Here is a 288,358-nt window from a genome sequence, read left to right as displayed (position 1 = left end):
TGTTCCCAGCATTTCAGGATTCTCATTGAATTAGCTGGCATAAGGATTCCCTAGCATTTTTTCAACTTGGGAAAAAATGCAGCGAAGATGCAACAAAAACGCACCGTGTGCACACAGCTTAAGAGCTGAAAATCTAGCTGTAGTTATTTACCCCTTTTGACTTCACAAATAAATTGACATTTTTTTTACGTGTTACAAGTATTTTTTTGGGAATGTCACTGAAAAACGGAACGGGGTAAGTTTAACAGAGGTTTACAGATGCGATGTCTTTCTACATTGAACAGTGTGGTGTTTTCCATTGTATGTCCTTTAGTACTATGAACAGTGCAGAGTTCCTAGCTGTATGTTCCTAAGCATTATGAATAATGTGGTGTGATTCCCAACTAACTGTCCCTTAGCTCCATAATTAGTGTGGTGTTCAAAACTGTATATCCCTTAGGACAATGAATAGTCTGGTTTTCTCTATCATCTGTATATTAGACCTATGTACAGTGGGGTTTCCATCAGTTCTCGATCCCTTGGGATTACACACATTTTGGGGTTGGCATCTATTCAGTCCTTATAAATATATGCAATGTGGGTTTCTGCAAGCTGATCAAGTCTATATGCATTACCACTAGGTCTGTTTGCTCAGATATGATTAAGTGTTTGTAGAGCTGGTATAAGTTGAAATATTTGAAGGTTATTGCATTCCTGAAAGATGGCAACAACTTATCGTACTTTGCAGGCCAGACTAAAGACACATTGGGTACAAAAGATCTTTATTACCTGTTCTTGTTCTGCAGCGCTTCTGAAATTACTAACTGAGCCTACATAGCATGAATCACACTGGTCTTTTCCTCCTGGAGGACTGCCAACATGAAAAGGTGCCATATCCAGGAGGTGATCCAACTATGAGACACTTCCTATACTTGGTATAATAAAGAGAAGGAATAGTATAGCTCCTGATTTAAGCCAGAAAGACCCGGTAAGTTCTCCTGCTTACCTGAGATTGAATCTCTTTATAGAATCCACAATATTGCTAAAAATAGTGAACAATGCATATAAATGGCATAGGGTAGCACGGTGGCACAGTGGATTGCTCTTGTTATATTGTTCACTATAAAAATAGTGAACAATGCCTATAAATGGCATTGGGCAGCATGGTGTCTCCGTGGTTAGCTCTGTTGCTTTGCAGTTCAAATCCCACCAAGAACACTTGAAAAAGTTTGTTGAATGCCTAAAGAAAAATTCTGAGTGTGGAAGATGTATGAAGTGAAAAAATACAATTCTAGTATTAATCTAGGTCCCGATTTGTATACAACACCAAAAAAGACCCACCTACTATATACAAAACTTTATTAAATGAAAAATAATAAAAAGGAGGGGCGCAGGCGCCGGGAAAGGTCAGAGAGGCCTAGCGCCTGCGCACTGCACTACTTTGCTCTCTCCTCAACAGGGCAGAGAAGTATGCCTGCGCAGAAGTGCGATGCCGGGAACGATGAAGCAAGCAGGAGGACGACGGGAAAGGTCAGAGAGGCACAGCGCCTGCACACTGCGGTACTTTGTTCTGTCCTCAACAGGGCAGAGAAGTATGCCTGCGCAGAAGTGCGATTCTGGGAGCGATGAAGCAAGCAGGAGGACGACGTCGCAAGAAGATGGGAGGCACCGGACCCGGACCTGCGACACCCATCGGACCGGACCGGATTGGACCTTCCCCCCCGGGTGAGTATAATAAAAGTTATTTTTCTTATCTTTCAGGTCAGATCGTGGGCTTTTTTACAGCATTATAGAATGTAGATAAGCCCTGAAAGGCAGCGGCCGTATCTTATAGCTGCCAAAACAGGTGACAGGTGCACTTTAATGTTTTCACTTTTTCCCAAAATCCAGCCAGCCCAGAAAATGTGGAACTGAGAACCCGCTGCTGAGCAACATCGCCGGCAAATATTTGAAAGCTGGTGGTTCAGTCTAAGAAGGAGCTCTGGAGCGTGATACCAAAACATCAACATTTTATATTGGTTTTCCTCATAAAGGGCATAGATAGAGGACTTGGATGTCTTTTCCCATATATTCTGCCATTATTGGGGAGATAGCATCTTTCCCAGGAGAGACTCCCATCTAACCATATACGGATGTTTCAAGGGGGGTCAGTCCGAGGAGAACCCAAGATCCTGTAAATATCTGATACTAACCCTTTAGTTGATGTGCCTTTCTTACAAAGCCTCTTAAATTTTGTTGGTTGAGAAACCTTCAATGAGCCATATAGTGAAGATGTCTGGTGCTTAATCTGAATGAACTGGAAGAACTCTCTATTGGTTATAGCAAATTTAGAATTTATATCATCAAATGAGAGAAATTTCAATGTGTTTCCATCCATTAAATTCGCAAATCTAAATAATCCTACCAAAATCCATGGGTGGACTATTGTCGGTTCCAAACTGTTTGGTATCATAGGTTGGTATATAAAAGATATAATTGGGGAATTGAGGGAGACCAACCCAAAAATCCTTGTACATGAGAGCTACAGATCGCTCGTAAACTGCATAGGGCCTAACAAAGTAAATGGTATCTTAATAGGCCTAGTCGACCATAAATGGGAGTTCGAGTGGATTGGAGCTAACCATATCTTTTCTATTTCAGTCCACATATTGTAAGCCCATAATGAAGCCCACGAGGGAATCCCTCCTCAGTAGTGCTGCCCAATAGTATTTAGCAAACAATAGTCTTTTAACAGGCCATAGGTAACCCATGGCCAGTTAAAATCGTGAAGGTGTAACGCTTTGAATATGTGCTTCGTTTTTGGAGATAACTTATAGTACATACAGGTACTGTAGGTGCAATGACATAGAGCTGGAAAAGCTATGCCATGAAACTCTGTAGATGTTTAGTGTCAAACCATTGCATTACATGGCATTACTGGGACACTGTATCCCAATACTGGTTACTGTTTTTTAAGAGCTGTACACTATATGCTGTTTAGACACTATATTTCACTGTATATTACCTCTGGTTAATGTGTAATATTGTTTGGGCACTGTATAGTAATATCTGGGTACTAAAATACTACTTATTCTGGCAACATATATTTTCTTAGGGTTAACTATAGAACACTATTTGACTCTACATGGGCAATATCCACTATATGTGAACTGGACAAAATGTCTATATCGGGGCACCACCCATTCATACTAGCACCTCTTATCACCGGACAATTGAGTGCATTCCAATTTGTACAGGAAAGATGTATATCTTTGTACCGTGTTAGCCAGTAGATAGAAAAATATTCAGGATTGAGAGTCCTCAATAGTTGATACCTTTTAATGGCTAACTGAAAAGATGGTAACACATTGCAAGCTTTCGAGACTACTCAGGTCTCTTCATCAGGCTAGATTAATACAAAATCTGAAGTCACATTCTGTATTGTGCATAAATATGTGACTTCAGATTTTGTATCAGTCTAGCCTGATGAAGAGACCTGAGTAGTCTCGAAAGCTTGCAATGTGTTACCATCTTTTCAGTTAGCCATTAAAAGGTATCAACTACTGAGGACTCTCAATCCTGAATATTTTTCCAATTTGTAAAGATTTCAAAATGTCTATAGTCTTTAGTGTAGAACTTTTTATATCTACTGTAATATATCACATAGTAAAAAAAAAGATAACTTACCTCAATGTATTATTGGATAATATCTGAGAACCGTTTCTTCCCTCACATACCGCACATGATAAATTAACATTTATCACTAGATAATAACTGATTAATCCCACACATTTAGTATAGTATAAATCATCCCCTTCAAGTTACTGTATAGCCAGTATTCACCTTTCTGACCAGGAAAGATTTTTCAAACGATAAAACTTTCAAAAAAAGCCCGAGTAATGCAGGAATTAAGTACCGTCATTGATAGACCATTATTTTTAATCTTTAAAGATTCCATAATAACAGGGTCTGTACCACAGGACTGACGTATAGCAAATGTGGTGTCAATATTCAAAAAGGGGACAAAAACTGAACTTGGAAATTAATAGGCCAGTAAGCTTAACCTCTACTGGGGGAAAAATCCTGAAGGGTTTTCTAAGAGATGTTATACTGGAGTGTTATGATTGAGTCACCGTAGGAGGCAAAAATAGAAATGCTAGCTAAGTCCAGAAAACCAGAGAAGTTGGCAGCTATCGGATTGCAGACCCCTGAACCTATCAACACAACTAGCAGTAGCCGTGGGGGGCTCCTACGATGCCCTAGGCCCCTCGATCACAGCCGGAGTACTACATAGCCTAAAGACAGAAAGGGAAATCTAAACTGCCCCAGAGCAGACCCCAAAGTAAAAGGCAGCCCCCCACATATAATGATGGTGAAGCAAGAAGAAAGAACAAAACACAGACAGAAAGATAGACTGAGCAAAGATGGGGCCCACGCTAGCTTAGATAGGAAAGGACAGGAAGGCTGCTGTCTGCAATCCGTGAAAAACCCTATGAAAATAAGAGCCAACAAACTGACAGTAAAAAAGGCCCTGAAGACGCTAGGCTTCAAAAAAGCTATGTCAGTACTCAGGAATATTCTGAAGACAGAGCAACAGGCAAAAGGAGATTCAGCTCACCCCAGCAAGGAATGGCAGAATCCAGAAAAGCAAGGAAAACAAAACACTAATGCAAAAAGGCAAAGCAGAAATCTTAGCTTTAGATGAGCAGGAATCAGACTGGTTTCCTAGAAGTCCACAGAGAAATCACCCGCAGGCCAGAAGGGCGTCGGCAGCCTTATATCCAGTCATTAACTCCACTCAGCCAATCATCATCATCAGCCCCAGGTGTTTGACAATCAGGCTCACTACCTTTCTTCACCAGAAGAGGGAGTTCCTCGGGCCTCAGTAGTGAAGGGGAAAATGAACTCACAACAGTACCTCCCCCTTGAGGAGGGGTCACCGAACCCTCAACCACGCCACCAGGGCGATCAGGGTGAGCCCGATGAAAGGCACGCACCAATCTTTTGGCATGAATATCAGAGGCAGAGACCCAGGAATTATCCTCCTGACCATAACCCTTCCACTTAACCAAATACTGGAGTCTCCGTCTAGCCAGACGGGAATCCAGCACTTTCTCTACCTCATATTCCATGTTACCTTCAACCAATACAGGGTCTGGAGGTGCAACCCCCGGAACAACAGGTTCAACAAACCTCTTCAACAAAGATTTATGGAACACATTATGGATTTTAAATGTGACAGGAAGAGCCAAACAAAAAGAGACCGGATTAATAATCTCCAAAATCTTGTAAGGTCCAATAAATCTAGGCTTAAACTTAGGAGAAGCCACCTTCATAGCAATATTTTTTGATGATAACCACACCATATCACCAACGGTCCTATGTCAGTTGGAAAACCGCTGGGCCTTTTCCTGGGAGAGAGATAACTTATACACCACTTGGTCCCGGATCTGGTGCATTCTCTCCACCACAGTGTCAACCCCTGGGCAGGCAGAGGGATCCACCTGCCCTGAAGAAAATCGAGGATGAAACCCAAAGTTACAAAAAAAGAGAGACATCAAAGTGGCAGAACTAGCTCTATTATTTAAAGCAAATTCAGTCAAGGGCAAAAATGAAACCCAATCATCCTGATCAGCAGAAATAAAACATCTCAAATTTGACTCCAAGGTCTGGTTTGTTCTCTCTGTCTGCCCATTGGTCTGAGGGTGAAAAGCAGAGGAGAAGGACAACTGAATTCCCAGCTTGGAACAGAAAGTTCTCCAAAATCTAGACACAAACTGGACTCCTCTGTCAGATACAATGTTCTCAGGAATCCCGTGCAAGCGAACCACCTGTTGTAAAAACAGGGGCACCAATTCAGAGGAAGACGGCAACTTAGGGAGTGGTACAAGATGAACCATCTTAGAGAACCTATCACAAATCACCCAAATAACAGTCATCCTTTGAGAGACAGGCATATCAGAGATGAAATCCATTGAAATATGGGTCCATGGCCTCTTGGGGACCGGCAAAGGCATCAACAACCCACTAGAGCGAGAACACGATTTAGACCGGGAGCACGTCCCACACGACTGCACAAAATTCCTGACATCACGAGACAAGGAGGGCCACCAAAAAGACCGACTCACCAGATCTCTAGTACCAAAAATACCTAGATGACCAGCCAAAGCAGAGCAATGAACTTCAGACATCACTCTCTTCTTCCACTGGTCAGGAACATACAACTTTCCACTGGGACAACGCTCAGGTTTGTCCTCCTGGAACTCTTCCAGAGCACGTCTCAAATCGGGCGAGATGGCAGAAAGAACTACGCCTTCGCCTAAGATGGTAGCAGGCTTGGTCACCACAGGAGAATCAGCAAAGAAGCTCCTAGAGAGGGCGTCAGCCTTGACATTCTTAGTTCCAGGAAGAAAAGAAACCACAAAATCAAAACGTGTAAAAAACAAGGCCCACCTAGCCTGTCTAGGGTTCAAGCGCTTAGCCGACTCTAGGTAAATCAAATTCTTGTGGTCAGTGAGGACCACGACTTGATGCTTAGCTCCCTCCAACCAATGTCTCCACTCCTCAAATGCCCATTTCATGGCTAACAGTTCCCGATTCCCCACATCATAGTTACGTTCAGATGGAGAGAACTTTCGGGAAAAGAAAGCACAGGGATTCATTTTAGATGTTACAGGATCCTTTTGGGACAAAACAGCTCCTGCACCAATCTCAGAAGCATCCACCTCTACCTGGAACGGAAGTGAGACAACAGGTTGCCGCAAAACCGGGGCGGAGGTGAATCTTCGCTTCAGCTCCTGAAAGGAAGAAACAGCCTCCGGAGACCAATTTAACACATCAGCACCCTTCTTAGTCAAATCAGTCAATGGTTTGGCAATACTAGAAAATTTTGCTATAAATTTCCGATAAAAATTAGCAAAACCCAAAAACTTCTGGAGGGCCTTCAAAGAAGTGGGCTGAACCCAATCGTAAATGGCCTGTACCTTGGCCGGGTCCATTTCAATAGTTGACGGGGACAAAATAAATCCCAAAAAAGAAATCCTCTGTACTCCAAAAAGGCATTTAGATCCTTTGACATACAGGAAATTCTCCCTCAAGATCCGGAACACAGTCCGAATATGTTCCACATGAGAATCCCAATCCTTGGAGAAGATCAAAATATCATCCAGATAGATAATCAAAAATTTATCGACAAAATCTCGGAAAATATCGTTCATGAAGCACTGGAAGACAGAAGGGACATTAGTGAGCCCAAAAGGCATCACCAGGTACTCAAAATGTCCCTCCGGAGTATTAAACGCCGTCTTCCATTCATCCCCATGCTTAATGCGAATAAGATTATACGCCCCCCTGAGGTCAAGCTTGGTAAACCAGCAAGCACCTTTAACTCTGGAGAATAGATCAGAAATCAGGGGTAACGGATACTGATATTTAACAGTAATTTTGTTCAGAGCACGATAATCAATACAAGGTCTTAATGATCCATCCTTTTTGGCTACAAAAAAAAACCCGGCACCTAAGGGTGACGAGGATGGTCTAATATGACCCTTCTCCAACGCCTCCTTAATATAGGATCGCATAGCCTCGTGCTCGGGTACAGATAAATTGAAGAGCCGACCCTTGGGAAATTTACACCCCGGGCTCAGTTCAATAGCACAGTCATAACTCCTATGAGGAGGCAGAGACGCAGACTCATTCTCACTAAATACATCATAAAAGTCCGCCAAATAATCAGGAACATTGTGCGACTGAGGAGAGGTGGAAAACACCGGAGCCTCACTAAAGGCACACCGACAACCCCAACTCACCAGACACAGATTTCCAATCCAAAACTGGATTATGAATTTGTAACCAGGGAAATCCCAGAACAATAGTATCATGCAGATTATGTAACACCAAAAACCTGCAATTTTCTTGATGGTCTGGGGCGACCCGCATTACCACCTGGGTCCAAAACTGAGGTTTATTTTTAGCCAAAGGAGTAGCATCAATCCCCCTCAAAGGGATAGGCGTCTGCAGAGGTGTCATCGGAAATCCACAACGTTTAGCAAAATCCAAGTCCATTAGGTTTAGAGCTGCTCCCGAATCCACAAAAGCCTTGGTGGAAAATGTGGACAGGGAGCAGATCAGAGTAATAGCCAGAAGAAACTTAGGTTGAACACCACCAACAGAAAACGTGTGTGCAAAGCGTTTCTCGCGTTTAGGACAGACAGAAATAATATGCGAGGCATCTCCACCGAAAAAACACAACTTATTACGCCTTCTGAACTCCTGACGCTGCTCTCTGGAAAAAACTCTATCACATTGCATAGGTTCAGACATCTGTTCAACAGGTGGCAACACCTCTCGTGCAGCTCTGCGTTCGCGTAAACGCCGATCAACCTGAATGGCTAAAGACATAGAATCGTCAAGACCAGAGGGAACAGGAAATCCCACCATAGTATCTTTTACGGCTTCTGACAACCCCTTCCGAAAGAGAGCAGCCGAGGCATTATCATTCCAGGTAGTAAGTACTGCCCACTTTCGGAATTTTTGACAGTACAATTCTGCAGAATCACGACCCTGGTTCAATGCCAGCAGGGTCTTTTCAGCCTGATCAATGGCATTAGGTTCGTCATACAACAACCCCAAGGCCTAAAAAAATGCGTTCACATTAGTCAGAATAGGATCATCTGGTTTCAAAGAAAACGCCCAATCCTGGGGATCGCCACGCAGCAAAGAGATGACAATTTTAACCTGCTGCGCGGAGCTCCCTGACGAGTTAGGCTTCAAGGCAAAAAATAATTTACAATTATTTTTGAAATTCAAAAATTTAGACCGATCCCCAAAAAATACATCAGGTGTAGGAATCTTTGGTTCAGCAGCATGTGAATGGGCAAGGTAGGCGGAAATTCCCCGCACTTCCTCAGCGAGCTGCTCCACACGATCAGACAATTGCTTTATCTCCATTGAGAGAAAAAAAAATTCCCCCTACGGCCTCAGAGATATAGAGGAAAAAATATACACACTTTTTTTTTTTTTTTACAATTCTTTCCTGCTATTGAGTACCCTAGAATCTGCGGTATGGCGGGTGATTCTGTTATGATTGAGTCACCGTAGGAGGCAAAAATAGAAATGCTAGCTAAGTCCAGAAAACCAGAGAAGTTGGCAGCTATCGGATTGGCTCACTACCTTTCTTCACCAGAAGAGGGAGTTCCTCGGGCCTCAGTAGTGAAGGGGAAAATGAACTCACAACACTGGAGTATCTGAAGAATAACCACTTCATGACCCAATATCAACATGGGTTTACGAGGGACCGGTCCTGTCAAACTAATCTGATAAGCATCTATGAAGAGGTAAGTTTGGGTCTGGACCAAGGGTACGAGTGGATGTGGTGTATATAGACTTATCAAAAGCTTTCAATACGGTGCCACACAAAAAGTTGATACATAAAATGAGAACAATGGGGATAGGGGAAAATATGTGTAAGTGGTTTAAGAGCTGGCTCAGGGATAGGAAACAAAGGGTGGTTATTAACCCCCTTACCCCCAAGGGTGGTTTGCATGTTAGTGACCAGGCCAATTTTTACAATTCTGACCACTGTTCCTTTATGAGGTAATAACTCTGGAACGCTTCCATGGATCCCGGTGATTCTGACATTGCTTTCTCGTGACATATTGTATTTCATGATAGTGGTAACATTTCTTTGATATGACTTGCGTTTATTTGTGAAAAAAAAAACAGAAATTTGGCGAAAATTTTGCAATTTTCATGCCCTTAAAACAGAGAAATATGTCATACAAAATATTTAATAAATAAAGCTCAAAGTATGTATGTATGTATGTCCGGGATAGGCATCCGCACTGTCGCAGCTACAGCCACAAAATTTGGCACAGTCACACGTCTGGACCCCGAGAGCGTCCTAAGCTATGTTGTGAGGTGAAATTTTAACCCCACGCGTTCCAATTCACCAAACAATTTTGCCCCTATCTACATACGGGGGAAAAGTGTGTGCGCGTCAAGCCCCGCCCCTCATTATGTCATAAAGCCCCTATTTGCATACTGGGGAAACAGTGTGTGCTTAACAAGCCCCGCCCCTTATTATGATGTCACAATGGTTGCCATGACGACGCTGATGTCATCATAGGTTGCAAGCCCCGCCGCCGCTCATTATGATGTCATAATGGTTGACTATGGGATGGAGGATGTGTGATGGGTATATGGGCACTGGACTATGGGATGGAGGATATGTATGACGGGTATATGGGCACAGGACTATGGGATGGCGGATATGTATGATGGGTATATGGGCATGGGACTATGAGATGAAGGATGTGTGATGGGTATATGGGCACTCGACTATGGGATGGCGAATATGTATGATGGGTATATGGGCATGGGACTATGGGATGGAGGATGTGTGATGGGTATATGGGCATGGGACTATGAGATGAAGGATGTGTGATGGGTATATGGGCACTCGACTATGGGATGGCGAATATGTATGATGGGTATATGGGCATGGGACTATGAGATGAAGGATGTGTGATGGGTATATGGGCACTCGACTATGGGATGGAGGATATGTATGATGGGTATATGGGCACAAGCCTATGGGATCGTGGATATGTATGATGGGTATATGGGCACGGGACTATGGGATGGAGGATATGTATGATGGGTATATGGGCATGGGACTATGAGATGAAGGATGTGTGATGGGTATATGGGCACTCGACTATGGGATGGCGAATATGTATGATGGGTTAAAGGGGCATTCGACTATGGGATGGTGAATATGTATGATGGGTATATGGGCATGGGACTATGGGATGGAGGATATGTATGATGGGTATATGGGCACGGGCCTATGGGATGGTGCATATGCATGATGGGTATATGGGAACGGGACTATGGGATGGAGGATAATTATAATTTTCTATAACTAACCACAGTTAGATACTATGCCCGGGCAGCGCCGGGCTCTTCAGCTAGTAGTTAATAAATAACATTTCCCACATGTCTACTTTACATCAGCACAATTTTGGAACCAATTTTTTTTTTTGTTACGAAGTTATAAGGGTTAAAAGTTAAACAGAGATTTCTCATTTTTACAACACCATTTTTTTTTTAGGGACCACATCACATTTGAAGACACTTTGAAGGGTCTATATGATAGAAAATACCCAAAAGTGACACCATACTAAAACTGCACTCCTCAAGGTGCTCAAAACCACATTCAAGAAGCTTATTAACCCTTCAGGTGCTTCACAGGAATTTTTTGGAATGGTTTTTAAAAAATGAACATTTAACTTTTTTTCACAAAAAATTTACTTCAGATCCAATTTGTGTTATTTTACCAAGGGTAACAGGAGAAATTGGACTGCGAAAGTTATTGAAAGTTATTGTGCAATTTGTCCTGAGTACGCTAATACTCCACATATGTAGGTAATCCATTGTTTGGGTGCATGGCAGAGCTCGGAAGGGAAGGAGAGCCGTTTGACTTTTCAATGCAAAATTGGCTGGAAATAAGATTGGACGTCATGTCGCGTTTGGCGAGCCCCTGATGTGCCTAAACAGTGGAAACCCCCCACAAGTGACATGATTTTGGAAAGCAGACCCCCTAAGGAACTTATCTAGCTGTGTTGTGAGCACTTTGAACACCCAAGTCCTTCACAGAAGTTTATAATGTAGAGCCGTAAAAATAAAAAATCATATTTTGTTTCACAAAAATGATATTTTCACCCCCAATTTTTTAATTTTCCCAAGGGTAACAGGAGAAATTGGCCACCAAAAGTTGTTGTGCAATTTGTCCTGAGTATGCTGATACCCCATATGTGGGGGGTAAACCACTGTTTGTGCGCATGGCAGAGCTCGGAAGGGAAGAAGCACAGTTTGACTTTTTCAATGCAGAATTGGCTGGAATTGAGATCAGACACATGTCACATTTGGAGAGCCCCTGATGTGCCTAAACAATGGAAACCCCCCAATTCTAATTCCAACCCTAACCCCAACATACCCCTAACCCTAATCCCAACCTTAACACACCCCTAACCCTAATCCCAACCCTAATCCTAACTTTAGCCCAACCCTAACGGGAAAATGGAAATAACTACATTTTTTTTATTGTATTGTTTTTCCCTAACTAAGGGCGTGATAAGGGGGGGTTTGATTTACTACAGTGTGTCTGTAAAGTCATGGTGCACTTTTATAATTTACAATTTGGCGCCCTTTCTCTGGCCCAATCATATCATACCTATTCATGAGGAGACATAACAAGATCCAATCAAACAACACAAATTCATTTAAGCTATTGCTGAGCCCCCAGTCAGATCAACCCCTGATAAACTGAACTCTGACTAATACACAGCCAGGTCTGTGACATCATGCAACCACAAGTTTGGATGTGTGTTGGGCAACAAATGGAGCCCACATCGAACTGCACTGAATAGGTATGAAACTGGGAGAGTTTTTCTTTTATTTGGAGCAGACTTCACATTTCTATTGTCTTTTGTTGCTTTCCAGTGACTGGTCAAAAATGCATCATGACTTTACGGACACACTGTATTTATAGCGGGTTTTTATGCTTGGCAGCTGTCACACACTAAAAGATGCTCTTTATTGCAACAAACAGTTTTTGCATCACCATATTTTGAGAGCTATAATTTTTCCATATTCTGGCCCACAGAGTCATGTGAGTTCTTATTTTTTGCGGGACGAGTTGACGTTTTTAATGGTACCATTTTTGGTCACATGACATTTTTTGATCGCTGTTTATTCCGATTTTTGGGAGGCAGAATGAACAAAAACCAGCAATTCATGAATTCCTTTTTTTGGGGGGGGGGGCATTTATACTGTTCCGTGTGTGGTAAAATTGATAAACCAGTTTTATTCTTCGGGTCAGCACGATGACAGCAAAACCTCATTTATATCTATTTTTATGTTTTGCCGCTTTTATATAATAAAAACTATTTTATATAAAAAAATATTTTTGGATCACATTATTCTGAGAGGTAGAACTTTTTTGTTTCCGGTGATAGAGCTACATGGCAGCTTGTTTTTTGCAGGACAAAATGACATTCAATGGCACCACGTTTATTTATATCCTTCTTTTTGATCGCGTGTTATTCCACTTTTTGTTCGGCTGTATGATAATAAAGCATTGTTCCTTTGCTTTTTTTTTTTTTTTTTAATGGTCTTCACTAAAGGGGTTTAAAGGGGTTAACTAGTGGGACAGTTTTATAGGTCAGGTCATTACAGACGCGGCGATACTAAATATGTGTACTTTTATTGTTTAATTTTTTTTTTACAAATATTGATTTACTGATAGACTATTTATTTTTGCATCATTTTTTAAAATATTTTTAAAATTTATTTTTTTATTTCATTCTTACTTTTACACTTTCTACCACCATGCAACACTCATTTTGTACAGGCTGATCGCTTCTATAGCATGCAGATCTGCATGCTATAGAAGCTGTCAGCGCTGCATGGATTTTACACTGACCTGAGAGACTTCCTGATCCTGCGCATGACAGGAAGTCTCTCAGGTCTGGAGACCTGGATGTCGTCATGATGACATCGGGTCTCCAAGGCAGCGATCGGGACCACACGTCATGCCGCGGAGTCTCCGATCCAAAGGCAGAGGGGCTGTCAGCCACATGTGAGAATCAGCTGCCACCAGGCCGCGATCAGCCTCGCTCCCCCCGTGAGCGCGGCTGATCGCCTGACGTACTATTCCGTCCATGGCAATTAAGTCCCAGGGCACATGGACGGAATAGTACGTCTAATGTCAGAGGGGTTAATTGAACAAACTCGGACTGGGTCACAGCTAACAGTGGGGTACCACAGGGGTCAGTATTGGGCCCGCTTCTTTTTAACATATTTATTAATTACCTTGTAGGGGGCATAGAGAGTAGAATTTCAATGTTTGCAGACAACACTAAACTCTGCAGGGTAATCAAAACAGAGGAGGACAACTCTGCAAGCTTATATCTGGTAACCACCTCTTTCAATCTCTGCTCTGAATCAACTCCTCCATTCAATGTCAGCAAGCAGTTAATCCTGAATGCTATGTCTTTTGAACTCTGCAAGCTTATATCTGGTATATATTTATTTCAACTTACTCTGCTTGTCCCCTTTTGCTCTGAGGTCAAGAAACTTTTCAAAGTGGTTTATGATGCATGTAGGCCTGGACATTGGTTTGTCTGATAATTACCTTTATTGTGTCCTGCCGTCTTAGTTTAGTTTGATTGATTAACGAGAAGAGAGAGAAAAAAAAAATCTAAGCCTTAGATTCCTATATTTTCAGACCTAGCTTGGGGGAGCATTTATGCACAATTTATCTAAGTACAGTTTATCAAAGTACTGGCAGTTATAACATGGCAGTTAGACAGGGCAGGAGACAGGTAAGACATTTATATACATCTACTCCCTGTACATTTGGAGTACAACAAATATATACCATATGCATTTGTGTAATTTATATCCTGGCTGCTGCATTCACACACATCCACCGCCCTGGCATTAACTCTCCACACTCCATCCATATCGGCCCCTCACTCCTTTCCTCTCCTATGTATAGCACTCACACTCTTTTCACATTGTTAAATTGCACAGATCCATTCAGTCCCACCATTCAACATAAGAGACGCTCCCACAAATCACTCAACCATCTGCTCACTCTTTCTATCCTCCTTCTCCTAGTCGCAGGAGACATTGCTCCCAACCCTGGTCCCCCATGTTATAGAAAGTCAAACCCCCCAACTGCTACACTCAGAAACCCCTCTAATCTTATTAATATTCCCTGCATGCCATCTGTCTCTCTTAATTGTGCCCTTTGGAATTCTCGCTCAGTGTATAATAAACTCTCCTTCATCCATGACTTCTTCCTTTCTAATTCTCTTAACCTCCTGGCTCTTACTGAAACCTGGATGCAGCAGTCAGACACTACCGCTGCTGCTGCTCTTTCATATGGGGGATTACAGTTCTCTCATACCCCACGATCAGACAAAAGAGCAGGTGGAGGCGTTGGTCTGCTTCTATCACCAAAATGTACCTTTCAGGTTATCCCTCAAGTATCCTCACTAGTCTTCCCTTCTTTTGAGGTCCATGCTGTCAGACTCTACACCCCCTTCTCCATGCGAGTGGCGGTAGTGTATCGTCCCCCCGGGCCCTCCCATCAGTTCCTGGATCATTTTGCCACTTGGCTTCCACATTTTCTCTCCTGTGACATCCCTACCCTCATCATTGGCGATTTCAACATCCCCATTGCTCTTCCCCTCTCCCCATCTGCTACTCACCTTTTATCTCTAACCTCCTCGCTTGGCCTTTCGCAGCTTACTAATTCTCCAACGCATGAAGACGGAAACTCCCTCGATTTGGTCTTCTCTCAGCTTTGTGCAGTGGATTTCACAAACTCCCCTCTCCCGCTCTCTGATCACAACCTTCTTTCATTCTCTATCAAGAACTGCCAGGCCACTCAGGTCACCCCCACTGTCCATACTTATAGAAACATACAGGCCATTAACACACAGAAACTTACGATGAACTTGCAGTCTTCATTGGCCCCTATCTCCTCCCTCTCATGTCCTGATTCTGTACTGAAGCATTACAATGAAACACTTCAAACTGCCCTGGATGATTTTGCACCTCCTATACATAGAACAACACGACAAAGACAGCGACAACCCTGGCACACCCTGCAAACATGTTTCCTGCAGCAGTGCTCCAGGTGTACTGAACTTCTATGGAGAAAATCCAATCTACACGAAGATTTCATCCATTATAAGTTCATGCTTATAACATACAACACTGCCCTTCACCTCTCCAAACAAACCTATTTCAACACCCTCATCACCTCACTGTCCAATAACCCGAAACGTCTCTTTGACACTTTTCATTCCCTGCTCAACCCAAGAGTGCAGGCCCCAACCACAGAGCTTCGAGCTGACGATCTGGCCAATTACTTCAAAGAAAAAATTGATCATATCCGACAGGAAATTATCTCCCAGTCATCTCATACCATGCACTGTCCTCCCTCCCCCACTGCATCTAGCTCACTCTCTGAGTTTGAACCAGTCACAGAAGAAGAAGTAAGCAGGCTCCTTGCATCTTCTCGCCCAACCACTTGCACCAGTGACCCATTTCCGTCACATCTGCTCCAGTCCCTTTCCCCTGCTGTCACCCCTCACATAACTAAAATATTTAAACTCTCTCTCTCTTCTGGTATCTTTCCCTCCTTATTTAAGCATGCCATCATACATCCACTACTTAAAAAACCATCCCTCGACCAAAACTGCGCTAACTATAGACCTGTCTCTAATCTTCCCTTCATCTCTAAACTCCTGGAACGCCTGGTCCACTCCCGTCTGATCCGCTATCTCTTTGATAACTCTCTTCTCGACCCTCTCCAATCCGGTTTCCGCTCTCTACACTCTACTGAAACTGCGCTCACTAAAGTCTCTAATGATCTACTAACAGCTAAATCTAACGGTCACTACTCCATGCTAATTCTCTTGGATCTCTCTGCAGCATTCGACATGGTGGATCATCAGCTCCTCCTCACTATGCTCCGCTCCATCGGCATCAAGGACACCGTTCTCTCCTGGTTTTCCTCCTATCTCTCTGACCGCTCCTTTACTGTATCTTTTGCTGGCTCCTCCTCCTCTCGTCTTTCCCTTACTGTTGGGGTTCCTCAAGGATTGGTTCTAGGCCCCCTCCTCTTCTCCTTGTACACTGCCCCTATTGGTAAAACAATCAGTAGATTTGGTTTCCAGTACCATCTCTTTGCTGATGACACCCAATTATACGCTTCTTCTCCTGACATCACGCCAGCCTTTCTAGAAAACACTGGCGATTGTCTAAACGCTGTGTCTAACATCATGTCCTCACTATATCTGAAACTGAACCTGTCAAAGACTGAACTCCTTGTGTTTCCTCCCTCAACTAATGCACCTATACCCGACACTGCCATTTCCGTGTGTGGTTCCACTATTACTCCCCAGCAACATGCCCGCTGTCTTGGGGTCATACTTGACTCCGAGCTTTCATTCACCCCCCACATCCAATCTCTGGCTTGCTCTTGTTATCTGCATCTCAAAAACATTTCTAGAATTCGACCTTTTCTTACCTTTCACTCTGCAAAAATTCTTACTGTTTCTCTCGTTCATTCTCGTCTGGACTACTGTAACTCTCTTCTAATCGGTCTCCCTCTTACCAAACTTTCCCCCGTCCAATCTGTCTTGAATGCTGCAGCCAGGATCATACCTCTACCTTGTGCCAGTCCTTACACTGGCTACCCATCCACTCCAGAATCCAGTACAAACTTATTGCCCTCACCCACAAAGCACTCCATGGCTCAGCACCACCCTACATCTCCTCCCTTGTTTCAGTCTACCACCCTACCCGTGCCCTCCGTTCTGCTGATGACCTGAGGTTAGCATCCTCGATAATCAGAACCTCCTACTCCCGTCTCCAAGACTACACACGTGCTGCGCCAATTCTTTGGAATGCACTTCCCAGGTCAATACGAGTAGTCCCCAATCCCTACAATTTTAAGCGTGCCCTGAAAACTCATTTATTCAGACTGGCCTACCGCCTCAACACATTAACCTAACTATCCCTGTGTGGCACAGTCAAAAGTTTTACCATAACCAGGTTCCCCGTATCATGTTCCCACATGCTTTATGCATCTATTAGCCCTCTGTGTCCGTACTGTTACACACTTAACATTATGGCTGGTCCAAACAATCAGGGCAATTGTTACCACCCACCTTTCACGTCTCCCCTTTTTCCCTCATAGATTGTAAGCTTGCGAGCAGGGCCCTCATTCCTCTTGGTATCTGTTATGATCTATGTGATTATTGTTATGCTGTAATGTCTGTCGTCTGTACAAGTCCCCTCTGAAATGTAAAGTGCTGCGGAATATGTCGGCGCTATAGAAATAAAATTTATTATTATTATTATTATTATTAGATGCTCATGAGGAGAACATAATTTTACCTCTATACAAGTCACTAGTGTAACCACATTTAGAATACTGTGTACAGTTGTGGTCTCCGGTGTATACGAAAGATATAGCTGAACTAGAGCGGGTGCAGAGAAGAGCGACCAAGATTATTAGAGTACTGGGGGGTCTGCAATACCAAGACAGGTTATTACACTATTGGGTTATGTGAGAATCATGTGGGAATAGTGGATGAGGGCAGGTATATCTCGCCCAGATTCCTTTCCTATGTGGCCTAGTCTGGTCAGTATCGCACCTGCTTACTAATGGATAATGGGAGGTGGATATAAAAGGATGCAAGGTGGTTGTGTGAGTGTCTCAGCCTGGGAACACAGAGAGCCTGTCTGTGTGAGAGACACACGTGAGTGGAAGCAGTGCCCACTGCAACTGTGGTTTGGCTGGACGGGAGAAGCCCGCCAGTTGGTAGTTAGGTTGTCCATTGTTTAGTTAGTGCTGGACAGGCAAGGATTTGTTTTATGTTTTATTTCCTTTTGCATTGCTTTCACAGTTAATAAACCTGACCCAGGGTCAGTTATACACGAATCCCAGCTCTGCGCCTGAGTTTCATGCTGAATGCACGTGACCTTTGACCCCAGCAAAGGCGATCCCGGAGTGTTTTATCACATTGTGGTGGAGAACGCGGGCATCACGTTGCAAGCATGAGCATGGAGGACGTGGTGAAAGCGCTGGTACAGTCCACCGCCGTCCAGCAAGAAGCTAATCGGGTGATGATGGCCCAGCTGAAGGAGTTGGTGGACATGACAGCTACCGATCGTTCGCTTCTCCAGCAGGTGGCGCAGTGCCTGGCAAGCCTACAGGAGGTTAACCTGGAAGCCGAGTCGAGAGTGATTCATGTGAGTCGGTACTGGCAGAAGATGACGACCGAAGATGACGTCGAGGCATACCTGACCACGTTTGAACGGACGGCGGTGAGAGAAAAATGGCCGAAGGCACGATGGGCCGGCCTGATTGCCCCGTTTCTTTCCGGTGAGGCCCAAAAGGCGTATTATGACTTGGAACCTGAAGCTGCGCAGGACTTTGACAAATTGAAATCCGAGATCTTGGCCCGGCTGGGAGTGACGACCGCTGTCCGTGCACAGAGAGTGCATCAATGGACTTATCAGCCGGATAAGCCACCGCGGTCACAGATGTTCGACCTGATCCACATGACGAAGAAGTGGCTACAACCCGAGGTGCTGACAGCGCCAGAGATAATTCAGAGAGTCGTCATGGACAAGTACCTGAGAGCTCTACCGCCAGCCCGGAGGAAGTGGGTAAGCCATGGAAATCCTACGACGGCAGATCAACTGGTGGATCTGGTTGAACGTTACTCCGTGGCGGAAGGACTCCGAGACGACGCTACCCCACCTCGTTCTTCATCATCTCCACGGGGAACCGGTAAGACTGTTCTAGGGAGTAGGGGAGATGGAAAAATCCCTAAGACAGTGGGGGAGGAAAACGGGACTGCCCGCACTGCGAGGCCGAGAGTATCGAACTATGGTCTAAGCAAGGGGCCCGTTAGGTGTTTCCGCTGCCAAGAGATGGGACATATTGCTGCGAACTGTCCGGTCACTACTGAACCCATGCAGTGCGACGTCACAGACTCTAAAAACCGCATGTCTATGGTGGCACGGGTAGTGAGTGTGAATGCCGGTCAAAAAGATGTGGAAAAACATTTGTGTGATTTAACTGTTGATGGCAAAAATGTGGTGGCATTGTTAGACTCGGGAAGTGTGGTGACTCTGGTGAAGGCCAGTCTGGTGTCAGCCCCGACTGGACTATCAGACAAATTTTCTGTAACGTGTGTGCATGGAGACACCTGTTCGTACCTCACCGCGGTCATATGCATTACTACTTCCTGTGGGTCTGTGCAACATAAAGTGGGATTCGTCCCGGCGTTATTGCATGATGTTATCCTGGGCCGGGATTTTCCCCACTTCTGGCAATTGTGGGAGAATCAGTTGATGCCCTCGGGTAATAGTGTACATGATTCTTCTCCCAGGGCGCGTGTGGGTCCCGAACCCCTGGAAGAGGTCTCCCCGGAAGACTCGGGGGAAGAGACTGCTGGAAATGACCTACAGTTCCCGTTTTCAGTCATGGCGGGTGATACGGAGGAGACCGGGGAAGAGGAGGAGGCCGACAGCCGTCCACCTCCCCGTTTGCCGGATTTGGAAGTTCAGAAAGATGACTTCCAAAGCGAGCAAATAAAGGATCCTACCCTTTCTCAGGCTAGGACAAATGTAAAAGTGATAAATGGGGTACCCGTCGAACCTGGCTCTAGGCTGGCATATCCTTACATGGTTCTGGAGAATGATTTACTCTATCAGATAGAGAAAAAGGGGGAAGATACGGTGCAACTATTAGTCGTGCCAAAACCCTACCGGCGGCAGGTGCTGGACCTGGCCCACGGACATGTGATGGGAGGTCACCTGGGAGTCCAGAAAACCACCGAAAGGATATTACACTGTTTTGTTTGGCCAGGCATGCATCACGATATTCGAGTATATTGTGAGTCTTGGCCTGACTGCCAAGCCTCTGCACCTAAGCCCCGGTTCTGTAGCCCTTTGGTACCCCTACCTATTATTGAAGTCCCGTTTGAGAGGACTGGGATGAATTTAGTTTCGCCCCTTCCACGGTCTGCACGTGGACACCAACATATCCTGGTCATCTTGGATTATGCCACTCGTTACCCGGAGGCCATCCCTTTGCGTAACACGGCCACCAAGACGATTGCCAAGGAACTGGTGCATGTGTTTAGTCGGGTCGGTATACCAAAACAGATACTCACCGACCAGGGGACCCCCTTTATGTCCAGGGTAATGAAGGAGCTCTGCCGATTGTTACAAATTGAACCGTTACGCACATCCGTGTATCACCCTCAAACAGACGGGTTGGTCGAACGGTTCAATAAAACTCTGAAGCAGATGCTGAGAAATGTGATAGACAAGGATGGGAAGAACTGGGACTATTTACTTCCGTATTTGCTTTTTGCCATCAGGGAAGTACCCCAGTCTTCCACGGGATTCTCGCCTTTCGAGTTATTGTATGCCCGACGTCCTCGCGGACTGTTAGACGTTGCAAAAGAAACCTGGGAGGGTCAGGTCACTCCGTTTAAAACAGTGATAGATCACGTCACACAAATGCAGGACCGTATTGCGGCTGTTATGCCTATCGTCAAAGAACACCTGATACAGGCTCAAGGAGCCCAAAAAAGAATCTATGATAGGGGCGCCAAGATCCGTACGTTTGCACCCGGAGATAGGGTGTTGATCCTGGTCCCCACGGTGGACAGTAAGTTCCTGGCAAAGTGGCAGGGCCCCTTTGAGATCAAGGAAAGAGTTGGTGAAGTAAACTACAAAGTATACCAGGCAGGTAAACGGAAACCTGAACAGATTTATCATGTAAATCTGATAAAGCCCTGGAAGGATCGGTCTGCCTTGTCAGCGGAGCTGGCCCATCCTGTCTGCTCGCATACCGTACCGGAGGTACGGGTTGCAGAGACTCTCTCGGAGCGGCAAAAGACGGAAGTCAGGCAGTTTCTACTTCACAACCAAAAGTTTTTCTCAGAAAAACCTGGGCAGACTATGCTAATGAAACATGACATCGTAACGGAACCTGGTGTCACAGTTCACGTAAAGCCCTACCGAATCCCGGAAGCGCGCCGTGAAGCTGTTTCCCGAGAAGTGAAGGCAATGTTAGAGTTAGGAGTCATTGAGGAATCGCACAGTGCGTGGTCCAGCCCGATTGTGCTAATTCCTAAACCGGACGGCACCATCCGGTTCTGCAATGACTTCAGGATACTGAATGCGGTCTCAAAATTTGATGCCTACCCCATGCCCCGGGTCGACGAGTTAATAGATCGGTTAGGAAAAGCCCGGTATATTACGACCCTAGACCTAACAAAGGGGTATTGGCAGATCCCTCTGGTGGAGGCTGCCAGAGAAAAGACAGCATTTGCTACGCCGGAAGGTTTATTTCAGTATGTGTATATGCCGTTTGGACTGCACGGGGCACCGGCGACCTTCCAGAGACTGATGGATCGAGTCTTGAGGACACATAGGCGGTATGCTTCGGCCTATTTGGATGACATTGTCATTTACAGCTTGGACTGGGAGACTCATCTCCAGAAAGTACAAGCTTTGATTGACAACCTGTGGGAGGCAGGTCTAACCGCGAACCCCAAGAAATGTCACATCGGGCTAGAAGAAGCCCTGTATTTGGGGTATGTAATTGGGAGGGGTGTTGTTAAACCCCAGGTTGATAAGATTCAGGCGGTTCAGGACTGGCCACAACCTGTCAACAAGAAGCAGGTGCAAGCCTTCCTGGGGATCGCCGGTTATTATCGCCGGTTCATACCCAATTTTGCAGCCATCGCTACCCCCCTGACGGATCTTACAAAAGGGAAAGACTCCGTCATGATTAAATGGAGTTTAGCGGCTGAAGAAGCCTTCCATAGCCTAAAACGGGCACTTTGCTCTCAGCCCGTACTGGTGACTCCGGACTTCCGCAGTGAGTTTGTGGTACAAACGGATGCCTCTGATACCGGTATCGGGGCTGTACTCTCACATGTGAGGGACGGAGTGGAACACCCAGTCCTCTATCTCAGCAGGAAGCTGAATAAACACGAGCAAAGGTATGCAGTCGTAGAAAAAGAGTGCCTCGCCATTAAGTGGGCTCTAGAGGCCCTCAAATATTACCTGGTGGGCCGAAAGTTCAGGCTGATCACTGACCATGCCCCTCTCAAGTGGATGCACTTGAACAAGGAACGGAATAGCCGGGTGACCCGGTGGTTCCTTGCCCTGCAGGCCTACACTTTTACGGTGGAGCACCGCCCAGGGGTACAGATGTGAAATGAAGATGCCCTGTCCCGAGTGCACTGTTTGGCGGGTGTCATTGCTCGACCGGAGTGGTCTGAGCAGAAGGGGGGGATATGTGAGAATCATGTGGGAATAGTGGATGAGGGCAGGTATATCTCGCCCAGATTCCTTTCCTATGTGGCCTAGTCTGGTCAGTATCGCACCTGCTTACTAATGGATAATGGGAGGTGGATATAAAAGGATGCAAGGTGGTTGTGTGAGTGTCTCAGTCTGGGAACACAGAGAGCCTGTCTGTGTGAGAGACACACGTGAGTGGAAGCAGTGCCCACTGCAACTGTGGTTTGGCTGGACGGGAGAAGCCCGCCAGTTGGTAGTTAGGTTGTCCATTGTTTAGTTAGTGCCGGACAGGCAAGGATTTGTTTTATGTTTTATTTCCTTTTGCATTGCTTTCACCGTTAATAAACCTGACCCAGGGTCAGTTATACACGAATCCCAGCTCTGCGCCTGAGTTTCATGCTGAACTCACGTGACCTTTGACCCCAGCAAAGGCGATCCCGGAGTGTTTTATCAGTTACCATATATACTCGTGTAGAAGCCAAGTTTTTCAGCACATTTTTTTGGCTGAAAACGCTCCCCTCGGCTTATACATGAGTCAATTGTCCCAGAGGGCCAGCGGGGGAGCAGCGGATAACAGGGGCAGAAGCTGGCGGCTGTGGCTACAGCCTGTGCCACAGCTGCCGGCTTCCAGAAGACATCATACTCATCCTCCAGCGTGCCCTGCATCTCGTTGGTCCTGGCGCCCTTGCAAAATCTTGTTGGTACTGGCTTCCGGCAGCACTTCCTGTGCTGAGTTATCATATGGCACCGCTCATTAAGGTAATGAATATGCACGCGTCTCCACTCCCATAGGTGCGGAGGGAATATTCATTACCTTAATGAGCGGTGCCACGTGATCACTCAGCACAGGCAGACCTGCTGGAAGCCAGAACGAGTTGCTGCAAGGGTACACTGGAGGGTGAGTAGGATGGGGGTTTTTTTTGCAGTAGGAAGCATGTATACAAAGATGGGAGGGGAGGAGCCACATATACCAGAACAGCTACGGGGGGAGCCACACATACCATGATAGCTATGGAGGAAGCCATGCATGCCATGAAAGTTACGGGGGGAGCCACCATACCAGAACAGGATGGGGGAGCCACACATACCAGGACAGCGATAGGGGAGCCACGCATACCAGGACAGCAATGGGGGAGCCATGCTTACCAGGACAGGAAGGGGGAGCCATGTATACCAGGACAGGATGGGGAAGCCACGCATACAAGGACAGGGATGAGGGGACAATGCATACCCGGCTTATACTTGAGTCAATTAGCTTACCCAGTTTTGCGTGACAAAATTAGGTGCCTCGGCTTATACTCGGGTCGGCTTATACTTGAGTATATATGGTATTTAGTTTGGAAAAACGAAGGCTTGGGGATGATCTTATTTTAATGTATAAATATATGAGGGGACAGTACAAGAACCTTCTTTTTTTCTTTAAACTTCTTTATTAGTTGATTTGACATATTAATATGCAATCAAATATACAACGGAAACCATACATTATATGCATATATCTTGACAATATAATGTTGCTCTCATCCACTGTCAATTTACCCTTTTGAATGTTACAACATTACTTCATTCGAACCATATACAGAACTAGCGATGAAACTATAAACAAATATTATGACCTCAAGATCCCCAAGTTACCAGCTACATCCTCAAGATTGTACCATATTGTACCTTTAAATGCTACCATTAATTGACTGATCTCTGCTTGTGAATAACTACATTCAATAAAAGTCCTCCATTTTTTGAAAAAATTTTCAGTATTCTTTTCTTTTTGGGATTCTGTATCTATTTTGTCCATCAACATTAGGGATTAGCACCTTTCTAATGATCTTTTTACTCTTAAGGTACTGTCACACTTAGCGATGTACCAGTGATCCCGACCAGCGATATAACGCAGTCAGGATCGCTGGTACATCGCTAAGTGGTCGCTAGTGAGCTGCCACACAGGCAGATCTCACCAGCGACATCGCTGGGGACGGGGGTCGCTACTTACCTGTCACACTAGGCGATCCTGCGTCCTCACGCCCGCGTCCACGCGTCGCTCGTCTCTCCACAGGAAGCGCCGCAGGAAGCTGACGACGAGAAACAGTCCTGGACGTTCTCGCGCGATCAGCGATAACCAGCGGGGGAGCGGGTCATAGGTAAGTATCAGACACAGCGATATAGCTAGCAATATCGCTATAACGTCATAACTTACAGCAATATTGCTAGCGATATCGCTAAGTGTGACAGTACCTTTAGACCTGAGACGGGAACAAGGGGGCATCTTCTACGTCTGGAGGAAAGAAGGTTTAATCACAATCACAGAAGCGGATTCTTTACTGTAAGAGCAGCGAGACTATGGAATTCTCTGCCGTATGATGTTGTAATAAGTGTTTCACTACTAAAATTTAAGAAGGGACTGGATGCCTTTCTTGAAAAGTATAATGTTACAGGTTATATATACCAGATTCCTTGATAGGTCGTTGATCCAGAGAACTAGTTTGATTGCTGTATGTGGAGTTGGGAATGAATTTTTTCCCCCAATATGGAGCTTAGTGTTTGCCGCATGTTTTTTTTTTTGCCTCCCTCTGTATCAACATGTTAGGCTATGGGTTGAACTAGATGGACTTAAAGTCTTCCTTCAACCTTAAAAACTATGTAAATGTATCTTCCGATCCCAGCGATTCTTAGAATGTTTTTTTTCATGACACATTGCACTTTGTTAGTTTTAAATTTAGGGCAATATAATTGAGATTTATTTATGAAATTTTTTTCTTTCTGAAAATTTAGAAAAATTTGCAATTTTAAAAATGTTAAATTGTACGCCATGCCATTAAAGGAAACAGCACATACAGCACATGAACCACAGGCAGCATGTATCAGACACTGGCGGTATGATCTCAGCTACAGTCATGGCCAAAAGTATTGACACCCCTGCAATTCTGTCAGATAATACTCAGTTTCTTCCTGAAAATGATTGCAAACACATTCTTTGGTATTATTATCTTCATTTAATTTGTCTTAAATGAAAAAACACAAAAAGAATTGTCCTAAAGCCAAATTGGATATAATTCCACACCAAACATAAAAAAGAGGGTGGACAAAAGTATTGGCACTGTGCGAAAAATCATGTGATGCTTCTCTAATTTGTGTAATTAACAGCACCTGTAACTTACCTGTGGCACCTAACAGGTGTTGGCAATAACTAAATCACACTTGCAGCCAGTTGACATGGATTAAAGTTGACTCAACCTCTGTCCTGTGTCCTTGTGTGTACCACATTGAGCATGGAGAAATTCTGTCCTGTGTCCTTGTGTGTACCACATTGAGCATGGAGAAAAGAAAGAAGACCTAAGAACTGTCTGAGGACTTGAGAAACCAAATTGTGAGGAAGCATGAGCAATCTCAAGGCTACAAGTCCATCTCCAAAGACCTGAATGTTCCTGTGTCTACCGTGCGCAGTGTCATCAAGAAGTTTAAAGCCCATGGCACTGTGGCTAACCTCCCTAGATGTGGCCGGAAAAGAAAAATTGACAAGAGATTTCAACGCAAGATTGTGCGGATGTTGGAATCTGAATGAAAAGGGACTGTATGGTAGGAGACCCAGGAAGACTCCACTTCTTACCCCGAGACATAAAAAAGCCAGGCTGGAGTTTGCCAAAACTTACCTGAAAAAGCCTAAAACATTTTGGAAGAATGTTCTTTGTCAGATGAGACAAAAGTAGAGCTTTTAGGGCCAAAGCATCAACATAGAGTTTACAGGAGAAAAAAGAGGCATTCAAAGAAAAGTACACGGTCCCTACAGTCAAACATGGCGGAGGTTCCCTGATGTTTTGGGGTTGCTTTGCTGCCTCTGGCACTGGACTGCTTGACCGTGTGCATGGCTTTATGAAGTCAGAAGACTACCAACAAATTTTGCAGCATAATTTAGGGCCCAGTGTGAGAAAGCTGGGTCTACCTCAGAGGTCATGGGTCTTCCAGCAGGACAATGACCCAAAACACACTTCAAAAAGCACTAGAAAATGGTTTGAGAGAAAGCACTGGAGACTTCTAAGGTGGCCAGCAATGAGTCCAGACCTGAATCCCATAGAACACCTGTGGAGAGATCTAAAAATGGCACTTTGGAGAAGGCACCCTTCAAATATCAGGGACCTGGAGTAGTTTGCCAAAGAAGAATGGTCTAAAATTCCAGCAGAGCATTGTAAGAAACTCATTGATGGTTACCGGAAGCGGTTGGTCGCAGTTATTTTGGCTAAAGGTTGTGCAACCAAGTATTAGGCTGAGGGTGCCAATACTTTTGTCCGGCCCATTTTTGGAGTTTTGTGCGAAATGATCAATGTTTTGCGTTTTGCTTCATTCTCTTTTATGTTTTTTCATTTAAGACAAATTAAATGAAGATAATAATACCAAAGAATTTGTGTTTGCAATCATTTTCAGGAAGAAACTGAATATTATCTGGCAGAATTTCAGGGGTGTCAATACTTTTGGCCATGACTGTATGTATGCTTGGCTCTGAAACGCTGCAGAGAAAAATATACATTAAGGGTAGGCTCACACTAGCGTATAATACGGCTGAGTACTCTCTGATGTTTTAGTGGATAGCACTCAGCCCAATGTTATACTATGTGGTAGTGCAGATCTGCAATTTTTTCTCATGCCGATTCAGTCTTAGGAAAAAAAAATTGCAGCATGCTGCGAGCGCATCCGATTATATGGTTCGGTCCATTAGTCCCCTCATATACAGCAGTTCAGAGACTAAGGAAAATACACTAGAATAACTTCTTCCAGTTAAAGGGAATCTGTCACCCCCTTTTTCGAATATGAGCTGCCGACACCGACATCAGGGGCTTATCTACAGCATTCTGTAATGCTGTAGATAAGCCCCCGATGTAACCTGAACGGCGCCTGCGCACTACAGGACTCTGCTCTGCCCTCAACAGGGCAGAGCAGTGCGCAGGAGCCACGACAGGAAGGAAACAAGAGGACGGCATCGGGGGCTTATCTACAGCATTCTGTAATGTAGATAAGCCCCTGATGTCGGTGCCGGCAGCTCATATTCGAAAAAAGGGGTGACAGATTCCCTTTACGTTATTGTAAAAGGTGAACAGTTAGTCTTTGCACTTGAGAAACTTACAAAGGATGTGTGTAGCCAAAATAGGAGTATAAATATACATTTATGAAGACAAATATTGATAATAAATGTATTTAGAGATAAATGTTTAAAATAGGGGGAAAATTAGAGGTTTGTAGGTTTCTCAATGAATCAGATGTCTTTTAGCCACTTTATTATTTTATATGCTTGCTTTTAAAGGTGCTTTATTTTTTGACTATTACATCACTTTAACTTAATTATTGTTGAATGTATTTTATTGAAAAAGAACAAGTAGACAAAAGAGACATACAAAATTGCAAAAGTTATACACCCATTTGTCCAGATTACAGTATGAACAGTCTCATATAAAGCCGTCATATCTTCTGAGGTGAGAGAACGAAATTTCTCAGTGTGGTGAACACTGAACAAATAATAATTAATAATAATAATAATAATAATAATTTTTATTTATATAGCGCCAACATATTCCGCAGCACTTTACAATTAAGCGGGGACATGTACAGACAATAAATTCAATACAAGTTAAGACAATTCAAACAGTGACATTAGGAGTGAGGTCCCTGCTCGCAAGCTTACAATCTACAAGGAAATGGGGGGACACAGTAGGTGAAAATAGGTATTAGACCTACCGGTAATGATGTTTCCAGGAGTCCATCCTGACAGCACTATGGAGGACGTCCTCCTCCTCCTTACAGGGACAGGAAAGCACACGAGAGGTTAAAAGGCCATGTCCCACCCCCTTTCCCTCAGTGATTTGACAAGTACCACAAGGTGGATGATGCTAGTAACGGTTTAATGAAACAATCATATTACAGCATATGACATAACATAATACAACATAGTATAACATAACAGGGAGGGAACTACCCGTGCTGTCAGGATGGACTCCTGGAAACATCATTACCGGTAGGTCTAATACCTATTTTCCAGGACGTCCACCTGACAGCACTATGGAGAGTACCAAAGCACCTCCTCAGGGTGGGATTACTGCCTGGAGAACTTTTCTCCCAAATGCAGTTTGTTGGCCAGCTAACACATCTAGTTTGTAGTGTTTGCAGAATGTATTAAGACTAGCCCAGGTTGCCGCTCGACAAATTTGATCAACTGACGCCCCCGCCCGCTCGGCCCATGAGGCCGATACCGCCCTCGTAGAGTGGGCTTTTAAGGAATCAGGCGGGCTGGCGCCTTCAGCCTGGTAGGCGTCCGAGATTACTGAGGTAATCCAACACGCGATGGACGCCTTAGAGGCCTTCTTCCCTTTATTCCTACCTGCAAAGAGAACGAACAGGTTCGGGTCGACACGCCAACTATTGGTGGCCTCTAGGTATTCTATAACTGCGCGCCTCACGTCTAGCGAGTGGAGCCGCCGCTCCTTCTCATTTCGGGGATTATCGCAGAAAGAGGGTAACACTACCTCCTGGTTCAGATTTCTTGTAGAGGCTACCTTCGGGGTAAATGCCGGGTCTAACCTTAGGATTATACTATCCTCTCTTATCTGGAGGTATGGATCCTTAGTGGATAGGGCCTGGATCTCCCCTATTCTTTTGGCCGTGGTAATGGCTACTAGAAAGGCCGTTTTACGAGTGAGAGCAGGGATGGCTATCTTCTCACTAAGGGCGACAGTGTCCGAGCAGAGGAACCGAAGTACCAGGCCCAGGTCCCATGGCGGGGTGAGCTGCCTAATCGTGGGGCGCAGGCGCTGTGTGGCTTTTATAAACCTTATCACCCAGGGATGTGCAGCTAACTGATAATCGAAGAAGGCGCTCAAAGCTGAAACCTGGACTTTTAGAGTGCTGGGCTTGAGGCCTTTATTAAAACCTGCCTGCAGGAACCCTAGTATGTTAGGGAGATCAGGGGTACCTGCCACGAGCTCGGACCTGCCACCCCCCAGACAGAATCTCTTCCATATCTTCCGATAAATTGCCGACGTCACCGGCTTCCTGCTGGCCTGTAGGGTGGATATGACCTGCTCCGACAATCCTTTTGCCTTCAGGATGTCCCTCTCAGGATCCAAGCCGATAAATGGAGTCTTGCTGGGTCCGGGTGGTGGATCGGGCCCTGGTGGATGATGTTCTCCCACAAGGGCAGCTCGACTGGATCTTCTATTGCCATGGCTCCCAGAAGGGAAAACCAGCTTCTCCTCGGTCAGTATGGCACTATCAATATCACTCTTGCGTGGTCCTCGCGTATCTTTCTGAGCACTGCCGGTATGAGGGCCAGTGGTGGGAACGCATAAGAGAGGGAGTCTCCCCAAGTCTGACTCAGGGCGTCTACGCCCTCTGGATGGTCCATCGGATTTAGGGAGTAGAATCTGGGAACCTTCGAGTTCTTCCGGCTTGCGAAGAGATCTATACTGGGGTTCCCCCAGCGCTGACAAAGCTGGTCGAAGATCTCTACGTTCAATTCCCACTCTGTCGGGTGGATCTGTTGTCTGCTCAGGTAGTCTGCCACTTCGTTTTGGGAACCCTCTAGATGTACCGCGGTCACGGATCGAACTGTCCGTTCTGCCCACGTGAATATCTTTTCCGCCAGTGCCTGTAGTGGTTGATGTCTGGTTCCTCCTTGGTGTTTCAGGAATGCCACTGTCGTTGTATTGTCGGATAAAATGCGAACATGACGACTCTTTAGTACCGACCGGTTTCTCCGCAACGCTTCCCAGACCGCGAAGAGTTCCTTGAAATTGGAGGATCTGGCCTTGATGCTTGCTGGCCACTTCCCCTGGAAGATCTTCCCTTCTATGTGGGCTCCCCATCCCCACGCACTTGCGTCTGTGGTGACTACCACGTATGGAGAGGTTGTCCAATGCACGCCCACCTGAAGGTTCCTGGCCTGTAACCACCAGCGAAGGGACTCCTTTACTCGTCCTGAGAGCCTTAGGGGTTTGTCTAGCGACGCCTGACTCCTGTCCCACCTCGCGAGAATCTCTCTTTGTAACAACCGCGAGTGGAATTGGGCCCAACGGACACACTGGATGCAGGCCGTCATGAGGCCCAGGACCTCCATTGCTTCCCTTATGGAGCATTGACGCTTCAACAGGCCTCTGGTTCTGGCCTGAATGGACGTCTGCTTCTGCTCGGGTAGCTAGGATATTCTGTCGGCTGAGTCTAGGAGGACTCCCAGGAATACCTTTCTGGTGTCTGGTGTGAGGTCCGACTTCTCCCAGTTGATCACCCAGCCCAGGAACTCCATCACAGTAGTTGTTCGGATCCTGTCTCGGATGAGCGCTTCTTTGGATCTTGCCACCAGTAAGAAGTCGTCCAGGTACGGCACAATCACAATACCCTGATCTCTCAGGTAGGCCACCACCTCTACCACCAGCTTTGTAAAGATCCTGGGAGCTGAGGCCAGCCCGAATGGAAGACCCTGGAACTGGAAATGGCAGGTCCGGGCTGGTGAACTGTTCGCGAACCTTAGTAGGCCTTGGGATGAGGGATGAATAGGAACCTGATAGTATGCCTTTTTTAGGTCTAGGGTGCACATAACTGCATCCCTGTCTATCAGAGGAATTGCGGATCGGATTGATTCCATCCGGAACCTCCTGTATCTGACCCAAGCATTTAGTGGCTTAGGTTTATGATGGTGCGGGCCTCGCCGGATTTCTTTGTGATTGCAAACAGGGAAGAGTAGTGCCCTTTCCCTCTTTCTGACGGTGAAACTGGTATTATGACCCCTGAGTCTAACATGTCCTGAAGATCCGACCACATTGCGGAGTCCTCCTGGACGACAGTGGGGGCAATATATCTGTCGGGGGAGGAGAATAGAGCTCTATCCTGTAACCTTCCCTGATGGTTCTGAGGACCCACTGATTGTTGGTGACTCGTGACCAGTTTGCTGCAAAGTGGCGAAGTCTCCCCCCAATGCCTATGACGTCATTGTCTCCTCGATCTAGATGTCGATGCAAATGGGGGACCTCTGTTCCTCCCACTTTGGCTGAAGGAGCCTTTGTAGGAGCTTCTATTAGACCTCGCCCGGCCCCTAAACTCTGACTGTCCTCTGAAGAAGGAGCCTCTCCGAAAGGACTGGGACCGCTTGGGCTTTTCTTCCGGGAATCCCTTATTCTTATCGGACACCAGCTCAAGGATATTATCCAGGGCTGGACCAAACACCCTCAGACCCGAGAAAGGGATGGCACATAACTTTGCTTTAGAAGGGTTATCCCCCGACCAGGATCTAAGCCAGACTGCTCTCCGGGCCGCATTAGAGAGGGAGCTGTTTCTGGCCGCAAACCTAACTGATTCCGCCGACGTATCCGACAGGAACGCCGTGGCTGATTTCAAGAGAGGAAGAGATGCTAGTATCTCTGACCTCGGGGTCTTGTTGGTTAGGTGTTCTTCCAACTGCCCCAACCACAGGAACATAGACCTAGCCACCGAGGTGGCTGCTATGTTGGCTCTAATCAGGGCCGCCGACGTCTCCCATGCTCTTTTTAACAAGACGTCCGCCTTTCTATCCATCGGGTCTCGAAGACCGAATGAGTCCTCGGCTGGGATAGCCGACTTCTTAGTAACCTTGGCGACCGGGACGTCGATCTTAGGGACTTCTTCCCACGCCCGAGTTTCCTCGGGATCGAAGGGCAGTCTATTTTTAAAGTTTCGGGAGAGTGTCAACCGACGCTCTGCTTCTTTCCACTCCTCCAGGATCATTGCTTTGATGTGCTCGCTCACAGGGAACACCACCTGTTTGCGGGACACCAGTCCTCCAAACATTAAGTCCTGTCTGGACTTTGGCTTAGGGACTTCTTCCATCTGCATGGTATTTCTGACCGTGTGTACCAGCTCGTCCGTATCCTCCAGTCTGAATAGGTACTTTCTGTTCTGCTCTGCTCCTGACTATCCCCCAGGATCTCGCCTTCTTCCTCCTGATCTGAGTCCCGGAAATCGGATTCCTCGCTAGGGCTCGCCTCTGATACTGGGACTGGTTCCCACCTCGGACGCTTGCGACCTGGCCCAGGGCTGGGGGATCGACGCCGGGTTGTAGAGGCCTGAATCTCTTCCCTTATCAGCGACCTCATTTCGGAAAGTAGAGATGGCTGTTCCTCGCCTATGACCCTGGAGGTACAGGGACCGCATAGGGTCTTGCTATAGGTGTCTGGCAGCTTTACTCTGCACACCGGACATCTGACTGATTTGGAGGTGGCTTTCACCGGGTCCTTCCCCGAGGGGGACTCAGCCGGGGTTCCCTTTTCCTGATAACATAAGGGGCACCTCATCAGATCTGGGCTGTGGGGACGGGTGGGGAGGGTGGTCTGCGCTATGCGCACTTACCCCTCCACCAGATGCAGTGTTGCCTTCCATCCCCTGGCGTCCGATGCAGTCACACAGCCTGGAACGACCTGTGACGACTCTGGAGAACGCTTTGGTCCAGGAGCGCGCGCGCCCTGGATTTGAAACCGGCGTCTGACGTCACCGGATGTGACACTGGTAAGCCGCGCCTCCACTTCCTGCCGGGCATCTGCGCGCGACCGCGCTCGGCGCGTGCAGGGAGCCGCCTCCCCGCCTGCCATGGCGCTCCGGCCTCCACTGCCCAGCCGTCGGCGTCGTCCTGCGGGTACTCGGCCCGCCGCGGCCGATTGCGCCCACTTCTGTCGGTGCCCGCACGGCCAGCCGCCTGCGGGGAGCCGACCCGTCCTGGAGCCGAGAGCCCCCCCACCGGGAGGAACGGCTCCCTCCAGGAGCGTCGTCCTGCTCCTGGCCTTTGGAGCCGAGGGACTCCCCACCGGGAAGTTTCGGCCCCGGGACCTCTTGACAGGGGAAGGATTGGACCGGCCGCACGATCCCCTGGGCCCCTCCGGTAAGCTCTCGTGTGTCCCTCCGTGCAGGGACAGGAAAAACACTGAGGGAAAGGGGGTGGGACATGGCCTTTTAACCTCTCGTGTGCTTTCCTGTCCCTGTAAGGAGGAGGAGGACGTCCTCCATAGTGCTGTCAGGTGGACGTCCTGGAAAAATGCTTGTTAATTCAGGTCTGGCAATTATAATAGGGATTTTCATATAAAGCTGCATGATCCGGTCATCAGCCCGTGTGTTTAAGTGCAATAGACAAGTATCAAGTGCAGTTATCATGTGCATGAAGGGTGTGGAGACAGATGAATAGTAGGGTGCAGATTCAGAATAATATTTGGAAGGAGGGAACAGGGCAAAGTTAGCTTGCTGGGTAGTTGATGTGGTAGGCTTGTTTGAAGAGATGGGTTTTCAAAGCGCGCTTGAATAGGTCAGGGCTAGGTATCAGTCTGATCGCCTGGGGAAGTGCATTCCAGAGAGCTGGAGCAGCACGAGAGAAGTCTTGGAGGCGGAGGTGCGAGGTTCGGATTACGGGGGATGTTAGTCTTAGGTCATTTGTAGAACGGAGGGCACGTGTAGGGCGAAAGACAGAGATGAGAGAGGAGATATAAGGCGGTGCAGAACAGTGGAGAGCTTTGTGGGTGAGAGAGATGAGTTTATACTGGACCCTGTAGCGAATAGGTAGCCAGTGTAATGACTGGCACAAGATGGAGGCATCGGTGAAGCGGCTGGACAGAAATATGACCCTGGCTGCCGCATTCAAGATGGATTGGAGAGGAGAAAGTTTGGTAAGAGGGAGACCGATCAGAAGAGAGTTGCAGTAGTCCAGGCGAGAATGAATAAGAGCGACAGTAAGAGTCTTAGCAGTTTCAAAGGTGAGAAAAGGTCGGATTCTGGAGATGTTTTTAAGATGCAGGTGACAAGAGCGACTGAGTGATCGGATGTACGGAGTAAAGGAAAGTTCAGTGTCGAATATGACCCCAAGACAGCGGGCATGCTGCTTGGGAGTTATGGTTGAACCCTCCAGGGTTATTTCGATGTTAGGTAGAGTGAGGTTAGTAGAGGGGAGAAACACAAGAAGTTCAGTTTTAGAGAGATTTAGTTTCAGATAGAGGGAGGACATGATGCTAGAGACAGCAGACAGACAATCCTTGGTATTTTGAATTAGGGTAGGGGTGATGTCAGGGGAAGAAGTGTATAATTGGGTGTCATCAGCATAGAGATGATACTGGAACCCAAATCTGCTGATTGTTTGTCCAATAGGGGCAGTGTATAAAGAGAAGAGGAGGGGGCCTAGGACTGAGCCCTGCGGGACCCCGATAGTAAGGGGACGAGAAGAGGAAGAGGAGCCGGAAAAAGATACAGTGAAGGAGCGGTCAGAGAGGTAGGAGAACCAGGAGAGGGCCGTGTCCTTGAGGCCTATAGAGCGGAGCATAGTGAGGAGGAGCTGGTGATCCACAGTGTCAAATGCGGCAGAGAGATCCAGGAGAATCAGCAGGGATCAATGACCTTTCGATTTAGCTGTTATTAAATCATTAGAGACTTTAGTGAGGGCAGTTTCAGTAGAGTGTAAAGAGCGGAAACCAGATTGTACGGGGTCGAGAAGAGAGTTATCCGAGAGATAGCGGATTAGACGGGAGTGGACCAGGCGTTCCAGGAGTTTAGAGATGAAGGGAAGGTTAGAGACAGGTCTGTAGTTAGCAGTGCAGTTCTGGTCCAGGGATGGCTTTTTAAGTAAAGGGGTTATGATGGCATGTTTAAATGAGGAGGGAAATATACCTGAAGAAAGAGAGAGGTTAAATATTTTAGTCAGGTGAGTGGTGACCACTGGTGAGAGAGACTGCAGGAGCTGTGAAGGAATAGGGTCACTGTTGCAGGTTGTAGGCCGAGCAGAAGCGAGGAGCTTGGAAACTTCTTCTTCTGAAACAGGCTCAGAGATGTCTAGTGAGCTTGAGGTGCGGCAGGGAAGGGGATCCAGGCACTGAGGAGATAGGGCTGAGATATCCTGATGGATGTGGTTGATTTTTTCTAGGAAATAAGTGGCCAGATCCTCACCGCTGAGGTTGGTGATGGGGGCCTGTACTTTAGGTTTCAGGAGGGAGTTTAAGGTTTCAAAAAGTCGTCTTGGGTTGTTGGATAGTGAGGTGATGAGGGTGGTGAAGTAGGATTGTTTGGCCAGATGAAAGGCAGAGTTATAGGTTTTGAGCATGAACTTATAGTGGATGAAGTCTTCTGCTAAGAGAGATTTTCTCCACTGCCGCTCTGCACACCTCGAGCAGCGCTGAAGAAAGCGTGTTTGCGTTGTGTGCCAGGGCTGCCGTTGTCTGTGTCGGGTCTTTCTGCGTATAGAAGGTGCTGCTTCATCTAGGGCATTCTTCAGTGTATTATTGAAGTGTGACAATGCTATGTCTGGACAGGAGAGGGTGGAGATGGGGGCTAAAGATGTGTGGAGATTGTCCCTAAGCTGTTGGGTATTAATGGTACGTGTATTCCGATAAGTGTGGTAAGTGGGGGTGTTCCGGGTGAGGAGACAATTCTTGACAGAGAAGGAAAGAAGGTTGTGGTCCGAGAGCGGGAGGGGTGAATTAGTAAAGTCGTGCAGCGAGCCGAAACGGGAGAAAACCAGGTCCAGAGTATTCCCGTCCTCATGTGTAGGAGAATTAGTAAACTGTGAGAGGCCGAATGAAGAAGTTAGAGAAAGAAGATGAGAGGCAGACTGGGAGAGCGGATCATTGATGGGGATGTTAAAGTCTCCCATGATGAGGGTGGGGATGTCACAGGATAGAAAGTGAGTAAGCCAGGTGGCGAAGTGGTCTAGAAACTGGCGGGAGGAGCCTGGAGGGCGATAAACAACCGCCACTCGTAAGGAGAAGGGCTTAAAGAGTCTGACGGCGTGGACTTCAAAGGAAGGAAATGTAAGTGAGGGAACCGGGGGGATGACCTGGAAAGCACATTGTGATGAAAGGAGTAAACCAACACCTCCACCCTGTCTGTTCTCAGGTCTGGGGGTATGTGAAAATTTTAGCCCACCAAACGAGAGAGCGGCAGCAGCGGTGGTGTCTGAATGCTGGATCCAGGTTTCTGTAATAGCCAGAAGGTTAAGGGAATTAGAGAGAAAAAGATCGTGAATGTAAGTCAGTTTGTTACACACAGACCGTGCATTCCAGAGAGCACATTGGAAAGTGAGAGGAGAAGGCATGCACTGAATGTTAATAAGATTAGCAGGGTTTCTATATGCAGATGGAGGAGAGTAACGTATGCTGGTGGAGGGAGGCCCAGGGTTGGGGGAGATGTCACCTGCAACTATTAAAAGGAGAAAAAACAGAAAAAGCAGGTGGTGGGATGATTTGTATGAACGTTTTGAGTGCTGCATGGTGGTTTTGGATGGTTTGGTGTGGGTAAGAAATGTCAATAGAGCCTCAGAGTTATACATGGGAGAGGGGAAAAGGGAGGGGTGGATATGCAGAGAGTGCACAGAATGTGTAAAAGGGCAGGCGAGTTGTTAGAAAGCAGAGGTGAAGACAAAAAGCAGCAGGTTGATATGATCAATGCAAATGTAGTACGACTGACCAAGAAGCATGCGTGCATGAAAAACTTATGCACCTTACCTGTCTTCTGCCCTGTCCAACTGCATTGTCTAACTGCAAAACACTTGATCCCGTTGCACTTAATATCTGTTGCACGCGTGAGCCCGCACGCGTGCTATCCCAACCAGAGCTAAATATATATAAACACAGATATACCACCATTGACTAGACTCAAGTCAGGTGACTGGCATCATAGGTTGGTTAACCCAACCATGTAACATTCCTTAAACATTTTTGCTTATATGTAATAAACATACTGGAGAGTAAGCCTCTCTCTCATATTATCTTTGGTACTTTAGTAGCACAAATGGGTTAATGTATTAAAACAATAGTCACAACATTTATAATGCACTTTTTTTTACATATATCTACACAGGTGTAGTACAGAAAGGAAAAGAAAGAATATAATAAAGAAAAGGGAAAGAAACCGAAGGACATTAGGATGAACGGTTAGGAATAGTGAAGTGGTAAAGAAGGGAGAAGAGGGGAAGGGAGGGGAGGGGGAGAAACAGCCACCAAACCCCTCGAGCCATCCCCTAAGAAGCCACCTCAACCAGTTGAGACAGTCCGGCAGTTTTTTTGAACAAGATCCAGGGAAGCCAAATACGGATCAGGCGGGTGTTGTCTCCTTCCATTTCAGCCGTCAGTTCCTCCATTCGGAAAATATCTGCAAATTCCGACACCCATTCCGCCATAGTTGGCGGTAATGCTGTTCGCCAATGGCGTGGAATTACCATACGTGCCGCGGTAATACAAAACCTGAGAAGGCTCTGCTTCTGAGCGGAAATGGGACCTGGAAGGATCGAAAGGATGGCAATTTGCGGGGAGAGGGGGGAGCATAGTTTCCAGAAATTTTTTGAAAACACCTTCTTCCAAAATGGTTGTATGGCAGAGCACTGCCACCATATATGGTACAGTGTGCCTCTCTCGGTTCCACATCGCCAACAGGTGTCCTCTACCGACGGGAAGATAGATTTAAGTTTAACGGGGGACAAGTACCATCTTGTCAGTATCTTAAAATTTTTCTCCTGTGCGCCCCCAGCCGGGGACATTTTGTGTGTGAATAGGTAAGCTTTGTTAAGGTCCTCAACCGAGAATTTACAACCTATCTCCTCCTCCCATGCCCGAATATAACTCAGGATCATCTCCGTGTCTACAGCATGGAACTCCTTATATAAAAGAGAAATCAGATGGGAAGGAGGGTCCTGTTGCTGTAATAAATTTTCCATTCTTGTCATGGGGGGGGCAAGAAGTACGGTTAACCAAGTGTCCCTGGACAAACGACTTCAACTGATTATATTCCATCCAGGAGAGCCCCCTAGTGGGAAACTGTTCTCGTAGGGTCTCCAGAGATGGGATATCTCCTCCCACCAGTACCTGTCCCAGACACAAGTCAGAACTGATATGCCAACCTAAAAAACGATCCCTGAGACGACCAGGAGGAAAGTCTGGGTTGCCAAAAATTGGTGTCAGTGGATTCAAGACGCTAATCAACTTTTTAAAATTTTTTATACGATTCCAGAGTCGTAATGTCTCTCGCGCCAAAAAGCCCGTAGATCCCCCGGAGTCGTTTGCAGTAAGGTCATAGCATCGAATCCAAGAAAGATGTCGCAAGGGGATGTCAAATGATGTTTGTTCCAATTGAACCCATTGTTTAGAGCGGTGGCCAAATTGCCAAATATGCGCGCTACTACGGAGGCCCTATGGTAAAGTTCTAAATCAGGAAGACCCGCACCACCTCTGGACTTCGGAATAGTCAAACTGGTATACTTTAAACGGGGCTTAGAAGTCTGCCAAACAAATCGGGTCAATGCGGATCTGATGGTTTGGAAGAATGCCCTCGGCGGTGTAATCGGAACCGCCTGAAACAAATATAAAAATCTGGGAAGAATATCCATCTTAAAGGAGTTCATCCTACCAAACCACGAGATGTTCTTTCGTCCGTATTCTCTTAACTGCTTCAGGGTCGATTCCAGGAGGGGTAGATAGTTGATATTTTTGAAACTCCGTCAACAACGACGGAAGGGAGAAATGCGGCTGAGATATATACAGTAGGAGATCATCTGCATAAAGAGAGACCTTATAATGAACATCATCTACCCAAAGACCGTGCACACTGGGGTTCCCCCTAAATAGCTACCGCCAAATGTTCCATGACTATTGTATATAAAAGGGGCGACAGCGGGCATCCCTGTCGTGTGCCTTTCCCAATGGATATAGAATCTGACATTGCACCATTGACCCTAACACTCGCCGAAGGGCCGGAATATAGAGCCGCAATCCTATGTAGGAAACGGCTCCCCAGGCCCACCTGTCGTAAGGCCGAAAACATGAATCCCCAGTGTACACGGTCAAAGGCTTTCTCCGCATCGATCGACAGCAGAGCCATCGGTTTATTTTTTAATTTAGCATGTGCAGTCAGAATGAGGGTCTTGCCTATCCCGTCCCTCGCCTCTCCCCCGCACAAACCCCACCTGATCCGAATGCACAACCCGAGGCAGAAGAGGAGCCAGTCGGTTAGCTAAAATTTTTGCGTAAAGTTTCACGTCTACATTAATAAGTGATATTGGGCGGTAGTTGGTCACCACCGTGGGGTCTTTTCCCGGTTTCGGTATTACTGTAATGAAAGCCTCTAGAGATTGTGGGACAAACTGGGTGTCTCCTGCGATGGAATTAAAGACCTATGTCATAATGGGATTAAGTTGCTCTCGAAACATCTTGTAGAAATGAGGGGAAAAGCCGTCCGGTCCAGGGCTCTTACCAGCCGGGGTATTCCGAATGTAATCGTCAATTTCCTCAGTTGTAAAATCAGTTTCTAATGGCTCTGTTAGGTCTGTGGTCAATGTCGGAAGGGCAGTGTCATGTATATAAGACTCTATTTGTGGTTGGGGTCCAGAGGTGACTGAGGGGGGTCACCTTCCTTAATATTGTACAATGTATGATAATAGCATCGCATTATGTCTAGGATTTCGGCGGGATTCGACGTCGCCTGACCTCGATGCTTCTTAAGGGATGGGATATATGTAGTCTGACAACGTGGGTGTAGAAATCTAGCTAGCATGCGTCCACATTTATTAGCTTGGCCATATAATAGACTTTTAAAACGATTTCTGTGATTACGGGACTTCTCATTTAGCAGGGACTTCAGGTCGTCTCTACATTTGATCAAGTCAGTCTGCGTCTCCGCTCTTAAGTCGTTCTTATGATTCGTCTCTAAAATTAATATTTTTTCTGTGAGATCCCTAATTTCTTTATTTTTCACTTGCTTCAAGCGGGAACCATGTTTAATAAGAACCCCTCTAAGGACGCATTTGAGTTTCCCATTTGATAGGCATAGCAGTGTCGTCGTGTGCGTGATCTTGTAAAAAGGTTGCTTTGGTAGTTTTAACGTCAGCCACACATGTAGGGTCTTTTAAAAGATTATCGTTCAGTCTCCACGTCCATTGTCGGGTCCCTGAGTCAGGGGGGCTGATGTCCAAAAAGACTGGAGCTTGATCCGACCATAGGAAACTTCCAATGGACGGTTTCGGGTCCCAAGCCAGCGCGCAATGACTGACAAGTAAAGAAGTCTATTCTGCCATATGAGTTATGTGGCGTGGAGAAGAACGTATAATCCTTCGTATTTGGGTTAAGGAGCCTCCAAACATCGGTGAGATGTAGGTCGTGAAGGTCTCTTTTCAGAGAGGTCATTTGGCGAAGGGAGAGGTAAGACCTTGCCGCTGTCGAGTCCAGTGTCGGATTAAGAATCAGATTAAAGTTCCCCCCCAAGTATAACCACCCCTTCAGCAAATCAGCTACTGTCTTCAAAAAGGATCTAACTGCTCGTATTTGATCCCGGCCGGGAGCGTACCAACCCGCTATAGTATATGTTGTTGAAAAAAATCTGGATTTTCAGGATCACGTACCTTCCCTCAGTATCGATTAACGTGTCCAATATGGTATGTTGGAGGGATTTGTGGAGTGAAATGGAAACGCATCGGGATCGCGAGTCCGGGTTGGCACTGTGGAACCAAGTTGTGTAATAGCGATCTGGTATATTAGGGTCATGTCCAATCTTAAAATGTGTCTCCTGCAGTATCAATACATTATCTCTTGTCTTGTGCATACCATATAAGATATGAAACCGTTTCTGTGGAGTATTAAAGCCCCTGACATTTAGGGAGCCCAGTGTAATCTTTTGTGTGGCAATCTTACCAGGCATTGTATTTGCAGTCTGGGATCGAAAGAATCAAGCCTCCTCCAAAAGGATGGGTCCGCTCTGGGGTCCGGTGCCCGCTATAGAAAGGGGGGAAGAGACTAGTAGAGTGGGAGTAGGTTAAACACAAGGAGTGAACAAGGAATTAAGTATTAGAGAAAGCAAAAAAAACAATAAAATTAGCAATGAGAGTGTGAATAAGCACACACCCTCAGACAACGTGGAACCAAGTGGAGGTATGTACTAAATGCTGTATGCCTCAGTGGCAAAACAGCGCCTCCAGGGGGGGTAAAGTGTACGACAAGAAGAGAAGTGGAGACCCGTCTCCTCCGGTCTCCAACCTCATGATGATATAACACTCGCATACCCCTAAAACAAGGAATCCAACCCCTTAAAATTGTATATACCCATGTCTAACAAACCCACGAGTCGTCAACATATCACGCATCGTATAAAACTTCAGTACTATCAAGACTGATAGTGTTAAAGACATCATACCCTTGAAATCGAAAATCATAAGCTTCAGGAATCATACCTCCTGTTAACATGGAACCAGAGGCGTATCTAGGCTCTCTGGCACCCGGGGCAAGAATTCGGTTCGGCGCCCCCCCCCCCCCCCCCAAGTACATATGCGACTTGCACACTTAGCCATGTACCCACGAGCTGCTCCTCCTAATGCTCTCAATGTTCAGTAAAAAACTGAGAGAAGCAGGAAGAGAAGCTCGTTGTCAAGTATGAAAATCGCATATGAGTGGAGTGTCCATGTGATGACTACTGGAACCTGCAGCGCTGAATCCTGACATTGCAGCTTCTGAATTCTCACAACGAATGCACTGCACACATTTAGGATTCTCCCTTGCCGATGTACAGTCATGTCAGCACAAGCATGTGATTTATATACTTCTGGCCACATTCCGACTAGACGTGCCCGACCTCGCTCCGTTCACTTTCATTGAGTGAGGCCACACATGTCTAGTCAGCATGTGACCGCATGTATGTAAATTACCGGCATGAGAGAATCCTGACAGCGTTCAGTGAGCACTGTGAGAATTCAGAAGTCTGCAGTCACATAGAATGTCTGCAGACTCAGCACAAACCTGGACAACCCCTTTAATGTTCCTAACAAATAAAAACATGAGAATTAGTCAGTATCACAAATAACATTTACATCCAAGTACCTTATAGATGACGTCGTCTCTGCAGTCAGTCACCTTTTCTTCTAGACCCCATGATGAGTTTTCTCATCCACAGCCGTCTCTGCAGACTTCCATCTTCTCCGGTCTTCTGCAGCAAATCTCCACACGACGCCCTTAAAGATAGAAGTGTCATTATAATGCTCCTAAATAAAAATATCTGCAATATACTGTCGCCTCACACTATTCCCCTCTAGCATCCCACCTGTTCACCATACTGTCTCCTCATATATTTACCCCCTCACTCTCTATACTGTCTGCTCACACATATCCCCGACTCCCCATACTGTGTCCACTTACATTAACCCATTCGCTCCCCATACTGTCTGCACCAATCCCCCATACTGTTTCCTCATACATACTCTTTATTTTGTGTCCTCAAATCTCCCCACACATTAAATCCCCCCATCCCTAACATACATTAAGTACCCCCATCACCACTCCAAATCCCCCCACACATTAAATAACCATCTGCACTCCAAATACCCCCACACATTAACCCCCATCCCCATTCATTAACCCCCACACACATTAATCCCCATCCCCATTCATTAACCCCCACACACATTAACCCAATCCCCACTCATTAACCCCCGCACACATTAACCCAATCCCCACTCATTAACCCCCATCACATTAAATAACCCCCATCTCCACTCCAAATCCCCCCACACATTAACCCCATGGCATCCCCACTCATTAACCCCCATCCCCACTCTAAATACCCCCACACATTAACCGCCATCCCCTCTACAAATCCCCCCCATCTCCACTCATTAACTCCCCCTCATCTCCCATCTTCGGTGGTTCTTCAGCTCCACAGTGGAGCACACTTACCACTAGCGTTTGCTTTGGGCGCCGGGGAGTGACGTCAGCAGCGTGATCACATGACATGATCACGCTGCTGACGTCGCTCTGGCCCGGCGGTCAGAGCTTCAATTGTACAGGCGTCTGTATAGACGCCAGTACAATTGCTCCCTGGGAGCCGGCACGGCCTCCTTCTCTGCGCCGGCTGTCAGCTTGACAGCTGACACAGAGAACCGCCGACTCTCAGGCGGGGGGCGGCAGAACGCAGCCGCCAGGGAGGACACTGCGGACCGCTGCATTAGGCGGCCCGACGGCGCCCCCCTGCTGGCTGCGCCCGGGGCAAGTGCCCCGGCTGCCCCCCCCTAGATACGCCACTGCATGGAACACACCAAAGTTGCGAACTATCTAAATATCTGAAGGTATACAGTAAGAAGACACAGCTGTCCAGGAGTATGTGGGGGGGGGGCAAGGGGAGGGGGGGAGGGAAGGAAGAGGACGAGAGGAAAATCAACTAATGATTACCGCCGATTTAAGCTTCCAGTCTGTATTTCTAATAAAACTGGTCCCTCATCCCCGACCCCCACCCACTCAGACGAAAACTCTCCCTGAATCACAAACTTCACAGTCAATCATTTTCTCTTTCTCCTGGATATGCATGCCCACGTCCATTGGGCCGTCCTCCGGGTCGGCGCTGCCGTTGGGGAAGCTGCCCCTACGAGGGTCGTCCATTCTGTAAAGGGACGGTAGGGGTGGCCAATCGGGAAAATCCACCTCAGGTAAATCCAGAGCGGCCGAAAATGCTGGAACTCCACTAGGGTGGCTCAAACGATGTACTCTGCCCCTCTTGTGAACCCGGAGGCAAAATGGAAACCCCAAGGTATAGGGAAGATCATGTTGTCGCAGCTCATCCAGGAGTGGGCGAAGAGCTCTACGTCTCTGCAAAGTCCATCTGGATAGGTCTGGTAGAAGCTGTATGCGGGTATCCAAATGCTTAATGGGTCCTGCTCTCCTGGCTGCTCCCATGACTGCATCTTTAAGTTGGTACTTATGGACCCGGCAAATCACATCTCTCGGTGGGTCCTGTTCACTAGGATGCAGGCCTAGAGCCCTATGAGCACGATCCAGCTCCAATGGAGTGTCCTGGGGCCTGTTTAATACCGAGTTGAAGATGCCTCTCAACGTGATATTTAACTCCTGAGTAGAGTTGAGCGACTTTGGTCGGATCGGGTTTCATGAAACAAAATTTGTTTCAGATGAAACTCGTCCGACTAGGGCAAAAAAAGTCGGAGTTTCGTCCAAAACCCGACCCCAATGCAAGTCAATGGGGAATAAAAGTCGGCATTGAGCGGATGAATGTCATCCACTCAATGCCGACTTTTATTCCCCATTGACTTTCATTGGGGTCAGGTTTCGGACGAAACTCCGACTTTTTTTGCCCTAGTCGGATGAGTTTTATCTGAAACAAATTTTGTTTCATGAAACCCGATCCGACCAAAGTCGCTCAACTCTACTGAGGAGGTATAGATTCGGGTAGTCCCCGTACTCTTATGTTATTCCTGCGTCCCCTATTTTCAGAATCGTCCAGCATCTCTGCTAGGGTCTGCAGCTGTCTAGCCTGGGTAGCCACAGCGGCCTCTTGAGCCTCTACTCTTTCATTTAGGTAAGCTAGAAGTTGATCATGAGATTCAACCTTCTCTCCGCATTGTTGGATATCATCCTTAAGTATGGAAAATTCAGCTTTGTAGGACGATTCCAGACGAACAATATATTGTTCCATGTCCTGCTTCATCGGGATGTCTTTTATCCTATTATTCAGTAACATGAAATCGACTCCTGTGGGTGTTGCAGATTGATCCGCAAGAAAAGGGGCCGAAGGTCCGCTTTGTAATGTTAGGGACATGACTGGTTGAGGGTTAGGTGGGGGAGGTGTGCCAGATGGTAAAACATCTTGCTGAGCGGATGTCATGGGATGATTAAGCTGCCCTCTCATCATGGGGACTGCTCCCTCCTGCGTTATATCGCCCCCTGTGATGGTAGTGTTGCTGTCAGGGGGAGTAATATTAGCTCCCTGGGAGTTTGGCGCAGGATGTTTTAGGGAGGCCTTTACTGACCCTGCACGAGCCGTATCAGTGTGGGACCCCCCTGGCTTGATCGCGGGGTCTCCCTGTGAAAGGCAGGTTTCCAGGGGCTCTGCGGTGCTGTTACCGCCATGAGATTGCCCCGCTCCCTTTATAGCCTCTGAGGTTGCCCCATTAGATCCTGGGGAGGTCCCCCCGCTGCCTCCCCTCCTCTCACCTCGCTCCCCCACCTCTGGTGCCTTGCCTCCTGTCAGCGGCGGAGCCTGCTGTCCCTTGCGTGCCGTGTCCAACATGGCGCCCGCAACCTTCTTCCTCCCTGCTCCCGCGAAGTACCTGGAAATGTTGTGGGGAGCCTTTTCAGGTGCCGCGGAGCCTGTGGACACACTCCCTCGGCTTCTCCTGGTGGACATCGGGGTTTGAAGCATCGGGGTAAGTTTCTGGTCGGGTTGGTTCTCGGTTCAGGAGCGGGAGCTCTCCAGGATGCGTCCTCACTCCTTGCCAGCCATGCCACGCCCCCACTTTAACTTTATTATATCCATTACTTTTCTATTTAAAAACTCTTTAGCACCAAATTTTTGCTGCCTTGCTTGTCTAACCTTTGTACTTGGAAAATATGGGACCAGAGGAAATGAAGGACCATACTCTAATGCCAACCTGTGCTGCTGGTTCTGTAAGCCACAGTAGAAGTAGCACTCTAAGCCAGGATAAATCTCTAGGCGGGAATCGAGGGAGATGGTGGGCAAAGAGCTCAAAACATTTTCTGTTTTGAGTTCATTTTCCCCTCCGTCACTGAGGCCTGGTGAACTCCCTATTCTAGTGAAGGAAGGTAGTGAGCCTGATTATCAGACACCTGGGACTAATGAAGACGATTGGCTGAGTGGAGTCACTGACTGGATTTAAGGCAGCCTACGCCCTTTCTGCCCTGCGGGTGATTTCTCTGTGGACTCTTGGACACCAGTCTTATTCCTGCTCTCCTAAAGCTAAGTTTTCTGTTTTGCCTTTTTGCATTTAAGATGTTTTTGTTTTTCTTGTTTTGGATTCTGCCACTCCCTGCTGGAGTGTGCAGTGTTCCGTGAGCTCTGTCTTCTGAAGGTACCTGAGTGCTGATTTAGTTTTTGAAGCTTAGTTGCTTCAGGGCCATTTTTATATCAGCTTGTTGGCTTTTGTCTCTGATAGGGTTTTGGCAGATTGCAGACAGCAGCCTTCCTATCCGTTCCTATCTAGGTAGTTTTGGGCCCCGTCTTTGCTCAGCCTGTCTTTCTGTCTGTGTAAGTGTTTTCATCTTGCTTCACCGTCATTATATGTGGGGGGCTGCCTATTGCTTTGGGGTCTGCTCTGGGGCAGTTAGATTTCCCCTTTCCTTCTTTAGGCCTATGTATCTCTCTGGCTGTGATCGAGGGGTCTAGGTCATCGTAGGAACCCCCCACGGCTACTGCTAGTTGTGTTGATAGGTTCAGGGGTCTGCAATCTGATAGTTGCCAACTTCTCTGGTTTTCAGGACTTAGCTAGCATTTCTGTTTTTGCCTCCTACGGTGACTCAATCATAACAATTTTCCACACAATTGGATGACATCCGAGTGCAGACTGATGTTTTACACGTTCCCTAAGCCTTGAATGGGTCTGATTAGAACCACGTTAATGACACCCTTATCCCTGTGAGCCCTGCACCCACTAGGAATCAGCTACAGTAAATAGGGAAGAGAAATTTTGCTGTATGAGTTATGTTGTGTTTGATATCAACTTTGCCAATATTGCATTCTAACATATTTTGTTCTCACACGATTTACTTCCTATTCAAAATTACCCCTCCTTATATCTATGTTAAGAGAATAAACTGTTAAATTGGTTAGAAAAGAAGCAACAAAGATCAGCTCACCGAATCATGCAGTGCTGCAAGTAGTATGAAGGTGAAGCAAAAGTCCAGCGTGGGTGATATCCATAAAAAATAACTTTTATTCTATTTTCATTAAAAGCACGAAAGTCCAAAATCTATCTTTATATCCAGAGACACAAAAATGGGTAATTCTTACCAATGACAGTCACAGGCTCAAAGTGCATTTAAAATCATACGCGTTTCAACGGTCGTGCTGCCTTGATCATCGTTAAACTGGTTACTTACGCCTTATCCTTATCTGTGTGTTGCATATCAGTAACCTGCTTAAACAGCGACGCATCACCCCAACTGGAATAATGGTAAAGCTTCAATGACTGGGAGCTATGTCTGTTTCCACCACCATGCGCCAGTTATCTTTCTCCTCCTACACCACCCTTGGATCCTTTTCACGAGACACGATGAAGAGGAGAAGGATAAGCAGCAGTCGTGGACAAGGCTGACAGAGTGAAAATGATGACTACAATGCTGGCCATGACAGCAAACCATCGCAGGGACGAAAATTAACAAACAGGGCCCTCGGTCGTGCTGGCCTGCATGACAAGTTGTATGCCGGAATGCTTGTGGGATTACAAGCGTATTGTTACCATCAAGCAGAGGGATGACTATTGGATATTGCTGTGATGAAGAAAGCAGGATTTAGTGCTCCAATGTTAAATACCAAGGCCTTTTAGTATGATAATGAGATAAGGCCAAAGCAGAACTTCAAAGCTTGAGTAGGAGCCACGCCAGCATGAGGGCTTCAATTAGAATATACCTGTCAGCTGGACACAGAAATACACATCCATTGTCTCTCCCAGCCTCTTTGACTCCATCCTAGGATCATGGATTATGGGCACACCTTTCGAGTTATAGACTCATAAAAAATATCCACGTGACCCTGAGGAAATCGTGCATCTGGCAGTGCGACTCCTGAGTTGGTGAGGGCTCTGGGACCTGAGATATAGAGATTGGCCTTCCACAGCGACCCAATGGGGCCAAGTTTGCTCTCCACAAGACAGCAAAACAAACCGCATTCACCGGTACCTCTCGTGTCCTGATCCGATCATGCTGTAGAAAGTTACCCCCTTTCTTAGATATTGGGAATAAGTTCTGCAGGGAGCTAAAGGGTGGAGATTATTAGCCCACCCTCTGACACAGGGGAAGGAACCCAGCATGCTTAAGAACTAGCAGCACATGGCAGAGAGTTATACTCTCACAGAAGAACCAGACAATGATGATCTAAGAAGGAACTGGGAACAGATCTGCCAAGGGGAGCAGCGGCCCGCGCTTTAGGGTCTGTCCGGCAACTAAGATTCTTATACCTGTGGACTGCAGAGCTCCCGGCATCCACATGCAACCAGCGTCGGACTGGAACACCTTGGGCCCACCAGAGAAAATCATTCTTGGGGCCCACTATGTAGCTGCATAGAGTTAAATACCAGACCACCAATTATGCGGTAAAACACGCTAATATCCAGGTATAATATAAGGTTGTACATGTCTTAATTATGTAGCAGGAGTTGGGGTAGCCCCCTCATAGAATATAAAGCAGCCCCCTCACATAGTATAATGCAGCCATCTCATAGAATATAATGCAGCCATCTCATAGAATATAATACTGCCCCCCTCATAGGGTATAATACTGCCCCCCTCATAGGGAATAATGCACCCCCTCATAGGGTATAATGCACCCCCTCATAGGGTATAATGCACCCCCTCATAGGGTATAATACTGCCCCCCTCATAGGGTATAATACTGCCCCCCTCATAGGGAATAATACTGCCCCCCTCATAGGGAATAATGCACCCCCTCATAGGGAATAATGCTGCCCCCTCATAGGGTATAATACTGCCCCCCTCATAGGGAATAATGCACCTACTCATAGGGTATAATGCTGCCTCCTCATAGGGAATAATGCACCCCCTCATAGGGTATAATGCTGCCCCCCTCATAGGGAATAATGCACCCCCTCATAGGGTATAATACTGCCCCCCTCATAGGGAATAATGCACCCCCTCATAGGGTATAATACTGCCCCCCTCATAGGGAATAATGCACCCCCTCATAGGGTATAATGCTGCCCCCTCATAGGGTATAATACTGCCCCCCTCATAGGTCATAGGGTATAATGCACCCCCTCATAGGGAATAATGCACCCCCTCATAGGGAATAATGCTGCCCCCTCATAGGGAATAATGCTGCCCCCCTCATAGGGTATAATACTGCCCCCCTCATAGAGTATAATACTGCCCCCCTCATAGGGTATAATACTGCCCCCCTCATAGGGTATAATACTGCCCCCCTCATAGGGTATAATACTGCCCCCCTCATAGGGAATAATGCTGCCTCCTCATAGGGTATAATGCTGCCCCCTCATAGGGTATAATGCTGCCCTCCTCATAGGGTATAATGCACCCCGTCATAGGGAATAATGCTGCCCCCTCATAGGGTATAATGCTGCCTCCTCATAGGGTATAATGCTGCCCCCTCATAGGGTATAATGCTGCCCCCTCATAGGGTATAATGCTGCCCTCCTCATAGGGTATAATGCACCCCCTCATAGGGAATAATGCTGCCCCCTCATAGGGTATAATGCTGCCTCCTCATAGGGTATAATGCTGCCCCCTCATAGGGTATAATGCTGCCCCCTCATAGGGTATAATGCTGCCCTCCTCATAGGGTATAATGCACCCCCTCATAGGGAATAATGCTGCCCTCCTCATAGGGTATAATGCTGCCTCCTCATAGGGTATAATGCTGCCTCCTCATAGGGTATAATACTGCCCCCCTCATAGGGTATAATACTGCCCCCCTCATAGGGTATAATGCTATATAGATATATAGATATAGAGTTAGATAGATATAGATAGAAAGATAGATGTAGAAATAGATAGATATAGAGATAGATAGTAGATAATGGATAGAAAGTAGATAATGGATAGATAGAAAGATTCATAGAGATAGATAGAGATAGATAGAGATAGATATAAAGATAGATATAGAAAGAAATATAGATAGATAGATCTAGATAGCTATAGATAGAAAGATATAGAGATAGATAGATATATAGATAGAGATAGATAATAGATAGATATACAGATATAATAATAATAATATAGACATATATAGATAGATATAGAGATAAATATATATAGATAGATGGATATAAATAAAAATAGATATAGAGATATATATAGAGATAGATATAGAGATAATAGATATAGAGATAGATAGATAGATATAGAGATAATAGATATAGAGATAGATAGATAGATATAGAGATAGATATAGAGACAAATAGATATAGAAAGATAGATTTAGAGATAGATATAGAGATAATAGCTAGATATAGAGATATGTATAGAGATAGATAGATATAGAGTTAGAAAGATAGATAGATAGATAGAGATAGCTAGATAGATGGATAGATAGATATAGATAATAGAGATAATAGATAGATATAATAGATAGATATAGAGATAGATATAGAGATAGATGGATAGATCAATAGATAGATAGATAAAGAGAGAGAGATGGAGATAGAGATAGAGATAGATAATGAGATATAGAGATAGATATAGAGATATAGTGTTAGATAGAAAGATAGATATAGAGATAGATAGATATAGAGATAGATATGGATATAGAGATAACAGATATAGAGATAGATAGATATAGAGATAGATAGATAGATAGATAGATATAGAGATAATATATAGATAGATAGATATAGAGATAATATATAGATAGCTATAGAGAGAGAGATATAGAGATAGATATAGAGAGAAACAGATGTAGATATAGAGATAGATATAGAGATAGATAGGTAGATAGATATAGAGATAATAGATAGATATAGAGATAGATAGATATAGATATAAAGATAGAGACAGAGAGAGCGGTAGATAGAGAGATAGATATAGAGATAGATAGATACAGAGATCGATAAATAGATAGAGAGATAGATATAGATATAGATAATAGATAGAGATAGATAGATAAAGATAGATAATAAATATAGAGATAACAGATAGATATAGAGATAGAGTAAGATAGAAAGATATAGAGATAGGTAGATATAGATAATAGAGATAGCTAGATAGATAGACATAATAGATAGATATAGATATAGATAGATATAGAGATAGATAGAAAGATAGATATAGAGATAGATGTAGAGATAGAAAGATAGATATAGAGATAGAGCGATAGATAGATAGAGATAGATATATATAATAGATAGAGATAAATAGATAGATAGATAAAGATAGATAGATATAGAGATAGAAAGATAGATAGATATACAGAGAGATAGATATAGAGATAGAGATAAATAGATAGATGGATATAGAGAGAGATATAGAGAGAAATAGATATAGATATAGAGATAATAGATATATATAGAGATAGATAGATATAGATATAGAGAGAGATAGATACAGAGAAAAGATATAGAGATAAATAGAGAAAGATAGATAGATATATAGATATAGAGATAGAAAGATAGATAGATATACAGAGAGATAGATATAGAGATAGATAGAGATATATAGATAGATAGCTATAGAGATAGATATAGAGAGAAATAGATATAGATATAGAGATAGATATAGAGATAGATATATATAGAGATAGATATCGAGAGATATAGCTATAGAGATAGATAGATAGATACAGAGAAAAGATATAGAGATAGATAACGGATACATAGATAGATAGGTATAGAGATAGATAGATAGATATAGATAAAGATAGATAGATATAGATGGTAGCTAGATAGATAATAAATATAGAGATAATAGATATAGAGATAGATAGATAGACAGACAAAATAGATAGATATAGAGATATATATATAGAAAGATATAGAGATAGATAGATATAGAGATAGATGTAGAGATAGAAAGATAGATATAAAGATAGAGCGATAGATAGAGATAGATATAGAAACAGATAGATAGATAATAGATAGATATAGATAATAGATAGAAAGATAGATAAAAGAGAGATAGAGAGAGATATATAGAGATATAGAGATAGATAGATAGAGAGAGACAGATAGAGAGAGCAAGAGAGATATAAAAACAAAACAAAACACAATACTCACCTCTCCTCCTCGCTCCCACGCTGATCCCGGCTTCAGTGTCAGGAGCTGCCCCCTCTGCCAGACACACAGCGGGTGCGCGATGTAGTGACGTCATCGCGCACTGGCTGTGAGCCAGGAGCAGAGAGGACTGAGGGCGGCGCCGGCCCTGATGCAGAGCGGCTTACTGGGCTGGGGGCGGGGCCTCTGGGGGTGGAGACCTGAAATGAGATTCACTGCTTCGCAGTGAATATTCATTTCTCTTTAGCAGCGGGGACAGGGGCTCCTGCCTCCTGACACCCGCTGCTGCTCCGCTGGCAGGGGCCCCCATAGCAGCTGCATGGTGTGCGACACACCACTGGCTGGGGGCCCCTGGAGCAGCGGGGGCCCTAGGCAACTGCTGGCCCTGTATGCCAGCAGGTGCCAGGGCCCACCAGATGCCAGGGCCCACCGGAGAATCCACCGGTTCTCCGGTGGGCCAGTCCGACGCTGCATGCAACCGACAACCTGGTAAATTGACCTCCAGCTTAATATCTAAGTCTTGTACCATTATTGTTATATTTTACTCTGACTGCAAATCCACTGTAATTCCATTGTATAGCTTACTATATATTTCTGTAATTATCTAGTGCACCGTTAAGGCAATTAAACCATAAAATTAATCTTGGGCTGATGCTTTTACTCTGATTACGAATCTTAGAATACCCAGCGGGTAACAGGATATGCTCCCCGGCGGCCATTTGCTCTAGGGGCAGTTCCCTTACTGACCTGAGACACAAAGGGGCGCCGGAGAGCTGTGCCTGTGTAGTTACGTCACATTGGTGACGTGGGAACGTGAGAGTAAAATGCACAGGGATGAAGGTAACCATCTTTTTTTTTGCGAAAGCACAGCACCCATTCCTGTAGTAGAAGACTCTACTTCGACCACAAAAATAATTTTAATATCGGGTTGACAGAGAACAGCGGTTTTAGAAAAGACTGTCGACAGTAAAAAAAACCATTAACTGCCTTGGCTAACTAAGAGGAAAAGTCTGGTACCTTAACGGCATCCATCTGAAACCCTGAAGTAGAAACCAGATGACGTAAGAACTGAACCTGCTGTACCTCAAAATGACATTTCTCCAGTTTAGCAAATAAATGGTTGTCATGAAGAATCTGGAGAAAATGCTGGACGTGCTACTGATGTTCCTCCTGAGAATGTGAGTAAATTAATATGTCATATAGATAGAGCACAACAAATCTACACACAAGAAAGTGAAAAATATTGTTTATATTCTGAATAACTGCTGGAGCATTGGTCAACCCAACTGGCAATACCAGATCTTTAAAATGACCCTCAGGTGTATTAAAAGCGTTTTTTTATTCGTCACCCTGACAAACACATATGAAGTTATATGCCACCCTCAAGTCAAGTTTAGAAAACCACTTAAGTCCAGCTAATTGATTAAACAGGTCCAGTATAAGGGGTAAGGAATAGGGATTGCAAACCATGATTTTATTAATCTCTCTAAAGTCCAAGCACAGACACAACCCTCCATATTTTTTCTTACCAAAGAAAAACCCCACGGCGAGCGGAGGTGGAAGGCGTATTTGACTCTTGGCCAGAGTTTTTATTGTATATACTCTGTGATAGATAGGTTCATTCAGCTGCACACAGAGGAAGACACCGGAATACAGGCTCTTTAAATATTCCACTGGTTTATTAAAGGTACTGCATAAACCAGTGCAGAGTTATCAAAATAAACACGGCCTTTATGGCCTAACGGGAAAACAAAACACATGACACAGTCTGTTTTGCAGTGGGGATCCACCGGCTCAGGAAACTTCCATAAAAAAAGTTCATCTTACCTTATCACAAAACACAGCTCTGGAACTCTCATCTCCAGGCACATCCAACGCTGAATGAGCCTGAAGACTGTGCATTTACCTTCTGGACTCCACCCTGGGGTAGAAATATAGTGAACAGACTATCAGCCACTCCAGCTATTCACTAAACCTAGCCCTTAACATGGCCAATTAAACCCTCTCACCACTTTGTGCTCTAGAGCATTTTCCTAGGTTCATATCACTGTAGCTAACAACCTCAGTGACACATATCTCCCCTCCAGTATTTTGACAGTGACTTTGTCACATATCCCCCCTCCTCTGCCCAAAGCCGGGGGGGGGGGTTTGGCACCTTCAGTTACCAAACAGGGAAGGCTAGACAGGGAATTTGCATTACCATGTAGCTTCCCAGTCCATTGCTCTACATGAAAGTTGAAGTCCTGAAGCCCTAGAAACTACCAAGTCATGCAGGCATTCTTCTTCTTCCTTTCCTTCATCCATCTCAGGGTCGCTTGATCTGACACTAGCCTGAACTTCAGGCCTAACAGGTAGTACCTCAGGGTGCCAAAAGCATTATTTTCCTACAATGGCATTGTTTTTCACACTGACGGACAGTTTCCTACTTAGATACAGGATCAGATGTTCCTCCCCATTAACTTACTGGGACAACGCGGCCCCCAACCCAACCTCTGAGGTGTTCGTCTTACTGAAGTCAGGTGCAATCAAGACCGGCTGCTTACACAGTGCAAACTTCAACCCTTGGAATGCCATTTGTGCTTGAGAAGACCATTTGGCCACTAACGTCTTATTGCCCCTAAGAAGGTATGTCAGGGGTCCAGCAATTCGGGATAAATCGTCGATAGTAACCCACAATTCCCAGAAATGCCCAAACCTGTTTCTTGGAGACCAGTTTCGGCCAATTTTGCATCGCCTCTACCTTATTCACTTGTGGCTTTATTTTACCTTTTCTGATGATAAAGTCCAAGTATTTTGCCTCTTCTCTCCCCATGGCATACTTCTGTTTATGGTAAACTCCGCCTTCCTCCCCATGTGGCCTGAACCTTCTGCACATGACTTCCCCAATCTGGGCTGATTATCACAGTATTGTCAAGGTAGGCTGAGGCGATCTTTTTATGAGAAAATATGACCTGGTCCATGGCCTTCTGGAAGATAGCCGGGGCTCACTGCAGTCTGAAAGGCATTCTGGTATACGCAAAGCAATTGTCAGGTGTAGAGAAGGCTGTCTTCTCCTTGCCACTTTGAGACAGGAAAATTCGCCAGTGCCCTTTCCTTAAGTCCACAGTGGTGATGTATCTAGCTGACCCTAGCCTCTCAATGAGTTAATCTACCTGGTGCATCACATATGCATCAAATTTGGACACCTCATGTAGCTTCCTGTGGTAGTTACTGAAACGCCACTGTCCATCAGACTTCGGCATAAGGACAATGTGGTTGGCAAGCCACTCTTTGACTCCTCGATGATGCCCAGGCTCAACATTCTCATCTCCTTCTTCAAAATCACCTCGTGGCGGGCTTCGCGGATTCGATACGGCTTTTGGTTAACCCGCAAATGTGGTTCCGTCAGGATTTCACACTCAACAAACTGGGTATGTACTGGTAGCTCCGTAAACAGGTACCGATTCTGCTGAAGCATTTATCGGCACTGTCACTTCTGGGCTGGTGATAGTATCTCTGTCACTATGAAATCCTCGACCTTGGCTTCTGGATTAGCCCCCAGGCACATTACTTCTACCGTTTCCCAATCTTGCTATGGTTTAAGCAGGGTGATGTGATACACCTGGTACGGCTTTCTTCCCCCAGCCACTAAGTGAGAAATTTACTTTTGACTGTGGAAATCAACACTAACACTCGGTCTCCAGGGCTAAATTGTCTCAGCCCCGCCGACCGATTGCAGACCCTTGCCTGGGCCTTCTGTGCTTGAAGGAGGGTTTCCCCCACAATCGGCATCACCTTTGGGATCCTGTCCTCCATCTGTCACTTGGGCGTCACGTCCCCCTGGAAGACCTGGAGTTAGACGATCACATCAGGTAATGCATCACAGGTCTTCTTTAGAGATGGTGTGATTTGTGTCCCATATTAAATGGATTTAGTTTGCTATGGTGCTGAAGAGGTTAACAACCCTTTATATGCTAATACAGCTCTATTTCAGCTGCTTCTGATCTGGTCATTACCTCTTCCTGTAAAAACTTGTCAGACCGTCTTGTCCCTGCAGGTGAAAGATGTGTCTTCCTATGCTGTGTGCTAAAGCTAAGTGGTTGGAGTAGATTTGCTGTAGTATTGTTCTGTGGTTTGCTGTAGTACGTGTGTTCATCTCCTGGTCCTTGTTCCCATTTAGTGTATTACTCCATGTCCCTAACTTCCTCCCTATTGTTGGTTAGTGCTTTTGTATGATAGAGGTTTTCTATTATCTGTTTTGTCTTTGCCTCTTGTTTACCTTACATTTTTGTTCCATGCCTCATGGGGTGGGAGAGGGGACAGATCAGGGTTTAACAGGAGCATGGTAAGGTCAGAGACTTGGGCTTCTTTACCTTCAATAGTACCCGCGGGAGAGGGATAATTATGGTCCCAGTTCAGGGACAGTTCCTTATCAAAGACCGCCACAGCGTGACATTTTCACGAGCCCCACATTTGGTATCTTTTTATGGATCCTATTGAACTCCTTGGTAAACAATTGCAATGTCTGTCACTTGAAAGGTCAGACCTGCAATCTAGGGTCTCACAGCTGTAGACTGTTGATCTGGCGGGCAGTCAGTCTGAACCGAGACCTCAGCTGGCCCTCACCGAATAATTTTTCTGAGGGACAGGATAAATTTGTTGTGTTCCGTGAAGTCTGTAAGCTTTATTTTAGGCTTTGTCCTTGTTCATCTGGGAGTGAGGAGCAATTGGTTGGGATTGTTATTTCTCTTTCAAGGAGATCCTCAATCCTGGGCTTTTTCACTTCTCTCTGGTTGGTTGATGTTTTTTTGAGGCTCTAGGCCTTGTGTATGATGATCCGGATTGTACCTGCCTTACTGAGTGTAAGCTCCGTAATCTCTAACAGGGAGACCGGCCAGAAGAGGAATACTGCTCAGAGTTGCGTAGATGAGCCACTGACACCCAGTGGAACGATCTTGCTTTTAGGAGTCAGTATTATCAGGGCCTGTCTGAAAGATTAAAGGATGCACTAGTGCTTTATGAAACTCTTGAGTCGTTGGAGGCCACTATGGCTCTGGTCATACGCATAGACAGACACTTCAGGGAAAGACCTGTTGTGACTCTACCCCACCATGGCACTCCCTAAAACCGAGGTTCTCCCTGTGTGCTCTGTAGAACCGATGCAGTTAGGAGGGGCCTCCCCTCGGTATAACACTCTTGCAGTTCTCCAAAAAACAGGGTTGTGGTTTTTCTGTGGTCAAAAGGGGCATTTCATTAGAGTCTGTCCTTCTTTGCCAAAGCACAAAAAGCCGATGTAAAACGTCTCCATGTGTATTTGCTTTTCTTACCCGCAGAAGTGGTTATTGGTTTGAAAACAGAGAAAATTTCTATCCTCTTGGATAGTGGGGCAAGAGCCAATATGGTGGATGCTCGGTTTGCAAGGGACCTTGGTCTTCCCTGTAGTACTCTGGCAAAGGCCATCCCTGTTATGAATGGGTCACCGAGGAGGATAGCAGACCCAGGCTAAGCCACAGAAAACCAGAGAGGTTGGTAACTAAGCGGATGCAGACCCCTGATCCTGTCCACACAACTAGCAGTAGCCGTGGAGCGTACCTACGATGATCCTAGACGCCTCGGCACAGCTGGAGAGCTAACTAAGCCTAAAGCAAGAAAGGGGAAATCTAAACTGCCCCAGAGCAGACCCCAAAGGAATAGATAGCCCCCAAACATATAGTCAGTGAGACAAGATGAAAACACAACAAATATGAACCTAGCACTCAACTTAAAGGTATTTGTAAGGCGGTTTATTGTAGTACACGAAAAAAGACGTTTCGGTCAATGTGACCTTCTTCAGTTACGTGTGGTATATAGATTGTGTAGAGCTTATAGGCATCTACCAGAAAGGACGATGGTGCTTTAGGCATTGAGGAGAATGATCTCTCTAAGGTAATGACCTTGTCAGTATATAGGAGAGGGGCAAACGTGCCTCCACCGCATCTGGAGGCACGTTTGCCCCTCTCCTATATACTGACAAGGTCATTACCTTAGAGAGATCATTCTCTTCAATGCCTAAAGCACCATCGTCCTTTCTGATAGATGCCTATAAGCTCTACACAATCTATAAACCACACGTAACTGAAGAAGGTCACATTGACCGAAACGTCTTTTTCCGTGTACTACAATAAACCGCCTTACAAATACTTTTAAGTTGAGTGCTAGGTTCATATTTGTTGCTATAACGGTTTGGGAACCTAACCTTAGCACCATCTTGAGTTGTGCTCACGGTGTTCTTTCTATAAGATCAAAACACAAACGCAGGCAGAAAAATAGACTGAGCAAACAATGGGGCCCACACTGACTAGACAGGACAGGAAAGGAAAGACACTGTCTGCAATCACGCAAAAAACCCTGCAAAAAAAGTCCAACACGTCTGATGCACAAAAACACTGAAGTCGCACGACTTTGTCCCCACTAATCAGCACTCTGGTATATTTTGAAAGCAAAGCAAAAAGACCAATATAAAAGGGGACAAAACAAACTGGCAGATGCATTAACATATGGGCGGTGATTCAGCACAGCCCCAGCCGGAGCTAGCTGACCCGCAAAAAGCAGAGATAAACAAAACCAGATCAAATGCAAACAGAATAGCAAATGAACCACTTAGCTGAACATGCAGGGAAAGAGCAGGAGACATCAGACCTCAGGAGGCACAAGAAGAAAATCACCAGCAGGGATAGAGGGAGTCAGCTGTCTTAAATCCCAATCAGAAACCCAGGGCCGGACTTGGACTAAAATTCAGCCCTGGCATTTGAAGTTACACAGGCCCACTAGTCACATGGTGACTATATAATATTTTTGTACACTTGTAGGTTACAAGAAGTGAGAGGAGATTAACATGACTATATAACATGTAGTCACAGCTGTGCCCAGTCTTTCAGCTCAGTCCTATTTATTGCTTTTAGGTACAGTACTCCTCCCAAAGCTGTCCCCTTTTGTAAGCAGGATGACAGAATTCCTGGCAGAACTGCTATCCATTGGGCAACCAGACCCCCTGGTCATAGCCGCCCCTATCATACCTCCCAAGTTTTGAAGAAGGGAAAGAGGGACAAAGACTGCGGCATGCGCAGCACGCCATTGCAAATTTTAGGCCACGCCCCAGCCACACCCATTTCACAACTAGTCACACCCATGTCCACACCCAACCGCACCCATTTAGCACTGCTGATCACACTGACTGGTACTGAGGGCACAGTGGCTGGCATTATGGGCACACTGACTGGCACTAAAGAAGAGAGAAAACAGAGAGAGAGAGAAAAAAGAAAACAGAGAGAGAAAGAAAGGAGAGCGAGAGAGAAAGAAAGAACAGAGAGAGAAAGAAAGAGGGGAAAGAAAGAACAGAGAGAGACAGAGAGAGAGAAAGAAAGAAGAAAAGAAAGAACCGAGAGAAAGAGAGAGGAAAGAAAAAGAAAGAGGGGAAAGAAAAAAAAGAAAGATTAGAGAGAAAAAGAAAGAACAGAGAGAGAAAGAAAAGGAGGGAAAGACAGAACAGAGAATGAGAAAGAACAGAGAAAGAAAGAAACAGAGAGAAAGAAATAAAGAAATATTCTATAAAGATACTATAGCAGCCCGGCTCCCATTGTAGTGCCCACCTGAGTCTCCCGATGCAGGACATATCATGATCCGCTCACATGGTCGACATCCCCGATTCCAAGGCAATCCTGCTGTCTACGCTGTCGGAAGAGGACATGGTGATGGATCTGAAGCTGTAACGGGGTCTTCCAATCTTGGGTACCTCTTTCAGTACCACCCCGTGTTTCCGGAGGTCCACTCTGCTTTGGCTGGAGTCTGAATGAAGGACGCTGGCTGGAATTCCTTGGTTACATGGGCGCATAAAAAAGATCACTGCTTCTCCACGTATTTCCAGTCTGACAACACTTTACTCACAGGACACAGAATATATCACACAGATACAGCGGCAGGCCAGACATACATTACAATAGCCGCAGGTGGCCGGACCCTGACGATATTTACTGTGGTAATTACAAAGATGGGGGGAGGGGGCGGACAAAAGGGGAATATCGTGTCCCCTCTGCCCAGGGCGCAGCCTGTGGGCTAATGCAGTAGGGACATGCATCTCCCATGGAACCTGTTATACATACATATAACTGCACAACATATTCTGGGTGCTGAGTGGTTCCGTAACACGTAACAGAAGCATTCCTAGTTCCGTCACAATTTCCTCATGAAATTATCTCATTTCCGGTCAGCTTCCATCACGTCACTTCAGGTGGAACGTCATGTGCGAGTTTTAAAATGCTCCTCGGGGCTCTGCCATGTACTCCTGTCCGTGGGAAAAGCCCGCTTTGTATGCTTCGTACACACTTGGATCCACTCCGTTCATCCCGTACACATATGGCTCCACTCCGTACACACACGGCTCCGGTCCGTACACCTCCTACACGCGCGGCTCCTCTCCGTACACCTCGTACACACACGGCTCGCACACACGCGGCTCCTCTCCGTACACCTCGTACACATCTCCGCTCCGTACACCTCGTACACATCCGGTTCCGCTCCGTACACCTCGTACACACAGGGCTCTGCTCCGTACACCTCGTACACACAGGGCTCTGCTCCGTACACCTCGTACACACAGGGCTCTGCTCCGTACACCTCGTACACACAGGGCTCTGCTCCGTACACCTCGTACACACAGGGCTCTGCTCCGTACACCTCGCACACACAGGGCTCTGCTCCGTACACCTCGCACACACAGGGCTCTGCTCCGTACACCTCGCACACACAGGGCTCTGCTCCGTACACCTCGCACACACAGGGCTCTGCTCCGTACACCTCGCACACACAGGGCTCTGCTCCGTACACCTCGCACACACAGGGCTCTGCTCCGTACACCTCGCACACACAGGGCTCTGCTCCGTACACCTCGCACACACAGGGCTCTGCTCCGTACACCTCGCACACACAGGGCTCTGCTCCGTACACCTCGCACACACACGGCTCCTCTCCGTATACCTCGTACACACACAGCTCTGCTACATCTATCCTGTAAACCCCTCCTGACCCCACACATACTTCCCTCATCCAGCACCATGACAACCAGCACAGCCGAGTCCTGCAGACACCAAGAGGCAGGGCTGTGCGCACAGGACCTGTGATGAAGTCACAGGAGGGGCGGAGTCAGGGGTCACATGATCAGGGGTCTGGACAAAGGCTCCTTATCATGTGACCCCTGACTCCTCCCCTCCTGTAACCTCATCAAAGGTCCTGTGTACAGAGAAGAGAGCAGGCAAGCGACGCTGTGAGTGGCTGCGGGCAGCATCGCTGTGTTCGTTAGTTACGTCCGTCCCTTAGATACCCGATGTATACGTTAGTTACTAGCTCCCTGCATCAGCGCACTGGTAACTGACGTACACATCGGGTATCTAAGGGACGCACGTCCCTTGGATACACAATGTGTACGTTAGTTACCAGCAGATCGCTGGTCTCCCGCCTGTCACACGCAGCGATTCGTGCTGGCCAGCGGGAGACCAGCGACAAAAGAAATGTCCAGCGGTTTCCTACAGCAATCAGCGATACCGGCAGGGGGGCCGGTCGCTGATCGCTGTCACACACAGCGATCTCGCTGTGTCACAAAACTAGCGAGATCGCTATGTGTGACGGGGCCCTTACAGGGAGGCAGCACTCCCTGCTAAAATTTAAGAAGGGCCTAGATGCCTTTCTTGAAAAGTATAATATCACAGGTTATATACACTAGTTTCCTTGATATTGCGTTGATCGAGGGAGCTAGTCTGATTGCCGTATGAGTCAGGAAGGAATTTTTTTCCCCAATGTGAAGCTTACTGTTTGCCACATGGGCTTTTTTTGCCTTCCATGTTGGGGCAGGATATGGGCTGAACTAGATGGACTTAAAGTCTTCCTTCAACCTTAATAACTATTTTACTAAAGGTACTGTCACACTAAGCGATATCGCTAGCAATATCGCTATAACTTGTGACTTTATAGCGATATTGCTGTGTGTGACACTTACCCCCGCTGGTCGCGCGAGAACGTCCTGGACTGTTTCTCATCGTCAGCTTCCTGTGGAAGGACGAGCGTGGAGCCGGGCGGGAGGACGCAGGATCGCCTAGTGTGACAGGTAAGTAGCGACCCCCGTCCCCAGCGATGTCGCTGGTGAGATCTGCCTGTGTGGCAGCTCACTAGCGACCACTTAGCGATGTACCAGCGATCCTAACCGCGTCATATCGCTGGTACATCGCTAAGTGTGACAGTACCTTAAGTGCAGTGCGCCTCTCTGAAGCCAACACACGTACACCCGGCTTCAGAGGAATCAGTGCAGTGAGAGAAAGAAGCCATGCACATGTGTGAGGTATCTACATTACAGCAATGACACCAGAGCTTGTAAGCTATAATCTTTATTTTCTATTTATTTTATTATATAACATATTCCGCAGCGCTTTACAGTTTGCATACATTATCATCACTGTCCCCGATGGGGATCACAATCTAAATTCCCTATCAGTATGTCTTTGGAATGTGGGAGGAAACCAGAGCACCCGGAGGAAACCCACGCAAACACGGGGAGAACATACAAACTCCTTGCAGATGTTGTCCTTGGTGGGATTCGAACCCAGGACTCCAGTGCAGGGGCATGATAACCTTGTAAGTAGGCCGACTAGTCTGGGTACACTAATGCCCCAACGACTAGTCAAAGGCCTCAATTACATATCATAAACAGACTTTAGAAATACTTTTTCTAAAGATCTGTTTATGTGTGTAATGAAATAAAGGGACTGTTAAGGGGGTTTTACACATAGCGATATTGCTAGCAATATCACTAAAGCATCACCGATTTGGTGACGCAGCAGCGATATCGCTATGTGTGATACTTACCTCCGACCGGCTCCCCCGCTGTCCATCGCTGATCGCGCAGCTCCATTTCTCGTCGGGCGCTTCCTGTGGCGCCGATGAGCGACGCGTGGACGCGGGCGGGAGGACGTCAGTATCGCCGCGTCTGAAAGGTAAGTAACGACCGCTGTATCGCTGCTACGTCGCTGTGAGATCTGCCTGTGTGGCAGCTCACTAGCGACCATTTAGCGATGCACCAGTGATCCTGACTGCGTCATATCGCTGGTCGGGATCGCTGGTGCATCGCTAAATGTAAAGGGACCTTTAGGCAGGGCATCAACTGCTGGTGGTTCTGGGGGCACAGGGGACTCGACAGGTTCACTTTATGATTTCTACACAGGTGTACAATTGTATTTAACCCCTTTCTGACATATGACTTACTATCCTGTCCATGTGCCCTGGGACTTAATTCCCAAGGACAGGATAGTACGTCATAGCGATTAGCGGCGCTCACGGGGGGAGCGCCGCTGATCGCGGCCGGGTGTAAGCTGATTATCACAGCTGACACCCGGCACTATGTGTCAGGGGCGGTCACGGACCGCCCCCGGCACGTTAACCCTTGCCACACTGTGATCAAACACGATCGCAGTGTACCGGGGGTTTAGGGAAGCATCGGCAGGGAGGAGGCTCCCTCCGTGCTTCCCTGAAACCCCCCGCAGCAGCGCGATGTGCAGCGCTGCTGCGGGGGCCTCCTTCCCTGCAGGTCCCCGAGGACCTTCGGGGGCCTGCAGGGAGCCGGCTTCCTCACTGCCTGCAGAGCGCAGGCATGAGGAAGACTGTGCAGCTCCTGTGTAAGATCGCTGATCTGTCACAGAGATCTGTGATGTGTCATATCAGCGATCTGACATGACAGTAATGTCCCCCCTGGTGTAATAAAGTTAAAAAAAAGGTGTAAAATAATTTATAAAAAAAAAAAAAATAGCTAAATAAATTAAAAAAAAAAATATTTCTTAATAAATTCATTTCTTGGAAATTAAAAAAAAACATTTAGTATCGCCGCGTCCCTAACGACCCGCCCTATAAAACTGTCCCATTAGTTAACCCCTTTAGCGAACCCCTTAAAAAATAAAAATAAAAAACAAAGCAAAACATAATGCTTTATTATCATACCGCCAAACAAAAAGTGCAATAACGCGCGATCAAAAAGACAGATATAAATAACCATGGTACCGCTGAAAACGTCATCTTGTCCCACAAAAAACGAGCCGCTGCCAAACAGCGTCATCAGCGAAAAAATAAAAAAGTTATAGCTCGCAGAATAAAGCGATGGAAAAACAATTTTTATATAAAATTGTTTTCATTGCATAAAAGCGACAAAACATAAAAAAAAGACATAAATGAGGTATCGCTGTAATTGTACTGACCCGAAGAATAAAACCACTTTATCAATTTTACCGCATGCGAAACAGTGTAAACGCACCCACCAAAAGAAATTCATGAAATGCTGGTTTTTGCTCATTCTGCGTCCCAAAAATCGGAATAAAATGCGATCAAAAAATGTCACATGCCCGAAAATGGTACCAATAAAAACGTCAACTCGTCCTGCAAAAAATAAGGCCTCACATGACACGGTGGGTCAAAATATGGAAAAATTATAGCTCTCAAAATGTGGTGATGCAAAAACTATTTTTACAATATTTTTAGCGTATGACAGCTGCCAAACATAAAAATCCGCCATATATAGTAAATCAAATCCCCCTTTATCACCCCCTTAGTTAGGGAAAAATAATAAAATTAAAAAAATGTACGGTATTTATTTCCATTTTCCCATTAGGGTTAGGGCTAGAGTTAGGGCTGAGATTAGGGTTAGGGGTGTGTTGGGTTTAGGGTTCGAGTTACAATTGGGGGGTTTCCACTGTTTGGACACATCAGGTGCTCTCCAACGCAACATGGCATCCGATCTCAATTCCAGCCAAAAAAGTCAAATGGCGCTGCTTCCCTTCCGAGCTCTGCCATGCGCCCAAATAGTCGTTTACTCCCATATATGGGGTATCAGCGTACTCAGGAAGAATTGCACAATAACTTTTAGGGTCCTGTTACCCTTGGGAAAATAAAAATTGGGGGTAAGAAGATCATTTTTGTGGAAAGAATATGATTTTTTAATTGTATGGCTGTACGCTATAAACTTCTGTGAAGCCCTTGTGGGGTCAAAGTTCTCACCACATAGCTAGATAAGTTCCTTGGGGGGTCTAGTTTCCAAAATGGGGTCACTTGTAGGAGGTTTCCACAGTTTAGGCACATCAGAGGCTCTCCAAACATGACATGGCATCCGATCTGAATTCCAGCCAATTTTGCATTGAAAAAGTCAAACGGCGTTCCTTCCCTTCCAGCCAATTTTGCATTGAAAAAGTCAAACGGCGCTCCTTCCCTTCCCTCCTTCTGAGCTCTGCCATGCGCCAAAACAGTGGTTCCCCCCACATATCAGCGTACTTAGGACAAATTGTGCAACATCTTTTGCAGTCCAATTTCTCCTGTTACCCTTGGTAAAATAAAAAAATTGGACCTGAAGTAATTTTTTTGTGAAAAAAAGTTACATGTTCATTTTTTTTAAACATTCAAAAAATTCCTGTGATGCACCTGAAGGGTTAATAAACTTATTGAGTGTGGTTTTGAGCACCTTGAGGGGTGCAGTTTTTAGAATGGTGTCACTTTTGGGTATTTCCTATCATATAGACCCCTCAAAGTGACTTCAAATGTGATGTGGTCCGTAAAAATAAAATGGTGTTGCAAAAATGAGAAACCGCTGGTCAACTTTTAACCCTTATAACTTTCTAAAAAAAAAAATTTTGGTTCCAAAATTGTGCTGATGTAAAGTAAACATATGGGAAATGTTACTTATTAAGTTTTTTGTGTGTCATATCTCTGTGATTTAAGGGCATAAAAATTCAAAGTTGTAAAATTGCGAAATTTTCGCCAAAGAACCATTTTTTTCACAAATAAACGCAAGTTACAGTATATCAATGAAATTTTACCACTAACATGAAATACAATATGTCACTAGAAAACAATGTCAGCATCACCGGGATCCATGGAAGCGTTTCAGAGTTATTACCTCATAAAGGGACAGTGGTCAGAATTGTAAAAATTGGCCCGGTCATGAACGTGTAAACCACTCTTGGGGGTAAAGGGGTTAAATCTGGACTCATTGCTGGCCACTTCAGAACTCTCCAGCACTTTGTTTCCATCCATTTCTGGGTGCTTTTTGAGGTATGTTTGGGATCATTGTCCTGCTGGAAGAACCATGACATAGGATGCAAACCCAGCTTGATGACACTGGGCACTACATTGCGACCCAAATTCATTTGGTAATCATCCCATTTCATGAAGCCTTGCACACAGTAAAGGTACCGCGTTACAGAGGCAGCTAAACAACTCAAAAACATATTTCAACCTCTACCATATTTAACTGTAGGTACTGTGTTCTTTTCTTTCTAGCTCTCATTCCGTTTTTGTTAAACAATAGAATGATGTGCTTTACCAAAAAGCTCTATCTTAGTCTCATCTTTCCCAGATGGATTTTGGCTTACTCACTAAAATTTTGGCATCTGCATTCTAGATTTTTTTTATGTCTCTGTGTCAGCAGTGGGGTCGGCAGACAGTTTGCACTGACAATAATGCACTCTGAGCCTGCACAACAATTTGAATTTCTTTGGAACTTGATTGGGGCTGCTTATCCTCCATCCGGATTATCTTGTGTTGCAATCTGTCATTTTATTTAGTCATTTATATAGCGCCATTAATACCAAAGCGATTTACAGACATTATTGACACTGGAGCTCACAATCTAGATTCAGTATGTGTTTGGAATATGGGAGAAAACCGGAGATCCCGCCCCGGAGGAAACCCACGCGAAGGGGAGAACATACAAACTCCTTGCAGATGTTGTCCTTGGTGGGATTTGAACCCAGGACCCAAGTGCTGCAAGGCTGCAGTGCTAACCACTGAGCCACCGTGCCGCCCTATTAAATTTTTCTCTGTGGTCCACACCTAGGGGGAAAAGCTGCAATACCATGGGTTGTAAACTTCTTGATTATGTTGCGCACCATGGCCAATGGAACATTAAGATCTCTGGAAATGGACTTGTAAAGCTGAGATGGTTGATTATGTTCAACAATTTGGGTTCTCAAGTCCTCAGTTTTCTTCTACTCTTTCTGTTCTACAATCTTAGTGTGGCACTCACAGTCACACAATGCAAAGATTGAGTCAACTTCTCCCCTTTTTATATGGTTTTAAGTGTGATTTTCATATTTCCCACACCTGTTACTTGCCTCAGGTGAGTTTGAATGAGCATCACTTGCTTGAAATAAAAGTTGTTTACCCACAATTTTGGAAAGGTGGCAACAATTTTGGCTGGACCATTTTTGGGGGGTTTTGTGGGCCATTATGTCCAATATGCCTTTTTTTGTGTTGTTCCAATACACGCAAAGGAAATAAATGTGTGTATAACAAAACATGGCAATAATTTTCTGGGAGAAATACTTGATTTTTTGGAACAATTTCAACCTCATCTCACACACACACACACCCGCAATGATATTCAGTAATATAGAAACGACTTACCTCATACAGTATGCTATACACAGTATATATATAAACATATATAAGCCTCTCACACACAGGGTATAACACACAGTAACAGATCACTTACCTCATGCGGAATACCGTATAGCTTGCCATATAATTATATTCCTTTCAAATGTATCATAACATACAAAAATATAGAGAATTTACCTCATAATATTAAGACTAGAACATGATTGCGCTCACATAGAATAATACACAGTAATTTAGATATTATTTAGTTATCTTCCCTCACCTCTAGCAGAACTCACAGCCCTACAGAGGTAGATAATTTCCCTCAGGATACAGTACCTGAGCCGTGTAAGGACAGCAGGTATCGCGCTGAGGGCAGGTCACTTGTGACTGACTCTATTTCCCGCCCACTGCTTCGTTAAGTTTCCCAGCTGCAGTTACACGTCCTCTGCACTAGAGGGCAGTAATTAACGTTAAGGAAAACCCCGGAAGAAATCTTGCGCTATCGGTTGGCCCCGCCCACCCTGGACGCAGAGCTGTCAAATCACAGGTTCCGCCTTCTTACGTGCTTTAGCACCGCCTCCGGCTCAGACCTTTGGTTGCCAACTTGGAAGGGGCGGACACGGAGAAGGTCATGTGATGGCCTCCAAGATGGCGGCGCAGTGCTGAGTCCCCGGTGCGGGAGGAGTGACAACAGTCCCGGGACATGCAGGAGGAGGGGGACAGAGATAAGACTAAGAGCATGTTCCTGTCCCGGGCGCTGGAGAAAATTCTGGCCGACAAGGATGTGCGGAAAAGCCAGAACTCTACATTGCGCACGGCATGTCAGGTGGCCCTAGGTGAGAGATGTGCGAGGGGCGGAGGAGGGGACGTGTGACAATGTATGAGGGGCGGAGGAGGGGACGTGTGACAGATGTATGAGAGGAGGAGGAGGAGGGGATGTGTGACATGTATGAGAGGCGGAGGAGGGGACGTGTGACAGATGTATGAGGGGTGGAGGAGGGGACGTTTGACAGATGTATGAGAGGAGGAGGAGGGGACGTGTGACATGTATAAGAGGCGGAGGAGGGGACGTGTGACAGATGTATGAGAGGCGGAGGAGGGGACATGTGACAGATGTATGAGGGGCGGAGGAGGGGACGTGTGACATGTATGAGGGGCGGAGGAGGGGACGTGTGACAGATGTATGAGAGGAGGAGGAGGGGACGTGTGGCAGATGTATGAGGGGCGGAGGAGGGGACGTGGGACAGATGTATGAGGGGCGGAGGAGGGGATGTGTGACAGATGTATGAGGGGCGGAGGAGGGGACGTGTGACAGATGTATGAGGGGCGGAGGAGGGGATGTGTGACAGATGTATGAGGGGCGGAGGAGGGGACGTGTGACAGATGTATGAGGGGAGGAGGAGGGGACGTGTGGCAGATGTATGAGGGGCGGAGGAGGGGACGTGGGACAGATGTATGAGAGGAGGAGGAGGAGGGGACGTGTGACATGTATGAGAGGCGGAGGAGGGGACGTGTGACAGATGTATGAGGGGCGGAGGAGGGGACGTTTGACAGATGTATGAGAGGAGGAGGAGGGGACGTGTGACATGTATAAGAGGCGGAGGAGGGGACGTGTGACAGATGTATGAGGGGCGGAGGAGGGGACGTGTGACAGATGTATGAGGGGCGGAGGAGGGGACGTGTGACAGATGTATGAGAGGAGGAGGAGGGGACGTGTGGCAGATGTATGAGGGGCGGAGGAGGGGACGTGGGACAGATGTGTGAGGGGCGGAGGAGGGGACGTGTGACAGATGTATGAGGGGCGGAGGAGGGGACGTGTGACAGATGTGTGAGGGGCGGAGGAGGGGACGTGTGACATGTATGAGAGGCGGAGGAGGGGACGTGTGACAGATGTGTGAGGGGCGGAGGAGGGGACGTGCGCGACAGATGGGTGAGGGGCGGAGGAGGGGACGTGTGACATGTATGAGAGGCGGAGGAGGGGACGTGTGACAGATGTGTGAGGGGCGGAGGAGGGGACGTGCGCGACAGATGGGTGAGGGGCGGAGGAGGGGACGTGCGCGACAGATGGGTGAGGGGCGGAGGAGGGGACGTGCGCGACAGATGGGTGAGGGGCGGAGGAGGGGACGTGCGCGACAGATGGGTGAGGGGCGGAGGAGGGGACGTGTGACAGATGTGTGAGGGGCGGAGGAGGGGACGTGTGACATGTATGAGAGGCGGAGGAGGGGACGTGTGACAGATGTGTGAGGGGCGGAGGAGGGGACGTGCGCGACAGATGGGTGAGGGGCGGAGGAGGGGACGTGTGACATGTATGAGAGGCGGAGGAGGGGACGTGTGACAGATGTGTGAGGGGCGGAGGAGGGGACGTGCGCGACAGATGGGTGAGGGGCGGAGGAGGGGACGTGCGCGACAGATGGGTGAGGGGCGGAGGAGGGGACGTGCGCGACAGATGGGTGAGGGGCGGAGGAGGGGACGTGCGCGACAGATGGGTGAGGGGCGGAGGAGGGGACGTGCGCGACAGATGGGTGAGGGGCGGAGGAGGGGACGTGCGCGACAGATGGGTGAGGGGCGGAGGAGGGGACGTGCGCGACAGATGGGTGAGGGGCGGAGGAGGGGACGTGCGCGACAGATGGGTGAGGGGCGGAGGAGGGGACGTGCGCGACAGATGGGTGAGGGGCGGAGGAGGGGACGTGCGCGACAGATGGGTGAGGGGCGGAGGAAGGGACGTGCGCGACAGATGGGTGAGGGGCGGAGGAGGGGACGTGCGCGACAGATGGGTGAGGGGCGGAGGAGGGGACGTGCGCGACAGATGGGTGAGGGGCGGAGGAGGGGACGTGCGCGACAGATGGGTGAGGGGCGGAGGAGGGGACGTGCGCGACAGATGGGTGAGGAGGGGACGTGCGCGACAGATGCGTGAGGAGGGGACGTGCGCGACAGATGCGTGAGGAGGGGACGTGCGCGACAGATGCGTGAGGAGGGGACGTGCGCGACAGATGCGTGAGGAGGGGACGTGCGCGACAGATGCGTGAGGAGGGGACGTGCGCGACAGATGCGTGAGGAGGGGACGTGCGCGACAGATGCGTGAGGAGGGGACGTGCGCGACAGATGCGTGAGGAGGGGACGTGCGCGACAGATGCGTGAGGAGGGGACGTGCGCGACAGATGCGTGAGGAGGGGACGTGCGCGACAGATGCGTGAGGAGGGGACGTGCGCGACAGATGCGTGAGGAGGGGACGTGCGCGACAGATGCGTGAGGAGGGGACGTGCGCGACAGATGCGTGAGGAGGGGACGTGCGCGACAGATGCGTGAGGTGCGGAGGAGGGGACGTGGGACAGATGCGTGAGGGGCGGAGGAGGGGACGTGGGACAGATGCGTGAGGGGCGGAGGAGGGGACGTGGGACAGATGCGTGAGGGGCGGAGGAGGGGACGTGGGACAGATGCGTGAGGGGCGGAGGAGGGGACGTGGGACAGATGCGTGAGGGGGGGATGTGTGACAGATGCGTGAGGGGGGGACGTGTGACAGATGCGTGAGGGGCGGACGTGTGACAGATGCGTGAGGGGCGGACGTGTGACAGATGCGTGAGGGGCGGACGTGTGACAGATGCGTGAGGGGCGGACGTGTGACAGATGCGTGAGGGGCGGACGTGTGACAGATGCGTGAGGGGGGGACGTGTGACAGATGCGTGAGGGGGGGACGTGTGACAGATGCGTGAGGGGGGGGACGTGTGACAGATGCGTGAGGGGCGGACGTGTGACAGATGCGTGAGGGGCGGAGGAGGGGACGTGGGACAGATGCGTGAGGGGAGGAGGAGGGGACGTGGGACAGATGCGTGAGGGGCGGAGGAGGGGACGTGGGACAGATGCGTGAGGGGCGGAGGAGGGGACGTGTGACAGATGCGTGAGGGGCGGAGGAGGGGACGTGGGACAGATGCGTGAGAGGCGGAGGAGGGGACGTGGGACAGATGCGTGAGAGGAGGAGGAGGGGACGTGGGACAGATGCGTGAGAGGCGGAGGAGGGGACGTGTGACAGATGCGTGAGGGGGGGACGTGTGACAGATGCGTGAGGGGGGGACGTGTGACAGATGCGTGAGAGGCGGAGGAGGGGACGTGTGACAGATGCGTGAGAGGCGGAGGAGGGGACGTGTGACAGATGCGTGAGAGGCGGAGGAGGGGACGTGTGACAGATGCGTGAGGGGGGGACGTGTGACAGATGCGTGAGGGGGGGACGTGTGACAGATGCGTGAGGGGGGGACGTGTGACAGATGCGTGAGGGGCGGAGGAGGGGACGTGTGACAGATGCGTGAGGGGCGGACGTGTGACAGATGCGTGAGGGGCGGACGTGTGACAGATGCGTGAGGGGCGGACGTGTGACAGATGCGTGAGGGGCGGACGTGTGACAGATGCGTGAGGGGCGGACGTGTGACAGATGCGTGAGGGGCGGACGTGTGACAGATGCGTGAGGGGCGGACGTGTGACAGATGCGTGAGGGGCGGACGTGGGACAGATGCGTGAGGGGGGGACGTGGGACAGATGCGTGAGGGGGGGACGTGTGACAGATGCGTGAGGGGGGGACGTGTGACAGATGCGTGAGAGGCGGAGGAGGGGACGTGTGACAGATGCGTGAGAGGCGGAGGAGGGGACGTGTGACAGATGCGTGAGAGGCGGAGGAGGGGACGTGTGACAGATGCGTGAGGGGGGGACGTGTGACAGATGCGTGAGGGGGGGACGTGTGACAGATGCGTGAGGGGCGGAGGAGGGGACGTGTGACAGATGCGTGAGGGGCGGACGTGTGACAGATGCGTGAGGGGCGGATGTGTGACAGATGCGTGAGGGGCGGACGTGTGACAGATGCGTGAGGGGCGGACGTGTGACAGATGCGTGAGGGGGGGACGTGGGACAGATGCGTGAGGGGGGGACGTGGGACAGATGCGTGAGGGGGGGACGTGGGACAGATGCACGGGGAGGGGCGGAGGAGGGGACGTGGGACAGATGCACGGGGAGGGGCGGAGGAGGGGACGTGGGACAGATGCACGGGGAGGGGCGGAGGAGGGGTCGTGGGACAGATGCACGGGGAGGGGCGGAGGAGGGGACGTGGGACAGATGCACGGGGAGGGGCGGAGGAGGGGACGTGGGACAGATGCACGGGGAGGGGCGGAGGAGGGGACGTGGGACAGATGCACGGTGGGAGGCGGAGGAGGGGACGTGCCACAGATGCACGGGGGGAGGCGGAGGAGGGGACGTGCCACAGATGCACGGGGGGAGGCGGAGGAGGGGACGTGCCACAGATGCACGGGGGGAGGCGGAGGAGGGGACGTGCCACAGATGCATGGGGGGAGGCGGAGGACGGGGACGTGCCACATGCACGGGCGACTGATGTACGGGGTGAGGGGACAGATGACATGCATAACATTTGAGCATTGATATTGACCCTCATGTTCACGATCTTGCGGGGGGGACGTGTGACAGATGCGTGAGGGGGGGACGTGTGACAGATGCGTGAGGGGGGGACGTGTGACAGATGCGTGAGGGGGGGACGTGTGACAGATGCGTGAGGGGGGGACGTGTGACAGATGCGTGAGGGGGGGACGTGTGACAGATGCGTGAGGGGCGGACGTGTGACAGATGCGTGAGGGGGGGACGTGTGACAGATGCGTGAGGGGGGGACGTGTGACAGATGCGTGAGGGGGGGGACGTGTGACAGATGCGTGAGGGGCGGACGTGTGACAGATGCGTGAGGGGCGGAGGAGGGGACGTGGGACAGATGCGTGAGGGGAGGAGGAGGGGACGTGGGACAGATGCGTGAGGGGCGGAGGAGGGGACGTGGGACAGATGCGTGAGGGGCGGAGGAGGGGACGTGTGACAGATGCGTGAGGGGCGGAGGAGGGGACGTGGGACAGATGCGTGAGAGGCGGAGGAGGGGACGTGGGACAGATGCGTGAGAGGAGGAGGAGGGGACGTGGGACAGATGCGTGAGGGGCGGAGGAGGGGACGTGTGACAGATGCGTGAGGGGGGGACGTGTGACAGATGCGTGAGGGGGGGACGTGTGACAGATGCGTGAGAGGCGGAGGAGGGGACGTGTGACAGATGCGTGAGAGGCGGAGGAGGGGACGTGTGACAGATGCGTGAGAGGCGGAGGAGGGGACGTGTGACAGATGCGTGAGGGGGGGACGTGTGACAGATGCGTGAGGGGGGGACGTGTGACAGATGCGTGAGGGGGGGACGTGTGACAGATGCGTGAGGGGCGGAGGAGGGGACGTGTGACAGATGCGTGAGGGGCGGACGTGTGACAGATGCGTGAGGGGCGGACGTGTGACAGATGCGTGAGGGGCGGACGTGTGACAGATGCGTGAGGGGCGGACGTGGGACAGATGCGTGAGGGGGGGACGTGGGACAGATGCGTGAGGGGGGGACGTGGGACAGATGCGTGAGGGGGGGACGTGGGACAGATGCACGGGGAGGGGCGGAGGAGGGGACGTGGGACAGATGCACGGGGAGGGGCGGAGGAGGGGACGTGGGACAGATGCACGGGGAGGGGCGGAGGAGGGGTCGTGGGACAGATGCACGGGGAGGGGCGGAGGAGGGGACGTGGGACAGATGCACGGGGAGGGGCGGAGGAGGGGACGTGGAACAGATGCACGGGGAGGGGCGGAGGAGGGGACGTGGGACAGATGCACGGTGGGGGGCGGAGGAGGGGACGTGGGACAGATGCACGGTGGGAGGCGGAGGAGGGGACGTGCCACAGATGCACGGGGGGAGGCGGAGGAGGGGACGTGCCACAGATGCACGGGGGGAGGCGGAGGAGGGGACGTGCCACAGATGCACGGGGGGAGGCGGAGGAGGGGACGTGCCACAGATGCACGGGGGGAGGCGGAGGAGGGGACGTGCCACAGATGCACGGGGGGGAGGCGGAGGACGGGGACGTGCCACATGCACGGGCGACTGATGTACGGGGTGAGGGGACAGATGACATGCATAACATTTGAGCATTGATATTGACCCTCATGTTCACGATCTTGCGAATTTTCACTGTGCACGCTGTCAGGATTCTCAGGCCCTATAAGCCATCGGTCTTGTGACCTGCTAGTATACGATTTCCATACACCAGGTCGCATTCTAACTAGACCAGGAGCGCTGACCTGGGCCGGGGTTGTGCAAAGTTATCCACTTATTTCTACTTGCGGAGAATGAGCCTCCTCCTCAGATTTGCTAACTCCGTCACATTAATCACTGTAGGATAGCTAGACCATGAAAATGTCCTAGTATTTTTAAAATTGAATTTAATGGCAGCTCTGTGCTGTGGCTTATTGAGGCTGCTCTTTTATTAGCTGTTTCCCAGCTGGATTTCCATCCTCAGCTTGGTTATTTACACAGTGCTGCACAAGGAGCTTCTGTGTGTGCTGATACTGCTCCTACAATATCATATTAATACCACATTTGGCTAGCGGACATATTTTTGTTTTTCTCGTTTAACATCGTGTGATCTGTGCAGATTTCGATGCTCTTCAAACTCTCCCCGAGACTACTCAAATTTGTTTTTTTTTTATGTAGAAATAGCTCTATTGGCGCTTCTTTTGGAAGGATGAATTGTGGTTTTGAACTACAGCATTTATTTAACCATATAAAGTACTTAAAATGGGAAAAAAAATTCTACTGGCATGAAAATAAAAAAAAAAATCTGTTATTTTCTTGTTTTTACCGCTTTCGTTGTGCTGAGGTAAAAATGACATGGAACCATGAATTTTTTTTTTATACTTTAGTGGTTAAAAGTAAAAAATCTGGGCTTTGTTTAAAGAATACATTTTTAGGGGTTTGTGTTGGCAGTTCCTGAGGTTTTAAGGGGTAACGTTTCTGTCTGTGAAATGTTCAAAGCCGTCATAAAGAAACTTCTAGGCCATGCAATGCTCCTCTGCAAATTTAAATATGCAAATAGCCTCTTGGATTCTAGCACCACTTATATAGATCCCATTTCAGAGGCCTCTCACCCACCCAAATCAGTTCTTGTGCTTTTCATTGAGAAGGGGTAAACAGCCCGAAATGTGTGTCTTATTACCCAAGTCATGTGGCAAGGCTCAATATTGACTTTTAGGATTGCTACGTTTAATAATTGGCGCTAATGTTCGAGTCCTCTTCCTCTCTGAAGAGACTATTGGCGATTTCTGAGATGTGAGAGGACTTGTTTCTTTATCGCTTCATTGGGGGACACAGGTAACCATGGGTGTATGCTGCTGTCGCTAGGAGGCTGAGGCTGACACTAGGCAAAAAAAGTAAAATAGCTCCTCAGCAGTATACACCCACTGACAAGCACCAAGTACCTCAGTTTAAGCTTAGTGTCTGTAGGAGGGGGACCTGGATCTGATCCCAGATCTGTATTTTCCTTTTCAGGTTTCTTGTTGTTTGTTTATTAATCTTTTCTCTTTGTCTTTCAGGTCCTTCTTCATTAGGGTAACAGGATGTAATTTCTCACCTATGCGACCGAGAGAGCAGTGTGGTGTCACCCACATCGCCCACTCTCGGAACCGCAGGCAGGACTTAATCCCCTGTCACCTTCATGGGTGTTTCAGGGTGGTTCCTAGTGGCCAGTCCTAGCCTTTTCCCCTCCCCACCCCTATCCTCGGAGAGGGCTGGGAGGAAGATGGTGGTCACCAGCGTTGGCCTTCCACCTTCTTTTAAGGGGTTGACGCTGTCTTCTGACTGTGCGGGAAGGAGGATTTACAATACCAGTGACCCCCATCTACCCGGGGGCCCCTGATGACATCCTTAATGATGAAGCGGACCGGGGCTCATCTATACAGCAGGTATGTATGTAATTCCCCCCCCTTCCCGTAGCGCGACAGGTCCGGGTAGCAGGGCAGCTATAATTCTGTAGTCTTGCACAGCGTCGGCCATAGCATCACGGTTATGGGGCCGGACGGCTATACTGCTGTATAGCCCTGCATAGCGGGGGCCATTTTTTCCTGACCGGCCTCAGACTCAGAGGACACTCTCCTCCCTCCTTTCTTCCTTGCCACGCCTCCACCCGCCTTTCCCTGTCCACTCACCACGGCGCATTTGAATCGCGCGCCCTTTTCAGCCCAATAGAAGAGCTTCCCTTTGCTGCAGACTTGGCCACTCCCTCCGCTTTACAGCCCGTATCTTCCCACACTTTTGCTCTTATCACGAAGCTTCATCTCCCTGCCGGTATACGCCCCCAGCGATTCGGCCAATCAGAGTGGTTCTTTATCTTCCCTCACTGGCCGGCATTTCAGGCACGCACACCTCTGCATTCTCTAGGATGAGTCTGATTCTGACCAGATCTCAAAAATACAGGATATGGTCAATAGCATTATCTTGGCAATTATCCAGTCCCTGAATCTAAAGGACGAGGCATCTACTCAGGAGCACTCCGTTTCCTTCCAGCGGGTTAAATGTCCTTCCCGGACTTTTCCAAATCACCGGGAACTTGAAGCAATTATAGCTAAACACTGGAAACACCCTGAAAAGCGCTTCCTGGGAAGTAAGCAGCTAGACATTCTTTATCCCTTTAGCCTAGACCTCGGTGGTAGATGGGCAGAGTCCCCTATTGTGGACCTGCCGGTTTTGTGTCTTCCAAGACAGTCTTGTCTCTGCCGGTCGGTGTGCCTCAAGGGCGCTACGGATAGGCATATTGAGTCTATGGCTAAATCAGCATTTGAAGCTGCTAGCGCCTCCCTCTGTCCCATCTTTGCCCCCACCTGGATGGCAAAGTCCATGTCTGTCTGGGCAAGAATGCTTCGTCAGGGCATATTAGCAGCATATCCTCCGGATGAGATGGCAGATTTGGCAGACCAGATTGCCCATGCCGGCAAATATTTTCTGACCGCCTCTTTGGATGCGGCCAGTTGTTCCGTCAGGGCAAACAGCAACATCATTGCTATATGCCGCATCCTCTGGCTGAAAGCAGGGAATGCAGATCCACCCTCAAAAAAGTCTCTCACTAACCTTGCCTTTTAAGGCTCTAGGCTTTTCGGGTCCATAATGGATCAGATAATTTCGGATGCTACCACCGGGAAGAGCACCTTTCTTCACCAGTCCAGACCTAAGTGTCCCTTCTATAGGAAGGGGTCGCTTCATTTTCGTTCCTTTTGGTCCGTCTCTTCTTCTGGGACTTCCTCCCAGCAAGACCACTCTTCCACCCAAGGGGAAAGGAAGAAGCTGTCCATCAAACCTGCACCTCACTGGCGGCCAAAAGGTCGCTCCTCCAAGCCCTCTGGGTCTCACTCCAACAGGTTCTCCTCAACGTGACGGATTACCCCCACCTGGGAATCTTTCCAGGACGGGAGGCCAGCTTCTTCTCTTCCGGGACGCATGTTTGTTAGTGGCCGACGATGCCTGGGTCAGAGAGATAATTACGTCCGGGTACAAAATCGATTCTCCCCCCCGAATACATTCCTTTCTGTCTCGCCCACCGAGACTCCCGGGGATTCTTGAGGCCGCCATCTCTTCCCTATTATGCACAGGAGTAATTGTACCCATTCCCCGGAACGAACGGTTTTCAGGGTTGTACTCCAGTCTTTTCTTAGTCCCAAAGAAAGACGGATCGCGCCGTCCGATTTTTGGACCTCAAGCGACTGAACCGTTACCTTCGGATCTGTCATTTCAGGATGGAGTTCTCTATGTTTGGTAATCGCCGCCATGGAACCAGGGGAATTTCTTTGCCCTGTAGACGTTCAGGATGCTTATCGTCACGTTCCTGTTTGTGTTGCGCATCAGAGATTCCTACGGTTTGCGATCCCAGAGGACCATTAGCAGGTCACAGCTCTTCCCTTCAGCCTGGCCTCTGCCAGAGTATTCATGAACGTTATGGCAGCTGTCATGGCCATCCTTCATTCCAAGGAGATTCTCATAATCCCTTACTTGGATGATCTTTTGTCAAGGGGCTGTTTTGCCGAGACTGCGACCAGAGTCTTCAGATCACCTTGGACGCTCTGGCCTGTCTCGGCTGGATTGTCTACAGAATGAGGTCCTCCCTGACCCCAGCACAGCACCTGGTGTTTCTGGGTGTGAGGTTTGATACAGCCCAAGCCCGTATCTTCCTTCCAAAGCAGAAGTTTTTATATCTCTATCTTGGGATCGGCACTCTATAGCGACCAATCCCTCTCCCCCTACGGTCCTGCATGAGAGTTCTGGGGAAGATGATTGCCGCCATGGAGGCAGTGCCCTTTGCCCAGTTCCATACCCGCCTCTTCAGCTGGCCCTCTTGTCTGCTTGGGACAAGACCGCTTCCCTGGACCGGCCTGTTCTACTGCCCCTCAAGGTGAGGCAGTCCCTGACCCGGTGGATGCTATCAGCATTAGTTCTATGAGGGAAGCCTTCCTTCCTCTCGGGTGGCAGGTTATCACCACCGATGCCAGTCTCCTCGGTTGGGGAGCGGTTTTCTTCATCGCACAGTGCAGGGTTGCTGGAATACCCAAGAAGCCGCTCTTCCAATCTCCTGGAGATCACTGCAATTTTTCATCGTCGCTGACAGTGCCTTCTCGCAGGCCAGCCGGTTCGTGTACAATCGGACAACGCCACTGCCGTTGCTTTCATAAACCATCAAGGAGGGACTCGTAGCAAACAGGCGTTGGCAGAGGTAACGAGGATTATGCGATAGGTGGAGCTTCACGTTCCTGCCAAATCAGCCGTACACATTCCAGGGGTGGAAAATTGGGCAGACGATTTTCTGGGTCGTCATGGTCTCGCATCGTGCGAGTGGTCTCTCAATCCCACCGTTTTCAACCAAATATGCCAGAGATTGGGCACACCATATGTTGACCTGATGGTGTCTCGGATGAGCCACAAGGTTCCTCAGTTCATAGCAAGATCTTGGGATCTGCTAGCCATCGGTTGCGATGCCTTAGTGATCCTGTGGTCCCAATTCCAGCTGACTTATCTTTTTCCACCTCTCCCCCTAATTCTGATAGTCATGAAAAAGTTAACGGTGGAAGGAATTCCCGTAAGTCTGGTAGCTCCAAACTGGCCAAGACGGGCCTGGTACGTGGAGCTGGTGAACATTCTCATGGACGTTCCCTGGAGGCTTTTGGACCGTCCAGATCTTCTCTCATAAGGCCCCCTCTTCACAGTCTCTGACATTAACGGCATGGCCGTTGAGGCTGCAGTTCTCAGGGATGGGAAGCTGGTTTTTCCCATCAGGTCATTCAGACGATGATTAGGGCGAGAAGACCAGCATCCTTGCGTAACTACCACAGATACTGCAAGGCCTTCTTTCGGTTGTGTGAGGACAACAACTTGGTCCCTATGTTCTTTTCCCTTCCTTCCATCCTTGGTTTTCTACAAGCGGGCCTTGACTCAGGTCTATCACTCAATACTCTTAAGGGGCAAGTTTCTTCTCTGTCAATTCTTTTCCAACGAAATCTGGCTTCTCATTCCCAGGTAAAGACTTTTCTTCAAGGAGTCGGCCAACTGGCACCTCCTTCTACGCCAAGGACAAGATCTTAATCTTGTCTTTGGCGTACTCCAGCGCGCTCCCTTTGAGCCTATTCAAGACATTCCGTCTACTCTCTTGTCATGGAAAGTGGCCTTCTTAGTCGCCATTACGTCCATCAGGAGAGTTTCTGAGTTAGCGGCATTGTCCTGCTGTTCTCCGTTTCTTATCAGGACAAGGTAGTTCTCAGACCCGTTCCTTCCTTCCTTGCCTAAGGTGTTTTCTTCATTTCACGTTAATGAAGAAATTGTCCTTCCTTCTCTATGTCCCTCTCTGGTTCATCCCCTGGAGAAGTCCCTCCACAAGTTGTCTGGTCAGAGCTATCCAAGTCTATCTCTCAAGGCTGCTTCCTTTCACCTCTCTGATGCCCTATTTGTCATCTCTGAAGGTTGTCGTAAGGGGCTTCCAAATCTACTATTTCTCGTTGGGATTCGTTCGGCAATATTGGAGGCATACTGCGTTCAGGAAAAACAGCTTCCTCCGGTGGTAAAGGCTCACTCCATCCGGTTGGTGGGAGTTTCCTGGGCAGTTCGTCACTAGGCTTCGGCTTTACAGATTTGTAAAGCCGTGACCTGGTCATCATTGCACACCTTTGCGAGGTTTTACAGGGTTCATACTCCGTGCCTCGTCTGATGCAGGCCTGGGAAGGAAGGTGCTGCAGGCTGTCTGTTTTTCTTTGCATTCTTTCTGTTCCCACCCTTGGCACTGCTTTGGGACATCCCATGGTTACCTGTGTCTCCCAATGAAGCGATAAAGAAAGAGGGATTTTTGGTACTTACTGTAAAATCTCTTTCTTGGAGCCTTCATTGGGGGACACAGCACCGTCCCTAACTGTTTGTACCGCTTTTGGGCCTACGTGCTTTTGTTGTTGGGTTGGTACATATGTTGAGTTTTTGGTTGCTTCTCCTACTGCTTTAACACTAACTGAGGTACTTGGTGCTTGTCAGTGTGTGTATACTGCTGGGGAGGAGTTATTTTCCTTTTTTTTTTTTTTTTTTTTTTTCTTTTTTGCCTAGTGTCAGCCTCCCATCGACAGCAGCATACACATACATATGTGTCATGTCCCCCCAATGAAGGCTCCAAGAAAGAGACTTTACAGTGACTACCAAAAATCCCTCTCTTTCACATGTTAAGTTGTAGTTTGAATTGATACCATTTTGTGGTACATAAAATGGGCCTGATTCATTAAGACTGGTGTTGTTCATACTGGTCTTGTTGAAGGGGCGTACTGAAGTCAGACGCATCTGGAGCCTTTTCATAAATCTGGATCTTTTGACAAGTGGCGTGCGCTAAACCAGAAAATTCCAGTCAGATACTGGAGTAAGACTTCTGGCATAAGGATAGCCACAGCTCGTCATCAATTAGACGTTCTGTGGCATCCCATGCCCCAGCGCTTCCCATTTTGTCACAGCTGGTAGAAACTTGTGTGAAAACTCCAAAAGCTGTCGAATTGATACCATTTTGTGGTACATAAAATGGGCCTGATTCATTAAGAATGGTGTTGTTCACACTGGTCTTGTTGAAGGGGCGTACTAAAGTCGAACACTTCTGAAGTGAGTGGAGCTTTTTCATAAATCTGGATCATTTGACAAGTTGTGCTCCTTATGCTAGAAATCTTACTCCAGTGTCTGGAGAGTTTAACATTTAAAGGGGTCTGAATACTTTCCGTACCCACTGTTTGTTTTCAAAGATTGGACTTTTACGGACAGTGTGACATCAGATGTTTTTGTTTTCCTTGTCTTTTTATTTTTATATTGGGGATGGGGGTGATTCAAACTTTTTCATTTTTTTTACATAGTTTCTGAATTGTCATCTCCTGTTAACATGGAAGTACAAGTGGCGGTGATAGTCATGGTAACCCATCTGTACCCCATGGACACGCAACGAAGCGTTTTAAATGTCACTGTTGGAAAATGATCATTTTCTTGTAAGTGGGTAAGGGGCAGTGTTTGGGGCTAGTTTCCGCTGCTTTTGTTTGACAAAGGTGCCAGCTGTATAACAGTTTTCCGATTCGTAACGTAGGACTTTGTCGGGAAGTGGTTACATATGGAAAATAGTTCAATCCTGCTCGTCTACATTAACTTAAAGGTAAAGAGGAAGACCTCCCTGCTCAACCAACATTAAAATGATTGTCCGTTTTTTTTTTTCTTGGCATCGATCTGATCCGGCCCGGAATGGAATCTCTTCTGTAAACGATTCTCTTGTTACCGGTGGTGTCACATCAGCAGAGCAGAATCTTTTTCACTCTGCTCTGTCGATAGGGCGTTACCGCCGATGTCACTCTGACAGCGATCTCGTCTCTTTTTTTAGGCTGAGCTGACTGTCAGTCAACATGATGCTGGCAGTAATGACCTTGTTGACAGAGCAGCCCAGAAGTGAAAGATCTGCTCTGTTGATGTGAGGTCAAATGAAGCTTGAGAATCGCTGACTGAGCAGGAACAGTTTGTTAGAGGGAGGTAGTGAGCAGCTACCTGCTGTTAAGTTCTTAACCAAAAAACTCCAACGTCCTGGATAACCCCTTTTATCGATTGTGGACACCCTTAGTCCTCCCTGCTTCCTAGTGCTACTTTTATGGCAGTACGTGTCTACCTGGATCATGAGGACAGTCATTGCACTGTTCCTATGTATCCTCTGCGGCCGTCTTCAGGCTGAGGACATTCTGCTCTGTGGCTGCCTAATATGTCTGTGCACTCTTCATTTATTGCAGCTTGTGTAGCAGGTCAGATGAGGACAGTAATGTGACATGTCTTCTGTCTGTTACAATATGATATCAGACCTGCATTCACGTTGCTTCTTGTTAACCATTTCTTTTATTTTTCTGTTTTTGCAGATGAACTTAAAGCTGAATTGGAACCGCAGAAGTAAGTGTGACCTGCACAGCATCTGCCTCTTCCTCCCATGCAACAGTTTTTTTATTTTCTAAGACTGATTTCCTTTCCACTCATTTTAGGGATGAATCCACTCCTCCCTTTAAACCTAAATTCATCGAAGCCGATAGATATTTCCTTCCGTTTGAGTTGGCATGTCAATTAAAGTCTCCTCGGGTGGTCAGCACGTCCCTGGACTGCTTGCAGGTATTTAGCACACACGGGCGGGCAGACACTGAAAAGCTGATGGGCAAAACTAGTACCAGCAGCTAATCTGGTCACAGGCGTGGGTAACATCTCTGGGTTAGGCCAGCTATGGGCCAGATGTTTTCTTTTTGTGTATATATCTGTCTCTGTGCATTGTAGTGTATGTCTGTAGCGCTCCTTATTGACATTTAGCTTTATGCTGTTTTCCTATCTCGTAGAAACTAATTGCTTACGGTCATATAACTGGCAACGCTCCAGATAAAGGCATTGCCGGGAAACGCCTCATTGATCGCATAGTGGACACCATCTGCAATTGTTTCCAGGGCCCCCAGACAGATGAGGGGGTGCAGCTTCAGATCATTAAGGTGAGAATTTCAGCTTGTCCAAAAGAAAAAGGGTGCTGCCTGTCATAGTCCCATTTTTTTTTTTCTTCTTTTTTTTAGAATCCTTTTTGCAGAATAAAATCCAGAACCTGATTTTTTTTTTTTTTTTGGTGTTAAGGATTTGGTTGGATTACATCCCCTTCCTCATCGTGTCTGATCTATGCAATGCGGTGAAGCCCACCCGTGACAAAGCTGGGACAATCTTGGAGACATTGCACTTGATAACAACCGTTGTTCTTATCCATCCAGGCTCTCCTGACTGTAGTCACCTCTCCATACGTTGAGATCCATGAGGCCACCGTCCTGCACACCGTGCGAACATGTTACAACATATACCTTGCCAGCAAGAACCTAGTGAATCAGACCACTGCCAAGGCCACGTTGACTCAAATGTTGAATGTCATCTTCACCCGCATGGAAACTCAGGCAGTAAGAGCTTAACCTGACACCGGATTTTTAACAAAAGTGGAAAAACTGTGTGGTTGCACAATGTAGTATTACATTCTGCTCATTTCTAACAACATGGCTCTCTTCTATAGTGCTAGATACTGTGGCCCTCCATTGTGACCTGTATTGATTCAGTGCTCCTCACAACCGCACAGTTTGTTTATAGTTTTCTTTACATTTACATGAACAGTGTGTTTATAGTTTTCTGTAGATTTACATGAAAGTGATTATCCCTACTGATGTATTTTGTGTATTCTTATAGGTCAACGATCGAGATTATACAAAACAGAAGCTTTATTCTCCTGCTGCTCACAAATTAATGGGCTCTCCAGCTACTGTATTCAGGAGAGGCAGCTATCCTCTGAGCGCTCCACCAACACCTACAAGTGGCAGCGTCACCAATGGCAGCCATCAAAGAGAGGACGGAAGTGAGTTGGACTTGCTCTATTATAGCCAGAACGGTGGCTGTAATCAAATGAACCTCCCACAATATGGAGGAGATGCAGCTATTGTCTATTGTCCAGGGCTGTTTTGTAAAAGCATTGCAAGGCCACAGTCTGAAGCAGAATATTTTAGAAAACGTGTATCTATTAGTGATGTAAATAGGAGCCCCAAAGACAGGAGAAGTGACCCAGGGCATTGAGGGTGGAGGAAGAACACATCCAATAAAAACGAAGGGGCCAATTCATCAAAACCTTAGTGCCACAAAAGTAACATAAAATCTTTGAAAAGTTGCAACGCAAAGTTGCACAAAAATGATGTGGCTTCTTTTAATCTTCACGCCACTTTGATTCAATTTAGCCGGATTTACTACAGCGGGGTAATGGACAGGAAGGGTGTGGCCCCACCTGGCCAATATGTCGAAACTACCATGGAGTAGCATTTCTGGCACAGAGACTTGCGCCACTCAGGAAAAGCGCCATATTCAGTAAGTGACGTGAACGTCTTACTGAATCCGGCGCCTCTTGTGCACCATCAAGATTGGTATATCACGAGTGTACTTACTTGCTAACCTGGAATTTATGAATCTGCCCCAAAGTGTGTGATCAAGCAACGCCGTTGTAACTTTAAATATATATTGTGCCAGTAGGATATTAACATCTGCAGTTATCATGTGGGTTTCTTTAATCTAGTGCCACCTACACGGGTAGACGGGGCCCTGGAGGTTCCAGCACAGATGGAAGTTGTACGGGAGGCGCCAGCTCAGGCAGAAGCTATGCAAGAGGTGCCAGAACAGAGAAACACTGCAAAGGAGACCCCAGCACATGTGGAAGGGACTCAGGAGCTGCCAGCACAGGTGGATGCTGCGCATGAGGTGCCAGCACAGGTGGATGCTGCGCATGAGGTGCCAGCACATGTGGATGCTGCGCATGAGGTGCCAGCACAGGTGGACAGAGCACAGGAGCCGCCAAATGAATCTGATGTTCAAGGTATGAGGGTCCTTGTTAATTCCTGGGATATTTTCATTAGTAATGCAATATCTAGGAATTTTGGGGGTTGTTATAATGAAGGTGACATTTTAGAAGTGATACATTTTACAGATAACCGAAACTGCTGACCTGATAGTTTGTCTTATCTTTTATGATTTCCTTCTTTAGAGCCTGAAGAGAAAGTTACAGAATGTGTACCTTGTGACTCTGAAACTGCTGATCTCCCACCACCTGAGAATATCCACACTAATGGGATAGCAGATGACGGGCAGTCCGTGTCTTCCATGGATAATCTGGTATGGCAGCCCCTTCTGTATTTTGAGTATTGATTTCCAGACAACATTTTTGGTTTGATTGTGACACAATCTCCTGGATCCAGTGTCATTTGATCTGTTTCCCTTATTCAGGAGTCTGATTCCCTTCCTGGCCATCACTCTGGTGCTAGATTTACAAGCATCCTACAAAAAGATGCTTTCTTAGTGTTTCGCTCACTCTGTAAACTGTCCATGAAGCCTCTGGGAGATGGACCGCCAGACCCTAAGTAAGTGATCAGCCTTAAATGGGAGGCAGTCCCATGTCACATAGCATGACCTTACTTGATTCTAGGCCTAGATAGCACTGTGTGTGCTAACAGTACGCATCATACGAAGTGCTCAATAAAATGTGCCATCTTCTTGGCAGCTGTGCAAACCTCCTAATTGTATTAAAGCCACTGCTTATACACCAATTGCATCTGACTGCTCCCTTTAAATATGACATGTATTACTTTGTACCATACATATTATATAATGTTTTTTTCTAGATCTGTACATGTGACTGTTTTTGTTTTGCAGGTCCCATGAACTCCGCTCTAAGATCCTCTCTCTCCAGCTCCTACTGTCAGTATTGCAAAATGCCGGCCCCGTCTTTAGGACCCATGAAATGTTCATCAATGCAATCAAGCAATACCTCTGTGTAGCCTTATCGAAAAACGGGGTGTCCTCTGTGCCCGATGTTTTTGAACTCTCGTTGGCCATATTCCTCAGCTTGCTGTCTAATTTTAAGATGCATCTAAAAATGCAGGTGGAGGTAAGCTTCAGCTACACATGCCGTCCTGTTCTGGCTTGGAGGGTGTTGATCTCCTCCCTATTTTAAATTCTTTCTTCTTTTGCCTTTTTGCCTTTTAAAGGTGTTTTTCAAAGAAATATTTTTGAACATATTAGAGACTTCATCAAGTTCCTTTGAGCACAAATGGATGGTGATCCAGACCCTGACGAGGATTTGTGCAGGTAAAGGATAATTGGTAATAACTACCTTGCGACTACAAAGGGCTTAAAGGAGTTTTCTGTTCAGAAGCTCACCTGTCTTCTGTTTCTTGCAAGCCATGGGGGGCGGTACTCTCCAAATGATTGACTGGATGAGCGGCCTAGTTGCTCCGTTCACCCAAATTGTGCGCTTTCATCCTCTTGCCCCTTCTTGCCTCTGCAGCGTCAGAAGAGTACATAGGGATTGAAGCTGGACGGATCCAACCTGCTTCAGAGCAGTGCTTGCAAGAGCGTACCCTTTGCCTATTAAACGGACCACCTCTGACTGCAGCAGTGGCTGGTAACCAAGTCGAGGAGCAGTAAACAAAATTAAACATTTGTCTGTTTTTGAGATCAGAAAGGATATCTAAGAAATAAATAGCAAACTTGCTTCTTTTTAAAATGGCTTTGCAAATTTACCCATTTAACAAGAAGAGACAACCGTTTTAATTTGCTCTGGAGGCCCCTTCACATTCATGCAATACATAAACATCGCATTAATTTCCATGGGTAAGGCTACTTTAACACTAGCGTCGTACCACTGCCGTCGCCCTGCGTCGGGGCGACGTACCGTCGCACGTTGTGAAAGTTGTGCACAACGGGTGCAACGGATGCAGTTTTTCAACGCATCCGCTGCCCCATTGTAATGTCCGGGGAGGAGGGGGCGGAGTTTCGGCCGCACATGCGCGGTCGAAAATAGCAGACACGACGCACAAAAAACCGTCACATGTAACTTTTTCCTGTCTCCGATGACGGCACACACGAGAGAGGGGATCCGCCCAGTCAGGACAGGAACCCTGCTGAAGATAAAAGGGGGGCGGTACCTCTCCCTCGCCTCAGTTGGGTTTCCTGTCCTGACAGGGACCCATGCACTGAAGATCACGTACCTGCCCCTCTCTCATGCCGGCGTGGAAGATCAGGCTGGTTCCTGAGCGCTGTGTGTCGGGAGGGGGGAAGCGCCGTCCGCGGGTCCCCCCGGGGGCTCAGCGTCCGAGCGGGCGCAGAGTCAGCACGGCCTGGTGTCCTGGGGCTCTGCCGTGGCTGCCACGCCGCCCTCTCCCCCTCTGCCGCATCCGGGAAGTACAGCGCAGCGTCAGGGAGCGGCCGCTTCCGGGTCGCGCCCCTCTGACGTCACACGCAGAGCATGCTGGGAAGGGGCGTGCCCGCATGACGTCGGGAGGCGGCGCCAGGATCCAAGATGGCGGCGCCCATAGGAAAAAAACGCCGGCCGGCAAGAGAAGATCCCGGCGGCGTGGCGGGGGGGAGGGGCTGTGGGGGTAACCGGAGGAGGCGGAGAGTGCAGTGGATCTCCCTTACATAAGGGAGATCACCACAGAAGACGCACTCATGCCAAAGCTTCATGATGGAAGTGGGGCAAGACGAGCAGCAGAAGCAGCAGCAGCAAGAGCTCTCGCCAGATGCCAGGCCGAGCCGCCAGCATACCAGGAGCAGCCGCTCGAGTGGTGGGAGCGGCAATCGTAAACGCGATCGGCATGACTCTGAGACGTCCAGAAGAAACGTCATAAGTGCATCTGAGGAGCCTCCGAGATCAGTACCCAATTGACAGCAGTGGGGAGTGATCTACGTGAATGTCACCCTTATGGTAACGGGGTTCCATTTTTCTCTGTTTGATCACTAGGGGTCGAGGAAGGCCAGCAGCAAAACCAAAAATAGAGAATGCGCCCTACGTAAACACCCGCTGGCAGATCAGTGGAAGAAAGACCTCTGCGCTGACTGTATAAATAAAACTATACAGGAGGAAACCCCTGATTTGGTAACTACCCTTAAGGCGCTAATACAACATGAGGTGAAAGGTTCCCTAAAAGCAGCCCTTAAAAAGAAGAATAAAAGAGGTCATAGAAGGGATTCTGATACAGAGGCCTCGCCAGGGCAGAAGGGGCGGGAAAGATCCTTGTCCCGTCCACCCCCTCTTCCTCTACTTAGTCCTCAGAATCCTCCTCGGACAGTGATATAGGCGGCCGTCCATGTTTCCCAACAGAGGATGTGGAAAAGCTGGTCAAAGCTATTAGGGCTACGATGGGCCTGAAGGAGGAAAAGACTCCTAAATCGTTAGAGGATATGATGTTTGGAGGACTGGAGGAAAGGAAAAAACGCACCTTCCCTGTAAATGAGAAAATAAAGGCCCTAATTGACAGGGAATGGAAAAAACCGGAGAGGTCAGGGAGCTTGCCTTCTACATCAAAAAGGAGGTACCCTTTTGAACAAAGGGATTCCGCGATCTGGGAAAAAGTCCCAAAAATTGATGGGGCTGTAGCCAAATCCTCAAAAAAGGTATCTCTACCATTAGAGGACTGGCATATTGAAAGACCCGCTTGATAAAAAAGCAGATGGTTTCCTAAAGCACATCTGGGAAGCTTCGGCAGGAGGATTAAAGCCAGCGATAGCTGGCTCTTGTACTGCTCGTGCCCTCATGGTCTGGCTACAACAAATAGAAGACCAGATCAGGGATAGAGTTCCTAGGGACGAAATTCTGTCTAATCTGACACTGGTACACGGAGCAGCGGCTTTCCTAGCGGATTCCTCTGCAGACTCCGCAAGATTGTCAGCTAGAGCAGCAAGCCTGTCAAATGCGGCAAGACGAGCCCTGTGGCTTAAAGGGTGTCCCGCAGATTTACCATCAAAACATGGGTTATGTTCCATTCCATGTGATGGCCAATTCCTCTTCGGAAAAAAACTAGGAAGAGATTTTGGAACATGCAGGGGATAAGAAGAGGATCGGGCTATATATTTAAAGGGCCCTCCACTTCCTCCAAAAAATCTCCCCAATGACATCAGACCGGAGGTAGGGGGAAGGCTTTCTCTCTTCCTTTCCGCCTGGGCGAATATCTCCCCCAGTACATGGGTCCTAAACATAATAAAGAACGGGTTAAAAATAAAATTCATCCGTCCGCCCAGGCGTACCTTCATAATGACACCCCGAAGGAAAGCCCAAGAGCAACAGCTGGCCCTGGAGACGGAAGTCTTGGGACTAGTGGAGAAACAAGTCCTACAGGAAGTCCCAGTGCAAGAAGAAGGAAGGGGGTTCTCCCCCCTCTTCTTAATACAAAAACCAGATGGCTCTTGGAGAACCATTGTCAACCTGAGGAGGCTCAATCAGTGGGTAGACAATTGCTCCTTCAAAATGGAGTCAATCAACATGGCCACAAAGATCCTGTTCCAGCATTGCCTCATGGCAGTGATAGACTTAAAAGATGCCTACTATCACATCCCAATTCATCGGGAGTATCAAAAATATTTAAGAGTAGCGCTCTATGTCCAGGGGCAGGTGAAACACTACCAATACGCAGCCCTTCCGTTTGACCTGTCTACAGCCCCCAGAGTATTCACCAAAGTGATGGCGGAAGTAATGTCTTTTCTTCGTTCCAGGGACATAGTGATCGTCCCATACCTAGACGACTTTCTTGTAATAGGGAGATCGGAGTCCCACTGCGCATATCAAGTGAAAGAAGTAATAGCAACTCTAGTAGACATCCCCAAGTCAAGGTTAACCCCAGTAAAAGAGCAATCCTTCCTAGGGTTGATATTGGACTCCGAGCAACAACGCTGCCTCCTACCAGAGAACAAAGTAATCAAGATAAGGGGCCTAGCTCGCACAGCAATACAAAAACCAAATATGACACTGAGGAACGCAATGTCCCTTTTAGGCTCGTTGATATCATGCATACCCGCAGTAGCATGGGCGCAGTACAACTTAAGACAACTACAGTGGGAAATTCTGTCAGCACAGAAACAATTAAAAGGGCATTTAGAAGGCAAACTATGTCTCTCAGTGGCTGTAAGAGATTCCCTGCTCTGGTGGACTGTAGAAAAGAATCGAACAGCCGGTGTCCCGTGGCAAAAACCAGTCGAGGACATCATTACAACAGACGCGAGTGCCACAGGATGGGGAGCACACCTGAGATCCCACTCAATACAGGGGACCTGGTCCTCACTAGAAAAGGATCAGAGTTCAAATGTAAAAGAACTATGGGCAGTGGAAAAAGCCGTGAAACATTTCCTTCCCTTACTTCGGGGCCGCCACACCCGGGTCATGACGGACAATCAGACAGTAGTAGCCCACATCAATCACCAGGGGGGAACGAGATCTCGGGGCCTCATGCAAATATCGGATCTACTCTTCCAGCTAGCAGAACAACATCTGTTATCCATCACAGCACTGCATATAAAGGGGGTAGAAAATATACAGGAAGACTTCCGGAGTCGCAGGCACCTAAGACAAGGGGAATGGTCCCTAAACCCCCAAGTCTTCCAACAAATAGTTCAGGCCTGGGGCAAACCAGAAATAGACTTGTTGGCTACCGCACACAACCGGAAGGTCAGGAAGTTCTCACTAGATCCAAGGGAAAACCCCTTCGCAGTAGATGCCCTACAAATACCCTGGAAGTTCATCCTGGCCTATGCATTTCCCCTGATAACAATGATCCCAGTAGTGGTCATAAAAATCAGGGAGGATCGAGCAAGAATAATTCTTATAGCTCCGTTTTGGCCGAGGAGACCTTAGTTCTCCCTTCTGAGACTCATGTCGGTGACAGATCCATGGATATTACCGGAGATTCCAGACCTGCTTTCCCAGGGACCAGTGGTCCACTCTCAGGTGAAGGGCTTCCATCTAGCAGTCTGGAATTTGAGAGGGTGCTACTGAGTTGCCAGGAATTCTCTCCAGGGTTAGTCTCCACCCTGTTGAAAAGTAGGAAACCTATAACATCCCAAATCTACGGTAGAACGTGGAAAAAGTTCCTAGACTTCCTGGGGGAACCTTTTAGGGGATGTAGCGCCAGTGGGACCTATCCTAGAATTCTTACAGTCGGGGCTGCAACTGGCCACTAACACACTCAAAGTCCATGTCTCAGCTTTGGGGGCCCTATATAACTGCAACTTAGCAGCCAATAGGTGGGTGTCCCGATTTCATAAAATCCTGTGGCAGGTCAAGGCCGGTCATTATTCCAAAGATACCACCCTGGGACCTCAACCTAGTCTTAGAGGCCTTAACCAAAGATCCCTTTGAACCACTACTAGAGCTGTCACCAAAGCTACTTAAAACTGTCTTACTGGTAGCCTTAACATCAGCTCGAAGAGTGATCGATCTACAAGCTCTATCTATATGTCCTCCATACACGCAGATCTTGGATGACCGAGTGATTCTAAGACCAGACCCGGCCTACCTCCCCAAGGTAGTCCAAAAGTTTCATAGGACTCAGTAGAGCTCCTTGCCATCTTTCTGTAACAATCCTAGATACCTGGGGGAGCAAAAATTCCATACATTAGATGTAAGAAGAGCCATAGTACAATATATCTCAATGACTAGTCAGTGGAGGAAAGATCAGTCCCTTTTTGTAGCCTTTCAGGGTAGTAGAAAAGGGCACGGGGTAGCTAAGAGTACCATTGCCAGATGGATCAGGGAGGCCATTATGTTATCCTACTCCACAAGTGGCGCTCCGGTTCCAGAAGGCATCAAGGCTCACTCCACCAGAGCCGTGGCTACCTCCTGGGCAGAGAAGGCTGAGTTATCGATTGAGCAGATTTGTAAAGCCTCTACCTGGTCCTCACCTTCAACCTTTTTTAAGCACTATCGACTTGATCTATCTTCCTCTACTGACCTAACCTTTGGTAGAAGGGTGCTGCAAGCGGTGGTCCCTCCCTAAGGTGTCTTATTCTACAAAACTCTTTTTCTCAAAACGGGAAAACACCAAGGTTACTTACCGGTAGCCAGTTTTTCCGGAGCCAATGACGGCACCTGTATATTTCCCCCCCCCCCCCCCCCCCCCTTTCACTCCTTTTGGTGTGCAATATAGTTTGGGTGTTTTTTAGTTAGATATAATGTGGTGATAGTTTTACCATGTGTACTAACCCGGGGGGGGGCTCTCATGCTCTGTAAACCAACTGAAGCGAGGGAGAGGTACCACCCCTTTTATCTTCAGTAGGGTTCCTGTCCTGACTGGGCGGACCCCCTCTCTCGTGTGCCGTCATGGGCTCCGGAAAAACCAGCTACCGGTAAGTAACCTTGGTGTTTGTGTGCATCGCGGCCGCCAAAATGCGACACATCCGTCGCACGACGGATGCGACGTGTGTCCATACGTCGCAATGCGTCGCTAACGCAAGTCTATGGAGAAAAAACGCATCCTGCGAGCAACTTTGCAGGATGTGTTTTTTCTCCAAATCGACGCATTGCGACGTACGTCGCACGACGCTAGTGTGAAAGTAGCCTTACATGTAATGCCTCATTAATCCTGTAGTGGCGGAGAGGGCAAGTTAAACACTTGTTGTTGTGTTCCCTGACGATCGTGTCTAATTTGCATGTGATTAGCTTATCGGCGGGGACCTTCCAACAAAAAAACATCTCTTTAACTGTTTGCGATCACCTTTTGTTCCACTTTAGAATTTTTTTTTACATTTTTAAAAACACCCTCCACCCTACATGACTGACTACTTTCACACTAGCGTATGGAGGAGCTGCGGAGGGATGCGGACTTCCTCCGTGAAGCTCTGCCCACAGCCGCACCTCCTCCGGGCAGCTCCGCCCCCGTCGGCATGCTGCCTGCGTACCCTATCTTTAGCATTAGGTACGCAGGCCGTTCCGATGTATGCGGATGCCTCCGCATGTGCCGTTTTGACAGTGCAGCGACCGCACCAAAATGCAACACGTTGAGTTCGGCGCAGGTCACCGCACCGTCAAAAAGATCCATGCGGAGGCATCTGCATACATCGGAACGGCCTGCGTATCTAATGCTAAAGATGGGGTATGCATGCCGATGGAGGCGGAGCTGACCGGAGGAGGTGCGGCCGTGGGCGGTGCTTCATGGAGGAAGTCCGCATCCCTCCGCAGCTTCTCCATACGCTAGTGTGAAACTAGCCTTAGGCAAGTTTCACACTAGCGTTAGGATGCGCAGGGCCGCTGCTAAGCTCCGCCCCCGGCCGCGCCTCCTCTGGTCATCTCCTCCTATGGACGCATGACGCTGCATGCAACTGGCGTACCCTATATTTAGCGTTGGGTACGCCAGCCGTGCGTTGGTATGTTTTTGCCGGCGCATGCTCCCTTTTTGCGCTGCGCCGTCGTGCGCCAAACGCACCGTGTTACATTTTTGTGCGCTCGGCGCAGCACAAAAAGGGTGCCTGCGCCGGCATAAACATACTAGCGCACGGCCAGCGTACCCAACGCTAAATATAGGGTATGCTGGTCGCATGCAGCGTCATGCACCCATAGGAGGAGCTGATCGGAAGAGGCGCGACCAGAGACGGAGCTTAGCGGCGGCGCTGCGCCTCCTAACGCTAGTGTGAAACTAGCCTTAGTCTGGCATTGCGACTGAGATACACAGACAGGGACACTATTGTTTTTCTGATACTTAAAGGTTTAAATGCACACAATTCTCAAGGGGGACCCCCAAATCCCGCATGTGGTTAGTCGTATGTGTGCAGGAGTTGAGGACATGATTTATGGTCCGTGCAGTGACTCAAGTAAGTTGCTAATAATAAATGGAAGTAGTCGCTGCTTTGTACTTGAATTAGTGACCATTCACTTGCATCTCCTGCTCTCCTGTCTAAAGTCTCCTGTCTGGAGATTGTGGCTCAATTACAGAATTGATGTAATCATAGACACTCGCTCCTGAGTGATAATGTTTCCATTAATGGGAGTTTTTCTTTTTCAGATGCTCAGTGCGTTGTCGACATTTACGTGAACTATGACTGTGACTTAAATGCTGCTAATATATTTGAACGTCTTGTAAATGACTTGTCAAAAATTGCTCAGGGAAGGAGTGGCCATGAACTGGGAATGACCCCTCTTCAGGTGAGAATGTGAGGAGCAAAAAAGGGTTTTTGGGGTTACCTAGGGGGCTGATGATGAGAGCACGTAGGCCTTCAGGGAAGCACCTAGTGGCCCTCTGGCTGAGCCAGTGATGATAGTAACCTAATTTAGGTTTACATGCAGCTCTCTGTTTTGGATGTATTCACACTTTGTTGTTAAATAGTATTTTTGTTGCAGCACTTCGGCAAAATAGCCATTCATTCGGAGTCTGTAAACACTTAGGCTATGTGCACACGCTGCGGATTCACCAGCGGATTTTTCCGTGCGGATCCGCAGGTAAAACCACAGGTAAATTGACCTGCGGCTTGACACCTGGACAATGGAATAGGTGGCAAACCGCAGCCGGAAACCGCAGAAAGAATTGACATGTCACTTCTTTCTGCGGATTTAAAACCGCAGCTTTTCCGCAGTAAAAAAAACCGCAGCATGTGCACAGCGGATTGTAAATCCCATAGACTTACATGGTGCTGTACACTGTCAGCAGAACTGCTGCAGATCCACAGAGGCCAAATCCGCTGCGAATCCGCAGCGTGTGCACATACCCTTATACTGGGGCTACATGGCAGCAAGGTCAGCTGGTCAATGATCACTGTATTCGCTGTAACATCGCAGAGTAATTCATGTGAATGGGGTCGGATTGCGACCATCATACAACCCCTGGCAAAAATTATGGAATCACTGGCCTTGGAGGATGTTCATTCAGTTGTTTAATTTTGTAGAAAAAAAGCAGATCACAGACATGGCACAAAATTCAAATGGCAACTTTCTGGCTTTAAGAAACACTAAAAGAAATCAAGAACAAAAAATGTGGTAGTCAGTAATGGTTACTTTTTTAAACCAAGCATAGGGGAAAAATTATGGAATCACTCAATTCTGAGGGAAAATTATGGAATCACCCTGTAAATTTTCATTCCCAAAACTAACACCTGCATCAAATTAGATCTGCTCGTTAGTCTGCATCTAATAAAGAGTGAGCACACCTTGGAGAGCTGTTGCACCAAGTGGACTGACATGAATCATGTCTCCAACAGGAGAGATGTCAATTGAAACAAAGGAGAGGATTAAGGTACATGAAAAGAATGAAGGTCGCACTCAGCGAGTAAAAATTCATGGGTTTATTGGCATATAAGTATATTCATGCCAAGCCGGGGGAGTGACAAGGAGTGCAAAAAAGGCTGACAACGGCCGTTTCGCGCTACTCGAGCGCTTCAACGGGTCATATTGTGGAAGGAAGTGACGGATTCAAATAAAGAACACGTCTCACAACACCTCCTCCTTCCACAGCTGTTATCTAAGTGACAATGTGAATTAGACAAAAACATAGAGATGCATAACAACAAACGACAAATGTTAATACTAATACAAATTTTGGCTAAGCAACATACAATTGCAAAAAGAAACAAATGAACAAAACCAAAGTAAAATAAAAATGCCTCACATAAGTGAGACTAATCCTACTCTCCAGACCACAATGCTTATAATCCGAATATTTAAATTATTTTAAATAGGGTCATTGAAATAGGTATAAGATAGACTTAATCAATATTGCTCTGTCTAACAAGACACAAATATATTTATCCATATACAGGAAGACAAGTTAAACGATCACATTTTACAGAAGCAGAATATGCACAAAAAAATGACACATAAATGATCTTCATACATATTAATATCCAAGTACCTGCCATAAAAATGTGCATGCAATAATATGTATATAAAAAACCTAACCAGAATATTGGAAAACATCGTAGCCGGGATACTACATCACAATTCAAAATGTGGGAATAGAAAAGGAATTTTACTCTGTCGCCTCATTGGGGGACACAGAACCATGGGTGTTATGCTGCTGTCCACTAGGAGGCGACACTATGCATAATCTGAAAAAGATTAACTTTGGCTCCTCCTCTGCAGTATACACCCCTGGACGGCGTCAGCCTTCTCCAGTTTTTGCTTAGTGTCGCAAGGAGGCACACCTTTTTTTTCCATTCTTTTTTTTGTTTTCCGTCAGGAACAGATGAAGAAAAGTGGGTCTCCAACGAGACTCCTGACATGGCTCCTTCCTTGGCCCCCTTTTTAGGGGTGCCCGGTTGAAGTTGAGATGGCTATTCCCCATGTCGCTCCTTCCCCAGTCCTGCGGGTACTGGTCCGAAGTTGAGTCCCCCCCTCCTTCCCCAACCCCTTTGGGGTCTGGGTTGAGGTTGAGGCGAGGATGAAGACCCCCTGACGGTGACAGACGCACCCTCCCTAATCCCCCGCAGGGGGCATTAGGTTGAGACGCCTCAGGTAGGGTCGGAGAATAGGCATCATTCCGCAGCTTCCTGGGACCCCAGACCAGCTGAGGGATCCTGTTGGGGCCGGGGGAGGGTGCGGACTGGCATGGCACAGCAGAGACAGGGCTTTCCTGCGTCCCTGTCTCTGCAGCAGCAGCGGCTCCATAGCGCTCCAGGGGCCCCCATACAAGAACCGCTGCCCCTGCTACCCCCACCGCTATTCTGGGGGGGTCTGGTACAAATCCGCCCCCCCCCCGGACTACCGCGCCGCTCTGGAGCCCTCCTGGGCATCAGGCCTCTAATTTAGACCGCGGCTTCGGCCTAGCTGAAGCCGCCGCCTTTTCCCCGCCCCCCCGGCCCGCCCCCGGATGACTAAAATGACACGCTGGAGTGTCATAGAAGGGGCGGATTGAGGCAGAAAGGGCGCGTTTTTACACAGCCCAGCGCGCCCTTTTCAGCTCTCCGCCCCCTCCTCCCTCTCCTCAGAGTCCCGGTGGCCATTTTTTTTGGATGAGATCCAGGAGAGGAGCATCACAGCGGTCTCCGGGGGGGCACAGAACTGGGATCTGTCGGCGCTGGACCTAGGGGCACACCGGTGGGGTAAGCTCACAGCTGGGTTTTCATTACTCAGCTGTGAATCCATACTTCCTAGAAGGCTCTCTGTGGGTTCCCTCTGCGTAGCCACCCCTGTACGATCCCTGATAGCCAGCCTCTGTGCACTATGCCGGGCTCAAGGAAGAGAACCAGGCAGGAATGTTTCTATGCATTCTGCAATGCCACGCTCCCTAGTGGTAGCACGTATCCGCACTGCCGGGACTGCATCCAGAACTCTGGGTCAGAACCCCAGGGAGTCCCTACTGACGCTTCAGTGTCACAGGCCACGCCGGAATGGGCAACTCAGATGTCACAGTCTATGACACAGTCCATAGACAACCTAACTGCCACATTGCTGCAAGCTCTGCAGAGTCGGGCCCCGGCTATAGACGTTACACAGCAAACGGACAGCTTGTCTCAGGAACATGCTGCTTCCGACTCACAGACGTAAGCGGACCCACAGGTCTCGATCACCTGAGTCGGCCTATAGCACAAGGTCGTCCCCCCCCCAGGGAGAGACAGCGTCATTCCAGGTCTCCTAGGCAGTCCCCTGTCACAGACAGACAGTGCAATTTACCACAGAGATCCCCCCCACCACAGAAGACCCCTGCCCCAGGTCGCCCTCCAGGGATCACCTTAGCGAGGCACAGGATTCGGAGGGCATCTGTGACTCCGACTCAGATAACGAAACGGAGAGGTCCGTGGTACCTTCTCCCCCTAGCGATACAGCGCTAGTTGAGGACATAATCTCTGCCATTCATCGGGTGCTAAAAATTCCAGAGTCGGCCCCGGAAGTCCCAGAACATAGGATTTGCTTCGAAAGCGTTCAGAAACCACCTAAGGTCTTCCCTAATCACCATGAGTTTGAAAAAATACTTACCAAACAGTTTGCGCAGCCTGAGAAAAAATTTGCTAATCGCAAATATTTGGAAGCGAAGTACCCCTTCCCACAGACAGTCACCAAACAATGGACAGATCCACCTGAAGTGGACCCCCCGGTTTCTAGGCTAGCAGCGCAGACCTTACTCTCTCTGCCAGATAGCTCAACCCTCAGGGACGCAGCAGACCGGCAAGTAGAACGCATGGCTCGTTCTATTTTCGAAGCGGCAGGCGCCTCTCTGGGCCCTGCGTTTGCTTCAGTTTGGGTGGCCAAGGCCATCCTGGCTTGGGCCAAAAAACTACAGGAAGGTCTTCAAGCTTCAAATCCCGAGCTCTCGGACCAAGCGGTCCAGATAGCAGTGGTAGCAGACTACATGCTTCATGCAGCCCTGGATTCCGCAAGAGGTGTAGCGGGAATAGCATCAAACGCCCTCACGATCCGACGCATCATCTGGCTGCGAGAATGGAAAGCGGATGCGGCCTCAAATAAGTCCCTCACTCGACTTCCGTATCTTACTGGAAGACTTTTCGGGGAAAAGTTGGACACAATGATAGCCAATGCCACTGGGGGTAAGAGTACCTCTCTCCCTCAACTAAAACCGAAACGCACGTTGAAACGAAGAAACCAGACGCGATTCCGATCCTTTCGGAATTCCTCGGGCTGGTCCGTCTCGCGCCCAGCGCAAAACCGTAACCGCTCTCCACGCAGGGACAACCCACGGACGCAGCAGCGACCGGACAGGTCTTGGCAGTCGAAAGCAGGCCAAGCGAGACCCAAGGGAGGAAAACCTCAGAACTTCGCTTCATCATGACTCACGAACTCCGGAAGACACCCCACCAGTAGGCGGCCGACTTTTACTCTTCCAGCAAGCCTGGCTGCCTATTACAGAAGACAGGTGGGTCAGGGAAATAGTGTCTTCCGGATACAAGATAGAGTTCACTTCCGCTCCACCGAACCGGTTCTTCCTTTCTATTCCTCCAACACCACCAGACAAGGCTCGTGCTTTCCACCAAGCGTTCTCCTCTCTCCTTCAAGCAGGAGTTGTGGTGCCGGTTCCCGCGAACGAGAGATTCCGAGGGTTCTACTCAAATCTGTTCGTAGTCCCCAAGAAAGGAGGCAGCGTCCGACCCATACTGGACCTAAAACAGCTCAACAATTACGTACGGGTCCGTCATTTCCGCATGGAGTCCCTCCGGTCCATCATTGCATCCATGGAGCAGGGAGAATACCTTGCCTCCATAGACATACAGGATGCGTATCTGCACATACCAATTGCCCCCGCCCACCAAAGGTTTCTCAGGTTCGCGGTCAACCAAAACCACTACCAGTTTGTCGCCCTTCCGTTCGGACTCGCCACGGCTCCAAGAACGTTCACCAAAGTCATGGCGGCCACCATGGGCGTTCTGCACTCAAGAGGCATTCTAGTCATCCCGTACCTGGACGACCTCCTCATCAAGTCTCCCACTTTCAAAGACTGCGAGGTCAGTGTCTCAATCACAGCAGACACACTGAGTCGCCTGGGATGGCTAGTCAACCTACAGAAATCGTCGACTATCCCAAGTCAGACTCTAACATTCCTGGGAATGTTATTCGACACCTCCAGGGGCCTGGTGCTCCTTCCCAAGGACAAGACACTGGCCATCCGTCTGGGAGTTCGTACACTCCTTCGCAGTCCTCCTCGATCTCTCCGGTTTGCCATGAGAGTCCTCGGCCGGATGGTAGCAGCAATAGAGGCAGTGCCATTTGCCCACTTTCACCTCCGGCTCCTTCAACTAGCCATACTCAGCTCTTGGGACAGGAATCCCTTCTCCCTCGACAGGGAGTTCAGGTTGACGTCGTCAACCAGGAGGTCCCTGCATTGGTGGCTTCACCCAACCTCGCTTACACGAGGGAAGCCCTTCCTCTCAGGGCAATGGAAGATCCTGACTACCGATGCAAGCCTGACAGGCTGGGGGCGGTGCACCTACATCACAGGGCACAAGGCAAGTGGTCACCGAGGGAAGTGACATTGCCCATCAATATTCTGGAAATCAGGGCCATCCTCTTGGCACTGAAAGCCTTTCATCACTTGCTTGCAGCCTCGCACATACGGATACGGTCGGACAATGCCACGGCTGTGGCATATGTGAACCACCAAGGCGGGACCCGCAGCGCCCAGGCGATGAGAGAAGTGGCGCATATCCTCCGCTGGGCGGAAGACACGAGGACGGTACTTTCTGCGGTCCACATTCCGGGTGTAGAAAACTGGGAAGCCGACTTCCTCAGCAGGCAAGGAATGGACTCGGGGGTGTGGTCTCTCCATCCCGAGATTTTCTACCAGATCTGTCAACGCTGGGGAACCCCGGAGGTGGACCTAATGGCATCCCATCTCAATACCAAGGTCCCCAATTTCATGGCCAGGACACACGACCCGCGGTCGCTCGGAGCGGATGCCCTGGTCCAGGACTGGTCCCAGTTCCGACTCCTGTACATTTTTCCACCCCTCCCCCTAATCTCCAGGGTCGTGAGGAAGATCAAGCAAGAGGGAGTTCCAACCATCCTCATCGCGCCAGACTGGCCCAGACGTACATGGTACGCCGACATCGTTCAACTTACGGCAGACGTCCCCTGGCGTCTACCCGACCGTCACGACCTTCTGTCTCAAGGTCCGTTCTTCCATCAGAATTCAGGGGCTCTCAATTTGACGGCATGGCCCTTGAAACCTGGATTCTAACCCAGGCAGGTTTTTCACCGGCAGTCATTGCAACTATGATCAGGGCAAGGAAGCCTGCCTCCGCCAAGATCTATTATCGTACCTGGAGAGCTTTCTTTTCTTGGTGCGAACCTCATGGACAAGTCCCACTCCCTTATTCCCTCCCGAAGGTACTAGGCTTTCTTCAATCGGGCCTAGACGCCAAGCTATCCTTAGGCTCGCTTAAGAGTCAGGTGTCGGCGCTTTCAGTCCTTTTTCAAAAGCGCATTGCTATTAAACCGCAAGTAAGGACTTTCATCCAGGGAGTTTCCCGATTGGTTCCTCCCTACAAACGTCCGCTGGATACATGGGACCTCAATCTGGTCCTGACAGCATTGCAAGCTCCACCCTTCGAACCTCTTAGAGGAGTTCCACTCTCCATTCTGTCTCAGAAAGTGGTTTTTCTAGTGGCGATCACCTCGTTACGCAGAGTGTCGGAATTGTCAGCACTTTCCTGCAGACGGCCTTTCCTAGCCTTTCACCAGGACAAGGTGGTTCTCCGCACGGTACCATCCTTCCTTCCGAAGGTTGTGTCCAACTTTCACCTCAATGAGGAGATTTCACTGAAATCCCTTTGCCCGGTTCCGGTTCATAGAGTGGAGAAGGCTCTGCATACGCTTGACCTCGTCAGAGCATTGCGGATTTACGTGTCCAGGACTGCACCTTTCCGGAAGTCTGATTCCCTCTTCATTCTTCCAGAAGGTAGTCGCAAGGGACTGCCGGCTTCCAAGGCTACCCTTGCCAGGTGGATCAAGTCCACCATACATGAGGCCTACCGACTTAACAGTTCCCCTCTTCCGGCCGGTATCACGGCACACTCTACACGGGCAGTAGGGGCCTCCTGGGCCATTCGGCATCAGGCTTCGGCACAACAAGTGTGTAAGGCGGCCACTTGGACTAGCCTACACACGTTTACGAAACACTACAGCGTTCATACCCAGTCCTCAGCGGATGCGAGCCTGGGTAGACTGGTTCTGCAGGCGGCAGTGCCCCAAATTTAGGGACCTGCTAGCACATTATTCGTCCATTGCTTCCCACCCAGGGACTGCTTTGGGACGTCCCATGGTTCTGTGTCCCACCCTGTTGTTTACGGTTGAGTTCTCATATTGTTCTTTGAGCTCGTACATAGTAGCCTTCTTACAGGCATGGTTAAGTTATTTGGTTACGTTCCTCCTAATGCTTTTGCACAAAACTGGAGAAGGCTGACGCCGTCCAGGGGTGTATACTGCAGAGGAGGAGCCAAAGTTAATCTTTTTCAGATTATGCATAGTGTCGCCTCCTAGTGGACAGCAGCATAACACCCATGGTTCTGTGTCCCCCAATTAGAGGCGAAGAGAAAGAGATTTTACGGTGAGTACACAAAAATCTCCTTTTTATATACTTTCGATGTGAGACATGATAAATCACAAACAAAAGGGAAAAAGATTTACCTTCTGTTTTCGTTTTAGTCCCATGGATCGTCTGATCAGACTAGCCATTAGAAAACTCTGGCATATTTTGGAACAGAATAGAGACTTTAGTGACATGGTATCCAGAGGCCCTCTTTTCTCTTGTAAACGCAGCACTAGAATTCGAGATGTTCTAGTGAAGAATCGGGTAGTTACAGAACGGGGGACTTGGCTTAGTAAAAGCACCCCAAAAGGTAATTTTAAATGCGGTCATTGCTCATATTGTAGATTTCTTTACTGACCGCACTGTCCGTCTGGGTGCCATTAAACATACAGTTTCTGACTTCATCACGTGTAAGACAGATTATGTAGTATATGCGATTTTCTGCCTGTGCTTTTTTTTCTATATAGGGAAAACCATACGTCCCCTTTTTGTCCGGTTCAGGGAACACTTTAAATCGATTACAACAGGGAAAGGTGTTTCACCTTCACGGTTGATTGGTCATATTAGAGATGTACATGGAGGTGATCCGAATGTCCCTTTCCTTTTTAGGAATTGAAAAGGTTTCTTTACCCCCTCAAGGAGGGCATTTGAATCGAATTCTTTTGAGACGAGAATCTAAATGGATAATGAAAACCAATGCAACAGGTCCAATGGGTTTCAATGAGAAGATAGACATGGCAATTTTTTGTAATGATCATCGGTCATGCGTATCGTATCATTGATTAGTTCTGTTTAATTGATTGCGTTTTGTTAGGGACTTAGTCTCCTATTTAACACACATGGAAAGTATATAAAAAATTCCTTTTCTATTCCCACATTTTGAATTGTGACGTAGTATGCCGGCTAGGATGTTTTCCAATATTCTGGTTAGGTTTTTTACATACATATTATTGCATTCACATTTTTATGGCAAGTACTTGGATATTAATATGTATGAAGATCATTTATGTGTCATTTTTTCGTGCATATTCTGCTTCTGTAAAATGTGATCTTTTAAATTTGTCTTCCTGTACATGGAAAAATATATTTGTGTCTTGTTAGACAGAGCAATATTGATTAAGTCTATCTTCTACCTATTTCAATGACCCTATTTAAAATAATTTAAATATTCGGATTATAAGCATTGTGGTCTGGAGAGTAGAATTAGTCTCACTTATGTGAGGCATTTTTATTTTACTTTGGTTTTGTTCTTTTGTTTCTTTTTGCAATTGTATGTTGCTTAGCCAAAATTTGTATTAGTATTAACATTTGTCGTTTGTTATGCATCTCTATATGTTTTTGTCTAATTCACATTGTCACTTAGATAACAGCTGTGGAAGGAGGAGGTGTTGTGAGACGTGTTCTTTATTTGAATCCGTCACTTCCTTCCACAATATGACCCGTTGAAGCGCTCGAGTAGCGCGAAACGGCCGTTGTCAGCCTTTTTTGCACTCCTTGTCACTCCGCTGGCTTGGCATGAATATACTTATATGCCAATAAACCCATGAATTTTTACTCGCTGAGTGCGACCTTCATTCTTTTCATGTACCTTGAGGATCATCTGATTTCAGGTCAAGCACCCGAGTCACGCAACTGCTGGCTTCCTATGCGCCGCAATTCTCCTGACAAGACACGGTAACAGCAGTGCCGTCCGCGTTTTCTTTCTTTTGTCTTTATAAAGGAAAGGATTATCAAACTCTTAAAAGAGGGTAAATCATCACGCAATGTTGCAAAAGATGTTGGTTGTTCACAGTCAGCTGTGTCTAAAATCTGGACCAAATACAAACAACATGCCAGGGGTCGTTGTAGTATCAAAACAACAACAAGCAAGTTCTGCAGAACCTTTTTGTTTTTTTGGTTGTTGCGGTACCTTGCTAGTCCAGTGTGGCTCCTTTCTCTGTCGCCTCATTGGGGGACACAGAGACCATGGGTGTATGCTGCTGCCACTAGGAGGCTGACACTATGCGCAAAAAAGGTTAGCTCCTCCTCCGCAGTGTACACCCCACCGACCGGCAGGAAATTCCTCAGTTTAGCTTAGTGTCAGTAGGAGGTGGACACGGGTCTTTCGTTAGACCCCTATCTACCTCGACGTGCGTCGTTCCTTTTCAGGTTTCCGGAATCTGGAGGGATACCTCATAGCTCTCCGCAGCGGGACCATGAGAGCACGGCTGCGTGCCAGCGATCCAGATGGTCCTCGCCCTCCGTCTCCCACCCACTCGCCTACCAGAACCTGTCGGTTGGATGAGGCGCGGACACAACAGAAGACGGATCGGACAGCGTGGGATATTGAGGTACCTTTATTGAATGCAATCGGAGGTAAGTATGGGGTCCTCCGCATTCTTAGGCGGGCTTCTCAGCGGCTTCTGGTTTCCTCAAGATTCTTCAAAGAGGTTGCTGCGGCATTAATGCAAGGTTTCTGCGAAGCCTGCACCTCTATGGCCGCAGTTAATCCAGGCCCCGGCTTCAGTGTGGGCCTTGCTCTGCTCTTCTCCCCCCGCTTTCATTCCTAGGCGGGTTTCTCCCGCCCGGCAGACATCAGGCGGCGTTCTTCAGGACGGTTGCCGCGGCAGCGCTGCGGGACCTCCGCGCCGCCCTGCGCTGACAGGCGGCCGCCGCTATTAATTTAGGTCCCGGCTTCATTTCGGGCCTACTTCAGAGTCGCGGCCACGCCCCCCGCCCCTTTCTCCTAAGCGGGCTTCTTTCCTGCCCGTTCTAGGTCCGCCCACCGCCTCTCCTTTGGACCCTAACCTGTTCTTGGCCAGCGGGCGGTTCCTCCTTCAGCTCGACGGCTAGCTCCGCCCTTCTTCCCCTGAAAGCGCGCGTTCCTCCTGCTCCTCTCAGGCGGCAGCCATCTTCTCAGCATGTCAGGTGGACACCGATCTCCCTCAGCCTGTCAGCCGGACACCGCTCTCCTCTGCCCTGTATCTGCAGACAAGTCGTGTAGCATAGCTTCTGGGGACACTGGACCGAGAGTAGCTCTGCAACTGCAGACTGACACCCTCCTTTGCCTTCTGTCCCCCAACCTTCCGGCACTGCTTCAGTTGTTCTCCTTCACTATGTCTAACACTAAGCCTGATGGTGCCCGTCCTCCGGCTCCCTCTTGCACCCTAGTCAAGTTCTTTGCATGTTCTTCCTGCAATCGCAAACTTCCCTCAGGTCAGTCCACTCCCCTCTGCATCGACTGCAGCAACCCCATTCAGCCCGACGCCGCTCAGGAGCCTTCTGTTGCTCCACGTGAGAGTGAACCCCCCCCCATTCCTGGCTGGGCTTCGTCTCTATCACAATCAGTGTCAGACCTCACCAGGGTGTCTCAGTCCCTAGTGGCCGTTCTTGATAAGTTGCCCCTGGACACTTCTGCAGGGTCCGGCAGGTCGCAAGACGTTCCATCTGAGCCAGCTAGCAGAAGCCGCAAAAGGCCCAGGCAGGATCCCCGGCAGGAATCCTCTCCTGGCCTCTCATCTGCACCTAGTCCTTCCCAGCAGTCGCCCTCCCGTGCCTCCTCACCCGAGTCAGGTGAAGCGTTCTCGGTTATGTCTTTTGAAGGGATTTTAGAGCTGGATTCTGACCAAGACGCGGACATGAAGGTTACGGTACAGAACCTCATTGCGGCGATGAACCACACCTTCGAAATATCTGACTCCCCTGCGAAATCCTCAGATCAGGAGGTTTCGTTCAGATGGGCAAAAACACCATCCAGGGTATTCGCTTTCCACTCTGAGTTTGGCAAGATCCTTGCCAGGGAAAGAGAAATTCCGTCCAGGTGATTTCAAAGAGGGAAGCGCCTCAGCGTGCTGTATCCGTTTGCTAAAGAGCTCACGACAACTGGTCTGCTTCCCCCTCGGTGGACGCACCCGTGTCCAGACTTTCTAATAACACAGTCAGAATTATTGAATCCTTGGCAAAGTCAGCATTCGAAGCGGCTGCAGCAGCGCTATGTCCAGTCTTTGCCTCATCTTGGGTGGCAAAGGCCATAGCCACTTGGGCAGAGGATCTCCTTAAGGGCATCCTAGATAAGGCCCAACCAGAGCAATTGGCTGATTTGGCCAACCAGATTTCCATGCAGGGGATTATCTGCTTTCTTGGATGCCGCGTCTTGCGCTGTTCAGGCGTCAAGCAACGTTGTGGCAATCTGACGTACAATTTGGCTCAAGGCTTGGCACGCGGACTTGTCTTCTAAAAAGTCTCTTACCAATCTGCCTTTTCAGGGAGCGCGTCTCTTTGGGTCCCAACTGGACCAGATTATTAAGGACACCACTGGATGCACGAGTTCCCTCCTCACTCAGTCCAAGCCTCGCAGACCCCCGCCAAGGCGTCAGTTTCGGCCCTTTCGGGCTTACCGTCGCTTCAATACGACAGATAACGTCTCTAACCAACAAAGACCACAGGCACGCCAGGATAGAAAGAAGGTGTCCTTCAGACCCACTCCCTCCTGGCGATCTCACTCCTCTCAGGGCAGACCCTCCAGGTCCAGATCTGGACGGTCCACATCAGCATGACTATCAACGATCTCCCCAGGGTCCCTCCCAGTTGGGAGGTCGACGACTCCGTTTCTTCAGGGACGTCTGGCTGGCCTCAGTAGAGGACGCTTGGGTCAGGGAAGTTGTACCCAGAGTATTTACAAAGATCATGGCGGCGTTGATGGCCTTGTTGAGAATCAGAGGTCTCGTTCTTTTTCCGTACCTCAACGACATTCTGATCAAAGCTCCTTCCTTTCATCAGGCTCGCCAAAGTCTTACCATTGTCTTAGACACCCTGGCCAATTTCGAGGGGCTCATCAACAAAAAGAAGTCCTGTCTTATCCTGACACAACGTCTTGTGTTTCTGGGTCTATTGTTCGACACTCGTCGATCAAGGGTTTTTCTCTCTCAAGAGAAAATTGGCTCCCTGCAACGGGATGAACGATCGCTGCGGATCATGAGACTTCCATCTCTCCGGACAACCATGAAAGTCCTGGGAAAGATGGTGCCGACAACAGAGGCGGTTCCCTTTGCCCAATTTCACTCCAGACCTCTCCAACTTGCCATCTTATCCCGGTGGAACAGGTCTGTCCTTTCCCTGGATCGCCCAATTCGTCTTTCAAACCGTGTCAAGCAGTCCCTCAATTGGTGGCTGACGTCTCCTCTGATCTCCCTAGGACGGTCATTCCTCCCCATTCACTGGCAGATTGTGACGACGGATGCCAGCCTCCTCGGCTGGGGGGCACTGTTCCGCAATCACACTGTTCAGGGTCGTTGGTCAACTCAGGAGTCAGCCCTGCCAATCAACGTCCTCGAGATACGAGCGATTTATCTGTCTCTCGTTCACTGGGAGAGACTTCTCAGTCGACCGCCAGGGGGGGACACGGAGTGTCTCAGCCCTGGCAGAAGTGTCCAAGATTCTTCTTTGAGCGGAGGTTTCAGTCCCGGCAATATCCGCGGTGCACATTCCCGGCGTGGACAATTGGGTCGCCGATTTTCTCAGCCGCGAGGGTCTCGCGGCGGGAGAGTGGTCCCTACATCCGGAAGTATTTCTTCAGCTTTGCCGTCGTTGGGGAACCCCGGACGTTGATCTGCTAGCTTCTCGCCTCAACAGGAAAGTCCCACAGTTTGTATCCAGGGCTCGGGATCCTCTCGCAGTGGGCGCCGACGCTCTGGCCATTCCTTGGTCGCAGTTCGAGCTCCCCTACCTGTTTCCTCCCCTGCCTCTTCTTCCCAGGCTGCTGAAGAAAATCAAGGCGGAAGAAATTCCAGTCATCCTCATCGCCCCAAATTGGCCCAGAAGGGCTTGGTTCGCAGACATCGTCAACCTTCTCGCTGATGCCCCCTGGAAACTTCCAGGCAGGGCAGATCTGCTGTCTCAAGGTCCGACTTGCCACCCCAATTCTCGGCCGCTCAATTTAACGGCGTGGCTGTTGAGACCGAGGTTTTGAAACTATCAGGCTTTTCGGATCGAGTTATTCATACCATGATCCGGGCCAGGAAGCCATCGTCTTCCAAAATTTATTACCGTACTTGAAAAGCCTATTTCACTTGGTGCGAAGCCAACGATATTCCGCCCATGCGTTTCTCGCTCCCTTCTGTCCTGGCGTTTCTTCAGGCAGGGTTTGTTGCAGACCTCGCCCTCAGCTCTTTAAAAGGTCACGTTTCGGCGCTGTCCATTTTATTCCAGAAGACCTTGGCCTCTCGTCCTCGGGTCAAAACCTTCCTTCAAGGAGTGGCTCATACGGCTCCTCCGTACCGAGTGCCCATAGATCCTTGGTATCTTAACCTGGTTCTCGAGGTCCTGCAAGGTCCTCCCTTTGAACCTCTCAGGGAGGTTTCCCTATCTCTCCTTTCATGGAAAGTAGCCTTCCTAGTAGCCATCACCTCCATCTGGCGTGTGTCGGAATTGGCAGCGCTCTCTTGCCGCTCTCCTTTCTTGGTACTCCACCAGGACAAGGTAGTTCTGCGGCCTCCGCCCTCTTTCCGTCCTAAAGTGGTGTCCACTTTCCACCTGAATGAGGATATTGTTCTCCCGTCCTTTTGTCCGGGTCCAACTCACCCTCGGGAGCGCTCCTTAAACAAGCTGGACTTGGTCAGGGCGATGAAGGTCTACCTAGCTAGGACGACTCCTTTGCGGAAGACACTCTCTCTTCATCATTCCATATGGAGCGCGAAAATTGTCAGCCGGCCTCCAAAGCCACTATTGCTCGCTGGGTCAGATCGGCAATTTTGGAGGCCTACCGGGTCAAACATCGAGCAGCCCCTCCGGGACCGGGAATTAGAGCGCACTCTACCCGGGCAGTGGGGACCTCCTGGGCAGTACGTCACAGAGCTTCCGCTCTGCAGCTTTGCAAAGCTGCAACCTGGTCGTCGGTTCACACATTTGTGAAATTCTACAAGGTCCACACCTACGCTCCGGCGGACGCCAGCCTTGGTAGAAGGATCCTGCAGGCTGCGGTAGTGAGTCCGCTGGCCTGATGGAAGTTTGTTTTTCCCACCCCAGGAACTACTTTGGGACGTCCCATGGTCTCTGTGTCCCCCAATGAGGCGACAGAGAAAACAGGATTTTTGGGTTGCTTACCGTAAAATCTGTTTCTCGGAGCCTTCATTGGGGGACACAGCACCCTCCCATGTTCTACAACTCCTGTTATTATGTTTGTTGGTTGTTTACAGCTGAGTTGTCCTGTTTTAAATCTATTCTGTTACTTCTCCTACTGCTTTCTCACTAACTGAGGAATTTCCTGTCGGTCGGTAGAGTGTACACTGCGGAGGAGGAGCTAACCTTTTTTGTGCATAGTGTCAGCCTCTTAGTGGCAGCAGCATACACCCATGGTCTCTGTGTCCCCCAATGAAGGCTCCGAGAAACAGATTTTACGGTAAGCAACCCAAAAATCCTGTTTTTACCCTTGCAATGCCGCATTGCAATCTGTGTCATGGCCAAAGCCTTAATATGATCAGACTACAGTGGCCATGTTATTTCTTATCAGAGTCTGCCTTATTAATGCCCGTTGGCTCAGTGTACTGCCCTAGGTGCAGTACAGGACCCATCATCGTACTGGTTTTATGGTTGTAGAAAGTGCAATAGCAATGTAGTCTTGGGAGAAAAACCAGAAGCTGTCATACGTTTCTGACATTCTTTTGACATACCATAAATATCTCAGATGTTAATACTCCTTTAATTGTTAGTGACCTTGCGTAATGGTTAATCTGACTGTGATTTTTGGATCAGAAGAGCTTTTACATCCCTGGTGAATTTCCAACAAATATGGACATGAGAGTATATTTCAAGAGTGGATTATAATCTATGGTGTACTGTGTGTTTGAAAGAGAACGGGTCCCTGAACCATCTGATTACCTTTTTTGTTGTGTCTTTTGCAGGAGCTTAGTCTCAGGAAAAAAGGTCTAGACTGCCTGGTGTCTATCCTGAAATGTATGGTGGAGTGGAGCAAGGACCTCTACGTTAACCCCAACCACCTATCCAATCTAGGTGAGGTGTCATTGCTTCCCCCTCAGGTGGGATGTGGTTTTGATGCTCATACTATTTGTGCAATTCATGAAGTATAAAATGTATGCAAATCTGAATGATGGATCAGTTGAGCCCTGTAAGTCTCTACTGTACATGCTGGTACCCCATTGGGGCGGTCTACTATATGAGGGGGGGGTCACTTTTTAGAGATCTCTACTGTATGGGCAGTCATACTATAGAGCTCTCTACTGTAAGGGCAGACCCCTGCCATGGGGGGGGGGGCGGTCTAGCCATGGCGCCCCCTGCCATGGGGGGGGCGGTCTAGCCGTTGCGCCCCCTGCCGTGGGGGGCAGACTAGCTGTGGCGCCCCCTGCCATGGAGGGCGGTCTAGCTATCTGCTATAGGGGGAGTGGTTCTGTGGAGCCCTGACGTGGATAACCATGAGAATCTGTGCCGTTTTGCAGTAGTGTTAATGTTTATGCTGTGGCCTTGTGTCTCATTAACACTGTAATAACCACGACATGCATCTTTCCTTGTTGCTGTGGTAGATTTTTCTTTCTTTATTGATTTATTTGTAGTTTTATTTTATTACAGGTCAAGAGAAATCCTCTGATTTTGAAGGTGGAGAAAATAAGACCCCAGAAATTTTGGGGCACCGGAGCAGCCCAAGTTCCCTGGACTCCACCGCCTCCTCCGGCATCAGCAGCACCCAGTCCTCCATCCCTGATGACCCTGAACAGTTTGAAGTGATCAAACAGCAGAAGGAGATTATCGAGCACGGGATTGAGCTGTGAGCAGCAATCTGGTCACACTGGTGTGGTGCATATAAACTTTGATTCTGATTTTTGCTTTTTTTATTCACAGATTTAACAAGAAACCAAAGAGAGGAATCCAGTATCTGCAGGAGCAGAGCATGCTGGGGGCCACCCCACAGGACATTGCACAGTTCCTGCACCAGGAGGATCGGCTAGATTTTGTATGTGACATTTCTAAATACTGTGTATGATATTACAGGTTTAAGGGATACGGCATATTCACAGGATATACTTCTATTTTGGGCTAACAATAATTCTTTCAGTTGGGTTTTATTAAAAGTTTTGCATCGGTCGCCTTATATGGGCCCTTTGTTATCCTGCACTGTGCTGGCTGAAGAATGAGTTGACTGAGAATCAATAAGTGAATTCTTATGTTTTTTTTCCTGAGCTCCTCTTGGCTAATTTCACATCAAAATTCAGCTAAATTCTGTGATGTTGTCATAAATCAGCACAGAGGAGTTAATAAAAATACAAATAGAAGTTACAAGCTGTCAAACTGAGAATGTCAGTAAGCTTATTCTATCTGCAGGATAAAGATCCTGTAAAAGCCAAACAGCGCAACATTTTTAATGAATCCCAACGGCATAATTTTTTTATTTTAGTCGACATTGTAACCCTGTAGGAGGGTCGCCTTTTAAAGGGGTTGTCCACTATTCTGATGACACCTTATCAATTGCTATATCTTATAATCGATGAGGGTCTGGTATTTGTGACCCACATCAATATTGAGAACAAAAGCACCTGACTCTTGTACAGCGAGATGGTCAGGGGCAAATCTGTAAAGCAGCCACGTCGCTGACTCCTGACAACTCAGCGTAATTGCTAAGTCTAGCTTTTACCTTTCTTCTGACTCAGACCATGATTGGGGAATTTCTTGGAGAAAATAACCGCTTTAACAGAGAAGTGATGTACGCTTACGTGGACCAGTTGGACTTCTGCGACAAGGATTTTGTGTCTGCTCTACGCCTGTTCCTTGAAGGCTTCCGTCTGCCAGGGGAAGCCCAGAAAATTGACCGACTTATGGAGAAATTTGCAGCAAGATACCTGGAGTGTAATCAGGGGTAAGGTCGTAGTCACTTCATCCTCAGGATCGGCTGCTTTAATGAAAACCTAAAATATAAGATGTGCCCTGCTATGGCGACTGAGACCTTCTATTGTTTTCTCCCCTTGCAGACAGACGTTGTTTGCCAGTGCGGACACAGCCTATGTCCTGGCCTACTCCATTATCATGCTGACCACTGATCTTCACAGTCCACAGGTAAGCTTCACTTACAAGAATCTATTCAGTCTATTTTCTGGCATGACCTCTGAGCTGACAATCCTTTATTTACAGGTGAAAAATAAAATGACAAAAGAACAATATATTAAAATGAACCGAGGGATAAATGACAGCAAGGATCTTCCAGAGGAATATCTCTCCGCCATTTTTGACGAGATTGAAGATAAAAAGATTGCGATGAAGGAGACTAAGGAATATACCATTGCAAACAAATGTAGTAAACAAAGTAATTATTACATACACTGTTCACGCTGTATTACATCCATTGTGCTGCCCTGCTGTGGTGACGGGGTGGGTCTGTGACAACCTCTCAGACATGATATAGAGGCTGGTTAGTTGTTAACAGTAATAGATGTTGCTGTAGTATAAGATGTGTGGATCTCACGTCTGATCACACCGTATTTATATCACAATTATATTCAGTGATGTCTCAGCTCCGCACCCAGTTGCTGACAATTGTAGTATAAGGTGGATCTCCTTTCTGGTGATGTAATTAATTAAATTACTTTTCTCTTTGGGGGACACAGACAGTGGGTGTTATGCTGCTTGCCACTAGGAGGACACTAAGTAAACCAGAAAAAAAGTTAGGAAAAAAAAAAAAACAGCGAGAAAGTTGCAGTCTAAAACATAACCTTTAATCCATTAGGTTAAAACATGAATGGCACAGGATAGCCGGGCATAGGAAAAAACACTTCAAAAACAGATGACGCGTTTTGACTTAGCAGTCTTCATCAAGATCTATGTTCTGATTGCAAAGCATGTGAATATATGCCAGGAAGTCAAACATAATTGGTCAGACTATCGGCATCATTTGAATAGTAAACACACCATAAACATTGTTATGGCCCACTGGGAGGAAATATTCCTATATAATGATGACAATCCTTACAGTACCAAAATTATATGGTATGGCCGTTATATAGATGACCTATTGGTGTGGGGGGGTACACAGGAGGAAGCAAAGGAGTTTATCAATTATATCAATGATAATGGGTTTAATTTAAAATTTACATTTTTTTTCATGATTTTTCTATCAATTTTTTGGATTTGACTTTGTCTGCAGTTATTGACAAACACTTAGTGAATATCTCTCCTTTTTACAAACCCACAGCAAGTAATTCCACTCTCATGGCAAGCTCTTGTCATCCTAAAGATGTTGTAAAAAATATTCCTTATGGAGAATTAATAAGGCTGAGACGTAATTGTAGTGACTTCTCCACTTTTTTAGAGGAATCAAATAAAACTTGCAACAAATTAATCAGAAGAGGTTATCCAGAAAAGGATTTAATTCGGGCTAGAAATAGTTATTAATATGAAAAGAGAAAGTCTTTTAAAAAACAAACAAAAAAAAACTGAAACCAACAAATGCAGTAGGTTTTTCTGGTGTCACTTTGCAACAAATTATAGTTCTCAATACAAAAATATGGTCTCTCTCATCAAAAAATATTTACCTCTCTTAAATCAAGATAACAAATTGAGAGGTTTTAAAAAAACCCTGTGCGGTTTGTCCCAAATAAAAGCACCTACATTAGGTTCATTATTATCTCCTAGTGTTTTCATAGATCCTGAAAAATTTCCTTCTCAAAACAATTGGTTGAACCTGAAGGGATTTTTAAAAATGTGGTGCAAATATATGTAAAGCATGGAAGTGTGCACGGAAGACAGAGAAATTCTTTTCAGCGCAGGATTCTTCAGTTTTTTATATTAAGGGTTATGTTTGTATGTAACCCCCCTTCTCATGTACAGCACCATGGAATTAGGCTGTGTGCACACGTAGCGATTTTTAAGCGTTTTTGCCGCGATTTTCGGCGCGAAAACGCTTAAAAATCGTGTACAGAACGCCCCCCATGCATTCCTATGGTATTCCGCACATGCTGTGCTAATGCTGCGCTTTTTTCCGCAGCGGAATCGCATCGCGGAAAAAATCGCAGCATGCTCATTCTTTTGTGCGGAATCTCAAAGAATTGCCGCGATTCCGCACCCATAGGAATGCATGAGAATCGCTTACTTCCCGCATGTGGCTATGCCCACCATGCGGGAAGTTAAGCGTCTCATGTGCGGTTGGTACCCACGGTGTGGAGGAGAGGAGACTGTCCTCCAGGTCCTGGGTACCATACCCCTGTAAAAAAAAAAGAATAAAAAATAAAAAATCGGGTATATCTACCTTCCGGTGTCCCGCGCTGCATTCCCGGCCTAGTGTTCCCAGTAATGCCTTGCGGCAAGGTCCTATGATGACGTAGTCTCGCGTGACTCTAGCGGTCTCGCGAGATCGCTATAGCAATGCGAGACTACGTCATCACAGGTCTCGCAAGGCATTACTGGGAACGCTGAGGCCCGGGATGGCAGCGCGGGACGCCGGAAGGTAAATTATACCCCGATTTTTTTTAATTTTTTTTAGCATTTTAACATCCTATCTTTTACTATTGATGCCGCATAGGCGGCCTCAATAGTAAAAACCTGGTCACACTTGTCAAACACTATGTTTGACGAGTGTGACCAACCTGTCAATCACTTTCCAAGCGATGCTTCAAATCGCTTGGAAAGTGCTTGAATAACGCACGCGAAAATCGCGGCAAAATCGCGAACATAATCGCGGTAAATTCGCGGTGAAATCGCGCGGGAAAAAAACGCGCTATTTCTGGGAAGGAGTCCGGTCTTTAGTGAGCGTTTTAAAACGCTACGTGTGCACATAGCCTTAATGGTGTTATACAAATAAATAATAATGTTAATTGTAACACATCTTTTGTTATTTACCAAATAGAGTGCATTACTTGCAAGCTACAATACATACAGTGGGGCAAAAAAGTATTTAGTCAGTCAGCAATAGTGCAAGTTCCACCACTTAAAAAGATGAGAGGCGTCTGTAATTTACATCATAGGTAGACCTCAACTATGGGAGACAAACTGAGAAAAAAAAAATCCAGAAAATCACATTGTCTGTTATTTTTTCATTTTATTTGCATATTATGGTGGAAAATAAGTATTTGGTCAGAAACAAGCAATCAAGATTTCTGGCTCTCACAGACCTGTAACTTCTTCTTTAAGTCTCCTCTTTCCTCCACTCATTACCTGTAGTAATGGCACCTGTTTAAACTTGTTATCAGTATAAAAAGACACCTGTGCACACCCTCAAACAGTCTGACTCCAAACTCCACTATGATGAAGACCAAAGAGCTGTCAAAGGACACCAGAAACAAAATTGTAGCCCTGCACCAGGCTGGGAAGACTGAATCTGCAATAGCCAACCAGCTTGGAGTGAAGAAATCAACTGTGGGAGCAATAATTAGAAAATGGAAGACATACAAGACCACTGATAATCTCCCTCGATCTGGTGCTCCATGCAAAATCCCACCCCGTGGGGTCAGAATGATCACAAGAACGGTGAGCAAAAATCCCAGAACCACGCGGGGGGACCTAGTGAATGAACTGCAGAGAGCTGGGACCAATGTAACAAGGCCTACCATAAGTAACACACTACGCCACCATGGACTCAGATCCTGCAGTGCCAGACGTGTCCCACTGCTTAAGCCTGTACATGTCCGGGCCCGTCTGAAGTTTCCTAGAGAGCATTTGGATGATCCAGAGGAGTTTTGGGAGAATGTCCTATGGTCTGATGAAACCAAACTGGAACTGTTTGGTAGAAACACAACTTGTCGTGTTTGGAAGAAAAAGAATACTGAGTTGCATCCATCAAACACCATACCTACTGTAAAGCATGGTGGTGGAAACATCATGCTTTGGGGCTGTTTCTCTGCAAAGGGGCCAGGACGACTGATCCGGGTACATGAAAGAATGAATGGGGCCATGTATCGTGAGATTTTGAGTGCAAACCTCCTTCCATCAGCAAGGGCATTTAATATGAAACGTGGCTGGGTCTTTCAACATGACAATGATCCAAAGCACACCGCCAGGGCAACGAAGGAGTGGCTTCGTAAGAAGCATTTCAAGGTCCTGAGTGGCCTAGCCAGTCTCCAGATCTCAACCCTATAGAAAACCTTTGGAGGGAGTTGAAAGTCCGTGTTGCCAAGCGAAAAGCCAAAAACATCACTGCTCTAGAGGAGATCTGCATGGAGGAATGGGCCAACATACCAACAACAGTGTGTGGCAACCTTGTGAAGACTTACAGAAAACGTTTGACCTCTGTCATTGCCAACAAAGGATATATCACAAAGTATTGAGATGAAATTTTGTTTCTGAGCAAATACTTATTTTCCACCATAATATGCAAATAAAATGAAAAAAAAAACAGACAATGTGATTTTCTGGATTTTTTTTTTCTCAGTTTGTCTCCCATAGTTGATTGAGGTCTACCTATGATGTAAATTACAGACACCTCTCATCTTTTTAAGTGGTGGAACTTGCACTATTGCTGACTGACTAAATACTTTTTTGCCCCACTGTAGGTTGTGCCACATGTCCTCTCAAAATCCATATCAGGAGACATTTAGCCGATGCGGTTAATTCTAATGCTATCGCTCCACCTGCAGCTTCAAAGCATTTCCTAACACATCATAAAGGCAGTGTTAACTCTTTCAGATTCAATGCTATAGAGAAAGTTCACAAACCTTTGAGAGGAGGCAATCATAAACGCAAGCTGTTCAACAGAGAATCCTTTTGGATTTTCACATTAAACACCGTCAGGCTTGAATTACAGACAGGATTTGATAAAATATTGTAATTGATTAAATTTGCTTGAATTTTTTTCTTTTTTCTTTGTTTATATATTGTTTTCCTTATATGTCATTTTAATATAATTTTTTTTTTTTTTTTTCTTTGGTTTTTAGTAACTATGGTGTATTTACTATACAAATGATGCTGATTGTCTGACCAATTATGTTTGACTTACTGGCATATATTCACACGCTTTGCAATCAAAACATAGATCTTGATGAAGACTGCTAAGTCGAAACGCGTCATCTGTTTTTGAAGTGTTTTTTCTTATGCCCGGCTATCCTGTGCCATTCATGTTTTAACCTAATGGATTAAAGGTTATCTTTTAGACTGCGACTTTCTCGCTGGTTTTTTTTTTTTTTTTTTTTCTCTCCAAGTACGTTTGTTTTATGGAACCGTGCTGAGTGCCAGCTGTCTAATGAAGACTTCACAGAAGGGTGAGCTGACTATAATCTTTTTTCCTTTCTCTAGAAAAAAAAGTTAGCTCCTCCCCTGCAGTATACACCCTATCGCTGGCTGAGATTTCCCCAGTTCTTGCTTAGTGTCTGTAGGAGGCACTTGGGTCTGGTTTCAGACCCCACCGTTTTTATTTGATTTTTCTGTAAATTTTTATTTTTTAATTAACGAAGTGAAGGGGGCGACGGTTCCTTTCTGCGGCCCGCTCTCCCCTGAACCAACAACAGGCAAGCACGCGGAGTATACCTCCCTGTACACTTTCCTGAGACGATTGGGGCTGATTCCTCTGGCGATGATCCTTACGGTCCCGATAATCCGCGGATACGAGGGCAAGCGCATGGAGTGCAATGGAGAAGACTGGAACAGTGCTTCCGAATGCCCTGAGTCAGCCCCATAGCCTTCCATCCCCCTGCCATAGGGAGGATCGATTGAGCATACCCCTTTAAGAACTCCTTTAAGAACAGCCAGGAGGATGAGAAGACCTGCATGGATGACCCCGGACAGCGCGGCCCGCTGAGCACTGGACTGGAGGTATGGGGTCAGGTCCTGGCCCCCGGGAGAAGCGGTGCCCCATCGCAGAGCCCCCCCCCCCCGCTCTTGGCGCTCGAGTAGGCCAAAAATTTAGTCCCCGGCTTTTCTGGCCTACTAGGCCGCAATTTGAATAGCGCCGCCCGCGCTAACGTTGCCGCCCCCTCCTCTTGGCGCCTCTCATTACTTATGAGTCGCGCAATTCTAATCTCGGGGGCCATGTCTTTTACCTTCAGCTGCCGTTAACCCTTTCAGGAGCGCTATGCCTGCTCTGGACAGCCGGATACCGGGTGACACCACAGGGCCACTGCTTTCCTCCCGGGGGACACAGCACAGGACCGTGGGTAAGCTGCATCTGCCCTCAGACTAAAGCTTAACCCCTTCCCGGCACATTCCCGGCAACTGCAGACAGACTCTGCCGTTAACCCTTTCAGGAGCGCTATGTCTCAATCTAAGGAGGCTAAACGGGCTAAGAAGCACACTGCGTTTTTTACCGTGTGTACCACTTGCAAGTCTGCCTTACCCAGTGCATAGACTAATCCGTTATGCACGGACTGCACCCCGGCCTGCGCTCCAACGTCCCTCGCTGCCGCTGCTGACGGGCCTCCTGCGTTTAGGGCCCCTGAGTGGGCTGCATCCCTGTCACGGTCAGTGGAATCTCTGACCCAGGCTATATTCTCCCTCCGGGAGGACTCTTTAAGTCAGAAAGCGTCCTTGCCTCTCGAGGAGGGCTCTGGCGTCGGCCGGGAACCGTCCACCAGCAGGGGCCATACTCGTTCAAGGGATGGTCAGGTCTCTAGAAAGCGGACCCATGTCGCGTCCCCTAGTCACGTTCTCGCCTCAGCATCGGCGACTCCTGTCTCTCGCTCTCCTTCTCCTGAGGTACACAGCGAGCACGACTCTGAATTCGAATCTGACACGGCAGCCCCTCAGAATCCCCCAACTGATCAAGAGTCGCTTGATTCTCTTATAGAATCAGTAAACAGGATTCTGAAGTTGGATGAGGAAAATATTCCCGCTCCAGCACACCCTATCTCATTTAAGAAAACCAAGCGTGTGCACAGGTTATTTACCAGCCATCCGGTGTTTAAGGAAATTGTCCAGAAACATAGGGATCGGCCACATAAGCGGTTCACAGGGCAATAGTCTACTCAGGCTAAATACCCTTTCTCGTTCGCCTTATTGGGGGACACAGAGACCATGGGTGTACGCTGCTGCCACTAGGAGGCTGACACTATGCACAAAAAAAGGGTTAGCTCCTCCTCCGCAGTGTACACCCGACCGACCGGCAGGAATTCCTCAGTTTAGCTTAGTGTCAGTAGGAGGTGGACACGGGTCTTTCATTAGACCCATATCTACCTCGATGTGCGTCGTTCCTTTTCAGGTTTCCGGAGGGATACAGTGTGAATGGTCACTACTGTACTCCCACAAGAGACTATGAGTACGGCGTGTACTGCCACCCCGTATCCTCATAGCTCTCAGTGGCGGGACCACAGCTTAGCACGGGTGCGTGCCAGCGATCAGGAGAGTCCTCGCCCCCCCGCCTTCCACCCACTCGCCTACCAGAGCCTGTCGGTCGGATGAGGCGCGGATACCACAAAGACGCAGACAGCGTGGGATATATCCGGTACCTTTATTGCAAACGGAGGCGAGTATGCAGTCCAAGACGCGGCCCCCTGGCGGTTTCAGGATTCTTGGGAGCGGTCACCGAGGGAGTACTGTGGAGTCTCTGCGCCGTCCGCGCCTCCCGGCGGCCGCCGCATTCGTACGGGCCCCGGCTGTTGCGCGGGCCTTGTTCTATGCTTCTCCACCTCCTTCTTTCTTCGGCGTTCGGCAGGGGATCCAGGTGATAGGTAGGGAGGTGGCCGCGGCGACGCTGCGAGACCTCCGTGCCGCCCCGCGCTGACAGGCGGCCGTCGCCATTAATTTTAGTCCCCGGCTTCATTTCGGGCCTTGTCTGACGTCGCGGCCACGCCCCCCGCTCTCTCTCTCATAGGCGGGCTTCTCTCCCGCCCGTTCTAGGACCACCCACCATCTCTCAGAGCCTTCGGTGGGAAGCGGGCGGTACCCTCTTTGCCTCAGCAGCTAGCTCCGCCTATCTTCGTTTGAAGGCGCGCGTTTATCCTGGTTCCCTCAGGCTGCCGCCATTTTATCAGCATGTCAGCCGGACACAGAGGGATTCCACGTTCTCCTCTGCTGGGGCCCTGCATCTTCAGACGAGCCGTGTATCAGCACCTTTGGGGACACCGCATCGTGAGTAGCTCTGCAACTGCAGACTGACACCCTTCTCTGCCTTCTGTCCCCCAACCTTCCAGCATTTCCGCAGGTTTCTTCTTTTCTCCTTCATTATCCTATCTCTAAGTCTGAGCGTGGCCGTCCTCCTGCCCCCACCCCTCTGCCTGGACTGCAGCAATCCCATTCAGCATGACTCCGTCCAGGAGCCACCTATTGCGCCACGTGAAAGCGAACCCCCCCATTCCTGGTTGGGCCTCGTCTCTTTCACAATCTGTGGCAGGCCTCACCAGGGTGTCTCAGTCCATAGTAGCCGTCCTTGATAAGTTGCCCCTGGACACTTCTGCAGGGTCCAGCAGGTCACATGAAGCTCCATCTGAGCCAGCCAGCAGAAGCCGCAAAGGCCCAGACAGGATCTCCGGCCGGGATCCCCTCCTGGCCTCACATCCCCACATAGTCCTTCCCAGCAGTCGCCCTCCCGTGCCTCCTGACCCGAGTTAGGTGAAGCGTTCTCGGATGTGTCATCCGAAGGGATCTTAGAGCTGGACGCGGACATGAAGGTTACGGTACAGAACCTCATTGCTGCGATTAACCACACCTTCGAAATCTCAGACTCCCCTGCGAAATCCTCAGAACAGTAGGTTTCGTTCAGACGGGCAGAAACACCTTCCAGGGTCTTCGCCTCCCACTCTGAGTTTGGCAAGATCCTTACCAGGGAAAGCGAAAATCCGACCAGGCGCCTTCAAAGAGGGAAGCGCCTCGGCGTGCTGTACCCGTTTGCCAAAGAGCTCACCAACAACTGGTCTGCTTCCCCCTCGGTAGACGCACCCGTGTCCAGACTGTCTAACAGCACGGTCCTCCCGATTTCAGGTGTGGCGTCACTAAAGGATTCGAATGATAGGATTATAGAATCCTTAGCAAAGCATACGAAGCGGCTGCAGCGGTGCTAATCCCAGCCTTCGCTTCCTCTTGGTTAGCGAAGGCCATAGCCACTTGGGCAGAGGATCTCTGCAAGGGCATCCTAGGTAAGGCCCAACCAGAGCAATTGTCCGAACTGGCCAACCAGATCTCCCATGCAGGGGATTATCTGCTCTCTGCCTCCTTGGATGCCGCGTCTTGCGCAGTTCAGGCGTCAAGCAGCGTTGTGGCAATCCGACGTACAATTTGGCTCAAGGCTTGGCAGGCGGATTTGAATTCAGATAAGTCTCTTACCAATCTGCCTTTTCAGGGAGCGCGTCTCTTCGGATCCCAGATGGATCAGATTATTAAGGACGCCACTGGAGGCACGAGTTCCCTCCTCCCTCAGTCCAAGCCTCGCAGACCTCCGCTAAAACGTCAGTTTCGGCCCTTTCGGACATTCCACCGTTTCAATACGGCAGACAACTTCTCTAACCAACAGAAAATGCAGGTACGCCAGGATAGAAAAAAGGCGTCTTTCAGACCCACTCCCTCCTGGCGATCTCACTCCTCCCAGGGCAGATCCTCCGGATCCAGATCTGGACAGTCCACATCAGCATGACTATCAACGAACCCCCGAGAGTCCTTCCCAATTGGGAGGTCGACGTCTTTTCTTCAGAGACGGCTGGCTTGCCTCAGTAGAGGACGCTTGGGTCAGGGAGGTGGTATCATCAGGATACAAGATGGAGTTCATTTCTCGTCCCCGGGATCGTTTCTTCGAGTCCCAACCTCCAAAAGATCCTGCCTTAGTTCCGGGGTTCTTTGCGTCCATCGCCTCTCTCCTCACTTCTGGAGTGATCGTGCCCGTCCCCGCGTCAGAACGGTTAACAGGGTTTTACTCAAACCTGTTTGTGGTACCAAAAAAAGGCGGTACAGTTCGCCCCATCTTGGACCTCAAGTTACTCAACAAGACAGTCCGACTGCGTCATTTCCGAATGGAGTCTCTGGTCGGTAATCGCTTCCATAGAGACGCAGGAGTTCATGTGTTAAATAGACATTGAAGATGCCTATCTACATGTTCCCATATTCTCCGGCCATCAGAAATTCCTGCGATTCGCCAGGAACATTACCAATTCGTTGCACTGCCGTTCGATCTCGCCACCGCACCGAGTATTTGCGAAGATCATGGCAGCGTTGATGGCCTTGTTGAGAATCAAAGGTCTCGTTCTTTTTCCGTACCTCGACGACATTCTGATCGAAGCTCCATCCTTTCATCAAGCTCACCAAAGTCTTAGCATCGTCCCCGACACCCTGTCCAATTTCGGGTGGCTCATCAACAAAAGGAAGTCCTGCCTTTTTCCGACACAACGTCTTGTGTTTCTGGGTCTATTGTTCAGCAATCGTCTATCGAAGGTTTTCTCCCACAAGAAAAGATTTGCTCCCTGCAGCGGGATGTGCGAGCGCTGCATATCTTACGACTTCCATCTCTCCGGACAACCATGAAAGTCCTGGGAAAGATGGTGGCAGCGACAGAGGCGGTTCCCTTTGCCCAATTTCACTCCAGACCCCTCCAACACGCCATACTGTCTCGGTGGAACAGGTCTGTTCTTTCCCTGGACCGCCCATTTCGTCTTTCATACCGGGTCAAGCAGTCCCTCAATTGGTGGCTGATGTCTCCTCTCATCTCCCTAGGGCGGCCATTCCTTCCCATTCACTGGCAGATTGTGACAATGGATGCCAGCCTCCTCGGCCGGGGGCAGTGTTCCGCAGTCACACTGTTCAGGGTCGATGGTCGATTCAGGAGTCGGCTCTGCCGATCAACGTCCTCGAGATACGAGCGATTTATCTGTCTCTTGTTCACTGGGAGAGGCTTCTCAAGAGCCTGCCTATCTGGATTCAGACAGACAATGCCACAGCGGTGGCATATGTCAACCGCCAGGGGGGGACACGGAGTCCGGAGGTATTTCTTCAGCTTTGCCGTCGTTGGGGAACCCCGGACGTAGACCTGCTAGCTTCTCGCCTCAACAGGAAAGTTTGTATCCAGGGCTCGAGATCCTCTCGCAGTGGGCGCCAGCGCTCTGGCCATTCCTTGGTCGCAGTTCAAGCTCCCCTACCTATTCCCTCCTCTGCCTCTTCTTCCCAGGCTGTTGAAGAAAATCAAGGCGGAAGGAATTCCAGTCACTCATCGCCCCGAATTGGCCCAGAAGGGCTTGGTTCACGGACATCGTCAACCTTCTCGCGGACGCCCCCTGGAAGCTTCCAGACAGGGCAGATCTGCTGTCTCAAGGTCCGATTTGCCACTCCAATTCTCGGCCACTCAATTTAACGGCGTGGCTGTTGAAACCGAGGTTTTGAAACGATCAGGCTTTTCGGATCGAGTTATTCATACTATGATCCGGGCCAGAAAGCCATCGTCTTCCAAAGTTTATTACCGTACCTGGAAGGCCTATTTCACTTGGTGCGAGTTCACCGACATTCTGCCCATACATTTTTCGCTCCCTTCTGTCCTGGCGTTTCTTCAGGCAGGGCGTGATGCAGGCCTTGCCCTCAGCTCTTTAAAAGGTCAAGTTTCGGCGCTGTCCATTTTATTTCAGAAGACGTTGGCCTCCCGTCCTCAGGTCAAAACCTTCCTTCAAGGAGTGGCTCATACGGCTCCTCCTTACCGAGCGCCCGTAGATCCTTGGGATCTTAATCTGGTTCTTGAGGCTCTGCAAGGTCCTCCCTTTGAACCTCTCAGGGAACTTTCCCCTATCCCTCCTTTCATGGAAAGTAGCCTTCCTAGTGGCCATCATCTCCATCCGGCGCGTGTCGGAATTGGCGGCCCTCTCTTGCCGCTCTCCTTTCTTGGTACTCCTCTAGGACAAGGTAGTTCTGCGGCCTCCGCCCGCTTTCCTTCTTAAAGTGCTGTCCACTTTCCACCTGAATGAGGATACTGTTCTCCCGTCCTTTTGTCCGGGTCCAGCTCGTCCTCGGGACCGCTCCTTGAACAAGCTGGACTTGGTCAGGGCGATGAAGGTCTACCTAGCTAGGACGACTTCTTTGCAGAAGACAGACTCTCTCTTCATCCTTCCAGATGGGGTGCAGAGAGGTCAGCCGGCCTCCAAAGCTACTATTGCTCGCTGGATCAGATCGGCAATTTTGGAGGCCTACCGGGTCATACATCGATTGACCCCTCCGGGAATTAGAGCTCACTCTACCCGGGCAGTGGGTACCTCCTGGACGGTGCGCCACAGAGCTTCCGCGCTGCAGCTTGTAAAGCTGCAACCTGGTCATCGGTTCACATTTGTGAAATTCTACAAGGTCCACACCTACGCTTCGGTGGATGCCAGCCTAGGTGCAAGGATTCTGCAGGCAGTGGTGGTGAGTCCGCAGGCCTGATGGAAGTTTGCTTTCCCGCCCCAGGGACTGCTTTAGGACGTCCCATGGTCTCTGTGTCCCCCAATAAGGCGAACGAGAAAACAGGATTTTTGGGTTGCTTACCGTAAAATCTGTTTCTCGGAGCCTTCATTGGGGGACACAGCACCCTCCCATGTTCTGCAACTCCTGTTCTTATGTTTGTTGGTTATTTACAGTTGAGTTGTCCTGTTTTTCAATCTATTCTGTTACTTCTCCTACTGCTTTCTCACTAACTGAGGAATTTCCTGCCGGTCGGTGGGGTGTACACTGCGGAGGAGGCGCTAACCCTTTTTTTGTGCATAGTGTCAGCCTCCTAGTGGCAGCAGCGTACACCCATGGTCTCTGTGTCCCCCAATGAAGGCTCCGAGAAACAGATTTTACGGTAAGCAACCCAAAAATCCTGTTTTTGCTCCAGACCTAATGAAGGATTGGTTACAGTCCCCTTCCGTGGACCCTCCTGTATCGCGTCTTGCTTCTAAAACGCTCCCTTTCTGTTTCTGAGGGTTCCTCAGTCAGAAACCCCTCCGTTCAGTTTTTTGAAGCTTCAGGAGCAGCGCTTTTTCCATCTTTCACGGCAATTTGGGTCACTAAGGCAATGGCCCCTTGGGCAGAAGTCTTGATTACTTCCTTCCAGGGCACCAATCTTCCTCCGGAGGCAACCACTGTCGCCAGGCAGATAATTCATGCAGCGGACTTTGTAGTAGATGCTTCTTTTGATGCCACCAATTGCGCGGCTCAAACTGCCGCTAATGCGATCTCCATTAGAAGAGCCTTATGGCTCCGCGGCTGGCGGGCGGATGCCACATCTAAAAGATCGTTGACTTATCTCCCCTTTCAAATGGGTCGTCTTTTTGGAGCGAAACTGGACCAGCTCATTTCTGATACTACCGGGGGAAAAAGTTAATTCCTTCCTCAACAAAAGGCTGTTCGGCCGTTTCGCAACCAACAGACAACGCATTTTCGATCTTTTCGCAACAATTCCAGTTGGTCCTCCTCTACCTTCTCTTCCGGATCAGGTCGGTCCCCGCGTGGAGACAGAGGCTCCCAGGTCTCATACAGACCTAACCGCTCTTGGAAACACAGGCTTAGGGCTTCTAGATCTAGGGGAGCCAGATCTCATAGATCCACCCAATGACTTGTTGCGGTATCCGGCGGACACCGACAAAGTTGGCGGTCGCCTACTTTCCTTCATCCACACCTGGCTTGCGGTCGTCCACGACAAGTGGATCAGGGAGCTGGTGTCCTCCGGATACAAGATAGAATTTTCTTCTTCCCCTCCAACTCTGTTTTTACCCTCTTCTCCCCCCAGGAAAGAGAAAAGAGCCTTCCTTCGGGCTGTTCAGGCTCTAAGGGACGGAGTCTTCATTCCGATCCCTCATCACGAGAGGTTCAGGGGATTTTATTCAAACCTTTTTGTGGTTCCAAAAAAGGACGGGACGATGAGACCCATTCTGGATCTCAGACTGTTAAATAAGTTTGTCAAGGTACGGCGATTCTAAATAGAATCTCTCCGATCAGTTGTCTCTTCCACCAGCAGTTCCTACGTTTTGCAATTCATGAGGAACACTTCCAGTTCGTTGCCTTGCCCTTCGGACTCGCCACCGCCCCAGGGTCTTTACCAAGGTCATGGCGGCTGTCATGGCCATTCTCCACTCTCGGGGAGTGGTGGTGTTACCGTATCTGGACGACCTGCTCATCAAGGGTCCGTCCCTTCCAGCCTGCGAGGAATCCATGGATATAACAGTGAATACACTTTCTCACCTGGGGTGGAAGATAAACTTTGAAAAGTCTTTCCCAAAACCGGCTCGGCAGACTTCCTTTTTAGAAATGGTCTTGGACACTTCCTGCAGGTTGGTCATTCTCCCTCCAGAAAAGACCCAAGCATTACAACAGGCAGCGCGGACTCTTTCCCGACCGGTTTCTCACTCCATTCGTTTCAGCATGAAAGTTCTCGGAAAGATGGTGGTAGCTATGGAAGCAGTTCCATTTGCACAGTTCCACCTCCGTCCCTTACAACATGCGTTGCTGTTAGCTTGAGACAAGAACCCGTTCTCCCTGGACCGTTGGATCCTTCTGTCCCTGCGGGTCAGCAAGCCCTCAGGTGGTGGACACTGAGGTCCTCCCTGAATCAAGGGAGGTCTTTTCTCCCAGTAAGATGGTTGTTAGTAACCACCGACGCAAGTCTTCTCGGCTGGGTTGCGGTCTTTCGCCACCACATGGCACAGGGTTGTTGGTCAACCCGAGAGTCTCGTCTCCCCATCAACATTTTGGCGATACGAGCGATCAGACTAGCTCTACGGAGTTTCTACCATCTCCTCGCAGATCACCCCATCAGGATCCAATCCCACAACGCCACGGCTGTGGCGTATATCAACCGCCAGGGAGGTACCCGGAGCAGGATGGCCATGCACGAAGTGAGTCACATCCTCCATTGGGCCGAGACCAACCATTCGCCCATGTCAGCAATCCACATCCCGGGCGTAGAAAATTGAGCGGCATATTTTCTCAGTCGCCAAGGCATTGCCTCGGGAGAGTGATCTCTTCATGCGGAAGTCTTTCAGCAGATTTGTCATCGTTGGGGGACTCCGGATGTGGATCTCATGGCCTCAAGACTAAACAACAAGGTTCCTCGGTTCTTTGCCCGATCTCGCCATGGCCCTAGTTCTGCCATGGCACTGGTTCCGGCTCCCGTACATCTTCCCCCCTCTTACCTTGCTTCTGAGGGTCATCAAGAAGCTCAGAGCGGAGGGAGTTCCAGTGATCCTAGTCGCGTCAGATTGGCCGCGCTGAGCATGGTATGCAGAACTAATACAACTAGTCACTGATGTCCCCTGGCGACTTCCAGATCGCATGGAGCTACTCTCGCAGGGCCCGATTTACCACCAGAAATCCGGGGCCCTATCTTTCACGGTGTGGCCGTTGAATCCTGGATTTTAGTACAGGCTGGGTTCTCTCACGACATGATTTCCACCATGATTAGTGCTAGGAAGCCTGTGTCCATGCGCACCTATCACCGCACTTGGAAAACCTTCTTTTCGTGGTGCAAGGATCATGGTCGATCACCTCTGGTGTTTTCCATTCTGGCCATATTGGAATTCCTTCAATGCGGATTAAAATCAGGCCTTGCGCTTAGCTCGCTCAAAGGTTGAATTTCGGCATCGTTAGTGCTTTTCCAATGCAAAATTGCCACCAAACTTCAGGTCAAGACGTTCATTCAGGGAGTTTCCTATGTGGCGCCTCCTTATAGAAGGCCTTACAGGAGGCTCCTTTCGAACCGCTGCAGGACGTGTCACTGACCGTCCTCTCTTGGAAGGTGGTCTTTCTAGTGGCAATTACGTCAGTCAGATGAGTTTCGGAATTGGCAGCCCTGTCCTGCCGTTCTCCGTTCCTGAATTTTCATCAGGACGTCCCCGTCCTTCCTGCCCAAGGTTGTCTCCTCTTTCCATCTCAACAAGGAAATTGCTTTACCTTCCTTTGTCCGGCGCCAGTCCATCGCATTGAGAAGGCCCTCCACACCCTGGATGTGGTTAGGGCGCTGAGACTGTACATCTCGCGGACGGCTCCCTTCCACAAGTCAGATCCCCTGTTCATGCTTCCAGAGGGGCATAGGAAGGGTCAAGCCGCGTCAAAAGCAACGCTAGCCAGGTGGATTCGCTTGGCGATTCAGGAATCCTACAGTGTCAGGAACGCGTCTGTCCCAGCGGGGATTAAGGCGCACTCTACCCGGTCAGTGGGCGCCTCTTGGGCCATTCGACACCAGGCCTCGGCAGAACAGGTCTGCAAGGCTGCGACTTGGTCCAATCTGCATACTTTTACAAAACATTGCCAAATTCATTCTCAGGCCTGTCCGCAAGGCTGCGACTTGGTCCAGTCTGCATACTTTTGCAAAACATTGCCAAATTCATTCTCAGGCCTGTCCGCAAGGCTGCGACTTGGTCCAGCCTGCATACTTTTACAAACATTGCCTAATTCATTCTCAGGCCTCTGCGGATGCAGCTCTCGGCAGATGCAGCCTACAATCATCAGTACCTCAGTGTTGACTCAGTGGTACATGGGGTATTAGCAGATGTATGCTCTCCACCCAGGGACTGCTTTAGGACGTCCCACTGTCTGTGTCCCCCAGTGAAGCGTAGGAGAAATAGGGATTTTTGTGTACTCACCGTAAAATCCTTTTCTCCGAGCCAATCATTGGGGGACACAGCACCCACCCTGTTTAGCCTATTGGCTCACTGTAGCATTCTTAGGTTTTGACATAGTTATGGTTATTGTTGACTGTTTATGCTCCTACTGCTTTTTTCACCGAACTGGAGAAATCTCAGCCAGCGAGAGGGTGTATACTGCAGGGGAGTTGTAACTTTTTTTCTGTTTTACTTAGTGTCCTCCTAGTAGCCAGCAGCATAACACCCACTGTCTCTGTGTCCCCCAATGATTGGCTCGTAGAAAAGGATTTTACGGTGAGTACACAAAAATCCCCATTTATATTTATAACTCTGATACATGCTGCCCGACGCACGGTTAGCATGAATCAGGGGCAGGCTTAGTGACTACAGCAGGGTATGTTTTCTCTGAAACATTGATGTTTTTCAGAGAAAATATAGCTTGAAAAGTTGGCTGGGGACTATAAGGGGAGACCTAACTGGTCCGATCACAGTCTAGCTTCTCCCTTCCCAGCTTGGTTTGTTTGACAGGTCTTTTTCTGTTGCCACATGTTTGTACATAGGGTGAGACATCTCAATCGGAGTGGGGGAAGATTAAGCTGGACTTCAATGTCATTGGGCTAGTCAGGTCTATGACTATAGTCTACGATGGACCTTTCAAACCATGGTTTCTCTAAAACATCAGAGCGTTTCAGAGAAAAAATACACCTGGTTGCAATCACTGATTTAATGCCTCTCATGGTCGGGGTAGTGAATCTAATGGCAGCTTCCATTTAATGATGTCAAGCTCTGGAAATGGCTGTCACAACCTCTCAAACACGATGTACCGGGCTGTTTGTCAACAGTAATAGATTAATAGTTATTACTGTAGTGTAATCAGTGTGGATTTTGTCTGATCACAGCGCCATTCTATAACACTTATACCAGCAATGGCCGTAATGGGGTGGGGTTGTGACAACCGCTCAGATATGATATACAGGTTGGGTTGTCAGTATAATTAACTTACCATTATAATCAGTGATGTCATTAACCTCTCAGACATGACACAGAGGCTGGTTGTAAGCAGTAATTTGTGGAATAACTGTGACAGCCCCCTCAAAAAAAGTGTCTGGATCTCATGTTTTTGTGCTCAGGTGTAGCTAGCGAGAAGGAGCGTCGATTGTTGTACAATATGGAAATGGAACAAATGGCGAAAACAGCCAAGGCCCTTATGGAAGCTGTGAGCCATGCCAAAGCGCCATTCACCAGTGCCACCCACCTGGACCACGTCAGGCCCATGTTTAAGGTAAGTGAACTAGACTTAATGCTTGTCAGTAGAGCCGGTAAGAATTCTGTCTGATGTCTGGCATTTCCTGCAGCTCGTGTGGACACCGCTTCTTGCTGCTTACAGCATCGGTCTCCAGGACTGTGATGATAATGAAGTAACTAACCTGTGTTTAGAGGGGATCCGCTGTGCAATCAGAATCTCCAGTATCTTTGGCATGCAGGTGAGTGGTCCTGCATATGTCCTCTCTGTTATAAGTGGTAGTATAGTTTGGGCTATTCAACCTTTCTTGCATCTGAATTGGTTTCCTTTTTTCTGGGAAGCTGGAAAGAGATGCATATGTCCAGGCCTTAGCTCGCTTCTCTCTGCTGACCGCCAGCTCAAGTATCACAGAAATGAAGCAGAAGAACATCGACACGATCAAGACTCTAATCACCGTAGCTCATACTGATGGCAACTACCTGGGCAACTCCTGGCACGAGGTTAGTTCTGGGAGAATTCCTGCATGATAACACTTGTCCTGCTCTTCAGATTGGGGATAGTTGTGTTCAGAGTCATGTGTGCGTTGTTTTAGGTTCTGAAATGCATCAGTCAGTTAGAACTGGCTCAGCTAATTGGTACCGGAGTTAAAACGCGCTACATCTCTGCTGGTGGCCGGGAGCGAGAAGGTATTATTAAGAGCTACACGACTGGAGGGGAGGAGTTCATGGGCCTTGGACTTAGTGAGTATATCTCCCTTGGGCTGTGGGAGAGAGGGTCCTGATTCTCCATTATTCTCATACTCACTCTCTTGTAGGCACATTGGTCAGCGGTGGGGTTGACAAGAAACAAATGGCAAGCCTCCAGGAATCTGTTGGAGAGACCAGTTCACAGAGTGTTGTTGTTGCTGTGGACAGGTGAGGATCCATTAGATCTTCTATAGACGCTCTCATTGGTTCCGTCTTTATCCCACCGGCTGTTGTTACCCTTCAGTAGTCTCATTTTCAGTATCCATTGCCAGGTCTTCATGTTTTCCCCACAGTCTCTTTATTTACTGCCACGGTCCATCGTGTACAGCAGTATAGGAAGGCTGTTTCCTGTCCTGTATTCTTTTTTTCAATCAGATTTTTTCTCTCTCGCTTCATTGGGGGACACTGGAAACCATGGGTGTATGCTGCTGCCACTAAGAGGGTGACACTATGCATAAAAAAGTTAGCTCCTCCCCAGCAGTATATACCCACCAACTGGCAGAAAGCTAATCAGTTTTAGCTTACTGTCAGTAGGAGGTGGACACGGGCTGCTCTCATCCCCGTATCTACCTTTGGGTTTTTGTTGTTTTTTTTTATTAATGATGTCTGTTTTTCAGTTCCAGCTTGGGATTGGGGCGACGGAGTGTAACAGCTCTCTCCACTCTCCCCCCTAGAGACCGGGAGCACAGTGTGGGAATGCATCACTACTGTACCCTCTTGTGTCTACCAGGCAGAACCCCATGCCTCCTAACACTTCAAGCGCGTTTGGGGTATCCACAGGACCGAAGATGCGGATTAGTCCTTGCCAATACCCCCCTGCGCTGCCCGCCCTCCGTAGCTGGTCGCCTAGGGGTAGGAAGACTGAATCGGTGCCTGATGTCCCCAGATGTTGTCTCAGTGGCCCAGAGGTGTGCAAGCAATAGTACCCTATGGTTACCGGTGGTGTCCAGAGGCATCCCGCAGCGTCCTCCGCGCCATCCTCCTTCCCCCTGCGGCTCCAGAGTGTAAATTTAGTCCCCGGCTTCATTCTCGGCCTTCCACAGAGCGAGGCCCCCCGCTGGTCAGCCAATCTCGCTCCCCTCACCTACGCCTCCTTTTTTTTTCTTCACCGCAGCGTGCCTCTGCATATCCCTCTGGCCACATAGAGCGCAAAATATTTGCGCATTCAGGCTCCTCCCACAGCCAGACGCCATTTCTCTTTCGTCTCATTGGGGGACACAGAAACCGTGGGTGTGTGCTGCTGTCACTCGGAGATTGACACTATGCATTAAAAAAATGTTAACTCCGCCTCCGCAGTATACACCCCTTTGACAGGCTGTAGGACAATCAGTTTTGCTTAGTGTCAGCAGGAGGTGGACAGGGGTCTCTCGCAGACCCATGCCTACCTCAATGTGCATCATTCCTTTTCAGGTAACCATGGAGGGATACAGAGTAGAGCTGCTAAATCTGTACTCCCACACCGGGATCATGAGTATGTATCCTCATGAATCCCACGGGCAGGACCCTAACACAGGACTCATGTTCATGTGGCAGCTCCTGGTCCTGACCTTCGTCTCCCATCACTCGCCCACCAGAGCCTGATGATCGAGAGAGACACCCTGCAGATAAGGTTTGGGACAGCAATCTTTTCATGCATATAACCGACCCCTGTTACAGGGTGAACTGGAGGTAAGAGGCTGCAGCGTTGTATAACCCACTTACCAGCCGCTCTGGCTGAATCTGACCTCTGAAATCAGCACTCGGTCTTACAGCCCAGGGCTCTATACTTCTGTTATGAGCCAACACTTACTCTCAAGCACACGGTGCAGCACGGTTCCAGCCTCTTCCCGTGGCGGCGTTATGGCCCTAGGTTCCAGTAGGAGCCCAGTAAGGCCAACGCTAGATTCCGGCTTCCGGCAGGCTCCGCCCCCGGCTTCCTCTTCCTGTACTAGCGCCATCTTGGTGCTCCAGGAGGCCAGAGCAGGGCCCCGCCCACCGCTTCCGGGCGACGATTTCATAAGGTTTCCAGGCAGGGCTGTTCACCTCCCTCTCTCCCCCTCATCAGCCTTCAAGTGGCAGCTGCGGCGGGCACACAGGTCGTGGGTATGTGATTACTGCACTACAGGTTGCTCCCTCACTCCACTTTCTACCCCCGACGGTCGGCACCAGGTAAAACCTGTCAGTATGTCCAAGGGAGAGCAGTCCCGCTCCTCCTCATCCGCTTCAGTGACCTTGGTCAAATATTTTCTATGTACCAAATGCAATGTAAGGCCTCCTTCAAGTCAGTCCTCGCCACTCTGCTCAGATTGCAGTAGACCTACGGTGTCACCTACGATAGAGAGCAGGTGTAGCCCCCCCATTTTGCCTGTCAGAGCTCCTTTTGGGCCTTCTAGAGGCCGTAAAAAGGTTTAGACAGGACCATCAACCCAGTTCCCCTTCTCACTCCGTCTCACCGCCAGAATTCCTCTGGCCGTCTGCCTCCTCCCGGTCCTCATCCCCGGAATCAGGCGAGGCATTATCGGAGACACACTCAGAGGAGGGTTCTGAGTACGGGCCGGAACAGTCCCAGGTCAAGGATATGGTTCAGGGCCTCTTTGCCACCGTCAATGAGACCTTTTAACATTGGGGTCGCCACATCAAAACCTAATGATCAGGCTTTTTCATTTAAGCGTCATAGGTCCCCCTCTAGGGTTTTCACCTCCCACAAGGATATTGAGGAAGTGTTAGCCAGGGAAAGGGAAAACACAACCAGGCGATTTCAGAGAGGAAGTCGTATCCCTTCCCTCCAGATCTCACCGCCAACTGGACCGCCGCCCCTTCGGTGGATCCACCAGTGTCCAGACTCGCTACCAATACAGTCCTCCCACCCGCCAGTGGGGCAGCCCTAAATGATCCCAATGATAGGAGGATAGAATCCCTGACAAAATCCGCCTTTGAGGCAACAGCCGCCACATTGTGTCCGGCCTTCGCCTCAGCTTGGGTAGCTAAGTCTGTTACAGAATGGGCCAAACAGCTTAGACAGGGCATAATGGCCGGGGCACCACCAGCGGAACTGGTGGAATTCGCAGATCACATCACCCATGCCGGGAGGTATATGGTATCAGCAGCCCTGGATGCCGTGTCTTGCGCAACTCAAGCATCCAGTAACGTGGTAGCCGTCTGGCGGACGGTCTGGCTAAAGGCTTGGCAGGCTGATTTGTCCTCAGAGAAATCACTGACCAATCTGCCGTTTCAGGGCATTCGGCTCTTTGGGTCAATGTTAGATCAAATCATTAAGGATTCAAGGGGGGGTACACGCTTCCTTCTCCCTCAGGCCAAGCCTCAAAGATATGTTTTCAAACGTAGGGCTCAGCCCTTTCGCCATACCCAAGCGACAGGCACTTATGCTTAGGGCCCACAGAGGTCGCAAGCACCAAGAGATAGGAGGAAGGTATCTTTTCGGGCCACCCCTTCATGGCATTCCCGCAGTTCCAACAGCAGAACTGCCAGGTCAGGGCCGGGCAGAGCCACTTCAGCCTGACTCCAGCAGGGAGTCCATCTCCTTTTCCAGTACCTCTCCCAGACTAGGCCGCCTTCTCCTCTTCAGCGATATTTGGCGGAGTACAGTAGAACATATCTTGGTAAAGGAGGTAGTATCGACAGGATGCAAGATAGACTTCAACGTGCTTCCGCGAGATCGCTTCTTTCTATCGCAACCACCAAAGGACACTGCTAGGGCTCAAGGTTTTCTACAGCAATCGACTCCTCAATGCAGGAGTAATCGTCCCCGTTCCCGAGCAGGAACGTTTTGCCTGCTTTTACTCAAACCTGTTTGTGATGCCAAAAAAGGATGGCTCAGTTCATCCCATACTAGACCTCAAAAGGCTAAACAAGATGGGTCCGCTTACGCCATTTCAGGATGGAATCGATTCGGTCAGTAATTACGTCTATGGAGGATCAGGAATTTCTATTTCCTTTTGACATCCGGAACGCCTATCTACACGTCCCCATTTTTCAGGGACATCAGATGTTTCTGCGTTTCACTGTCCAAAAGCAGCATTTTCAGTTTGTGGCCCTGCCATTTGGGCTGGCAACAGCCCCCAGAATTTTCACAAAGATTATGGCAGCGGTGATAGCTGTAGTAAGGGTCAGAGGCATAATATTGGTACCATATCTCGACAAGTCGCCCTCCTTCGCTCAGGAAAATCTAGTGGTAGTTTTAAACACGCTGTCCCGGTTTGGTTGGATCATAAACAGGGAGAAATATCACCTAACGCCAACACAACGCCTAGAATTCTTAGGAATGGTAATCAACACCCGCCGCTCGAGGGTCTTTCTCCCAGAAAGAAAGTGGATTACCCTCCAGCAGGGAATTCGTTCTCTGTTGAAATTCCCTTCCTCCCTTCCGTTCAGACCAGGGAGTCCCTCAAGTAGTGGCTGACCTCCACCCTCGTTCATCTGGGATGTCCTTTTCCCCTGTCCATTGTCAGGTAGTAACTACAGATGCCAGTCCCCTGGACTGGGGTGCGGTATTCCGTCACCTGATGGTCCAGGGACGATGGTCGAGGCAAGAATCCTCACTATCAATCAACATTCTAGAACTGAGGGCAGTCTTCCTAGCACTTTTACATTGGGAAAGATACCTCAACAACCAGCCAGTTCGGATTCAAACGGACAATGCCACGGCGGTGGCATGCATCAATCACCAAGGGGGAACCAGAAGTCCCAGGGCACTGGCCGTGGTATCCAGAATCTTCAACTGGGCAGAAACCGCAATTTCGGCAGTTTTCATTCCCGGCACAGACCACACAGCCGCCGACTTCCCCAGTCGGGCGGGGCTCGCGGCAGGAGAATGGTCCTTACACCAGGCCATGTTCCGTCAGATGTGCCAGCTATGGAGGACTCCAGATGTGGACCTCCTGGCATCGCAACAGAACAGAAGGGTTCAACAGTTTGTCTCAAGATATAGCGATCCTCTAGCAATAGGGGTCGATGTGCTGGTCATTCCCTGGACACAGTTCAGACTCCCTTTACCTGTTCCCTCCCTTTCCTCTCCTGCCCAGACTGGTAAAGAAGATCAAGGCGGAAGGGGTGCCGGTCATATTGATTGCGCCGTACTGGCCCAGGAGGGCCTGGTTTGCAGAAATTATCAATCTTCTCGCAGGCACCCCCTGGAGACTCCCCGACAGACCAGATCTCCTGGCTCAGGGGCCATTTTACCACCTGAATTCTCGGTTGCTCAATTGGACGGCATGGCCGTTGAAACCACGATACTGAGAGCAGCGGGATTTTCGGACCATTAATCCCGGGATTTTCTGACCATTTCAGAGTCATTAATACAATGATCCAGGCTAGGAGGCCATCCTCTTCCAGGGTCTATTGTCGAGCCTGGAAGGCCTATTTTGGCTGGTGTGAGTCTAATCACATCACACCTGTGCTCTATTCCCTGCCATCTGTCCTAGCTTTTCTCCAGGCAAGGTTAGATGGCGGAAGAAATTTGGCCTCCCGCTTACAGGTTAGGACCTTTCTGCAAGGAGTGGCACATGCGGCCCCTCCTTAAAGATCCCCTGTGGCTCCAGGGGATCTTGGCTTGGTCTTGGAAGCCTTGACAGGTTCACCCTTCGAACCCCTCCAGGAAGCTCCCATGTCTTTGTTGTCCTGGAAGGTGGCATTTCTCGTAGCCATCACCTCTATTAGGCAGGTTTCAGAATTAGTGGCTTTGTCCTGTCGCCCTCCATTCCTAATTATGCACCAGGACAAGGTTGTTTTGCTGCCTCCTCCTAACTTTCTTCCCAAGGTGGTATCGGCCTTCCATCTGAACGAGGATATAATCCTTCCGTCATTTTGTCCCGCTCCAACCCATCCTCTGGAGCGATCTTCGAATAAGCTAGACCTGGTCAGGGCGATAAGGATCTATCTAGCCAGGACCGCTCCCTTCAGGAAGGCGGACTCGCTCTTTGTTATCCCCAATGGGGTGAGAAGAGGCCTGACGGCCTCTAAGGCAACAATTGCCTGTTGGATCAGAATGGCAATTCTGGAAGCCTACCGGGTGAAGGACAGGGTGTCCCCTGCTGGGGTCAAGGCCCATTCAACCCGGGCAATGGGCGCCTCATGGGCGGTACACAACAAGGCATCAGCCATGCAGTTGTGCAAGGCTGCCACATGGTCGTCCGTGCATACCTTTTCAAGATTCTATAAGGTCCATACGTATGCTTCAGCAGACGCCAGCCTAGGCAGAAGAATCTTGCAGGTGGCAGCGGTGACTTCTCCGACCTGAAGGAAGTTTCTGTCTTTTCCCACCCCAGGGACTGCTTTTGGACGTCCCAAGGTTTCTGTGTCACCCAATGAGACAAAAGAGAAAACAGGATTTTGGTTGCTTACCGTAAAATCTATTTCTCAGAGTCTTCATTGGGGGACACAGCCCCCTCCAATGATTTTGTTATATGTAATGATTATATGATTGACTTGCATGATAATGTCTCCTCCTACTGCTTTTTCACTAACTGATTGTCCTACAGCCTGTCGGAGGGGTGTATACTGCGGAGGCGGAGTTAACATTTTTTTTTCATGCATAGTGTCAACCTCCTAGTGACAGCAGCACACACCCTCGGTTTCTGTGTCCCCCCAATGAAGACTCTGAGAAACAAATTTTACGGTAAGCAACCAAAATCCTGTTTTCCACGCTGCTCAGCATCCTGTCAGCCTGTCACACCGCCGCAACTCGCCACGCAGCTCTTGGTTTTCAGCACGCTCAGCAGCCTCTCACATCGCAGCAGCTCACCAGCTCTCCATCCTATATATCCTGCCACTCTCATGTCCTCTGCTCCGACCAGGATCCAGGTCTGTACGCTCTCACTAGGGGGTTCGCTCTCTTCTCCGGCAGGCATACCCTGGCACATATTTCTTTCTTCTATGCCTTTCCCTAGGGAGCCTCACTGCCACCCTCCTCCCATTCTAGTGCACTTTGCATGCTCCACCTGCAATAAGAAGTTACCCTCATCTCTGTCAGAATTGCAGCTCGTCTAATATGTCTCCCCAGGAGCCCCCCACTGCTTGCAACGAGAGTGCCCCCCCCCCCCGAGTGGGTGACATCTCTATCTCAGTCGGTAGCTGACCTAACCAAGGTATCTCACACTTTGGTCTCGGTCCTGGAACGGCTTCCTAATCCTGCACCTGCTAGCGAGTCCCAGCTACCCCACTCGGATGCTTCGGATACTGACCCCTCGCATACCCAAAGGGATTCTCCTTACAGGAAGTCCAGATCCTCAAATAAGCGTGCCCCATTGCCCCACCGTCCAGCTCATCATCTTCATCACCGTCTTCCAGCACACCAGCTTCCCTGTCTCCTCCATCTGACGCTCCAGAGGCGCTAGAGTCAGACCCCCATTCTGAGTCAGATTCCAGATCTGGACTCGCACAGGTCTCCAAATTGCGTGACACTGTGGATAGTTTAATTGTCACTATTAATGAAACTCTTGATATAAAAGACTCTTGAGTTCTCTCCTTCTGAACAGACTGTGTCTTTCAAGAAAACGAAGCACCCTTCCCGTGTCTTCGCCAACCACGACGAGTTCAACAGGACCCTCGCAGTAGAGTGGCAGCATCTAGACAAGCATTTCCAGAGAAGAAAACACATGAGGGTCCTGTATCCTTTTCAACCTGACCTGCTTAACAAGTGGGCAGTGTCTCCTTCGGTGGACCCTCCAGTCTCCCCGCTGGCCACAAAGACTCTGCTCCCTCTGTCGGACAGTTCCTCTCTAAAGGAACCCTCTGACAGACTCATCCACTCTCTGGCTAAGTCTGCCTTCGAGGTCTCGGGTTTTTCCCTCTGCCTGTCCTTCGCCGCTACCTGGGTGGCCAAGGCTGTCTCCGCCTGGGCAAAGCATCTCCGCCAAAGTATCGTCGCCGGGGCTCCAGCCGACAACCTAGCAGATCTGGTGGACCAAATCTGCCTCTCTGGAAAATACATGTTTTCCGCGTCCCTTCATGCAGCCGCCTGTTCAACTATAGCAGTCGGCAACATCATTCCTATCTGCAGGGTCCTGTGGCTTAAGCCTGAAACTCAAAGAAGTCCCTCACAGGTCCTCCCTTTCACGGTTCTCACCTATTTGGAGAAGAGCTGGACAAGATCATTTCCGTTGCCACGGGGGGAAAAGTATGTCTACCACAACAGAAGGTTAAACGTACACCCCATCGCACAGCTCCTTTTCGCTCCTTTCGGAGGTTTCAACCAAACAGTGGCCCCTGACAGGACAAGTGTCCGGGGCGTCAACGGAGGAAAGGACCCTCCTTTAAGCCAACTCCGACCTGGTGCTCAAGACCTCCTCAACTTCGGCCCCCTATGTGAGGCACCGGCAAATTCTCATCAGCATGACGCGTCAACCCTCCTGGGAAGCCTTTCAGGGTGGGCGGTCGTCTCCTCCAGTTTCGGGACGAGTGGCTTTCCATAGTTGACACCTTGGTACGATATGTCGTCTCCTACGGTTACAAAATATAATTTTCTACTTTCCCTCGTACTCGTTTTTTTGAGTTTCGTCCACCAAAGAATACCTCTCTCGTTCCGGGTTTTTTCAAAGCTATCAACTCCCTCCTCAAGACCGGTGTCATCGTCCCCGTCACCACACAAGAATGCTTCAGGTTTTTATTCCAACCTGTTCGTTGTTCCAAAGAAAGATGGCTCCGCTTGTCCCATTCTGGATCTCAAGCTCCTGAACAGATATGTACGACTGCGTCACTTCAAAATGGAGTCCCTCCGATCTGTGATAGCCTCCATGAAACCAGAGGAATTTCTCTGCTCGGTGGACATTCAGGATGCCTACCTGCACATTCCCATCTTTCACCCGCACCAGAGATTCCTTCGTTTCGCCGTTCAGGGGCTTCACTTCCAGTTCACGGTACTGCCGTTCGGATTAGCCACCGCCCACAGAGTTTGTTTTTTTTTACCAAGGTGATGGCGACAGTGATGGCCATCTTACGCAGCAGGGGCATCCTAGTCATTCCCTATTTAATTTAGACGACATCCTCATCAAGGCTCCAACCCCCGCGGAATGTCAGTAAAGTCTGCAAATCACCCTGGACGCTCTCGCTCGGCTGGGTTGGATTCTCAACACCGCAAACTCCTCTCTGATCCCGGTCCAATGTCTTGTGTTTTTGGGAATGCTCTTCGACACTGCCCAAGCAAGGGTCTTCCTACCCAAGGAAAAATCCCTAGCTCTCATGCGAGGAGTATGGTCTCCCAGAGGCTCCCCTTCCCGATCCCTTCGCTTCAGCATGAGCGTACTTGGCGAGATGGTTGCTTCAATGGAGGCGGTTCCATTTGCTTAGTTTCTCACGTGCCCTCTCCAGCTCTTCCTTCTGGCGAGATGTGACAAATCGATCCGCTCCCTGGATCAGGTGGTCTCGATCCCATCGCAGATAAAACAGTCCCTGCTATGGTTGGAGCGCTCTCAGTCAATTCATCTTGGTAGGTCCTTCCTTCCCTTTCACTGGAAGTTAGTAACAACAGATGCCATCCTCAGCTGGGGAGCAGTATTCCAAGACTTGACGGTCCAGGGTCTGTGGTCAGCTCATGAATCTTCCCTCCCCATCAACATTCTGGAACTCCGAGCGATATTCCTTTCCCTGCTACATTGGCAGGAGCTCCCCCATGGATGTTCGATTCGAGTCCAGTCCGACAACGCCACAGCGGTGGCGTACATCAACCACCAAGGAGGAACTCGAAGTCGGGCAGTGATGTCGGAGGTCCCTCGGATCTTGTCCTGGGCCAAGCAGAATGTTCCAGCAATCTCCGCGGTGCACATACCAGGAGTCGACAATTGGGCTACAGATTTTCTCAGCCGAGAAGGCCTTTCCACAGGTGAATGGTCTCTGAACCCGTCTGTCTTTCACAGGATCTGCCTCAATTGGGGGACTCCGGACGTCGACCTAATGGCAACAAATATGAACCTAGCACTCAACTTAAAGGTATTTGTAAGGCGGTTTATAGTAGTACACGAAAAAAGACGTTTTCCGGTGGACACCGCATCTGGAGGCACGTTTGCCCCCTCTCCTATATACTGACAAGCTCATTACCTTAGAGAGATCATTCTCCTCAATGCCTAAAGCACCATTGTCCTTTCTGATAGATGCCTATAAGCTCTACACAATCTATATACCACACGTAACTGAAGAAGGTCACATTGACCGAAACGTCTTTTCTCGTGTACTACAATAAACCGCCTTACAAATACCTTTAAGTTGAGTGCTAGGTTCATATTTGTTGCTTTAACGGTTTGGGAAACTAACCTTAGCACCATCTTGAGTTGTGCTCACGGTGTTCTTTTTATACGTCGACCTAATGGCGTCCAGACTCAACCACAGTTCCGCAGTTTGTTTCCAGGTCCCGCGACCCGCTAGCAATCTGATTCGATGCGCTAGCGATATCTTGGGCACAGTTCTCCCTTCCGTACCTATTTCCACCTTAACCGCTAATCCCGAGGGTAGTCAAAAAGATCAAAGTGAAGGGAATTCCCTTCATCATCGCCCCAGATTGGCCACGAAGACCTGGTACGCCGAGTTGGTCAACCTTCTAGCGGACACGCCATGGAGACTTCTGGATCTTTGGCGCAGAGTCCCATCTTCCAGCAAAGTTCTCAGTCTCTCAATTTAACGGCATGGCTGTTGAAGCCGCGGTTCTGAGATCAGCGGGTTTCTCTTGACCAGGTCATCCAAACTATGATCAAAGCAAGGAAGCTTTTGTCTTCCCGGATTTACCAGCGAACATGGAAAGCATACTTCCGTTGGTATGAAGCTCACCAAACCGCTCCGATGAGTTTTCATCTCCCATCCATCTTGTCCTTCCTACAGTCGGGTCTAGAGTCCGGGCTGTCCCTTAGCACTATTAAGGGACAGGTTTCGGCTCTGTCAGTACTGTTTCAAAGGAATTTGGCCATTCGCTGACAGCTCAAGACTTTCATCCAGGGAGTTGCTCACTCCGTCCCTCCCTACCAGCCTCCAGTGGATCTATGGGACGTTAATTTGGTACTCGACGTACTACAGCAATCTCCTTTTGAACCACTGGGTGAGATCTCTCCCACGTTCTTTTCCTGGAAAGTTGCTTTTCTGGTTGCTATCACTTCAATCAGACGGGTCTCTGAGCTAGCGGCACTCTCTTGTCGGTCACCTCACTTGATTTTTCACCAAGACAAGGTGGTCCTACGTCCGGTCCCATCCTTTCTTCCCAAGGTGGTTTCCGGTTTTCATCTGAACGAGGACACCCCCAAGGGCGATCCTTGCACAATCTGGATCTGGTAAGAGCTCTACGCATTTATCTGTCCAGGACTGAGCCTTTCCGTCACTCAGATTCGCTGTTCATTATCCCAGAGGGTTCGCGAAGGGGCCTTCCTGCGACCCGTTCTACCTTTGCTCGATGGATCCACTCCACAGTTCTGGAAGCTTACAGTCTAAGAGGTAGGGAACGTCCACTGAGGATTACGGCACACTCCATGCGTTCGGTGGGGGCCTCTTGTGCAGTTCACCATCAGGCGTCGGCTTCGCAGCTCTGCAAAGCTGCCACATGGGCCTCAATTCATACTTTCACCAAGTTCTACAGGGTTTGCATCAGACAAACCTTGGTAGAAAGGTCCTGCATGCTGCAGTGGCCCTGAGCTCTGACTTGAGGGTACTATAGTTCTTCCCGCCCTTGGGACTGCTTTGAGACATCCCATGGTTTCTTGTGTCCCCCAATGAAGCGAGAGAGAAAACAGGATTTTGGGTACTCACTATAAAATGTTTCTCGAAGCCTTCATTGGGGGACACAGCACCCGCCCTTGTTTTATTTTTGTTTCAGACTCTGTTGTTATCCGTTAAGTTTCTTCTGTTATGTGTTTTTCTGATTCTCCTACTGCTTTCTCACTAACTGATTAGCTTTCTGCCCGTTGGTGGGTATATACTGCTGGGGAGGAGCTATTTTTTTTGCATAGTGTCAACCTCCTAGTGGCAGCAGCATACACCCATGGTTTCCTGTGTCCCCCGATGAAGGCTCCGAGAAACAGGTTTTACGGTGAGTACCCAAAATCCTGTTTTTATTGATATGAGAAAATATATAACCATATTACAAGCCAGTCAATTAACAATAACATGATTATAATTACACAATAGACCATCGCAGTATTGTTAGCCATTAAATGTAAGCACTATCCAGTTATATAAGCATCTTTATCTGTTATTTATTAATCATTATAATATAAACCAATAACGCTCTCCCACCCCCCCCAGATAACATACCAGAACAAACTACATTCATATTTCAATATACCACATATATCCTGAATTGACTGACATTAAAAAGTCGGTCCTGAACTTTATGACCCGAAGCAACCCCTTTGACCATAACCCAAGAATACTGTAACATTCTAACATGGAATCATTAACTGCCGTAATCTATCTCTGAGCAATACACCAGACGGTCGGCCTGGAACATTCAGCCAGGGTCCATATATTTTCACGTTTCTTTATTTCTTTTCTCTTTCCATATACCCCCTTTTCCAACCATATGTGATCATTTATTCTATTTGTTAATTTCCTGTCCTGTATCTGGTTATTATACAATATGTTCTGGGTTACCTGCAGAAATAATAAAACCTAATTGTTTCTGCAGAATCTTCACTGGCTCCACGCGACTGGATGGATATGCAATAGGTAGGTGTGAGCCCCCCCCAGGAAAAGGGGTCTCTGGTCAGAGTAAATGTTGGCAGACAGTCACTGTATTATTGTCTTCTGTTTTGTCTTCCAGTTGACTTTGTTCGTTGGTTGTGCGCCGTGTCTATGGATGAACTAGCTTCTGTCCACCAGCCTCGCATGTTCAGCTTACAGAAGATTGTGGAGATCTCCTACTACAACATGAACCGCATCCGTCTGCAGTGGTCGAGGATATGGCAAGTGACTGGCGACCATTTCAACAAGGTGATTCTTATTCGTTCCCTGAGCCACAAAAACATGTTTGTTTGTTTTTTTTCTTTTCGATACTGAAATCTAGTAAGGTGGACTTATGGCTTGTGTCTATCTCCTAGAAGCATCTTATAACCAAGGAGACTGAGCAGTTGGAGCACTAAACATGCCCCTCCATCGCTTCAGGACACGTGCTCTTTATCCTCATAGCTGAAATTGATGATAAATGTGTATCGATTCCTCTATTATTGGGAGTTATGAACTTTAGGCTTTAAATTACAAGCCTATTGGTACAGAAAAGATATATATATCTTTGTACCGTGTTAGGTAGTAGGTTGACTACCAATCGGCTTTTCTATTTGGTTATTCTCCAGTGTCAATCATTTGTGTGATGTCAGGAAAACCACATACCCATGTGACCTGATCAGTTATTGTGTGATCGATACTCCCAAGGCCTTGTGTGCATCTGCTTGTAGCCTGCTATAGTAATGTAGGCTCAGGAACCTAGAGCCTTAGACAATGCGGTCCCGTGATGGTGACACATGTGGCCATATTTTGTCAGTAACACTAATTTGTTAGGCACTGTGTGTTCCCAGTGAATGGATTTGTTTATGTATTAGATTGTCACTGTGTCCTTCTGACAGGTTGGCTGCAACCCTAACGAAGATGTTGCCATATTTGCCGTGGATTCCCTCAGACAGTTATCTATGAAGTTTCTGGAAAAAGACGAGTTGGCCAATTTCCGCTTCCAGAAGGATTTCTTGCGTCCTTTTGAGCACATAATGAAAAAGAATAGGTAACGTCTTCAGATTTTGTTGGGTCCGGCGCCGGTACTCTGTGTGGTAAGCCTAATGTTTACGCAATTTTTTTTAGGTCTCCCACTATTCGGGACATGGTAATCCGCTGCCTGGCACAGATGGTGAACATGCAAGCTGGGAACATACGTTCAGGGTGGAAAAACATATTTGCAGTATTTTATCAGGCTGCCTCTGAAACAAACGGAAATCTAGTGGAGCTGACATTCCAAACTGTGAACCACATCGTCAGTAAGTATGGCGCTGGTCTGGTATCTGCACATCTATTCAGGACATCTTCTAACACGTATATATGTCTCCCCAGCCAGTGTTTTTCAGCACCATTTTCCGTCAGCCATTGACTCTTTTCAGGATGCTGTCAAGTGTTTGTCAGAGTTTGCTTGCAATGCTGCTTTCCCAGACACCAGCATGGAGGCCATTAGACTCATCCGTTACTGTGCGAAATACGTCTCGGAAAAGCCTCAGGTGTGTGATGGTTGGTTAGTTCTCTCCAAAGCACGGAGTAGGTCTCTCCTCTAGTTTCACCTTGATCTTTTTGCATGGTCCAGCGTTTTGAACATTGACCTCCATCTACACCTTCCACCCAAGTCATTAACTATCTGACCCATGGTCTGGATCAGTTAATGATGACTGAGAGTTAATCTGTTGCAGGCACTTAGAGAGTACACCAGCGATGACATGAATGTGGCCCCCGGGGACAGGGTCTGGGTCCGTGGCTGGTTTCCCATTCTTTTCGAGCTTTCCTGCATCATCAACAGGTGTAAACTGGATGTGCGGACAAGGTAATGTTTGACAGCTTTTCCCCTAAGCAGAAGTAATGTTTTTAGTGAATTGTAATATTTTGCTCCTTTTAACCCATGTTATTAACAGTAGAAGAAGAATTTGAGAGAGTCAATAATAAATTGAAAACAAAGTGCTACAAGTTTAGAAAGAGACTATTACTCTTGACCACTATTTCTGTTTTTGTAAAAAGTTATGCTGAAGTTTTCAACTTCATGGAAGCAAATTTGTAGAAGACCATGTAGAGTTTGTCCCTTATTACAGTTAGGTCCATGTATATTTGGACAGAGACAACATTTTTCTAATTTTGTTTCTAGACATTACCACAATGAATTTTAAACAAAACAATTCAGATGCAGTTGAAGTTCAGACTTTCAGCTTTCATTTGAGGGTATCCACATTAAAATTGGATGAAGGGTCTAGGAGTTTCAGCTCCTTAACATGTGCCACCCTCTTTTTAAAGGGACCAAAAGAAATTGGACAGATTATATAATTGTAAATAAAATGTTCATTTCTAGTACTTGGTTGAAAACCCTTTGTTGGCAATGACTGCCTGAAGTTTTGAACTCATGGACATCACCAAACGCTGTGTTTCTTCCTTTTTGATGCTCTGCCAGGCCTTCACTGCGGTGGTTTTCAGTTGCTGTTTGTTTGTGGACCTTTCTGTCTGAAGTTTAGTCTTTAATAAGTGAAATGCATGCTCAATTGGGTTGAGATCAGGTGACTGACTTGGCCATTCAAGAATATTCCACTTCTTTGCTTTAATAAACTCCTGGGTTGCTTTGGTTTTATGTTTTGGGTCATTGTCCATCTGTAGTATGAAACTGCGACCAATCAGTTTGGCTGCTTTTGGCTGGATCTGAGCACACAGTATGGCTCTGAATACCTCAGAATTCATTCGGCTGCTTCTGTCCTGTGTCACATCATCAATAAACACTAGTGACCCAGTGCCACTGGCAGCCATGCATGCCCAAGCCATCACACTGCCTCCGCCGTGTTTTACAGATGATGTGGTATGCTTTGGATCATGAGCTGTACCACGCCTTCGCCATACTTTTCTCTTTCCATCATTCTGGTAGAGGTTGATCTTGGTTTCATCTGTCCAAAGAATGTTCTTCCAGAACTGTGCTGGCTTTTTTAGGTGTATTTTAGCAAAGTCCAGTCTAGCCTTTTGATTCTTGATGCTTATGAATGGCTTGCACCGTGCAGTGAACCCTCTGTATTTACTTTCATGCAGTCTTCTCTTTATGGTAGATTTGGATATTGATATGCCTACCTCCTGGAGAGTGTTGTTCACTTGGTTGGCTGTTGTGAAGGGGTTTCTCTTCACCATGGAGACTATTCTGCGATTATCCACTACTGTTGTCTTCCGTGGGCGCCCACGTCTTTTTGCATTGATGAGTTCACCAGTGCTTTCTTTCTTTCTCAGGATGTACCAAACTGTAGATTTTGCCACTCCTAATGTTGTAGCAATTTCTCAGATGGGTTTTTTCTGTTTTTGCAGCTTAAGGATTGCTTGTTTCACCTGCATGGAGAGCTCCTTTGACCGCATGTTTCATTCACAGCAAAACCTTCCAAATGCAAGCACCACACCTCAAATCAACTCCAGGCCTTTTATCTGCTTAATTGAGAATGACATAACGAAGGGATTGCCTACACCTGTCCATGAAATAGCCTTGGAGTCAATTGTCCAATTACTTTTGGTCCCTTTAAAAACAGGGTGGTACATGTTAAGGAGCTGAAGCTCCTAAACCCTTCATCCAATTTTAATGTGGATACCCTCAAATGAAAGCTGAAAGTCTGAACTTCAACTGCATCTGAATTGTTTTGTTTAAAATTCATTGTGGTAATGTCTAGAACCAAAATTAGAAAAATGTTGTCTCTGTCCAAATATATATGGACCTAACTGTATGTGGCTTAACCGTTATACTACGTTCACACTTAAACTATGTGCCCACGCTAGCGTTTTTAAACGCTCAGGAAAAGGATCCCCTTTCCCAGAAAACGCTTATCTTTTTCCGCGCGTTTCTTGCGCGGTTTTTGACGCGTTTTTTGACACGCGATTTCTGGGAACATTGGGGATGGCTAAAAACGCTGAGCAATGCGGGAATTAATGAGCATGCTGCGTTTTTAGCCGCTAAGCGATTCCTGAGCGGTTAAAAACGCATGCATTGGCACAAAAAGCCAAAAACGCATGCTAATTAATTTGATGCATCTTTTAAGCATTTCTGCAGCGTCTGATCCGGCACAAACGCTGCGGAAACACTTAACAAAACGCATCGTGGGCACACAGCCTTAGTGGAAATGCTGTAAGTTTACCAGCATCCTGATTTCAGGACTAAGTGGATGCGATTTAAACAGATCTCCTTCACACTGTGCAAAAATAATATTCTCTTGCGATTTGACCAGCCGTGCAGAGATGTCTATCCTTTTAGGCCTGTTTCACACTTCAGTTTTTTGTGTCAGTCAAAATCCGCCAAAAAGGCGGAAAGCGGATCCGTTATTAACTGATGTTAACAGCTGCCACCGGATCCGTTTTTTTGACGGATCCGCCGAATGAAGAATTTTAAGGAACCGCTGCGAGAGAGAGAGAGAGAGAATTTTTTTTCGTGCGCTAGAAAGGATTTCAGGGTTAAATTCCCGGCTGACTTCCTTTCTCTGGGCATGCACACTGTAAAATGCGGATCCTGCAGCCAAAAAAACGTTGCAGGGTCCGTCCAGGCATGTTTGGCGGATCCGCAAAAAAACGGATGGCCATCCGTCAAGATCCGCCGGTAATGCAACTCAATGGGGGAAAAAACAGATCCGCCAAAAAAAATGGCGGATCAGTTTTTTTCAAAAACTGACGGATTTTGACTGATGGTCAAAAACAGAAGTGTGAAACATGCTTTAGCGTTTAGGTTGTACATATGCTGAGGTTATTCTCCATTGAGTTCAAGTGTTGCAGTTTACCTCAGAATCCAAAGAAAAATCCCCAAGATGTGAAAAAAGCACTTTATATATTTCTTTGTTGGCGTTCTTCACTTTTCTTAATTTCTTTGCAGGGGCCTCACTGTCATGTTCGAGATTATGAAAAGTTATGGGCACACCTTTGAGAATCACTGGTGGCACGATTTGTTTCGCATTGTGTTTCGGATATTTGACAATATGAAACTCCCGGAGCAGCAAACAGAAGTGAGTGAAAACCTATGGAGATATACCTGGTCCCCCATAATTCTTTTTACTAAATGCCTCATAACGTGATGTGTCGGTGTGTTTGCTGTAATAAAGTAACTTGGCACTCAACTGAATGATCCTTTTTGAAAATAAGTTTTTATTGTGGCAGTCACAAAGGACGTTTCGGCCTACAATTGGCCTTCGTCAGTCTGCCGACTGCTGCAGATGATGAAGTTAATAGTGTAGAATGATATAAGATCCTATTACAAGGCAGTGATTTTGGAGGTTACTGCAATGACCAACTGTCTATAACACGTGTAGTGCTCTGGTGTATCTGGGAGAAATTGGAACAGGCAATGGAGCTTAAGTCTCTAGGGGCTTTATGCCTGTAAGAGTTTATGCCTGGTGGGTATGGGTTAATATCTTTTGATACTTGAGCCAATTAATGTTAGAGAAAAATAAATTTCTTTTAATCCTAAGAGGTTAATGCCTGAGGCGCTTTAACAGTCTTGTATCAGTAGATCAGGTTACATGAACACCTGCAGGTGTAGTGCCTGGGCGTATGGACCTGGACGCAGTATCCGCTGCTAGCCCCGGACCTTGTGTGTTTGCTGTGTCTCAATCGCTATTAGCAAAATGTTGGACAGTGCAACTTATGTTCATCCTGTAATACAGTGAAATACCATTCATCCGACACGTCATAGAGCTTGAGGAGCTTCTCCGTCTTCTCCTCTGCTCCCATGACAGAGCTACAGTAGATGATGCCACTTCTCCCCCTACACAGTCCAAATTCCCATGGACACCTTTGAGACGTTGAATCTGATCAGAATTCTAATCTGGCTTGGCTCTCTTTCCCAAGAAACTGTTTCTTCTGTCTTCACCGCTAGCAACTTGTCACTTTTCCCAACCATGAAAAATCTGACTATCTTATTGGCAAAGAATGGAAACGTTCAGATAGCCGTATGTCTTCTTCAAGAAGGTTTGAGGCCCTATTTGCAGAAGAATATAGGTTGCTACATGATACATAACCTTTTCCATGGTTTCCCCGTTAGCTTGTCTCTCTAATGAGATTACTTTGCTGCTGATGCAGTGTTCCTTAGTGATCCCGCTGAATAAGAAAAATGACTTTTTCTCAGATGCAGGATCCACCTTACATCCTACCTTTGCAGTGTCTTGGTTCAGCAAGGCCTGTTCAGAATGGGCTAAGCAATGATCACCAGGGTTTATCTTCAGGTGCTCCTTAGGAGGAACTTTTTGTCATTGCTTTCCATTCGCTTCACCTTTCAAAATTCCTTTGAGAGGATTCCTTTGGTCAGCACAACTTGCGGCCCTCACTGCAGCCAATTTGGTGGCTGTTTTTTTGCGTCACTTGTCTCAGATCCTGGTTCTCCGACCCTGCGTCCACACAGGCCCTAACTGCATTCCCTTTCACAGGAGACAAGTTATTTTGAAAGCGACTAGATAAGATAATCAGGGATGCTACTAGTGGCCTGAGTGCGCTGCTTCTCCAGAAATGTAAATACCCCAAGCCATCTAGATGCTTCCAGAGGCTTCTCTCGCTTTTTGTCTTCTATTCCTATGAAAGCGACAAGAAGTCCTCCTGACCCTCATACTCTAAGCAGCCCTTATACAAACCTAAACTATTTCCTGGCAGGCCCACCTCAAGGCCATAAAGCTCTCCTCCACTGCATGAAGGTGTTTCCCAAATCACTTTCTCGGTAAGTAGTACCTCAGGGAGGTGGTATCTAGATTTCAAAATCAAAGTCACTGTCCTGCCTCGAAACATTTTTTTTTTCCAACCCCTTTCTTTTGCCCATCTTCAGTTTTATACACGTGAATGTTCTATCCACCGTCTGGCTCTGGTCAGGTCCGTTAGGCCCTATCTTTCAGTTATGTCCTGATTTCATTTTGTGATCCCATGACTAACGACCCAAAGGCCTGTCAGCCTTCAAGACCAGCTTTACCAAAGGGATCATGTTGACTCTCGTGGAAGCCTACAAAGACAAATCTCCACCCTTTCAGTTAACGTCGCATTCTACAAAGGCAGTGAGGCATCAGGTCTGTAAGGCTGTCACCTAATCCTTTGTTCATACCTTCACCAAATTCCACAAAATCCACTCTATGGATCCTGCCGATGCCAGCTTGGAACATAAGAAAATGGATTTTTGTACTTAACATAAACTTCCTTTCTGGTGGCATACATATGGAGACACAGCTTCCACCCTTATCATGTCACGGGATCGCTTTTGGTTTCCTGTTGCTGATGTGTGTTTCTTCAGGTTCAGGTTGTATTGTGTTCTGTTTTCTCCTACGCCTCATTGGGGGACACAGAGACAGTGGGTGTTATGCTACTTGCCACTAGGAGGACACTTTAGTAAACCAGAAAAGAAGTTAGCTCCTCCCCTGCAGTATACACCCTCTCGCTGGATGAGATTTCTCCAGTTCTTGCTTAGTGTCTGTAGGAGGCACTTGGGTCTGGTTTCAGACCCCACCGTTTTTATTTTATTTTTGATTTTTCTGTAGCGTATATCAACCGCCAGGAAGGTACCCAGAGCAGGATGGCCATGCACAAAGTGAGTCACATCCTCCATTGGGCGGAGACCGACCATTTGCCCATGTCAGCAATCCACATCCCGGGCTTAGAAAATTGGGCGGCAGATTTTCTCAGTTGCCAAGGCATTGCCTTTGGAGAGTGGTCTCTTCATTCGGAAGTCTTTCAGCAGATTTGTCGTTGTTGTGGGACTCCGGATGTGGATCTCATGGCCTCAAGACTAAACAACAAGGTTCCTCGGTTCATTGCCCGATCGCACGATCCATGCGCCATCGGAGCGGACGACCTAGTTCTACCATGGCACCGGTTCCGGCTCCCTTACATCTTTCCACCTCTTCCCTTGCTTCTGAGGGTCATCAAGAAGATCTGAGCGGTGGGAGTACTAGTGATCCTAGTTGCGCCAGATTGGCCGCGCTGAGCATGGTATGCAGAACTAATACAACTAGTCGCCGACGTCCCCTGGCGACTTCCAGATCGCATGGATCTACTCTCACAGGGCCCGATTTACCACCAGAACTCCGGGGCCCTGTCTTTGACGGCGTGGCCGTTGAATCCTGGATTTTAGCACAGGCTGGGTACTCACTATGTGATTTCCACTATGATTAGTGCTAGGAAGCCTGTGTCCATGCTCATCTATCACCGCACCTGGAAAACCTTCTTTTCGTGGTGCAAGGATCATGGTCGATCCCCTCTGGTGTTTTCCATTCCGGCCATATTGGAATTCCTTCAATCCAGATTAAAATCAGGCCTCGCACTGAGCTCGCTCAAGGGCCAAATTTCGGCTTTGTCAGTGCTTTTCCAACGCAAAATTGCCACCAAACTTCAGGTCAAGACGTTAATTCAGGAAGATTCCCATGTGGTGCCTCCTTATAGAAGGCCATTGGAATCATGGGACCTTAATCTGGTTCTCGGGGCCTTACAGGAGGCTCCTTTCGAACCGCTGCAGGACGTGTCACTGACCGTCCTCTCTTGGAAGGTGGTCTTTCTAGTGGCAATTACGTCAATCAGACGAGTTTCGGAATTGGCAGCCCTGTCCTGCCGTTCTCGTTCCTGAGTTTTCATCAGGACAATGTAGTTCTCAGGACGTCCCCGTCCTTGCTGCCCAAGGTTGTCTCCTCTTTCCATCTCAACGAGGAAATTGTTTTGCTTTCCTTTTGTCCAGCGCCAGTCCATCGCATTGAGAAGGCCCTCCACACCCTGGATGTGGTTAGGGTGCTGAGACGGTACATCTTGCGGATGGCTCCCTTCCACAAGTCAGATCCCCTGTTCATGCTTCTTCCAGAGGGGCATAGGAAGGGCCTTGCCGCGTCAAAAGCAACGATAGCCAGGTGGATTTGCTTGGCGATTCAGGAATCCTACCGTGTCAGGAACGTGCCTGTCCCAGCGGGGATTAAGGCGCACTCTACCCGGTCAGTGGGCGCTTCTTGGGCCATTCGGCACCAGGCCTCGGCAGAACATGTCTGCAAGGCTGCGACCTGGTCCAGTCTGCATACTTTTACAAAACATTACCAAATTCATTCTCAGGCCTCTGCGGATGCAGCTCTCGGCAACGCATCCTGCAATCGGCAGTACCTCAGTGTTGACTCAGTGGTGCATGGTGTATTAGCAAATGTATGCTCCCCACCCAGGGACTGCTTTAGGACGTCCCACTGTCTGTGTCCCCCAATGAGGCGTAGGAGAAATAGGGATTTTTTGTGTACTCGCCGTAAAATCCTTTTCTCCGAGCCAATCATTGGGGGACACAGCACCCACCCTGTTTAGCCTACTGGCTCATTGTAGCATTCTTAGGTTGTGACATAGTTATGGTTTTTGTTGACTGTTTAATCTCCTCCTGCTTTTTCACCGAACTGGAGAAATCTCATCCAGCGAGAGGGTGTATACTGCAGGGGAGGAGCAAACTTTTTTTTCTGGTTTACTTAGTGTCCCCCTAGGGGCAAGCAGCATAACACCCACTGTCTGTGTCCCCCAATGAATGACTCGGAGAAAAGGATTTTACGGTGAGTACACTAAAATCCCTATTAATTTTTTTTTTTTGTGTGTGTGTGTTCAATTTTACTGTTTTTTGTTTTTGGTTGCTCTCCTGCTTTTAACACTAAAATGTGCTTCCTGGTGTTCAAGAAGAGGATGTAACCAAAGAGGCGGAGCCAATGCTTTTTTTTCCCCTTCCCCTATGATAGCACCGCACATGAGATGGTATCCTTCCCCCGGAACAGGAAACGTGTGGCAGAGATAAAAGAAGCGGGCGGCGCCTCTCTCCTCAGTTTGGTTTCCTGTTCCTGCAGGTGGATGCCTGTGGCAGGTCTCATACCTCCAGGGGGATCTCCCTCTGATGAAGTCCAGTCTGGCGGCTGAGATCTGTATGGGGGGAAAGGCAGCTGGGCGCAGTGGCGCGCGCCTGTAATCCCAGCTAGGGGGGCTGTCAGTGCCGCGCTCATTCCCCCCGCTGAACTCATCGGCGGCCACTCCTGTCGGGAGGCTTGGCCGGGAGGAGGCGTGTCCATCACGACGCTGGCGCCGACTGAATGGGAGATGGCTTCCAGTCACACTGGAAGTGACGTCACACGCCGGGAGTAGCTGGTGTGCTGGACACTTCCGGGAGGGAGCTGATCCTGGAGCGCGCACACCACTCCTCCATTATAATGAAACAAGGCTCTCTCAAGCGGCGGCAGCAGCTGGTAAGGCATGGCGGACCCCGCAACCGTAGTGCGCACACCAGAGGAAGACCTGGAGGCTACTGTAGTACCCAAGGGGTTTGGGTGAGTGCCTTTGTAAGGCAAAAATGTGTGGGTAATGATGCCCTCTGTCATGTGTCCCCTAGGGGCCGACCCCTCTAGGCTGAGCGTGAATGCTCTCATCAGGTGTCAGCTTAAGGCTGGGCCACCGGCCATTCTAGGCTGAGCATGACTGCATTCTTCAGGTGGCGGCTGCTAAGCAGCTTGAGGCTTGGCCGGGACCAGCCTCGGGTCATGCTTAAAAAAAAAAAAAAAAAAAAGGGCCACGTTCAAACAAGAATAAAGCATGTGCATTATGCAGAAAAACCCTCCCTAAAACGTGCGATAAGCGACTCTTGTCGCTCGGGTATTAAAAAAACAGTGGCCGAAGAATCACCATCCCTACTCCAGAATATAAATATCCGGGATGAGGTAAAAACAAAGCAGCACACTGCGCTCAGCTTTGCCAAACCTACCTCAACCCGACCCCCTACAGAGATTCAAACGGTGAGGACTCAGAGGAAGAGCTGGGAGAGTGGCCCTCTAATGACTCAGACCTGGACTCCTCAGACGAGGAAGAAGCTCACCTTTATTTTCTATCCGAAGATATCGGAAAATCACTCAAACTGTCAGGTCTACCATGGGGGATTGAAACGCATAGGGAGCCGCAGACAGTACAGGATTTCATGTTTAGTAATTTAGAAAGGAAGAAACGCATGGTTTCCTTCCCACGATAATCTACTAAATTTAGGAGAAAAAAAAAGACCCAACAAAAAGATGTCCATGCCACAAACACTTAAAAGTAAATACCCGTTTGATGAAGAAGTATTTGAAAAATGGGGGAATAAGCTCCTACACTGGATGCTGCTATCGCCAGTACCTCCAGAGGGATAGCCCTGCCATTTGAAGACATGGGTGCCTTAAAAGATCCCCTTGAATGGAAAAAAAAAAAGGCTGATGCTTTTCTAAAATCTGCTTGGGAGACGCCAGTATGATCATTAAACCTGGGTTACCCACCACTTGCACAGCACATGCTATGGTCAAGTGGTTAGAGGAACTCGATGAGCAAATAAATGCCCAAGGGAAAGGCTGCTAGAAGCAATACCTTCCCTACAGAAAGCGGCAGGATTCCTGGCAGATGCCGCGGTTGACTCCGTCCGATGTTCTGCCATGCATGCACCCTTTCAAATTCGGGTCGCAGAGCACTATTGTAAAAAATTGGGCCGCAGATTTTCAGTCTAAGGTCAAGCGCCGTGCAGTCCCCCGTGAGGGACAATACCTCTTCAGGAAGGCGTCAGACTAAATTTTGGGGAAAGCGTCGGGGGGGAAAAAAAAAAAAAAAAAAAAAAAAGATTCCCACCACCCCCCTTCTCTAGGCTCCAAAATTCCGGTGGGGGGGGGAAGACTTCAGCACGAGTGGGCGACATTACCTGCCTCAAACTGGATAACCAAGCTCTTGTCGGAAGGTCTGCGCAGCTCCCCACCGCAGTGAATAAACATGACGCATGTGGCCAAAAAGAACCAGGCCACGCTAGAGAAGGAGGTTCAGCTCCTCATACAAAAGTAAGTACTGATAAAAGTACCACACCACCAAATAGGAAAGGGATTCTACAGCACCCTGTTCCTCACGCCAAAGACGGACAGTCCATTGAGAACAATATTCAACATAAGAGCGTTGAACCGATATATCCGTGCGGAGAGCTTCAAAATGGAAACTTTAAAATCGGCGAGCACCCTAAAAGTGTTAAGGTTACTCGACCCAGGCTGCTACATGGCAGTAATGGATCTAACCAATGCTTACTACCATGTGCCAATATGGGGAGAACACCAGCAATACCTAAGGTTGGGAGTGGAGATTGCTCAGGTCCCCACTCACCTTCAATATCAATGCCTTCCCTTCGGGGTGTCATTGGCCCCTCGCATATTCACAAAGATCATCTCAGAGATGACGTCCTTTGTGAGGAAAGAAAACATACTGCTAGTACCCTATTTGGACGATGTCCTCGTCGTGGGGAACAACAAGAAAATTGTGGAGAGGCAGTCACAAAAGTATTGGAGATATTAACCAGGGTAGGCTGGATGGTAAACCTAAAATAAAAAAAATAATCCAGGTTAGTTCCGGTCCAGTCACAAGAATTCCTCGGAATTCAATTAGATTCAGTCAAACAACAATGTGTCCTCCCAGAGAGGAAGATTCGGACCATTCATCAAAAATACAACAAATACAACCTGGTCATGCCATATCGGTAGAAGGGGCGATGTCACTTCTAGGTGCGATAATCCCGGTGGTCCGGTGATTGCAAAGCCACACAAGAAAATTACAGTGGCAGATCTTGGCCGAGTAGGGAAAATACCCTTGCAATTTGAATCGGGAGATAATCTTGTCGCCACAAGTTCAGAACTCGTTAAAATGGTGGCTGAGCACCAAAAACTTAAGCAGGGCAGTACCCTGGTCTGTTCAGAACCCATGGTGCTAACCACGGACACAAGTCCATTAGGTTGGGGAGCACACCTAGCGGACCGGATTCTACAGGGCCAATGGGAACCCTCAATAAGGACAGCATCCTCCAGTTTTAAAGAACTGGCAGCTGTAAAGCTGGCATTTCTTCAGGTAAAAGAAGAAATCCAAGGCAAACATGTTGCAATTTTATCCGACAACAGTATGGCCATAGCCTACATAAACCGACAAGGGGGTACACGGTCAACATTTCTGATGGCAGAAGCCTAAAAATTATTCTGTTCCTAACGGGGACACATTTGAAAGGGACAGACAGTCTTCTGGTCGACTTTTTAAGCCGGCATGTATTACACCAGGAGGAGTAGTCCCTAAATCTGGAGATATTTGGGAGAGTCTGTGCCATCTGTGGCACACCAGAAGTGAATCTGTTTGCCACAAGAAGGAATCGAAAAGTACACAGGTTCTACTCTCTAAACCCAAGAGAACACCCAGAAGGGGTGGATGCACTGCTACACCGCTGGGAATTTCCCCTAGCTTATGCATTTCCCCCGATTCCGTTAATTCCAATATTCCTGGAAAAGATTCGAGAAGACAAGGCATGGGTAATCCTTATTGCGCCCTTCTGGCCAAAAAGGGCATAGTTCACATGACTCGGACGCATGTCTATCTCGGACCCATGGATCCTCCTGGATATCCCGAATCTACTTCACCAGGGCCCAGTACTACATCCTCAAGTGCACAGACTCCATCTCACCGCATGGAACTTGAGAGGGGACTCCTTTTAGCAAAGGGATTCTCAGGCCCTTGGTGACCACCCTGCTTGCTGGCAGGAAAAATGTCAGTCAAGTACCAAAAAATTTGGTAAAGGTTCCTGGAGTTCTCAGGCTGACAGTGATCCAAAACGAGCCAGGAAGTTCCAATAAAAGAGATCCTGGAATTCCTCCAAAGAGGGCTAGAAAGGGTTGTCCACGAGCGCCCTAAAAGTGCAAGTATCTGCCCTGGGTGTGTTGTTTGACCAAAAGCTTGCCGCTCACCCTTGGGTCTATAGGTTCATTTGAGCCTCCTTCACAACCAGACCCTCAAAATTACTGACTAAGGTAGCTCCCTGGGATTTAAATCTAGTATTAAATGCCCTAACATCTCCTCCTTTCGAGCCAATTACTTCCACTTCGGTAAAGGCATTAATGTTGAAAACAGTTCTCCTGGTGCCCTGACTTCAGCTCAATGTATCTGCAAGCTGCAAGCTATCTCTGTAAATCCCCCTTATGCTACCTTTCTGGATGACAGAGTAATCCTAAAAACTGACCTGGCCTTCCTCCCGAAGGTCAATTCCAAAATTCACAGGGATCAGGAAATAATTTTTGCCCTAGTTTTAGGCTAAACCCAAAATCCCAGGGAGAGCAAACCTTTCATTGCTTGGATGTCAGACGTTGCCTACCTCAATATATAGAGGTCGCAAAATTATGGCGACAGTCTTCGGCCCCTTTTGTTTCCTTCCAGGGGACAAACAGGGGAAAGAAGAAAAAAAAAAAGCTTCAAAATCAACCATTGCACTATGGCTACGTATGGCTATTTCACTGTCTTACTCTTCCTCAGGTCAGACTCCCCCACTGGGTGTAACGGCTCACTCTACAAGGGCCATAGCCACAGCCTGGGCCGAAAGTGCAAATGCATCTGTAGAACAGATTTGCAAAGCAGCAGTATGGTCTTCACCATCCACTTTTTTCCATCACTATAGGCTAGATCTAGGACTCTCGAATCTTGCCTTTGGGAGAAAGGTGTTATCTGCTGTTGTCCCACCCTAGGAGTCTCTTCTATTTCTTCCTCTCATGTGCGGTGCTGTCATGGGGAAGGGAAAAAAAATGATAATTACTTACCGGTAATTTGATTTTCCAGAGCCATGACAGCACCGCATTGATTCCCGCCCTATCTTGGGGATGGTTGTGTGATGCACAAATATATGTATATATGAGAAAAATATATATAGAAATATATAATATATCAAAAGAAGGTGGTAAGAGTGACTTAATCAAATTACAATACATGTCAACTAATAAGGCGGTTACCTTGCATATTCTGAAACAAACTGAGGAGAGAGGTGCCGCCCCCTTCTTTTATCTCTGCTACAGGTTTCCTATTCCTGTGGGCGGATACCATCTCTCATGTGCGGTGCTGTCATGGCTCTGGAAAATCAAATTACCGGTAAGTAATTAATTATCATTTTTCTTTATCGCTTCATTGGAAAGACACAGGTAACCATGGGTGTATGCTGCTGTTGCCAGGAGGCTGACACTGCTGCAAAAAAGGAAAAGTAGCTCCTCCCCGGCAGTATACACCCACCGACAGGCACCAAGTACCTCAGTTTGTGCTTAGTGTCTATAAGAGGCGGACCTGGATCTGTTCCCAGATCCGCAGCTAACCCTTTTCCTTTCTGGTCTTGTTGTGTGTTACTGATTTTTTTTTCCCTTTGTTTTTCAGAGACAGCTTCAGGGTAAAGCTGGAGTCACACATAGCGACTTACCAGCGATCCTGACAACGATACCAACGTGTCAGGGTCGCTGGTGAGTCGCTATGTGATCGCTGGTGAGCTGTCACACAGACAGCTTCACCAGCGATCAGCACGCCGAGGTGAGGAGCGAGCCCGGGAGCAGCGGACAAGTGTGCCTGCTGTTCCAGTCCTCCACCAGCAGAGGGCGCCTGCATCCCCGGCCTCTCCTGGCGGCGTCCTGCTGCCTCCTGGTCCCCATCGTGCGGCGGCGGCAGGTACACACTCCGCGGGCTCCTCGTCCCCAGCATGAGGAGGCGGCACCTGTAACTCTCTGCTAACTAACGTACACATCGGGTATCGATGTGTACGTTAGTTACCAGCTGATCGCTGGTCTCCCGCCTGTCACACGCAGCGATGCGTGAGGGCCAGCGGGAGATCAGAGACGAAAAAAATGTTTCTATCAGCGATACTGGCAGGGGGGCCGGTCACTGATCGCTGTCACACACAGCGATCTCGCTGGTGAGATCGCTGTTGTGTCACAAAACTTGTGACTCAGCAGCGATACTTGTGACGGGGCCCTAACAGGGTGTAAATTCTCACCCTGCTTTCCCATATTTATGCAGCTGAGCGAGCAGTGTGGTGTCACCCACATCGCAACTCTCAGGCCCGCAGGCAGGACCATATCCCCTGTCACCCTCACGGGTCCTCCAGGGTGAATTCCCCCGTCCAGCGGATGCTCTTCATCACGGCAGAGTCCCCTCCCCGGGCCCCATAGAAACCAACGGTGTCCGCGCCACAGTTTGAATTTCGCGCCCTCACTTGCACGCGTCTCCCCGGCATGATCAGTCCCCGGGTCCCCATAGCACCTACCAGTGCCCGCGCTGCATTTTGAATTTTGCACCCTCTTATACGCGTATCTCCCCAGCTCTGTCAGTTCCCGGGCTCCACGGTGTCCGCGCCACATGTTGAATTTCACGCCCTCATATGCGCGCGTCTCCCTCGCCGGTATTCTGTTTTTTTTCTTCCCCCCTACACGCTTCCTGCGTGTCAGCCCGTCGGCCTTTATTTTCACTTTCTCCAAGGGAACTTCCTGTCACGCCCCCTGCTCTTAGCGCGTTCACTGGCGTCGCTTTTTATCCACTCAGGCCGCATATCTACATGGTGCACTGCCTGACTGCGTCCCTTTCAGCAAGCAGCCTATCATACTGCTCGGCAACTAAACCACGCCCACTGCTCGCATCACGAAGGTACTTGCGTTTCTCCATCTTGGAAGCTGCTCAGCACCTTGTGCACCGCTCATCACAGCCCTACTGGACTCACGGCTCGGGGGACACAGCTAACCTTCGGCCTGCTGCGTATCTTTGGTACCGGGTAGGCTCTGCCCCTTTTTCCCTCCTAGCCCCTGTGCTACTAAATAGCACTCCTGTGCAGTATGACCATCTATAGCTCCTTTCTGCAATACTGCAACAGGCTTTACCTATGCCCAACTCTACAGGGGCTTCTTATCCTAAGCCCCCTGTAACTCATTACGCCTGCGTATGCTGCAAGAAAAAAGTGGATGTCAGGTCAGTCGTCTCCTTTCTGCCCGTCCTTCCACCATGTCTGCCCCACAGGAGCACTCTGACTCCCGGGATGAGAGCACTCCCCCTCCCCCAGAGTGGGTCATTGCTATGTCTCAGTCGGTCTCCGACCTGACTAAAGTATCCCAGTCCCTGGTCCAGGTCCTAGAACGCCTTCCACAGCTATCTGCAGCCACCAGTGCTCCGAATGCCTCTCATGCACCTGACCACGACCTTCAAAGGGACAGATCGGGTAGGAGTCCTAGTAAAAGGACTCTGGGTCCAGCTCCTTTTCCAGCTCACCGGGCCCCTCCGCAGCATCTATGCTGCTCTTCTCTCCCCATCTCCCCTCCTCTGAGGATGACCTTGGGTCGGACGTGTATTCACAGTCCCGGTCTGACTCCGGTACAGACCAGACTTCTAAGATGCAGGACATGGTAGATAGCCTTATCTCTGCTATTACCCAAACTCTCAAACTAAAAGAGGACAAGATGTCCTCCCAAGACTCCTCTGTCTCATTTAAATTGGTAAAGCGTTCCTCCCGAACCTTTACCAACCACAAGGAGTTTGATTATACTTTTACCAAGCGCTGGGAACATCTTGAAATGCGTTTTCCAGGAAGGAAGCAAATAGACTTGCTATATTCCTTTAACCTGGCTCTTCTAATACTATACTGGAGTATCTGAAGAAGAATACCCTCATGACCCAATATCAACATGGGTTTACAAGGGATTGTTCCTGTCAGACTAATCTGATAAGCTTTTGTAAAGAGGTAAGTTCCAGACTGGACGAAGGGAATGCAGTGGACGTGGTGTACATGGTCTTTTCAAAAGCTGTTGATACATAAAATGAGAACAATGGGGATAGGGCAAAATATGTGTAAGTGGGCTAAGAGCTGGCTCAGGGAAAGGAAACAAAGGGTGGTTATTAATGGAGCACACTTGGACTTGGTCACGGTTAGCAGTGGGGTACCACAGGGGTCAGTATTGGGCCCGCTTCTTTTTAACATATTTATTAATGACCTTGTAGGGGGCATAAAGAGTACAATTTCAATATTTGCAGATGACACTAAACTCTGCAGGGTAATCAATACAGAGGAGGAAAATTTTATATTACAGGAGGAGTTATGTAAACTAGAAGCTTGGGCTGATAAATGGTAAATGAGCTTTAATGGGGATAAATGTGAGGTCATGCACTAGGGTAGAACAAACAAGATGTATAATTATGTGCTTAATTGTAAAACACTGGGCAAAACTATCACTGAAAAAGACCTGGGTGTATGGGTGGACGACAAACTCACATTTAGTGGCCAGTGTCAGGCAGCTGCTGCAAAGGCCAATAAAATAATGGGATGCATTAAAGAGGCATAGATGCTCATGAGGAGAGCATAATTTTACCTCTATATAAGTCACTAGTGTGACCACACTTAGAATACTGCGTACAGTTCTGGTCTCCGGTGTATAAAAAAGACATAGCTGAACTGGAGTGGGTGCAGAGAAGAGTGACCAAGGTTATTAGGGAACTGGGGGGTCTGCAATACCACGACAGGTTATTACACCTGGGGTTATTTAGTTTAGAAAATCGAAGGCTAATTAGGGGTGATCTAATTGCAATGTATAAATATATGCAGGGACAGTACAAGACCTTTCTAATGATCTTTTTACTCTTAGACCTGTGACTGGGACAAGGGGGCATCCTCTACGTCTGGAGGAAAGAAGATTTAAGCATAATCACAGACGTGGATTCTTTACTGTAAGAGCAGTGAGACTATGGAACTCTCTGCCATATGATGTTGTAATGAGTGATTCCCTACTAAAATTTAAGAAGGGACTGGATGCCTTTCTTGAAAAGTATAATATTACAGGGTATATACACTATTTTCCTTAATATTGCGTTGATCCAGGGAGCTAGTCTGATTGCTGTATGTGGAGTCGGGAAGGAATTTATTTCCCCAATGTGAAGCTTACTGTTTGCCACATGGGTTTTTTTGCCTTCCTCTGGATCAACATGTTAGGACAAGTAAGGATACGATATGGGTTGAACTAGATGTACTTAAAGTCTTCATTCAACCTTAATAACTATGTTACTATGTTCTCAGCAGATGAGCTGAGTCCCCTAAAGTGGATCCGCGGGTTTCTCGTCTGTCCTCCAAGACGATCCTGTCTCTACCGGACGGAGAGTCTCTTAAAGACGCGACAGACAAGCAGATGGAGTCACTTGCCAAATTGGTTTTTGAGGCGACTGGTGCCTCCCTCTGCCCCAGTTTCGCTTCCACCTGGGTGGCGAAGCCATCTCGGCCTGGGCCAAAATACTTTGCAAGGGCATCTTGGCATCAGCTCCTCCAGATGAGCTAGCAGAGTTGGCAGACCAGATTGCTTATGCCGGCAAATATCTTCTGGCTGCCTCCTTGGATGCAGCCGGCTGTTCCGCCAGAGCAAGCAGAAACATCGTGGCCATACGCTGCATCCTTTGGTTGAAGGCATGGAGTGCAGACACGACGTCTAAAAGGTCTCTCACCAACCTTGCCTTCCAAAGTTCCAGGCTCTTTGGGGCCAGGCTGGACCAGATAATTTTGGACGCTACTGGAGGTAAAAGCACCTCTCTACCTCAGTCCAGACCTAAACGCCCTTTCAACAGTAAAGGTCCTCGACCTTTTAGGTCTTTTCGACCTTTCCTGTCTTCAGTCCTAACAGGACCGTCCCTCCGCTTCTGGAGAACGAAAAAAAACATACTTCAAGCCTACACCTCACTGGAGGCCAAAGGGCCGACCCTCAAAGTCCCCTGGTTTCCACTCAAACAGATTCTCTTCTAAGTGCAGGGTTACCCCCACCTGGAAGTTTTTCCAGAGTGGGAGGCAGGCTTTTTCTCAGGGACACATGGTTGTCGGTGGTCGATGACGCCTGGGTCAGAGAAATCGTTACTTACGGTTACAACAACATTGATTTTTCTTCCCTCCCAGAAAGACGCTTCTTTCTGTCTTGTCCTCCAAAACAGCTATCTCGGGCAGCGGGGTTTCTCCAGGCTGACTCTTCCCTTTTAACCACCGGAGTAATCGTACCCGTTCCTCAAACCAAGCGATTTTCAGGGTTTTACTCAAATCTTTTTGTAGTCCTGAAAAAAGACTGTTTGCTCCGCCCAATCTTGGACCTCGAACTGCTAAATCGCCACGGTCGGATCCGCCACTTCAGGATTGAATCATTACTCTCGGTGATCGCCTCCATGGAGCCGGGGGAATTTCTCTGCTCTGTAGACATTCAGGATGCTTATCTCCACGTTCCTGTTTGTGTACAACATCAGAGATTCCTTCCGTTTGCAATCCAGGAGGATCACTACCAATTCACGGCCCTTCATTTCGGCCTAGCGTCTGCCCCCAGGGTCTTCACGAAGGTCATGGCAGCTGTCATGGCCATCCTTCGCTCCAGGGGAATTCTCATAATCCCTAACCTGGACGATCTGCTGATCAAAGGCACGTCCCACCGAGACTGCATTCAGAGTCTTCAGGTCACTGGCCCGTCTCTGCTGGATAATCAACAGGGAAAAAGTCCACTCTGATCCCGACTCAGCGACTAGTTTTCCTGGGCATGGAGTTCGACACGAACCTAGCTTGGTTTTTCCTTCCGAAGGACAAGTTTTTAGCTCTCCGCAAGGGAGTCAGATCTCTAAAGCGCCCAGTCCCCCTCAATCTTCGCTCCTGCATGTGAGTCCTGGGGAAGATGATTGCCTCCATGGAAGATGTGCCCTTCACCCAGTTCCACACCCGTCCTCTTCAATTGTCCCTCCTGTCTGCCTGGGACAAGAGAACGGTCTCTAGACCGCCCTGTGCTTCTGCCTCTCAAAGTAAGTCAATCCCTGACCTATTGGACGCGATCTGCCTCAGTCCTGCGGGGGAGGTCCTTTCTTCCTCTTCAGCGGCAAGTCATCATCACCGATGCTAGTCTCCTGGGGTGGGGAGCGGTTTTCCTTCGGTACACAGCGCAAGGTCGCTGGAATCCCCAGGAAGCCTTTCTCCCCATCAGTGTTCTGGAAATCAGGGCAATCTTCCTTGCCCTTCTTCGCTGGCAGTCTCTCCTAGCAGGCAAACCCATCCGCATTCAATTGGACAACGCCATGGCCGTGGCGTACATAAACCACTAGGGCGGGACTCGCAGCAAACAGGTGATGGCAGAAGTGGCAAAGATCCTGCGTTGGGTGGAACGTCATGTTCTGGCTATATCAGCCGTTCACATCCCGGGGGTAGAAAATTGGGCAGCCTTTTTCCTAAGCCGCCAAGGCCTAGCATCAGGCGAGTGGTCTCTCCATCCTACAGTCTTCAATCAGATATGTCAGTGTTGGGTCCCTCTGAACGTCGACCTCATGGCGTCTTGGATGAACCACAAAGTTCCTCTGTTCGTAGCCAGGTCCTGGGACCCTCTGGCCATCCGTTGCGACTCCCTTGTAATTTCTTGGTCCCAGTTTCATCTTCCTTACCTGTTTCCGCCTCTCCCCTTGATTCCAAGGGTCGTAAAAAATATCAAGTCAGAAGGGATTCCAGCGACCCTGATTGCTCCAGACTGGCCAAGACGACCTTGGTATGCGGAGCTGGTAAACATACTCTCGGACGTTCCCTTGAGGCTTCCAGAACGTCCAGATCTCCCCTCGCAAGGCCCCATCTTCCACCAGAGTTCTCAGTCTTTGAGTTTAATGGCATGGCCATTGAGGCCACGGTTTTGAAGGAGTCTGTTTTATTACACCAGATCATTCATACCATGATCAGAGCTAGAAAACCAGCTTCCTCGCACATTTACCACAGGTACTGGAAAGCCTTTTTCCGGTGGTGTGAGGAAAACAATGTGTTTCTAGTGTCCTTTTCCCTTTCTTCTATCCTGGGTTTCCTACAAGTAGACCTCGACTCAGGCCTATCCCTCAGTACCCTGAAGGGCCAGGTCTCCGCTCTGTATATCCTTTTCCAGAGGCATCTGGCTCCCATTCTGCAAGTGAAAACCTTTATCCATGGAGTTGCCCACGTGGCTCCTCCTTACCATACTCCGATAGATCCATGGGATCTTAACCTCGTCCTCGGCTCTCTCCAATGTGTGCCCTTCGAACCCATTCAGAACATTTCGCTTTCCTTCCTCTCATGGAAGGTGGCCTTCCTAATTGCAATTATGTCTATTAGAAGGGTCTCTGAATTAGCAGCCTTATCCTGCCGTTCCCCGTACCTGATTCTTCTTCACGATAAGGTAGTTCTCAGACCCGTTCCTTCGTTTCTTCCCAAAGTGGTATCTTCTTTCCACATCAATGAGGACATCGTCCTTCCCTCCTTTTGCCCTTCCCCGATTCACCCTCTGGAGAAGTCTCTCCACAAGCTGGATGTGGTCGGAGCCATTCGGGTCTATCTTTCTAGGACTGTTTTTCTCTTCGTCAATCCGATTCCCTGTTTGTCATCTCGGAATTTCATCAGAAGGGGCTTCCAGCTTCAAAATCCACCATCGCCTGTTGGATTCGTTCGGCGATACTGGAGGCTTACCGCGTTCAGGAAAATCGGCCTCCTCCGGGAGTAAGAGCCCACTCCACCCAGGCAGTGGCGGCTTCTTGGGCTGTTCATCACCAGGCTTCGACATTACAAATTTGCAAGGCCGCGACCTGGTCGTCCATGCACACACTTGCAAGGTTCTACAGGGTTCGTACCCACGCCTCGTCCGGTGCAGGCTTAGGTAGGAAGGTACTGCAGGCGTCGGTTCTGCACCGGCCGACCTAAGTCCTTTCTCTGGGTTGCTTTGTTTCATGTTTCCACCCTTGGGACTGCTTTTGGACGTCCCATGGTTACCTGTGGGGGAAAGGAAGCGATAAAGAAAGAAGGATTTTCTGGTACTCACTGTAAAATCTCTTTCTTGGAGCCTTCTTTGGGGGACAGAGCTTCCCCCGTTTGTTTATTGTGCCGTTGTTTGGGCCAACGCACCTCTTCTGGGTTGGTACATACGTCTGAGTTCTTGCTGCCTCTCCTACTGCATTTTTCACCAACTGAGGCACTTGGTGGGTGTATACTGCCGGGGAAGAGCTACTTTTCCTTTTTTGCATAGTGTCAGCCTCTTAACAACAGCAGCATACACCCATGGTTACCTGTGTCCCCCAATGAAGGCTCCAAGAAAGAGATTGTACAGTGAGTACCAGAAAATCCCTCTTACCATATTGATCCTTCTAGTGGCAGAGCGTTTATCCAGAGTCCTGTGACCCCCCCCCCCCCCCCCCCCCCCCCAATGTATTCAATGACAGTTAATTTACGGGTAGAACAAAAATCCATTTTTTTTTATTTTTATTTTTTTTAGAAATCGGAGTGGATGACTACAACCTGTAACCACGCTCTCTATGCAATTTGTGATGTCTTCACCCAATTCTATGAGGCCCTGAACAGCGTTCTGCTCTCTGATATCCTTACCCAGCTACACTGGTGTGTGAAACAAGGTGAGAACCTCCTTGCTTGTCCTTGTCATGCCTTATACAGTTTGTGGACATTCAAAAACTGAAAAGTGGGGCGTGCAATATTATTCAGTCCCTTTACTTTCAGTGCAGCAAACTCACTCCAGAAGTTCATTGTGGATTTCTGAATGATCAAATGTTGTCCTAAATGACTAATGATGATAAATAAAATCCACCCGTGTGTAATCAAGTCTCCGTATAAATGCACCTGCTCTGCAATGATCTCAGGGTTCTGTTTGATGCACAGAGAGCATCATGAAGACCAAGGAACACAACAGGCAGGTCTGTGATACTGTTGTGGAGATGTTTAAAGCCAGATTTGGATACAAAATGATTTACAAAACGTTAAACATCCCAAGGAGCACCGTGCAAGCGATCATATTGAAATGGAAGGAGTATCATACCACTGCAAATCTATCAAGACCCAGCCGTCCCTCTAAACTTTCATCTCAAACAAGGAGAAGACTGATCAGAGATGCAGCCAAGAGGCCCATGATCACTCTGGATGAACTGCAGAGATCTACAGCTGAGGTGGGACAGGACTGCAATCAGTCGTACACTGCACAAATCTGGCCTTTCTCTAGTCACCTTCCACGACGGCCATATCGGAGGATATCTCCCCACCCTAATGGGGGACAGGAAATGCATAAGAGGTTAAATAACCCTCTCCTTCCTGCTATCTCCAGTGTTTTTCCTGTCCCCTATGGGGCATGAAGAGGTCCTGATAGTGCTGCCGTGGCTGGCGCCCGGAGGCACTACAACATCAGATACCTGTAACGCTGGGCAGTCAAAAGGTCGGGGGCTCTGCTCTCCTCCATAGGAAGGCTTCTCTCGTCTCCACTTTGGTAGTACTCGGGACCCTTGCCTGCCCCGCCTGCACCCCCTCAGCGGGGTAAAGCGGGGCGGTGCTGTGCGGCCGGGGTCCTCCTGGAGCTCCATGGCATCCTCCTCCCCATGTGGCATGCGATGCGGGTGCGCACATGCACACTGGAGGTGGCGTCAGGACTGGCGCCAAACTTCCGGTTTGCCTTCCACCTGCGTGCCAGGCGGGAACGCACGCGCAGCCTGCAGTGACCGGACTGCGGGTGCGGTCCGGGGCCCCAGCCACCGGCCCTTCTGGGCTGAGCGTGGCTGCTCTCGTCAGGAAGCCGCTAAGCAGCTTGAGGCGGGCCGGGACCAGAATGGAGCACCACCGAGTGTGCAGGGGCAGCCGCTCAGCAGCTGGGGAATGCAGCTGTGGGGAGAGGTGATTGAAATGACCCCCACCCATGGACCGAGGGGAGGAGGAGCACACAACATGTTGGATGGACCTCGATTATTCTAATCCTGGTCTGCGTGCGTCCAGGTAAGGCCATAACCTGTACAGTGACTGTGGCAGACTGACCATGGACGGCGACAAACCCTTACTGCCTGCTACTGTGGAGCAGAGCGTCACCCTCCTACTGTAAGTAGCGGGGTGGGTCCCCCCTTTTCTGTCGAGAGTAGTCTTGGAGGTGGCTTAGTATGCCTTCTCTCTCTCTCTTGTAGGGAGACAAGGCCTCTGACCCTAAAAAGAATAAACCAGGTGTGGTTCCAGGCATCCCTCTTCAAATATAAGAGTAGCTTTGTCAGCCCTGCACGGACGATGTATTACATACAGAGCAGCCCTCCCTACTGGACAGTATCAAAACTCTCATCGGACAAGAAGTCCAATCTTCTATAACAACGTTTTCCCAGCCACAGCCCCCTCCTGCTAGGAGGAAATCGGCACCTTTGGAATCTGATTGACTCGGGTGAATTTGATACCTCTAATTCAGAGGATGCTTGGGAAAATGAGGGTTCCACTTCCACCCTCAGATCTGGGAATACTATTTCTCTTCTGAAGGTGCCTCCGGCCATTCTAGGCTGAGCGTGACTACATTCGTCACGGCCGCTAAGCAGCTTGAGGCTGGGCTGGGACGGGAATGAGAGACCAGATTAGTACGGGAGGGAGAAGTGGAATTCTCTATATAAGATGAGATGTTTGCAGGGGCTGAAGCCTTCATGGCTGTTAATGGGCCCCTCCCGAGAGAGACTTGGTGTCACCTCAGAATTGAGGAATCGTTTTTTTCCCTTGGACGGAGATGGCTCCTTATGGGAAGTCCCTAAAGTGGACGTGCAGGAAAGCGGCTCTTCCATTTAAGGGCAACTCTCAATGGCAAGCTTGCTCAGGAAATCCTGGGACGCCTCCACAACCCTGCTTGAGGCCAATATCGCCTCTATGTGTGTAGCCGGGTCCCTGTCTGCTGGTGGTGAACGCCGGAGGATCACCTCACTCAGGAGACGTCCAGGGAAGAAACCCTTGACTCTCTTTCCCTATTACAAAAGCGACTGGGTTCCTAGCGGATGCTTCCGCCAAGTCTGTCCGAGTAGCAGCAAAATCTGTGGTGCCAACCAGCCCTTCTAGATTCGTCAGGTGGCAGCTGCTAAGCAGCTTGAGCCTGGGCTGGGACCCGAATGGGAGACCAGCCTGCAATCGCAGGTCACAGGTCATGCATTTACCTCTCCAACTCAGCCAGGGGAACTCTGTGGCTGAAAGCTTGGGGAGGAGACTCTATGTCAAACGTCTATACGTTTCCCTTTCAGGGAGATTATTATGTGGCCCAGCTCTGGATGATATCCTAGAGAAAGCCACTGATAAAAAGAAGTCTCTTCCGGAACCTAGGAAATGATTTTTTTTCGTCTCCCTCCCCGTGACCAGTCCTCCCAGAATTCATGGTTCTCTGGTCGGGGGCCGACCCTTGAATTGCATAGATTGTTGCAATCCATAACCTCAAACCAATGGGTTATTCGCACCTTTCACGACGGACTGAGATTGAGGTTCGAGAGTCCTCCCCCTCAATCCCTAAGAGTGACTTCCTTGCAGGTGTACCTCCAAAAATCCTTGCTGTCAGACATAAAGACACTTCTGCAAGGTGATATCCCCAGTTCCACGTTGTGCGTGACTGCTCCCATTGGGTGTCAATTGCTAGGCGGCTTGGAGCAGGTTCGGGACCAGAATGGGAGACCAGCGGGCAAATCGACAGGAGATAGGCAGAGGCCACTACTCTCGCCTCTTCGTAATTGTAAAACCCTTAGGAAAGCAGTGTTATAATAAACTTAAAACCCTTGAACCAAGGGTAAAGTACAAATGATTCAGGATGGAGTCGGTTAAGTCGGCAATCCCCCTCATAGGACAAATTGGGTGTTGGCCACAATAGACCTGAGGGACGCTTACTATCACGTCCCGATTCATCCAGACCACAGGGAATTCCTCAGGTTTGCGGTTTTCCAGGGTCCCCGGGTCAACCACTACCAGTTAAATGTCCTGCCGTTTGGGGTGTCAACAGCCCCTCGAGTGTTTACCAAGATAATGGCGGAGGCAATGATCTTCATTTGCCAGCAGGGGATTTGCATTGTCCCATACCTACACGACCTTCTAATAAGGGCTCCATCCATGTCTCGCCTGAACCAGGACGTAGGAAAGTCCCTGGAGATTTTACAGTCCTTGGGTTGGATCCCCAACCTGGAGAAATCAGACCACCTTCCTTTGTCTGGGAAGAAGTTCTTAGGGATACTCCTGGACTCAGGAAGGCAAACATCTTTCTTACCCAGGGAACGACAACTCGACCTTGTTCAGAGGTCCTCCAGGTTCAGAGACCAGAGAGCAACAACCCTGAGAATCAATGTCCATCCTAGGTTCGCTTACAGCGTGCGTCCAAACTGTTTCCTGGGCTCAAGCCCATACTCGGTTCCTTCGGTCCTATGTACTCCGGTGTTCGAAGAAGTATCGGAATGCTCTGACCAAGGGAACCCCTCTTCCTAGTCATGTGAATGCATCTCTCCTATGGAGGCTGGACTACCAGAGCCTCCAGCAGGGCGTCAGCTGGGATCAGCTCTCCCTGAAAATTGTCATCACAGACGCCAGTCAGAGAGTCTGGGGTGCTATAGTGGAGAAATCACACTTCCAGGGGGTATGGCCCCCAGACGTCAGAGCTAGCTCCTCAAATGTGAGAGAACTGAAAACTGGAGGAAGCGTTGAAAGCAGCATCAACTCTTGTCCAAATCATCATGTACGTGTCTGCCCAGACAATGCGGCTACAGTGTCCTACATCCGACATCAAGGAGGCACGAAATTCTTCAACCAAAAAATTGGTAGCTGCAAGAAATTCTCCTTGAGCAGAGAAACGTCTGTTGTCAATATCAGCAGGCGAACTTCCTCAGCAGGAAGGACGTTCATTCCGGGGAATGGAGCCTAGACCAAACAGTATTTTTGCCTCTGGTGTCAAGGTGGGGAAATCCCAATGTGGACCCTTACTCTGTCGCCTTATTGGGGGACACAGAACCGTGGGTGTTATGCTGCTGTCCACTAGGAGGCGACACTATGCATAAACTGAAAAAGATTAACTTTGGCTCCTCCTCTGCAGTATACACCCCTGGACAGCGTCAGCCTTCTCCAGTTTTTGCTTAGTGTCGCAAGGAGGCACACCTAAGAGTTTTTACTCCGTTTTTTTCCTTGATTTTTTTTTTCAACGGATTACAGATGAAGAAAAGCGGGTCCCCAGCGAGACTCCCGGCATGGCTCCCTCCTCGGTCCCCTATTAAGGGGTACCCGGTTGAGGTCGAGACGGCTATTCCCCATGTCGCTCCTTCCCCAGTCCCTTGGGTACTGGCTCGAAGTCGAGACCCCCCCCTCCTTCCCCAGTTCCCTTGGGCTCTGGGTTGAGGTCGAGGATAGGATGAAGCCCCCTGACGGTGACAGCAGCACCCTCCCTAATTCCCCTCTGGGGGCATTAGGTTGAGACACCGCAGGTAGGGCCTGTATCATGCACCATTCGGCCACTTACAAGTCCAGGGACCCCAGCCCAGCTGCGGGCTCCTGTTGGGACCGGGGGAGGTGCAGGCAGGCATGGCACCTATCAGAGACGGCTCCCTGCGCCCCTGTCTCTGTGGCAGCCCCAGCTGCATAGCGCCTCAGAGGGACCCCCCACAGGGCCTAGTTCGCGCTCATAACCCCACTGCTAGTCTGCCGTTCAATCCGGGGGGGTCTGGTTTGAATCCAACCCCCCCCCCCCCTGGACAACCGCGCCGTCCTGGAGCCCTTCTGGGCATGAGGTATCAAATTTAGGCCGCGGCTTCGGCCTAGCCGAAGTCGCCGCCCTATTCCCACCCCCTGGCCCGCCCCCCGGATGACGAAAATGACACTCTGCAGTGTCATAGAAGGGGCGGATCGAGGCAGGAAGGGCGCGCTTTTACATAGCTCAGCGCGCCCTTTTCAGCTCTCCGCCCCCTTCCCCCTCCACCTCAGAATCCCGGTGGCCATCTTGCTGCAGCAGGAAACATAGCTGACAGCCATACAGCAGTCTCCGGGGGGCACAGGACTGTGATTTGTCGGCGCTGGACTTAGGGGCACACTGGTGGGGTAAGATCACAGCTGGGTTCTCTTTACTCAGCTGTGCATTCATATTACCTATAAGTTCTCCCCTTTGCATAGCCCCTGTAGGACCCCTGCTAGCCAGCCTCTGTGCATGATGCCGGGCTCAAGGAAGAAAACCAGGCAACACTGCTTTTATGCATTCTGCACAGCCTGCAAGACCACTCCCCAGGGGCAGCGCGGACCCACACTGCCGGGACTGTGTCCAAAACACTGGGTCAGAACCAACGCTTCTGCGTCTTCTTCCGTACCGGAATGGGCTACTCAGATGTTGCAGTCTATAACACAGTCCATACATAGCCTGACCTCTACACTACTGCAGGCTTTGCAGGGTCATGTCTCGGCTATGAATGTTACCCAGCAAAGGGACAGCCCATCTCGGGGACATGCCACTTCCGACAGTCTCAGACGTAAGCGGACCCACAGGTCGCATTCATCTGCGTCCTCACATAGCACTCGGTCGTCCCCCTCCAGGGAGAGACACAGTGGCTCCAGGTCACCTAGTCTGTCCCCTGACAGAGACAGACAGTGCGGATCTCCGCAACGATTTCCGACCACAGACTCGGAAGGCATATATGACTCTAACCCAGACAACGAAACAGAGAATTATCTCGTCTCTTGTCCCCCTAGCAATACTGCAATAGTTGAGGATATCGTCTCTTCCATCCTTCGGGTGCTGGACATTTCAGATCCAACCCCGGAAGCACCAGAACACAAGATTTCCTTTGAAAGTTCAGAAACCATCGAAGGTCTTCCCTAATCACCCGGAATTTCAAAAAATCCTTTCTAAGCATTTTTTGCAGCCTGAGAAAAAATTCGCCAATCGCAAGTATTTGGAAGCAAATTACCCCTTTCCACAGAAAGACACCAAGGATTGGACAGATTCGCCTGAAGTGGACCCTCCAGTCTCTAGGCTGGCAGCACAAACGCTTCTCTCGCTGCCGGACAGTTCAACCCTCAAGGACACAGCAGACAGACAAGTCGAACGCATGGCTCGTTCAATCTTTGAAGCGGCAGGTGCCTCTTTGGCTCCCACATTTGCTTCAGTTTGGGCAGCCAAGGCCATCATGGCTTGGGCTGATCTATTGCAAAAGGGCCTTCAAGCTTCAAATCCTCAGCTGGCGGACCAGGCGGTGCAAATTGCAGTGGTGGCAGATTACATGGTCCATGCAGCGTTGGACTCTGCAAGAGGAATAGCGGGAATAGCATCAAACGCCTCCACAATCCGGCGTATTCTCTGGCTAAGAGAATGGAAAGCGGATGCGGCCTCAAAAAAGTCCCTAAAAAATCTCCCGTACTTCAGCGGCCGTCTTTTCGGTGGAAAGCTGGATACAATGATATCCAATGCTACCGGGGGGCAAAAGTACTTCCCCAACTAAGACCAAAACGCACGTTTAAAAGGCGTAATCAATCTCGTTTCCGATCCTTTCGGAATTCTTCAGGCTGGTCCGTCTCACGCCCAGCACAAAACTGTAATCATTCCCCCCGCAGGGACAACACATGTGCGGCACAGAGGCCGGACACGAACTGGCAATCAAAGACAAGCCAGGCAAAACCTAAAGGAGGAAAACCTCAGACTTTTCCCTCATCCTGACTCATGCCCTCTGGAAGACACCCCACTTGCAGGCGGACGACTGCTACTCTTTCAGCAGGTCTGGCTGCCTATTACAGAAGACAAGTGGGTCAAGGAAATAGTGTCTTCAGGATACAAAATCGAGTTTACTACCAGTCTTCAGGATACAAAATCGAGTTTACTACCAGCCCACCGCACAGGGTTTTTCCCTCTGTCCCTCTAAAATCCCTGCTCAAAGCTCAGGCCTTCCGTCAAGCGGTTTCTTCCCTCCTGCGAGCAGGAGTCATAGTGCCAGTCCCAGCAGAAGAGCGCTTCCGAGGGTTCTACTCCAACCTGTTCGTGGTGCCCAAGAAGGGAGGCAGCGTCCAACCCATACTAGACCTCAAGCAACTCAACAAGTATGTTCGAGTTCGTCACTTCCGCATGGAATCCCTCCGGTCAATCTTTGCGTCTATGGAAAAAGGAGAATATCTTGCCTCCATAGACATACAGGACGCATACCTGCATATACCGATTGCTCCCGCCCATCAGAGGTTTCTCAGATTCGCAATCAACCAAGACCATTACCAGTTTGTGGCCCTCCCGTTCGGTCTCGCCACGGCTCCCAGAACGTTTACAAAGGTCGTGGCAGCTACCATGGACGTTCTGCACTCCAGAGGCATAGTAGTCGTTCCATACCTGGACGACCTTCTCATCAAGGCCCCCACCCTCAAGGACTGCGAGGTCAACGTCACGATCGACACTCTGACGCGCCTGAGATGGTTAGTCAATTTACAGAAGTCCTCGACTACCCCGAGTCAGTCTCTGACCTTCCTGGGGATGCTATTCGACACCTCCAAGGGTCTGGTGATCCTCCCCAGGGACAAGGCACTGGCTCTCTGTCTGGGAGTTCACACACTCCTCCGCAAGTCCCCCAGATCTCTCCGGTATGCCATGAGAGTACTTGGCAGGATGGCAGCAGCAATGGAGGCGGTACCATTTGCCCAGTTTCACCTCAGACCCCTACAACTGGCCATCCTCAAGTCCTGGGACAGGAATCCGTTCTCCCTCGACAGGGAGTTCCGGTTATCAGCAAACACCTGGAGGTCCCTGCACTGGTGGCTCAAGCCAACCTCGCTTGCAATGGGAAAATCCTTTCTCTCCGGTCAATGGAAGGTTTTGACCACCTACGCAAGCCTTATGGGTTGGGGCGCGGTGCACCTACATCAGAGAGCAAGGCAGGTGGTCACCAAGGGAATCGACCATGCCCATCAACATCCTGGAAATTCGGTCCATCTTCCTGGCGTTGAAAGCCTTCCATCACTTGCTGGAAGACTCTCATATCAGAGTACAGTCGGACAATGCCACGGCAGTGGCATACGTGAACCATCAAGGCGGCACCCGCAGCATCCAGGCGATGACCGAAGTAACGCGTATCCTACAATGGGCGGCGGCTGCAAGGTCGGTACTCTCCGCGGTCCACATTCCGGGTGTGGACAACTGGGAAGCCGACTATCTCAGCCGATAAGGAATGGACTCGGGGGAATGGTCTCTCCATCCCGAAGTCTTCTGTCAGATCTGTCATCGTTGGGGGACCCCGGAAGTGGATCTGATGGCATCCCATCTCAATGCCAAGGTTCCCAATTTCATGGCCAGGACGCGCGATCCGCGGTCGCTCGGAGCAGATGCCCTAGTTCAGGACTGGACCCAGTTCCAGCTTCTGTACTTTTTTCCACCCCCTCCCCCTGATCTCCAGAGTCCTGAGGAAGATCAAACAAGAGGGTGTTCCCACCATTCTGATCGCTCCAGACTGGCCCAGGCGTACATGGTACGCCGACGTCGTGCAACTCACAGCAGACGCCCCCTGGTGTCTCCCCACACGTCCCGACCTCCTGTCACAAGGCCCGTTCTTCCACCAGAACTCAGGGGCTCTCAATTTGACGGCGTGGCCATTGAGACCTGGGTTTTGACCCAAGCAGGTTTTTCACCGGACGTTGTTAAAACCATGATCAGGGCTCGAAAGCCAACTCCAGCCAGGATTTACTATCGTACCTGGAAGATTTTCTTCAGATGGTGCGACTCTCGTGGGCAGATTCCACTTCCCTATTCTCTTCCAAAGGTCCTCGGTTTCCTTCAGTCAGGCCTGGACGCCGGGCTATCCCTGGGCTCGCTGAAGAGCCAGGTGTCGGCGCTCTCAGTGCTCTTTCAGAGGCGTATTGCTAACAAGCCGCAAGTGAAGACTTTTCTCCAAGGGGTTTCCCGATTGGTTCCCCCCTACAAACGTCCATTGGAGACGTGGGATCTCAACCTGGTCTTGACAGCACTACAGTCACCTCCTTTTGAACCCCTTAGGGTGGTCTCACTCCGCTTTCTATCACAGAAAGTGGTTTTTCCTGGTGGCAATCACCTCGCTACGCAGGGCATCTGAACTTTCAGCTCTTTTCCTGCGGACAACCCTTCCTGGTTTTTCACCAGGACAAGGTGGTTCTCCGTACAGTACCATCCTTCCTTCCGAAGGTCGTGTCCAGCTTCCACCTCAATGAGGAAATATCACTACTGTCTCTTTGCCCGGCTCCCGTTCATAGGGTAGAGAAGGCTCTGCATACGCTTGACCTTGTCAGGGCATTGCGTATTTACGTGTCTAGGACTGCTCCCTTCCGGAAGTCTGATTCACTTTTCCTTCTTCCAGAAGGCGTTCGCAAGGGCCTACCGGCTTCCAAAGCCACCCTTGCTAAGTGGATCAAGTCCACCATTCAAGAGGCTTACCGCCTCAACAATTCTCCCCTTCCGGCCGGTATCACGGCACACTCTACGCGGGCGGTAGGGGCCTCTTGGGCCATTCGGCATCAAGCCTCAGCACATCAAGTGTGTAAGGCAGCCACTTGGACTAGCCTGCACACATTTACAAAACACTACAGAGTGCATACCCAGTCCTCGGCGGATGTGTACCTGGGTAGACGGGTCCTGCAGGCGGCAGTACCCCAAGTCTAGAGGACTGTCAGCACAATATTCGTCCACTGCTTCCCACCCAGGGACTGCTTTGGGACGTCCCACGGTTCTGTGTCCCCCAATAAGGCGACAGAGTAAAGGAGATTTTTGTGTACTCACCGTAAAATCTCTTTCTCTTAGCCTTTAATTGGGGGACACAGCTCCCACCCTGTTGCCCTTGCGGGCCGTTGTTACGGTTGGGTTCTCATATTGTTGTTTGAGCCTGTTTATAGTAGCCTTTTTTTACAGGCATGGTTATGTTTCTGGTATATTCCTCCTAATGCTTTTGCACAAAACTGGAGAAGGCTGACGCTGTCCAGGGGTGTATACTGCAGAGGAGGAGCCAAAGTTAATCTTTTTCAGTTTATGCATAGTGTCGCCTCCTAGTGGACAGCAGCATAACACCCACGGTTCTGTGTCCCCCAATTATTAAAGGCTAAGAGAAAGAGATTTTACGGTGAGTACACAAAAATCTCCTTTTTTGCCAGCGGTCAAAACGCGAATGTGAAAACTTTTTTCCCTCAGTCCCACCGACGGAGCGTGGGGAGTAGATGCCTTCTCCCATCCTTGGCAGTTCAATCTGGCTTACACCTTCCCTCCGATTCCCACGGTAGCGAGAACACTGCACAAGATACGGGCAGAACAAGTCGCTGCAATCCTAGTGGCTCCCTTGTGGCCAGGGAAAAGCTGTTACGGAGCTCTACGGAATATGGCTCAGGAAGGCCCAATACTTCTGCCCCTAGAGGGCCAGTCTCCTTTACTAAGACCCTCTACTGCACCCAGACCCGCACAGAATGAACCTTGCGGCATGGCTACTGAAGCCGAAATTCTAATGGCTTAAGGCCTTTCCGAGGAAGTGATCCAAACTCTACAGGGCCACCGGCCATTCTAGGCTGAGCATGACTAACGCCTTTTACGGGAAGGTTTGGAAGATGTTCTCATCTTGGTGTTCCCTAAGTGCCCTGGACCCCTTACATCCTAATATCACACAGATCTTAGAATTTCTTCAAGACGGCTTAGTTCTAGGGCTCACTCCTAGTACACTAAAGGTACAGGTGTCAGCTCTTAGTTCATTTTACAATCAAGATCTGGCAAGCCATCGATGGATCAAGCGACTCATAACCTCAGCAACTAGAATCCGTCCCAGACTCCGTAGTCAGTTTCTCCGTGGGACTTGAACCTAAATCTCAAAGGCTTGACCAGGGAACCGTTTGAGCCACTGTCTTCCACGGCTCTGGAAAACACTAAACACTAAAACTGTGTTTTTGGTAGCAATTACTACTGCAAGGCGCATAGGAGAATTACAGGCCCCTTCAATACAGGAGCCATACTTGACCATCACGGAAGATAGCATCTTCCTATGGTTAAATCCCTCCTTTATGCCTAAGGTAGTCTCAAACTTTCATAGGTTCCAGGACATTGTTTTACCTTCCTTCTGTACAATCCCCTCCAACACGAAAGAAGAAGCCTTTCACACCCTCGACGTCTGTAGAGCAGTTCTCTTCTACCTCCAGCAGATGGAGAGTTGGAGGATTGACCAGATTTTATTTATTCAAATTTCCGGTCGGAATACAGGCAAAAAGGCAGCAAAAATTACAATCACGAATTGGATCAGGCAAGCTATCATCCTCACCTACTCGTCACAGAAAGTTCCTCCTCCTACATCTCTGAAAGCCCACTCTACTCGTCAGTATCAACATCATGGGCAGGAAGAGGGGACGCATCTTCTGAGCAGATATGCCGAGTCGCCACCTGGTCGTCTGTACATACATTCAACAGACACTACACACTAAGGGTACCGTTACACATAATGATGTCCCAGCAATCCCACCCACGATCAGACGAGGATGGGATCGCTGGGACATTGTTAGCTGATCGCTGGTGAGCTGTCACATAGACAGCCCCTCCAGCGATCAGTACCAGCGAGCACGCTGGTTAACAACGTAAACATCGGGTTTCTAAGGGCTGCGGGGCCCTTGGAAACCCGATGTTTACCCTAGATACCAGCGCACACTGCAGGCAGGGCGGGAGGTGGAGGCAGAGCGGCGCAGACAGACCGGCGTAGCTCTGCTATCTGACAGACTGGAGTAGCAGATAGCAGAGCTACTCCGGTCTGTGCTCCACTCTGCCTCCACCTCCCGCCCTGCCTGCAGTGCACACTGGTATCTAGGGTAAACATCGGGTTTTCAAGGGCCCTGCAGCCCTTAGAAACCCGATGTTTACGTTGTTAACCAGCGTGCTCGCTGGTACTGATCGCTGGAGGGGCTGTCTATGTGACAGCTCACCAGCGATCAGCTAACAATGTCCCAGCGATCCCATCCCATCCGATGTTTACATGGTAACCAGTGTGCAGCGTCGCTCATCGCTGGCTCCCGCTGCCACATGCAGCGATGTGCGCTGGCCAGCGGGAGAACAGCGATGAATAAATGGCCCAGGACGATCCAGCACAATCAGCAATATCCGGCAGGGGGGGCGATCGCTGCTGGATGTCACACACAGCGATCTCGCTGGAGAGATCGCTGATGTGTGACAAAATCAGCGATCTCGCCAGCGAGATCGCTGTGTGTAACGGGCCCTGAAATTTCAACAGGGATTTAACGTTTGGCAGTTATGTCCTGCAGGCTGTTGTCCCTCCCTAAGAAATTAGTTGTTAGTACTTCTCTGATATGGCCGTTGTGGAAGGTGACAATAGAAAATAGAATTAGTCTTACCGGTAATTCGGTTTCTAGGAACCTTCCACGACAGCACTAATTTCCCTCCCTATCTGATACTCTTATTGGATGATTCCTACACCTTGGTGGTAACTATACATGCTAGTGTGTCCAGAAAAAACACTGGAGATAGCAGTAAGGGGAGGGTTATTTAACCTCTTGTGCATTTCCTGTCCCCCATTAGGGCAGGGAGACATCCTCCAATATGGCTGTCGTGGAAGGTTCCTAGAAACCGAATTACCAGTAAGACTAGTTCTGTTTTATGGAAGAGTGGCAAGAAGAAATCAATTTCTCAAAGATATCCATAAAATGTGTTGTTTAAAGTTTGCAACAAGCCACCTGGGAGACACACCAAACACGTGGAAGAAGGTGCTCTGGTCAGATGAAACCAAAATCAAACTTTTTGGCAACAATGTACCCAAAAATAACAAAATCCTGGACATGACCTAAAATGAATACGTCATCATCAATATGAGGGGAAGATAAAATACCTTTATTATTGATGGTAAGTAGTATTCTACATAAAAAAGTGCTTGTGCACACCAAATTTTTTTCATTGAAATATTAAAATATATATAGAATCACCAGTGTACAAGAATACATATATAAACAATAGTTTCTTAAAAATAAAGCAGCATGGACCAAATGGGGCATTGAAAAATGTGTTTAATAGTCATGCAACTGCTGTTCATGCAAAGTGACCAGTGCTAAAGTGTTTAAATGCAATGACCAACCAGTCAAATTACATAATAATACATGTATATAACAAGAAAAAATATATTAAATCACACAAGTTAAATAAATATGAACATGTGCAGGACCTGACGAAGGAGTTATACCGAAAGGCTTGTCGGGGTGCGCTGTGCACGCTCATAATCATCTCTCCCTTGTTATATTACAATATATTTTTACTATATTGCAGCATGTCCCTGTGTAGGGCCTATTCACCACAAATACTTTACCCTCTTTGCACAATTTTTGGCACTTTATGATTAATTCATTTTTATTTATTTAAATTGTATGACTTAATATATTTTTTCCTGCTATATACATGTATTATTATGTAATTTGACTGGTTGGTCATTGCATTTAAACACTTTACCACTGGTCACTTTGCATGACTATTAATCACATTTCTCAACACCCCATTTGGTCCGTGCTGCTTTATTTTTAAGAAACTACTGTTTATATATGTATTCTTGTACACTGGTGATTCTATATATATTTTAATATTTCAATGAACAAAATTTTTGTGTGCACAAGCAATTTTTTTATGTAGCATACTACTTACCATCAATAATAAAGGTATTTTATCTTCCCCTCATATTGTTTCTTTTATGATGTATTAATTTTAGGTCATGTCCAGGATTTTGTTCTTTTTGGGTACACTTCACTGGAATGGTTCGCCATTCAATTTGACACCTCATTGAATATTGGCTATTTTATTTTTCCATCACTATTATATTTTATTTTATTCTAAATTATTTTATTCATTGGTGTGTATTTTATATGTTTTATATTTTTGGCAACAATGTCAAACGATATGTTTGGCGTAAAGGCAACACAGCTCATCACCCTGAACACACCATCCCCACTGTCAAACATGGTGGTGGCAGCATCATCGTTTGGGCCTGCTTTTCTTCAGCAGGGACAGGGAAGATGGTTAAAATTGATGGGAAGATGGATGAAGCCGAATACAGGACTATTCTTGAAGAAAACCTGTTGGAGTCTGCAAAAGACCTGAAAGAACAAAACCGTTGGCACAACCCTGAGAATTGTAGGTGGTGCCCAAGTAGGATCCCAATCCGTGAACTAAATATATATAAACTTGGCACACACCAAAGGTTTCTGATGCAGAAACCTTTGGTGTGTGCCAAGTTTATATATATTATGCAAAAGACCTGAGACTGGGATGGAAATTTGTCTTCCAACAAGACAATGATCCCAAACATAAGCAAAATCTTCAATGGAATGGTTCACAAATAAGCGTATCCAGGTGTTAGAATGGCCAAGCCAAAGTCCAAACATGAATCCAATCGAGAATCTGTGGAAAGAGCTGAAAACTGCTGTTCACAAACGATCTCCATCGAACCTCACTGAGCTCGAGCTGTTTGCCAAGGCAGAATGGGCAAGAATTTCAGTCTCTTGATGTACAAAACTGATAGAGACATACCCCAAGCGACTTGCAGCTGTAATTGCAGCAAAAGGTGGCGCAACAAAGTATTAAGTTAAAGCAGTGGTCCCCAACCACCAGTCCGCGGCCCAGGACCGTGCTGTTGCACTACTGTTGCCGGTCCGCGGAGCCAGGCTCAAATGCTGGACACAGGGGAGCCAGCGGCTGTAGCACTGTAGTGACAGCTGCAGCCGCCGGCTTCCAGTAGTCATCAATACTCACCTTCCGTCGCTGCACGTCCCTGCATCCCTGTCGCAGCGTGGCAGCTTCATCCTGTGCGGTGCAGTCACGTAGTACCGCTCATTAAGGTTCATAAATATGGACGCCACTCTCCCATAGGCCTGGCGTCCATATTCATGAGCTTAATGAGTATGCGTTTGGCGGCGCCTGCATCCTTTTAACGGTACGCCGAGCGCAACCAAATTGCAACAGGTTGCGTTTGGCGCTGGTCGGCGCACCGTCAAAAGGACGCAGGCGCCGCCAAACGCATACTGCGCACGGCCTGCGTCCTCAGTGGTAAAGATAGACGCATGAATGACGCATGCAGCGTCATGCGCCTGGAGGCGGAGCTACCGCCGGAGGCGCGGCAGGTGGCGGGGCTTAGCGGCGGCCGTACGCAGGCCGGTGCTGCGGCCTGTAACGCAAATGTGAAACCGGCCTTAGTTCCCTGGAGGGAATGAACGTGTGCAGCATGATGAAGCAGCATGAGGAAACCCTGACAGGGTGAGATAACTTGGGGCTAGGAAGCCTGCGCATTGAACAGTGCATAACTTATATGACTACAGGATAACAGAGGGAAACTCTGTAATGGACGCTATGCTGATTATATGCCGTTTTCTTTTGCTGTGATGGTTCATGATGCTGAATAAACCGAAAGGACTATGATTGTTTTGTGGAAAACCCGTGCCGGATCTGGTTTTGTGGCTGCAAGCGAGTGATCCCCTACTTGAATGACAGCGCTACCTCACTATAAATATATATATATAGTTGTGGCTAAAAGTATTGACACCCCTGCAATTCTGTCAGATAATACTCAGTTTCTTCCTGATAATGATTGCAAACACAAATTTGGTATTATTATCTTCATTTAATTTGTCTTAAATGAAAAAACACAAAAAGAATTGTCCTAAAGCCAAATTGGATATAATTCCACACCAAACATAAAAAAGAGGGTGGACAAAAGTAGTGGCACTGTTGGAAAAATCATGTGATGCTTCTCCAATTTGTATAATTAACAGCACCTGTAACTTACCTGTGGCACCTAACAGGTGTTGGCAATAAGTAAATCACACTTGCAGCCAGTTGACATGAATTAAAGTTGACTCAACCTCTGTCCTGTGTCCTTGTGTGTACCACATTGAGCATGGAGAAAAGAAAGAAGACCAAAGAACTGTCTGAGGACTTGAGAAACCAAATTGTGAGGAAGCATGAGCAATCTCAAGGCTACAAGTCCATCTCCAAAGACCTGAATGTTCCTGTGTCTACCGTGCGCAGTGTCATCAAGAAGTTTAAAGCCCATGGCACTGTGGCTAACCTCCCTAGATGTGGACGGAAAAGAAAAATTGACAAGAGATTTCAACGCAAGATTGTGCGGATGTTGGATAAAGAACCTCGACTAACATCCAAACAAGTTCAAGCTGCCCTGCAGTCCGAGGGTACAACAGTGTCAACCCGTACTATCCATCGGCGTCTGAATGAAAAGGGACTGTATGGTAGGAGACCCAGGAAGACCCCACTTCTTACCCCGAGACATAAAAAAGCCAGGCTGGAGTTTGCCAAAACTTACCTGAAAAAGCCTAAAACGTTTTGGAAGAATGTTCTTTGGTCAGATGAGACAAAAGTAGAGCTTTTTGGGCAAAGGCATTAACGTAGAGTTTACAGGAGAAAAAAAAAGGCATTCAAAGAAAAGAACACGGTCCCTACAGTCAAACATGGCGGAGGCTCCCTGATGTTTTGGGGTTGCTTTGCTGCCTCTGGCACTGGACTGCTTGATCGTGTGCATGGCATTATGAAGTCAGAAGACTACCAACAAATTTTGCAGCATAATGTAGGGCCCAGTGTGAGAAAGCTGGGTCTCCCTCAGAGGTCATGGGTCTTCCAGCAGGACAATGACCCAAAACACACTTCAAAAAGCACTAGAAAATGGTTTGAGAGAAAGCACTGGAGACTTCTAAGGTGGCCAGCAATGAGTCCAGACCTGAATCCCATAGAACACCTGTGGAGAGATCTAAAAATGGCAGTTTGGAGAAGTCACCCTTCTAATATCAGGGACCTGGAGCAGTTTGCCAAAGAAGAATGGTCTAAAATTCCAGCAGAGCATTGTAAGAAACTCATTGATGGTTACCAGAAGCCGTTGGTCGCAGTTATTTTGGCTAAAGGTTGTGCAATAAAGTATTAGGCTGAGGGTGCCAATACTTTTGTCTGGCCCATTTTTGGAGTTGTGTGAAATCATCAATGTTTTGCTTTTTGCTTCATTCTCTTTTGTATTTTTTCATTTAAGACAAATTAAATGAAGATAATAATACCAAAGAATTTGTGTTTGCAATCATTTTCAGGTAGAAACTGAGTATTATCTGACAGAATTTCAGGGGTGTCAATACTTTTGGCCACAACTGTGTGTGTGTGTGTGTAATATATATATATATATATATATATATATATATATATATATATATATATATATATATATATATTATATAATCAGTACATTGTTGGGCCATCATACTATACATGGGGGATTATATGTGTGGGACCATCTTGCTATACATACTACAACTCCGTCCATAGCCCCGCCCCTGCCCCACCTCCATCCCCGCCCTGCCGGGCCATGGAAGAATCGTCTTGCTTGAAGCCGGTCCCTCGTGCAAAAAAGGTTGGGGACCACTGAGTTAAAGGGGGCCGAATAATATTGCACGCTCCACTTTTCAGTTTTTGAATTTCCACAAAAATGTAAAATAACCAATAAATTTCTTTCAACTTCACAATTGTGTCCCTCTTGTTTTTGATTCTTCACCAAAAATTTACATTTGGTGTCTTTGTTTGAAGCATGATATTTGGGAAAAGTTGGAAAAGTTCCAGGGGGTCGAATACTTTCGCAAGGCACTGTATACATCACCTGCAGGTTCTGTACACATTTGTCAATAGTGCTGACTCCTGCTGCCTACATGCATGGGAGGGGGGGGATTGGTAATCACAGGTGGAGATGCGGCCATGTAACTCTGCAGGTGCCTGTTATATGGAAAACTGGGGAAATGGCAGGCCAATGCATCACCGGATAAGTGTATTCATGTTGGGTGTATAATGTGTGGAATAGGCTGGTTCAGAGTAAGGTGAGAGATGAGTGTTCTGTCATTCACTGGTCCGTACGTCACATGAAGGCAAATGTGTACCGATGACAGCAGCAGGAACTCCTCATGGGTATATCCATTGCTTATTCTTCTCTGTTCTGTGCAGATAATGAGCAGCTGGCGAGATCGGGCACCAATTGCCTAGAAAACCTGGTCATACTGAACGGAGAGAAGTTTAGTCCTGAGGTGTGGAATCAGACGTGTTCCTGCATGTTGGATATCTTCAGGACCACTATCCCAAGTGTGTAAGTGTCGGACCATCATCTGCACGTGGTGCTGGAGGAATGTGAAGTCCATTTATCAGATCTGATTCTTTTTCTCTAGATTATTAACATGGCGACCATCTGGGATGGAAGATGATACCTCGGATAGGCGCTATGTGAGTTTAACACATTGTGTGTTTTCTCTCCAGTTGTATTGTTAAGGGACTGACTTTATGGTTTTCTTGATTTTTTTTTTTTTTTTTTTTTTATGCCTATTATTTTATCTCCTCCACAGGATTTGGATATAGATCGTCAGTCAATTAGCAGTCAAGACAGGAATCCCTCAGAGAGGGCTCACAGCCAGCTGTCCAATACCACAGAGGAGAACTGGAGAGGGAAGCCCAACGAAAGTGAGTCTATCTTCTCCCTCTAGTATAATATACATTTCAAGTCTTCCCTTTGTGATGTATTATACAGTACATAGCTTGCCCTCTCTCCAATGTCACATATGGAGCACATTCTACCCTCTCCCTCAGCTACAAACAAAAGGAAAGGCACAGGATTAGCACAATAAAAGGCATATGGGAGAGGCATGTCATGAAAAACTATCTTTATTGTATATAAAGTGTAAAAAAAAAAAGACAGACGTAAAAACATCTAAAAAGGTAGACAAATCGGGGGAAACAAACCAGCAAGCCACCTATATCAATCAATCTCACACATAAAAGCTTCAGATAACAGGAAATGGTCAAATGGTAATACAGGATATAAATAAATTGCTGTTAGTACATAAGACAATACAGATATGCATACAAATATGACTCTTCCCAATGTTTATAACATATCAATCAAGAATAATATGCCATGTGGCAAGCCCAGGCCAGAGTAATCAGATGAGAACAAGCTATCCCAAGAAATTAATGCCTGTAATAGTAAAGGTCAGGTAAAGGAACTGACTATCCACCTAGAAGGGAAAGCTCGGCAGAGTGATCAAGTGGGATGGCAGAGCGGGAGAATGTCAAGCCCTATGTGTTACCCCGCACATGATGGCTTCATCAGGGGTATATAGGAATGCGCAATATAGCCTGCAGAAAAGATATAAATCTTTGAATGAGAATTTACCCAAAATCCGCATAGGGGATAAACTAAGCCCTTTTTCTGAACCTGACCTCTCTTGTGATGCAAGTAAGTGATCCGGAAAAGTTTGATAATCTGTAAGTCACAAGTGTCATTTAGCGTGTTTGTTTGATCCTGCCCTTGTATCGATTGTATGATGGGGAGTATGTTATGTTTCTTAGGGTTCTTCTGTTTCCTCCATTTGCGACCGCCACTTCTGATACGCTTTCTTGGTTACTCATATCTGTTGAAATAAAATCACTGGAAATGGCTCCCCCCTCCTTAGGATCTGTATTAGCCTTTGCCTTAAGGAAGTCAGTCCTCCTATTACTTGAATGGGCCCATATAAATGCTCTAGAATTTTCAAAGTCTCCTCTGTCTGTATGAAACGTTTTCTTTTTCCCAGCTATAACATCCTGCTCGTAATGTTCAATAATATCCTTAAGTTTAGTTTGCAATGGTTGTATTAGTGTAGTTTAAATAAAGGTGTTAAGTTTATGGTTACAGATTTTGATCTGTTCCTTGATCTGAGCTAAAAGGGACCTGCCATGTTCAACTAATATGGTAATAATAATCCGTGAACATTGTATTGGGACCCTCGGCCAGAGTGCTCTAAACCGTGTATCCATTTCCATGTGTGAAAAATTGCAACCCTCTAGAGGTATAATAGAGTTCATCATACTCCTCCAAGCTATCAAAGGGAACCTGTCAGCAGGATTGTGCTCAGTAACCTACACATACTGTCAGGCTGGTGATTTTATACTGATTAAAATGATACTTGGGTTGATGAAATCCGTTTTGTGGTTGTTGTTTAATCTTTATTTGTAGTTTTCAGTTAGTGAGATTCTCGTGCTCCGTGGCGGCCTGTGTGGGGGCCTTATGTGGTGCCCTGCTTGCGTATTTATCAAGATGGCGGCATCTGAGCATCACATGAAGACCACCTCACACAGACTGCCCCCAAGCATGGGCATATCATTAACTGAAAACTACAACTATAGATTAAAGAACAACCACAAGACAGATTTCATCAACCAAGGTATCATTTTAATCCGTATCACTTCACCTACCTGACACTGTCTGTAGGTTACTCAGCACAATTCTGCTGACAGGTTTCCTTTAACATTCCACCAGACCCTAATGTAGGTTTTATGCAAATTAACAAGTTGTGCAGACGTGTTAAAATCCTTATTATGTGTAAGGGACAAAGGGAAATTAAAAACTGAGGACATCTGAGTCCTCCAAGAAGCCTCTCTTGCTTCATAATCAAATGCCATGTATTGTCTTTTATACTAACAGCAATTCATATACATCTTGTATTACTGTTTGACCGTTTCCAGTTATTGGATGCTTTTATGTGGGAGATTGTTTGTTTGATATTGGTGGCTTGGTGGTTTGTTTCCCCTGATTTTTGCACTTTTCTACAATAAAGATAGTTTTCACTACTTGCCTCTCCTCCTATATGCCTTGTATTGTGAGTATTTTTGGGTTCTCAGGTGCCAATCCTATCCCTTTCTTTTTGTTCATACTCTTTATTTTTGCTATATGGCACACTGGCTCATCTATTTGGTATTATAATTATTGCGGTGCCACTCCAACTCCTCCCTTTTTCTTATATATGGAGCATAGTCTACTGTCTCCATCTGGTGTTACATATAGAGCATAGTCTACCCTCTCCCTCAGGTGTCACATATGGAGAATAGTCTACCCTCTCCCTCAGGTGTCACATATGGAGCGCAGTCTGCTCTCTCCCTCTGGTGTCACATAAGTAGCACAGTCTACAGTCTCCCTCAGATGTGAGCACAGACTACTCTCTCCCTCTGGTGTCGCATACGGACCAGAGTCTACCCTCTCACTCAAAGGTCTCATATGAAGCATACTCTACCCTCTCTGTCAGGTGTCGTTTATGGAGCACAGTCTACCCTCTCCCTCTGGTGTCACATATGATGCACAGTCTACCCTCTTCCTAAGGCCTGTTTCACACTTCCGTTTTTTCAAATCCGTCAAAATCCGTTGGTTTCCGCAAAAAAACGGATCCGCCATTTTTTTGCAGGATCCGTTTTTTTTGTCCCATAGACTTCCATTAGTGGTTACCGCGGATCCGTCAAAAAAACGGATCCGTTTTTTTAAAAACGGATCCGTTTGCATCAGTTTCCGTCAAAAAAACGGAAACGGATCCGTTTGGCGGACACAAAAACGGAAGTGTGTAACAGGCCTAAGGTGTCACATATGGAGCACAGTCTACCCTCTCTCTCAGGTGTTGCATATGGCCCATAATGTGCCACGTCCCTCTGGTGTCATATATTGAGCACAGTTTACCATCTCCTTCAGGTGTCACATACATAGCACCATCTACACTCTCCCTCTGGTGTCACATACGGAGCATAGTCTACCCTCTCCCTCCGCTGTCAAAAGCAGTCCATCTGTGTAGTGTGCAGTGTGGGATTTGCCCTCCATCCTGTATAGTGACTGGCCGCTGATTTGTCACTTTTCTTTCTTTGCTCAGGACTTGCTGACCAGAAGTTGTTTGCCGGGCTCCTTATAAAATGCGTTGTGCAGCTTGAACTCATCCAGACCATCGATAATATAGTCTTTTTTCCAAGTACTAGCAAAAAAGAGGATGCTGAACATCTGGCTGCAGCACAGGTCAGACTTTAATACACAATACTCTATAGGTTTCTGGGTTTAATGTCTTTATATGGTATAGAAATGTGGATATAGAATACTTATACTAGAGGGGGATGGATCAGGCCTGATATATAATCATCCCCCATAGTGTATTGTGTGTTTGGCTGGATATATACTCCTTACACTATAGAGGTGGATGACTCAAGATGGATATATAATTCTTATATTACAATGGATAGGTCGGGATGGATTTATAATCCTTATAGTAGAGGGGGATGAGTCTGGATGGCGGTGCTAATGTTATAATAAGGGGATATGGATCATGCTGTACTTACACCATGTTTCTTATACAGAGGGATACACTGGCCGAAGACTTTCAAGCTGAATATGAAGACCAAGGAATGTATAAATTCATGTCCACGCCTCATCTCTTTAAATTACTGGACTGTCTCCAAGAATCACACTCGTTTGCCAAAGCCTTTAATTCTAATAATGAGCAGAGGACTGCACTGTGGAGAGCAGGTATGGCTGCACAGGACATAAAGGGAATTTGGCAGCCAAATTTCACACTACATACTATTTATATGCATATGTAGCACTTTCAAAGTCCAGCAATACCTTGACATGGCCAGTCCGATTCTCTATTACTGAAAAATAATGCTGAAAAGCTATTTGTAGATCCGAAGTATCTGTCACTCCAGCTCTATCCCCCGCCCAGCACTGCCGCCTCCTGCTTTAGTGACAACTCTTTTATCTGATGTCACCCAGCAGAGAGGCAGTCATTCAAGCAGGAGAAGGCATCGCTGGGCAGGTAATAGAGCTGGAGTGACAGAGGCTTCAGATCTAAAATAGCTCTTAGCCTCATTTACATATCCATTCACACGCTGATTTCTCAGTCATGGAGGAATGGGCCTACCATGTAAAGGTACTGCTGGACTAGTCTTTGAAACCGCAACATGCGCATGTAAATAGTTTGGAGTGGGTGGTGGGTGAAATCCTGCTGACAGAGTCCTCTTATATGCCTTGACAAAAATATGTAATTGTTAGGGTAGCGCTGTGGTTTGGGGCCTCATGCCTGAGCTCCAGGATCCTCCTATGGTAGTCGTTGTCTGACACCATTGTCAGCCATATTTTCTTTCATAGGACTGCTTCTTCTGTGACTTGCAGTCCGTCGACCTCTATGTATAGACGTGCCTGATTTGATTTACTGCATGAAACTGGAGAAAGATGATTTCATATTAGTGAATAAGTGTATTTGTCAAGTGTTTTCACTTTCAAGTCTGGTGATTGTGGCGGAAGCGTCGTTCCTTGTGGATTTTCACTGCCACTGAGACAAGACCTCTGCATTTTAGCTGGTACTGTAACCACCTCCTGTTCTTTAGGGTTTAAAGGAAAGTCCAAGCCTAATCTACTGAAGCAAGAGACCAGTAGCCTTGCCTGCTGTTTACGGATCCTGTTCCGCATGTACACAGATGAGCGGCGCAGAGATTCCTGGGAGGATATAGAGCAGCGTCTCCTAAAGTAAGAGTTGTGATAACCCAAGTGTCCCATCATCCTCATCCAGATGGGGAAAATCCACAAGTGGAGGCCACAGTAGATGGAAGTTTCTCCTTCTCTCACGTCTGTTTCTCTCATTACAGTGTGTGCAGCGAGGCCCTGGCTTATTTTATTACTGTAAATTCTGAAAGCCATCGCGAGGCTTGGACCAATCTACTGCTGTTACTCCTGACCAAAACCCTCAAAGTTAGTAATGAGAAGGTATGCTGATTCTTTATTTAAACACTCCTGAAATAATGAGCAAACAATTGTACAGTCCCCCTATAATACTCCACCTTCTGATGGGGCGTTTATACTGCGATCCCAGTTAGGAGTCCATCAATCCTGCCTCCAATACAATGGTGGGGTCGATAGTTTGTGACAGCAAAAAAAGTTTGCATCACCCTCCTTTTACCAATACAAAATAAAGAAATAAATTGTTCAAAATAACCATATTTTGTATTGTTCCATTGTAAATGTCCAATCTATCAATGTATACAATTTATCCCATAGAGTAATCACTAAAGATTTTTTCCTTTCATACAAAGTTCAGTTTTTTATCACTCGCAAAAACTAGACAGCTTTGTTATCTCCGTAATTGTACAAAGAGTCATTCATTTTGCCAGGTCACTTTTATATATAGTACATTGATCACTTTAAAAACAAAATCCAAAAAATAATGGTTCAATTGGAAGGTTTTTTTTTCTTAACTTTTTTTTTACTTTTTAGATTATATAGTAAAATGAATATAATTTAAAACCACTTGTGGCTCATTAAAAAAAAAAAAGCCCCTATATGACTGTCAACTGAAAATTAAAAAAAAAAAAAGCTATGGCTCTTGGAAGAGGAGGAGAAAAAATTAAAGTGAGAAAAAAGGGATGTGGTGGGAAGGAATTAATGCTGTTACTACGTGTGGATGACGTACAGTGTGCTTATTTGTGACACTTTCTCTAGTTCAGGGCTCATGCCTCCAAGTATTACCCGCACTTGTGTGAGATCATGCAGTTTGACCTGATCCCGGAGCTCCGCGCCATCCTGAGGAAGTTCTTCTTGCGCATCGGCATCGTGTTCAAGATTTCCGAGCAGCAGATGAGTGGTTCCCGTCCATCCTCATAATCGCTGGTTACCGTCGGTGTCATTTTCTACGCAGAGAAGGGAGGCAGCTGTCATGTCCCAGTCTTCTGCAAACTAACGGTTTCCTCTCCAGACTCTGGATCCGGTACTTTTAGAAGGAGGGAACGAATGTGTTATAGATTTTTATTTTTGCTACTTTGGGTGTGAGGCTCCCTAAAATATTTTAAGGTTCTTTTTTTTTTTTTCTTCTATGTATGGGTTGTTTTCTTTCTCCTGTTAGTGTTCCTGTGACTCCCCAAGGCTGCACTGAAGTCTGCAGACACATGGTCCTCGCACATCGTACATCTTGTATTCTCTGACCCTGCTGCTTACATAGGCTGTTCCAGAGAGCAAAAACTGTGCCCCAGCCTTGGAATACTTCACCACCTGGCTTTCCTGTTGGGTGTTCATGGTGCAGCCTCCAACCCATGTGTCTCAGGTCAATACACTGTGTAAAAAAGGGGTCTTGTTATGTCTGTATATGTTTAATGGCAGTGCCCTGTTTGTTCTCCTGTCCCCTCTTTTTTTTGTGCAGTTTTTGAGTTTTATCCTGGACATCGCAGAAAAAGCAAAAATATTTGAAGTGGCTGTCAGATCTAAAGGCACCAGAAGATATTTGACTAGGGGTTGAACTCTACCATAGATAAATTTTGATTTGCTGACTTGGACTCTTAGGGCTAGCTCACACAAGCAGCGATTTTCTCTTCCGAGAGAATTGGATCTATTATTGTAATGATGCTCTGATCAGAGTTTGAGTCAAGTGTCATTTTTCTGTGATCCAATGTTCTCAGCTCATAGAATCTTATCACACGTGCGAATAACATTTCTCCATTATCTGAGTCTGCAGAAATCCGGCTGCATTCAGATGACATCAAAAGTGCAGTCCGATGTTTTACATGTACCCAAGGACTTGAATGGGTTCGCTTGATTCGGTTTTCTCTCAGCCACTCGCAGTATGTTACAATTTTTCTCATGCCATATCGGCATGAAGAAAATAAAAACACAGATCTGCACTGCTTCAAAGTATATTATTGGTCCGAGTGCTGTCCTATAGAACATCGGATATACACTCGTGTGAGCGAGCCCCAAAAGTCTGAGAGTACTGCTTCTCCCACCGACCTAGTGATTGACAGCTCCACACGTAGAGAAAGCCTGTGTCCTGCTTTCTTTGGTTCCTTTCAGTTTACACATGTAGAGCGATCAATTACTATGTGCAGGTATGGCAGAGAAGGATTTGTACCCCTTCCCTTCTGAAAATTGGCAGCGCTCCTTTAATGTGCTTTTTTTTCCCCCCAGAGCTGTAGCTCTAATGCCATCTATTGAGGGCAGGATGGCGTGAATGTAATGTTATGTTGGAGGTGCTTCCTTAACTGTGGCCCCTGCATCTCTTCTAGAGTAGGTGCAGCTTTGTACCCTTGTGTTCTTTTAGGCTACCACATAGCACAATAAAGCTCCGCTGTAGCAGCCTCCTGAAGAGATGACCAGAGGGGACGACGAGTGCAGCATTATCTGTGTCATTCATGTTACATCCTGGCCAGTGTTATAATAGTGTGGCCTCACAGGGGAGAACAATGTACCCGAGGATATAACTGCATCCCTCTCCCCATATAAATATATATATATATATACCCCTCCCCATGGATGTATGATACTTCCACTGTCTTAAGTTATTCCTTCTCCGCTCTCTTCTCTAATTTTAATGAATCTGCTGGATGTAAACATTTTGGAATAGAGATCTACGAAATCCTCTGTAAAGTTTTCTATGTAAGATAGATTGTACCATAAGGTTATTATCTATTCTGCTGTTTATCAGGTGTCAATAAAGCTTTAATGGTGTTTGCTGGTGGCTTTATATCCAAGAGAGACCCCTGAGAATTTTGAGACCTCAATCACACACCTCCTTTCCCCTGGTACTGCTGTGACCCTGTCTGGGCTTGTCTACAGAGCTGTTCACCATATTCCCATGTTCCCATCAGATGACTTATGCCCCTAGATTTATATGGAACTTAAAAGAAAAAAAAGTTTCGTTCTTTACCAGTTTTATTGGTCTAAAATGGCAAATTGTTGATGACATCACAGATAATAATTGGGATTCGAGTAAGCACTGTGACAGTATAAAGGCGAATGAGGCTGAACCACGGCCATGGAAAAGCGGGATGCTGTTTTGGGATGAAAATCCCCACTATTTTTGCCTCCTTTGTTACAAGATTGGCTGCCATTTTATGATTACTTTGGTCACTGAATTTAATGATTAGGAGCACAAGTCGCACCAAGAGCAGCAGCAAGGTCAGAGAAACCACTATTATCCTATATATTTACTGGTTTCCCCATCTGGCATCCCAAATCGGGGATATTGAATAACCAATCAGAGCATGTACTTCCAAACTGCAAAATTCCTAGGCCGATACTGACTTGCAACAAATTGAAACACCAGCGTGAGTTTATGGACTCTTTTTAGACAAACATGCATAAACCAACAGCAGAGTACAGGGAGACAAGTCCTTATCATACCCCTATGCACCCTGCCAGGACCCTTGCCTTGTTCCAGACTCATCTACGCTACTGACCTCTCTAGTAGCAGCATTATCCTCTTAAAGAGTGATGTTACACGCATTGATAAGACATGTTCTATGTGGATATGTTACCTAGACAGAGGATTCAAATTGTCTCTTCAGAGAGGAAGAGGACTAGAACTCTAGTGCCACCTACTGGAAGTAGCAATCTTAAAAGTCAATATTGACCCTTTAACGAGCCCTTAAGCCCCCGTCACACATAGCAAGTTTTGTGACGCAACAGCGATCTCACCAGAGAGATCGCTGTGTGTGACAGCTATCAGCGACCGGCCCCCCTGCCGGTTATCGCTGATCGTTCCTGAAAGGTCTGGACTTTTTTTGGGTCATTGGTCACCCACTGGCCAGCATGCATTGCTGCGTGTGGCAGGCGGGAGAGCAATGACCAGCGATCAGCGAGCTGGTAACCCAGGTAAACGTCGGGTTTCTAAGCAGCGCGCGGTGCTTAGAAACCCTCTGTGTACCTTAGTTACCAGCGCGCTGATGCAGGGAGCTGGTAACCAAGGTACACATCGGGTTTCTAAGTGACACGCGCCGCTTAGAAACCCGATGTGTACCTTAGTTACCAGCTCCCTGCATCAGCGCGCTGATAACTAACGTACACAGCGACGCGCCCGCTCGGCGTCGCTGTGCTGATCGCTGGTGAAGCTGCCTGTTTGACAGCTCACCAGCGATCCTGACAAATTGATATCATTGTCGGGATCGCTGGTGAGTTGCTATGTGTGACGGGGCCCTTAGGCCTCAGGCGGAGGCCTCTTATATTGCCAATTAAAATGTTGTGCTTTGTATTGATTAGGGGCAACACTCCAAAACACGTGTCTGTATATTGAGATTCTGGTTTGGCTTTCATCCTACGTCATGTGGCAAGCCTCGTTAATGGGTTGATAATAAATTTTAGCATTGTCATTTCCAGTAGGTGGCATTACAGTTCTAGTCATCTTCCTCTCTGATGAGGCAATTTATATATTTCATTTGATGTTTCCCCTTAGTACATAAAGAAGATTCTCTCTACATGGACAGGGTCATGTTATATATGGATGTCACGTTGCATACATATAGAGACATGTGGAAGAGCCATACATCAATGGAGGATACACGTTCTACTTTGACAGGACTGCATACATGGAGGACATGTGTTCTTCATGAATGGGATCATATTCTAAATGAAGGTCAAGTTACACATACATTGTGCAGAATTATTGGCAAGTGAGTATCCTCATTTTTATGCAGACTTTCCAACTGCGGCGCTGTATAAACTTGAATGCTTATTGGATAAAGCAGATCAGTTGATGTGGATTTGTGTAATGAGGGAGGGTGGGGCCTAAAGATACAATGCCCTTATGAAGGTGTGCAGAATTATTAGGCAGCTTATTGTCCTCAGGGAAAATGGGCCAAAAAAAGTTAAGAAAAAAAAAGACGCATATTATCTGCCAAAGATATGAGAAGAATCAAATACTTAGGATATGTGCACACACGTAAGCTGTTTTTTCGCAGTTATACCAAATAAAACGCTTAAAAAACACTTAAAAGAAGCATCCCATTCATTTTAATGAATTCCGCACTTTCTGTGCCTATTGATGCGTTTTTTTTCCACGAAAAAAACGCATTGTGGAAAAAACGCATAATACGCAATAATTTAGCGGAAAATTCCGCATTTCTAGCTATTTTCTATGAGACTGGGACTGCTCCGGAAAAAAACGTGCAGAAAAAAAGCGTGATTTCTGGGAAGGAGTCCCGTTTTCATGCAGAAATTTTCTACATACGTGTACACATAGCCTTAGAGATAAAGTAGCCATTATCCTCCAGAGCTGCAACCTCCCTGGAGGCTCAGAAGTACAAGGTCTTCAGTGCTCAGGAACATGGCCGAGGTAAGGGAGGCTGAGCCCGACCACCACTGAGCAAGACACAGAAGTACAAGGTGTTCAGTGCTCAGAGACCTGGCCAAGGTAAGGAAAGATGAAACCTGACTACCACTGAGAAAGACACAGAAATACAAGGTGTTGTCTGCACAGAGACATGGCCAAAGTAAGGGAAGCTGAGCCCGGCCACCACTGAGCAAGACACAAGTACAAGGTATTCTGTGCTCAGAAACGGCCACCCCTGAACAAGACACAGGTGAAATGTCAAGACTGAGCCAAGAAATACAAGTGCTTGTAACACCAGCTTGAAAAATGATTTTGAAATCTGAAATTTTGGCCTACTGAAATGTATGTTCAGTAAATGCACTCAATACTTGGTCGGGGCTCCTTTTGCATCAATTACTGCATCAATGCGGCGTGGCATGGAGGCGATTAGCCTGTGGCACTGCTGAGGTGTTATGGAAGCCCAGGTTGCTTAGATAGCCGCCTTCAGCTGGTCTGCATTGTTGCGTCTGGTGTCTCTTATCTTCCTCTTGATCATACCCTATAGATTCTCTATGGGGTTAAGGTCAGATGAGTTTGCTGGCCAATCAAGCACAGTGATACTGTTGTTTGTAAACTAGGTATTGGTACTTTCTCGTTCGCCTTATTGGGGGACACAGAGACCATGGGTGTACGCTGCTGCCACTAGGAGGCTGACACTATGCACAAAAAAAGGGTTAGCTCCTCCGCAGTGTACACCCCACCGACCGGCAGGAAATTCCTCAGTTTAGCTTAGTGTCAGTAGGAGGTGGACACGGGTCTTTCATTAGACCCATATCTACCTCGATGTGCGTCGTTCCTTTTCAGGTTTCCGGAGGGATACAGTGTGAATGGTCACTACTGTACTCCCACAAGAGACTATGAGTACGGCGTGTACTGCCACCCCGTATCCTCATAGCTCTCAGTGGCGGGACCACAGCTTAGCACGGGTGCGTGCCAGCGATCAGGGGAGTCCTCGCCCCCCGCCTCCCACCCACTCGCCTACCAGAGCCTGTCTGTCGGATGAGGCGCGGATACCACAAAGACGCAGACAGCGTGGGATATATCAGGTACCTTTATTGCAAACGGAGGTGAGTATGCAGTCCAAGACGCGGCCCCCTGGCGGTTTCAGGATTCTTGGGAGCGGTCGCCGAGGGAGTACTGTGGAGTCTCTGCGCCGCCCGCGCCTCCCGGCGGCCGCCGCATTCGTACGGGCCCCGGCTGTTGCGCGGGCCTTGTTCTATGCTTCTCCACCACCTTCTTTCTTCGGCGTTCGGCAGGGGATCCAGGTGATAGGTAGGTAGGTGGCCGCGGCGACGCTGCGAGACCTCCGCGCCGCCCCGCGCTGACAGGCGGCCGTCGCCATTAATTTAGTCCCCGGCTTCATTTCGGGCCTTCTCTGACGTCGCGGCCACGCCCCCCCGCTCTCTCTCTCATAGGCGGGCTTCTCTCCCGCCAGTTCTAGGACCACCCACCGCCTCTCAGAACCTGCGGTGGGCAGCGGGCGGTACCCTCTTTGCCTCAGCAGCTAGCTCCGCCCATCTTCTTCGTTTGAAGGCGCGCGTTTATCCTGGTTCCCTCAGGCTGCCGCCATTTTATCACCATGTCAGCCGGACACAGAGGGATTCCACGTTCTCCTCTGCTGGGGCCCTGCATCTTCAGACGAGCCGTGTATCAGCACCTTTGGGGACACCGCATCGTGAGTAGCTCTGCAACTGCAGACTGACACCCTTCTCTGCCTTCTGTCCCCCAACCTTCCAGCATTTCCGCAGGTTTCTTCTTTTCTCCTTCATTATCCTATCTCTAAGGCTGAGCGTGGCCGTCCGCCTGCCCCCACCCCTCTGCCTGGACTGCAGCAATCCCATTCAGCATGACTCCGTCCAGGAGCCACCTATTGCGCCACGTGAAAGCAAACCCCCCATTCCTGGTTGGGCCTCGTCTCTTTCACAATCAGTGGCAGGCCTCACCAGGGTGTCTCAGTCCATAGTAGCCGTCCTTGATAAGGCCCCTGGACACTTCTGCAGGGTCCAGCAGGTCACATGAAGCTCCATCTGAGCCAGCCAGCAGAAGCCGCAAAGGCCCAGACAGGATCACCGGCCGGGATCCCCTCCTGGCCTCACATCCCCACATAGTCCTTCCCAGCAGTCGCCCTCCCGTGCCTCCTGACCTGAGTCAGGTGAAGCGTTCTCGGATGTGTCATCCGAAGGGATCTTAGAGCTGGACACGGACATGAAGGTTACGGTACAGAACCTCATTGCTGCGATTAACCACACCTTCGAAATCTCAGACTCCCCTGCGAAATCCTCAGAACAGGAGGTTTCGTTCAGACGGGCAGAAACACCTTCCAGGGTCTTCGCCTCCCACTCTGAGTTTGGCAAGATCCTTACCAGGGAAAGAGAAAATCCGACCAGGCGCCTTCAAAGAGGGAAGCGCCTCGGCGTGCTGTACCCGTTTGCCAAGGAGCTCACCAACAACTGGTCTGCTTCCCCCTCGGTAGACGCACCCGTGTCCAGACTGTCTAACAGCACGGTCCTCCCGATTTCAGGTGTGGCGTCACTAAAGGATTCGAATGATAGGATTATAGAATCCTTAGCAAAGCATACGAAGCGGCTGCAGCGGTGCTAAGCCCAGCCTTCGCTTCCTCTTGGGTAGCGAAGGCCATAGCCACTTGGGCAGAGGATCTCTGCGAGGGCATCCTAGGTAAGGCCCAACCAGAGCAATTGTCCGAACTGGCCAACCAGATCTCCCATTCAGGGGATTATCTGCTCTCTGCCTCCTTGGATGTCGCGTCTTGCGCAGTTCAGGCGTCAAGCAGCGTTGTGGCAATCCGACGTACAATTTGGCTCAAGGCTTGGCAGGCGGATTTGAATTCAGATGTCTCTTACCAATCTGCCTTTTCAGGGAGCGCGTCTCTTCGGATCCCAGATGGATCAGATTATTAAGGACGCCACTGGAGGCACGAGTTCCCTCCTCCCTCAGTCCAAGCCTCGCAGACCTCCGCTAAAACGTCAGTTTCGGCCCTTTCGGACATTCCACCGTTTCAATACGGCAGACAACTTCTCTAACCAACAGAAAACGCAGGTACGCCAGGATAGAAAAAAGGCGTCTTTCAGACCCACTCCCTCCAGGCGATCTCACTCCTCCCAGGGCAGAACCTCCGGATCCAGATCTGGACAGTCCACATCAGCATGACTATCAACGAACCCCCGAGAGTCCTTCCCAATTGGGAGGTCGACGTCTTTTCTTCAGAGACGGCTGGCTTGCCTCAGTAGAGGACGCTTGGGTCAGGGAGGTGGTATCATCAGGATACAAGATAGAGTTCATTTCTCGTCCCCGGGATCGTTTCTTCGAGTCCCAACCTCCAAAAGATCCTGCCTTAGTTCCGGGGTTCTTTGCGTCCATCGCCTCTCTCCTCACTTCTGGAGTGATCGTGCCCGTCCCCGAGTCAGAACGGTTCACAGGGTTTTACTCAAACCTGTTTGTGGTACCGAAAAAAGGCGGTACAGTTCGCCCCATCTTGGACCTCAAGTTACTCAACAAGACAGTCCGACTGCGTCATTTCCGAATGGAGTCTCTGGTCGGTAATCGCTTCCATAGAGACGCAGGAGTTCATGTGTTAAATAGACATTCAAGATGCCCATCTACATGTTCCCATATTCTCCGGCCATCAGAAATTCCTGCGATTCGCCAGGAACATTACCAATTCGTTGCACTGCCGTTCGATCTCGCCACCGCACCCAGAGTATTTACGAAGATCATGGCAGCGTTGATGGCCTTGTTGAGAATCAAAGGTCTCGTTCTTTTTCCGTACCTCGACGACATTCTGATCGAAGCTCCATCCTTTCATCAAGCTCGCCAAAGTCTTACCATCGTCCCCGACGCCCTGTCCAATTTCGGGTGGCTCATCAACAAAAGGAAGTCCTGCCTTTTTCCGACACAACGTCTTGTGTTTCTGGGTCTATTGTTCGGCAATCGTCTATCGAAGGTTTTCTCCCACAAGAAAAGATTTGCTCCCTGCAGCGGGATGTGCGAGCGCTGCATATCTTACGACTTCTATCTCTCCGGAGAACCATGAAAGTCCTGGGAAAGATGGTGGCAGCGACAGAGGCGGTTCCCTTTGCCCAATTTCACTCCAGACCCCTCCAACACGCCATACTGTCTCGGTGGAACAGGTCTGTTCTTTCCCTGGACCGCCCATTTCGTCTTTCATACCGGGTCAAGCAGTCCCTCAGTTGGTGGCTGATGTCTCCTCTCATTTCCCTAGGACGGCCATTCCTTCCCATTCACTGGCAGATTGTGACAACGGATGCCAGCCTCCTCGGCCGGGGGCAGTGTTCCGCAGTCACACTGTTCAGGGTCGATGGTCGATTCAGGAGTCAGCTCTGCCGATCAACGTCCTCGAGATACGAGCGATTTATCTGTCTCTTGTTCACTGGGAGAGGCTTCTCAAGGGCCTGCCTATCCGGATTCAGACAGACAATACCACAGCGGTGGCATATGTCAACCGCCAGGGGGGACACGGAGTGTCTCAGCCCTGGCAGAAGTGTCCAAGATTCTTCATTGGGCAGAGCTTTCAGTCCCGGCAATATCCGCGGTGCACATTCCTGGCGTGGACAACTGGGCCGCCGATTTTCTCAGCCGCGAGGGTCTAGTGGCGGGAGAGTGGTCCCTACGTCCGGAGGTATTTCTTCAGCTTTGCCGTCGTTGGGGAACCCCGGACGTAGACCTGCTAGATTCTCGCCTCAACAGGAAAGTTTGTATCCAGGGCTCGAGATCCTCTCGCAGTGGGCGCCAGCGCTCTGGCCATTCCTTGGTCGCAGTTCAAGCTCCCCTACCTTTTCCCTCCTCTGCCTCTTCTTCCCAGGCTGTTGAAGAAAATCAAGGCGGAAGGAATTCCAGTCAATCATCGCCCCGAATTGGCCCAGAAGGGCTTGGTTCACGGACATCGTCAACCTTCTCGCGGACGCCCCCTGGAAGCTTCCAGACAGGGCAGATCTGCTGTCTCAAGGTCCGATTTGCCACTCCAATTCTCGGCCACTCAATTTAACGGCGTGGCTGTTGAAACCGAGGTTTTGAAACGATCAGGCGTTTCGGATCGAGTTATTCATACTATGATCCGGGCCAGAAAGCCATCGTCTTCCAAAGTTTATTACCGTACCTGGAAGGCCTATTTCACTTGGTGCGAGTCCACCGACATTCTGCCCATACATTTTTCGCTCCCTTCTGTCCTGGCGTTTCTTCAGGCAGGGCGTGATGCAGGCCTTGCCCTCAGCTCTTTAAAAGGTCAAGTTTCGGCGCTGTCCATTTTATTTCAGAAGACGTTGGCCTCCCGTCCTCAGGTCAAAACCTTCCTTCAAGGAGTGGCTCATACGGCTCCTCCGTACCGAGCGCCCGTAGATCCTTGGGATCTTTATCTGGTTCTTGAGGCTCTGCAAGGTCCTACCTTTGAACCTCTCAGGGAACTTTCCCCTATCCCTCCTTTCATGGAAAGTAGCCTTCCTAGTGGCCATCGCCTTCGCCTCCATCCGGCGCGTGTCGGAACTGGCGGCCCTCTCTTGCCGCTCTCCTTTCTTGGTACTCCTCTAGGACAAGGTAGTTCTGTGGCCTCCGCCCGCTTTCCTTCTTAAAGTGCTGTCCACTTTCCACCTGAATGAGGATACTGTTCTCACGTCCTTTTGTCCGGGTCCAGCTCGTCCTCGGGACCGCTCCTTGAACAAGCTGGACTTGGTCAGGGCGATGAAGGTCTACCTAGCTAGGACGACTTCTTTGCGGAAGACAGACTCTCTCTTCATCCTTCCAGATGGGGTGCAGAGAGGTCAGCCGGCCTCCAAAGCTACTATTGCTCGCTGGATCAGATCGGCAATTTTGGAGGCCTACCGGGTCATACATCGATTGACCCCTCCGGGAATTAGAGCTCACTCTACCCGGGCAGTGGGTACCTCCTGGACGGTGCGCCACTGAGCTTCCGCGCTGCAGCTTGTAAAGCTGCAACCTGGTCATCGGTTCACACATTTGTGAAATTCTACAAGGTCCACACCTACGCTTCGGTGGATGCCAGCCTAGGTGGAAGGATTATGCAGGCAGCGGTGGTGAGTCCGCTGGCCTGATGGAAGTTTGCTTTCCCGCCCCAGGGACTGCTTTGGGACGTCCCATGGTCTCTGTGTCCCCCAATAAGGCGAACGAGAAAACAGGATTTTTGGGTTGCTTACCGTAAAATCTGTTTCTCGGAGCCTTCATTGGGGGACACAGCACCCTCCCATGTTCTGCAACTCCTGTTCTTATGTTTGGTGCTTATTTACAGTTGAGTTGTCCTGTTTTTCAATCTATTCTGTTACTTCTCCTACTGCTTTCTCACTAACTGAGGAATTTCCTGCCGGTCGGTGGGGTGTACACTGCGGAGGAGGAGCTAACCCTTTTTTTGTGCATAGTGTCAGCCTCCTAGTGGCAGCAGCGTACACCCATGGTCTCTGTGTCCCCCAATGAAGGCTCCGAGAAACAGATTTTACGGTAAGCAACCCAAAAATCCTGTTTTTGGCAGCGTGGACCGGTGCCAAGTCCTGCTGGAGAATGAAATTTCCATCTCCAAAAAGCTTATCAGCAGAGGGAAGCATGAAGTGCTCTAAAATTTCCTGGGCTGACTTTGGTCTTGACAAAACACAGTGGATCTATACCAGCAGATGACATTGGTCTCCAAACATCACTGATGGTGGAAACTATATAATTGTGACTCTATATAATGAGCTTCACTTTTTGTATTGAAGAACTGAAATAAATTAACTTTTTGATGATTTTCTAATTTAGTGAGAAGCACTTGTATCTGAAAACAGATGATCAAACATTTTATGGACTGATGAGATGAGATTGACTCTTCATGAATGTGCCTATAGCTGGATCAGTAATTGGCACAAACCTCCGCTACCACTTAGCCACCAGCAGGGTGTAGGTTGGGACCGCTATGGGCTGGAATTATTAAAAATGAGAAAGTTGTACCTTTTCAGGTTGAACATGTAATCAGAATCATCTCCAATATATTATATTCAATATTCCATCGCAGAATCAACATCTCCATTGCTCAGCTGCCAGTAAAAACCTTAAAAGATTTAAGAATCATGACACCGACCATTCCTCGCCGGCTTAAACCCAATTGAGAACTTGCCCCTTCTTAAATGGGAGATTTATAGCGATGAAGAACAGTCACCTCTCTGAACAGTGTCTGGGGCTGTAGATGGTGCTGCCCAAAAAGTGGATTGTCAATAGATTAAGAAACTGACAGAATCCATGAATGGAGCTTATGAATGTAAAGAAGAGGACAGCTATATTGGTCACTGGTATTTTTTCTTAAATGTCAGAATTGTGTATGTGTATATTTTGAGTTGTTTGGTTCTTATTCTCACTGTAAGAGATAAAAATAAACAATTGAGATTTACATTTTTCATTTAGTTGCCCAACAATTCTGCACACAGATATTCCCCTTAGGCCGGGGTCACACTTGCGAAAAACTCGCACGAGTCTCGTGTCTCAATACCCGGCACTGCTGCCGACACTTGGGACCAGAGTGTGCGGCTGCAGGTATTTCTATGCAGCTGAGCGCTCTGGTCCTAGTGCCGGTGGCAGTGCCGGGTATTGAGACTCGTGCGAGTTTCTCGCAAAGTGTGACCCGACCTAAGAAAGACACAACCTCACTTTTACTTTCTTAAATATTCTGGTTTATTAACCTTTGAGTTAACTGACAGCACTAGAGTTGTTCAATAATAACGTGTCATCAAAAACAAATTGCCTAATAATTGTGCACACAAAGTATGGAATCATGCTATATAGGGTCATGGTACAGACATGGAGGAGATGCGCTCTACATGGACAGGGTTATGTCACATATTGAGGTCACAATCATAAATGGGAACCACGGGTCTTGAATTTAGAATTAAGTAAAGTTTTTATTTACAATTAATGGTTTATATTCATGCCTCCTTGGGGGAGTTTTTAATTTCCTGAAACAGTTTTGAATTTTTGGGGAATTTTTTTTTTTTTTGCTGACGGTTAGACAGTACCTAATTTGAAGAGATTTCTATGAGGAGCCGCAACAGCAAGGGTCTCAAACTCAGTCAGATAAATGGGCCACCCACTGAAAAAAAATTAACTTTGATGGCCACATTCCTTGTGAGAAGACCTTTTCAGTAATCAAATTTTTTACTTCATCCCTATATGGGCCTTAAGCTATTCCTAGCTTGATAGCTGACCTAATAGCCTGCACTACTTCTGTACAGCAGGATATTAGATCTGTCAGTTTCATGGGCTTGTACAGATGACCGTATTTTTGGTCTGAGTGCAATCCAACAAAACACCAGATCGCACTCTGACAATGTTACTCTATGTGGCCATGCACATGTCCGATATTTTTCCTCAGACTGTATACACGATTTTCATCCTTTTTTCAGATTGCACTTGGTCATGCAAGTCAATGAGTCCGTGGAAGTAAATCAGACAGCAAGCAAATGCGGTCCGATTTTCAAGGACTGACAGAATGGAGGAGATGTGAAATTTTTTTTTTTTTTCATTCTCCACATCCGAGAGAAGAGGATCACACACTGGTCAGTTTGATCAGCTTGCTCTTTGCTGTCCCGAAGTTGTTTTGGGAGCTCCAGTGTCTCACGAGTCGAAAATTACAGCCTCATGGGTCGCATGTGGCCCATGTTACTGTTAGTGGAAATAAAAGAGCTGAGACTGAACATATGAACAACAAAGTAGTTTCTTTATCGCCTCATTGGGGGACACATTACCATGGGTGTATGCTGCTGCTAGGAGGCTGACACTATGCAAAACAAGAAAATTAGCTCCTCCCCGGCATTATACACCCACCGACAGGCACCAAATACCTCAATTTGTGCTTAGTGTCTGTAGGAGGCGGACCGGGATCTCCCCAGATTCGCATTTAATGATTTCTTTTTTCCTTTTTAGGGTTTAGTTGTGTGTATTAATTTTTTCCATTTATTTTTCAAGATTCAGTGTCGGGAAACAGGGTGTAAGTTCATCCTGCTTTCCCATATCAGGCGGCTGAGCGAGCAATGTGTTGTTGCCCACATCGCAGGCAGGACCTTTTCCCTATCACCCTTGGGTGCTATGGGCTGATGACAGGTGGCCGGTCCTAGCAGATTCTCCTCCTCACCCCTCTCCCGGGACAGGGCTGAGAGGAAGACGGCGGTCACCAGCGGTAAATTTTTTCCCCTTCAAGCAAGAGGTTGGCGCCGTCTTCTGCACCATGCGGACATGGTGCGGGTACAGAGGATCTTCTCTCCCAGCGGCCTGCTCTTTATTCGTGGGCCCCTGCGGTCATCCTCTTCAGGGACATCAGGTAAGCTGTCTGAATGTCCCCTCCAGCCCCGCATTCAAAAATGGAACAAAGCTGACCCATCCAACCCTGCAGCCGTCCCACAGGCGCCTCTGGTAGCCAGTACATCGCCCCCTGTTTGAAACTCCTGCACTGCAGTCATTCCACATGGAAGTTATTGGGGTCGGCGCTTCTGGTAGCCTCTACACCGCCCCTGTTTGAAATTCCCGCCCTTTTTCTTCAGGCGAGCGCCTCTCTCCCCATCGCTCACCACCGGGGGGTTCAGCAGTGGGTTCCGCAGGCAGCGGTTTACCCAGTACCTTCATTATCCCAGTGGCTCCACGGGCTCCGGGTGCGCCGTCGGACATGAGACTCGGGTGGAAACCGCTATGTTCACTCTCGCTTTCACTTTGAAAGCTCCCTCCTTCCCGCTCTGCGCGCGCTCTCTTCGCGCTTTTCTTAGCCCATCACAGAGCTACTTTCTCTTCGGCGCCGTCAGTCTCCCTCCTTAACCGCGCCTCCCGCAGTCTTCATCCAATCATGCGGCTCGGCCATTAAGCCCCTCCCACCGTTATCGTAATACTGTCTTTTCTGGGATCTCGTTCCTTCCCTTCAACGAATCTTTGCTTGGGGGACACAGCGGCTTCCTGCTGTGCATCTGAAACTCGGTAGGCTCTGCTCTGCTACTGTCCTGAGGCTTCAATTAGCTCCCCGCGGCAGTTCCCTCTCAGATTCGTGCGGACACACTGCCGCAGAGTACACATATGCCCAACCCTACAAGGGCTCTCTGTTCTAGACCCACCGCTATTCAATACGCCTGCGCGCGCTGTAAAAAGAAGTGGGCGTCAGGTCAGTTGTGTCCCTTCTGTCCGTACTGCAGCCCTTCCACTATGTCTGCCCCTCAGGAGCACACCGAGTCCCGAAATGAGAGCACTCCACCTCCCCCAGAGTGGGCCGTTGCAATGTCTGTCGGTCTCTGACCTGACTAAAGTGTCTCAGTCCCTGGTCCAGGTCTTAGAACATTTACCTCAGCTATCTACAGCCACCTGTGCGCCGACTGCCTCTCACGGTGAGTCGCCAGCACCTGACCGTGACCTTCAGACTGACAGACCGGGTAGGAGCTCTAGTTCTTCATCAGAAGACGCCCTTAGGTCAGACGATGATTCCCAATCGGGATCTGACTCAGACGCAGACAACATGTCTAAAACACGGGACATGGTTGATAGTCTTATATCGGCTATTTTCCAAACCCTCAAAATGAAGGAGGATAAGGCACTCCTTCAGGAATGCTCTGTTTCCTTTAAGCGAGCGAAATCTCCCTTTCGAACCTTTCCCAATCACAAGGAGTTCGATATTTCCTTATCCAAACACTGGGAACACCCTGAGAAACGTTTCTCAGGCCGCAAGTATTTAGATGTGATATATCCCTTCAATACGGACCTACTCACAAAATGGACCAAAGCTCCCGAGGTGGATCCACCAGTTTCCCGTCTTTCCTCTTAGATGGTTCTATCCCTTCCGGATGGGGCATCGCTTAAAGATCCAACAGACAGGCAAATAGAATCGCTGGCTAAGTCAATTTTTGAGGCATCCGGCGCCTCCCTCTGTCCTATTTTCGCCTCCGCCTGGGTGGCGAAAGTCATTTCAGCTTGGGCAAAAATTCTTCGCAAGGTCATCTTAGTGGCAGCCCCTCGGGACGAGCTGGCAGATCTAGCAGACCAAATTAATCATACGGGTAAATACCTTTTGACCGCCTCCTTGGACGCGGCCGGGTGAGTAGCAAGAGCTAACAGCAACATAGCCATATGCCGTATCCTTTGGTTGAAGTCATGGAGTGCGGATACCACTTCCAGGAAGTCACCTCACCAACCTGGCATTTCACGGTTCTAGGCTCTTTGGCACCAAGCTGGATCAGATAATTTCAGATGCCACTGGTGGTAAAAGTACCTCCCTTCCCCAGCCTCTGCCTAGAAGGTTTTTCAACAGAAAAGCTGCTCGGCCGTTTAGGTCCTTTCGCCCCTTCTCTTCCACAGAAGGATTATCCCAGCAGGACCGGCCCTCCGCTTCCAGAGAGCGGAGAAAACCATTGTATAAACCCGCTCCCCGCTGGAAATCAAGAGGCCAACCCTCCAGGTCTTCAGGCTCCCGATCCGGTAGATTTTCCTCCAAGTGACGGGTCACCCCCACCTGGAAATTCATCCAGGGTGGGAGGCAGACTTTCCTCTTTCATGGACGCATGGCTGTCCGTTGTCGACGACGCTTGGGTCAGGGAAATCATCATCCGGATACAAGATCGAATTTTCTTCCCCCCCCAAACAGACGCTTCTTTCTGTCTCGTCCCCCAAGACAGCGGTCCCAGATTCCAGGGTTCCTTCAGGCCGTCTCCTCCCTTCTTTCCGCCAGAGTTATCGTTCCCGTTCCTTCAAACGAACGGTTTTCAGGGTTTTACTCGAATCTCTTCGTAGTCCCGAAAAAAAACGGCTCCCTTCGTCCAATCTTGGACCTCAAGTTGCTCAATCGCCACGTGAGGATCCTCCACTTCAAGATGGAGTCCCTGCGCTCAGTGATAGCCTCGATGGAACCCGGAGAGTTCCTCTGCTCTGTGGACATACAGGATGCCTATCTTCACATCCCTGTTTGTTTGCAACATCAGAGATATCTCCACTTTGCGATTCAGGAAAATCACTATCAGTTCACGGCCCTTCCCTTCGGCCTAGCCTCCGCTCCCCGTGTCTTTACGAAGGTGATGGCAACAGTCCTTTCAGCCTGGGACAAGACCTCTGTTTCTCTAGATCGCCCATTTCTCCTGCCTCTCAGAGTAAGGCAATGTCTGACTTGGTGGACATTACCGGCGTCAGTTCTCCAGGGACGGTGTTTTCTTCCGCCTCAGTGGCAAGTCATCACCACCGATGCCAGTCTCCTAGGATGGGGGGCGGTTTTCCATCGGAAAACGGCCCAAGGCCACTGGAATGCCCAGGAGACTCCTTCCCATCAACCTTCTGGAAATCAGAGCTATCTTCCTTGCCCTCCTTCGCTGGCAGCCTCTCCTCGTAGGCAAACCAGTCTGCATTCAATCGGACAACGCCACGGCCGTGGCGCACATAAACCACCAGGGCGGTACAGCAGACCGGTAATGACATAAGTGGCAAAGATACTGCGTTGGGCAGAGCGTCACGTTCCGGCGAACTCTGCCGTTCACATTCCAGGGGTGGAAAATTGGGCAGCCGACTTCCTGAGTCGCCAGGGCCTAGCGTCAGGCGAATGGTCCCTTCACCCCACAGTCTTCAATCAGATATGCCAGCGTTGGGGCACCCCGGACATCGATCTCATGGCATCTCGGATGAACCACAAGGTTCCTCACTTCATAGCCAGGTCCAGGGACCCTCTAGCCGTCGGTTGCGACGCTCTTGTAATTCCGTGGTCCCAGTTTCAACTTCCTTACCTGTTTCCTCCCCTGCCCTGATCCCAAGGGTGGTCAAGAAAATAAAATCAGAAGGAATCCCAGTAATTCTGGTGGCTCCAGACTGGCCAAGAAGACCTTGGTACGAGGAGCTGGTGAACATGCTCGCGGACGTCCCCTGGAGGCTTCCAGACTGTCCAGATCTTCTCTCTCAAGGCCCCCCTTGACCACCAGAATTCTCAGTCTCTGAGTTTAACGCCATGGCCATTGAGGCCGCGATTCTGAGAGAATCAGTTTTTTCCAGCCAGGTCATCCAGACCATGATCAGAGCTAGGAAACCAGCCTCCTCCCGGATTTACCATAGGTACTGGAAGGCTTTTTTCCGTTGGTGCGACGATAACAATGTTTTCCCATTGTCTTTCTCCATTCCATCCATTCTTGGCTTCCTCCAGTCCGGCTTAGATGCGGGCCTGTCCCTCAGTACCCTCAAGGGCCAAGTATCGGCTCTCTCGATTCTTTTCCAGAGGGATCTGGCCCCCTTGCCGCTAGTTAAGACCGTTCTCCAGGGAGTCGCCCACGTGGCCCCTCATCATTCTCCAATAGATCCGTGGGACCTCAATCTCGTTCTTGGCGCTCTTCAAAAGGCGCCGTTCGAGCCTATCCAGGACATCCCTCTGTCCCTACTCTCATGGAAAGTAACCTTTCTGATCGCCATCACATCCATTAGGAGAGTTTCTGAGCTGGCGGCTTTATCCTGTCGTTCCCCGTACCTAATCCTCCATCAGGATAAGGTCGTTCACAGGCCAGTTCCCTCCTTCCTTCCAAAGGTGGTATCCCCTTTCCACATTAATGAGGATATCGTCCTTCCCTCTTTTTGCCCTTCGCCTGCCCACCCTCTGGAAAAATCGCTCCACAAACTGGATGTAGTGAGAGCCTTGCGGGCCTACCTTGCCAGGTCCGCTTCGCTTCGTCAATCCGATTCCCTGCTTGTCATCTCTGAAGGTCGCCGGAAAGGGCTTCCGGCATCCAAATCCACAATCGCTCGCTGGATTCGTTCTACCATTCTGGAAGCTTACTGCCTTCAGGAGAAACGGCCCCCTCCGGGAGTGAGGGCCCACTCCACCCGGGCTGTAGGGGCTTCTTGGGCTGTTCGACACCAGGCTTCGGCTTTGCAACTTTGCAGGGCCGCGACCTGGTCGTCTTTGCACACGTTTGCGAGGTTCTACAGGGTTCATACCCAGGCCTTGTCTGATGCAACTTTTGGTAGGAAGGTGCTGCAGGCGGCGGTAGCACGTCGGCCGATCTAAGCCTTTCCTTCTCGTTCCTTTATTGCTGTTCCCACCCTCGGGACTGCTTTGGAACGTCGCATGGTAATCTGTGTGTCATGTCGGACGCTGTTCACACCACAGCGTCCGGCAGGCAGAGGTAGTTCCACCTCCAGCCACTATAGCCTCAGTGGCGCCGGCTTGATCTTCAGGCTCTCGGGGGTTAATCCTGCTGGAGACCAGGTTGGAAGGTTAGTCACGCCCACGGTCTTTAAATAGTCATACTGGCATATGGACGTCGCCGATTATAGCTTGTGTTTTCATACCAAGTGGTTCCGGTCTGGAGTGGAGGTGTTGCAGAGAGAGAGATTCGTATCTGGTGTCGTATGATTCGTCGTTATCCTTTCTCCTTCCCATATTTGTGTTTAGTTGTGCCCTGTTCACATTACTGTTTATTCCTGTGTGTGTGCGGCGCAGTGCAGTTTAAGTTCTCCCTGTCTGTCATTATTTGTGTAGGGGCTTTGGTGGTGTGTCTCCTCACTGGGTGGAGGGTGGAGGGTTAAGTGCAGGGCTGAGCAGGAGATAAGGAAAGGGTGGAGGCTCAGGCATTTGCACCTTCAGCAAAAACCCTGGGTTGAGGGTCAGACAGGGTCTTCCCTAGTTATAGGGACATCACAGGGGCCCCGGAAATTACAGCCTTAGCTGAACTAAGCCCCCGTGACATTATAATCGGCCCACATTTTTTCAGGAGTCCATGGATCCATTAGATTCCATAACCCGCCAGTTGGCGGCGCTGTCATTACAGGTCTCCGAGTTGAAAGGAGCAGTTCAGCAGCAGGGCCTGGTAGTAGCGAAGGTTCAAACGGCATCTGCAGGTATCGGTGCAGAGCCGAAGTTTCCGCTGCCAGAACGATTTTCAGGCGATCGCAGCAAATTTGTCGTATTTCGGGAGGCCTGCAAATTATACTTCCGCATGCGGCCAATCGCCTCAGGTAATGAGGCCCAGCGAGTAGGGCTGGTGTTGTCATTACTGAGTGGTGACCCCCAAGCATGGGCATTTTCCTTACCAGCTGACTCTGCTACATTTCATTCGGTCGATAATGTTTTTTCTGCCCTCGGGCTCATTTACGATGACCCTGACCGACTGGCTCTAGCGGAATCTAAAATCCACGCCCTCCGCCAGGGGGAGCGCTTGGCAGAGGACTATTGTTCGGAATTTCGCCGCTGGGCTGTAGACACACAGTGGAATGACCCAGCACTGCGGAGCCAGTTTATTCATGGGGTATCAGGGAGGGTGAAACAAGCCCTCCTGATGTATGAGACTCCGGCATCATTGGAGTCTGCCATGAGTTTGGTGATACGTATTGATCGCCGTTTTCGTCAGGGGGCACAGGAGACGCTACCTCTGGGGGAAAGCAGAGGTGCAGGTGTGGTTGAAGTAGATGAGTCCCCTGAACCTATGCAGATTGCTGGCGTGGCACAGGTTCAGCCTCGCGCTCCGGGATTCCGGAAGCCCGGAGCATGTTTCTACTGTGGGAAAAAGAGGTCATTATGTTAACGTTTGCCCGGTACTACCTAAGAGGGTCACATCGGCGGAAAACTGTTAAGCTCAGAGGGTATGGAGGAGACCCAACTGAGCGTATGCATCTCCTCCATGATGGTATCTCAATGTATGCTCCCTGCCAAGGTTATTATCGCCGGCAGAGAGCTACCTATATCAGTGTTTGTGGATAGCGGTTCAGCCACCAATCTCATAGATGAGGAGTTTGCACACACCGCCGGGTTTAAGATCGAAAAACTTCCTCACCCCATACAGGTGGTGACCATTAATGCTGTTCCCCTCCCTCAAGGGGAGATTACTGAGGTTGTGGCAGAGGTGAAACTCCACATTGGGGTCCTACATTCTGAGTCGGTTACATGTAGGGTCCTCCGTAATCTCCCAGCTCAAATGGTCCTGGGTTTTCCATGGCTGTCCAGGCACAACCCGGTAATTGATTGGAAAACTCAGGACATAGTACAATGGAGTGGTTTCTGCCAAGACAATTGCTTGGCCACATGTGTATCCGCCGTGACGCCCAGCCTGCCGGAGGCTTTGCAGGATTTCGCGGATGTTTTCTCTGAGAAGGGTTGCTCAGAACTGCCTCCACATAGAGCCTATGACTGTGCGATTAGGTTAAAACCCGGGGCCAAATTACCTAAGGCCAGGATGTTTAATATTTCTGGTCCTGAGAGACAAGCTCTGAAAGACTACATCGCGGAGAGTCTGAGCAAAGGACACATCCGGCCTTCGTCCTCGCCTGTAGCTGCGGGGTTTTTCTTCATTAAGAAGAAAGATGGGGGGTTACGCCCGTGTCTGGATTTCCGAGAGTTAAACCAGATTACTATCCGTGATCCCTTCCCAATGCCGTTGATCCCGGATTTGTTCAACCAGGTAGCGGGGGGGGCGAAATGGTTTTCCAAGCTGGACCTCAGGGGGGCGTATAACCTCATAAGGGTCCGTCAGGGGGATGAGTGGAAGACGGCGTTTAACACTCCTGAGGGTCATTTTGAGAGTCTGGTTATGCCGTTTGGGTTGACCACCGCGCCTGCCGTTTTCCAACATTTTATTAATGATGTATTTGCTCATGTCCTGGGGAGATTTGTGATTGTATACCTGGATGATATCCTCATTTATTCTAGCGATCGGGACACTCATTTGGAGCATGTTAGGCAGGTGTTACAGTTGCTTCGGGAGAACCAGCTCTATGCTAAGCTGGAAAAATGTTTATTTTTTGTCCAGGAGTTGCCCTTTTTGGGATATATTGTGTCCGCAGCCGGGTTTAAAATGGACACCGCTAAGGTGCAAGCGGTGCTGCAATGGGAGAGGCCAGAGCGTCTGAAAGCACTCCAGCTGTTCCTTGGGTTTGCGAATTATTATAGGAAATTTATAAAACACTTTTCGACTATCGCCAAACCGCTCACGGACATGACAAAAAAGGGTGCCGATCTGGCGAACTGGCCTGAGGTGGCTATACGTGCATTTGAGCGTCTGAAGAATAGTTTTGCTTCAGCCCCTATTCTGGTGCAACCAGACGTGTCTAAACCTTTTGTGGTAGAGGTTGATGCGTCGGAGGTGGGAGTGGGGGCAGTACTGTCTCAAGGCTCGTCCTTGAGCGAGATGCATCCATGCGCCTATTTCTCCAAGAAGCTGTCGCCGGCCGAACGGAATTATGATATCAGCAACAGGGAGTTGTTGGCCATCAAACTGGCTTTTGAGGAATGGCGACACTTCTTGGAGGGGGCGGCTCACCAGGTCACAGTTATCACCGACCATAAGAATCTGCTCTATCTGGAGTCGGCCAAGCGTCTGTCTCCTAGGCAGGCTCGCTGGGCATTGTTTTTTACTCGTTTCAATTTTCTTGTGACGTACCGTCCCGGGGCTAAAAACACCAAGGCGGATGCTTTGCCTAGGTGTTTTCCGGGGGGAGAACCTCGGGAAGAGCCGGTACCCATCCTCCAGGAAGGTGTAGTGGTCTCGGCTCTCACAACGAAGGTAGAGGCGGAGATTGCCGAGGCCCAAGAGGAGGTACCACCAGGACTTCCCGCCAACAAATCATTTGTACCCCTGCATCTTCGGCTTAAGGTGTTGAAGGAACACCACGATTCGGTACTGGCTGGTCATCCAGGGGTGAAGGGCACCTTAGAGCTGGTATCGCGTCGTTTCTGGTGGCCCAAAATCCGGCAGGACGTGGTCTCGTACGTGGCAGCTTGCATCACGTGCGCTAGGGCTAAGTCACCCCGAACCCGTCCTGCTGGCACGCTACAGCCTCTGGGGGTACCGAATAGGCCATGGACAGAAATCTCCATTGATTTTATCACTGACTTGCCAGCCTCGGCAGGGAACACGGTCATCCTGGTGGTGGTTGACCGTTTTTCAAAGATGGCGCATTTTGTGGCGTTGTCTTCTTTGCCCAATGCTAAGACGTTGGCTCAGGTATTTGTGAAGGAGGTGGTCAGACTCCATGGAGTACCGTCTGACATAGTATCTGATAGGGGTACGCAATTTGTTGCGAGGTTTTGGAAAGCTTTTTGCTCAAGGTTGGGGATCAAGTTGTCACATTCATCGGCGTTTCATCCACAGTCTAATGGACAAACTGAGCGCATGAAACAAAATCTAGAACAGTATTTACGATGCTTTGTGTCCGACAACCAGGAGGAGTGGTCTACTTTCCTTCCTCTGGCCGAATTCGCGTTAAATAATCACCGCCAAGAGTCATCAGGAGAGTCTCCATTCTTTTGTGTGTATGGTCAACATCCTCAGTTTTGTACCTTACGTCAGGGTGACTCCGGGGGTGTCCCGGAGGAGGATCAGCTAGGAGCCCAATTGTCATCAGTCTGGAGGCGGGTGAAACAGCGTTTGTTGAGCATGAGTGCCAGGCACAAACGGGTGGCTGACAGTAGACGCGTGCCAGGTCCGGACCTGTGTGTGGGTGAATGGGTGTGGTTAGCTACGAAGAACATAAAACTCAAAATTCCATCTTTAAAACTGGGTCCAAGGTTTATTGGGCCTTTTAGGATTTCTGCCATCATTAACCCAGTGGCTTATCGGTTGGAACTTCCTGCGGTGTACAAAATACATAACGTTTTTCACAGGGCTTTATTGAAAAAGGTGGTAGGCTTGGTGGACACGACGCCGATGCCACCTCCAGTCATGGTGGATGGTGATTTAGAGTTTGAGGTCGCCAAGGTAGTGGACTCTCGAGTAGTACGCCGTACTCTTCAGTATTTGGTGCACTGGCGGGGGTATGGTCCGGAGGAGAGGTCTTGGGTTCCAGCCTCAGACATACATGCGGATCGGCTGGTCAGTTCTTTTCACCGTCGTCATCCGGACAAGCCGGGTCATATGAGTCTTGAGGGCCCTGGGGTCCCTCGTAGAAGACGGGGTACTGTCATGTCGGACGCTGTTCACACCACAGCGTCCGGCAGGCAGAGGTAGTTCCACCTCCAGCCACTATAGCCTCAGTGGCGCCGGCTTGATCTTCAGGCTCTCGGGGGTTAATCCTGCTGGAGACCAGGTTGGAAGGTTAGTCACGCCCACGGTCTTTAAATAGTCATACTGGCATATGGACGTCGCCGATTATAACTTGTGTTTTCATACCAAGTGGTTCCGGTCTGGAGTGGAGGTGTTGTATAGAGAGAGATTCGGATCTGGTGTCGTATGATTCGTCGTTATCCTTTCTCCTTCCCATATTTGTGTTTAGTTGTGCCCTGTTCACATTACTGTTTATTCCTGTGTGTGTGCGGCGCAGTGCAGTTTAAGTTCTCCCTGTCTGTCATTATTTGTGTAGGGGCTTTGGTGGTGTGTCTCCTCACTGGGTGGAGGGTGGAGGGTTAAGTGCAGGGCTGAGCAGGAGATAAGGAAAGGGTGGAGGCTCAGGCATTTGCACCTTCAGCAAAAACCCTGGGTTGAGGGTCAGACAGGGTCTTCCCTAGTTATAGGGACATCACAGGGGCCCCGGGAATTACAGCCTTAGCTGAACTAAGCCCCCGTGACACTGTGTCCCCCAATGAGGCGATAAAGAAAGAGGGATTTTTGGGTTCTTACCCTAAAATCTCTTTCTTGGAACCTTCATTGGGGGACACAGCATCCTCCCTGTTTAAGTTGCACTGTGTTGGGTCTTCGAGTCCCTTGTTGGGTTGGTACATATTTTGAGAGTTTTTGGTTGCTTCTCCTACTGTTTTCTCACCAACTGAGGTACTTGGTGCCTGTCGGTGGGTGTATACTGCCGGGGAGGAACTAATTTTCTTGTTTTGCATAGTGTCAGCCTCCTAGCAGCAGCAGCATCCACCTATGGTAATCTGGGTCCCCCAATGAAGATTTTACGGTAAAAACCCCAAAATCCCTCTTTTACAATAAAAAGGAGTATGTGTTATTGAGCAATTTTTCTAATTTTTTGGGGGTGGGGAAATCACTCCAAAAACCTCAGTGTTCACATGCCCTCCTTGGGTCTTTGCAGTGAGGTAAAAGGATATTGAAAACACCGACGTTTCGGTCCAACTAAGGAATTTATCACATTGGTTTTCTCAAAGGTAACAGAAGACATAACAGGACTGCTAACTATGAGGAAAAAAATATATAATGTGAATTAAAAGAGCAAAAGTACAAAAATTAAATCACAAGTGATGATACAAAAAGGTATTCTAAAATGAAGAATTATTTTTATAGTTCAGTATATTTAGACAAATTTAGCTTTCCTTTTATTTTGGACCCTTGAGTGACTTTTCCGCTATTTTCCATTCTTATGTGATGCCATGACATGCTGCCATTGCTCCACATTAATGGGTTTCCTGAATGAAATACCATATACATTGTATTGAGTCTGATGAGTTACGATAGCTTTTTGTATCGTTACCTGTGAGTTCATTATTTTTTTCGTTTATTGCACATCATATCTATTCTTCGTGTATTTTTATACATACCTTATACTCAGGGACAGCAACCATTATGTATTTTGGTACCTTTTAGAGTGTGATAAAGGTGCTGGATTGACTTAAACGTTTGTGATTTAAAGGGAACTGTCAATAGATTCCTTCTAGCAACATACACACGTGGTCAAAATTGTTAGTACCCCTCATTTTAATGACAGAAATAACTTTTTTTTTTATCCAATCTTATTTATTGGTGTTTAAACCTGACAAACAAAAACTGACATAAAAAAACATCAGTGCTACAACATTAGCACATAACATGACAGAAGAAGACAAGCATTAACATACAGTAAATGTCTTGCATTAAAATTACAACAGGAAAAAAAAATGAAAAAAAATTCAGGCTTATCTCCCGGCATGATCTATCTATAATAATAAATGCCCTAAGCAGCTTCCGGTTGTAACAACTTCCGTCCAGTTGTAACCGGTGACGTCACCACACACACGCACATGTTAACCCTCAACACACCACACCGCCTCAACACACACTCCTCTCACCTTTCACCTCCACTCACGTCCACTCACTCTTTCACTCCACATACGTTCCTTTCTCTCACTCCGTTTCTCATACTCACACCGTCATCGTCGCTGCCCCGACATCTTCCTCCGCCGCCGCGATCCTGGATCCAGACGTTCTCCAGGCCGCCGACATGTTCTTGCGGCGACGCCATCTTGGATTTCGTGAAATCCCGCGATATTCAAGATGGCGTCGCCGCAAGAACATGTCGCTGGCGTGGACGACTCGGGATCCAAAAAGATGGCGTCGGCGAAATCTCGCGAGATTATGCCGACGCCATTTTGGATCCCGATGTCGTCCACGCCGGCGACATGTTCTTGCGGCGACGCCATTTTGGATCGGCGAAATCCCGCGATAGTCAAGATGGCGTCGCCGCAAGAACATGTCGCCGGCGAGGACGACGTCGGGATCCAAAATGGCGTCGGCGAAAACTCGCGAGATTTCTCCGACGCCATTTTGGATCCCAACGTCGTCCACGCCGGCGACATGTTCTTCCGGCGAAGCCATCTTGACTATCGCGGGATTTCACGATACTCAAGATGGCGTCGCCGCAAGAACATGTCGCCGGCGTGGACAACGTCTGGATCCAGGATGGCACCGGCAGAAGAAGATGTCGGGGATCGTGGAGCAGCGGCGATGACGGCATGAGTATGAGAGACGGAGTGAGAGAAGGGGTCGTATGTGGAGTGAAAGAGTGAGTGGAGATGGTGAAAGGTGAGAGGAGTGTGTGTTGAGGAGTGTGTGTGTTGAGGGTTAACATGGCAAGAGGTGTGATGCTATCGCATCCTCTCGATGCGATAGCATCGGGCCATAATCTAGTAGTGTAATAAGTCTCTTGCCATCGGATGTATTTCAAAGGTAGGACCCAAACCCCACACACCAAAACAGTAGAACCAGTTTTCAAACGTATGTTATACATCACATGACCTCCCATATACGCTGAGTCTTCTTTTTTTTTGCAGAGGCTGTTTGTGTAAGGGCTAATTCATGCCCACAGTGAAAGTTAAATTTTTTTCAACTACTTCTGTAATGGTCGAAACTATAGCACAATTCCATTTAGCTGCCACTAGCAATCTAACTGCTATCAGTATGTGAGATAAGGCCCCCCTAATCATATGCAGAAACTCCTCTGTTCCAATATGTAAGACTACCAGCTAGGAGACAGCAGTCAGGCCTACCCCAAGGACTTCTAGTATTAATCTGGCAATGTCCTTCCATAGATTATTCAGAGCAGGACAGTCCCACCACATGTGTTCTAGTGTCCCCCGAAGCCCACATCTCCTCCAACATGATGGGGATTGGTCCAGGCCAAAGTGAGCCACTTGTACCAGAAACCTATACCAACGAAGGCAAATTTTTTTTCAATTGCTCAAGATGGTTAAGACATGATGAGACCTGTAACACCTCTCCCAGAGCATCTCTCCAATCCCCCTGCTCCAGGGATATATCAAGTGAACGATCCCAGAGAGACATATAAGGAAGTTTTATATCCACATCAGGATCATTCAGAGCCTTGTATAGGATGGACACTCTTTTGGGGCCGGATTCTGGTATTAAGAAATATCCATTAGCTCTGCGATCTATTTTGGAGTTAAAAAAGGGTGATTCCAGTGAAGTTGACAAAAGATGGCGTATCTGTAAGTATTGATGTATATATATATCTGCGTATACCTGGGTGTTTGGATGCTAAGTGATCAAAGGGCAGAATCTCTGAGCTCCCCATCAAGTCCTGAAGGTTCCTAATCCCCGCCGTTATCCAGACTTGTAAAGGCCCCTTTACATTTAGCGATGCACCAGCGATCCCAACCACAATATGACCGGTCAGGATCGCTGGTGCATCGCTAAATGGTCGCTAGTGAGCTGCCAAACAGGCAGATCTCACTAGCAATGCAGCAGCAGTTGGCATCGCTTTTACCTTTCAGACGCGGCGAGGGTGTCCGTCTTCCGCCTGCGTCCATGGCTCACTCAGCGCCAGCAGGAAGCCGACGACGAGAAAGTGACCAGGCCGATCTCGCGCAATCCGCGATAGCCAGCGGGGAGCCGGTCGGAGGTGAGTATCACATGTAGCGATATCGCTGTCAATATCGCTGCTGCGTCACAAAATCAGAGATGCTTTAGCGATATTGCTAGCGATATTGCTTTGTGTAAAGCCCCCTTTAGTCTATATATGGAATATGTGCCTCAAGAGCTCTCAGAGACACAATACTTAGGGGGATTTTAATTAGGGATGGGGCTACTTTCCTCCAATACTGTAATGCGGCTACCATTGTTGGCAAACCTGGTGTATACTGGCTAATCTTAATAGCTTCAGCTTCCAAAACTAGGCGAAGAGAGTTCCTTTTAGCATAAAATATTTCAATTTGAAGCCATCTGTGGTCCGTGTCCATATGCCACCAGTCCCTGAGTCCAGTTAGAACAGATGCTCTGTGATATGCCAAGAAGTTCGGCATGCCCATCCCTCCAAGATCATATGGATAATATAATAGGTTACTCGCTATCCTTGGCTGTTTATGTGCCCAGATATAACAATTGGCCATTCGTTGAAGTAACAGGATATTCCTATTAGGGATTTTAAAAGGGATGCACCTAAAGAAATAGATAATTTTGGGAAGTATTATCATTTTAAAAATATTGATTCTCGCTATCCATGAGGTCATAATATTATGAAGTTTATCTAACTCTGATTTAATAGTTTTAGCTAGATTAGAGAAGTTATTATCCACTACATTTTGTGAGCTTGTTAGTGTAATTCCTAAGTATGGGATACCGTCTGGCATCCACTTAAAGGGGAATCTATTCTCAAAAGATCTGTGCAGTGCATCTGGGACTGCAACTGGATATATCAAGGATTTCATAGGGTTTAGTTTGTAATATGATATTTTACCAAATTCCTCCAGCACGGACATGACAGCTGAGAACGATGGGCCAATATTCACACACGACATTATGACATCGTCTGCATATAGTCCCACTTTATGTGTTACCGTGCCCACTTTGATCCCCGAGATATTGGAATCTAATCTTATGCGCTCAGCCAACGGTTCCATACATAGTGCAAATATAATGGGGGATAGGGGGCAGCCTTGTCGTGTTCAGTTTGTTATTTGGAAAATTCCAGACAAGAAACCCGACGACAGTACCCTAGCACAGGGAGTCAAATACATTGAACTAATTGCTGAAAATATGGGACCCACAAAGCCAAATTTAGTCAAGACAGCCCGTAAATATCCCCAGTGCACCCTGTCAAACTCTTTTTCAGCATCCAGTGACCGGAATGCACTGGGGACACCAGAAAGCTCCGCTACCCCTATCAAATCCAGCATTCTCCTTGTACCATCTTTTGCTTCGCGTCCACCCATGAACCGTACCTGGTCCGGAGAGATCAGTGATGGAATAATCAATTTCAAACGTGACGCCAGAATCTTTGTGAATAGCTTGACATCACAGTTCAAAAGTGCTATAGGTTTAAAATTGCCTGGGACTGTGGGGGACTTCCCCAGTTTAGGGAAGGTAGTGATCGTAGCCTCCAAATTTCTCTCCACGCTGTAAATAGACGTAATAGAAAGGGAATCAAATTTTGTTGAAAACAACAGTAATAGACATTTGAAAATCCATCCGGACCAGGGGCCCCATATCGTTTAGTATGGTTTATAGCGAATTGAACTTCTTCCTCAGTGAAAGGGGCATTCAAAAGCATTAATTGATCTGGGGAAATATGGGGAAGATTGATTGAAGATATTTGTCTATTTCTTGTTGATCAGATTGCGGAGTAGATGTATCATCTTTTAAATGATAAAGATGGGTATAGTATTTGGAAAATACTTCTACAATTTCAATCGGATTTCTAACTAGCCGTCCCTCAGAATCCACTAAATATTCCACTCTAGATTTCACTTCCCTATGACGAACTCTACGAGCTAGCAGGGCACCCGCCCTATCACCTGTGGCATATAATTTAGTTCTAAATTTCTTTAGATTATGGGCATATATAGACAGGAAAGTTTCACGTAGTTTAAATCTAATCTGAAAAATTTATTTTGAAACAGCAAGAGAAGGATTAGACTTATTTGTGGACTCTAAATGGTGTAAGCGGGATATAAGGTCATTTCTGCTTTTTTCCCTTTTACGTTTTAAAAAGGGCGCCTGTTGTAGTAAAATTCCCCTAATCACCACTTTATGAGCGGGCCCATAGAGTCTCATCAGTGATCTCTTTGGAGTCATTTGTCTCGAAATAGTGCTTCAGTTCAGATTTAACCTTTGCAACTACCCCATCATTCAGTAATAACGACTCATTCAATCGCCACCTGAAGGCTGAGCTAACCTGATGAGAGAGTGCTAGTTGTAGAGAAATAGGCGCGTGGTCAGACCATGTGATTAGGCCTATGTCCGCAGATATACACCTCCGGAGGACAGCACTGTCTATCAAGAAATGATCTATCCTGCTGTATGTACGATGTTGGAAGGAAAAGAATGTATAGTCCCTTTCACTCACATGGGAGTATCTCCAGAAATCGTGATAGTGATATTCATGTGCTAGAAATCTTAGCTCCCTCCGACTTCGCCTTTTTCCTTGTGAATAATCCAAATTTCTATCCATAGGGAGATTAAAATCCCCACATACTATTTCCCCCCCTTGTTCCAATTTGGAAATTTTTTTGAAAACTTTCCTCAGAAAAGAATGTTGTCCCTCATTAGGAGCATAAACAGCTGTTATAGTGTGGGGTTCATCATCAAGGGTGCATACAAGAATCAGAAATCTACCCGCCGGGTCTGCATATCTCTGCATGCATTTAAAGGCAACTGTATGCTTCACCATAATACACCCCCCCCCGCATTCTTATTAGAGTTATTGGCGAAAAATATATGTGGGAAATGAGGATGGTGAACCCTACAATTATCCTTCTCTAGCGAATGTGTCTCCTGCAGACAAACGATGTCAGCCCGAGATTTCCTTCTCTCCACAACATGGATCGTTTACCAGGGGCGTTTAGCCCTTAACATTTAACGATAAGAGCTGCACACTCATGATTGTAAACATGGGTGAAATACTTTTTCATAAATGTATATATTAATTTTGCCTCAGAGGGGTATATACTGGCTGTCACATTATATCCTATAAGCATATATTCCATCACACTTAAGCTACCAAAGTAGACGCGCCTGAAAAAAAACAAAAAAAAAATAGACAAATAAAAAGAGAAAAAGGAAAAAATTGTAACACATAACCATGAACCGGGGTCCTGGTGGACACCGGGTAATGACCGACATAGGTTGGATGTGGCGCAGAATCAAAATCTGCAATGGGCAAGGTGAAACAGTCACAGTCCAGGAGTCCAAACAGAGAAAGGACCCGTCAGTGAGCTCCGGTCATCCCAACCAAGACCCTTCCCTCATTTCAAGCCAGAGTCCAGTCTGGAACAATTCTTTTCTCCCCTGCAGACGGCTGTCTAGGTGGCAGTGGAATCTTCCAACTTGTCAGCTTATCTTCTGCTTGTTTAGGAGATGAACATGTCACCGTGTGACCTCCATACATGATGATCAATTTTACAGGATTAAATCCCCATTGATACTTAATGTTGCCATCTCTGAGGGTCTTGCATATATGAGCGTATTCCCGTCTTTTAGCCAAGGTTGCTGCTGATAGATCTAGGAATACCTGCAGATTGTTTAGTTCAGTAGGTAATTCAGGTTTCCTCATCTGCTGTATAAATGCATCCTTAGTAGAGAAGAAATGGATACGGGCTAAGAAATCTCTAGGCAGAGCATGGTCTATGTGCCTGGGTTTTGGAATTCTATGAATCCAGTCAATCAGGAGATCCCTTGGAGACAGTGTGGAAAGTACAGCTTGTATAAACTTATGCATGAAGGTGGCTAGGTCTTTATCAGCTACCTCTTCTGGTATACCCCGTATAAGAACGTTATTTCTCCTGGATCTGTCTTCCAGGTCATGCAATTTGTCAAGCACATGAACTAGTTCCCCCTTAAGTGCCTCATTTTCATCCACCAGGGCATTAATGGAAGTAGCATATTCCACCATTTTGTTTTCAACATGTGAAGTACGTTCTCCCAGGGAGCGTATGTCCCCTCTTATTTCTTTTAACATGGAGTGCATGTCCTCTTTTAGGGAGGAACGGATGGAGGCTAAGAATTCCCTCATATCCCCTTTAATCATTGGGGTAGAGCTGCTATGCCTGTTCCCCTCTGCGTTCATACCTCTTCCAGAGCCTCGTGAGGACATGGAGGACCTGGAGGGGAATGCAGCCGCCATCTTCCCTGAAGCATGTGCAGTCTGTCCCTTAGGAAAGAAATCTGGCAGCCGCGGCGGGGAGCTTCTTTTCTGCATCCTACCACGCGTCATCATGAGCCCAGATATGTGAGGTAGCCGGCAGTTACTTTTTTGAAGGTCGGGTGCACCGTGGAGAGCTGATATGTGCTGCTTTCAGTCGGTAGATGCTGGAGCTCTGGCTCTAAGCAGCCTTCACAGTCTGCATGCAGGCCACGCCCCAGACAGAAATAACTTGAATCTGACAAAAGTAATAATAAATCAAAACTGTATGAAAATCAACAAATGAAAGTCAGACATTGCTTTTCAACCATGCTTCCAAAGAATTTAAAAAAAATTAAACTCATGAAATAGACCTGGACAGCAATGATGGTACCCTTAACTTAATATTTTGTTGCACAACCTTTTGAGGCAATCACTGCAATCAAACGATTCCTGTAACTGTCAATGAGACTTCTGCTCCTCTCCTCAGGTATTTTGTCCCACCTCCTCAAGAGCAAACTGCTCCAGTTGTCTCGTGTTTGAAGGTTGCCTTTTCCAGTTGGCATGTTTCAACTCTTTCCAAAGATGCTCAATAGGATTTACGTCAGGGCTCATAGATGGCCACTTCAGAACAGTCCAATATTTTTCTCTTAGCCATTCTTGGGTGTTTTTAGCTGTGTGTTTTGGGTCATTATCCTGTTGCAAGATCCATGACCTGTGACTGAGATCAAGCTTTCTGACACCAGGCAGCACATTTCTCTCTAGAATCCCTTGATAGTCTCGAGCTTTCATTGTACCCTGCACAGATTCTAGACACTCTGTGCCAGATGCAGAAAAGCAGCCCCTGAACATAACAGAGCCTCCTCCATGTTTCACAGTAGGGACAGTGTTCTTTTCTTGATATGCTTAATTTTTCCATCTGTGAACATAGAGCTGATGTGCCTTGCCAAAATGTTCCATTTTTGCCTCATCTGTCCATAGGACTTTCTCCCAGAAGCTTTGTGGCTTGTCAACATGTAGCTTGGCAAATTCCAGTCTGGCTTTTTTATGATTTTTTTTTCAACAATGGTGTCCTCCTTGGTTGTCTCCCATGAAGTCCACTTTGTCTCATACAACTACAGATGGTGTGATCTGACACTCATGTTCCTTGAGCTTGAAGTTCACCTTTTATCTGTTTAGAAGTTTTTCTTGGCTCTTTTGTTACCACTTGTATTATCCATCTCTTTGATTTGTCATCAATTTTCCTCCTGCGGCCACGTCCACGGAGGGTGGCTACAGTCCCATGGAGCTTACATTTCTAAATAATAAGTGGATGTAAATACTTATGTACACGGTACCACAATATTATTTTGTATTGTACATCGTAAATAATATGTGCAACTGTAGTCACAGGAACATCAAGCTGCTTGGAAATGGTCTTATAATTTTTACCTTTAACATGTTTGTCTATAATTTTCTTTCTAATCTCCTGAGACAACTCTTTCCTTCGCTTCCTCTGGTCTCTGTTGTGTGTGATACACACCATGTCACCAAACAGCACAGTAAGTATCTGTAGCCCTCTATGCAGGCCCACTCACTGATTCCAAGATTGTAGACACCTGTGATGCCAATTAGTGGACACACCTTGATGTAACATGTCCCTTTTGTCATATTATTTTCAGGGGTACCATAATTTCTTAACAGGCCTATGTCATGAGTTTTAATTTTAAAATTTCTGTGGAACCATAGTCTGACTTTCATTTGTTCATTTTCATTAATTTTTGATTTATTATTACTTTTGTCATATTCAAGTTATTTCTGTGACCATTGTGGGTTTTTCTGTCATTAAACGAGAGGTACCAACAATTTTGACCACGTATGTAAATCCAAGCCTGGGCATACGGATGTAGGACTTCTTTTAAAACACTGCAGTGAAAACATTCGCCAAAGCTTTTATGCTAAAAAAAAGTGGCATAAAAGATTTGAAGAGTCGTAAAAATTTTGAACCTCTCAGTGTTGCGGCAAAATTTTCTTATGCCATTATTACACTAGTTTTTTCCAGCTCAAAATGGGCAGAGCCAGGGCGCGACAGGCGGTGACCCTACAGCTCATCTAATTTATGATGAGCTGTGGCATTATGTAAACCATAAATCTCACTCCAGTCCCTTACTGGAGTAAGATTTTTGTTGCAGTGCACGCCACTAGTCAGATGCTCCAGATTCATGAAGATGTGTGAAACTCACGGTGCCGACAGTCAATGTGTGCTGTGTCATGCATCATTTCTGGGCGTTTATGCCTATTCGAAGTGGACTCTCAGACAGTCTATGTCTGGTGTCCGCCTCCAGTAGATGTATATACCCTAAAATGATGCATGACACATTATACGGTTACTCTGTTGGTGCATATGCCCAAAACCGGTTTTGAGGAGGTGCGGACATAAGCTCCGATGGGTCCACGGAACGTGGGCAAGAACGCAATGTAAAAGGGGCCTTATAGTCATAGGACGGCTTTTCAAACAATGGCCCTGAGGCCTCATTTGTGTTTTTCTTTTAAATAAATTTTGTTTGTGGTGTCAGTTTCCATGTTTTGCCCCAAATTCTTGAAAATTACACAGGCTGGTCATGAATTTTGCACAGTCAAAATTGTTTTTATTCTTGTTTTCAACATCTTTTAATGTGACTTTTTAGTGCAAAATATCTGTCATAAATGAATAGTAACGTTTCTCCTTGTGGATAGTGACATACCGGCCCTGGCATGCCAAGGTAAAGAGGCTTATTCGCCATGCAATGCTCCTCTGGGAAATGTAATATGCAAATTGCCTCTTCTGAGAGGAATAGGACTCAAACTCTATAGTGCCAGAGCTGGGATGTCACTCTCCACAAGGAGGAACGTTAACCTTACACCTCAGGCCAGAGCCTCTCACCTAGCCAAATCGGTTCTCATACTTTGCACTGATGAGGGCCACTAGCCCGAAACACCATGCCTGCAAATTGAGATTCTTTGTCTTTTGTCCGAAGTCATATTACAAGACTCGTTAAAGGGTCGATAGTGACTTGTAGGATCGCTGTTTCCAACAGGGTTCTGGCCTTCTTCCTCTCTCAAGACACAATTTGCATGTCATAAATAAAATCATTTTTTGGCGCAGAAGGATATTTGTGGCAAATTTTGCAACTTTTCAAAAAGTTGAAAATGATGAATGAGGCGAAAACATCAGCAAAGACCAAACTCCGGCTCCAATGGAGAACTAAAGAAAGAAACAGAAGAATTCATGTAAAATTGACTTTAAAAACTGTCCAGCTGAAAAGATGAATGTGGTGCAGACATGAAAAATAAAAACAGGTGCAAATGCATTTTGTCTGAAATGACTTTTTCACTGAGCATTTGTTACATTGCTCCCAAAGGGAATTAGAGACTATATGGACACATTTGTCACATTACACACAGAGGAGTCTCGTCACGTCACGTCACCTCCACATGAGAGGTACAAGACCTGAGGGCAAAGACACCGGCCTGCACGCGAGTATTTGTTTCGCAGCTTAGTTCTGTAGTAGGCGTGTCAGGGGGGTGGCAGTGTTTGTGAGCTGCAGTGCTGATTGGTTTACCACGGCAGTGAGGGCGGTGCATTTATGAGCGCGCTCACATCCAGATCCTGGGGCAGGCTGGGAAAGTCGCACATTCAAGAGCGCGCAGAAGGTAGAAGGCGGCGGCGCGCATTCATGACCGCGCATTTTTACCGGACGCGGCGCATTTCACAGGTGGAGCGTCTGCGCTTTTCACAGGTGCAGCGTCTGCGCATCTCACAAGTGCTGGACTCGCCTTTCACGGGTGCAGCGTCTGCGCATTTCACAAGTGCTGGACTCGCCTTTCACGGGTGCAGCATATGCGCATTTCAAAGGTGCTGGGCGCGCTTTTCACCGGTGCAGCGTCTGCATTTCACAGGTGCTGGGCTCGCTTTTCACCGGTGCAGCGTCTGCATTTCACAGGTGCTGGGCTCGCTTTTCACAGGTGCAGCATCTGCGCATTTCACAGGTGCTGGACTCGCCTTTCACAGGTGCAGCGCCTGCACATTTCGCAGGTGCTGGGCGCGCTTTTCACCGGTGCAGCGTCTGCGCATTTCACAGGTGCTGGACCCGCCTTTCACAGGTGCAGCGTCTGCGCATTTCACAGGTGCTGGGCGTGCTTTTCACCGGTGCAGCATCTGCATTTCACAGGTGCTGGGCGCGCTTTTCACCGGTGCAGCGTCTGCGCATTTCACAGGTGCTTGGCGCGCTTTTCACCGATGCAGCATCAGCGCATTTCACAGGTTCTGGGCGCGTTTGACAGGTGCAGCGTCTGCACATTTCACAGGTGCTGGGCGCGCTTTTCACCAGTGCAGCGTCTGCGCCTTTCACAGGTGCTGGGCTCGCCTTTCACAGGTGCAGCGTCTGCGCATTTCACAGGTGCTGGGCGCGCTTTTCACCGGTGCAGCGCCTGCTCATTTCACAGGTGCTGGGCGCGCATTTCACAGGTGCGTCTGCGCATTTCACAGGTGCTGGGCTCGCTTTTCACAGGTGCTGCGTCTGCGCATTTCACAAGTGCTGGGCTCGCTTTTCACAGGTGCAGCATCTGCACATTTCACAGGTGCTGGGCTCGCTTTTCACAGGTGCAGCGTCTGCGCATTTCACAGGTGCTGGGCGCGTTTTTCACAGGTGCAGCGTCTGCGTATTTCACAGGTGCTGGGCGCGCTTTTCACAGGTGCAGCATCTGCACATTTCACAGGTGCTGGGCGCACTTTTCACCGGTGCAGCGTCTGCGCATTTCACAGGTGCTGGGCGCATATTTCACAGGTGCTGGGCGCATATTTCACATGTGCTGGGTGCGTTTGACAGGTGCTGGGCGCGCATTTCACAGGTGCAGCGTCTCCGCACATTTCTGCCTCTCCACAGTTTGCCACTCTGCCATATGATCCATATTCTACCTATAGCAAGCTGTTGCCATTATTCCCAGGTGATGCGTGTCCACGCATTCCGGAGCACATTTAGGGTGTGTGCACACGTTGCGGATTCTGCTGCGGACTTGGCCCTGCGGATCCACAACAGTTTCTGCTGCGTTGTACAGTACCATTTAAGTCTTTGGAAAATGAAAAACGCACTGCATACGTTACGTATTTTTCAGCGTCGATTTGCTGTGGTTTAAAATTTGCTGCATGTCACTTCTTTGTGCGGAATCCACAGCGGTTTCACACCTGCTCCATTACAGGTGTCAAACCGCAGGCTAATCCACAGGTAAAACGCAGGTCATTTGACCTGCATTTTTAGCCAAATCTGCGTGCAAAAATCTGCACCACAATCTGCAACGTGAACCCTAAGGAGCAGAAGGCGCACATTCATGAGCGCGCATTTCTGTGTCTCCACCATTTGCCACTCTGCCGTATGATCCGTATTCTGCCTCTAGCAAGCTGTTGCCTTTATTCCCAGGTGCTGCGTCTCCTGGAAGTTGTGGGTTGGAAAGAGCTGCTGATTCAATTAGCCACATTGCCTATTTTGGAGACTGCGGACGACCTGAAAAGTCAGGTAATGCCTTGTACAAGCTCTCGTCTCTATGTATCTATGATATTTTTTGGTGAGTGACCAGATGTCTCCTGATTGTAGGCGACTTTGAGGACTCATACCTTCAATTATAACCTGGATTTGGGACAGAACAGCCAGTCGTACGACGCTCTCGCACATATTCACGAACATAGCAGGTGAGTCTGAGGTCCGCTGGCTCGTGGTGTGGGGCGGAGGTCTGATGGCTCATGGTGTGGGGCGGAGGTCTGATGGCTCATGGTGTGGGGTGCAGGACTGAGCGTGGTGTGGGGTGCAGGGCTGACAGCTCGTGGTGTGGGGCGGAGATGAGAACGTTGTGCCTGAGCCTTAGACCCCAGCGTATGCTCCATACATGGCCAGATGGAGGATTGAAGCATCTCTTTCGTGTCTGTCTCTGATCTTGAGCCGCTCCGTACACCAGCTCCTCGCCTGTAACGTACATGCACCTCAGTGGTTGAGAATGTATTAAAGGCACCGAAAGAAGGGCAAAGAAGTACGCTTGCGCAGGAGCTTCAACACGAAGCAAGGAAGAGGACGTTATTGCATGGAGATGGGAGGCGGTGGACCTGGACCTGCGACGCCCTTCGGACCGAACCGCACCCGGGTGAGTATAATAAAACTTGTTTGTCTTCTCCTTCAGGTTTGATCTGGGGCTTATCTACAGCATCATAGAATACTGTAGATAAGCCCTGATAGCCATAGGCCGCAGCTTACAGGGCCAAAACCATGTGACATGTTCCCTTTAACCCTCACTTAGCCAGAGTAGGTCCCAGTTACACGCTGCGGTCAAGTGGGCAGGAATATTAGGGTCTGGTTGGTTCCTCACCCCCCCCCCCCATGTAGCACCATTAATTCCCCAGCTTTACTGATGCCATTGCTGATCCTATCCGGGCACACTATTTACATTCCCTATCGGGATGTCTGTGGAGTGTGAGAGAAAACAGAGAACATACAAACTGCTTGCAGGTGTTGTCCTTGTTGCGATTTGAATCCAGGACCTCAGTTCTGCAATGGTAACCACTGAGCCACTGCATGCTAGCCACTGAGCCACTTTGCTGCCCCAAAATACACTTGTATACAAACTGAACAGTCTCATCTAATACTGTACATATGAGGCTAGGGAATTTGGATCAGGGGACCCCTAGCTGGTAAGGACCACGTGGGCTATAGGATGAAGGTCAGCGGTCTGGAATCCGGCATCAGATGGAGTTTGGAGACTCCAGATTGTTGACTTGTATCACACAGCAGAAACAAGCTTGTGTTACATTGTCCCTTATAACACATACATACATTATCTACATGAGGCACAATTGTAAAAGGGGTCGTACAGAATTTGGAAAACATTCTCTTTGGAGCGCATCTGTAATATCTGACACAACCTGTAGACTATGGAGGCACTGTTTTTAAAGGCAAGCTACCATGATTTTTAATCTTTTCCATCCTGTATACTTCTCACAGTGGCCTCTGTCCGCCTTGTCTCCTTTGGTTTGGATGCCATATTCCTCCATCGATCACCTTCTGCAAGCGCTGGAAGAGAATAAAAGTCGGCTACACCAAGAGGTAAGAGCCGCAGTCACCGTCACACATGCGTGTGGTATTTGGGGGGCTTGGTATATGCTCCAATTATAGGACTTGTCCCCCATTAGTCGCTGCACATTCTGCCGCCACTTACCGGATGCCACGATAGGCCCCATTCTAAGTCTGTGCTGCCTGGTGCTACTGGGATGATTGACATGTAAGGACGAGAACCGGAAAAGCCAAAGCTTGTCCTCCGCATGCGCCTGGACTCCCTGACCGTTAATAGCGCGCTTTCACATCACATGACCGTGGTGACTAATGGTGATGTCATGCATGGTGACATAATGCCACACTCATAAACTGTGATGTATTAGAGCCATGGCAGCCGGGCTCGGACCATGTGTGCGCCATTAATGTCTTCCTCCAATTCCTTTACAGCTGCGGGAGAAGCTCAATGGCAAACTCAACTACTACTTTCAGAACTTGGGAGACTCCACGTCGCATCTGCTCATGCGCCGGAGAAGCTAGCGCCGCTCTGTGCTTCATGGTTTTCCCTTTTATACCTGTGTGTAGTCATTTTGTGTATAATAAAATTTAATATTTTCTATGTTTTTGCAATCCGGAGTCACTGGTTTCTCGGTAATGGGCCGTGTCCTCAGCGTTAGATACTGTACATACTCGTGTATAAGCCGAGATTTTCAGCCCATTTTTATGTGCTGAAAACGCCCCCCCCTCGGCTTATACATGTGTCATATACCTAGGGTTCGGCGGGGGAGGGGGAGCGGGGGTGTCACAGATCATACTCACCCCTCGTGGCACTCTCTGCAGCCCCCTCGCTTTTCCACTGTCTGCCTTCAGCGGTCATGTGGTACCGCTCATTAATCTCATGAATATGCGCATATTCATGAGTGATAATGAGCGGTATCACGTGACCACTGAAGGCAAGAAGGGAGACAGTGGAGAAGCGAGGCTGCAGAGACGTTCCAGGACAGGTGAGTATAGCGATATTCACCTGTCCTCGTTCCCACGCTGCTCACCGCCGTCTGCTGCTTCCTGTGTCAGTGACGTTTAGGCTGCAGGGGGTGTGGTGACGTTCTTAGTGCGCGCCACGCCCTCTGCTGGCTAAACAGTCACTGACAGAGGACGCGCAGACGGTGGTGAGCAGCAATGGATCGGGGGACAGGTGAATATCTCATGTGCTGGGTCCTGAGCAGGAGAGGTGAGTATGGCATTTTTTTTTTTTTGGCAGCAGCAGCATATCCCCCATAATATATGGGGCAGCATATGGGGGCATATTCTATGGGGCAGCATATGGGGGCATATTTTATGGGGCAGCATATGGGGGCATATTCTATGGGTCAGCATATGCAGGCATAATATATGAGGCAGCATATGGGGCATATTCTATGTGGCAGCATATGGGGGCATATTCTATGGGGCAGCATATGGGGGCAGAATCTATGGAGCATCTTATGGAGCCATAACCTTTATGGAGCATCTTATGGGGCCATAACCTTTATGGAGCATTATATGGGGCATATTATTCTATAGAGCATCTTATGGGCCCATTATTAACCTTTGTGCAGCATTATATGGGGTGTATTTTGTATGGAGCACTATATGGGGCTCCTGATTCAATATGGATATTCAAAAACATTGAACCTAATGATGATGTCTCAATTAATTTTACTTTTATTTGTATCTATGTTTATTTTTGTAATTTACCAGTAGCTGCTGCATTTTCCACCCTAGGCTTATACACGAGACAATAAGTTTTCCCAGTTTTTTTGTGGCAAAATTAGGGTGGTCAGCTTATACAGGAGTGTATACGGTAAGTTACATCAAGTTTATGGGTTATAGTAATTAAAACGCTAGCAGACTCTGCCCTTCCCACTAAGCCCTGCCCACTTTTTAGAACTGTGTGATAACGGTGGGTCCAGCTGGCGTAGAGTAAGTAATGTATTCTTGTAGCTGTTTGCAAGCAGTAAATCTACACATATCATTCTTGCATGAACACAACTGCCACGATATAAACACGAGCGGCTCGTGGTCCTCGCCCTCAAGCATCTCGTGTCCAGATGTCATTGGTACGGTTGACGATGAGCTGAGCTGCTGCTGCAGCAGCGTTGGAGGGGCTGCCATGGAGGGCATGAGCTTTCATCCCTTGAGCTGTTCTCTTTTTAAAGGGGTTGTCCAGGACTGTGATATTGACAGTCTCTCCTTAGAATAGGTCATCTGTGTGTGTGATCAATGGGGGGTGCGACACCGGCACCTGCGGCTATTAGGTGTTGGCTGGAACTTGTCAGTCCCTGAGCTGCACAGCTCCGCCGACAGATGTGCAGTACCCGACCGTGGACACAGCTCCAGTGACGCCGCTGTGCTGTGGGTGTCGGTGACTGAGCAGCTCCAGCCAACACCAGGGAAGACCTAACAGCCAAGATGGCGGGTGTAACCAGTGCTAAACATGGGTTATTAATGTTAACCCCTTATTGACCACGCCAATTTTGAGCTTAATGACCAAGCCAATTTTTACATTTCTAACCACTGTCCCTTTTGAGGAGCTCTGGAGCTTCAATGGATCCCGCTGATTCTGAGATTGTTTTTGTGTGACATATTGTACTTAATGATAGTGTTAAATTTTGTTTGATATGCCTTGCGGTTATTTCTGAAACAAACCAGTAATTTGCCAATACATTTAGAAATTATCCAAATTTGATTTTTTGTGCCCATACATCTGTAAAAAATGACCGGAATCATGTTCCCTGGATAGTTTCTAAAGCTGGGGGCGCTACCCACTTATTTGTTAGGGCCTTTAAAGTCATGGACAACCGCTTTAACGGGAAAGTGAGGAGTCGGAGTATTATAGTGTCACCCCCACACCGCCCACTGCTGTAACCTTTCTAACTGGCGTTTCCAAGGTGTGTGGAGGCTGCGGCAGTCATCTGCCCCCTAATTACTTGTGGAGGCTCCCAGAGACGCTGCTGACTGATGTTTCACCCATGAAACAGTGACCTAGCGACATGGATGTTGGCCAAGATGTCTGCACACGGCGGCTCCTGCCTGTGACGCTGTGGAGCCGCCATTCTGTAGAGCCCTCCCGCCCATGTGGTGCTGCACATGTCAAACTCCGCATTGATTTTGAAGGAAAAATTATCGCAGCATGGGGACGAGATTTCCTGCAATCACATTCATTTTGCTGGCTACTGAATTTGCCATCGCATTTCCATGCTGACAGGCCACACAGAAATCACTTTTCCTGTCCCTCAGCCAACACCACACCTATTTTCCCAAAGTGACTTTAATAAAAAATGTATTTTAACTCTTTTATTGTTACATTTGTAAACATTTTCATATTACATGTGCCAACCGTGACATGCTTTATATACATTAGGCTACAAGCACCCATCAGAAAGATCCTGTGCCTGTGTGAACAACAAACAATAATGGTGGAATTTTAAAGATTAAGGCTAGCTTCAGACTAGTGTTTCCGGGCGCAGCGCAGATCCTCCGTGCAGCTCCGCCCCCGGCCGAGCCCCCTCCGGTCAATTCTTCTAGGGTCGCACATCGCTGCATGCGATCTGCACACCCTATCTGTAGCAAGCTTCGACGTAATGCTCCTGAACACTGGCTAGGACACTGTAAAATCCCTTCCCTGGCTTCCTCCATCAGCAGTAGGGTTCCTCTCAGACTGCAAATGATGAGATCTCCTAGTTTTGCTAAGTTCTGTGTCTCTGAGTGGTAACATGGCAGAATCCGCAACGTGTGCACACACCCTAAATGTGCAGCGAGAGGCAGAAATGCGTGCTCCGGAATGCGTGGACACGCAGCACCTGGGAATAATGGCAACAGCTTACTATAGGTAGATTATGGATCATATGGCAGAGTGGCAAACGGTGGAGAGGCAGAAACGTGCGGAGACAATGCACCTGTGAAAAGCGCGCCCAGCACCTGTGAAATGCACAGACGCTGCACCGGTGAAAAGCGCGCCCAGCACCTGCAAAATGCGCAGACGCTGCACCTATGAAAAGCGCGCCCAGCACCTGTGAAATGCGCAGACGCTGCACCTGTGAAAAGCGCAGACGCTGCACCTGTGAAAAGCACGCCCGGCAACTGCAAAATGCGCAGACGCTGCACCTGTCAAACGCGCCCATAACCTGTGAAATGCGCAGATGCTGCACCCGTGAAAAGCGCGCCCAGCACCTGTGAAATGCGCAGACGCTGCACCTGTGAAATGCACAGACGCTGCACCTGTGAAAAGCGAGCCCAGCACCTGTGAAATGTGCAGACCCAGCACCTGTGAAAGGCGCAGACGCTGCACCGCTGAAAAGCGCGCCCAGCACCTGTGAAATGCGCAGACGCTGCACTGGTGAAAAGCGCGCCCAGCACCTGTGAAATGCGCAGACGCTGCACTGGTGAAAAGCGCGCCCAGCACCTGTGAAATGCGCAGACGCTGCACCGCTGAAAAGCGTGCCCAGCACCTGTGAAATGCGCAGACGCTGCACCGCTGAAAAGCGAGCCCAGCACCTGTGAGAATGTGCGACTTTCCCAGCTTGCCCCAGGATCTGGATGTGAGCGCGCTCATAAATGCACCTCCCTCACTGCCGTGGTAAACCAATCAGCACTGCAGCTCACAAACACTGCCACCCCCCTGACACGCTCACTACAGAACTAAACTGCGAAACAAATACTCGCCTCCGGGCTGCCACACGCTGCACCTGCTCCCTCACTGTGGTGAGCGCTCTCCCGATCTCCTGTGCCATGCCTGCCCTCCACATACCACGCACCGGGATGGCTACAGGACCTGTGATGATGTCATCACCACGGGAGCAGTGACAGTGGGCGGGGCCAGGCTGTGGGTCACGTGTGAGCTGTCACCGCATGTGCTGGTGTGTGCGCAGGGTAGCGACTAGAACGGAGTTGACTTTTAGAGGGAACTAGCTGAAGAGCCCGGCGCTGCCCGGGCATAGTAACTAACTGTGGTTAGTTGTAGCAAATTATAATTATCCTCCATCCCATAGTCCCGTGCCCATATACCCATCACACATCCTCCATCCCATAGTCGAGTGCCCACATACCCATCACACATCCTCCATCCCATAGTCCCATGCCCATATATCCATCACACATCCTCCATCCCATAGTCCCATGCCCATACACCCATCATACATATTCGCAATCCCATAGTCAAGTGCCCACTGTCACGCTCGCACCTTGGCTGAATGGCGCGAGCCGGGGGGTTGTGGCCCCACTGTGCCACAAACCAGACTACCCTGGAAGGGGCGTAACTACGGCAGCTACCTTGGTCTTCACTGGAGCCTCTGATGGTGAGGTCAGGCTTGTGCGGCAGGTAGCTGCCGGGTGCCACTCCAGGGTGGTGTCTGGCTGTGGCTGCTGGTCCCACTCGGGGTCAAGTCACTTGGACAGGTGTGACTAACAGGCAGGCTGAGACACTGGGCAAGCAGGCACGGCTTGGTACACTGGCAGGCAGGCACGGCTTGGAGGCACTGGGCAAGCAGGCACAGCTTGGAGGCACTGGGCAAGCAGGCACAGCTTGGAGGCACTGGGCAAGCGGGCACAGCTTTTAGGCACTGGGCAAGTGGGCACAGCTTGGAGGCACTGGGCAAGCGGGCACAGCTTGGAGGCACTGGGCAAGCGGGCACAGCTTGGAGGCACTGGGCAAGCGGGCACAGCTTGGAGGCACTGGGCAAGCGGGCACAGCTTGGAGACACTGGGCACGGCTTGGAGACACTGGGCACGGCTTGGAGACACTGGGCAAGCGGGCACGGCTTGGAGACACTGGGCACGGCTTGGAGACACTGGGCAAGCGGGCACGGCTTGGAGACACTGGGCACGGCTTGGAGACACTGGGCACGGCTTGGAGACACTGGGCAAGCGGGCACGGCTTGGAGACACTGGGCAAGCGGGCACGGCTTGGAGACACTGGACAGGTAGGTGACGGCTTGAGACACAGGGCAAGCAGGAGTGGTATATGAGAGAACAGGCTTGGACCTGTTCACACCGGAGATGCAGGTATTGATATAGGCAGGAAGGAGTGGTATATGAGAGAACAGGTTTGGACCTGTTCACACAGGAGATGCAGGTATGGATATAGGCAGGAAGGAGTGGTATATGAGAGAACAGGTTTGGACCTGTTCACACAGGAGATGCAGGTATGGATATAGGCAGGAAGGAGTGGTATATGAGAGAACAGGTTTGGACCTGTTCACACAGGAGATGCAGGTAGACAGAGCCGCAGGAGTGCGGAGCAGGCAGAGCCGCAGGAGTGCGGAGCAGGCAGAGTGGCTAAGGAGCCGTGCAGATGCACAGATAAAGCTGTGAGGGTGCAGATGCACAGATAAAGCTGTGAGGGTGCAGATGCACAGATAAAGCTGCGAGAGTGCAGATGCACAGATAAAGCTGCGAGAGTGCAGATGCACAGATAAAGCTGCGAGAGTGCAGATGCACAGATAAAGCTGCGAGAGTGCAGATGCACAGACAGGGAGGACACAAGGAAAGACACGGCAGAGAAGCAACCACAAACAAGGAGACTGACAGAGGTAAGACTGAGTTCAGACAGACACAGGGACAAAGACACAAGGACCAGGATATTCTGCCTCCTGGCAGTCGGACAAAGAACAGACAAGGCACTGGAAACAAGACTCAAGGGCCAGAATATACAGCCTCCTGGCAGGCAGACAAGGTACAAGGCAAGACAAGACAAGAAGTATTCCTCCAGAGAAGTAGATACACAGAACAGGGCCTGGCTTCCTCAGCTGCAAGACACTGAGTATAGACATTGCACAGGCAATGTTTCAGTGGGAGTGGCGAAACTAAATAGTCAAGGGCTCCAGGTGATTGGTCAGGGACAGATTACCCAGGTGCACCCAGACTGCATAAGAACCAGAGAGTTCAGGCGCCGCCCCCCTATACACACAGTCAGGAAACATGGAGAGAAAGCAGGAGAACAAGAGGCATAGCACATGGAGCTCAGGGCTGGCAACAGACAGACTTCACAGAATGGCTTGAAACAGAAAGTAAGTTGGTGTGCGGGGGATGGGAGACCATGAAGTGATGCCAGCAGGGTTGTTACACCCATATACCCATCATACATATCCGCCATCCCATAGGCCTTTGCCCATATACCCATCATACATATCCTCCATCCCATAGTCCAGTGCCCATATACCCATCGCACATCCTCCATCCCATAGTCCCATGCCCATATACCCATCATACATATTCTCCATCCCATAGTCCCATGCCCATACACCCATCATACATATTCGCCATCTCATAGTCGAGTGCCCATATACCCATCACACATCCTTCATCTCATAGTCCCATGCCCATATACCCATCATACATATCCTCCATCCCATAGTCACGTGCTCATATAACCAACATACATATCCGCCATATCATAGTCCCGTGCCCATATACCCGTCATACATATCCTCCATCCCATAGTCCAATGCCCATATACCCATCACACATCCTCCATCCCATAGTCCCGTGCCCATATACATATCCACCATCCCATAGTCCCGTGCCCATATACCCGTCAAACATATCCTCCATCCCATAGTCAAGTGCCCATATACCCATCACACATCCTCCATCCCATAGTCCCGTGCCCATATACATATCCGCCATCCCATAGTCCTGTGCCCATATACCCGTCATACATATCCTCCAACCCATAGTTCCGTGCCCATATACCCGTCATACATATCCTCTATCCCATAGTCCAGTGCCCATATAACCATCATACATATTCGCCATCCCATAGTCCAGTGCCCTTATACCCATCATACATATTCGCCATCCCATAGTCGAGTGCCCTTATACCCATCACACATCCTCCATCCCATAGTCCCGTGCCCATATACATATCCGCCATCCCACAGTCCCATGCCCATATACCCGTCAAACATATCCTCCATCCCATAGTCCAGTGCCCATATACCCATCATACATATCCTCCATCCCATAGTCCAGTGCCCATATACCCATCATACATATCCTCCATCCCATAGTCCCGTGCCCATATACATATCCGCCATCTCATAGTCCCGTGCCCATATACCCATCATACATATCCTCCATCCCATAGTCAAGTGCCCATATACCCATCACACATCCTCCATCCCATAGTCCCGTGCCCATATACATATCCGCCATCCCATAGTCCCGTGCCCATATACCCATCATACATATCCTCCATCCCATAGTCCCGTGCCCATATACATATCCGCCATCTCATAGTCCCGTGCCCATATACCCATCATACATATCCTCCATCCCATAGTTAAGTGCCCATATACCCATCACACATCCTTCATCTCATAGTCCCATGCCCATATACCCATCATACATATCCTCCATCCCATAGTCCCGTGCCCATATACATATCCGCCATCTCATAGTCCCGTGCCCATATACCCATCAAACATATCCTCCATCCCATAGTCAAGTGCCCATATACCCGTTAAACATATCCTCCATCCCATAGTCAAGTGCCCATATACCCATCACACATCCTCCATCCCATAGTCCCGTGCCCATATACATATCCGCCATCCCATAGTCCTGTGCCGATATACCCATCATACATATCCTCCAACCCATAGTCCCGTGCCCTTATACCCGTCATACATATCCTCTATCCCATAGTCCAGTGCCCATATACCCATCATACATATTCGCCATCCCATAGTCCAGTGCCCTTATACCCATCATACATATTCGCCATCCCATAGTCGAGTGTCCTTATACCCATCACACATCCTCCATCCCATAGTCCCGTGCCCATATACATATCCACCATCCCATAGTCCCGTGCCCATATACCCGTCAAACAGATCCTCCATCCCATAGTGAAGTGCCCATATACCCATCACACATCCTCCATCCCATAGTCCCGTGCCCATCATACATATCCTCTGTTGTGAGTTCATTTTCCCCTTCGTCACTGAGGTGTGGTGAACTCCCTATTCTGGTAAAGGAAGGTAATGAGCCTGATTATCAGGCACCTGAGTCTAATGAGGATGACTGGAGTCACGGACTGGATATAGGGCTGCCGACGCCCTTCTGCCCTGCGGGTGATTTCTCTGTGGACTTCTAGGACACCGGTCTGATTCCTGCTCCTCTAAAGCTAAGATTTTTGCTTTGCCTGTTGCATTTGTGTTTTGTTTTAGTTTTCCTTGCTTTTCTGGATTCTGCCATTCCCTGCTGGGGTGAGCTGAATCTCCTTTTGCCTGTTGCTCTGTCTTCAGAATATTCCTGAGTACTGACATAGCTTTTTGAAGCCTAGCGTCTTCAGGGCCTTTTTCACTGTCAGTCTGTTGGCTCTTATTTTCATAGGGTTTTTCACGGATTGCAGACAGCAACCTTCCTGTCCTTTTCTATCTAGTTAGCTGGGGCCCCGTCTTTGCTCAGTCTATCTTTCTGTCTGTGTTAGTGTTTTCATCTTGCTTCACCGTCATTATATGTTGGGGGCTGCCTATTGCTTTGGGGTCTGCTCTGGGGCAGTTTAGATTTCCCCTTTCTTTCTTTAGGCCTATTTAATTCTCCGGCTGTGATCGAGGGGTCTAGGGCATCGTAGGAACCCCCCACGGCTACTGCTGGTTGTGTTGATAGGTTCAGGGGTCTGCAATCCGATAGCTGCCAACTTCTCTGGTTTTCTGGACTTAGCTAGCATTTCTGTTTTTGCCTCCTACAGTGACTCAATCATAACAGAATCACCCGCCATACCGCAGATCCTAGGGTACTCAATAGCAGGAAAGACTTGTGCTTTAAAAAAAAAAAAAAAAGTGTGTGTATATTCTTTCCTCTATATCTCTGAGGCCGTAGGGGGAATTTTTTTTTTCTCTCAATGGAGATAAAGCAATTGTCTGATCGTGTGGAGCAGCTTGCTGCGGAAGTGCGGGGAATTTACGCCTACCTTGCTCGTTCGCATGCTGTTGAACCAAAGATCCCTACACCTGATGTATTTTTTGGGGATCGATCTAAATTTTTGAGTTTCAAAAATAATTGAAAAAATTATTTTTTGCCTTGAAGCCTAACTCGTCAGGGAGCTCCGCGCAGCAGGTTAAAATTGTCATCTCTTTGCTGCGTGGCGATCCCCAGGATTGGGCGTTTTCTTTGAAACCAGATGATCCTATTCTGACTAATGTGAACGCATTCTTTCAAGCTTTGGGGTTGTTGTATGACGAACCTAATGCTATTGATCAGGCTGAAAAGACCCTGTTGGCATTGAACCAGGGTCGAGATTCTGCAGAGTTGTACTGTCAAAAGTTCCGAAAGTGGGCGGTCCTTACTACCTGGAATGATAATGCCTTGGCTGCTCTCTTTTGGAAGGGTTTGTCAGAAGCCGTAAAAGATACTATGGTGGGATATCCTGTTCCCTCTGGTCTGGACGATTCTATGTCATTAGCCATTCAGGTTGGTCGGCGTTTGCGTCAACGCAGGATTGCACGAGAGGTGTTGCCACCGGTTGAACAGACGTCTGAACCTATGCAATGTGATAGAGTTTTGTCTAAGGCGCAACGTCAGGAGTTCAGAAGGCGTAATAAGCTGTGTTTTTTCTGTGGAGATGCCTCGCATATTATTTCTGTTTGTCCTAAACGAGAGAAACGCTTTGCACACACGTTTTCTGTTGGTGGTGTTCAACCTAAGTTTCTTCTGGCAATTACTCTGATCTGCTCCCTGTCCACATTTTCCGCCAAGGCTTTTGTGGATTCGGGAGCAGCGCTAAACCTAATGGACTTGGATTTTGCTAAACGTTGTGGATTTCCGATGACACCTCTGCAGACGCCTATCCCTTTGAGGGGGATTGATGCTACTCCTTTGGCTAAAAATAAACCTCAGTTTTGGACCCAGGTGGTCATGCGGGTCGCCCCAGACCATCAAGAAAATTGCAGATTTTTGGTGTTGCATGGTCTGCATGATGCCGTTGTTCTGGGGTTTCCCTGGTTGCAAATTCATAATCCAGTTTTGGATTGGAAATCTGTGTCTGTGGTGAGTTGGGGTTGTCGGTGTGCCTTTAGTGAGGCTCCGTTTTTTTCCACCTCTCCTCAGTCGCATGATGTTCCTGACTATTTGGCGGACTTTTATGATGTATTTAGTGAGAATGAGTCTGCGTCCTTGCCTCCTCATAGGAGTTATGACTGTGCAATTGAACTGAGCCCGGGGTGTTAATTTCCCAAGGGTCGGCTCTTCAATTTATCTGTACCCGAGCACGAGGCTATGCGATCCTATATTAAGGAGGCGTTGGAGAAGGGTCATATTAGACCATCCTCTTCACCCTTAGGTGCCGGGTTTTTTTTTGTGGCCAAAAAGGATGGTTCTTTAAGGCCTTGTATTGATTATCGTGCCCTCAATAAAATTACTATTAAATATCAGTATCCGTTACCCCTGATTTCGGATCTATTCTCTAGAGTTAGAGGTGCTTGCTGGTTTACCAAGCTTGACCTCAGGGGGGCGTATAATCTTATCCGCATTAAGCAGGGGGATGAATGGAAGACGGCGTTTAATACTCCGGAGGGACATTTTGAGTACCTGGTGATGCCTTTTGGGCTCACTAATGCCCCTTCTGTCTTCCAGTGCTTCATGAACGATATTTTCCGAGACTTTGTCGATAAATTTTTGATTATCTATCTGGATGATATTTTGATCTTCTCTAAGGATTGGGATTCTCATGTGGAACATATTCGGACTGTGTTCCGGATCTTGAGGGAGAATTCCCTGTATGTCAAAGGATCAAAATGCCTTTTTGGAGTACAGAGGATTTCATTTTTGGGATTTATTTTGTCTCCGTCAACTATTGAAATGGACCTGGCCAAGGTACAGGCCATTTATGATTGGGTTCAGCCCACTTCTTTGAAGGCCCTCCAGAAGTTTTTGGGTTTTGCTAATTTTTATCGGAAATTTATAGCAAAATTTTCTAGTATTGCCAAGCCATTGACTGATCTGACTAAGAAGGGTGCTGATGTGTTGAACTGGTCTCCGGAGGCTGTTGCTTCCTTTCAGGAGCTGAAGCGAAGATTTACCTCCGCCCCGGTTTTGCGGCAACCTGATGTCTCACTCCCGTTCCAGGTAGAGGTGGATGCTTCTGAGATTGGTGCAGGAGCTGTTTTGTCCCAAAAGGATCCTGTAACATCTAAAATGAATCCCTGTGCTTTCTTTTCCCGAAAGTTCTCTCCATCTGAACGTAACTATGATGTGGGGAATCGGGAGCTGTTGGCCATGAAGTGGGCATTTGAGGAGTGGAGACATTGGTTGGAGGGAGCTAAACATCAAGTTGTGGTCCTCACTGACCACAAGAATTTGATTTACCTAGAGTCGGCTAAACGCTTGAACCCTAGACAGGCTAGGTGGGCCTTGTTTTTTACACGTTTTGATTTTGTGGTCTCTTTTCTTCCTGGAACTAAGAATGTCAAGGCAGACGCCCTCTCTAGGAGTTTCTTTGCTGATTCTCCTGTGGTGACCAAGCCTGCTACCATCTTAGGCGAAGGGGTAGTTCTTTCTGCCATCTCGCCCGATTTGAGACTTGCGCTGCAAGAGTTCCAGGAGGACAAACCTGAGCGTTGTCCCAGTGGAAAGATGTATGTTCCTGACCAGTGGAAGAAGAGAGTGATGTCTGAAGTTCATTGCTCTGCATTGGCTGGTCATCCAGGTATTTTTGGTACTAGAGATCTGGTGAGTCGCTCTTTTTGGTGGCCCACCTTGTCTCATGATGTCAGGAATTTTGTGCAGTCCTGTGGGACTTGCTCCCGGTCTAAATCTTGTTCTGGCTCTAGTGGGTTGTTGTTGCCTTTGCCGGTCCCCAGGAGGCCATGGACCCATATTTCAATGGATTTCATCTCTGATATGCCGGTCTCTCAAAGAATGACTGTTATTTGGGTGATTTGTGATAGGTTCTCTAAGATGGTTCATCTTGTACCACTCAATAAGTTGCCATCTTCCTCTGAGTTGGTGCCCCTGTTTTTGCAACAGGTGGTTCGCTTACACGGGATTCCTGAGAACATTGTATCTGACAGAGGAGTTCAGTTTGTGTCTAGATTTTGGAGGACTTTCTGTTCCAAGCTGGGAATTCAGTTGTCCTTCTCCTCTGCTTTTCACCCCCAGACCAATGGGCAGACAGAGAGAACAAACCAGACCTTGGAGTCGTATTTGAGATGTTTTATTTCCGCTGATCAGGATGATTGAGTTTCATTTTTGCCCTTGGCCGAATTTGCTTTAAATAATAGAGCTAGTTCTGCCACTTTGATGTCACCTTTTTTTTGTAACTTTGGGTTTCATCCTCGATTTTCTTCAGGGCAGGTGGAGCCTTCTGCCTGCCCAGGTGTTGATACTGTGGTGGAGAGAATGCACCAGATCTGGGACCAAGTGGTGGATAAGTTATCTCTCTCCCAGGAAAAGGCCCAGCGGTTTTCCAATCGACATAGGACCATTGGTCCCCAGTTTAAGATTGGTGATATGGTGTGGTTATCATCAAAAAATATTGCTATGAAGGTGGCTTCTCCTAAGTTTAAGCCTAGATTTATTGGACCTTACAAGATTTTGGAGATTATTAATCCGGTCTCTTTTCGTTTGGCTCTTCCTGTCACATTTAAAATCCATAATGTGTTCCATAAGTCCTTGTTGAAGAGGTTTGTTGAACCAGTTGTTCCTGGGGTGGCACCTCCAGACCCTGTATTGGTTGAAGGTAACATGGAATATGAGGTAGAGAAAATACTGGATTCCCGTTTGGCTAGACGGAGACTCCAGTATTTAGTTAAGTGGAAGGGTTATGGTCAGGAGGATAATTCCTGGGTCTCTGCCTCTGATATTCATACCAAAAGATTGGTGCGTGCCTTTCATCGGGCTCACCCTGATCGCCCTGGTGGCGTGGTTGAGGGTTCGGTGACCCCTCCTCAAGGGGGAGGTACTGTTGTGAGTTTATTTTCCCCTTCGTCACTGAGGTCTGGTGAACTCCCTATTCTGGTAAAGGAAGGTAATGATATACATAACAAAATAGTCCAAAACTAATAGCCACCTCAATTCAGCATATTATATCTCAATTTCTGCCACAAATTTGTGCAGACATAACAAAGGCAAATAGGCAAAAAATAGATGAATCAATAAAACCAATCATTTATTAATAAATTTCATAAAATTCTTTTTTTACAAGGAAATTTCTAAAAAAGGGAGTACAAATGTAATGATAGATGCTCACAGAATTAAGCTTTATGCAACATAATCACAGAATGTTTTTTTCTTTTCTTTTTTAATTTTTTACATACAAATAATCTCCAAATAGTGTTTATTTCTTAAGCATAAATTCATAAGCTATATTTATATAAACTTCTGTCTAAATATTTTTAGGCAAAGACCCAATAGTTCTAAAAGCAGAAGAAACACATCTTTGATTAAATAGTGTGAAATACACACTGCTGAAGGTAAATAACAGTTGGGTTTAACTCCCTATACTATGTGTATACCATGATAATCCAAGACAGGGCTAACTAATCCTTAATGGAGTAATCACAATGCATAAATGCTCAGATAGTAGCGACTTTTGTTCTCAATGTTTCTCTGGCTTCATACTGGCTTCCTCAATAGGGGGCGAAACGGCGCTGTCGGGGTAACCAGACACGTGTATGAGAGAGCCGCAGAAGTTTTATACATGTAAGTTGTTGTATAATTGCAAACAGGATTGCATTGTTACATCATGCAGGAATAGCTTATTTCAAATTGAATCAGTATAGCTGGCATATTAAGCAGGACACATGATTAACCTGTAGTTCTCTGCACTAGGCATTGGATATATTCATATTAAGGAGAAATTTTCTTTGCCGCACACACAGTTAGGTTGTTCCTTTGTTACAACAATTAGATACATATTTACACAATCAAGTAAGCTTATGCATTTTTGTTTATAAGTATTTGTAATTAATCAGAGAAACATTGAGAACAAAAGTCGCTACTATCTGAGCATTTATGCATTGTGATTACTCCATTAAGGATTAGTTAGCCCTGTCTTGGATTATCATGGTATACACATAGTATAGGGAGTTAAACCCAATTGTTATTTACCTTCAGCAGTGTGTATTTCACACTATTCAATCAAAGATGTGTTTCTTCTGCTTTTAGAACTATTGGGTCTTTCCCTAAAAATATTTAGACAGAAGTTTATATAAATATAGCTTATGAATTTATGCTTAAGAAATAAACACTATTTGGAGATTATTTGTATGTAAAAAATTAAAAAAGAAAAGAAAAAAACATTCTGTGATTATGTTGCATAAAGCTTAATTCTGTGAGCATCTATCATTACATTTGTACTCCCTTTTTTAGAAATTTCCTTGTAAAAAAAGAATTTTATGAAATTTATTAATAAATGATTGGTTTTATTGATTCATCTATTTTTTGCCTATTTGCCTTTGTTATGTCTGCACAAATTTGTGGCAGAAATTGAGATATAAAAAGGAAGGTAATGAGCCTGATTATCAGGCACCTGAGTCTAATGAGGATGACTGGCTGAGTGGAGTCACGGACTGGATATAAGGCTGCCGACGCCCTTCTGCCCTGCGGGTGATTTCTCTGTGGACTTCTAGGACACCGGTCTGATTCCTGCTCCTCTAAAGCTAAGATTTTTGCTTTGCCTGTTGCATTTGTGTTTTGTTTTTGTTTTCCTTGCTTTTCTGGATTCTGCCATTCCCTGCTGGGGTGAGCTGAATCTCCTTTTGCCTGTTGCTCTGTCTTCAGAATATTCCTGAGTACTGACATAGCTTTTTGAAGCCTAGCGTCTTCAGGGCCTTTTTCACTGTCAGTCTGTTGGCTCTTATTTTCATAGGGTTTTTCATGGATTGCAGACAGCAACCTTCCTGTCCTTTTCTACCTAGTTAGCTGGGGCCCCGTCTTTGCTCAGTCTATCTTTCTGTCTGTGTTAGTGTTTTCATCTTGCTTCACCGTCATTATATGTTGGGGGCTGCCTATTGCTTTGGGGTCTGCTCTGGGGCAGTTTAGATTTTCCCTTTCTTTCTTTAGGCCTATTTAATTCTCCGGCTGTGATCGAGGGGTCTAGGGCATCGTAGGAACCCCCCATGGCTACTGCTAGTTGTGTTGATAGGTTCAGGGGTCTGCAATCCAATAGCTGCCAACTTCTCTGGTTTCCTGGACTTAGCTAGCATTTCTGTTTTTGCCTCCTACGGTGACTCAATCATAACTATCCTCCATCCCATAGTCCCGTGCCCATATACCCATCATACATATCCGCCATCTCATAGTCCCGTGCCCATATACCCGTCATACATATCCTCCATCCCATAGTCCAGTGCCCATATACCCATCATACATATCCTCCATCCCATAGTCCCGTGCCCATATACATATCCGCCATCTCATAGTCCCGTGCCCATATACCCATCATACATATCCTCCATCCCATAGTCAAGTGCCCATATACCCATCACACATCCTCCATCCCATAGTCCCGTGCCCATATACATATCCGCCATCCCATAGTCCCGTGCCCATATACCCATCAAACATATCCTCCATCCCATAGTCAAGTGCCCATATACCCATCACACATCCTCCATCCCATAGTCAACCATTATGACATCATAATGAGCGGCGGCGGGGCTTGCGACCTATGATGACATCAGCGTCGCCATGGCAACCGTTGCGACATCATAATGAGGGGCGGGACTTGATACGCACACACTGCTTCCCCAGTATGCAAATAGGGACATTATGACATCACAATGAGGGGCGGGGCTTGACACGCACAAACTTTTTCCCCCAGTATGTAGATAGGGGCAAAATTGTTTGGTGAACGCGCGGGGTTAAAATTTTGCCTCACAACATAGCTTAGGACGCTCTCGGGGTCCAGACGTGTGACTGTGCCAAATTTTGTGGCTGTAGCTGCGACGGTGCGGATGCCTATCCCGGACATACACACACACATACACACACACACATACATACACACATACATACACACTTTGAGCTTTATATATTAGATGATGTCACCGGAAAAGGTGGAGCGTCATTCAGTCCTGTGAAGACTCGAGAGCAGGGAGCCAGCGTTGTACTGACTACTGAGGCTCTGGAAGGTGTGCGTTGCACATGTGAGCGAGGGTTTGGCAGTCTCACGGTGTGCTCAGGCTTCCATGTGTCTCGGTGGGACACTACAGAGGGGTCTTTGTGTAGAGAAGGACAAGCCCTCCTGTGTGTATGGACCAAGACGGAGCCTCCAGGCTGGACCTTGCCCTGGCCTCTGTATGCCCGGGGCCTGAGGGAATGAAGCCCAGCTAAGGACTGTTTGGTGTTGTTTAACCCCTTTCCCCCCAAGGGTGGTTTGCACGTTAATGACCAGGCCAGTTTTTATAATTCTGACCACTGTCCCTTTATGAGGTAATAACTCTGGAACACTTCCATGGATCCCGGTGATTCTGACATTGTTTTCTCCTGACATATTGTACTTCATGATAGTGGTAAAATTTCATTGATATAACTTGTTAAAAAAATGTAAATTTGGTGAAAATTTTGCGATTTTTCCAACTTTGAATTTTTATGCCCTTAAATCACAGAGATACGGCACACAAAAACTTAATAAGTAACATTTCCCACATGTTTACTTTACATCAGCACAATTTTGGAGCCAAAATTTTTTTTTGTTAGGAAGTTGTAAGGGTTAAAAGTTGACAAGCCATTTCTCATTATTACAGCACCATTTTATTTTTAGGGGCCACATCACATTTGAAGTCACTTTGAGGGGTCTGTATGATAGAAAATACCCAAAAGTGACACCGTTCTAAAAACTGCACCCCTCAAGGTGCTCAAAATCACATTCAAGAAGTTTATTAAAGGGGTTGTCCACTACTTTATAGTAACCTCCCATTGTATCCCCTCCGGTGCCCCTAATGATTTTTGTCATTACCTTGCGCTGCCAATTCTGCCTCTGAATGGCGCTATGCCGGCGGCTGAGTCCAGGTCACGTGACCCCCAGGCTGCAGCTGCCGCTAACATCCGCTGATGTCACGTCAATTTCCTGACTCTGGAAATTGACGTGACGTCAGCAGGCGTGACCCAGCCTCTGCACACTGCTGTCACTCATCAAGAGTGCGGGGGGGCGGTGGCGATGTGTGAGGGGTGGGCGGGCCATGCGGGGGTCTATATGCAGGTATCGTTCCATGAGACTACAAGTCCCATCGGGCTATGCCTGCTACACCGTCAGTGACTGACACTTTAGCCAATGATGGGACAGTTGTAGTCCCATCATCCAGCTAATGTGTTGAATGTAAAAAAACAAACACATACAGAACATACAACACATAACATAGAGTACATACTCACCAATCACCTAATTCCCTGAAGCTATCGATCACCTGTAATAAACATAAAATAATAAACCAACCTATAATCACTGTTACAGAACCACTCAGCACCCAGAATATGTTGTGCAGTTATATGTATATATAATAGGTTCCATGTGAGATGCATGTCCCTAATGTATCAGCAGTGTCCGCCCTCCCCCCACCTTTGTAATTCCCACAGTAAACATCCGCAGGCTCCGGCCACCTGCGGCTTTTGTAATGCATGTCTGGCCTGACGCCTGTCTATTGGCCGGCCCTCTGTATCTGTGTGATATATTCTGTGTCCTGTGAGTAAAGTGTTGTCAGACTGGAAATACATGGAGAAGCAGTGATCTTTTATATGCGCCCATGCACTCAGAGGAATTCCAGCCAGCGTCCTTCATTCAGACTCCAGCCAACGCAGAGCGGACCTCCGAAAACACGGGGTGGTACTGAAAGAGGTACCCCAGCTTGGAAGACCCCGTTACACTGGTGGCAGACAGCGGGATTTGATACCCCTTCTACAGGAGGAAAGGAATGAATGGAAAATAACTACCAGAAGTTAAAGAGGACTACGTTAAAACATCTGGTGGAAGCCCGAGGGTTGATCGCCAGCAACAAAACAAAAGCGGATTTGATAGCAGCCATCATGGAACACGACAGTGCAGCGCCTCCCAATGTGAATGTGGAGGAGACCGAATTCCAGAGGGAGATAAAGAGGAGACTGGCATTCTATGGCCTAAACCCTGCAGTAGAGATCATACGAGAGGTGATGGCGGATGTGCGTACTGATCTGAAGGAAAAGATGGCCGAGCGGACCAGGATAGAGATAGCCAAGATGGAGATGGCAGAGCGGACCAAAGTGGAGCTGGCCAAGATGGAGATGGCAGAGAGGAGAGCCAGCGAGCAGGGGGGGCTCTGGCCTTCAACCAGGTACCTTCAACAGTAAGCCACAAAAAGATCCAGTACAATGCCTTCCGACAGTTGAGGGAGACAGAGGAAGACATTGATGGCTTTCTGCAGGACTTTGAGGGGCAGTGTGCCCTTCATTAAGTAAAGCCGGAGGAACGGGTTCAGATTCTGGCCCGCAAGCTGACAGGCCGGGCAGCGGATGCCTATCGCACGGTACTTGATGAGGACTGTATGAGCGGATCAAAGAAGTGATCTTGGCCCGGTATGCGTTGACACCAGAGGCCTACCACTATAAGTTCCGCGGACTTATAAAACGCGTAACCAATACCTACGCTGAATGGGCCTGTAAATTACGGCGGTCACTGCTACAGTGGGTACAAGGGAGTCAAGCAACCACTGAGGAGGACGTCCTCCAGCTCTTCCTGTTAGAACGATTCTTTAATGGACTAAACCCCGAGACACAGGAATGGCTTCGGGACAGGCGGCCAACGACTCTTGAGGAAGCTGCTCGTCTGGCCGATGAACATCATGATGCCAGGAGGCCGCAGTTCTCCGGATCAAAGGTGGTCACTAGGGGCCCGCCCATGAACCTGGAGGGCTCCAAACCACCGAAGATTGTAGGGGGATCAGCTAGAAACCTGGCCTACCACAGTCCCCCTGGGGCGCGATGCCACACCTGCCGTCAGCTGGGCCACCTGCAAAGACAATGCCCCAACCGGACTCAGCATACCCAGTGACCAAAGGCGGGAACAGCTACCTTCAGCTGGGCTGCTGTACGCTGCTACCAAGGCGAAGCTGACCCGGCATTGGGGGCTACGACTAACCAAGGGGTGGAAGAGATGGAGGAAGTGCTGCATGAAGTAGACCCCGTGCAGGCAGCCCGGGCAGATAATCGACAACAGCATCGACAGGTCGTGTGGGTTAATGGGAAACGTATGCAGGGACTAAGAGATTCCGGAGCAACTTGGACCCTTGTGAAGCCTCATCTCGTCCGGGACCAAGAGAAGACGGACCGGACAGTGGCAGTCCGTGTAGCAGGGGGGAGCCATACATCGACTACCCACTGCCAGGATTCACCTGAACTGGGGAGTCGGGGATGGCCTTGTTGAGGTCGGCTTGATGGAGGATTTGCCTGCAGACGTCTTGCTGGGAAATGACTTGGGGCCCATGTTGTCTGCATTGTCGGTGGCCCCTCTGGCTGAGACCTATCCTGTGACCACCCGGAGACAAGCTCGAGCTGCGGAGGCGGAATCACACTCAGAAGAGGCCCAGGTAAGACATCCCAGCCCTGCACGTATTCCCATAGCCAGACACATTTCTTGGGCCACCCCAGATGAATTTAAAAGGGAGTTACTTGAGGATCCTTCACTGGAGGGATATCGTGGGAAGGCACAGGAGGGGAGAGGAGTACTAGAAGGGGAACAGTTTGTATGGAAGCAGGGACTCCTCTACCGGATCACAGAGCAGCACCACACAGGGACGAGCCTCATTATAAAACAACAGCTGGTAGTTCCCAAGACGTATAGGCAGGAGCTACTGCGAATCTCTCATGATATATCCTTGGCCGGGCACTTCGGCGTCAGTCGCACCAGGCATCGTCTGACACAAAACTTCTTTTGGCCGGGGGTAACCTATGATGTTCGTCAGTACTGCCAGACCTGTGACAGTTGTCAGCACATTGGCAAGAGGGGGGATCGATGCAAGGCCAAATTACGCCCTCTCCCCATTGTGGAGGAACCATTTAGCCGAGTAGCGGTCGATTGGATAGGGCCGTTAGCCAAATCCAGTCCGTTCGGGAAAAAGTATATATTGACCGTGGTAGATTATGCCACACGGTATCCAGAGGCGGTTGCGTTACCTAACATACTGGCAGAGACGGTGGCGGCCGTCCTGCTCCAGGTTTTCTCACGGGTTGGATTTCCCCGAGAGATTATCTCGGACCAGGGTACCCAGTTTACAGCAGAGGTGACCAACCAAATGTGGAAGCTGTGCGGCGTAAAGTCCATTAGAAGCTCCCAGTACGAGAGGGGATGCGACAAGTGATACAAGAGATGTTGTGTTTAGGGGTCATTGAAGAGTCAGATAGTCCCTGGGCATCCCCCGTAGTGTTAGTGCCCAAGAAGGATGGGACTACATGGCTTTGTGTAGATTATCGTAAGCTCAATGAGAAAACAGTGACGGATGCATACCCCATGCCGCGTGAGGATGAGTTGTTAGACTGGCTGGCGGGGGCAAAGTATTTGACCACCATCGATCTATGCAAAGGCTACTGGCAGATTCCCCTTAGTCTTGACGCTGTTCCCAAGTCGGCATTTGTCACCCCGTTCGGCTTATTCCAGTTTCGAGTTGTGCCATTCGGGATGAAGAATGCCTCGGCGACCTTCCAAAGGCTGGCTGACCGACTTCTGGATGGTCTCCAGGACTATGCTTGTGCCTACCTGGACGACATCACCATCTACAGTGCGACATGGGAAGAGCATCTAAATCACCTAGAAACAGTATTGGACAGGATCCACCAGGCCGGAATCACCCTGAACCCAAACAAGTGTCACGTGGGCAAAGCAGAGGTTCAGTATTTAGGGCATTGGGTGGGAAGTGGGAAACCGACCAGAACCAGCCAAGATTGAGGCCATAACCAAATGGCCCATGCCACGCACTAAAACCCAGGTCATGGCGTTTCTAGGGACAGCGGGGTATTACAGGAAATTTGTCCCCAATTACAGCAGCGTAGCCAAGCCCCTCACTGATTTGACCCGTAAGAACCAACCCCGCCAGGTAACCTGGACCTCAGAGTGTGAGGAAGCCTTCCGCCAACTAAAGGATGCCGTCACCAATACCCCTGTATTGGCCGCACCCGATCCAACTACACGTTTCCTTGTTCATACAGACGCTTCTATGTTTCGATTGGGGGCAGTACTGAGCCAAGTCGGGCCGGACGGCCAAGAACACCCGGTAGCTTACCTGAGTCGGAAACTACTGCCCCGTGAAGTAAGCTATGTGGCCATCGAGAAGGAGTGCCTGGCGGTAGTATGGGCACTCAAGAAGTTGCAACCATATTTATATGGACGACAGTTTTCCCTCCTAACGGACCATAATCCCCTAGTCTGGCTTAATCGGGTCTCCGGAGACAACGCCAGATTGCTGCGGTGGAGTTTAGCCCTACAACCTCTGGACGTCACCATCCACTACAGACTCGGCAAACAAAACGGTAACGCCGATGGACTAAGTCGACAAACGGAACTTGTACCAACCCCATAAACTTCGGTCATCTCCAAACCGATCCGTTGAGGATCAGACTGTGTATGCCGATCGCGTCGCTGAAAAGGGGACCCGTGTTACGGAACCACTCAGCACCCAGAATATGTTGTGCAGTTATATGTATGCATAATAGGTTCTATGTGAGATGCATGTCCCTAATGTATCAGCAGTGTCCGCCCTCCCCCCACCTTTGTAATTCCCACAGTAAACATCCGCAGGCTCCGGTCACCTGCGGCTTTTGTAATGCATGTCTGGCCTGACGCTTGTCTATTGGCCGGCCCTCTGTATCTGTGTGATATATTCTGTGTCCTGTGAGTAAAGTGTTGTCAGACTGGAAATACATGGAGAAGCAGTGATCTTTTATATGCGCCCATGCACTCAGAGGAATTCCAGCCAGCGTCCTTCATTCAGACTCCAGCCAACGCAGAGCGGACCTCCGAAAACACGGGGTGGTACTGAAAGAGGTACACCAGCTTGGAAGACCCCGTTACACCCACACTCTGTCCGAGTGTCGCCTAGCTAGGGGGCCGACGCTCAGTCCGAGTGTCGCCTAGCTAGGGGGCCCACACTCCGTCCGAGTGTCACCTGGTTAGGGGGCCCACACTCCGTTCGAGTATCGCTACGGGGCCCACACTCCATCTGAGTGTCTCCTAGCTAGGGGGCCCACATTCCGTCTGAGTGTGGCCTGGCTAAAGGGCCCACACTCCGTCCGAGTGTCACCTAGATAGTGGGCCCACACTCCGTCTGAGTGTCGTCTAGCTAGGGGGCTCTCCCTCCATCCGAGTGTCACCTAGCTAGGTGGCCCACCCTCCGTCCGAGTATCGCCTAGCTAGGGGACCCACACTCCGAGTGCCGCCTATCTCGGGGGGCCACACTCTGTCCGAGTGTCGCCTAGCTAAGGGGCCCACACTCCGTCCGAGTGTCGCATAGCTAGGGAGCCCACACTCCGTCCGAGTGTCGCCTAGTTAAGGGGCCCACACTCCGTCCGAGTGTCGCCTAATTAGGGGGCTCACACTCCGTCCGAGTATCGCCTAGCTAGGGGAACCATACTCCGAGTGACGCCTATCTAGGGGGCCCACATTCCGTCCGAGTGTCAACGAGCTAGGGGGCCCACACTCCGTCCGAGTGTCGCCTAGTTAGGGGGCTCACACTATGACCGAGTGTCGCCTAGCTAGGGGGACCACACTCCGTCCGAGTGTCGACTAGCTAGGGGGCCCACACTCCGTCCGAGTGTCGCCTAGATAGGGGGACCACACTCCGTCCGAGTGTCACCTACCTAGGGGCCCCACACTCCGTCTGAGTGTTGCCTAGCTAGGGAGCTCACAGTCTGTCCGAGTGTCACCAAGATAGGGGGCCCACACTCCGTCCGAGTGTAGCCTAGGTAGGGGGCCAAGACTTCGTCCGAGTGTCGCCTTGCTAGGGGCCCCACACTCCGTCCGAGTGTCCCCTAGCCACACTCCGTCCGAGTGTCGCCTACCTAGGGGGCCCACACTCCGTCCGAGTGTAGTCTAGCTAGGGGGCCCAAACTCCGAGTGTCGCCTTGCTAGGGGCCCCACACTCCATCCGAGTGTCCGCTAGCCACACTCCGTCCAAATGTCCCCTAGGAAGGGGGCCCACACTCCGTCCGAGTGTCGCCTAGCTAGGGGTCCCACACTCCGTCCGAGTGTCCCCTAGCAAGGGGGCCCACACTCCGTCCGAGTGTCGCCTAGCTAGGGGGCCCACACTCTGTCTGAGTGCCGCCTATCTAGGGGGTCCACACTCCGTCCGAGTGTCGCCTAGATAGGGGGCCCACACTCCGTCCGAGTGTCGCCTAGCTAGGGGGCCTACACTCCGTCTGAGTGTCGCCTAGCTAGGGGGACCACACTCCGTCTGAGTGTCGCCTAGGTGGGAGGCCCGCACTCAGTCCGAGTGTCGCCTAGCTAGGGGGCCCACACTCCGAGTGTCGCCTTGCTAGGGGCCCCACACTCCATCCGAGTGTCCGCTAGCCACACTCTGTCCAAGTGTCCCCTAGCTAGGGGGCCCACACTACGCCCGAGTGTCGCCTAGCTAGGGGGTCCACACTCGGTCAGAGTGTCGCCTAGCTAGGAGGCACACACTCCATCCGAGTGTCGCCTAGCTAGGGAGCCCACACTCCGTCCGAGTGTCGCCTAGCTAGGGGGCCCACACTCCGTCCGACTGTCGCCATGCCAGGGGGCCCAAACTCCGGCCGAGTGTCGCCTAGCTAGGGGGCCACACTCTGACCAAATGCCGCCTGGCTAGGGGGCCCACACTCCATCCGAGTGTTGCCTGGCTAAGGGGCCCACACTCTGTCCGAGTGTCGTTAGGGGGCCCACACTCCGTCCGTGTGTCGCCTAGCTAAAGGGCCCACACCCGTCCGATTGTCGCTAGGGGGCTCACACTCCATCCAAATGTCGCTAGGGGGCCCACACTCCGTCCGAGTGTCGCCTAGCTAGGGGGCCCATACTCCATCCGAGTGTCACCTGGTTAGGGGGCCCACACTCCGTCCGAGTGTCGCCTAGCTAGGGGGCCCACACTCCGTCCGAGTGTCGCCTAGCTAGGGGGCCCACACTCCGTCCGAATGTCGCCCAGCTAGGGGGCCCAAACTCCGTCTGAGTGTCGCCTAGCTAGGAGGCCCACACTCCGTCCGAGTGTCGCCTAGCTAGGGGGCCACACTCCGTCTGAGTGTCGCCTAGCCAGGGGGACCACATTCCGTCAGAGTGTCGCCTAGCTAGGAGGCACACTCTCCATCCGAGTGTCGCCTAGCTTGGAGGCCCACACTCCGTCCGAGTGCCGCCTGGCTAGGCGGCCCACACTCCGTCCGAGTGTCGCCTGGCTAGGGGGCCCACACTCCCTCCGAGTGACGCTAGGGGGTCCACACTCCGTCCGAGTGTCGCTTGGGGGCCCACACTCCGTCCTAGTGTCGCCTAGCTAGGGGGCCCACACTCCGTTCGAGTGTCGCCTAGCTAGGGGACCCACACTCCATCCGAGTATCGCCTAGCTAGGGGACCCACACTCCATCCGAGTGTCGCCTAGCTAGGGGGCCCACTCTCCGTCCTAGTGTCGCCTAGCTAGGGGGCCCACACTCCGCCCGAGTGTCGCCTAGCAAGGAGGCCCACACTCCGTCCGAGTGTCACCTAGCTAGGGGGCCCACACTCCGTCCGAGTGTCGCCTAGCTAGGGGGCCCACACTCCGTCCGAGTGTCGCCTAGCTAGGGGGCCCGCACTCCATCCGAGTGTCGCCTAGCTAGGGGGCCCACACTCTGTCCGAGTGTCGCCTAGCTAAGGGGCCCACACTCCTTCCGAGTGTCGACTAGCTAGGGTGCCCACACTCCGTCCGAGTGTCGCCTAGCAAGGGGGCCCACACTCCGTCTGAGTGACGCCTAGCTAGGGGGCCCGCACTCCGTCCGAGTGTCGCCTAGCTAGGGGGCCCACACTCCGTCCGAATGTCGCCTAGCTAGGGGGCACACCCTCATTCCGAGTGTCGATTAGCTAGGGTGCCCACACTCCGTCCGAGTGTCGCCTAGCAAGGGGGCCCACACTCCGTCAGAGTGTCGCCTAGCTGGGGGGCCCACACTCCGTCCGAGTGTTGCCTAGCTAGAGGGCCCACACTCCGTCCGAGGGTCGCCTAGCTAGGGGGCCCACACTCCGTCGGAGTGTCTCCTAGCTAGGGCGCCCACACTCCGTCCGAGTGTCGCCTAACTAGGGGGCCCACACTCTGTCCGAGTGTCGCCTAGCTAGGGGGCCCACAATCCGTCCGAGTGTCACCTAGCTAGGGGGCCCACACTCCGTCCGAGTGTCGCCTATCTAAGGGGCCCACACTCAGTCCGAGTGTCGCCTAGCTAGGGGGCCCACACTCCGTCCGAAATTCGCCTAGCTAGGGGGCCTTCACTCCGGTTGAGTGTCGACTAGCTAGGGGGCCCACACTCAGTCAGAGAGTCGCCTAGCTAGGGGGCCCACACTCTCTCCAAGTGTCGCCTAGCTAGGGGGCCCACACTCCGTCCGAGTGTCGCCTAGGTAGAGAGCCGACACTGCGTCCGAGTGTTGCCTAGCTAGGGGGCCCACACTCCGTCCTTGTGTCGCCTAGCTAGGGGTCCAACACTCCGTCCGAGTGTCACCTAGCTAGGGGGCCCACACTCCGCCCGAGTGTCGCATAGCTAGAGGGCCCACAGTCCGTCCGAGTGTCGCCTAGCTAGAGGGCCCACACTCCGTCCGTGTGTCGCCTAGCTAGGGGGCCCACACTCCTTCCGAGTGTGGCCTAGCTAGGGTGCCCACACTCCGTCCGAGTGTCGCCTAGCAAGAGGGCCCACACTCCGTCAGAGTGTCGCCTAGCTGGGGGGCCCACACTCCGTCCGAGTGTTGCCTAGCTAGAGGGCCCACACTCCGTCCGAGGGTCGCCTAGCTAGGGGGCCCACACTCCGTCGGAGTGTCTCCTAGCTAGGGCGCCCACACTCCGTCCGAGTGTCGCCTAACTAGGGGGCCCACACTCCGTCCGAGTGTCGCCTAGCTAGGGGGCCCACAATCCGTCCGAGTGTCACCTAGCTAGGGGGCCCACACTCCGTCCGAGTGTCGCCTATCTAAGGGGCCCACACTCAGTCCGAGTGTCGCCTAGCTAGGGGGCCCACACTCCGTCCGAATTTCGCCTAGCTAGGGGGCCTTCACTCCGGTTGAGTGTCGACTAGCTAGGGGGCCCACACTCAGTCAGAGAGTCGCCTAGCTAGGGGGCCCACACTCTCTCCAAGTGTCGCCTAGCTAGGGGGCCCACACTCCGTCCGAGTGTCGCCTAGGTAGAGAGCCGACACTGCGTCCGAGTGTTGCCTAGCTAGGGGGCCCACACTCCGTCCTTGTGTCGCCTAGCTAGGGGTCCAACACTCCGTCCGAGTGTCACCTAGCTAGGGGGCCCACACTCCGCCCGAGTGTCGCATAGCTAGAGGGCCCACAGTCCGTCCGAGTGTCGCCTAGCTAGAGGGCCCACACTCCGTCCGTGTGTCGCCTAGCTAGGGGGCCCACACTCCTTCCGAGTGTGGCCTAGCTAGGGTGCCCACACTCCGTCCGAGTGTCGCCTAGCAAGGGGGCCCACACTCCGTCAGAGTGTCGCCTAGCTGGGGGGCCCACACTCCGTCCGAGTGTTGCCTAGCTAGAGGGCCCACACTCCGTCCGAGGGTCGCCTAGCTAGGGGGCCCACACTCCGTCGGAGTGTCTCCTAGCTAGGGCGCCCACACTCCGTCCGAGTGTCGCCTAACTAGGGGGCCCACACTCCGTCCGAGTGTCGCCTAGCTAGGGGGCCCACAATCCGTCCGAGTGTCACCTAGCTAGGGGGCCCACACTCCGTCCGAGTGTCGCCTATCTAAGGGGCCCACACTCAGTCCGAGTGTCGCCTAGCTAGGGGGCCCACACTCCGTCCGAATTTCGCCTAGCTAGGGGGCCTTCACTCCGGTTGAGTGTCGACTAGCTAGGGGGCCCACACTCAGTCAGAGAGTCGCCTAGATAGGGGGCCCACACTCTCTCCAAGTGTCGCCTAGCTAGGGGGCCCACACTCCGTCCGAGTGTCGCCTAGGTAGAGAGCCGACACTGCGTCCGAGTGTTGCCTAGCTAGGGGGCCCACACTCCGTCCTTGTGTCGCCTAGCTAGGGGTCCAACACTCCGTCCGAGTGTCACCTAGCTAGGGGGCCCACACTCCGCCCGAGTGTCGCATAGCTAGAGGGCACACAGTCCGTCTGAGTGTCGCCTAGCTAGAGGGCCCACACTCCTTCCGAGTGTGGCCTAGCTAGGGGGCCCACACTCTGTCCAAGTGTCGCCTAGGTAGGTGGCCCACACTCTGTCCGTGTGTCGCCTAGCTAGGGGGCCCACACTCCTTCCGAGTGTGGCCTAGCTAGGGGGCCCACACTCTGTCCAAGTGTCGCCTAGGTAGGTGGCCCACACTCTGTCCGAGTGTCGCCTAGCTAGGGGGCCCACACTCCGTCCGAGTGTCGCCTAGCTAGGGGACCCACACCCCGTCCGATTGTCCCCTAGCTAGGGGGCCCACACTCCGTCCGAGTGTCGCCTAGCTAGAGAGCCGACACTCCGTCCGAGTGTTGCCAAGCTAGGGGGCCCACACTCCGTCCGAGTGTCGCCTAGCTAGGGGGCCCACACTCCGTCCGAGTGTCACCTAGCTAGGGGGCCCACACTCCGTCCGAGTGTCGCCTAGCTAGGGGGCCCACACTCCGTCCGAGTGTCGCCTAGCTAGGGGGCCCACATTCCGTCCGAGTGTCGTCTAGCTAAGGGGCCCACACTCCGTCCGAGTGTCGCATAGCTAGGGGGCCCACACTCCCTCCGAGTTTCGCCTAGCTTGGGGGACCACACTCCGTCCGAGTGTCGCCTAGCTAGGGGCCCCACACTCCGTCCGAGTGTCCTTTAGCAAGGGGGCCCACACTCCGTTAGAGAGTCACCTAGCTAGGGGGCCCACACTCCGTCCGAGTGTCGCCTAGCAAGGGGGCCCTTACTCCGTTAGAGAGTCACCTAGCTAGGGGGCCCACACTCCGTCCAAGTGTCGCCTAGCTAGGGGGCCCACACTCCATCCAAGTGTCCCCTAGCCACACTCCATCCGAGTGTCGCCTAGCTAGGGGGCCCACACTCCGTCCGAGCTTAGCCTAGCTAGAGAGCCGACACTCCGTCCGAGTGTCGCCTAGCTAGGGGGCCCATACTCCGTCCGAGTGTCGCTTAGCAAGGGGTCCCACACTCCGTCCGAGTGTCGCCTAGCAAGGGGGCCCACACTCCGTCAGAGAGTCGCCTGTCTATGTGGCCCACAGTCCGTCCAAGTGTCGCCTAGCTAGGGGACCCACACTCCGTCCGAGTGTCGCCTAGCTAGGGGGCCCACACTCTGTCCTAGTGTCGCCTAGCTAGGGGGCCCACACTCCTTCCGAGTGTCGCCTAGCTAGGGGGCCTACACTCCGTCCGAGTGTCGCCTAGCTAGGGGGCCCACACTCCGTCTGAGTGTCGCCTAGGTGGGAGGCCCGCACTCAGTCTGAGTGTCGCCTAGCTATGGGGCCCACACTCAGTCCAAGTGTCGCCTAGCTAGGGGGCCCACATTCCGTCCGAGTGTCGCCTAGCTAGGGGACCCACACTCCGTCCGAGAGTCGCCTAGCTAGGGGGCCCACACTCCGTCCAAGTGTCGCCTAGCTAGGAGGCACACACTCCATCCGAGTGTCGCCTAGCTAGGGGGCCCACACTCCGTCCGAGTGTCGCCTAGCTAGGGGGCCCACACTCCGTCCGACTGTCGCCATGCCAGGGGGCCCACACTCCGTCCGAGTGTCGCCTAGCTAGGGGGCCACACTCTGACCAAATGCCGCCTGGCTAGGGGGCCAACACTCCATCCGAGTGTTGCCTGGCTAAGGGGCCCACACTCTGTCCGAGTGTCTTAAGGGGGCCCACACTCCGTACGTGTGTCGCCTAGCTAAAGGGCCCACACCCGTCCGATTGTCGCTAGGGGGCCCACACTCCATCCAAATGTCGCTAGGGGGCCCACACTCCGTCCGAGTGTCGCATAGCTAGGGGGCCCATACTCCATCCGAGTGTCACCTGGTTAGGGGGCCCACATTCCGTCCGAGTGTCGCCTAGCTAGGGGGCCCACACTCCGTCCGAATGTCGCCCAGCTAGGGGGCCCACACTCCGTCTGAGTGTCGCCTAGCTAGGAGGCCCACACTCCGTCCGAGTGTCGCCTAGCTAGGGGGCCACACTCCGTCTGAGTGTCGCCTAGCCAGGGGGACCACATTCCGTCAGAGTGTCGCCTAGCTAGGAGGCACACTCTCCATCCGAGTGTCGCCTAGCTTGGAGGCCCACACTCCGTCCGAGTGTCGCCTGGCTAGGGGGCCCACACTCCCTCCGAGTGATGCTAGGGGGCCCACACTCCGTCCGAGTGTCGCTAGGGGGCCCACACTCCCTCCGAGTGACGCTAGGGGGCCCACACTCCGTCCGAGTGTCGCTAGGGGGCCCACACTCCGTCCTAGTGTCGCCTAGCTAGGGGACCCACACTCCGTCAGAGAGTCGCCTGTCTATGTGGCCCACAGTCCGTTCAAGTGTCGCCTAGCTAGGGGACCCACACTCCGTCCGAGTGTCGCCTAGCTAGGGGCCCACACTCTGTCCTAGTGTCGCCTAGCTAGGGGGCCCACACTCCTTCCGAGTGTCGCCTAGCTAGGGGGCCTACACTCCGTCCGAGTGTCGCCTAGCTAGGGGGCCCACACTCCGTCTGAGTGTCGCCTAGGTGGGAGGCCCGCACTCAGTCCGAGTGTCGCCTAGCTATGGGGCCCACACTCAGTCCAAGTGTCGCCTAGCTAGGGGGCCCACATTCCGTCCGAGTGTCGCCTAGCTAGGGGACCCACACTCCGTCCGAGAGTCGCCTAGCTAGGGGGCCCACACTCCGTCCAAGTGTCGCCTAGCTAGGGGGCCCACACTACGCCCGAGTGTCGCCTAGCTAGGGGGTCCACACTCCGTCAGAGTGTCGCCTAGCTAGGGGACCCACACTCCGTCCGAGAGTCGCCTAGCTAGGGGGCCCACACTCCGTCCAAGTGTCGCCTAGCTAGGGGGCCCACACTACGCCCGAGTGTCGCCTAGCTAGGGGGCCCACACTCCGTCCGAGTGTCGCCTAGCTAGGAGGCCCACACTCCGTCCGACTGTCGCCATGCCAGGGGGCCCACACTCCATCCGAGTGTCGCCTAGCTAGGGGGCCACACTCTGACCAAATGCCGCCTGGCTAGGGGGCCCACACTCCATCCGAGTGTTGCCTGGCTAAGGGGCCCACACTCTGTCCGAGTGTCTTAAGGGGGCCCACACTCCGTCCGTGTGTCGCCTAGCTAAAGGGCCCACACCCGTCCGATTGTCGCTAGGGGGCCCACACTCCATCCAAATGTCGCTAGGGGGCCCACACTCCGTCCGAGTGTCGCCTAGCTAGGGGGCCCATACTCCATCCGAGTGTCACCTGGTTAGGGGGCCCACATTCCGTCCGAGTGTCGCCTAGCTAGGGGGCCCACACTCCGTCCGAATGTCGCCCAGCTAGGGGGCCCACACTCCGTCTGAGTGTCGCCTAGCTAGGAGGCCCACACTCCGTCCGAGTGTCGCCTAGCTAGGGGGCCACACTCCGTCTGAGTGTCGCCTAGCCAGGGGGACCACATTCCGTCAGAGTGTCGCCTAGCTAGGAGGCACACTCTCCATCCGAGTGTCGCCTAGCTTGGTGGCCCACACTCCGTCCGAGTGCCGCCTGGCTAGGGGGCCCACACTCCGTCCGAGTGTCGCCTGGCTAGGGGGCCCACACTCCCTCAGAGTGACGCTAGGGGGCCCACACTCCGTCCGAGTGTCGCTAGGGGGCCCACACTCCGTCCTAGTGTCGCCTAGCTAGGGGACCCACACTCCGTTCGAGTGTCGCCTAGCTAGGGGGCCCACACTCCTTCTGAGTGTCGCCTAGCTAGGGGGCCCACACTCCGTACTAGTGTCAACTAGCTAGGGGGCCCACACTCCGCCCGAGTGTCGCCTAGCAAAGAGGCCCACACTCCGTCCGAGTGTCGCCTAGCTAGAGGACCCACACTCCGTCCGAGTGTCGCCTAGCTAGGGGGCCCACACTCCGTCCAAGAGTCGCCTAGCTAGGGGGCCCGCACTCCGTCCAAGTGTCGCCTAGCTACGGGACCCACACTCCGTCCGAGAGTCGCCTAGCTAGGGGGGCCACACTCTGTCCGATCCAAGTGTCGCCTAGCCAGGAGGCCCACACTCCGTCCGAGAGTCGCCTAGCTAGGGGGCCCACCCTCCGTCCGAGTGTCGCCTAGCTAGGGGGCCCACACTCCGTCCGAGAGTCGCCTAGCTAGGGGGCCCACACTCCGTCCGATCCGAGTGTCGCCTAGCCAGGAGGCCCACACTCCGTCCGAGAGTCGCCTAGCTAGGGGGCCCACACTCCGTCCGAGTGTCGCCTAGCTAGGGGGACCACACTCCGTCCGATCCGAGTGTCGCCTAGTCAGGGGCCCCACACTACGTCCGAGAGTCGCCTAGCTAGGGGGCCCACACTCCGTCCGAGTGTCGCCTAGCTAGGTGGCCCTCACTCCGTCCGAGTGTCGCCTAGCTACGGGGCCCACACTCCGTCCGAGTGTCGCCTAACTAGGTGGCCCACACTTCCTCCGAGTGTCGCCTAGATAGAGTGCCCACACTCCGTCCGAGTGTCGCCTAGCTAGGGGGCCCACACTCCGTCCGAGTGTCGCCTAGCTAGGGGGTCCACACTCCGTCCGATCCGAGTGTCGCCTAGCCAGGGGGCCCACACTCCGTCCGAGAGTCGCCTAACTAGGGGGCCCACACTCCGTCCGAGTGTCGCCTAGCTAGGGGGCCCACAATCCGTCCGAGTAACGCCTAGCTAGGGGGCCCACACTCTGTCCGAGTGTCGCCTAGCTAGGGGGCCCACACTCCGTCCGAGTGTCGTATAGCTAGGGGGCCCACACTCCGTCCGAGTGTCGCCTAGCTAGGGGGGCCTCACTCCATCTGAGTGTCGCCTGGCTAGTGGGCCCACACTCCGTCCGTGTGTCGCCTAGCAAGGGGGCCCACACTCTGTCCGAGTGTCGCCTAGCAAGGGGTCCACACTCCGTCAGAGAGTCGCCTAGCTAGGGGGCCCACACTCTGTCCGAGTGTCGCCTAGTTAGGGGGCCCACACTACGTCTCAGTGTCGCCTAGATAGGGGGCCCACACTCCAAGTGTCGCCTAGCTTGGGGGCCCACACTCCGTCCGGGTGTTGCCTAGCTAGGGGGCCCACACTCCGAGTGTCGCCTAGCAAGGTGGCCCACACTCCGTCCGAGTGTCGCCTAGCTAGGTGGCCCACACTCCGTCCGAGTGTCGCCTAGCTAGGTGGCCCACACTCCGTTCGAGTGTCGCCAAGCTAGAGTGCCCACACTCCGTCCGAGTGTCGCCTAGCTTGGGGGCCCACACTCCGTCCGAGTGTCGCCTAGCTAGGGGGCCCACACTCCGTCTGAGGGTCGCCTAGCTAGGTGGCCCTCACTCCGTCCGAGTGTCGCCTAGCTAGGGGGCCCACACTCCGTCCGAGTGTCGCCTAGCTAGGGGGCCCACACTCCGTCCGAGTGTCGCCTAGCTAGGTGGCCCTCACTCCGTCCGAGTGTCGCCTAGCTAGGGGGCCCACACTCCGTCCGAGTGTCGCCTAGCTAGGTGGCCCACCCTCCGTCCGAGTGTCGCCTAGATAGAGTGCCCACACTCCGTCCGAGTGTCGCCTAGCTAGGGGGCCCACACTCCGTCCGAGTGTCGCCTAGCTAGGGGGCCCACACTCCGTCCGATCCGAGTGTCGCCTAGCCAGGGGGCCCACACTCCGTCCGAGTGTCGCCTAGCTAGGGGGTCCACACTCTGTCCGAGTGTCGCCTAGCTAGGGGGCCCACAATCCGTCCGAGTGTCGTATAGCTAGGGGGCCCACACTCCGTCGGAGTGTCGCCTAGCTAGGGGGGCCTCACTCCATCTGAGTGTCGCCTAGCTAGTGGGCCCACACTCCGTCCGTGTGTCGCCTAGCAAGGGGGCCCACACTCCGTCCGAGTGTCGCCTAGAAAGGGGTCCACACTCCGTCAGAGAGTCGCCTAGCTAGGGGGCCCACACTCTGTCCGAGTGTCGCCTAGCTAGGGGGCCCACACTACGTCTGAGTGTCGCCTAGATAGGGGGCCCACACTCCAAGTGTCGCCTAGCTAGGGGGCCCACACTCCGTCCGGGTGTTGCCTAGCTAGGGGGCCCACACTCCGAGTGTCGCCTAGCAAGGGGGCCCACACTCCGTCCGAGTGTCGCCTAGCTAGGTGGCCCACACTCCGTCCGAGTGTCGCCAAGCTAGAGTGCCCACACTCCGTCCGAGTGTCGCCTAGCTAGGGGGCCCACACTCCGTCCGAGTGTCGCCTAGCTAGGGGGCCCACACTAGGTCCAAGGGTCGCCTAGCTAGGGGGCCCACACTCCGTCCGAGTGTCGCCTAGATAGGGCACCCACACTCCGTCCGATCCAAGTTTCGCCTAGCCAGGGGGCCCACACTCCGTCCGAGAGTCGCCTAGCTAGGGGGCTCACACTCCGTCCGAGTCTCGCCTAGCTAGGGGGCTCACACTCCATCCGAGTGTCGCATAGCTAGGGGGCCCACACTCCGTCCGAGTGTCGCCTACCTAGGGGGCCCACACTCCGTCCGATCCGAGTGTCGCCTAGCCAGGAGGCCCACACTCCGTCCGAGAGTCGCATAGCTAGGGGGCCCTCACTCCGTCCGAGTGTCGCCTAGCTAAAGGGCCCACACTCCGTCCGAGTGTCGCCTAGCTAGGGGGCCCACACTCCGTCCGATCCGAGTGTCGCCTAGTCAGGGGCCCCACACTCCGTCCGAGAGTCGCCTAGCTAGGGGGCCCACACTCCGTCCGAGTGTCGCCTAGCTAGGTGGCCCACACTCCGTCCGAGTGTCGCCTAGCTAGGGGGCCCACACTCCGTCCGATTGTCGCCTTGCTAGGTGGCCCACACTCCGTCCGAGTGTCGCCTAGCTAGAGTGCCCACACTCCGTCCGAGTGTCGCCTAGCTAGGGGGCCCACACTCCGTCCGAGTGTCGCCTAGCTAGGGGGCCCACACTCCGTCCGATCCGAGTGTCGCCTAGCCAGGGGGCCCACACTCCGTCCGAGAGTCGCCTAGCTAGGGGGCCCACACTCCGTCCGAGTGTCGCCTAGCTAGGGGGCCCACACTCTGTCCGAGTGTCGCCTAGCTAGGGGGCCCACACTCCGTCCGAGTGTCGTATAGCTAGGGGGACCACACTCCGTCCGAGTGTCGCCTAGCTAGGTGGGCGTCACTCCGTCTGAGTGTCGCCTAGCTAGTGGGCCCACACTCCGTCCGTGTGTCGCCTAGCAAGGGGGACCACACTCCGTCCGAGTGTCGCCTAGCAAGGGGTCCACACTCCGTCAGAGAGTCGCCTATCTAGGGGGCCCACACTCTCTCCGAGTGTCGCCTAGCTAGGGGGCCCACACTACGTCTGAGTGTCGCCTAGATAGGGGGCCCACACTCCAAGTGTCGCCTAGCTAGGGGGCCCACACTCCGTCCGAGTGTTGCCTAGCTAGGGGGCCCACACTCCGAGTGTCGCCTAGCTAGGGGTCCCACACTCCGTCCGAGTGTCGCCTAGCTAGGTGGCCCACACTCCGTCCGAGTGTCGCCTAGCTAGAGTGCCCACACTCCGTCCGAGTGTCGCCTAGCTAGAGGGCCCACACTCCGTCCGAGTGTCGCCTAGCTAGGGGGCCCACACTCCGTCCGAGTGTCGCCTAGCTAGGGGGCCCACACTCCGTCCGAGGGTCGCATAGCTAGGGGGCCCACACTCCGTCCGAGTGTCGCCAAGCTAGGGCGCCCACACTCCGTCCGATCCAAGTTTCGCCTAGCCAGGGGGCCCACACTCCGTCCAAGAGTCGCCTAGCTAGGGGGCCCACACTCCGTCCGAGTGTCGCCTAGCTAGGGGGCCCACACTCCGTCCGAGTGTCGCCTAGCTAGGGGGCCCACACTCCGTCCGAGTGTCGCCTAGCTAGGGGGCCCACACTCCGTCCGAGTGTCGCCTAGCTAGGGGGCCCACACTCCGTCCGATCCGAGTGTCGCCTAGCCAGGAGGCCCACACTCCATCCGAGAGTCGCCTAGCTAGGGGGCCCACACTCCGTCCGAGTGTCGCCTAGCTAGGGGGCCCACACTCTGTCCGAGTGTCGCCTAGCCAGGGGGCCCACACTCCATCCGATCCGAGTGTCGCCTAGTCAGGGGCCCCACACTCCGTCCGAGAGTCGCCTAGCTAGGGGGCCCACACTCCGTCCGAGAGTCGCCTAGCTAGGGGGCCCACACTCCGTCCGAGTGTCGCCTAGCTAGGTGGCCCACACTCCGTCCGAATGTCGCATAGCTAGGGGGCCCACACTTCGTCCGATTGTCGCCTTGCTAGGTGGCCCACACTCCGTTCGAGTGTCGCCTAGCTAGAGTGCCCACACTCCGTCCGAGTGTCGCCTAGCTAGGGGGCCCACACTCCGTCCGAGTGTCGCCTAGCTAGGGGGACCACACTCCGTCCGATCCGAGTGTCACCTAGCCAGGGGGCCCACACTCCGTCCGAGAGTCTCCTAGCTAGGGGGCCCACACTCCGTCCGAGTGTCGCCTAGCTAGGGGGCCCACACTCCGTCCGAGTATCGCCTAGCTAGGGGGCCCACACTCTGTCCGAGTGTCGCCTAGCTAGGGGGCCCACACTCCGTCCGAGTGTCGTATAGCTAGGGGGCCCACACTCCGTCCGAGTGTCGCCTAGCTAGGTGGGCCTCACTCCGTCTGAGTGTCGCCTAGCTAGTGGGCCCACACTCCGTCCGTGTGTCGCCTAGCAAGGGGGACCACACTCCGTCCGAGTGTCGCCTAGCAAGGGGTCCACACTCCGTCAGAGTCGCCTAGCTAGGGGGCCCACACTCTCTCCGAGTGTCTCCTAGCTAGGGGGCCCACACTCCGTCTAAGTGTCGCCTAGATAGGGGGCCCACACTCCAAGTGTCGCCTAGCTAGGGGGCCCACACTCCGTCCGAGTGTTGCCTAGCTAGGGCGCCCACACTCCGAGTGTCGCCTAGCTAGGGGTCCCACACTCCGTCCGAGTGTCGCCTAGCTAGGTGGCCCACACTCCGTCCGAGTGTCGCCTAGCTAGAGTGCCCACACTCCGTCCGAGTGTCGCCTAGCTAGGGGGCCCACACTCCGTCCGAGTGTCGCCTAGCTAGGGGGCCCACACTCCGTCCGAGGGTCGCCTAGCTAGGGGGCCCACACTCCGTCCGAGTGTCGCCAAGCTAGGGCGCCCACACTCCGTCCGATCCAAGTTTCGCCTAGCCAGGGGGCCCACACTCCGTCCAAGAGTCGCCTAGCTAGGGGACCCACACTCCGTCCGAGTGTCGCCTGACTAGGTGGCCCACACTCCGTCCGAGTGTCGCCTAGCTAGGGGGCCCACACTCCGTCCGATTGTCGCCTTACTAGGTGGCCCACACTCCGTCTGAGTGTCGCCTAGCTAGTGTGCCCACACTCCATCCGAGTGTCGCCTAGCTAGGGGGCCCACACTCCGTCCGAGTGTCGCCTAGCTAGGGGGCCCACACTCCGTCCGATCCGAGTGTCGCCTAGCCAGGGGGCCCACACTCCGTCCGAGAGTCGCCTAGCTAGGGGGCACACACTCCGTCCGAGTGTCGCCTAGCTAGGGGGCCCACACTCCGTCCGAGTATCGCCTAGCTAGGGGGCCCACACTCTGTCCGAGTGTCGCCTAGCTAGGGGGCCCACACTCCGTCCGAGTGTCGTATAGCTAGGGGGCCCAAACTCCGTCCGAGTGTGGCCTAGCTAGGTGGGCCTCACTCTGTCTGAGTGTCGCCTAGCTAGTGGGCCCACACTCCATCCGTGTGTCGCCTAGCAAGGGGGAACACACTCCATCCGAGTGTCGCCTAGCAATTGGTCCACACTCCGTCAGAGAGTCGCCTAGCTAGGGGGCCCACACTCTCTGCGAGTGTCGCCTAGCTAGGGGGCCCACACTACGTCTGAGTGTCGCCTAGATAGGGGGCCCACACTCCAAGTGTCGCCTAGCTAGGGGGCCCACACTCCATCCGAGTGTTGCCTAGCTAGGGGGCCCACACTCCGAGTGTTGCCTAGCTAGGGGTCCCAGACTCCGTCCGAGTGTCGCCTAGCTGGGTGGCCCACACTCCGTCCGAGTGTCGCCTAGCTAGAGTGCCCACACTCCGTCCGAGTGTCGCCTAGCTAGGGGGCCCACACTCCGTCCGAGGGTCGCCTAGCTAGGGGGCCCACACTCCGTCCGAGTGTCGCCAAGCTAGGGCGCCCACACTCCGTCCGATCCAAGTTTCGCCTAGCTAGGGGGCCCACACTACGTCCGAGTGTCGCCTAGATAGGGGGCCCACCCTCCAAGTGTTGCCTAGCTAGGGGGCCCACACTCCGTCCAAGTTTCGCCTAGCTAGGGGGCCCACACTCCGAGTGTCGCCTAGCTAGGGGGGCCACACTGCGTCTGAGTGTCGCCTAGCTAAAGGGCCCACACTCCGTCCGAGTGTCGCCTAGCTAGGGGGCCCACACTCCGTCCGATCCGAGTGTCGCCTAGTCAGGGGCCCCACACTCCGTCCGAGAGTCGCCTAGCTAGAGGGCCCACACTCCGTCCGAGTGTCGCCTAGCTAGGTGGCCCACACTCCGTCCGAGTGTAGCCTAGCTAGGGGGCCCACACTCCATCCGATTGTCGCCTTGCTAGGTGGCCCACACTCCGTCCGAGTGTAGCCTAGCTCGGGGGCCCACACTCTGTCCGATTGTCGCCTAGCTAGGGGGCCCACACTCCGTCCGAATGTCGTATAGCTAGGGGGCCCACACTCCGTCCGAGTGTCGCCTAGCTAGGGGGCCCGCACTCCGTCCCAGTGTCGCCTAGCTAGGGGGCCCGCACTCCTTCCGAGTTTCGACTAGCTAGGGTGCCCACACTCTGTCCGAGTGTCGCCTAGCAAGGAGGCCCACACTCCGTAAGAGTATCGCCTAGCTAGGGGGCCCACACTCCGTCCGAGTGACGCCTAGCTAGGGGGCCCACACTCCGTCCGAGTGTCGCCTAGCTAGGGGGCCTACACTCCGTCCGATCCAAGTTTCGCCTAGCCAGGGGGACCACACTCCGTCCGAGAGTCGCCTAGCTAGGGGGCCCACACTCCGTCCGAGTGTCGCCTAGCTAGGGGGCCCACACTCCGTCCGAGTGTCGTCTAGCTAGGGCGCCCACACTCCGTCCGATCCAAGTTTCGCCTAGCCAGGGGGACCACACTCCGTCCGAGAGTCGCCTAGCTAGGGGTCCCACACTCCGTCCGAGTGTCGCCTAGCTAGGGGGCCCACACTCCGTCCGAGTGTCGCCTAGCTAGGGGGCCCACACTCCGTCCGAGTGTCGCTTAGCTAGGGGGCCCACACTCCGTCCGGGTGTCGCCTAGCTAGGGGGCCCACACTCCGTCCGATCTGAGTGTCGCCTAGCCAGGAGGCCCACACTCCGTCCGAGAGTCGCCTAGCTTGGGGGCCCACACTCCGTCCGAGTGTCGCCTAGCTAGGGGTCCCACACTCCGTTCGAGTGTCGCCTAGCTAGGGGGCTCACACTACGTCCGAGTGTCGCCTAGCTAGGGGGCCCACACTCCGTCCGATCCGAGTGTTGCCTAGCTAGGGGGCCCACACTCCGTCCGAGTGTCGCCTAGATAGGGCACCCACACTCCGTCCGATCCAAGTTTCGCCTAGTCAGGGGGCCCACACTCCGTCCGAGAGTCGCCTAGCTAGGGGGTCCACACTCCGTCCGAGTGTCGCCTAGCAAGGGGTCCACACTCCGTCAGAGAGTCGCCTATCTAGGGGGCCCACACTGTCTCCGAGTGTCGCCTAGCTAGGGGGCCCACACTACGTCTGAGTGTCGCCTAGATAGGGGGCCCACACTCCGTCCGAGTGTTGCCTAGCTAGGGGGCCCACACTCCGAGTGTCGCCTAGCTAGGGGTCCCACACTCCGTCCGAGTGTCGCCTAGCTAGGTGTCCCACACTCCGTCCGAGTGTCGCCTAGCTAGAGTGCCCACACTCCGTCCGAGTGTCGCCTAGCTACGGGGCCCACACTCCGTCCGAGTGTCGCCTAGCTAGGGGGCCCACACTCCGTCCGAGGGTCGCCTAGCTAGGGGGCCCACACTCCGTCCGAGTGTCGCCAAGCTAGGGCGCCCACACTCCGTCCGATCCAAGTTTCGCCTAGCCAGGGGGCCCACACTCCGTCCAAGAGTCGCCTAGCTAGGGGGCCCACACTCCGTCCGAGTGTCGCCTAGCTAGGGGGCCCACACTCCGTCCGAGTGTCGCCTAGCTAGGGGGCCCACACTCCGTCCGAGTGTCGCCTAGCTAGGGGGCCCACACTCCGTCCGAGTGTCGCCTAGCTAGGGGGCCCACACTCCGTCCGATCCGAGTGTCGCCTAGCCAGGAGGCCCACACTCCGTCCGAGAGTCGCCTAGCTAGGGGGCCCACACTCCGTCCGAGTGTCGCCTAGCTAGGGGGCCCACACTCCATCCGAGTGTGGCCTAGCCAGGGGGCCCACACTCCGTCCGATCCGAGTGTTGCCTAGTCAGGGGCCCCACACTCCGTCCGAGAGTCGCCTAGCTAGGGGGCCCACACTCCGTCCGAGAGTCGCTTAGCTAGGGGGCCCACACTCCGTCCGAGTGTCGCCTAGCTAGGTGGCCCACACTCCGTCCGAATGTCGCCTAGCTAGGGGGCCCACACTCCGTCCGATTGTCGCCTTGCTAGGTGGCCCACACTCCATCCGAGTGTCGCCTAGCTAGAGTGCCCACATTCCGTCCGAGTGTCGCCTAGCTAGGGGGCCCACACTCCGTCCGAGTGTCGCCTAGCTAGGGGGACCACACTCCGTCCGATCCGAGTGTCGCCTAGCCAGGGGGACAACACTCCGTCCGAGAGTCGCCTAGCTAGGGGGCCCACACTCCGTCCGACTGTCGCCTAGCTAGGGGGCCCACACTCCGTCCGAGTATCGCCTAGCTAGGGGGCCCACACTCTGTCCGATTGTCGCCTAGCTAGGGGGCCCACACTCCGTCCGAGTGTCGTATAGCTAGGGGGCCCACACTCCGTCCGAGTGTCGCCTAGCTCGGTGGGCCTCACTCCGTCTGAGTGTCGCCTAGCTAGTGGGCCTACACTCCGTCCGTGTGTCGCCTAGCAAGGGGGACCACACTCCGTCCGAGTGTCGCCTAGCAAGGGGTCCACACTCCGTCAGAGTCGCCTAGCTAGGGGGCCCACACTCTCTCCGAGTGTCGCCTAGCTAGGGGGCCCACACTACGTCTGAGTGTCGCCTAGATAGGGGGCCCACACTCCAAGTGTCGCCTAGCTAGGGGGCCCACACTCCGTCCGAGTGTTGGCTAGCTAAGGCGCCCACACTCCGAGTGTCGCCTAGCTAGGGGTCCCACACTCCGTCCGAGTGTCGCCTAGCTAGGTGGCCCACACTCCGTCCGAGTGTCGCCTAGCTAGAGTGCCCACACTCCGTCCGAGTGTCGCCTAGCTAGGGGGCCCACACTTCGTCCGAGTGTCGCCTAGCTAGGGGGCCCACACTCCGTCCGAGGGTCGCCTAGCTAGGGGGCCCACACTCCGTCCGAGTGTCGCCAAGCTAGGGCGCCCACACTCCGTCCGATCCAAGTTTCGCCTAGCCAGGGGGCCCACACTCCGTCCAAGAGTCGCCTAGCTAGGGGGCCCACACTCCGTCCGAGTGTCGCCTAGCTAGGGGGCCCACACTCCGTCCGAGTGTCGCCTAGCTAGGGGGCCCACACTCCGTCCGAGTGTCGCCTAGCTAGGGGGCCCACACTCCGTCTGATCCGAGTGTCGCCTAGCCAGGAGGCCCACACTCCGTCCGAGAGTCGCCTAGCTAGGGGGCCCACACTCCGTCCGAGTGTCGCCAAGCTAGGAGGCCCACACTCCGTCCGATCCGAGTGTCGCCTAGTCAGGGGCCCCACACTCCGTCCGAGAGTCGCCTAGCTAGGGGGCCCACACTCCGTCCGAGTGTCGCCTAGCTAGGTGGCCCACACTCCGTCCGAGTGTCGCCTAGCTAGGGGGCCCACACTCCGTCCGAGTTTCGCCTAGCTAGGTGGCCCACACTCCGTCCGAGTGTCGCCTAGCTAGAGTGCCCACACTCCGTCCGAGTGTCGCCTAGCTAGGGGGCCCACACTCCGTCCGAGTGTCGCCTAGCTAGGGGGCCCACACTCCGTCCGATCCGAGTGTCGCCTAGCCAGGGGGCCCACACTCCGTCCGAGAGACGCCTAGATAGGGGGCCCACACACCGTCCGAGTGTTGCCTAGCTAGGGGGCCAACAATCCGTCAGAGTATCGCCTAGCTAGGGGGCCCACACTCTGTCCGAGTGTCGCCTAGCTAGGGGGCCCACACTCTGTCCTAGTGTCGTATAGCTAGGGGGCCCACACTCCGTCCGAGTGTCGCCTAGCTAGTGGGCACACACTCCGTCCGTGTGTCGCCTAGCAAGGGGGCCCACACTCCGTCCGAGTGTCGCCTAGCAAGGGGTCCACACTCCGTCAGAGAGTCGCCTAGCTAGGGGGCCCACACTCTGTCCGAGTGTCGCCTAGCTAGGTGGCCCACACTATGTCCAAGTGTCGCCTAGCTAGGGGGCCCACACTCCGTCCGAGTGTTGCCTAGCTAGGGGGCCCACACTCCGAGTGTCGCCTAGCTAGGGGGCCCACACTGCGTCCTAGTGTCGCCTAGCTAGTGGGCCCACACTCTGTCCGAGTGTCGCCTAGCTAGGGTGCCCACACTCCGTCCGAGTGTCGCCTAGCTAGGGAGCCCACACTCCGCCCGAGTGTCGCCTAGCTAGGTGGCCCACACTCCGTCCGAGTGTCGCCTAGCTAGAGTTCCCACACTCCGTCCGAGTGTCGCCTAGCTAGGTGGCCCACACTCCGTCCGAGTGTCGCCTAGCTAGGGGGCCCACACTCCGTCCGAGTGTCGCCTAGCTAGGGGGCCCACACTCCGTCCGAGTGTCGCCTAGCTAGGGGGCCCACATTCCGTCTGAGTGTCACCTAGCTAGGTGGCCCACACTCCGTCCGAGTGTCGCCTAGCTAGAGGGCCCACACTCCGTCAGAGTGTCGCCTAGCTAGAGGTCCCACACTTTGTCCGAGTGTCGCCTAGCTAGGGGGCCCATACTCCGTCAGTGTCGCCTAGCTAGGGGGCCCACACTCCGTCCGAGTGACACCTAGCTAGGGGGCCCACATTCCGTCCGAGTGTCGCCTAGCTAGGGGACCCACACTCCGTCCGAGTGTCGCCTAGATAGGGGGCCCACACTCCAAGTGTCGCCTAGCTAGGGGTCCCGCACTCCGTTCGAGTGTCGCCTTGCTAGGGGGCCCACACTCCTTCCGAGTGTCGACTAGCTAGGGTGCCCACACTCTGTCCGAGTGTCGCCTAGCTAGGGGGCCCACACTACGTCCGAGTGTCGCCTAGATAGGGGGCCCACACTCCAAGTGTCGCCTAGCTAGGGGGCCCACACTGCGTCCGAGTGTCGCCTAGCTAGGGGGCCCACACTCCGTCCGAGTGTCGCCTAACTAGGGGGCCCACACTCTGCCCGAATGTCGCCTAGCTAGGTGGCACACACTCCGTCCGAGTGTCGCCTAGCTAGAGTGCACACACTCCCTCCGAGTGTCGCCTAGCTAGGGGGCCCACACTCTGCCCGAATGTCGCCTAGCTAGGTGGCACACACTCCCTCCGAGTGTCGCCTAGCTAGGGGGCCCACACTCCGTCCGAGTGTCACCTAGCTAGGTGGCCCACACTCCGTCCGAGTGTCGCCTAGCTAGGTGGCACACACTCCGTCTGAGTGTCGCCTAGCTAGAGTGCACACACTCCCTCCGAGTGTCGCCTAGCTAGGGGGCCCACAATCCGTCCGAGTGTCACCTAGCTAGGTGGCCCACACTCCGTCCGAGTGTCGCCTAGCTAGAGGGCCTACACTTCGTCCGAGTGTCGCCTAGCTATGGGGCCCACACTCCGTCAGTGTCGCCTAGCTAGGGGGCCCACACTCTGTCCGAGTGTCGCCTTAGCTAGGGGGCCCACACTCCGTCCGAGTGTCGCCTAGCTAGGGGGCCCACACTCCGCCCGAGTGTCGCCTAGCTAGGGGGCCCGCACTCCGTCCGAGTGTCGACTAGCTAGGGTGCCCGCACTCCGTCCGAGTGTCGCCTAGCAAGGGGTCCACACTCTGTCAGAGAGTCGCCTAGCTAGGGGGCCCACACTCTGTAAAAGTGTCGCCTAGCTAGGGGGCCCACATTCCGTCCAAGTGTCCCCTAGCCACACTCTGTCCGAGTGTCACCTAGCTAGGGGGCCCACACTCCGTCCGAGTGTCGCCTAGCTAGAGAGCCGACACTCCGTCCGAGTGTCGCCTAGCTAAGGGGCCCACACTCTGTCCGAGTGTCGCCTAGCTAGGGGGCCCACACTCCGTCCGAGTGTCGCCTAGCTAGGGGGCCCACACTACGTCCAAGTGTCGCCTAGATAGGGGGCCCACACTCCGTCCGAGTGTTGCCTAGCTAGGGGGCCCACACTCCGAGTGTCGCCTAGCTAGGGGGCCCACACTGCGTCCGAGTGTCGCCTAGCTAAAGGGCCCACACTCCGTCCGAGTGTCGCCTAGCTAGGGGGCCCACACTCCGTCCGATCCGAGTGTCGCCTAGTCAGGGGCCCCACACTCCGTCCGAGAGTCGCCTAGCTAGGGGGCCCACACTCCGTCCGAGTGTCGCCTAGCTAGGGGGCCCACACTCTGTCCGAGTGTCGCCTAGCTAGGTGGCCCACACTATGTCCGAGTTTCCCCTAGATAGGGGGCCCACACTCCAAGTGTCGCCTAGCTAGGGGGCCCACACTCCGTCCGAGTGTTGCCTAGCTAGGGGGCCCACACTCCGAGTGTCGCCTAGCTAGGGGGCCCACACTGCGTCCTAGTGTCGCCTAGCGAGTGGGCCCACACTCTGTCCGAGTGTCGCCTAGCTAGGGTGCCCACACTCCGTCCGAGTGTCGCCTAGCTAGGGAGCCCACACTCCGCCTGAGTGTCGCCTAGCTAGGTGGCCCACACTCCGTCCGAGTGTCGCCTAGCTAGAGTTCCCACACTCCGTCCGAGTGTCGCCTAGCTAGGTGGCCCACACTCCGTCCGAGTGTCGCCTAGCTAGGGGGCCCACACTCCGTCCGAGTGTCTCCTAGCTAGGGGGCCCACACTCCGTCCGAGTGTCGCCTAGCTAGGGGGCCCACATTCCGTCTGAGTGTCACCTAGCTAGGTGGCCCACACTCCGTCCGAGTGTCGCCTAGCTAGAGGGCCCACACTCCGTCCGAGTGTCGCCTAGCTAGAGGGCCCACACTTTGTCCGAGTGTCGCCTAGCTAGGGGGCCCATACTCCGTCAGTGTCGCCTAGCTAGGGGGCCCACACTCCGTCCGAGTGACGCCTAGCTAGGGGGCCCACACTCCGTCCGAGTGTCGCCTAGCTAGGGGGCCCACACTCCGTCCGAGTGTCGCCTAGATAGGGGGCCCACACTCCAAGTGTCGCCTAGCTAGGGGTCCCGCACTCCGTTCGAATGTCGCCTTGCTAGGGGGCCCACACTCCTTCCGAGTGTCGACTAGCTAGGGTGCCCACACTCTGTCCGAGTGTCGCCTAGCTAGGGGGCCCACACTACGTCCGAGTGTCGCCTAGATAGGGGGCCCACACTCCAAGTGTCGCCTAGCTAGGGGGCCCACACTGCGTCCGAGTGTCGCCTAGCTAGGGGGCCCACACTGCGTCCGAGTGTCGCCTAGCTAGGGGGCCCACACTCCGTTCGAGTGTCGCCTAGCTAGGGGGCCCACACTCCGTCCGAGTGTCGCCTAACTAGGGGGCCCACACTCTGCCCGAATGTCGCCTAGCTAGGTGGCACACACTCCGTCCGAGTGTCGCCTATCTAGAGTGCACACACTCCCTCCGAGTGTCGCCTAGCTAGGGGGCCCACACTCCGTCCGAGTGTCACCTAGCTAGGTGGCCCACACTCCGTCCGAGTGTCGCCTAGCTAGGTGGCACACACTCCGTCTGAGTGTCGCCTAGCTAGAGTGCACACACTCCCTCCGAGTGTCGCCTAGCTAGGGGGCCCACAATCCGTCCGAGTGTCACCTAGCTAGGTGGCCCACACTCCGTCCGAGTGTCGCCTAGCTAGAGGGCCTACACTTCGTCCGAGTGTCGCCTAGCTATGGGGCCCACACTCCGTCAGTGTCGCCTAGCTAGGGGGCCCACACTCCGTCCGAGTGTCGCCTTAGCTAGGGGGCCCACACTCCGTCCGAGTGTCGCCTAGCTAGGGGGCTCACACTCCGTCCGAGTGTCGCCTAGCTAGGGGGCCCGCACTCCGTCCGAGTGTCGACTAGCTAGGGTGCCCGCACTCCGTCCGAGTGTCGCCTAGCAAGGGGTCCACACTCCGTCAGAGAGTCGCCTAGCTAGGGGGCCCACACTCTGTAAAAGTGTCGCCTAGCTAGGGGGCCCACATTCCATCCAAGTGTCCCCTAGCCACACTCTGTCCGAGTGTCACCTAGCTAGGGGGCCCACACTCCGTCCGAGTGTCGCCTAGCTAGAGAGCCGACACTCCGTCCGAGTGTCGCCTAGCTAAGGGGCCCACACTCCGTCCGAGTGTCGCCTAGCTAGGGGGCCCACACTCCGTCCGAGTGTCGCCTAGCTAGGGGGCCCACACTACGTCCAAGTGTCGCCTAGATAGGGGGCCCACACTCCGTCCGAGTGTTGCCTAGCTAGGGGGCCCACACTCCGAGTGTCGCCTAGCTAGGGGGCCCACACTGCGTCCGAGTGTCGCCTAGCTAAAGGGCCCACACTCCGTCCGAGTGTCGCCTAGCTAGGGGGCCCACACTCCGTCCGATCCGAGTGTCGCCTAGTCAGGGGCCCCACACTCCGTCCGAGAGTCGCCTAGCTAGGGGGCCCACACTCCGTCCGAGTGTCACCTAGCTAGGTGGCCCACACTCCGTCCGAGTGTCGCCTAGTTAGGGGGCCCACACTCCGTCCGATTGTCGCCTTGCTAGGTGGCCCACACTCCGTCCGAGTGTCGCCTAGCTAGTGTGCCCACACTCCATCCGAGTGTCGCCTAGCTAGGGGGCCCACACTCCGTCCGAGTGTCGCCTAGCTAGGGGGCCCACACTCCGTCCGATCCGAGTGTCGCCTAGCCAGGGGGCCCACACTCCGTCCGAGAGTCGCCTAGCTAGGGGGCACACACTCCGTCCGAGTGTCGCCTAGCTAGGGGGCCCACACTCCCACCGAGTATCGCCTAGCTAGGGGGCCCACACTCTGTCCGAGTGTCGCCTAGCTAGGGGGCCCACACTCCGTCCGAGTGTCGTATAGCTAGGGGGACCAAACTCCGTCCGAGTGTGGCCTAGCTAGGTGGGCCTCACTCCGTCTGAGTGTCGCCTAGCTAGTCGGCCCACACTCCGTCCGTGTGTCGCCTAGCAAGGGGGACCACACTCCGTCCGAGTGTCGCCTAGCAATTGGTCCACACTCCGTCAGAGACTCGCCTAGCTAGGGGGCCCACACTCTCTCCGAGTGTCGCCTAGCTAGGGGGCCCACACTACGTCTGAGTGTCGCCTAGATAGGGGGCCCACACTCCAAGTGTCGCCTAGCTAGGGGGCCCACACTCCATCCGAGTGTTGCCTAGCTAGGGGGCCCACACTCCGAGTGTTGCCTAGCTAGGGGTCCCACACTCCGTCCGAGTGTCGCCTAGCTAGGGGGCCCACACTCCGAGTGTTGCCTAGCTAGGTGGCCCACACTCCGTCCGAGTGTCGCCTAGCTAGAGTGCCCACACTCCGTCCGAGTGTCGCCTAGCTAGGGGGCCCACACTCCGTCCGAGGGTCGCCTAGCTAGGGGGCCCACACTCCGTCCGAGTGTCGCCAAGCTAGGGCGCCCACACTCCGTCCGATCCAAGTTTCGCCTAGCTAGGGGGCTCACACTACGTCCGAGTGTCGCCTAGATAGGGGGCCCACCCTCCAAGTGTCGCCTAGCTAGGGGGCCCACACTCCGTCCAAGTTTCGTCTAGCTAGGGGGCCCACACTCCGAGTGTCGCCTAGCTAGGGGGCCCACACTGCGTCTGAGTGTCGCCTAGCTAAAGGGCCCACACTCCGTCCGAGTGTCGCCTAGCTAGGGGGCCCACACTCTCTCCGAGTGTCGCCTAGCTAGGGGGCCCACACTACGTCTGAGTGTCGCCTAGATAGGGGGCCCACACTCCAAGTGTCGCCTAGCTAGGGGGCCCACACTCCATCCGAGTGTTGCCTAGCTAGGGGGCCCACACTCCGAGTGTTGCCTAGCTAGGGGTCCCACACTCCGTCCGAGTGTCGCCTAGCTAGGTGGCCCACACTCCGTCCGAGTGTCGCCTAGCTAGAGTGCCCACACTCCGTCCGAGTGTCGCCTAGCTAGGGGGCCCACACTCCGTCCGAGGGTCGCCTAGCTAGGGGGCCCACACTCCGTCCGAGTGTCGCCAAGCTAGGGCGCCCACACTCCGTCCGATCCAAGTTTCGCCTAGCTAGGGGGCCCACACTACGTCCGAGTGTCGCCTAGATAGGGGGCCCACCCTCCAAGTGTCGCCTAGCTAGGGGGCCCACACTCCGTCCAAGTTTCGCCTAGCTAGGGGGCCCACACTCCGAGTGTCGCCTAGCTAGGGGGCCCACACTGCGTCTGAGTGTCGCCTAGCTAAAGGGCCCACACTCCGTCCGAGTGTCGCCTAGCTAGGGGGCCCACACTCCGTCCGATCTGAGTGTCGCCTAGTCAGGGGCCCCAGACTCCGTCCGAGAGTCGCCTAGCTAGAGGGCCCACACTCCGTCCAAGTGTCGCCTAGCTAGGTGGCCCACACTCCGTCCGAGTGTAGCCTAGCTAGGGGGCCCACACTCCGTCCGATTGTCGCCTTGCTAGGTGGCCCACACTCCGTCCGAGTGTCGCCTAGCTAGGGGGCCCACACTCCTTCCGAGTGTCGCCTAGCTAGGGGGCCCACACTCCGTCCGAGTGTCGCCTAGCTAGGGGGCCCACACTCCATCCGATCCGAGTGTCGCCTAGCCAGGACGCCCACACTCCGTCCGAGATTCGCCTAGCTAGGGGGCCCACACTCCGTCCGAGTGTCGCCTAGCTAGGGGGCCCACACTCCGTCCGATCCGAGTGTCGCCTAATCAGGGGCCCCACACTCCGTCCGAGAGTCGCCTAGCTAGGGGGCCTACACTCCGTCCGAGTGTCGCCTTGCTAGGTGGCCCACACTCCGTCCGAGTGTCGCCTAGCTAGGGGGCCCACACTCCGTCCGAGTTTCGCCTAGCTAGAGTGCCCACACTCCGTCCGAATGTCGCCTAGCTAGGGGGCCCACACTCCGTCCGAGTGTCGCCTAGCTAGGGGGCCCACACTCCGTCCGATCCGAGTGTCGCCTAGCCAGGGGGCCCACACTCCGTCCGAGAGACGCCTAGATAGGGGGCCCACACTCCATCCGAGTGTCACCTAGCTAGGGGGCCCACAATCCGTCCGAGTATCGCCTAGCTAGGGGGCCCACACTCTGTCCGAGTGTCGCCTAGCTAGGGGGCCCACACTCTGTCCTAGTGTCGTATAGCTAGGGGGCCCACACTCCGTCCGAGTGTCGCCTAGCTAGTGGGCCCACACTCCGTCCGTGTGTCGCCTAGCAAGGGGGCCCACACTCCGTCCGAGTGTCGCCTAGCAAGGGGTCCACACTCCGTCAGAGAGTCGCCTAGCTAGGGGGCCCACACTCTGTCCGAGTGTCGCCTAGCTAGGGGGCCCACACTATGTCCGAGTGTCCCCTAGATAGGGGGCCCACACTCCAAGTGTCGCCTAGCTAGGGGGCCCACACTCCGTCCGACTGTTGCCTAGCTAGGGGGCCCACACTCCGAGTGTCGCCTAGCTAGGGGGCCCACACTGCGTCCTAGTGTCGCCTAGCTAGTGGGACCACACTCTGTCCGAGTGTCGCCTAGCTAGGGTGCCCACACTCCGTCCGAGTGTCGCCTAGCTAGGGAGCCCACACTCTGCCCGAGTGTCGCCTAACTAGGTGGCCCACACTCCGTCCGAGTGTCGCCTAGCTAGAGTTCCCACACTCCGTCCGAGTGTCACCTAGCTAGGGGGCCCACACTCCGTCCGAGTGTCGCCTAGCTTGGGGGCCCACACTCCGTCCGAGTGTCGCCTAGCTAGGGGGCCCACACTCCGTCCGAGTGTCGCCTAGCTAGGGGGCCCACATTCCGTCTGAGTGTCACCTAGCTAGGTGGCCCACACTCCGTCCGAGTGTCGCCTAGCTAGAGGGCCCACACTTTGTCCGATTGTCGCCTAGCTAGGGGGCCCACACTCCGTCATTGTCGCCTAGCTAGGGGGCCCACACTCCGTCCGAGTGTCTCCTAGCTAGGGGGCCCACACTCCGTCCGAGTGTCGCCTAGATAGGGGGCACACACTCCAAGTGTCGCCTAGCTAGGGGGCCCACACTCCGTTCGAGTGTCGCCTAGCTAGGGGGCCCACACTCCTTCCGAGTGTCGACTAGCTAGGGTGCCCACACTCTGTCCGAGTGTCGCCTAGCTAGGGGGCCCACACTACGTCCGAGTGTCGCCTAGATAGGGGGCCCACACTCCAAGTGTCGCCTAGCTAGGGGGCCCACACTGCGTCCGAGTGTCGCCTAGCTAGGGGGCCCACACTGCGTCCGAGTGTCGCCTAGCTAGGGGGCCCACACTCCGTCCGAGTGTCGCCTAACTAGGGGGCCCACACTCTGCCCGAATGTCGCCTAGCTAGGTGGCACTGTTAAATATTAATAATTCGTTAAATATTTCTTATTACACCCAGTTCTGTAGATTGCTTTAGCTTATATGACATAGGCTATTTTTAAGCTTGGCTCATGGTAGAAATGTCAGCTCACTACATATTTAAGTTTAGCCTTGAGGTAAATGTCAAACTCCATATATACCGAGATCACGTGTTTCAAGAGAGGTATATAATTCATGGCTAACTGTAGAGGTCGCTGTCTTCTTCCCTCACCATCATGAGAGACAGACACGAAGATGTCGCCTGTGTTGGGCCATGACATGACATAACAGCTGGTATATTACTTGACGGCTATGTGAGAAGCCTAAGAGAGACAGAGGCCATTTGCTATTCAGGATCTCAGAGAGAAGAAGAATACATGCTGCTTTGCTATGAACAATGGACAATCTCTCTTTCACTTATTTTTATTCACCTGTTTTTCTGTAATAACCTTTCTTTGATGGAAGAATCCAAATAAACCACTATATTTTTATCTGGTAACTAGTCATGAGTATTTTACAGGATAAGCATTATTCTACAGGCACACACTCCGTCCGAGTGTCGCCTAGCTAGAGTGCACACACTCCCTCCGAGTGTCGCCTAGCTAGGGGGCCCACACTCCGTCCGAGTGTCACCTAGCTAGGTGGCCCACACTCCGTCCGAGTGTCGCCTAGCTAGGTGGCACACACTCCGTCTGAGTGTCGCGTCGCTAGAGTGCACACACTCCCTCCGAGGGTCGCCTAGCTAGGGGGCCCACACTCCGTCCGAGTGTCACCTAGCTAGGTAGCCCACACTCCGTTCGAGTGTCGCCTAGCTAGAGGGCCTACACTTCGTCCGAGTGTCGCCTAGCTAGGGGGCCCACACTGCGTCCGAGTGTCGCCTAGCTAGGGGGCCCACACTGCGTCCGAGTGTCGCCTAGCTAGGGGGCCCACACTCCGTCCGAGTGTCACCTAGCTAGGTGGCCCACACTCCGTCCGAGTGTCGCCTAGCTAGGTGGCACACACTCCGTCTGAGTGTCGCCTAGCTAGAGTGCACACACTCCCTCCGAGTGTCACCTAGCTAGGGGGCCCACACTCCGTCCGAGTGTCACCTAGCTAGGGGGCCCACACTCCGTCCGAGTATCGCCTAGCTAGGGGGCCCACACTTTGTCCGAGTGTCACCTAGCTAGATGGCCCACACTCCGTCCGAGTGTCGCCTAGCTAGGTGGCACACACTCCGTCTGAGTGTCGCGTCGCTAGAGTGCACACACTCCCTCCGAGGGTCGTATAGCTAGGGGGCCCACACTCCGTCCGAGTGTCGCCTAGCTAGTGGGCCCACACTCCGTCCGTGTGTCGCCTAGCAAGGGGGACCACACTCCGTCCGAGTGTCGCCTAGAAAGGGGTCCACACTCCGTCAGAGAGTCGCCTAGCTAGGGGGCCCACACTCTCTCCGAGTGTCGTCTAGCTAGGGAGCCCACACTACGTCTGAGTGTCGCCTAGATAGGGGGCCCACACTCCAAGTGTCGCCTAGCTAGGGGGCCCACACTCCGTCCGAGTGTTGCCTAGCTAGGGCGCCCACACTCCGAGTGTCGCCTAGCTAGGGGTCCCACACTCCGTCCGAGTGTCGCCTAGCTAGGTGGCCCACACTCCGTCCGAGTGTCGCCTAGCTAGAGTGCCCACACTCCGTCCGAGTGTCGCCTAGCTAGGGGGCCCACACTCCGTCCGAGTGTCGCCTAGCTAGGGGGCCCACACTCCGTCCGAGGGTCGCCTAGCTAGGGGGCCCACACTCCGTCCGAGTGTCGCCAAGCTAGGGCGCCCACACTCCGTCCGATCCAAGTTTCGCCTAGCCAGGGGGCCCACACTCCGTCCAAGAGTCGCCTAGCTATGGGGCCCACACTCCGTCCGAGTGTCGCCTAGCTAGGGGGCCCACACTCCGTCCGAGAGTCGCCTAGCCAGGGGGCCCACACTCCGTCCGAGTGTCGCCTAGCTAGGGGGCCCACACTCCGTCCGAGTGTCGCCTAGCTAGGGGGCCCACACTCCGTCCGATCCGAGTGTCGCCTAGTCAGGGGCCCCACACTCCGTCCGAGAGACGCCTAGCTAGGGGGCCCACACTCCGTCCGAGTGTCGACTAGCTTGATGGCCCACACTCCGTCCGAGTGTCACCTAGCTAGGGGGCCCACACTCCGTCCGAGTGTCGCCTAGCTAGGTGGCCCACACTCCGTCCGAGTGTCGCCTAGCTAGAGTGCCCACACTCCGTCCGAGTGTCGTCTAGCTAGGTGGCCCACACTCCGTCCGAGTGTCGCCTAGCTAGGGGGCCCACACTCCGTCCGAGGGTCGCCTAGCTAGGGGGCCCACACTCCGTCCAAGTGTCGCCTAGCTAGGGCGCCCACACTCCGTCCGATCCAAGTTTCGCCTAGCTAGGGGGCCCACACTCCGTCCAAGAGTCGCCTAGGTAGGGGGACCACACTCCGTCCGAGTGTCGCCTAGCTACGGGGCCCACACTCCGTCCGAGTGTCGCCTAGCTAGGGGGCCCACACTCCGTCCGATCCGAGTGTCGCCTAGCCAGGAGGCCCACACTCCGTCCGAGAGTCGCCTAGCTAAGGGGCCCACACTCCGTTCGAGTGTTGCCTAGCTAGGGGGCCCACACTCCGTCCGAGTGTCGCCTAGCTAGGGGGCCCACACTACGTCCGAGTGTCGCCTAGCTAGGGGGCCCACACTCCGTCCGATCCGAGTGTCGCCTAGCTAGGGGGCCCGCACTCCGTCCGAGTGTCGTATAGCTAGGGGGCCCACACTCCGTCCGAGTGTCGCCTAGCTAGGGGGGCCTCACTCCGTCCGATCCGAGTGTCGCCTAGTCAGGGGCCCCACACTCCGTCCGAGAGTCGCCTAGCTAGGGGGCCCACACTCCGTCCGAGAGTCGCCTAGCTAGGGGGCCCACACTCCGTCCGAGTGTCGCCTAGCTAGGTGGCACACACTCCGTCCGAATGTCGACTAGCTAGGGGGCCCACACTCCGTCCGATTGTCGCCTTGCTAGGTGGCCCACACTCCGTCCGAGTGTCGCCTAGCTAGAGTGCCCACACTCCGTCCGAGTGTCGCCTAGCTAGGGGGCCCACACTCCGTCCGAGTGTCGCCTAGCTAGGGGGACCACACTCCGTCCGATCCGAGTGTCGCCTAGCAAGGGGGCCCACACTCCGTCCGAGAGTTGCCTAGCTAGGGGGCCCACACTCCGTCCGAGTGTCGCCTAGCTAGGGGGCCCACACTCCGTCCGAGTATCGCCTAGCTAGGGGGCCCACACTTTGTCCGAGTGTCGCCTAGCTAGGGGGCCCACACTCCGTCCGAGTGTCGTATAGCTAGGGGGCCCACACTCCGTCCGAGTGTCGCCTAGCTAGGTGGGCCTCACTCCGTCTGAGTGTCGCCTAGCTAGTGGGCCCACACTCCGTCCGTGTGTCGCCTAGCAAGGGGGACCACACTCCGTCCGAGTGTCGCCTAGAAAGGGGTCCACACTCCGTCAGAGAGTCGCCTAGCTAGGGGGCCCACACTCTCTCCGAGTGTCGTCTAGCTAGGGAGCCCACACTACGTCTGAGTGTCGCCTAGATAGGGGGCCCACACTCCAAGTGTCACCTAGCTAGGGGGCCCACACTCCGTCCGAGTGTTGCCTAGCTAGGGCGCCCACACTCCGAGTGTCGCCTAGCTAGGGGTCCCACACTCCGTCCGAGTGTCGCCTAGCTAGGTGGCCCACACTCCGTCCGAGTGTCGCCTAGCTAGAGTTCCCACACTCCGTCCGAGTGTTGCCTAGCTAGGGGGCCCACACTCCGTCCGAGTGTCGCCTAGCTAGGTGTCACGGGGGCTAAGTTCAACTAAGGCTGAAAGACCCGGGGCCCCTGTGGTGTCCCTTTACTAGGGGAAACCCTGTCTGACCCTCAACCCAGGGTTTTTGCTGAAGGTGCAAATGCCTGAGCCTCCGACCTTTCCTTATCTCCTGCTCAGCCCTGCACTTAACCCTCCACCCTCCACCCAGTGAGAAGTCACCACCAAAGCTCCCACACAAATAATGACAGACAGGGAGAACTTAAACTGCACTGCGCCGCACACACACAGGAATAAACAGTAATGTGAACAGGGCACAACTAAACACAAATATGGGAAGGAGAAAGGATAACGACGGATCATACGACACCAGATATGAATCTCTCTCTCTTGAACACCTCCACTCCAGACCGGAACCACTTGGTATGAAACACAAGCTATAATCGGCGACGCCCATAGGCCAGCATGACTATTTAAAGACCGTGGGCGTGACTAACCATCCAACCTGGTCTCCAGCAGGATTAACCCCCGAGAGCCTGAAGATCAGGCCGGCGCCACTGAGGCTATAGTGGCTGGAGGTGGAACTACCTCTGCCTGCCGGATGCTGTGGTGTGAACAGCGTCCGACATGACAGTACCCCGTCTTCTACGAGGGACCCCAGGGCCCTCAAGACTCATAGGACCCGGCTTTTCCGGATGACGACGGTGAAAAGAACTGACCAGCCGATCCGCATGTATGTCTGAGGCTGGAACCCAAGACCTCTCCTCTGGACCATACCCCCGCCAGTGCACCAAATACTGAAGAGTACGGCGTACTACTCGAGAGTCCACTACCTTGGCGACCTCGAACTCTAACTCGCCATCCACCATGACTGGAGGTGGCATCGGCGTTGTGTCCACAGAGCCTACCACCTTTTTCAATAAAGCCCTGTGAAACACGTTGTGTATCTTGTACACTGCGGGAAGTTCCAACCGATAAGCCACTGGGTTAATGATGGCAGAAATCCTAAAAGGCCCAATAAACCTTGGACCCAGTTTTAAAGAAGGGATTTTGAGTTTTATGTTCTTAGTAGCTAACCACACCCATTCACCCACACACAGGTCCGGACCTGGCACGCGTCTACTGTCAGCCACCCGTTTGTACCTGGCACTCATGCTCAACAAACGCTGTTTCACCCGCCTCCAGACTGATGACAATTGGGCTCCTAGCTGATCCTCCTCCGGGACACCCCCGGAGTCACCCTGACGTAAGGTACAAAACTGAGGATGTTGACCGTACACACAAAAGAATGGAGACTCTCCTGATGACTCTTGGCGGTGATTATTTAATGCGAATTCGGCCAGAGGAAGGAAAGTAGACCACTCCTCCTGGTTGTCGGACACAAAGCATCGTAAATACTGTTCAAGATTTTGGTTCATGCGCTCAGTTTGTCCATTAGACTGTGGATGAAACGCCGATGAATGTGACAACTTGATCCCCAACCTTGAGCAAAAAGCTTTCCAAAACCTCGCCACAAATTGCGTACCCCTATCAGATACTATGTCAGACGGTATTCCGTGGAGTCTGACCACCTCCTTCACAAATACCTGAGCCAACGTCTTAGCATTGGGCAAAGAGGACAACGCCACAAAATGCGCCATCTTTGAAAAACGGTCAACCACCACCAGGATGACCGTGTTCCCTGCCGAGGCTGGCAAGTCAGTGATAAAATCCATGGAGATTTCTGTCCATGGCCTATTGGGTACCCCCAGAGGCTGTAGCGTGCCAGCAGGACGGGTTCGGGGTGACTTAGCCCTAGCGCATGTGATGCAAGCTGCCACGTACGAGACCACGTCCTGCCGGATTTTGGGCCACCAGAAACGACGCGATACCAGCTCTAAGGTGCCCTTCACCCCTGGGTGACCAGCCAGTACCGAATCGTGGTGTTCCTTCAACACCTTAGGCCGAAGATGCAGGGGTACAAATGATTTGTTGGCGGGAAGTCCTGGTGGTACCTCCTCTTGGGCCTCGGCAATCTCCGCCTCTACCTCAGTCGTGAGAGCCGAGACCACTACCCCTTTCTGGAGGATGGGTACCGGCTCTTCCCGAGGTTCTCCCCCCGGAAAACACCTAGACAAAGCATCCGCCTTGGTGTTTTTAGCCCCGGGACGGTACGTCACAAGAAAATTGAAACGAGTAAAAAACAATGCCCAGCGAGCCTGCCTAGGAGACAGACGCTTGGCCGACTCCAGGTAGAGCAGATTCTTATGGTCGGTGATAACTGTGACCTGGTGAGCCGCCCCCTCCAAGAAGTGACGCCATTCCTCAAAAGCCAGTTTGATGGCCAACAACTCCCTGTTGCCGATATCATAATTCCGTTCGGCCGGCGACAACTTCTTGGAGAAGTAGGCGCATGGATGCATCTCGCTCAAGGACGAGCCTTGAGACAGTACTGCCCCCACTCCCACCTCCGACGCATCAACCTCTACCACAAAAGGTTTAGACACGTCTGGTTGCACCAGAATGGGGGCTGAAGCAAAACTATTCTTCAGACGCTCAAATGCACGTATAGCCACCTCAGGCCAGTTCGCCAGATCGGCACCCTTTTTTGTCATGTCCGTGAGCGGTTTGGCGACAGTCGAAAAGTGTTTTATAAATTTCCTATAATAATTCGCAAACCCCAGGAACCGCTGGAGTGCTTTCAGACTCTCCGGCCTCTCCCATTGCAACACCGCTTGCACCTTAGCGGTGTCCATTTTAAAACCAGCTGCGGACACAATATATCCCAAAAAGGGCAACTCCTGGACAAAAAATAAACATTTTTCCAGCTTAGCATAGAGCTGGTTCTCCCGGAGCAACTGTAACACCTGCCTAACATGCTGCAAATGAGTGTCCCGATCGCTAGAATAAATGAGGATATCATCCAGGTATACAATCACAAATCTCCCCAGGACATGAGCAAAGACATCATTAATAAAATGTTGGAAAACGGCAGGCGCGGTGGTCAACCCAAACGGCATAACCAGACTCTCAAAATGACCCTCAGGAGTGTTAAACGCCGTCTTCCACTCATCCCCCTGACGGACCCTTATGAGGTTATACGCCCCCCTGAGGTCCAGCTTGGAAAACCATTTTGCCCCCGCTACCTGGTTGAACAAATCCGGGATCAACGGCATTGGGTAGGGATCACGGATAGTAATCTGGTTTAACTCTCGGAAATCCAGACACGGGCGTAACCCCCCATCTTTCTTCTTAATGAAGAAAAACCCCGCGGCTACAGGCGAGGACGAAGGCCGGATGTGACCTTTGCTCAGACTCTCCGCGATGTAGTCTTTCAGAGCTTGTCTCTCA

General features: G+C 50.0%; 2 protein-coding genes across 5 annotated transcripts; both read left to right on the top strand.

Moving 5' to 3' along the window:
• Positions 1-68,595: 68,595 nt before the first annotated feature.
• On the top strand, positions 68,596-193,569 carry ARFGEF2 (ARF guanine nucleotide exchange factor 2). Its single transcript, XM_073580533.1, has 39 exons — positions 68,596-68,841; positions 83,276-83,306; positions 83,396-83,519; positions 83,738-83,884; positions 84,152-84,331; positions 84,612-84,777; positions 85,483-85,779; positions 85,948-86,075; positions 86,187-86,320; positions 86,613-86,847; positions 86,948-87,047; positions 94,727-94,866; positions 110,569-110,677; positions 111,251-111,446; positions 111,521-111,632; positions 112,327-112,532; positions 112,645-112,729; positions 112,805-112,976; positions 130,221-130,372; positions 130,446-130,574; positions 130,675-130,833; positions 130,926-131,073; positions 131,148-131,247; positions 143,675-143,715; positions 143,810-143,979; positions 144,609-144,760; positions 144,838-145,010; positions 145,084-145,244; positions 145,431-145,561; positions 148,604-148,733; positions 166,788-166,923; positions 185,247-185,385; positions 185,465-185,519; positions 185,639-185,753; positions 188,963-189,102; positions 189,438-189,606; positions 190,467-190,605; positions 190,725-190,842; positions 191,575-193,569. Exons 1-39 carry the CDS (start codon positions 68,709-68,711, stop codon positions 191,734-191,736), a joined length of 5,514 nt encoding a protein of 1,837 aa, XP_073436634.1. The 5' UTR covers positions 68,596-68,708; the 3' UTR covers positions 191,737-193,569.
• Positions 193,570-206,114: 12,545 nt separating this feature from the next.
• Positions 206,115-231,094, top strand: LOC141094674 (nuclear pore complex protein Nup160-like). 4 transcript variants are annotated; one of them, XM_073580532.1, is made up of 5 exons: positions 206,115-206,176; positions 228,859-228,954; positions 229,033-229,573; positions 230,428-230,529; positions 230,926-231,094. In XM_073580532.1, the coding sequence occupies exons 3-5, from the start codon at positions 229,514-229,516 to the stop codon at positions 231,013-231,015; spliced, it is 252 nt and encodes an 83-aa protein (XP_073436633.1). In that variant the 5' UTR covers positions 206,115-206,176; positions 228,859-228,954; positions 229,033-229,513; the 3' UTR covers positions 231,016-231,094. The 4 variants fall into 4 exon arrangements, with proteins under 4 accessions (XP_073436633.1, XP_073436630.1, XP_073436631.1 ...); XM_073580529.1 differs by lacking the exon at positions 206,115-206,176 and adding an exon at positions 226,061-227,181 and having other exon boundaries at positions 229,033-229,127; XM_073580530.1 differs by lacking the exon at positions 206,115-206,176 and adding an exon at positions 226,062-227,157 and having other exon boundaries at positions 229,033-229,127.
• The last annotated feature ends 57,264 nt before the right edge of the window (positions 231,095-288,358 follow it).

Source organism: Dendrobates tinctorius, unplaced genomic scaffold (genome assembly GCF_039654945.1).
Source record: "Dendrobates tinctorius isolate UK_male_01 unplaced genomic scaffold, ASM3965494v1 ptg000065l, whole genome shotgun sequence".
Classification (NCBI taxonomy): Eukaryota; Metazoa; Chordata; class Amphibia; order Anura; family Dendrobatidae; genus Dendrobates; species Dendrobates tinctorius.
The sequence above is the reverse complement of the archived record's forward strand: the minus strand, read 5'-3'. Positions and strand labels throughout refer to the sequence as shown.

Bases quoted from the DNA above. Each gene is read 5' to 3' on its own strand.
- ARFGEF2 (XM_073580533.1), top strand. From the start codon at position 68,709: ATGCAGGAGGAGGGGGACAGAGATAAGACTAAGAGCATGTTCCTGTCC. The intron at 111,447-111,520 runs GTGAGCAGCAAT...TTTTATTCACAG, and splicing joins ATCGAGCACGGGATTGAGCT to ATTTAACAAGAAACCAAAGA. The intron at 131,248-143,674 runs GTGAGGATCCAT...TTGTTTCTGCAG, and splicing joins GTTGTTGTTGCTGTGGACAG to AATCTTCACTGGCTCCACGC.
- LOC141094674 (XM_073580529.1), top strand. From the start codon at position 227,029: ATGAGCGCGCTCACATCCAGATCCTGGGGCAGGCTGGGAAAGTCGCAC. The intron at 229,128-230,427 runs GTGAGTCTGAGG...TACTTCTCACAG, and splicing joins CATATTCACGAACATAGCAG to TGGCCTCTGTCCGCCTTGTC. The intron at 230,530-230,925 runs GTAAGAGCCGCA...ATTCCTTTACAG, and splicing joins AAAGTCGGCTACACCAAGAG to CTGCGGGAGAAGCTCAATGG.